This window comes from Thalassophryne amazonica, chromosome 23 (assembly GCF_902500255.1).
Source record: "Thalassophryne amazonica chromosome 23, fThaAma1.1, whole genome shotgun sequence".
Lineage (NCBI taxonomy): Eukaryota > Metazoa > Chordata > Actinopteri > Batrachoidiformes > Batrachoididae > Thalassophryne > Thalassophryne amazonica.
In genome coordinates this window covers 33,947,403-34,229,871 of record NC_047125.1, presented here as the reverse complement: position 1 = coordinate 34,229,871, position 282,469 = coordinate 33,947,403, and the positions used below count along the sequence as shown (strand labels likewise).

The following is a 282,469-nucleotide window of genomic DNA, read 5'->3' as shown; positions in this document are numbered from 1 at the left end:
AAAAAAAAAAAACACAAGAGTAAATTATTAGACAATAACAAGGCTGCAACTAACAATTATTTTCATAATCAATCAATTATACCCTATCAGGGCTGTACAGTGCGAGCATTTTGCTTGCATATTGCGCCTAAAATTTGATTGTGCGAGGAAAAAAAATAAAACGGGCGCACGTGTGCGAGAATGTATTTCAACCCTTTCATTCGCATTTTGCTCCTAAAATAAATATACAGTGGTCCCTCGCTATAACGTGGTTCACCCTTCGCGCCTCGCGGATTCCCTCAGTCCAACCTTGCATGCCTTTCTTTACAGTGCATTGTGTTCCGCGGCCTCATCAAGCAGCCGGTTGTGACACAGCGAAGGTAGAGCACGCGCACTGTGCTCTGCGCATCTGTCTACAAGAATCTTCTCGCCCAGAAGAAAAAAAGAGCGCCAACAACTACCCACAACTGTGTTTTTAACTTGGAAAAAGCCACCTGCAGCGAGGTTTGACTCAGTGGAAAAAGACGCGGCGCCACGATGAAGAGGCGCGATCAGAGGAACTGTGAAATACTGGTCAGTCACTATTAATAATTTCTTATGTGTCCAACCTCGTAGGTTGATCGTGAAAATTAAATTCGTTAGTTCTAAAAGCCATCATAATTATTTATAGGAAAACGTTCTATTTTTATTTCTCAAACAAATGTTTGGGCCTGAAAACAGGTTTTGATCTTTGGTTTCATTCTATAATACTGGACTTATTTTTCTACTAAGGTTTGAACTTTGAGACTGTTTACATAGGAGAGAAAAGTGAGAAAATGTGTGTAGTGAGGGGTTTTACAGCCTTAAAACATCTATAATAATTAAGAAATACACAGAAATACACAGCAAAAAGTAATGAAATGGACAAAAGCAATGATGTAAATAACGATAGAAAAGGAAGTAAAAAACAATGAAATAAATACAACAATAGAATCATATAAAATGTGCATGTGTGTGTGGAAAAGGTACTCTCTGTACAGTATGTGTCTTTGCGTTAATAATAAAATTGTATCAAGAAATTTCACAGTGCTCCTAAATTTTTATCTGTGCTCCTAATTTTTTTCATTTAGGAGCACCTGTGCTCCTAAATGAAAAAGCTAAGCATACAGCCCTGCCCTTAATTAGAGTAAGCAAATAAAGAAAATGAATGGATTAATAGATTTCCTTGATTAGTCAATTAGTTGTTAGGCCTAGAAAATGTAAAATAAATAAAATATTTTTTAAAAAGTTTCTGTTTTGTCCACAACCCAAATATATTCAATTTACTGCCAGACAGGAGAGAAGCAGCTCACAAAATAAACCACAAAATATTCACAAAGAATTTGTATTTAAAAAAGACATGATTAGTGATGAGTAATGATTACCAAAGTAGGTGTTGATTAATCGCTCCAGCTCTAATTGTTACACTTTGGTTTACCTCAAAGGCAAAGAAGAACCTCACCTGGACTAGAGGAACCAGGAAGCCCCGTAGAGGACTTACGTCGTGCTTTTTCTGAAAGAGCATCAGATCGGAGTACGCCCTGGCAACTGTAGCATAAAGACACGTCAGCGTGAGGGCAGAGGGCAAAGAACGGTGGCGGAGAAAACAGAGTGAGAACTTACACTCAAATTTGTTTCCACTTCGCTTGGCGTCATTCATCCTCTCGGTGAGTTTGGTCATCTCAGGCAGCACGTTGTTCATCTTGGCCGTCTCCCTCTGGCCCTTCACGATGACAGGAAACATGGCCAAACGGGCCAGCACGGTTCCTGCACACCAGTCAGGATTTCACCCAAAAGAAGAGCAGGAATCATCGTGAGTTTAGGAAACTTCCTCATGCAAACAAATACTCTGAAGCCTGGATCTGTGCTTGCCTGCAATGATGGCCCCCCACCAGGGCAAACCCAGGTCCACGTGAATCATCTCCAAAAGGTTCTGGATTAGTCCCACTGGTGTGTAGGAAGCTAGGCCGAGCTCTGCTAAAGTGGGCTCTGTTCCTGCAGCCTGCAGCACCTCCACTGCAGTGGGCAGAGCCTCAGTCACCTGCTCAACAGCTGTGTGTGGTAGGACCGAGGTGATGTCAAAGGGCAAAAGGTCAGGAGGTGAATCCAAGACCGAAGGCTGAGCAGAGGAAGCTGGTTGAACAGCAGAAGCTGCTTCCAGTTTAATCTGAATGCATCGATAAATGGATCAACATCACATTTAGCACATGATTGAGCATTTAGACCAAGTACTTTGTGTCAGACATAGGCCTGTGCTACCTGTTCAGTGATTGGCTGGGCAGTGACAGGGGTGGAGTCAGAAGGCAGCGTGATGGTGGAGGAATCTGTGATTGGAGGACTTTCAGAGACTGACACATTTCCAGCATCAGGTGGGATCTGGCAACAACAATATGGATGTTAGAGAATCAGCAGGTGAGTCTGACCCTGCATACATGACCTCTTCTGTGTCTGTCACTTTAAATGGAAAGGAGCTGCTGCTTGCCACGCCCCCTCTACCTACACAGAAGGTCTATGTGGGTGTGTCACACACAGTACAGACTGCCCCAGTGGGCGTGTCTTAGCACAAGTAGGAGTGGAGTCTTGATATGGATTCATGAGATTTTACAAAAGTCCAAAACAAATCCAGTCCAGTTTCTACATTCACAAGCTCAGAATTATGGGAAACCTGGAGTATAATCACCCGCTGAATGTAGATTAGGAACAACAAATAAAATGACCTTTTTAAAGTCAAAACAGTTCAATCTGACTACTTCAGCAAATACTTAATTAAACAAAAAGTGATACTCAAAATAATTTAATCAAAATTTAAATATGTGAGGTGTTATGATGCCTGAACACAAAGACTAACAAAGAAAATGGGAAACAAATGCTGGTTAACTTTACAAATTTAAGTATTAGCACTTGAGTTGTAAGAACGACAGCTTCAATCTCACATGGATGTGAGTAAACTCACCTGTGAGCTGTTGTGCCTGACAGCCACGGCGCTGACCCAGAAAGATTTCTTGTGCTTTGTCCGGCCCAACAGAGGCCTGGTGATGCACTCGGAAACTGTGTGCAGATGTGATCTCCGTAGAAAACGCTGTTTATAAAACATCACATATGAGCACCAGGCAAACACAAGCCTCATTTACACTACACCCACAGTGGGTGTGGACACGGTAACTCAAAAACGGCTGGACGGATTTCATTCAAACTTAGTGGGAATATTGCTTGGATAAATACCTCGAGGTGATTAGGTTTTAGAGAAGTTTACTCAATGGTCAAGGAAACCACAGTCCTAAAAGCACTTTCTTTTTGTACATCTCAACAATCGAGAAATCCAGATGGATGTTGTAAAGCATGTATTGATCAGTAAAGTATTTATGATTGGCTGCATCAACCCTCTGACGGCTTTCACTTTAATTTTGTGTGTGTGTGTGTGTGTGGGGGGGGGGGGGGGTTTCTTTCACCGATTTGTTCTGAATAACTTCACAAAAATGTGAAAAACATAAAATATCATGTTGCTGAAAAGTAAGTAGGTAAATTATCTGACGAACGTAAAGACAGTTAAATGCAGAGCAGACCGTTCGTGTTGCTTTGGTTTTTTTTTTTTTGTTTATTTTATATTGTTGATGCTCAAAGTCACGTTAGCTTCAGCATGCTAGCGAGTTAGCCGCGGAATGTGCTCCGTCCGTGTCAGGAGACGAGACGTCCCGCAGAAGAAAACCTGAGCAGCACCTACGTGGTCCTCTGAGTCTGTGAGCAGCCGGAGGCCTCGTCTCGTTTTTCCAGTTGGTCTGAAGAAACATTTTATTAAACAACTCGGAGTCACCCCGCAACGGACGGCAGCCGCCATGTTCATGACGACATACGGAGAGCGAGAGGGCCAAACAAGAGGAGGACAGCACGCGCTCCCAGTGTCTGCGCGCTCCTCGAAAACAAGTCTGCGCATGCGTCATGTCGGAGCGTTAACACTGAATTTAAGAGGTTTTACTTTATCATCTGATGGTTAATAATCACATTATTCCCTTTGATCGGTAGAGAGTCAGGACACTGATCAGTTTAACCTGACAGTCTCCCAAACACATTGTTCTTATTTATTTTTATGACTGATATAACCGGCTGGAAGCTCGGTGTACTGGACACGAAAAATCAATGTTCTTGAAAAATCAGAATTTTAATCACTTTAATGACTTTTAATCATTAATGTGCTTTGTTTCTTAAAATCAGCTGCTCCAGCAGATGTAAGTAACTAAAATTCTTCCCCCCATCATGAATCTGAAGACATTTGCTCTTTCTTTACCAAAGTTACAAAGGAGGGAACAGAATGTTTCAGCCTGACTTTCTCACTCTGAAATCATCTGTTCCTCCCATCTCCCCGAGTCTGGTCTGCTTGAGGTTTCTTCCCCATTATCACCAGAGGGAGTTTTTCTTTCCACTGTCTCCTGCATTCTTGCTCAGGGAGGGTTGCTAAGGTTCGATCTTACTCAGGTGAAACACCTTGAGGAAGCTTTCTTGTGATTTGGTGCAATATAAATAAAATACATTTAATTAAAACTTGAGTTATACATTGTTTATGCCCAAAAGTTGATCATTTTAATATATAATCTAAGATGTACGAGGTCTGTGAGAAAAGTAACAGACCTTTTTATTTTTTTCAAAAACTATATGGATTTGATTCATATGTTTTTGCATCAGACATGCTTGAACCTTCGTGCGCATGTGTGAGTTTTTCCACGCCTGTCGGTTGCGTCATTCGCCTGTGGGCAGGCTTTGAGTGAGCACTGCTCCACCCCTCTTGTCGTTGTTTCATTGTGAGGAAATGGCGGAATGATTTGGGCTTTTGTTCCATCAGAATTTTTTCAGAAGCTGTTAGAGACTGGCAGCTGGAAACCATTCGAAAAATTTATCTGGCTTTCGGTGAAAATTTTACGGGCTTCACAGAGAATAAGGACTGTTACTACAGCTTTAAGGACGGCCCACAATGGTGCACTGCGCGCCACGCTCCGAGCCACCATCGAGAGGCAGAAAATACCACATCATTTCTAAACAGATGGCTCTGTGGATCCGGGACCATCATGTGCAATTTCTCTGGTTATCACAAGACCTGGACATCAGCCATTTTCTGGCAGATTTAACTTTTAACAAGAGATTTTGTCATGGAAAGCCAAACAGAGGCTTCGCGCGTCACGACGGAGCCGCTGATGAAGCGAGACAAAGGAACACCTCCGTGTCGGAGTGTCAGAGGACAAGTTGGGACATGCCCAGCTCTCCACAATTTCTCTTATACTCACTCGACTGGTAAGCACTGAAAGCCGAGATAGGTAAGAGAAATTGTGGAGAGCTGGGCATGTCCCAACTTGTCTTCTGACACTCTGAAACGGAGGTGTTCCTTTGTCTCGCTTCATCAGCGGCTCCGTCGTGACGCGCGAAGCCTCCGTTCGGCTTTCCATGACAAAATCTCTTGTTAAAAGTGAAATCTGCCGGAAAATGGCTGATGTCCAGGTCTTGTGATAACCAGAGAAATTGCACACGATGGTCCCGGATCCACACAGCCATCTGTTTAGAAATGATGTGGTGTTTTCTGCCTCTCGATGGCGGCTTGGAGCGTGGCGCGCCAAGCGCCATTGTGGGCCGTCCTTAAAGCTGTAGTAACAGTCCTTATTCTCTGTGAAGCCCATAAAATTTTCACCGAAAGCCAGATAAATTTTTCGAATGGTTTCCAGCTGCCTGTCTCTAACAGTTTCTGAAAAAATTCTGATGGAACAAAAGCCCAAATCATTCCGCCATTTCCTCACAATGAAACAATGACAAGAGGGGTGGAGCAGTGCTCACTCAAAGCCTGCCCACAGGCGAATGACGCAACCGACAGGCGTGGAAAAACTCACACATGCGCACAAAGGTTCAAGCATGGCTGATGCAAAAACATATGAATCAAATCCATATAGTTTTTGAAAAAAATAAAAAGGTCTGATACTTTTCTCACAGACCTCGTATAATTGTTTCTAATGCTTGAAGTTTGAATATTAATTTACATCTGCATTTTCAAAAAAATGCTTAAAGTGGCAGGGGGTTAAGAGGGCTATAGTTAGGGGAGTCTGGGGAGCTTTGCCCCCCAGAAGCTGAAGGCTTTTAGTCATGCTAATGCTCCCTAGAAGCATTTACTGAAAATTATGAAGGACCTAAATGAGATGGTGAAGACTTTCCAGGCATGTAAGAGGAAAATTAAAAAAAAAATTCTTAAAGTGGCAGGGGGTTAAGAGAGCCATAGTTGGGGGGTTTGGGGGGGGCGAAGGCCCCCAGAAAATGAAGATTTTTAGCCATGCTAATGCTCCCCAAAAACATTGACTGACAAAAATCTGAAGGACCTAAATGATAAGGTGAGATGCTGAAGAGCTTCACTCATTCATGTCCATGACATATACATATTAAGGATGACTGTTAAAACAGTCATCCTCGTCATCATGGCTCAAAGGTAATACAACTATTTTCTTATTATTTTGCTTATTAATGGGTTTTATTTAAAACTATTTTCATTGATATGGTGGATCATCATATTCTACTCAACAGGCTGGAGAATCATTTTAGGATTACTGGGAGTGCCCTTGCATGGTTGACATCATACCTGACCAATCATTCTCACTGGGTCTTGTACAACAACACCATCTCTAACCTTAGTAACATGTAATTTGGGGTTCCACAGGGGTCCGTCTTAGGCCCCTTGCTTTTCTCCCTTTATATAGCACCCCTTGGACACATATTGAGGCATTTTGGGATTACCATGCATTGCTATGCTGATAATACTCAGTTATACATGCCGATAACTGCTGGTAGTCTCATTCACATAAAATCCTTAGAAGATTGCCTTGCATCAGTGAGAAGTTGGATGTCTAGCAACTTCCTGCTTTTAAACTCTGATAAGACTGAAATTATAGTTCTTGGTCCAGTGAGACATCGGCATCAATTTGACCAGTTAACGCTCAGCCTCGGCTCGTGTGTCATACATCACACTGACAAAGTGAGGAACCTTGGGGTAATTTTTGATCCTTCATTGTCCTTTGACCTCCACATTAGAGATATTACTAGGACTGCTTTCTTCCACCTGTGAAATATAGTGAAGATTCGTCCCATCCTGTCTATGGCTAATGCTAAGACCCTCATTTATGCACTTGTCTCTTCTAGATTGGACTACTGCAATGTTCTATTTTCTGGTTTACCACAGTCCAGCATTAGGGGTCTCCAATTGGTTCAAAATGCTGCTGCCAGACTTTTGACATGAAGCAAAAAGTTTGACCACATTACACCCATTTTGGCATCTCTTCACTGGCTTCCTGTCCCAGTGAGATCAGATTTTAAGGTTCTGTTAGTAACTTATAAAACTGTTCACGGACTGGCACCTCCCTACCTAGCTGACCTAATTAAACCTTATGTACCGGCCCGGGGTCTGCGTTCTCAGGGTGCAGGACTACTTTGTGTCCCTAGGGTGAATAAGAAGTCTGTGAGTCACAGAGCTTTCTCTTATCGTGTCCCTGTGAAATGATCTCCCTGCGTCAATAAAACAGTCAGATTCTGTGGAGACTTGCATACTAGTATACTGCCATAGTACTATGCTTCCTATCCTTTTAAATTCATTCCATTAGTAAACAGAGCAGGTTTCTGCCTCAGCTTTATCTAAAGTCTGGGTCTGTTAGTGAAGCTTAGGGCTAGCAGCTGGCGATCACTTTAGTAATTCCTCTGCTTTTCTGTTGCTTAATGCTGATGAATTATACCTTAGGTGTAGTTTTCTGGCCAAGTGATTCTGCTTTTTCCTCTCTGTCCAAGGTGTGGATGACGTGACGTGCTGGATTTGATGACTGTATCATTTCTGAAACGGATGTGGAACATAGAACGGACTCTGCCACTACATGAACAGGCATGAGCACTGATGGATGACCCCTGCCTGTGGACTGGACGCCGGCATGGAGTTCTCATGAAATGCACCTTCCTTTGTTGTATGTTCTGTTTTGTAAAAACCTTGTAACTGTTTGAATGGCCCAAGCAGAGGGTCACCCCTTTGAGTCTGCTCTGCTTGAGGTTTCTTCCTCAAATCATCAGAGGGAGTTTTTTTCTTGCTCCTGTCATCTGTGTTCTTGCTCTGGGGGTTGGTAAGGTTAGACTTTACTTGTGTGAAGCACCTTGAGGCATCTTTGTTGTGATTTAAAAATGAAATAAATTAAATTGAATAAAAAGATCATTGAATCTGGTCCGTGAGTGTTTACTGCCCCCAGAATACCAACAGCGTGCTAACAGTCCATTTGTAATGAAGTAATTGATGTTTTCATGTCAGTATAAGACAAGTTCATCAACATTTATTTGTAATTTTCAAGTGGAAACTTGAACTGACCTGAGCTTGTAGCAAACCCCACTAAAACACAATGAGAATTTATTGTGATATATTTGCAATGAGGGATCAATATAATTTCTTATTGCAGCAGTATGACATTGAGAAATGTGCCGACTCTCTTGGTGGAGGTGTACGTGTGCACGTTCTCTAGTTTAATCTGTAATGTCTCCATACTGTTTAAAAGAAAACACACTGCTGTAACAGTAACATTTAATTTTATTCTTAAATCTCAGTGCTGCTCACTCGGCTTCCTCCTGATGAACAGGTTCTTGTGCACAATAAACATTTCTTTCCCCATGTCAACATGAATGACGTTTTACAGTTTTTAAGTTACATCCAAAACATCTTTTTAATGTGAAATATTCCATGAGCCCTAAAAAACGTTCTTATGAATATTGAAATCAAACCTCTCATTTGTGACATGAATTTTGCAAAACGACTGAAAATTTTCCTTTTGATTCATCAGGAAGAAGATTAAATTTTCTGTGCAGTTCTTTAAACAGAATATTCAGCCTGTTAACATTCACTGATGTGTATGAAAAAATGTCACGATGTTTTAGTACATATTTAAAAAACAGCCTTATTATTCAAAGACAAAAAAAAAAAAAAATCATCATGTTAAGCATTTTTCTTTTTTGATTTGCATTTAGTAGGAGTCAGACTCGGATGTCTTGGATTTTAAACATGAGAATAAAAACCTACAGCGTTTTTTCTTTTTTTTCTTTTGCTGTAATTCAGGTCTTTCTTCAGCTTTACTTCTTTTCTTTTTTCCCCCAGTTGACACGCTCTGTCCAGCGTTACTCTGTCTCACACTGTCCCTGCGCTCTGCATTATCGAGCTCACATAATGGTCCATTTTCTTCAGTCTTCATTGTCACCTTCTGATTTTCATCATGTTCTTCTTCACCTTGAGGTTCCTTGTCTTTGTTTCCTCCTCTTCTGTCCAGCTGTTGATTGTCTTCTTCCTGTTCCTTCTCTGCTCCTTCATGAACCTGCTTGGAAATAAAATCACTTCTCTCATTATCGAGCTCAGATAATGGTCCATGTTCTTCCTGGGGTCCCTCCTGGTTTTCTTCAGTCTTCATTGTCATCTTCTGAGTTTCATCACGTTCTTCTCCTCTCCTGTCCAGCTGTTGATTGTCTTCTTCCTGTTCCTTCTCTGCTCCTTCATGAACCTGCTTGGAAATAAAATCACTTCTCTCATTATCGAGCTCAGATAATGGTCCATGTTCTTCCTGGGGTCCCTCCTGGTTTTCTTCAGTCTTCATTGTCATCTTCTGAGTTTCATCACATTCTTCTCCTCTCCTGTCCAGCTGTTGATTGTCTTCTTCCTGTTCCTTCTCTGCTCCTTCATGAACCTGCTTGAAATAAAATCACTTCTCTCATTATCGAGCTCAGATAATGGTCCATGTTCTTCCTGGGGTCCCTCCTGGTTTTCTTCAGTCTTCATTGTCATCTTCTGAGTTTCATCACGTTCTTCTCCTCTCCTGTCCAGCTGTTGATTGTCTTCTTCCTGTTCCTTCTCTGCTCCTTCATGAACCTGCTTGGAACTAAAATCACTTCTCTCATTATCGAGCTCAGATAATGGTCCATGTTCTTCCTGAGCTCCCTCCTGGTTTTCTTCAGTCCTGATTGTCACCTTCTGATTTTCATCACGTTCTTCTCCTCTCCTGTCCAGCTGTTGATTGTCTTCTTCCTGTTCCTTCTCTGCTCCTTCATGAACCTGCTTGGAACTAAAATCACTTCTCTCATTATCGAGCTCAGATAATGGTCCATGTTCTTCCTGAGCTCCCTCCTGGTTTTCTTCAGTCCTCATTGTCACCTTCTGATTTTCATCACGTTCTTCTCCTCTCCTGTCCAGCTGTTGATTGTCTTCTTCCTGTTCCTTCTCTGCTCCTTCATGAACCTGCTTGGAACTAAATCACTTCTCTCATTATCGAGCTCAGATAATGTCCATGTTCTTCCTGAGCTCCCTCCTGGTTTTCTTCAGTCCTCATTGTCACCTTCTGATTTTCATCACGTCTTCTCCTCTCCTGTCCAGCTGTTGATTGTCTTCTTCCTGTTCCTTCTCTGCTCCTTCATGACCTGCTTGGAACTAAAATCACTTCTCTCATTATCGAGCTCAGATAATGGTCCATGTTCTTCCTGGGGTCCCTCCTGGTTTTCTTCAGTCTTCATTGTCATCTTCTGAGTTTCATCACGTTCTTCTCCTCTCCTGTCCAGCTGTTGATTGTCTTCTTTCCTGTTCCTTCCTCTGCTCCTTCATGAACCTGCTTGGAACTAAATCACTTCTCTCATTATCGAGCTCAGATAATGGTCCATGTTCTTCCTGAGCTCCCTCCTGGTTTTCTTCAGTCCTCATTGTCACCTTCTGAGTTTCATCACGTTCTTCTCCTCTCCTGTCCAGCTGTTGATTGTCTTCTTCCTGTTCCTTCTCTGCTCCTTCATGAACCTGCTTGGAACTAAAATCACTTCTCTCATTATCGAGCTCAGATAATGGTCCATGTTCTTCCTGAGCTCCCTCCTGGTTTTCTTCAGTCCTCATTGTCACCTTCTGAGTTTCATCACGTTCTTCTCCTCTCCTGTCCAGCTGTTGATTGTCTTCTTCCTGTTCCTTCTCTGCTCCTTCATGAACCTGCTTGGAACTAAAATCACTTCTCTCATTATCGAGCTCAGATAATGGTCCATGTTCTTCCTGGGGTCCCTCCTGGTTTTCTTCAGTCCTCATTGTCACCTTCTGATTTTCATCACATTCTTCTCCTCTCCTGTCCAGCTGTTGATTGTCTTCTTCCTGTTCCTTCTCTGCTCCTTCATGAACCTGCTTGGAACTAAAATCACTTCCCTCATGTTTTTCGTTGCCTTCCACTCCATATGTCTGGTCCTCCTTTGGTCTTTTTGATGGATCTGGTGTTTCACTGTCCTCATCCTCACCACTTTGCTGCATCAGAGGCTTTCTTTTCCTTTCTTGCCTGTGTTCTTTAATGTCCTTGTTCTTTCCCTGTTTACTCATACTTTGTTGATAATCACGGTTTCTAACCTCATCCGAATTTGACACGTTCTGACCAACATCAACATGTTCTGGTGTCGTCTCCATTTCCTCTGATGTTTGTTTGTCGAGGTCATGTTCAGGCTCTTCATCTCCCATTCTAACACCTGTCCTTTCTGTTCTGTCCTCCTCCTGTCTTCCTATATCACCTTCTTGTCTTGCAAGACCTTCCTGATTGATCTCCAGCTTTCTTCCCTCATCGGATATTGCTTGTTCTTCACCTACAGAACCAACACCGGCCCTGTGTGCCATTCCTCCTCCTCCTCCTTCTTCTTCTTCTTTCACTACCTCCGCATTGTCTTCTTCTGATGCCCGTTCCTCTTTTCTTTGCACCTTCTGTCCAGCTTCTCCCTGGAGGCCTCCAGCAGAGATCACTTTGCCAACACCTTGATTGACAGCATCTGTTTCATACACATCAAAGTTTAGGAAACATTCCAGACTGCACAGCAATAAGCACAATGAAAACACACGACATCTTACCTTTCTTTTTCCTGTAAAAAAGAAGATAGGCGCTGCTGGAGATGTTGGGGGGAAAATGACAAATATCAGTCAGATTATTTTCTACAAAGCAAAATAAATGTTCACAAACTAGAACCTGAACCTCACTTCTTGATGTGGTCCTCCTGGAAGTTTAGCTGTTGAGTGAAAGAACACGCAGTGAGACGTCAACACTTTGTAACATAAGGACTGCAAAATTTTACCACAACAAATTGCAAAAACACAAAATTTCCCTGTTTCATGTGTCACAGCGGGAGTATTGATGTGTGTGTGTGTGTGTGTGTGTGTGTGTGAGGAGCATTTGAAGCATCTGAAGCTCAGGTATCATCAAAATGATTCAAGAAAAATGACTTCATGAGTTGTGATTTTCTTTTTGATTTAATATTATGTCAAAAAAAATCTTGTGGGTGCATCGCGGCTGTACCAGTGTGACGGTGGTGTCGTTGAACTTGTGCCACGTGTCACTGTCCTGGGGCTTGATGGTGGATGTGTAATGTCCACCTGCCAGACTTCCAACATGCTCTACGACTCCGTAAAGCTCATAGAGTTGATTCTGAGGAAAACGTGAAACATCAAAAACATAAATAAAATGAATCACTCGGCTTTGAAAAAGCTTCAGTGTGGACCCTGAGTGAGGAGATCAGTAGATAAATGAGTCCATCCCCTCTCAGTTCACATGACAACTGAAAAACCATAATGTCATTTTGTACATCTCCAAATTAAAAGAGTCTATAATGAGGATAAAACAATTAAAACTGTGTGAACTTTGATGCATTCGATTAATCCAAACAGCAACTTTGTTTTGCTTCTAAGTAAATGTCTTTGACGTCTCGCCACCTGCTGGACACATGGGGGCAGGCTTGTTATATGCATGATGGAAATGAGGAGCAGGTGTGGTTTTGAAGTTGCATGTTGTTCTTAACATTAGCTTGTTTCCGTGTCTCGGCGTACCGGCCAAACGTTACCTGTGGTAGGTACAGCTCTTGAGGGATGTCCACCCCGCAGTTGATTTTGACGTAACGCATGTAACGGTAGTCAAAGTCAAACCTCTTCAGCAGCAGCGTCAACACATCCGGATGAGTCTTAATGACACATTTCTAATGGAAACGCACAAAAACAGCAAGAGAATAATGTGGTTAAAGTATCACCAACAACAAAATGTATGTTTTGTGCAAAACCCTGAGCAGAAGAACAGTCGGATCTGACTTTATGATTCATGGAGACCAGCCATTCCCAAACACTGGAATCTTCTCATCAATATTTTGAGGTTAATTTTAAAACTTTATTGGAAAACTGACAATCAGAAGACATTTTGATACATTTTAATAACCTCACAGCCTATGTGCAGTACCTCCAAGTGACCCACACTTTGGACAATAAAGTATTTTATTAGTACTTACAATAGTAGCATCTTTTTTGGCGTCACACTGGTCACAGTACATCTGGTTTTCTCCACTGAGCTCTGAACTTTTGAAAAATGCATCAACACCTTCAGCCTGAAAGAAATCACACGTCACCTTCATGCACAATTTTACACAATGTGAACACAGTAATAATGTGTGCAGTCGTATAGGACAGCTTGGCCTCATGGGTTTTACACCATGTGTGTAGTACAAACTGTAATACTGACGATACAAACAGGTATCTCCTTCAGCAAACAGCACGTACAAACATGAGTGAGAAGATTGTTTCTGGGCATCCTGGGACCTGACAAGGTCCAGGTTAAGACTGCAAGGTACATCAGAGCACCAACGGCTCTGGGGTCAACCCTTTACGATATATACATGTGTGTGTGTATATATATATATATATATATATATATATATATATATATACATACAGTAGTGTTGAGAATAATAGTAGTGCTATGTGAGTAAAAAAGATTAATCCAGGTTTTGAGTATACGAGGTCTATTAGAAAAGTATCCGACCTTATTATTTTTTTCAAAAACCATATGGATTTGAATCACGTATGATTACATCAGACATGCTTGAACCCTCGTGGGCATGCGAGAGTTTTTTCACGCCTGTCGGTTACGTCATTCGCCTGTGGGCAGTCTTTGAGTAAGGAGTCGTCCACCCTCTCGTCGTTTTTTTTCATTGTTTAGTAATGACTCAGAGACTGCTGCTTTGTTTGATCAAATTTTTTTCAAAACTGTAAGGCACAACTGAGTGGACACCATTCAATAAATTCAGCTGGTTTTCTGTAAAAATTTTAACGGCTGATGAGAGATTTTGGTCTGGTAGTGTCGCTTTAAGGACGGCCCACAGCGCCTGACGGCGATCTGCGCTTCGAGGCGGCAGCGTCTTGCCGTTTCAAGTTGAAAACTTCCACATTTCAGGCTCTGTTGACCCAGTAAGTCGTCAGAGAACAGAGAAGTTTCAGAAGAAGTCGGCATGAGGAGTTTATTCGGACCGTCCATTGTTAACGGACATTTTGTAATGAAAGAACGTGCGGGCAGAGTCGCATGTCGGGCCGGACCCGACCGCGGGGGGTCGCGACAGGAAAAACACCTCCGTTGGAAACCTTAACGGGCAAGTTGGAACATGCCAAGCTGTTAAACAATTTCTCAGTTACTCACTTGTTGAAAGCCATCAAAAGCCGCCTGAATTTTACAAATGGTTTTCAACACGGAGGTGTTTTTCCTGTCGCGGCGCACACAGATTTGCGGCATCGTCACGGAAACGACTCGGCGAATTTGTGCGCACGTCTTTCATTAAAAAATGTCCTTAAACAGTGGAATGTCCGCATAAAGTCCTCATGCTGACCTCTTCTGAATCTTCTCTGTTCTCTCACGACGTCCTGGGTGAATTAAGCCTTAAATTAGGATGTTTTCAGGTCGAAACAGGCCGACGACGGCGCCTGGAAGCGCTGCAGGACGTCCCGCTCCGTGGGAAGTCCTTACACCGACAGAAACACCCCATAATCTCTCATCAGCCGTTAAACTTTCACCGAAACCAGCTTAATTTCTCGAATAGTGTCCACTCGGATATTCCTCACAGGTCCAGAAAAAATTTTGATAAAGCAACGCGCGCCGTCTCCAGCAGCGTGTGAAACAAAGAAATTCAGCCGAGAGGGCAGGACCACATCTCACTCAAGGCCTGCCCACAGGGAAATGATGTCACCGACATGCGTGAAAAAACTCACGCATGCGCACAAGGGTTCAAGCATGATTGGTGTAATCGCACGTCATTCAAATCCATATAGTTAAAAAAAAAATAAAAGGGTCGGTTTATTATCTAATAGACCTTGTATTTCTTATTATTACATGGGAAACAAGGTACCAGTAGATTCAGTAGATTCTCACAAATCCAACAAGACCAAGCATTCATGATATACACACTCTTAAGGCTATGAAATTGGGCTATTAGTAAAAAAAAAGTAGAAAAGGGGGCGTTCACAATAATAGTAGCATCTGCTGTTGATGCTACAAACTCAAAACTATTATGTTCAAACTGCTTTTTTAGCAATCCTGTGAATCACTAAACTAGTATTTAGTTGTATAACCACAGTTTTTCATGATTTCTTCACATCTGTGAGGCATTAATTTTGTTGGTTTGGAACCAAGATTTTGCTGGTTTACTAGTGTGCTTGGGGTCATTGTCTTGTTGAAACACCCATTTCAAGGGCATGTCCTCTTCAGCATAAGGCATCATGACCTCTTCAAGTATTTTGACATATCCAGACTGATCCATGATACTGGTATGTGATATATAGGCCAACACCATAGTAGGAGAAACATGCCCATATCATGATGCTTGCACCACCATGCTTCACTGTGTTCACTGTGAACTGTGGCTTGAATTCAGAGTTTGGGGTCGTCTCACAAACTGTCTGTGGCCCTTGAACCCAAAAAGAACAATTTTACTCTCATCAGTCCACAAAATATTCCTCCAGTTGTGTTCTTTGGCAAATTGTATCCTCTTCTGCACGTGTCTTTTATTTAACAGAGGGACTTTGCGGGGGATTCTTGCAAATAAATTAGCTTCACACAGGTGTCTTCTAACTGTCACAGCACTTACAGGTAACTCCAGACTGTCTTTGATCATCCTGGAGCTGATCAGTGGGTGAGCCTTTGCCTTTCTGGTTATTCTTCTATCCATTTTGATGGTTGTTTTCCGTTTTCTTCCACACGTCTGTTTTTTTTTTTTTGTCCATTTTAAAGCACTGGAGATCATTGTAGATGAACAGCCTATAATTTTTTGCACCTGTGTATAAGTTTCAATCAACTTTTTAATCAAACTACACTGTTCTTCTGAACAATGTTTGAACGTCCCATTTTCTTCAGGCTTTCAAAGAGAAAAGCATGTTCAACAGGTGCTGGTTTCATCCTTAAATAGGGGACACCTGATTCACACCTGTTTGTTCCACAAAACTGACAAACTCACTGACTGAATTTTGTGACACTACTATTATTCTGAACACCCCCTTTTCTACTTTTTTTTTTTACTAATAGCCCAATTTCATAGCCTTAAGAGTGTGCATATCATGAATGCTTGGTCTTGTTTGATTTGTGAGAATCTACTTAATCTACTGGTACCTTGTTTCCCATGTAACAAGAAGAAATATACTCAAAACCTGGATTAATCTTTTTACTCACATAGCATAGTTATGTGTCATGTTGTTTTGTGAAAACTGTACTGCATTTGATGTCTTCCACTGCCATGTCTGTGTGCCAGTGTGTAAAAATTAAAAGCACCTGCTTGGGGCAGAACGCAGAAAAAAACAAAAAAGATCTGCGTGTGTGCGACTGTGGAGAGCTGACATTGGCTATTTGGTGTGCTTAGGGATTTTGGGTCAAGGATGAACGCTGCAAAACAGAACATTGATAGGACTAATATTTTTGGAGAAACTACGGATATTAGCTAACATTGGTAATTACATTCTAGAATAACACACCAGTCCAGCAGGGGGCGACAAATCATCTACATATTAAAAGTGTTCATGATTTTATTTCATAAGTTCAGTGTAAGTACATAATATAATTACATTCTAGACTCACACACCATTCTGACTCATTATAGGAACTTTGTTTAATTTATTATCACACTTGAAAAAATCCAGGACTGGTTTAAAAAAATATTTTTTTAAGTCATGATTTTTTTATTTAAATAGACTTTTACTGATTTAATTCAGCTTTTTTCATTTTTATTTATTTCACTCTTCTAAATGAGACTATACAAATATTATAATTAGTTATAATTTTATTGACAGGTTGAGATCGTAAAGGTGCACATATATTTGATGATTTTTTTTTTATTACAACAATTTAAATCAGCTGATTTTAAATCATACCAGCCCTGGGAAAATGTCAGCTAACTATTTTAGAAACACGGCCCAGTCTGGAGCCCGTGGATCCCCACGGACCACACGCTAGTTCACACTGACCTCTGTACTGTGTGATGATCAGCCGATATGAAGTATTTTGTCCTTACCACACTGTAATCCTCGTTCGACTCCACCAGTGCAAGAGGTAAACTCCAAAACGGGCCGTCAGCGTTGTTCTCTGTCCCACATCCACTGCATATGTTCTGATGCATTAGAACTCCGCGGAAAACCTGGACACAGACAGTGACAGTGTGACCTTTGACTGATGGGCCCACAGTCGACTCCGTGTGTGTGTGTGTGTGTGTGTGTGATTAAACCTTTGAAGCATCATGGCTGGTCAGACTTAAAATCTTCTCCAAGTACTCTGCAGAATCACGTTGTTCATACACTGTGAGGGCAGGAAGAGTTGATATGTTCTTAAAATAACCCCACAGACTGTGGCGTGCACACTCAGATGTTCCACTCTACCTCTCTGGATGCCCAGTGCCTTCGTGATGTTGACTGTCGAACCCGTACCCTTCTTCAAGTCAGAAAACAACGTGCGAAGATGGTGATCAATATCCCTGTGGCTGGTGAGCCTGCAGGAAACAAACCCATATTGATGAGTGATCGGTTCCAGACAGACAGAGATGATCAGCAGGAGGACGAACCTGTGCACGGCCTCCCTGAACTCTGAGGTCAGGAACAGAACCTGCAGCACGCTGTTCAGGTAGCACGTCGCTCCCAGGTTCCTCAAACCGTTGTACTTTACAACAGGAGCTGGAATTAAGGAGAATATTGACGAGGAAAGAAAGTATGAAGAACCTCTGGATAACTTGGCTGGAAAAACCGGTGCGACAGAGAAAGCTTACCCTGTTCAGAATTCCAGAATCTGATTTTCAAGGAAGTCATTTTGTTCACTTTTGCAGACTACCACAAAACTGCAAAACAAGATGCAGAATGATCTTTGATTAACGGAACAAATAAATAGATAAAGTGACCTACCTATTTGTCTTACAGCTGGAGAACATTTCCACTCCTCCTTCTGTCCAGATGATCTGTCCACTTGTCAATCAAACCAAAACGCTTTCTTTTTCTTTGAAGGCCACGCCCACCGGAATGACGCGTTCACTTCCCTCTCGTACATTTTGGTTTCGGCAGCAGATGACTGATGAGGAAACACAAATCAACATTGTGTTGACTGAAAAATGTCCTCAAAATATGCATTCTGAATTATTTAATCATCCCTGATTTTTGGATGCTGAGTAAAAGCCATGTTCAAATAAATTTATTTTCGAAATTAACTGAGTCATTGCTTTAAAAGTCAGCAGCAGCCGGCCACTAGAGGGCACCACAACGATACATAAAAACTTAATTTTCCAACGAAGGATTTTCTCACTTTTAGTATTGATGTGTTTGAAATTTGTTGAATTATAAGTAATATTGATAGAAAAACAGTGAACAGCAGCGACTTCTTGCTTTCTGCTCAACTTTATTGTAACTGAAAATGTCTGAAGGAAATGTTGTTCCTGCTCCAACCAGGAAACTTCTCAGCCAAATGTAGACTAAGAAATATCAACTTAACAAACCACTGGTGGTGACTTTGTGACAAAAAGGAGTTGAGAGAAAGAATTAAACATTGTCTAAAGGCCTGAACAGCAAATAGGCCGCGCTGGACTTTAGATGAGGTTTATGCTCTTCTGGTGTAAATAATTTATGGTATCAGGCGATAAGCAGCGGATCGCACCTCGCTGTTAGACCAACACACCCATCATGAGTGCAGTTATATACTGTGTTTAGAGAATGTCAGCACTCAGTGGTAAAACCGTAACAGTGTCGGGTAGGAAACAGGAATGGGGCTAGCTTTCCGCGAGGTGGAAGATAGGGCCCCGAATGTTGAAACTGCAAGTTTATAACATTAGGGGCCCTATCTTGCTCCTGGCATGCAGCTGAACACCAAGAGTGGTAGTGCAATGAATTCCATGTGTGCATGTGAGACATCACTGTAAAGCACCATGAGCGTGTGCATCAGATTGGAAAAAAAACACAACAGAAATGCAGTGATTTTACCATTTATTTGGTGTACTTATAACACACAAAACACAAAACACAGACGACATGACTTTCTCCCAGTTAAATTGAATGGGCTAGTTTTTGAATTTTCTATGTTAGTTAGCCAAATTAGCATGACGAGTCATTAAGACAACTTGGCGACATTCATTAGCGTCACTTCTACATCAAAATTAAGTTAGCAATGCATGCTATTTAGCATCATTTTACAAACAGCTACAAAGTTTATAGTTTTTCATTTTTGCAGAATTGTTTACACCTTAACATAGAATTTCATAAAAATTAGATCAACTGTTGATATTATTGTCGTGATCTTTTGGCTGATGTTTGCTTCTGTTTGTCAAACAGCAGCTCCTACTGGACAGAAGTGTAATAGCATGCAAGTAGAGACGTCCCAAGAACCAATACTTCAGAACCAGATCCATCCCCACATTTAAAAAATGTGACTTTTATTTTTATTTTATTTTTTTACCTTTGTTAAAGTCAGAATCATTCTGTTTTACATTTAAACGTAGATGAGAGAGGAGACCAGATTTTTATTTATTTAATAGAAACAAATAATTTGGTGTCCATAACATCCAGTTGAAGTGTGTGGTGGTGGTCATAGTCCTGTTTTGTTTGTTTTGGTCTCTGTCAAGTGTGGGACCCTCCTCCGGGCAGATACAGTGACATCATGATGGTTGACATGTGCTTGATTCCGTATGTGGACAGCAGAGTGGAGTCGCCTTCCAGGGTGGAGTCGGCAAACTTCAGGATCACTTCTGCCGTCACTAAACAAACACAGAAATAATATAAAACGCATTGTTTAAAAAAAAAAAACATATTTGGGATCACGCTGAATGAGGTGGCAAAAGGGTGGATGATGATTTTTAAGGGGTGGAGTCCAAATATGGATTCCTGTGACATATGTCACAGAAATCTAAGACAAGCTGCTTCAGGCTTAATGTACTGAAAGCAGAGCATTTTGTACTGGACTTGTTTTTGATTTTGTGCATCGTGAGCATGAAACCCCGCCCATCTGTGACCAAATCACCTTTTTTCATGTTCCAGTGGATCTGCAGTTAGACTGAACATCTGGCATGTAACTCTCCTTTAATATTTATTTCAATTTCAGTTTTTTATTTATTTTCATTTATATAGCACCAAATCACAACAGAGTTGCCTCAAAGCGCTTCACACAGGTAAGGTCTAACCTTACCAACCCCAGAGCAACAGTGGTAAGGAAAAACTCCCTCTGAGGAAGAAACCTCAAGCAGACCAGACTCAAAGGGGTGACCCTCTGCTTGGGCCATAATACAAACATAAATTACAGAACAATTCACAGAACAATTCACGGACAAATATACATGAAATGCTATTGGTGCACAGGACAGGAGGATCACCAGCACGAATACAACTCCCATCTCTGGATGGAGCTGCACCTTAAACAGAGAGAAAAAACAGAATCAGGCATCAGAAAGACAACAAATACTGTATAATTTGTCAGCATTAATCAACAAGAAAAACAGAGAAATACTATATAAATCATAATTAAAAAATATAAAACATAAAAAATAATATAAATATAATAATAATAAATAAATAATAATACTTATCACTGCTTAAAGGAGTCTTATTATTGATCTTTACAACAGGCAGAACAGCTCACGTGTCTTAAAACAGATGAAGACCCTGTTTAGAATAGATGAGCCCAGTGGGCGTGTCTGAGAGGAGAGACCACCTCAAACACAACAAGCAGACGTTTTTAAGAAGTTCTACACAATTTCAGACGTACCAGGTTTAGAAACTGTGGCCCCTTAAGGACACGCAACATGAAACCTTAACTGTAAAAAACTGATAAAAATCTTTTTTTTTTTTTTTTTTTGCACAACAGGACCCCTTTAAAGAGGTGTTGGAAAGGACACAGTCAGAGTTCTGTATGAATTAATGCCCCTCCATAAGAAAAGGTAGATGATTTTTACCTGGAATCTTGACCTTTGCTTCCATCTTCTGCTTCAGCATTCCCACGGTCATCTTCTGCATCTCCAGCTCAGTTCTGCACAAGTCCACGGTGATGATCTCACCTCTGATTCCCACCACAGACACCTGGTAGACTTTACTCATTTTGTTTGCTGGCTTTTTGGTTGAGACGAGCTCAGAGCTGCACTGTTGTCTGCTTCAGCACCTCTGAGGAAATGAGGGCTTCCAGCAGCATCTGCTTTCACTTTCACCTTTGAAACGTAAGGCCGTGTTTATGACAGTAACTCTGATCATGACAGGAACATATTCGTGTCTGCCTCTTCACTGTAAGACCCATTATTTGATGAGACAGGGACAGAGTGGACAAAAGTACCATATTTTCTCCAGCTGGTCTACATGTTCCAGGGTAGCACAGCACTAGTTTCCAAGAAACAGATGATTTAATTCATAAATCATGGCAACGACGGACAAATTATTTACAAGAGTGTTCAAAGAAATAGGCAATGTTTCTTGACTGACAGAATGATTGACATGAGAGTGTGGTGATGTCCTCAGTGATTCTGTCTGTCAAACATACAGTCCATGTGGGTTGGGTTTGGCACAGGAAGCAGCTTTTCCTACATTCGTATCAACACTTTGGCTCTAACTCTTGGAAAAGAAATGTCAGTTTTCCATAGACTTGACAGGTACAGCATCAGACTTTCTTGGAAAGACAAAAAGGTGTTCCTGGGAGACCTGGACATCTTTCCCTGATGTGACATCACCAGTCCCCCTTTCAAAGACGTGGACATCAGTGACGAGAACTTCAAACCTCTGGAGCACCTCACTGTCCTCATGTACCAGAAGACAAGCGGACTTGAGACTGTCAGTGACATGGACTCTGTTCCTCACACACAAGGTGCCTCCTGCCACACACAGAGTCTCATGTCTACCAAGCTGGAATCTGGACAACACGCGGTCAGTCTCAGCAGCAAATACCAACTCCAGAAACACGGGGCTGGAAAACAGACACTGCCGTCCACTGTGGACAACTTCACCAAGTGCTTCAGAAGTATGTGGTGAAGTTGTCAGGTGTAGCTGCAAAGCTGCTGCTGGCTGTGGTGGAAGATGTTCTTGCAAAAACGCCCAGTGGAGACGTCACGTACAGAACTTTGGAGTGTAACTGCATGAAGGATCAGACGTCAGTTTCATGTGAACATTTGTGTTGCTCCTTTTGAGTTTAATCGAGGCTCAACATCATTTTTTGGTTTTAACAGACATTTATTTTATAATGCCGTCAGAACTAAGACAGAGAGATATAAAAACTTATTGTCTTTTTACAACAGTCTTAAAATAATGAATTAACTATATGGCAGTTGTGTTTGACAGCAGCTACAATTTGACTTAATAAACTCAAAACATTTTGCATCAAAGCTGCTGCTCAGTGACATTAAGGCTTTAATCTTTTGTACCAGAACTATCCTATACATGCCCAGCTCTCCACAGTTTCTCTTATACTCACTCGACTGGTAAGCACTGAAAGCCGAGATAGGCATGTCCCAACTTGTCCTCTGACACTCTGAAACGGAGGCGTTCTTTGTCTCGCTCCATCAGCGGCTCCGTCATGACGCGTGAAGCCTCCATGACAAAATCTCGTTAAAAGTGAAATCTGCCGGAAAATGGCTGATGTCCAGCTCTTGTGATAACCAGAGAAATTGCACACGACGGTCCTGGATCCACACAGCCATCCGTTTAGAAATGATGTGGTGGTTTCTGCCTGTCGATCGCAGCTCGGAGCGCGGCGCGCCGTGCGCCATTGTGGGCCGTCCTTAAAGCTGTAGTAACACTCCTTAATCTCTGCAAAGCCCATAAAATTTTCACCGAAAGCCATCTAAATTTTCTGAATGGTTTCCAGCTGCCTGTCTCTAACAGTTTCTGAAAAAATTCTGATGGAACAAAAGCCCAAATCATTCCACCATTTCCTTGCAATGAAAAAACGACGAGAGGGGTGGACCAGTGCTCACTCAAAGCCTGCCCACAGGCAAATGACGCAACTGACAGGCGTGAAAAAACTCACGCATGCACACGAAGGTTCAAGCATGGCTGATGTAAAAACATATGAATCAAATCCATATATTTTTTGCATAAAATAAAAAGGTCCATTACTTATCTAACAGACCTCGTATTTGTGGCGGTGCTGTGAAGTTACAGTCAGTACAGTTTGACATCACTCGTATTGTTTTCAGTATCATGATATGATCACAGGACGATAATTGCACAATGATTATGGTGAAAAATAACATACATTTTGTTTAATTACAGATTTACTTTGGTTTGCATGTTTTAAGGAACAGATTTAACGTTACAGAAAGCACATGTATCTCATTAAGTCAACCACAATCTGCTTTGATAATATGTCATTTTCATTGATAAATCATAATCACAAATATGTTCTTTCAAATACTTTGTCGATAATCTGATTGGTTTTCTTTAATTGGTCAAAATCAGACAAATTGGTCAATAAAAATTGACCATTAGCAAGCTGAACACACTTTTGGTTAACTTTTTTTTACACGTCACCAGCTGAGACTGATTTTATGGGACAAATCAAAAATTGTTGCTACAGGACCAAACAAACATCTCCACACAGTTTGGTGCTTTTGTCCACTCTGTCACCATCATTTTGCTTCCAGGCGTCACTACAGTGAGACTTGGCACAGCAGGATCTCTGACATTCTGAGGAAACATCAGCTGCCACCTTCTGTGTTTGTCTGCTCGTGATCCAGCACACTGGTGCCTTGGTGTTGTGGTTGGAGAAGGTCCAGGACATGCCTGCAGTTCACAGATGCATGGTTACTTACTTACAGGAGGCTGAAATAGTCTGGGTGAATATCTGGGTGGTTGCTAACAAGAACCCCCTGGTGGTTCCATAGTGTGGTGGACGGGGTGGGGTGCAGCTCCAGCACATGTTCCCAGACCTGATCTGAGCTATGCTGAAGAACAAATTCAAATGTTACACATGTACCCCTGTTTGAATCCCGTCTGTAAAATGAAGGGTCGTATTATATAACGATCTTATACATTATTGGCCTCATACACGTCGCCCAGCTGTAAGCTGATGTTAAAGTTGTCCTGTGGTGTTCATGTGTCTTGCTGCGGTCCCACTGATGGACACACGGGTCATCCTGCAGGAGATGGACGACAGAGCCGCTCTGTGAACTCAGCAACTTTGTCACAACCAAATATTTGTGCAGAAGGTGACTGAAGGAACAAATGAAGTCCTGCTTTCATTCATGATCAAACTATCAATTCACACAAATGAAGAGTTGTTGATCCAGTTATATTAGTTACATCATGTTTATTATAATTAAACGTATTCTGACATACGACTGAAGACAGTTTATTTGTTGGAAACTTTTGGAAGGATCCATGCAGAGTCCCCTGGATGTTAAGGTTTTAAAGTACTTGACGACAGACTTTTAATTCTTTTACTTTCCGTTTGTACTTTCTGTCACGTGCTATCAAAGAAAGAGGTCTGGTGTTACAGGAAGTCACAAACTGATCAGTCACAAACTGATCAGTCACAAACTGATCGGTGATAAGCTTGTACTTGTTTTTGAGCCGGCTCACAATATGCTAAACCATTATACGTATTACACCTGAGGTACTTCATGAATGTCTTTATTAAAATATGGATTGTTGAATAGAAATGTTTGTTATTGTTAACACTAATGTAACTAATGTATATATAGTATGCATAATTTGAGTGTATTTCATTGCTCATAAAATAAAGAAACATTGAAAAGAAGTTTGGAAAATCCACTTTTTTTCATCACATATTATATAACACGATTGGACCTCACTTTCTCAACCAGGTCATATTTTTTTCAAACCAACCTCAAAGCAATTGCATTGTGCGTTAATCAATAGAAAACCCATGAAATGAAAAATTAAAAGTAAATAAAAAGGCCCTTGAGTCAATTTCAAGTACAAAAAAATTTAATTAAAAATGACCCTTGCGGACGTTACGCCGTCTGTCAAAACCAAGTGGGAGATATAGATGGTTAAAAGTAGAGATGTACTGAATCCAAGATTCGGTTTCGGATTCGGCCGAACATTGGCCTTGTTGACGGGGTTCGGTTTCGGCTGAACCCTAGAGCGCCAACCGAACCGAATCCAACCGCGCGTATGCAGAAGGTGATTACGTCGTTAATGTTTAAGGCCGGGTTCACACGGCAGGATAATTAGGCCAATATCGGACCCGATCTTCCCCTTTTGACAATCTTTAGGACGCCCCAACAATCGTGATGACGTCAAAGATAATCTTATCAGATATTCCTGCCGTGTGTGGTGTCTTCAGAGCGCTCTGATCTGCTCGGAAGGGCAGATATCGCTGTGTGTGTTGTGTCCTCCGACCAAAACAAGCACACAGCCTGCTGAATGTGTTTGTTTACTCTGAAGTCACGTTTAATCTCGAGAGATTTTTGCGTGATTTCCTGTCTGAGCTGTAAGATGTTCGTGTGTTAAATCTGTCCGTGTGTGGTGGTGTTGTCCTCACCGTGTGGCTGAACACCACACACTGTACCACCAAACCTGTTAGATCCATGATTTTTTATCTTCACGTGTGTGGTCTCTCAGGTTTTGGAAACCTAAAGATCATTTTAAAATCCTGTCGTGTGAACCAGGCTTAAGAGAAAATAACCTTTTTGCTCTCTTTCTTTGTTCTTTGGAATGAACAGAACACTAAGCCTGTACACTGAATGGCTTTAAGCTTAACATTTCAGTGGTGTTCTCTAACAGGCCAAAAAAAACCCAACATGTTGAATATCCCCGATTTGTGATCAGAGCGCTCCTGACACCCTTCCGAGCAGATCAGAGCGCTCTGATCACACCACACACGGCAGGAATATCTGATAAGATTATCTTTGACATCATCACGATTGTTGGGGCGTCCTTAAGATTGTCGGAAGGGGGAAATCGGGTCCGTTATCGGCCTAATTATCCTGCCGTGTGAACCCGGCTTTAGTGTGACTATATTCAAATAAAAAAATAATGGTAGAAGTTATTGCCTATGTTTTATCTTACTGTTAAGGAAAGGAAACACACTGTGCAACGGTTTTCATTGCATTATAATGTACTAGCTGATGATTGAAGTAGGATTCGGTATTCGGTTTCAGATTCGGCCAAATCTTAAGCAGTGGATTCGGTATTTGGCAGAACTTTAAAATTTCACTTTGCCATTATGGAAAAGTGAAATTTTTAAAGTTAATAGTTAATGACTTATATTGAGCTTTGTGGTTTATGAAAGAAATATATGTGTACTACAGTTTCAAACTAGTTTGCAATAAAAATTGACCTTTGTGTTACACTTTCATAGTTTAGCATATTGTGAGCCAGCTGTAAATCCACTTTTCATGCAAACAAGTCAAATCACGACACGTTCATCACATTTCTGAAAAAGGACCTGTTAAGTTTCCAAATCTACGGTTACGTATGTTTACTTCTTTTGTACATTGTGATCTCTGACTGACAACATGACGCTCAGATGTTTTCTCCTTCCTCGCTGAAAGCGATGACGTGGTCAAAGCGTGTGAGCGCCTCAGACGTGTCGGCATCACGCAGCCTCCATTTACACAAAATGACACACTGTCATGTGATCATTTATGCAATGTATTTTTAAGACAGGTGGACGATAACACAAGATATTTTGTTTATTGATGTGGAATTATTCAAAAATGTGATTGATAATATCGAGATTTTATTTTTTATTTTTTTTGACGGACTGTGTGACCCGCGCAGTCAAAATGAATGTTGAAGTGGTGGTTATTTCTTCTGCCACACGGGTATGGCGGTCTGCCGAGGGGCCACGCCGCTGGAACAAGGTTTGTAATAGGCGCTTGTTTTATGACAAAGTACGGTGAGCTTGAGGCAGACAAAACAGAACTCGACTTTGCAGTTTGCACACGTGATGTTTTTACAGCGAGTTGTGTCGTGCGACACCAGTGAGCCACAGGTGGGACAGGCGCGTATGGACGGACAGCCGGTGACGCCCTTCACGTCTTTGAAGGTGATTTCTGAGCAGGTTTTAAGTGTTTCTAGTAAATGCATTTTGCAGTTCGTGTTGTCACAGCCGTCTGAGCGCGGCGCCGAACCTTTCCACTCCCTCAAACACTGCCAGCAGAACTGGTAGGTCGTCCCTCGGTCGGCGGTGCACACCGTGCATCGGACACACTGATTGTCAGTGCGCTGCCTCATCACTGAAGTCTTGCAGCCTGGACACTGAGGTGGAGAGAGAAGATGGAAAACATTACTTTGGTCACTGGAACATTGAATAAAAAAACAAACCAAGCCCAACACAATACTTACTGATTTACTGCCCAGGAAATTTTGGGAAGAATTGAGAGCCATTTTCATCTCAAAGTATCGAGTTTCATCATCCGTAAGCAGAGCCATTTTACGAACCTCCACATAGGGCCACTGGACGTCGCAGCCAGGAACGCCACAGACAAACGAGCACCTTCCCTTTGGTAAAATGTCAAAAAGCAAATTATACATGAGACACGGACCATGAACATTATGTTTACTGCTGAACTGTTTCAGTGGTTCTATCAAAAAAAACAAAAAAACAACCCAGTCTCACGACAAGTCGTGATTCAGCAGCACGAAATATACATGAATCTATTGGTTCGTCTTATTGTCACGAAAAGTGCAAAACTTCTGTCACAGCGGCACAAATTCATTCTGAGATGGCTGCACATTATCATAATGCATATCATCATAATGACCATCATCATCATCATCATCATCATAACAACCACCATCATCAACAACATCATCATCATAATCATCAACAACAATAACATCATCATCATCACAACAATCATCATCAACTACCTCATCATCACAATCATCATCAGCAACAACATCATCATCATAACAATCATCAACAACAATAACATCATCATCATCACAACAATCATCATCAACTACCTCATCATCACAATCAACATCAGCAACAACATCATCATCATAACAATCATCAACAACAGCATCACAACAACCATCATCATCATTATCACAACAACCATCATCATCATCATCAACCTCATCATCAACAACATCATCATCATAATTATTATCATCATCAATAAAAACATCATCATCATAACAATCATCAGCATCAGCATCATCATCATAACAATCATCATCATCAATAACATCATCAGCATCATTATCATCATCATAACAACCATCATCATCATCACAATCATCATCAACAACATCATCATAGCAATCATCATCATCAACAACATCATCATAGCAATCATCATCATCATCATCAACAACAACATCATCATAACAATTATCATAACAATCATCATCATCATCATAACAATCAGCAGCAGCAGCAGCATCATCATCATCATCATAACAATCATCATCAACAACAACAACATCATCATCATAACAATCATCATCATAACAATCATCATCATCAATAAAAACATCATCATAACAATCATCAGCATCAGTATCATCATCATAACAATCATCATCATCATCACCATCATAACAATCATCATCATCATCATCATCAACAACAACAGCATCATCATCATAACAATCATCATCATCATCATCATCAACAACAGCATCATCATCATAACAATCATCATCATCAATAACAACATCATCATCAGCATCATCATCATAACAATCATCATCATCATAACAATCATCATCATCAGCAGCAGCATCATCATCATAACAATCATCATCATCAACAACAACATCATCGACATCATCACAATCATCATCATCATCATATCAAACTCATCATCAGGGGCCTGTACTACGAAGCAGGGTTAGTGGCTTATCAGGGTAACTTTGGGAGTAAGTTGATGACGTGTGGAGTAACTTCCCGGTTAACCAGTACTACGAAATGTGGATATGGGTTCGATCGAGGTATGCTGCCATGGCAACTTATGCTTTGTGCCAAACCTGCTCCGAGCAGGTTATGTTCCAGGATTAGTGTGAGGTTCTTGCTTAACCACTCCCTTTATAAGTACCGTCCATCCACCTGCATCACTCTGAAGACAATGCCGGCCTACCTGGATGATCCGTTTGATATTGGGGCACAAATTGTGGGGGCTCTCTTTGCAGGGTGAGGGTTTTTAAAGACCGCCAGAATCCGCTGACATACCCGGACGATATTCTCCATGAAAGATATAGATCCTCAGCCGAGGGAATTCGTTATCTTTGTCAGCTGATTGCGCCAGAAGTCTGTAACATCACCCATCGTACACTGTAAAAAAGACTTGTTTTTACAGGAAAACACTGGCAGCTGTGGTTACCACTGTAAAAAATACAGCGGTTAAATGTGCAAAAAAAAGAGCTCTTGTTTGTAGATGTAACAGTTCCTTTAATGTGAGTCAGCCGTGGTTCATTCACTGTAAATCCATATACATATTATGTCTGTAATGTTATCTACTGTGCTGCTGTATGTTTTACAGGAATTCCCTGGTAACCACAGCTGCCAGCCTTTTCCTGTACAAACAAGTCATTTTTTACAGTGTAGCAATGCCCCGACGATCGAGCAGATAATGTGCCTTGTGCTTAGATATTCTGCCAGTGGACACTTTATGTATTCCATCGGTGAGGGCATAATTAATGGAAGAAGGTCATTTTTCTACACATATCAGACATTCCACAGGTTAATCATCTGTAGCAGATTTGGAGAACAATTACGCATTTACCTGATCAGTAATACGTTGCCAACAAGCCTGTCTTGCTTTATTAGCAGACGATGTGTTCGATTTCCCCCTTAACGTTAATTTAAATTCCTCGTAGCTCCACATAATAATCGTGTATTCTTCTCCGGTAAAGTAAGGTGACCGCGTCATCACTGAAAAACGGTGACGTGTGCTGCAACCCGCCCCTTTTATGTGAACGCGCACAAACTCCACTCAGGTTAACACAGGTTCAACAAATCAACATCTTATTCAGCGTCGTAGTACCGATTAACACCACTTAAGGACCCAGGTTTTGTCAACCCCGGTTTAAGAGGTTGACCCTGGGTTACATCTGAGTAAGTTAACCCCGCTTCGTAGTACAGGCCCCTGCTTTAGAGATCCTGGTGGTTGGATTCTACTGTCCAGAAGACGCTGAATTGTTTTACCTGTTCAGGTGTCTCCCAGAATGAGGAATCTGTTCAGTCTGAGGTTTTTGTGTTACAACCTTCGGAATAATTATTATGTACATAACATTACTTTGGAACTTTGATCACACACACACACACACACACACACACACACACACACACACACACACACACACACACACACACACACACACACACCATTATTTAAGGAATTGTTTTAAGTGGCTGTATTCTATGTTTTTCTGATGAAGGATTTAATTATTTTTGGAAATCCTCGTGTTGACAACATACCTGATCCAACAATCTGCGACACCATTTGGTGAGTGACGTGGGAGTGACGGCGTGACCACACGACATCTTGGCTGTTGGAGATTTAAACTCCTCACACTCAACTGTCACACCAATACAGTCAGATGGTATTAGAGTCCTCGACCCATATGACACCAAAACATCACGATTCTGAATTTACAGTCATGAAAAATCACACAGGTCACACAAACCACGTGCACTTACAATCGAGCGCGTCCTCGGCGTCGACAAACTCCAGCGTGGAGTCGTTTGGGTCATAACATCTCTCTTTATTCATGTTAAACCCACTCTGTCCTTTTTCTCCCGTGGAGCAGAAAAAAAAACGGGAGACACACGACTCAGTTACTTTCAGTTTCTTCAGGTCACATGATTTCCAGTAAAACACTCTGGGTTCGTGTGTGTGTGTGTGTGTGTGTGTGTGTGTGTGTGTGTGTGTGTGTGTGTGTGTGTGTGTGTGTGTGTGGGTGGGTGGGTGGAGGGTGTTTAACCTCCCTTCTGACAGTCATCATAAAATAAGTCTAATTAAACAGACTGAAATACAGACCCTCAGGACTTTAAGGGGTCCAGTGATGTTGAAGTTGTCTGACTTTGCTGGTCCAGCTTCTTGAACCTAAATGTTATTATTCATCAAAATGCCGTTGGCCTGGTTGAAGGTGTTCTGCTTGTGGATTCTTCCTCCTGTTGTCACTTCTAAGCAGCTTGGAGGAGGAATGAGGACATTATTCAGTAAAAAGCACTTTGGTGATTCGGTTTACCGAAGGGTCTTATTGTCCAGCATCTATTTGTTTGGGACTTTTCTGACAGATTCGGTGTCATAAAAAATCTTGTGGCTGGGGTTGTGACTGTGACACAGAAAACTGATTTTTTTTTTCCCCCTCAAAGTACATTCAGAGTGTGTATTCATGAGTAATAAAAGCGATTTAAATAAATAAATATTCCTGTGACAAAGTGACAATAAAATTCTGACTTTTTTCCTCTTCAGAACTTTATGACATCACTGGCTAAGAATCAAGATAAAAGGAAAACTTACTGTGCCATTTTAAAAGCAAGACACAAGGAAAATATATTTTATTAGATTATATTAGAATTCATGTATATCCCATAAGAGGCCACGAGTAAATTTTGTGCCAAAATTAAAGGTAAAATATGCATTCAGAAAGGGTTGAAGGTCATGAAGCTGATCTTCAAAGAAATGGAGCTGCAAACAAATCAGTACATAACTCTTTATTCACTCATTCATTAGATGATTTGACAGCAAATTATACGTTCATATAAACCAGTTCCTTTTTGTGACAAACGGGCGTCCTGGCCTGGGTGAACCCCGCCTCACGCTCTATGACTGCTGGGATAGCCCCCCAACAACCTTTAATTGGACTAAGCAGTTGAAGATGAGTGTGTGTGTGTGTGTGTGTGAGTTCCTTTTTCTGACAAAATAGAAACAAAGGTTATTTTCTTCATCAAATACAAGAAAATGAAGGCATACCCCCAGGAAACCAAAAGTGGTGAAAATACAAATTGGACTCATGTACAGTGTCCTCCAAAAGGATTTGAACACTTGGTATTTCACCCATTTTGTTTGTGCCATTTCAAATACAAAAATAAAAATTTCTAAAATTATCTTCCTTAAACTCAAACTCAAAGTAAATCTCTACAAATTGATATAAATGAATTAAAAATATAAAAGCAAAGATGATGAGTTGCATAAGTAACGGAATGCTTTGGTGTAATACATGTAAATAATCAGTTTAATTACCAGTTTGCTGTCAGTGGATGGATACATGAACATTTCCAAGTCACTGAATATGTCTTGAAGTTTATTGACATCAGTTATGAAGAAATACAAACAGTACGACACTCTGTGGTAAATCTGTGTGGAGGAGACAGTTCACAAAGACTGAGTGACTGTGCAAGAAGGAGAAGAGTGAGGAAAGCCACCAAGACACCCAGACAACCCAGAAGAAGTTACAGGCTTCTGTGGCTGTGATTGGAGAAATTGTTCACAGTGCAAGTTTTGCATTTTGTATCATCAGTTATCCAGCTTCATGATGAAGTGGAGCAGAGGAGGATTTTATTCAAAACAAGACCTGAAAGTTCAGCTACAATTTGCCAGAAGGAACATCTGAGATGCAGCCTGGATTTGATGTGTTTAGTGAAAGTCCTGCACATGTCCGTCTTAATTGCTTCCTTTCCTCCAGTTTCCTTGTCCTTCCCAGGTTTCTTCTCAGCTCTCCAGTGTCCTATAATCCGGTGCATGCTAACAAGAAGTTCCAAAGGTTTTCACCGTAACTGTAAAAGAAAGAATACACACACACAAAATTGTTGGTACCTTTCTATTAAAGAAAGAAAAACCTACAATTGTCACTGAAATAACTGAAAAACTTACTGAAAATTAAATTACTTTTTAAATTGTGATATATATATATGTGTGAGTACATCCACTCCCCAAACAGTGTCACAACTCCTCTGAACCTTTGTCAGTTAGAATAAAGTTACCACTTTTGTTGTATGGCTGGGGGGGCCTGGCTGCCGGTTTGTTTGTCATTTGGTTTCCTCCCAGGTGGCATGCATTTGGGACTGAGTGGCTGTGTTGCTGAGGCTGTTAGGACTTCACCCTGATCACCTGCGACTCGTCAGGACTCACAGCTGAGGTGCATCTGGAGGGATTGGAGTATGTTGGCATTTAAGACTGAAGTGCACAGTGTGCATTTGCCAGAGACTCGACCTTGTGACCAGACGGGTGAGATCGTCGTCTTGGGAGCCATCTCATCAGCAGCGGACGCTGAGAATGTCCAGGTTTGATGCACGGTCTGTGAAAGAGGAGAGGGTGAGGTCTCACGCTCGTCAGCACACTTCCTGAGGTACGTTGGATTTTGTGACTAACAGTTATACAGTCAGTAAATGTGGTGTCCCTCACACCTTATTGTATTGAGCTGTTTGTTAGTCATGTATCAGCTTCCACTGCGGTGGTGATTTGTGAACGGGATGTTCCATGCCTGCAGGTTGGAAGCTGATCAGTAATCAAGCCAGGAAGTGTTTGCTGTTTGTACACCTTTAAGTGTTCTGTGTGTAGAGTGTGGACTCACATAATGGTTCCTTCTTTCACAGACTCGGTTGTTGCGGCCACCTGGGGGGTGTCGGCGGGGTCCTTGGGTCCGAAACAGCTTCTGGCTCCGGACCATTAGCGCTGCTGGGAGCGCACCACGCCAGACCGCACCTTTTTGTTATATTATCTTTTGTTATTATCACTGTTATGTATTAAATTCAGTTAGCCTTTGTACCGTGCTCTGCTTATTTCATACTGGGTCCTTCAAACGCTGGTCGGTTCTCCGAGCTGCGTCCGACACATAACAACTTTCTTTCTTTCTTTGTTTGTTTCCTGTATCTGCAGCGATCACGGGCAGACCAGGTGTGCCGCTCCGTTTGATTAAAGGCACCTTGTGTGGCACAGTGGCTGAGGGAGCGTTTCCTCAGAAACGTGCACTGCTTGTGTAGTTTCTCTTCTGACACCTTGCAGAATGGTGGGACTCATCTCCTGCCCGTGCACGCTCGTCTGTGTGCGTGTATGTTGCAGCTTCACTGTGACGGCCCTCAGCAGAGACGTCCTCACTGTGGTCGTCATTCCCCGTGCCCGTGGCGTGCTCTACAAAGTATTAAAAAATCATTTAAATAAAACAGATAAGCCTTCAGACGTGGATTAAATCCACACTGAAAATGTCCGACATCTTACTGCTCTTTCTCCTGTAAAAGAGAAGATAAGCGCTGTGGGACCTAATGGGAGAAAAAGAGAAGCAGAGATGAGCTTGTTTTTACAGTCAGTCAGGTGTTTGCTCAGGATGAGGAAACTAAAGCTTACCTAAGGACGCTTTGGTCCTGAAATTGTCCACTTTGATGCTGTTGGAGACAATGACATGAGCTTTTGTCAACGTTGTGGATAGGTTTTGTTCTCTAACATGTAACTGCTGACCATGTGGGTGATGGAGTGTGTAATTTGGAGCAGACGGTCTTACCGCTGTGACCGTGGAATCATTGAAGTTGTACCATCTGTCACCATCCTGGGCCTTTACGGTGGCCGTGTAATGTCCACCTCCTGGATGTCCAGCATGGTTCACGAGTGCATACAGCTCGTAGGTCTGATCCTGAACAACCACGAGAAGCAGCAGAATGTCAAAACAGGCACCGTGGGGGGTAAAGGTGTAAAATACGACGTAAACGTTACCTGTGGAAGGTGAAGGACATACGGAATGTCCACACTGCACTCGATTTTGACAAATGTCATGTAAGTGTAGCTTAATTCAAACCTCTTCAGCAGCAGCATCAGAACGTCTGGATGAGTCTTAATTATACGACTCTCATTTTTTAAAAAGAAAAAAAGAAAGAGGGGATTTTAATTCAGTAGACGTCAGACAATAAGATCTGGACTAAATGAAGCAGAAGGTGTGTGTGTGTGTTACCACAGAGGCGTTGGCTTTGGCGCTGCAGCGTTCACAGTAAATCTGATTTTCTCCACTGATTTCTGAAGTTTGGAAAAACCTCTGAACACCCTCCACCTGATAAAAGGAAACATTTACCTCTGCACCTTCATGTGGACTGATGAGAATAAACAGTTTAAACAATGTGAAATAAATGGCAAAGTTACGTATATTTTTAATTTCAGCCCGTTTTTTATCTTTATTTTGGGTTGTAAGTTACAGTGTATTATCCCCCCCAGTGGGACAGGAGAAATGGAATCAAACTGCATCTTTGTCTGACACATTTTACTTTCAGTGCTATAACTTATGAACTTATCCAAGTCATTCCAAAACTGAGATATTCATAATCATATTCCATGTTTTTTCACCCAGTTAACCTTTTGTCTGATCTGTCAGGATTTTTACAGCGGAGCCACTTAAAGCTCTGTGAGCTCTGTACATGACGTCATCGTTGAACATCTGTCCAATTTATTCCAACATTTGAAGATTCTGTTCTAGGTTTGCCCTCCCTCAGACCCTGTAGGCTGCACAGCGCTGCCCTCCGTCTGTGCATCCGCCCTTTTCTGGATCATCATCACTTTGAGGTGTCTTGACTATAAATGGTAAATGGAATGTATTTATATAGCGCTTTACAATAATGCCTCACATTCACCCTGATGTCAGGCTGCTGCCATATAAGGTGCCCACTACATACCAGGAGCAACTAGGGGATTAAGGACTTTGCCCCTTAGTGACCCTCGGGTCAGGCTGGGGTTTGAACCGAGGATCCTCTGATCTGAAGCCCAACGCTTAACCACTAGATCACCCCCCCCCCCCCCCCCACTACAATATATAACAATATAACATTGACTATAATATTTCACTGTTCAGATATTTGTCTTTACCACACTGTAGTGCTCATTGTTCGAATCCACCAGTTCAAGAGGTAAACTCCAAAATGAGGCGTCTGTGTTGTTCTCCTCTTCACACCCGCGGCACACGTTTCTATGTGTCAGCTCTCCGTGGAAAATCTAAAGGCACAAACACACAGGGGACACGTTTTTAACTATTATTATTTCTTTATTTTAAGAAGTGAAAATACATTTACAGTGTGGTGTGTGTGTGTGTGTGTGTGTGTGTGTGTGTGTGTGTGTGTGTGTGTGTGTGTGTGTGTGTGTGTGTGTTGTTGCACCTTTGATGCCTGAGGACTGGTCAGGCCTAAAATCTTGTCAAGGTACACAGCAGCATCTTGTTGTTGAAATACTGGAGGAGAAATGAAAATCATCACATTGACCTTTTAGCGATCACCTGATTGGTCACGTGGCAGGAACAGAGACGCCGACCCGTTAAACGTTTCTGGATCACTTCAGTGTTCAGTTTGTGATTTTGCAGCTTCCATAAAACAACAAAATACACCATTTATACAAAGCCCCATATCCGAAAAGATAAACATGTGTGTGTGTGTGTGTGTTCTGATGAGGACTCTGTACCGTTCTGGATGCCCAGCACCTTTGTGATCGCGACTGGAGAACATGTTGTTTTCTTCATCTCGTCAAACAAGCTTTTGAGATGATGATCAAGATAATTTGGACAAGATGAGTCACGTGTTTTCCTGAAGAAAGTGAACACATCGTGGTGAAATAAAGTCAAGCAGATGAGATCAAGACAAAGTCAACTCCAAGGGACCGAGGATCCTCTGGTCCCAAGCTCACCTCTCCACCTTCTAATCTGTTCATAAATAAATACTATCCAGCATATCGCCTCAGTGCGCCCGCTGGTCTACACTTCACTCGTCTATCAAGATGGATGAAGATCAGTGTTTTGAGTAAACCTCATGACACGTAAACCAACCAGGTGTCGAAGTGTCCCACGGCCTCTCTGAACTCTGAGGTCATGAACAGCACTTGCAGCACGCTGTTCAGGTAGCACGTCTGTCCTTGGTTCCTCAAACCGTGGTACTTTATGGGTGCTGGAAAGAGATGTTTAACTATCAAAATGATCAGGAAGTGTTTCTTCATCATCATCATTGTTACTGAGAAGCATCTGACCTGGAAAACTGAAACGTTTGTTGTTGTCTTGTTTGCTACGACCTTTCTTGGTTTCTTTCTTTGCTGATGATCTGACACTGTGTGAAGACTCTCCTTTATATTCACCATCTTTCTTTTGGTCTACTTCTCCTCTGACATGTGTCTCAGCAGTTTCTCCTTGTTTTCCCACGTAACCTTCTCTGGGACTTTCTTCCTTCTTTGTCCTTTGTCTCGTACCTGCAGACCTGGACATATCTTTCTGTCCTTTCTCTGCTGGTCCCTCTGCAGTGTCCCCGCGCTCTTCTTTCTCCTCCTCGTCTTCCTCCGTTTGTTTGTTCTGTGCAGCTTCAGTCTGGAGGTCCTCAGGAGAACCTGCTCCTCTCACATCTTGATTCAAACCATCTGCAGCTATGACATTTAAACAAATGACATCATTCGTGACAGCGTACCAAACAGTTGAAGATCTTCCAAAGATATGGTCTCACTTTTCTGCTTCCTGTAAAAGAGAAGATAAGCGCTGGAGGACCTAAAGGTAGAAAAAGGAAACAGAAATAAGATTATTTTGTTTGTTTTTAGTATCTAATACTAATCAAAATAGTGATGATGGAGAGAATAAAAACTTATCTTATGTTCATGTCCTGGAATGATTCGTGATGAAGCTGTTGAAGAAAAGTCGTGTAGTTCTTAGTTAAAATCATCATTTTCTTAATGACATCTGACTTTGATGTTTTTATGTTTTTGTTGCAGGGTTTATACTTGAGGTTTGACAAATTATGACCAGTTGTTGCTGTAAAGGATTCTATCTCTACCTACTTTGCTCATATAAAAGTGGAGATGTTGACTGGCACGTCATGATCTGAGTGTTTTTACCGGCGTGATGCTGGAATCCTGGAATCTGTACCATCCGTCACCATCTGGGGACTTGATGTCGGCACCTCGCTGAGCGTCACGCACGGCCGCGTACAGCTCATATCTCTGATTCTGGTCATGTGACAGCAGCAACAGCATCAGAAACAAAGAAATCCGGTGAAGGTGTAAAACGTCCTGTAAACATATTACCTGTGGGATGTGGAGGGAGCAGGGAACGTCCACGCGGCAGTCGATTCTCTCACATCTCTGGGAACGCCTGTTAAATTCAAACCGCTTCAGCAACAGAATCAAAACCTGTGGATGAGTCTTGATTTTCCTTTCCTAATGAGAAAAAATAAAAATAAGTATCAGCTGCAAAAGAAAAGATTTGTAAATGAGCAGAGAAGCACCTTCTAGGACTTACAACAGAAACATCTGTTTTGGTTCCACAGTGTTCACAGTACATCTGGTTGTCTCCACTCATCTCAGAAGGTTTGAAAAACTGCTCGACACCCACCACCTGGAAAATAAAACCACACACACACACACACACACGTCTCTAACATTAAATGTAACCTGAAGAGTGTGACTGGACTTTCAGCTTCGTTCTGAATCTTCCATGAGGAAATGCATCAAAACAAGGTGCAGACTTTCAAGAAAATACACCTCATGTTCATGTCTGATGGGCTCAAAAGCACTACAGCAGCATATATTAGTGTTTCTTATGCAACAACCTTCAGTCAGAGCCGTGACGGATGATCTCACCATCCTGACAACTTCACTTCCTGTCACCAGATGAATCCTCCAAGGTCCAGGAAAGCTCATCTTATTGGAAAGATGAATTTCAAACCCAGAAAATCGAGGCCCTGGTGCTGAAGAAGGTGCAGGAAGTGCACAAGTTCTTGTCTTTATCTGGTGCCACAATTCCATCCATCACAGAGCTGCCAGTGAAAATCTTGGGGAAGATGTTCAATGTCAGCCTCAAAAACATAATGAAGAACCTTGATGGCTGCCTGGGATCAGTGAAGAAATCAGGTCCACCACATAAATCTCAAGGCCTGGATTTAACCACGTGCCATCCTGCTCAGGACTTTGTGACCTTTGCTTATATATAAGGTTCCTGTGTCAGTGGTTGACTCCTTGGAGCAGAAGATCAGCTTCTACCTGTACTGGTGGCTTGGTCTTGGACTCTCAGAAGTATGGCACTGTACAGCAGGAGCAACATCTCACATGTCTCTGCCAGAGGGTTTTATGGTCTAACAAACAAGAAACACTCTGTTTGAGAGAATCCAGGAACCCCAGATTGTCATCAGCCAGCATCCAGGTCAGAAGAGTGAAGGGCAGTCGAGGCACCGGAGTCCTGGCTGAGGCGGAGAGAGCTGCAAGGGAATGTGGCTAAAGACCACATCTGTCTGGGATGTTTCCTGAGAATCCAGATTGGTAAATCCCAGTGCAAGGAAAAATGCTGCCTGACCCAGAAGGATGTTTCAGCAGAATCAGAGAAGTGAGAGCTGAGAGGTTGGTGGTCCTGACAAAGCCAGGACTTAGAACAAGGTGGGATTCTGCAGTGCAGCTCAGGATAACCTGAAAAACATTTTATTGTGAGACTACCATGGAATCTGTTTTCTGAATGAGGTTGTCTTCAACAGCTGTCCAGGTCTTACAAATTTCCATGTCTGGGGCAAGAGGGAATCTGCAGCTCAGCTCAGGATAACCTGAAAAGATCATTTTATGGTCTGACTGCTACACAATCTTCTTTTTTTTTTAACCAAGGTGTCTACGATGGCCGTCCTGTGTGGGACAAGAGGATTACCCCAATCCGTCATCTTTCCTGAAGAAGGCAATCACTTGAACCTTGAACACACTCAGCAGTTGCCCAAAGACCCTTTTAGATGGGCGCTATTGAGGGCAACATGACCAGGGTCTCAAAGCCCTTGCTCCTTGCACAGTAAATTTCACTGACCAGAAGAAGACCACCCCTCTCCTCAAGACTTGGAAAAAGCCCTATGATGACCGAAAATAACAACAGAGCTTTCCCCATCTGCCAGTGGGTCATTGAGAATAGACCTGGGCACTTCCTGAAAACATTGGCACAATACTCCATCCAAAAATGGCCGTCTTTATCTGATTACACCAAACATCTGATCATGACACAACGTGTCATACCCTGGAAACATCAAATAGAGGAGACCTATGAGACAAGGTCACCAACCGAAAGAGAGTCAGAGTGAGTTGGCACTCTGATCTTTGACTCCACGAGGTTTGTGCTTCAGAAGAAGGCCATCAGGATCATTACTGACACCAGAGAGACAGCCTCAAGATGTCTCTCTGATTAAAGAGGGAGGCCCTCTTATCCACTGCTGCTGGGATACAATCCAGAGACTGTTGAACTCCGGGTGGGTCACTGTGGCAGGCTGTCTGACGGACAGAGACCCAAAACACTCAATGATCTCACTGATGATCCAGGCCAGTTCAGTGGATTCATGGTAACTGTTCAGAGATTACTCTCCTGACAATGGATCAGGCTTCTGTCCAAAGGTGTCCACCGTCACAAGCTGATGCTCAAAGAGACTAATGACAGTCACTGGTCTCACTGGTTCCTGCCTAGTGGGTGTCTGCTGACAATGACTATGTGTGTTTTGGCTGCTGGCTCTGCTGATTCTGCTTCGTTTCTGGAGCCAGGGTCAACTTCTGGACCTCTTCAGGTCTGCCCAGTGACTGTATCCCAGCTTTGTAGAACATGACCCCTGGAGAACATAATGTATGTCAACATTTTCAGATACTTGTCCTTACCACATGATAGTCCTGATGGTATGAGTTCTCCAGTGTAAGAGGTAAATTCCAAAACAAACAATCTGTGTTGTTCTCCATTCCACATCGAGAGCATTTGTTCTTGTGAGTTAACACGCTGCAGAAAACCTAAAAATAACAACATACAGAGCATGAAAGGTTGGAACTTCACAAATCTTCAGTTTTTCCAGTAATACGGAGATTTAATGTGACGTGTTAAACCTGTGATGCCTCAGGACTGGACCAACGTAAAATCCTCTGAAAGTACTCTGCAGCATCACGTCGTTCATATACTGAAGGGAGCAAAAGTTAACGATGTCTAAAAATCACAACACTGATCTTTAAGTAAAACGTGCAGAAAATTAAAACTCTTTCTGTATCAGTTTAACAAACACTTAAATCTTCACATGGGTCTGTGTGCAAACTGTCTGTCCCATTGTGGCGGTCCAGTGCTTTCATGATGATGTCTGCAGAACACGTTTGAATCTTCAGCCCATCAAACAAGGTTTGAAGATGACGATCAATAAAGTTAGTGTTGGGATTTTCATAAGTGTGTCTACAAAAAAACAAAAGCACATATCGGTGATGGGTTACAAACACGCAATTTAGAATGAAGGGAATAAATACAATCATGGATTATTAGCAGGAGGACAAACCTTCGCACGGCCTCTCTGAACTCTGAGGTCATGAACAGCACCTGCAGGACACTGTTCAGGTCACACGTCTGTCCTCGGTTCATCAAACCGTGGTACTTTACCAGCGCTGAGTCGAGATTTTTAACACTTACAGTTAATGGTACTTTTTCCATCATTATTATTGATGACAGAGTGATTTGAAATAAGCGTCTTACCTGGAGACGCACCAGACTCCGTCTGACTGTCGTTCTTAGAAACCTTTTTGGTTTCTTTGTTTGCTGATGATCTGACACTTTGTGAAGACTCTGCTTTCATTAGAAAATGTTCAGCATCTTTCTTTTTGTCTACTTCAGCAGCTTTCTGGACATTCAGGTCTTGATGTCTTAAGGATGTGTCCCTCATTGTCTCACTGTCATAATAACTTGTTGTGTCCTGTCCTGCATTAACCCCGCCCCCTACATGCTTTGATGTTCTCTTCTGTCTGGCTGATGTTTCATGATCCATGTCCCGTCTCTTCACCTGCTGTCCATCCCTTCTTTCTTGCTGCTTTCCCCCCAGAACTTGTGTCCCAGCAGTTTCTCCTTGTTTTCCCACGTAACCTTCTCCAGGACTTTCTTCCTTCTTTGTCCTTTGTCTCGTACCTGCAGAACCAGACATGGACATATCTTTCTGTCCTTTCTCTGCTGGTCCCTCTGCAGTGTCCCCGCGCTCTTCTTTCTCCCCCTCGTCTTCGTCCGTTTGTTTGATCTGTACAGCTTCAGTCTGGAGGTCCTCAGGAGAACCTGCTCCTCTCACATCTGCAGCTATGACATTTAAACAAATGACATCATTCATGACAGCGTACCAAACAACTGAAGATCTTCCAAAGATATGGTCTCACTTTTCTGCTTCCTGTAAAAGAGAAGATAAGCGCTGGAGGACCTAAAGGTAGAAAAAGGAAACAGAAATATGTTTATTTTTGTTTTCAGTATCTAATATAATCAAAATAGTGATGATGGAGAGAATAAAACTTACCTTATGTTCATGTCCTGGAATGATTCGTGATGAAGCTGTTGAAGAAAAGAAGAAACATATATGAGGTCTGTGATAAAACTAACGTACCTTTTTTTTTTTTTTTCAAAAACTATATGGATTTGAATCACGTGCGATTACATCAGCCAACCTTGAACCCTCGTGCGCATGTGTGAGTTTTTTCCACGCCTGTCGGTTACATCATTCGCCTGTGGGCAGGCTTTGAGTGAGGAGTGGAACGGATTGGCGCGTTGGCAGGCAGCCGGCGCAGCGTGCCACCACAGGAAAAACACCTCCGTGTTGATAACCATTTGTAAAAACCAGACAGCTTTTGATGGCTTTCAGTAGAGTGAGTATCTGAGAAATTGTTTAACAGCTGGACATGTTCCAAGTTGTCCTTAAGGCTTCCAATGGAGGTGTTTTTCCTGTGGTGGCATGCCGCGCCGGCTACCTGCCAACGCGCCAATCCGTCCGCACGTCTTTCATTAATAAACTCTCCTTTAAACAGTGGAATGTCCGGATAAACTGCTGATCCCGACCTCTTCTGAAACTTCTCTGTTCTCTCACGACGTCCTGGGTCAACAGAGGCTTAAATTTGGAGGTTTTCAGCTTGAAACAGGCTGACGATGGCGCCTCAGAGCGCGGCGCGACGTCCCGCTCCGTGGGAAGTCCTTAAAGTGACAGTAACACTCCATAAGCTCTCATCAGCCGTTAAAATGTTCACCGAAAACCAGCTGAATTTCTCGAATGGTGTCCACTTCGATGTGCCTCACAGTTTTTGAAAAAATTTTGATAAAGCAAAGCGCCAGTCTCTCAGCAAGTTGTTAGACAAAGGAATTCCGACGGGAGGGTGGACCACTCCTCACTCAAAGCCTGCCCACAGGCGAACGACGTAACCGACAGGCGTGAAAAAACTCACGCATGCCCGCGAGGGTTCAGGCTTGATAGTTTTTGAAAAAATAAAAAGGTTCGATACTTTTCCCACAGACCTCGTAAATGGAACATAAAACATCCTGTTCATTCAGCATTTATGAAAAAAATGTAGCAAAACAATAACAAACAATTTGCAATCAGTCTGTAATTATTTGTAATTAATTTAATAATAATAATAATTATTATTTCATATTTTTTATGGATGATGATGATAAGCGGGTGTTTTGGAGGTTTCCGCAGCTCTGTCCTTACCACCATGACGAGGTAATCACTAAACATGCGCCAGGTGTCATCATCTGGGGACTTGATGGAGGCGGAGTAATGTGTGTCATGTCTATCCACAACGGCATACAGCGAATACGTCTGATTCTGCTCACGTGACAAAAGGAACACAATTAAGAACAAACAACATCAACAATAAAGCTGTCAAGTTTCCTGTAAACGTTACTTGTGGTGAGAACAGTGTGAAGGGAACGTCCACCGGGCAGCAGATCACATCATATCTCAGAAAACCGTCGCTATGTTCAATCCTCTTCAACATCAGTGTCAGAACGTCTGGGAGAGTCGTGATTTTAGTCTCCTAGTAAAAACACAAACAAGAGGAGATGATCAGAAGCTCAAAGAACAAAGAATGTTGGATTGTGGTTTTGTGATGTATGTTGAGTATTTTTTTAGTACTTACAACAGAAGCGTTTGTTTTTCCACAACGCTCACAGTAAACCTGATCACTGATCACTGGTTTGAAAAACTGCTCAACACCTTCCACCTGAAAAACAAAAAACAGAACAACACAACAACTGTTTATGGACGTGTTCGGTTCAGAAGTCGTGGACGTGTTTATTTGTCTCCACTCGTGGATCTTTGAACCACATGATACCTGGTAAACATGAACTAGTTTAGGTGTCAGATGTAGGTCTTTACCACGCTGTAGGTGTGAGTGGATGAATTCACCAGTTCAAGAGGTAAACTCCAAAATGTAAAATCAATATTGTTCTCTGTTCCACATCCACAGCATTTAATGTTCTTCACCAACTTTCCACAGAAAATCTAAAGATGCAAAAGTACAGAGGGTCAGTTATTGGAAAATTAATTTTCTTCTTCCAGCTGTTCCCATTAGGGGGCGTAACAGCAGATCAGTTGTCTCCATCTCACCCTGTCCTCTGTATCTTCCTCTGTCACACCAACCACCTGCATGTCCTCTCTCAGCACATCCATAAACCTCCTCTTTGTCCTCCCTCTTCTCCTCCTGCCTGGTGGCTCCATCCTCAGCATCCTTCTCCCTATACACCCTGGGTCCCTCCTCTGCACATGTCCAAACCATCTCAATCTCATCTCTCTGACTTTGTCTCCAAACCGTCCCACCTGAGCTGTCCCTCTGTTCATTCCTAATCCTGTCCTTTCACATCACTCCCAAAGAGAATCTCAACATCTTCAGCTCCGCCTCCTGTCTTTTTGTTAGTGTCACTGTCTCTAAGTCGTCCAACATAGCTGGTCTCACTACTGTCTTGTAGACTTTCTGCTTCACTCTTGCTGATATTCTTCGGTCACAAATCACTCCTGCCACCTTTCTCCACCCACTCCACCCTGCCTGCACTCTCTTCTCTACCACACTCTCCATTACTTTCAGTATATTTAAATTCATTAATCTGCCTTCAATACCTCTACACCTTGTAACTGCACTGTTCCTTCAGCCTGTCTCTCATTCACATGATACTCAGTCTTGCTCTGAATGGCTTTCTTTCCCCTTCTCTCCAGAATGTGTCCTTTCAAGATCCTTCTCAACCTGCTCTCACTATAGATCATATCATCTGCCAACTTCTGTCTGTCAACCTGTCCATCACTATTGCAAACAAGAAAGGACTCAGAGCTGATCCTTGGTGTAATCCCACCTCCACCACGAATGCATATGTCATTCTTACTGCGCATCTCACTGCTGTCACACTGTCCTTGTACATGTCCTGCACTACCCTCACATACTTCTCTGCCACTCCAGACTTCCTCATACAATACCACAGCTCTTCTTTTGGCACCCTGTCATAAGTTTTCTCTAAATCCACAAACACACAATGTAACTCTTTCTGGCCTTCTCTATACTTCTCCATCAGTATTCTCAGAGCAAACATTGCATCTGTAGTGCTCTTTCACAGCATGAAACCATATTGCTGCCCATGCTGTGCATGTTCTCAGCCTCACTTCTGCAACTCTTTACCATAAATAAGTTACTGCGGCAACTTTTGTCAGCAATTTTTGTATTTTTATTGTGACTTCTTTAATGTGGGGTGTCATACCTGTGAAGCCTCAGGACTGGTCAGACTTAAAATCTTCTCAAAGTTCTCTACTCCAACATCCTGTTGAAATACTGAAGGGAGTAAAAGTTTGTGACTGCACTTAGTAAACCTTTTCTCTGTTTGAGGAGTGTTTGCAGAAAATAAAACTACAGAGTTTATTCTGTACCATTCTGGATGCCCAGTGCCTTCCTGATGTTGGCTGTGGAACCTGTACGCATCTCCATCTCAGCAAACAAGGTTTGAAGATAATGATCAATATATGGAGAGGAAGGATTTTTAAAAGTGTGCCTGCAGAATGTAAACACATGGTGACTGGTTACCAACGTGCACCGTTAAAGTGAATTAAGACCAAGGTGAATCGTGACCTTTGCACGGCCTCTCTGAACTCTCTGGTCATGAACAGAACCTGCAGCACACTGTTCAGGCTGCATGAGGATCCTTCACTCCACAAACCGTTGTACTTTACGGTTGCTAGAAAGAGATGATTAGTGGTAGTAAAAGTTAACTACACTGAACAAAAATAGAAACGCAACACTTTTGTTTTTGCTCCTATTTTTCATGAGCTGAACTCAAAGATCTAAAACATTTTCTATACACACTACAGACCTATTTCTCTCAAATATTGTTAACAAAACTGTCTCCTTTGCTGAGATAATCGTGTGGCAGATCAAGATGCTGATTTGACAGCAGGATTATTGCACTGGTGTGCCTCAGGCTGGCCACATAAACATGATGGATTATCTCAGCAAAGGAGACGTGCTCACTAACACAGATTTAGACAGATTTGTGAACAATACTGGAGAGAAACAGGTCTTTTGTGTATGTAGAAAATGTTTCAGATCTTTGAATTCAGCTCCTGAAAAATGGGAGCAAAAATAAGAGTGTTGCGTTCATATTTTTGATGATGTAACAGCGTTAACTCACGTGCTGTGTTGTAACTCCTTTGGCTGTAATGTGGCCAGACACTCATTGTGCTTCTTTTGGTGACTAACTGCAAAAAAAAAAAAAAAAAAAATCATAAATGATCTTGAATCATGAAGGAACCTCATTTTTAAAAACAAACATCATCTTACCTGTTTGTGAGATTTACATTTCCTAATTTTTTCAGCGCGTCTGAAAACCAGGTCTGCTGTCTGTTCAGTCCAAACGGCACAAACACACACAGGTTTTGTTCTCTGTCACTAAGAAATAAATGAAACGGTTTCTGTTTCACTTTAACTCATCACTGCTGCAATGATGCATTTAAGGCCGTCGGACATATGACACTTCAGAGCAGAGAGCCCGACACAACAGAGGAAAGTCAATAAACTGCCAAATATATAAAAACATTTATACACAGAAACTGTTTGACAAAGAACCTCAATAATCATCTGCAACAATCTGAATCGACGTGTTTGAGTTTTTGGCTGCCTGTGTTAGTTCAGGGTCACATTCTCCAGTAGTATGTGGAGGAACATTCAGCTCCTGGTGATCTTAATGCGATTTGCATCTTATGTTGATTTGAAACATCAGTTACTTTAAATTGAATTGTCACTTAACGATTTAGGAATAAATTTATCCACAAACCTGCATTTTGAAATTGTTTCAAAAATGTAACAAAGTGATTTAATTTGACCACTTTTGCCTGTAAAAATCTGTAACTTGCACAGCAATGAAATCTGAAAGGTTCAGATGAGATGATGATCACATGACTTACTGGAAGACCTGCTGATTTCTTACTGTTGATTTCCTGCGGTGCCAGAGGAGGGAGACAGACATGTGAGAGCAGAGACATCACACCAGAGTCTCTCAGTCTAAACTTGGAGGCTGCTGGCCAGCCCTGTGAATTCAGACCAACGAGTCTTTCTGAGGACTGGTTGGACTCTGTCAGGACCTGAGGAGGTAAAACTGATTCCACACGGGCTTCCACTGTCCTGATTTAAGTTTCACTGAAGTATGAATCATCAGAACAAAAGGACGAGGTTGTTAAACGGTGACATTCATGCGTTTGAGATCCAGAGACACTTGGGAGGATTTTATGGAGTCACGAGGTCAAAGGTCAGAGGTGTTTGGTGAAGCTGATTTCTTTACAGGAGAATGAAGGTCCAAGTCTTTAGGGTCCTGATGCTGTGTGGCTGTCAGACTTGGACTCTAACCGGTGACCTGAGGTCAGGACTGGATGTGGAACGAGCAGCGCCTCAAACCTGCTGCAGTTTGACTTTTCTTTTCTTGCGCGCCTCCTTGTGCACTTGCACTCTGGCGGAGAAACATAATGATTTTAAACGTCATTAAAAAATAAGCACATTTTCAAACATTAATCTCACCCCCCCCTTTTTAAACCCTTCCCACAAAAAAAAAAAAAAGTCTGGATCCAAACATGTACTTAGTCCATGAGCCAGTCATGAATTTTGACTTAATCTGTACCACTTAAGGGGAAAAAAACGACACTTAGTATCCAGCCTCAGTGTATCATGACCTACACAAAACTGTATGATAACCATCCCAGGGTGGCAGCTGTAGCCAGGTAGGGGTCAATGAAGAATTACACAGAGGTCAAACTTTAAAAATGCTCCAATCATGTTGAAAACTATATCACACTATTTGTCTGATCATAACAATTCCAAAAAGGTATAGTTTGAATGATGCAAAAAATGATGCAAATTATTGGTTGAAATAAAAGGATCAATAATGGAATAGTTTTGACTGTGTTGAATGCTTTGTCTCCAAAGTAAAGGTCAAACAAGGTCAACATCCATTGGATTCTATGACATGTGACATGTTACCCTGTAACATGAAAACTAAGCATGACAGATGGTGCAAACTGTACCTTTTTAGAACCCTATGAACCCAAACAATAATTTGCGTAATTTTTTTACTGAAATTGGGGCTACTTTTATATTTGACCCCTGTACAAACTGAAACTGACCTTTGTCACCATTTTTTCTGTTTTTACCCCATAACTCCAGAACATTCCATCATAGATAGTCCAAACTATACCTTTTTGGAATTGTTATGATCAGACAAATAGTGTGATATCGTTTTTAACATGATTGGAGCATTTTTAAAGTTTGACCTCTGTGTAATTCTTCATTGACCCCTACCTGGCTACAGTTACCACCCTGGGATGGTTATCATACAGTTTTGTGTAGGTCAGGATACACTGAGGCTGGATTCTATGTGTCGTTTTTTTCCCCTTAAGTGGTCCCGAAAAACTGCCTGGCCCATGGACTAATTGTGATGAGGTTAGGACGGGCTGAATCTGAACAACAGACGGCTTCAGATGGTTCAGGTAGACAGGAGAGGAAAAAAAACACTTTGGGGCATTTTGTCACATCCCGACTACATCAGTGTGTCCACAGCGCCCTCTGATGGTCAAAGTGGAAAAGGTGCGCATGTCATTCTGTCTGCAGCAGCTCCAACAAATACAGAGACAGCGTTCTACCAACCGTGAAAACTCTTTAATGCACGAAAGTTTGGGTCATTTGCTTTTCCTCAGCATGCAAACAGACAACAAAGAAAAATATCTGTTTTGATGAACAGTTTCCAGTCATGTTAACAGCTTGGAGGGCACGAACTCCCCCACCAAAACCTCACAATACACAAATATATACTTATTTTACCTCCACCATAAATGTGTTCAGAAATTTTTCATCAAATTCACCTGTAGTCAGATTTGGACTTTTCATTCAGCAAAGAAAAAAAAAAACCTCAATTCATATCTAACATGTTAATATGTGTAAAAATAACAACAGACAGATTTAACAACAGACAGACTTATCACATTTTTACATACAAGAGATTACAGATTTAATGTAATAAAACGTTTTGTTCAGCAGAGCTGCTGTAAGTCAGTCAGCTGCCAACAGCCTTTATGAGGTGTGATGACGTGGCAGCAGCAGGAGGCGGAGCCTTCTGTCAAGGTGTCAGACCTCCAGGAACCTTCACCGCCACCAGGATGAGTGACATGTGCTGGATGCCGTATGAGGACAGCGTGGTGGTGTCTCCTTCCAGCATCCGATCTGAAAAGATTAACCGCAGTGTCTCCTCTCCTTCAGACGCCAAAAGAAAGAAAAAAAAAAACAACAACACATGAGTTTTCTTTAACATCTTGCAGTTCATCTTCAAATGAGCAGTTTTGACTCTCTGTGATTCTTCAGCAAGTCACATCACGAAGGATGAACGAAACGTGCTGCAAATTATTTTCAACAGATGCTGCTTCTGAGTGCGAAATGGCGCCACCTGGCGGAAGGCTTCAGCCACATCACGTTTTTTCCCCCTTTGATGTGGTGAAAATAGACAACAGCCAACTGAATTTTACTCTCTCTATATATATAAGATCAGAAAGATCAGGTCCCTGGGCTTTAATCGCATTCTTGTAAACCAATTCAATAAAATGCTGTTTTAAATCATTTTAAACACATCCAGGACACAGAACATGTCATGATCAGGTTCGTCAGCGAGTTAGATAACGGTGTATTTTTCTTTTCTTTTCTTACCTGCGTTCCCTGGAAGTCTTTGTGTTATTTTCTCCTTCAGCTGCAGAACTGTCATGTTCTTCATCTGTTCCTCAGTGTTACAAAGGTCAATGGTCATCTTCTCGCCCTTTAACCCCAGCACCACCACCTGGTAGATCTTCCCCATCACTGACTCTCAGCCAAACAGCCTTCTGGTCTCACTGTCAGACTTTGAATGAAAAACAGGTTCCGGGAGTCTGTTTTTGTGATGCAGCTGACGGGACTCTTTCACTTTCACCTTTGAAAACTTACGATAGATTGACAGCAAACTTTTAGTTACTCCACTTTTTTTTTATATCTTAATGTATCTCTCATAAAATATTTGCACAGTGCTGCATGACAACTTCAACATGGACACTTTCACATTAAAGGATCCTCAAAGTGGGTCAAAAATAAAGTCTGTCCTCTTCAGAAAGTGTTTTTATCATAGAAACTGTGACCAGATATTAAAAACTTGTCCTCTGATATTTGTAAGAAAATCAGCTATTAATGTTTTTATGACTTTTGCATCCTGTTAAATTTGTTTGTTTCTCTTATTTAAAAAGTAGTTTTAAAAAGAGAACGTTTTGATATTTCAAATCATAAACTTTGTTTGCTCGGTTGTGTTTCTTCTTGTTTTAGCACAAAAGGCTGCATAAAGTGACGTCATGTTGTGTCTGAAGCTCTTTCAGCTTTTCCTGGAGTCACTGTTTTATACAAATAAGTCAAAGAGAAACTGAAGGGCAGCAAAAAAACAAACAAACAAACAAACAAAAAAACAAACTAGTTTTACAGTAAAGACAAAGTGAAAAACAGGTTTTATTGTATGTTATATAACCTGTGTGACCTTTAACCCCTTGAATAGTCAACATTCGTGACTCCTCCTGCAGCTTTGGGTTTTTGTAAACATTTACTGGAAACCACCTGATAGCTCCCCACTCCCTTTTTTTTTTTTATTCCAGCTCTTCCACAGTATGTCCCATAGTATTTTGATAATGGTGTCGCAGGTCGGCCGTGTCAGAGCGAGCGGCCCGCCCGCAGGGGAAATCCAGCCCGCCTCAGCTCTCCATCCTGCACCCAGAGCGAAAGTAAAAGAGCAAAAACTTCAGAGTGACTGTTGGTGTTGAACCACAGAGCAGCCGGTCCGCAAGAAAATGTCCACGGAAAAAAGATACGACCCCAAAGACACCACGCTGAAGTTTGTCAACAGACCAGATGATCTGGATCCAATACGTGAGTAACTCAGACTGTGTCTGTTGACTCCAGTTATCTTGATGATAAATCGACTCTCACTGGTGATTTGTTGAGTGTGATGATGTTTTATTAGTGATGAAATGTTAAGCATCAGTCATTTTTGACAACTGAACTGTGACTTAAAGATTTAGGTTTAAATTTATGTACAAACCTGCATTTTAAATTGTTTAAAAAATGTGATTAAGTGATTTTGACAAACTTTCGGCTGGAAAAATGTGCAAAATGTGAAAGATTGAGATTAAAGAGTTACGTTGACTGTTTTGGTCACATGACTTACTGGAAGACCTGCTGATTTCTTCTTGTTGATTCCCTGCAGCACCAGAGGAGGGAGACAAATGTCTGAGAGCAGAGATGTCCTGCGGTCACGCCGTCACTCCAGAGTCTCTCACCGGTTGGTGCCGCAGTCTGTTGGATCAGGTACTTTACTGTTTATTTATTAGTCTTTATTTTGATACATTACAATAATCTGATTTCTGTCTAAAAGGCTGTAGTCTGTAGCCATGGCAACCGCATCCTCATTCAAAGAGGTGATGTGTCGTTCCTTTACTTTCAGGGCCAGTACAAATTTAAGTGCCCTGCTTTGGCTAAAGGCACACTCCAGCAGTGTGGCGCGGTGTGGTCTTACCAGGAGGTGCGCAGGTTGGCCGTTCTTACCCCCAAGGAGATGCAGTACTTTGAGGAGAACATGGCCCGACTGGCTGCTCTTGAATACTGTGAATTCCAACAGGTGAGTCTTTATGAGGACTGGTTGGACTCTGTCAGGATCTTTCTTTTAGCATGTCGGAATCACGACACCACACAAGGACTGAAGAGTGTTTTTTTTTGTCCTACATCCTTCCTCCAGTGTCCCAGCTGCAAAACCTACGTGGAGAGAGAGGACCTGACCAACCTGTGCGTGCACTGCACAGTCTGCACAGCTGAGAAGAAGAAGGACTACCAGTTCTGCTGGCAGTGTCTGAAGCAGTGGAAAGGAAAAGCTCCAACCTCTGATCGCTGCGCCAACAACGGCTGCACCAACCATGACCTCAGACTTCTCAAGAACTGCGAGACCACCATCCTGCCTCAGGTGGAGGGAGTTGGGCCTGTGCCCTCCATCAGAGCTTGTCCCACCTGCGGCCAGAAGGTGGAGCACGACAAGACGGGCTGCAAGAACATCATCTGCCCCCGCTGCCAGGTCGAGTTCTGCTTTGTGTGTCTGAAGGTCACTGAGATCTGCCTGAAGACCAGTTCCTACTTCATCGCCTGCAAATATGGAGTGGCTCCCAGACAAACCTCCATCCCTGCGTGGCACAAAAAATGACACACACACACTCCCCTGTCAGGTATAATACGGTGTGCAGCTTTATCTCTTTACTCTTTAATCTGTAATTACAAGTTACTTTCCTGCAATGTATCAGCTCAGGAAATGCTTCTGCCAATAAAAGTTTCTTGAATGAAGTGTGTATGTTTGATTTTTACTCCCACATTTATCCAAATACATTCAGGCTCAAAGAAGTAACTCATGCAGAGCTCAAAACTTTGTGCACTTTCTTGTAGATGTATGATCATTTCACATACCAAGGAAAATTTAGTTATTTCCACAGTAAATTTTGGAGTTCCTCAGGGATGTGTTCTGGCTCCAGTTCTGTTCAGTGCTTGCATGGACTGGGTGTTGGATCAGGTTGTAGAAGTCAGTGATGTAGGTGCTTTTGTTGACCTGGACTTCATAAATGCGGTGATTTTTGTTGAATCCGTGAATACTCTGATTGCAGCACTTGAGAAGCTGAGTGAGGAATCTAGTGTCTGGGATTGTGATGGTCCTCGATCCAGCCTTTCAGTGACTTCCTGGGCTTAGTCTTCAGAAGTATAACTGTATTTGGTGAAAGTGTTGAACTTGTAGAGACACTGAGGAGGATCACTGACACTGTGAGGGAACATCAAACACCACATTTAGTCCATGTGGGGAGTTTGTCTGGATGTGATCCAGAACACAGGTGTCTCAGTGTTGAGAACCCGAGACTGGAGAAGCAAGGACACGCCCATGTTTCACCTGGTCAAGGACACACCCACATTTCACCTGGTCGAGGACACGCCCACATTTCACCTGGTCAAGGACACGCCCACGTCTCACCTGGTCGAGGACACGCCCACGTCTCACCTGGTCGAGGACACGCCCACGTCTCACCTGGTCGAGGACACGCCCATGTTTCACCTGGTCGAGGACACACCCACGTTTCACCTGGTCAACACGCCCACGTTTCACCTGATCGAGGACACGCCCACGTTTCACCTGGTCGAGGACACGCCCACGTTTCACCTGGTCGAGGACATGCCCACGTTTCACCTGGTCGAGGACACGCCCACGTTTCACCTGCCTGCAGCAGATATGTGTAGATGTTACTTTGTGGAGGTGTGGATGTGTCTGTTGTCTGCCTGAGTGGTTGTCATCCAGACTCCACAGTGTGGTGACGCAGCACCAGCCCAGGCTCTCAGACCCGACGTGAAAACAGCAAATGTCTCATTAAAACCAAAGTGAATTAGACTAAAGATTGTTGGTTTTTCCTTTTGTAAAAACTAGACCAAGAAAAGAGTTTATTTTTTACAGCAACAGGAAAAAGTTGCATTTGTGCTACAAGCACTTTAATTTATATATAAAGAAAAGATCTGGTTTGAAAGTGAGAGCATGAAAACAGCTGATATTTATTATAAAAAGTCAGATTTAGCAGCAGTCAAAGTGGGAGCGGGTCTGATGTTTCCGTCTCTCACTTCCACGGTTTTCTCTCTTCCTTCTTCCTCGTGCTGCTCTTGTCGCGTGTGTTGTGACTTTGTTGCGTTGCCGCGGCGGCTGCTTCTCTTTCTGGTCTCATCCTTCCTCTTGTTGCATCCTTAGTGGCGTCTCTTCCTCCGGCAGCGCGCTGCTGCGTCCGTCTGGCCTCTGAGTCACTCCCCGGATGGATAAGCATCTTTGTCGTTCCTCTAATTGTCTCTGTGTTGTGGTTTTGCTGTAACTTGTCATTCATCCTGAAATCAGCCTCCGGGTGATGTTTGGTATGTGCTCTTGGCTTTGCACCGGCTACAGCGCCCCCTGGTGTTCTCTGAGTGATTCTCTGTGAATCATCTTTCAGAGATGTGGTTGCTGGTGTTTGTGAAACCCTGCGCGTGTCACCGCTGTGCTTTACATGCTCCTGTCTGTCCTCAGCCCGTCCAGCTCTTCTTTCTCTTCTGTCAGCGAGGTCACGGGAAGATGGGCCGCGAGCTTCTCGGGCGCCGAGTCTCTCTGACTGTCCGCTCGCTTAAGGAAGAAAAAAACCTGATTCTATTACTGACACAAAAACAACAAACGTGCACTTCCATTTAACTCTCACATGATTACGTCATCGTGGAAGAAGGTGGGGCTTACTGAGGTCCTGCTACATATTCCAATGACTTAAACGTGTTTAAATATCGTCCACGCCCTCTCTGATTCTGTGTGGTGATGTCATTTCATTATAATGACCATTTTGCACGTTCTGTCTGCGTGCACGCTGCCTTGTGTGGTGGTTATTATTATTATGCAGATTTTGTGTGAATCAGACAAACATGTTTACTGACAGACAAATAAACAAACAAACATCTCCTCTGTGAACAGGATGTAAGAAGAGCTTTAAATGATAAAGACCAACTGTCCCCCCCACCCCAATGAAAGTATTTCATTTTGCATCTTTGCAGAAAAAAATTTTCTTCTATGTCATCCACCCCCCCCCCACCCCCCCCCCACCCCCAATAAATCAATGAAATTCCAGGAAAGTGAATGCAGCTTAAACGGAGACGTTTCATTGGTCGTTTCTATAAACACGTCATACTGCAGGAAACAATCAGAAATAAATACAACTGAATTTAAAAAATACATCCAGATATTAACAGTTTAGAACATAAAACAAACTCACCTTTCTTGTACATGAGAAGATAAGCCTGGGACCTGGTTTCAAGAAGGAAAATCATTATAACGGCAAAATCACTGTCAACGTGCTCTTGAGCAAAACACAAACTGCCTCAGTGAGCCGCCTTGGGTCTGACAGTAACGATTAATCTGCCTGAATAAAGAGTGCGAGCACGTCGAGGAGAATGAAGGACAGTTTACCTCCTGCAGGCGTTTCCAAGAGCAGCCTGCAGAAAATCAAAGAGAGAATTTTAAATAGTGAAAGTATAAAAACCTCACATTCAGATAATTCACTGCTTCACAATTTATAACATTAAACACAATAATTTTAAATGAAAAATCTTAAATGTGAGATAGTAAAATAACATGCAAAACTTTTCCACAAACACAGTGACATTCAGTAGAAATAAAGTAAAATTCAGATGCAGGATGATATCAGTATCAGTATCGGTTGATAAAAGATGAAGTTAGTTACTGTCAGATATGAAACTTTCTGCAGATACACCGATAATCAGACTGTACGTAAGAGTGAGAGTGACACGAGCAAGTGATCCACAAATACACATGGGGAGAAATGCATTATGGGAAATGTAGTTTGCTTTGGGTTACAGTGCAAAAACAAACAAACAATGACCTTAAGCAGCCAATCAGGATGCATTTCATCATTGAAGTGTAACAGCAACATCTTTTAGAACATGCAGGAAATGCAACCAAGCCTGTAGCCATACAATGAGAGCATGAAAAGAGAAACCAGACGCTCGTTTTTGTGCGTAATAAATAAATAAATAATCGAGCCGATAACCAGTCAGCTGACGCAGTTTGTCAGACTCATTAATTGTTGACTAAAGTTCAAGTTAAGGATTGTAGATGCTAGTTTTAAATAACTCGGTGTGTGCAGACGTATGTCCAGAGCCGGGTGCCTCAGAGTTTTGGTCTTTATGGTTTGGTACGGTTCTGGGTCCTTCTGGGACCGGACAGCACAGACTCACCCTCTGCACTCTGGTGTCATTGAAGTCGTACCATTCCCCGTTTTCAAACGACTTGATGCACGCGGTATAATGGCCTCCTGATAGACTCCCAGAATGCATCACCACAGCGTAGAGGTTGTATGTCAAATCCTGGTGGGAAAAATAAGGGCACAAAATGAACAACTGTGACTGCAAAACATTTTTAGTGTGAAAGAAGGTGCGGAAACAGGAATACCTGCGTTTGTAGGGTTTCAGGGATGTCGGCCTCACAGTGGACTTTGACATAGCGGTTTGTCTCGAAGTCGAAGCTGAACCTCTTCAGCAGAAGGGTCAGGATGTCTGGGTGTTGGGTTATCTGGCATTGCTAGACCACAAAAGGACCACATGAATAAAAGTTCCAGTCTGGAAGACAAAACATCTGCTAAGGACCTTGTAGGTACGTGAGGTTAAAATCTATTTTGAACATTCAATGTTTGTAAAAAGCTGCTGTTAATAACGTGTTCTAGTATTCTTCTCCAGACTTGACTGGAACAAGTCCAGAGTTGAGAAACTTGGGAAAATTAACATGATACCTCGTTCAGCAGCTGGAAGAACCAGCAGAACCCATTCCAATAATGCCTTTTCATTGTTCTTCTTCCTCAGGGATGTGATCTATCCGGTCTCCTAGTCTGGATCCTATATGGGTTTGGTGTTGGGTGGAGTTGCAGAAACCAGCAGCTCAGTGAGGAACTCATCTCCTTCCACAAAGTCACTTTTCACTGATCTTAGTAGATGATCCTGTGATCTTTGACTCACTAGATACTCTGATTGCAACTCTTGAGAATCAGAGCAGTTTCTGGGTTTGTGATCATCTTGGATCCAGACTAAGATCCAGGCTTTGACTGACTTCCTGGACTTGTCCATCAGAAGTATCTGTATGTGCTGAAAGTGTTGAACTTGTAGAGACCTTCAGATTTCAGCAGTGGCATTTGAGTCTCTGGGAAGATCTTACGGAGTCAAAGGTCAGAGGTGTTTGGCGATGCTGATATCGTTGTGGGAGAATGAAGGTCCAAGTCTTTAGGGTCCTGGATCTTCCTGTCCTATATGGCTGTCAGACTTGGACTCTAACCGGTGATCTTTGGTGTCGACTGGATTTTCTTTGGTTCCAGGGCTCTTTGGGGATCCTTGGGTTCTGCTGGAATGACGGGTGAATACTTACGGAAACTAAAGGGAGGAGAGAGAGTCCCAGACCGGACCTGACCAGTTCACGGCGGGGGATTACAAACACCCCATCGTACGTCAGACTCACAAAGATTGCGTCTTTTTTTCCACGACACCAGCTGCAGGACATCTTGTTGTCCCTGCTGACTTTGTCTCTCCTGAAGAACTCCTCGAACCCTTTGCTCTGTCAATGAAATGAGTTTAAAAAAAACACGATTTAAGCTTTTTGTTTAGTAACACCAACAAGATCAGGCGCTGTAATTTGGGGTAGTTTCACGCACCACGCTGTAAGGTTCATGGTGCCAGCTTTCCACTGTGAGTGGCAGAAGGTAAAAATGGTTCCTGGAGTTCCTCTGCTGGTTACACCCACAGCAGGTGAACCTGTAGCTCAGCTCTCCTTTGAAGATCTGCAAATGGAAGTGATGGATTAATAACGGGGGCGGAGCCTCGTGTGTGTGTGTGTGTGTGTGTGTGTGTGTGTGTGTGTGTGTGTGTGTGTGTGTGTGTGTGTGTGTGTGTGTTAGCCGACCTCGGCTGCCTCGCTGCTGCACACAGACAGGATCTTTTGGAAAAACTCGGCAGCGTCCTGTTGCTGGTACACTGAGGAGCCAGAAGAAGACAAAACCTTGTAACTTCTCCACAGTTCCACCATCTGATCAGCGAACGACAAGCTGCATTTTACCGTCTTTAATCTGCAGCAGCTTTGTGATACGATGTGTGTCAGCTGCGCCTTTCTCTAAATCAGCAAACAGTTCTCTGAGGTGCTGATCCATAGATGTTTGACCTTCATTGCTACGGCACAGAGGATGTGTCAGAGGTTACTGTTTTTCTGGACTATAAATCATGTTGTTTTTTTGGAAGGTCCTGCAACTTCCATTTCAAAGTGACTTATATCAATAAAATGGTTGTAACAGCGTAAAAATGCTGCTTTGGTCAGTTTTCTGTACAGTGAAACGAAGCAACACAATATTAAAGATATCTGGACGATGTTTTTAAGGCTCATGTGTGATGGAATAAACTTTACAGATTACTACAAAATGTTTTTTCCTGAATTCCTGAGAAAATATGTTTAAAAAATGATTTATAGTCCAGAAAATATGGTAAAGAAAAGACAAATATTTCTTTAAATCTGATCAATTTACAAATAAATCTAGGATACGAACCTTTTCACAGTCTCCCGGAACTCTGGAGTCATGAAAAGCACCTGAAGAATGCTGTTCAAGTAGCATGTGAGACCAGGACTCTTCAATCCATGGTAATCTGAAAACACAAATCAGTAATCTGAAAACACAATGCGGTAATCTAAAAATCCAACACGGTAATCTAAAAATGCAATGTGGTAATCTGAAAACACAAAGCAGTAATCTGAAAACACAATGCGGTAATCTAAAAATCCAACATGGTAATCTAAAAATGCAACGTGGTAATCTGAAAACACAAAGCAGTAATCTGAAAATACAAAGTGATAATCGAAAAATGCAACGTGGTAATCTGAAAACACAAAGCAGCAATATGAAAACACAAAGTTGTAATCTGAAAACACAAAGTGGTAATCTAAAAATGCAATGTGGCTATCTGAAAACACAAAGTGGTAATCTAAAAATGCAACGTGGTAATCTGAAGACACAAAGTGGTAATATAAAAATGCAACGTGGTAATCTGAAAACACAACGTGGTAATCTCTAAAATACAACGTGTTAATCTGAAAACACAATACGGTAATCTGAAAACGTAACACAGCAATATGAAATATAACGTGGGGATCTAAAAATGTAACACTGTATTCTCAAAGTGCAAAATGGTAATCTGAAAATTTAACGCAGTAATCTGAAAACACAATGTGGCAATCTGAAAACACAAAGCAGCAATATGAAAACACAAAGTTGTAATCTGAAAACACAAAGTGGTAATCTAAAAATGCAACGTGGTAATCTGAAGACACAAAGTGGTAATATCAATCAATCAATCAATTTTTTTATATAGCGCCAAATCACAACAAACAGTTGCCCCAAGGCGCTTTATATTGTAATATGAAAATGTAATGTGGTAATCTGAAAACACAACGTGGTAATCTCTAAAATACAACGTGTTAATCTGAAAACACAATGCGGTAATCTGAAAACGTAACACAGCAATATGAAATATAATGTGGGGATCTAAAAATGTAACACTGTATTCTCAAAATGCAAAATGGTAATCTGAAAATTTAACGCGGTAATCTGAAAACACAATGTGGTAATCTGAAAACACAAAGCAGCAATATGAAAACACAAAGTTGTAATCTGAAAACACAAAGTGGTAATCTAAAAATGCAATGTGGCTATCTGAAAACACAAAGTTGTAATCTAAAACTGCAACGTGGTAATCTGAAAACACAAAGTGGTAATCTAAAAATGCAATGTGGTTATCTGAAAACACAAAGTGGTAATCTAAAAATGCAACGTGGTAATCTGAAGACACAAAGTGGTAATCTGAAAACACAAAGTGGTAATCTAAAAATGCAACGTGGTAATCTGAAGACACAAAGTAGTAGTCTAAAGATGCAACGTGGTAATCTGAAAACACAAAGTGGTAATCTAAAAATGCAACGTGGTAATCTGAAGACACAAAGTGGTAATATGAAAATGTAATGTGGTAATCTGAAAACACAATGCGGTAATCTGAAAACGTAATGCAGCAATATGAAATATAATGTGGGGATCTAAAAATGTAACACTGTATTCTCAAAATGCAAAATGGTAATCTGAAAATTTAACGCGGTAATCTGAAAACGCAACATGGAACTTTGAAAACTCGCACATCTTGTTGGCATTCATCAAATTGTACTTAAGTGGTTTGAATTGTATTTGGTTGAAAGGAGTTCTTCTATTATGATTGATAACCTCTCCTCATCAATTGGCTTTGTTGTGGAGTGCCACAGGGTTCCATTCTTGGCCCTGTTCTATTTTCACTGTACATGTTGCCGTTGGGGTCAATTATAGCCGAGCACAAACTGTCCTTTTTGTTGTTATAATGCAGATGATCTGCAAATCTATCTGCCTATGAGGACTAATGGAAGTGATGCTCTGTTATCATTATTTAATTGTATTCATGATGTAAATCAGTGTCTGTCCCAAAATGTCCTTTACATGAATGATGGTAAAACACATACCATTGTGTTTGGATGTTCTGGCATGTCGGATGCTGTACCATCAAACTCTGGTGCTCAGGCTAATTATTTAAAACCAGCTTTCAAGAATTTGTGATATTTGACGGCTGTTTGAGGTTCAATCAACAAATAAACTCTGTTTTTCATCTTCTGGCTAAAGTAAAGTCTTTCCTCAGTAGACCTGGGCTTGTATCCTTGAAGCATCTCAAAGTCCTCTCAAAGAGCTCCTAACTTAGCTCTGAGGCAAGGAATCTTAGCCTTGGAGTGAGCCAGCAGGTGTCTGAGAGCAAGTCTGAGCAGGGAGGGGACAGAAACTCCTATCTTTGTGAGGAGGCGGGGTTGGCCCCATTGCTAGGTATGATGCAGTCTTCCAACAGCTGTGATTGGTTGTCATGGAAAGGGGAGGAGAAATAAAAAAACAAATGGGCTTCGCCCTCCTAGTCATGAATGGACAGTAAAAATCAACTGATCATATAACCTGAACTGTATTAAGACGTGTAATCGTGAGGATAACTTAATGTCCTGATGATGAAACTCAGCAAAATTAAATGAATTATTACACAGCTTGAAAATGTTTGAACGACTGTCATTCACTTGCCGATTATCTATATATTAAAAGTGTGCATGCATGTGTGCGTGTGTTTATTTAGTACATTTATTGTGAGTACATAATTATAAATATGTTAAAAATACATGCATGACACGAGAAAGTGAAAACACTTATTTCCATTGTGGTCCAGTTAAAAATCAAATGACAAAATAGAAGTAATAATAAAAGAAAATAATATGAATACCGATAATAATAAAATAGTTATAACATTAACAGTGAGTATATGACAAAAACCTAAACAATATATAAATACATTAAGACAGTAAATTAACATAAAATAATAATGTAGATCAAGCTGTCATCCTACATACGGAGAATATCTCTGCTTCCTCTCTGTCTTTTCTGCCGTTTTCTCTGTTTAAGACACTCTTAGGCTTCTTAAAAGTCCTCCTCTTAACAGTTTGGCACCTTAGGAGCTCTCTTAAGGCCTAAGATGTGTTGCAGACGACTTTCATCTTACCAAAGGGAAATTCTAAGGAATGTAAGAATTCGGGGAATTCTAAGATTTTTTTTTTAACCTTCAGCTGCTTCGTGGATATGGGCCCTGATCTTCAGATGGCCATTCATGCTTTCATCAGCTCCAGGTTTGATTACTGTAATGTACTTTATGCTGGTGTTATCTAATCTTCTCTTGGTTGCCTCCAACTTGTGCAAAATGCTGCTGCTTATCTTTTAACAAATACTTCCAGAAGTGAGCATATACTCCTGTACTTCACTCGCTCCACTGGCTTCCAGTTCATTTTAATGTTCTTGCACCTTCCTACTTGTCTGAAGTTTTAGCTCTCCTTGTTTACAGTAGGACATCGCGGGCGTCTGGTCGGATTTACTTAAATGTTCTGAGGTCAAAATATAAACTCTGAGGTGATGGTGTTTTTGCTGTACCTGAACCCAGACTGTGGAACAAGTCACTTCCTGATTTACACACCATTTCTGACCCAGCACTTTCAAGACTTATTTATTTAAACTGGCTTTTAACACCTGGTGGCGCTGCGACATATTTTTGTTTTTGTGTGCCGTTTTCACTCTATTCTTGTGAATTTTGGACACCGTCTGGCTGCTGTAAAGGACTTTATGAATAAATGTTGATTGACTGTCAATGTGGAAATAGAAAAGACAGCGTAACAACCCAAAAATACAACCTGGCAACGTGGCACAACGAACGAGGCCGCCGTGTCCGTTAGCTGGGAGTTACCTGATGCCTTCATGCCGTTGAGTTTGTGCTGTAACATTTCCACAGTGTTACGATTCATCCTGATGCGGCTCTGAGGACTCAGTCCATCTTTAGATGGTGAAGCTCTTCCTCGTGCGTGGATTGGACCTTCTGAAAACGCAGCAGTCTCTCAGAAATCACTCAAAGGTGCAAAACAAGAGAAGTTACTCAGTGATTTGCAACAACTTTTTAAATTCATTAATATGTTCATGGTTCCTCCAGAAATCAAGCGGATTTGTTTTAAAAATATCAGCTGCATGGTCAGGTGACTCACAGCATCCAATCATATTCATCCATGTGCTGGCATGTTCTGTATTTGCTGTGTGTATACACTCACTATCAGTCTCAAGCGTCTGTATTTCTTAATGACTGATGCAAATTAAATCCAAAACACACTTCTGGTCCGGAATGGTTGTAATGTTCCTTTAAGAACTCTTTCCGTCAGAAAACCTTTCTGTGCCCCGTTTACGGTTTTATTTTCTTAAAAATTACGCAGCCGTTAAACACGTTTGGTGTGATTTAACGTCAGACGGTGTCGATAGTGAGAATAAAAACCGACTTACCAGGACGGTATCTGACCCGCGATCCTGCAGAAAACTGCTTTCACTTTTCAGACTGGCCCGTTGCCAGGTTGGCCTATTATAAGCACCGGGGCGACAAAAAGAAGATTCGCCTTTTTGTCGGGGGGGGGGGGGGGGGGGGGGGGCACTGTGTGATGTCTTTTAATGGGACCTTTTTAATATAATTGCAAGAATGTGAACGAAGAAAATATAATAGCTACAGGTAAGAGACATGTCTCCACGTGCCCAGAGTTTATGTGGACATCATGTGTGTGTGTGTGTGTGTGTGTTGGGGGGGTAGTGTTAATATGATAAATTGTCGCTGGTGTCCTCAGACACGGACTCCTCTAACTCCTGACCACTAGGGGCACTTTAACCACGTAATGTTTTCACAGACATGGTTATTTTTCAGCAGATCTGGCAACCAACTCCCCGTTCCCGCCGTCCAAATAGAGCTGAATAAACACTAGAGGGGACATCAGGCTCCTTTTTGCAATATTTTAATCCGCCATCTTGGGAGAGGGATCATCGCGAGTTTGTGACGCACCGAGAACCGTCTCTTAAACCAACAACCGTCAGAAAACACGCCATCTGGTGGCTGCGGCAAATACTACAAAAAAAGCGACCTTCGAAGGGGCACTTTGTATGTCAGTATGAAGTAAATACGGCACATACCTCAGTTTCCCTGAGGGAGTCTTCCCAGTGGATGACTAAAGTTCTTGGTGTGGTGGTTTGCAGTCTGGACTAAGGCACGTGGGGGTTTTTGCTGATGACCTCTGTGAGGGTCCATCAGTGACGGTGGCGTCCACACGCCTCTTTGTTCATCTCTTTATTGGTTTTATCTTCGGTATTTTGGTGTTTTTTTCTGGTGCAGGCTTCACTTGCAAATGAGACTTGATTCTTTATGTGATTTTAAACCTGGTTAACTCAAGAAACCTCAAGAAGTCATAAAAGAACTCGGAAATGTGCAAATCTTTATTTTCATCATGAAATCAAACAGACACACAAAGTCAAATAATACAAATGCAAAAATTCAAATAACACTTATAACAGGAACACATACTTTAAACAAGTTTTTTTTTTTAATTTATGAGTCTGACTGTATTTAAAAAAAAAAAAAAACTAAACTAAAAAAACTAAAAAACATGAGACCAATACATTCTTTTTTGTTTTCTTTCCTCTGGCTTCAGGTATGAATGAAGGAATGCCTGTGATTGGCTGACGATTGTCATGTGACAGCCCGTTCCATCCCTTCAGATCCAGTGATCCACGGGACCTGAGCTTCGTTTCTCTGGGCTCACGGTGTTTCCTCGCTGGGCTCCGGTGCAGCAGCGTGGATCCTGATGGGCCAGAACTTCCTGCAAAGCGTCCTGACTGCAGCCTGGAGACACACAGCACCAACCACCCCGAGTCCTGCAGCCACCAGGAGCTCCGGAGGAGGTCGGGTCCTGGTCTGGACAGGCATGAGGACCTCAGAGGACCCACTGAGCAGAAGGAGACTTTGGTTAAGTTTCATTCCAGAACCGAGGTGCCTGTTGATGGCTGGACTGACCTGGCAGAAGTCCGTCCTGCGGTGAATCCGGTGATGCTGTCTGAGGGAGGATCAGCGTCTGCGTATGAACATAACCTCCGCTGAGGGCAGAAAACCAAACCCTGGTACCCTCGCACCTCCAACAGCCACAAAGAAAAGACGTCAGAGAGATACAGTCCTGACCTCTGAACTGGTCTGAGAGGATCCACATGGACCTGGATTTGTTTTCAAATCCTTTCTTCATATCAATGATGTGCTTTGGTGTTTTAAATTAATTAAAATTAATTAATCCAGTTTGTAATCAGATGTCCTTCTGTTGTCTTTGTGGATTCAAACCTCAGTCATGCCGACTCCTGAAGGCCAGATCCAACAGCAGTTTGGTTTAGTTCTCTTAGAATGTTCAACTGTGGTTCTGGATTCAAACCTCATCAATGCCTTTGCCAAGTTTAAAACCTTTAAGTTCAGTTTTTATATCAAATCCCCAAAATAGACTAACAGCTGCTCAATCATTCAGTGCTTCAAAGGTTCATTTAAAGGTGTCAAAACTTCTTAAAGTCGAACACGAACCCATCTCCTGATGCACTGACTGTGTAATGTTTTCAGGTTCTGGGTTCAAATCAAAGGCTTTGTTGAGTTTTGATGGCGAACAAAGAAATGAGAACTAAAGATTGTGAGAACAAAAGACACCAAAGTTGGCTCAGAATGTTGGAACGCTGCTCACATGTTTTTGAGGTTATGGGTTTGATTCTCTCCTGAGTCTCCAAAGATGTAGGCGGTTACAGAGCCAAAAACTAAGACCAGTTGACATTTTACAAGAGGATGTAAGACCTGAAACCACATGGACAGCAGCAGTACAGCAGAAAACACTGAGGACTCAAACCCAAGTCCTGAACTGAAACCGAACGGCTGGAACAGCCAACATGCTGCTGGTCAATAAAACAGCACTTTAGCTTCAGTTAACCTCAAGTGCTTCATGTAATCAGATTAAGCTGTTCATAGGTTAGCTAGTCATGCGGGGCGGACACAGGTGTCCACCATGGTGGGTTTGGGTTGGACCAGACCAGCTGTCAATCAAATGAACATATTCACCTGAACGGTGCTTCCCGCCGGACAGTCCATCCAGTCTGAGCCTGACACCTGGATCTGGAATGTTTCCGGTCCAGTGCATCTGTGTCTGTAGCAGCGACCTGCAACTGAGCCGCTCTGGTTCTGATGGAGAGACAGACACAGAGGGAAACAGGAACTATTTACAGATTCAACATTCAAAAGGCCTGAAGCACCTGAAGCCGCCTCTCAGTTACACCTTTGATTGTTGGAAAACAAACCTCTGCGGTCAGGTTGGAGAAGAAGCAGCGACTGTCGAGTCCGAAAGACTCGACGCTTGGGTTGTCCTGAGCTGAGGGCGGGGCGTTCTCCACCCTCCAGCATTCACTCTGGACACAAAGTCACATGATCACACGGACCACCTTCTGTTGGACAAACAGGACAACCAGACTTACTCTGTTCTTCAGGGGCTTAAACACCCGACACCCCTCCAGGTACGGATCAGTCTGGCACTCCCCCTTGTGGAGATGCAGATAATGACAGCCAAAGCCACTGAGGAGAGAATAAAATCAAATAAAACCTGCTGAATCCGTCGGAGCTACAGAAATGTGAGAGGACATCATCGTCCACCTGCCCGTGCAGAAAAACCATGAGGAGTTATGTTGACAGGTTGACAGGGAGCCAAACGTGGATCCTTCACCTGCAAAAACAGAACTGATCCATCATCAAACTGATTCATTGATTAGAGTCATTCTGATCAAGTGTTCCCTCACCGCGTCCCCACACCAGATTCTGAGCCTGGTTCTGGTTGACGGAGTACCAGCCCGTGTCCTGCAACGCAGCCAGCGTGACCGGATCGATCCGTCCCAGGTTTGTATCTGGCAGCATCGCCGCCATGATGGAGCCCTGCAGGAACCGTGACTCCCAGTGAGAGGACACGCCCCCTGGAGGTGCGTCCTGCAGGAGGAGGAGGGACAGGCTGGTGTCCAGACTGAAAACATGTCTCAGAGGGTTCGCTGCTCCCTACCTGGTTCTCCAGCGGCCCCCCCAGCTCGGGGTCGGTGGACTCCAGGTGCCTCTGGAGGGCTGAGATCACAGACTGGGTGTAGATCCTCATCTGACCCGATCCATCAGGGTGAAGGGCTCGGACCCGAGGAGAACATCCAACTCCTGCTGCAACCACGAAAAACACAACAACAACCTGGTTCAGCTTCCTGTCTGAGTGGGAGCAGAACCAAAGTTCTACAACGTTCAGGTTCGGCTGCAAAATGTAAACGTGAGGAGTAAAAATTAAAAACAGCCTCTAGAATCAAACAAATACTTTTCCACAATCAGAATTCCAACACAAAAAGAGAATTCCTGACCAGGGGCCAAAATGTAATGACCAATTCAAACCACACGGTGGCGTCACTGTTCAAGTTTTAAGGAGCCGTTTGAGTGTGTTTATTTTGTCGTAGCGCAGTTACAAAGAAAAATGAAGTCTGTAACTTTGTACCTCGTTATTCTCTTGGAATTGGAATGTTCCACATTCCAGGTGACATTTTATGTTCACTCACTAACGATGAAAAGAATTTAATAAATTAAAAACATTTACTGTCGTGTAACAACATCAGACGTACGGAACGTTTGGAACAGTGACAAATAAGGATGAACCTGGAGTGGAGGAGGAACAGTCTGTCCAGGTGTGGAAAAGCTCTTTGGAGAATCCAAGAACGTGGAACAGTTCATGGATCACAGTCTGGAAAACAGACACAGCAAACAGTTTAGATAGATTTGAAATTTTAAATGAATCAATTCAAAACATTAAGTTATACAAACAACTTTTTTCTACAAATATTGAGTACAAAATGATCTAAATTTTAAAAGAAACAAAAAATTGTTCACTTTTACAGCCAGTTCTCTTTAAATTAATAAGATCATCAAAGCCTGACTGCATTCAAGAGACAAGTGAGGGAAGCCACCAAGAGAGTGTTTGTGCTGGTATCTGTTGTACCTGCACGGCAGTGTTGTGTCTGTATGCGGCGGTGCTCAGCTTGTCCCGGCACACGACCACCACGCCGGCTAAAGGCTTCCCGCCGCTGTCGGTCTGGCAGTGGACTGCGTAGGCTAAAAGTGAGCGCTGGGAAATAAAGAGGAGGGTGACATCAAAGTCATCTGTTACTCACAAGTAATCTGACACTGGATCAGCTCAGAACATTAAGACAAACATATCTGCTGTTATATCTCCAGACAGCTGATTTAAAGGTCATATTGATCGGCTAATTATTTGTGATGACCTGTGCGTCGCTGACCTCGGCCCTGCACTTGTCGGTGGTCTGAACCAGCAGGTACATCAGGAAGTCTGTGTCTGGGACTCCGGCGCCGTCGGGTCTCAGGACAGTCCGGCGAGACGAGTCGGCCTCTGGGAACACATCACATCCACGCAGGTGTTCATCTGGGATCTGAACGTGGCGGAGACAGTTTAACACAGTGAAATATGTGCCAAATCGTAAAGGAGCAGTGAAAGTGTTTGAGGAGCTCACGTTCACATCCAGGCAGGTCTCAGTCCGGTAGAAGATGTTGGCTCGACCACACCTGAGACCAGACGATTATTAATCTATATACAGAGAGACTCTCAGGTTACAGACTCCACAACTTGACTGACTGGAGGAGTCGAGTTTTGGGGCAGAATTTAAAGTTCCCTTGGACCTATCACGTACAGCACCAGAACCTGGACTAGGTTTCGCCAGATGCTTATTAATCCAATTATTAATTCAGTTTGATATGACAGCTGTAATGATGGAAACAGTTCACATAGTTTGGGAAGAGCGTTTTTACCCGGAAACAGCAGCCTTTTGTTTTTACTGGACAAGATAACTCAAACACAGCTGAACAGATTTCCTTCAAACTTGGTGAGACTATGACTTGGAGAGACAGCTAGAGGTGATTTGATTTTGGAATATTTTGGCCAAAGGTTAAAGGTCAAGGAAAGCACAGTCTACAACCTCCACTCACCTGTTGTAGTTGGCGGCTCTGGAATCCCTCCAGATGAACTTGCAGTATTTGTTCTGATCCCTGCTGAGCAGCAAAGGACCAGTGACTCTGCGGACTGAAAACAAAAACCAATCAGTTCACCCTCGTTAGTGCCACTGAAGTAACGTACGTCTGGTAATAACGGTACCTGACAGCAGAGATGACACCGTCCCAACCGCCTCGCCCACAGCCGCCTCCAGCTTTGCTTGCTCTGACTCTGACAACATCTGGCTCTCTCTTGTGACCCAGGTCCGGATCCTGATTGGCAGTGGGGCCTCTCTAAGACTTCCCCTCTGTTTTACTGAAAGGTCACGGAGAGGTGACGACCTCTGCCTTAAGTGTCTCACAAGCTGCCCATTCTGGACTCGGGGTCCGGTCTCCTTGGGTGGACTGGTTGAAGCTCGGACTACTCTGACCTGCGCCTGAACCTCATCAAAGATGCACTTCTGCACCGCCACAGGAACTTCCACCAACACCAACACCAGCACCCCCACCCACAACGCCGGCGCTAAAGCCATAGTTACCATAGCTACCATAGCATCAACTGATGGTGGGGACAGACAGGAGCACATTTATTTTGTAAATTACAAGCATCTCATGTTTTATTCAGAAAAATCAAAATACACAAGTACAATTACCAAATGAATTAATTTTAATTACTTGTATAATTGTGCTGTTTAATCAATTTATATTTAATTTGTTTGTGTCTGTGATAGTTTCTCATTTAAACTGCGATGGAACTTTTTGAGAACACTATAAAAACAAATTATCATAAACGGATGATACGTTGAACAAACAGGAAGCTGTTTGTTAAAATTCAGAATTAATTACATTCAGCGTATTTTCAATTAGCTATTTAAAATGCTGCAATGTGGACGAGAAAGAAAACTCAAAGACTGAAAAGGGGGGGGGGGGATCAGCCCCATCAACAACCACCCTGGAGCCGCTCGTGTAATGCACGTATGTGAGGTTTTATTTTGAGTAACTCTGATGGCTTAAGGAGTAAAACTCTTAACCAGGCTGACAGGAAAAAACACTATTTTAAAATGCAAAAAAATGAGACCAGTAATTTGCACTCTGACCTCTCAGAAACAAGTATGACGCCAACATGAAGCTCATTTTTAAAAACAGTGAGTTTGACCATCACATTGTTTATGGTCAGAAGATGTTAAACACACGTATGAAGGAGCACAGCTGATCTTCTCTGAAGGTCAAACCTGGATCTTTATTTGTTGTTGCTATAAATAATCTGCAAATGTCTGAGTTTTACTTCACGTGTCTGACTTCTACAAATATAAAAACTATATTATCTACACAAACACATGCACACAGTCTGAAGGCCACGTTTTAAAGTCATAATTACCGCGCCAGCCCTCAGACGTCAGCTGAATCCTTCTCCTCCAAACGTGGCTCGGTTCTGCAGCGGCGGTCTGAACACTCGTCCAAGACCAGCGGCCACAAACACAAAGAGCGCCGTCCCCCCGAGAGTCGCTGTGACATTCCTCACCCAGAGAAGATCGCGCCTGCTCACGTTTTACTACCCTCAGAACACACGCAAACACATCAAAGTGCAAATGTTTTACTCTCGGCCACATTTTTACTTATATACAGTGAAACAGACCCGAATAAAAGCTTAAAATTAAAGTCACATTCTCTCTTATTTACCTCAGGACATTGAAAGTTTAAAACTCAGACACAAATACATTCAAACAAAACCACTTTAAAAGGGAAAAAAAAACAATATAATAATACAAATGCATGAAGGAGTATTAAGAAAAAAAAAAAAAAAGGTCATACAAGGGATTTATTATTGTTATTAGTTTTGGATTTTCTTCTTTTAAACAAATGCAACTTCCGGTTCTGTGTTGAATTTATTTGTGACATTTCGACTTCCTTCTCAAAATGCAAAATGAGTTTAAAAAAATAAATAAATGTCATTACTGTACCTTGATGGTTTTTTTTTTAACACTCCGTCATACAAATGGCACACCACAAGTTTGCTGTGTCAAAACGTCATCATTCCCTCGAGTTCAGGACTTTTTTTTTTTTTTTTGTCAATTCTCTCACCTTTCAGTATCTCAGAATCAGGCACTGAAAAGATTGTGTGTGTGTGTGTGTGTGATAAAGTGTGTGCAACGTGCATCATCTACACAAACCTCCTCAAAAAGGCACTTAAACAGGGAGCAGATTTTTTTTTCTTTTCTCAAGAATATCAGCGAGTGGCAGAAGTACATAGAGGCGACACTCTCCGCCGTCAAAGACTAAAATGCAAACTCATCCACACACGTGCACTGACATTTCTGTCACCATGCCTCAAACCTTACGGTAGGACAACGGTCTGCCTCGGGGGTGGGGTGGGATGAGGAAGAATGTTTTGTGCAAAAGTTTACCTTCAGTGTGCACGCTGGCAGAATTAAACTCACATTAAAGCATGCGTTTCAGCTAACACACAGACGCAAACGCATTAAAAACAAAACAAAAATCAATGGTCTGATTGAAGAGAAGGCACCAGACTGGCACAGGGAGGTGAGTCTCGCCAGGCGGTACTCCTGTGCTTCAGTTCAAACAAAGCTGGAAAGACCGGATTACCCAGCAGCGTTTCTTCAGGACAGCATTGGCACGTCGTCCTCCAAGGCAGCGTCCTCCGACAGAGGGATCAGCAGCACCTCGTCGTCCGAGGAGAAGGAAGGGGAGCCGGAGAGGGGCATGGAGTTGGTGGAGGAGGGTGAGGCTCTGAAGAGGGAGATGCTCAGGCCCAGCGTGTGGAAGATGGAGGCCAGGGAGGGGCTGCTCAGAGGCGTGCGAAGAGCACCTGCGGGCGGTGCTGGGGGAGCATACGGAGGCGGAGGCGAGGAAGCAACAGGCTGGAGAGAAGGAGGAGGCGGGGGCAGAGGAGATGGCGCCACCTGCTGCTGCTCTGAGCGCACCAACAGGCCAAGTTTCTGAGGCGCCGGCTGGTTGACCGCTTCCACGGCTGATGAGGAGCTCGGCAAAGTGGACTGACCCACTTCCTGACCGGCAGGGGGCGTGTCCGACTGCTGCTGGCCGGAGCCGGACGTCTGAGTGGGACGAGAGGGAGGTCTGGGAATTAGACCCCACCTCCTCATGCGGCGCACTGCCCGGCGGACGAAGCGGGGCCTGCGCCTGCGGTGTGGCGAGTTGGCGGCATCCTGGCGGAGGAGCTGGAGAATCCCTCTTAATGAAAGAGATGACGGCTGGCGTGGAGGGTCGGGTGACGTGAAAGACAGGAGAAGAAGAAATAAGAGAAAATCAGTTACAAGCCAGTTTTGGGTTTTTTTCAGCATTTTAAAGCGTGAAAGATGCTGCAGCAATGAAGAAACGGCGCAACTCAGTAAAAACAGCACAATGTGGTATCCTTTAAACGAGATAAACGAGTGTTAAAGGAGGAGACGCTCTCTCACCTCATTAGGGTTTTCGGTGGGGAAGTCCTCCACTGGAGGGATGATCCCCTGGGCAATCAGCTGACCGTAAGAGGGAGGAGCCTGTTGGTGAATCAGCTCCGCTTCCTGGCGGCTGATTGGAGCAAACATGCTGCAAAAAAACAAACAAAAAATAAAGAAAAAAGTTTTTTATACACACACACACACACACACACAAAGAGCTGTCCTTTGTCTAAAAGTCCATCATTTCAAACTGCACAATAATTCAGTTGGGTAATAACTAAGCCGACTTCTTGACGGTGACACTGACTATAACGGTGCCGCAGGGCGGACGTGAAGGTGACGGTTTATGACACGCAGCCTGGAGGCTGTTTTTGTGTGGAAACTACACACCAGAAAAACAAAGTGTGCTTCTTCTGACTCAGCGATCAGCAGAAAGTCTGGTTCAAGTCACAGAGCTCAGGTCTGCTGATGCAGACAAAAACAAAAAATGCTGCACGACAGCAAACAAGCAATACAAAGACAAATTCTGAAAAACAAAAATAAACTCAAAGGACAAAGACTGAAGTGATCGTCAGACCTGTACTCCCGGGTCCTGAGTGAGTACAGTTTGCAGGTGCAGCCCATGGCGATAACCAGCAGCAAGCCGCAGATCAGGCTGCCCACTGTTGCTGCGGTGATGACCTTGCGGGGCAGGAAGGCGGTGCAGTTCAGCTCATCCGTTCCGTCCTTGCAGTCGACCTGGCCGTCACAGCGCCAGCTCTCAAACACACACCTGCAGACATGACAATGAGTCGTTTGTGTCAACGAGCGTGCAGGAATGAGGACTCGTGTTCACGTAGCGGGTTCAGCGACGTGCACTAACCTGTCGCTGTCGCAATGGAAGGTCCCCGGCTGGCATATGATGCAATCCCGCTCGTCGCTGCCGTCGGCACAATACAGCTGGTAGTTGCATCTCTCCGTTACTGGGTAACACACCGGCCTGCCGGAGTAGTGACTGGACACCACCGCCCTCTGACCCGTCATGCCGCAGGCAAACTGGTTGCGGGAGCAGCCCCTGCAGCCCTCCTCGTCCTTCCCCGTCTCAGGACAGTCCCACTTACCGTCACAGCGCTGTTCCTGTGTGTAGCAGCCGCCCGCTGCCCCGCCGCACCTGAATTCCCACGGCGGGCAGTAGGTTCCGACACGGAAGGTGGCATTGAAGCCGCTGCCCTCTGAGCCTGGACAAGTCCTGTAAGTCAGCGACAGACGGCCCGTGTGCGATTCAACCTGAACCGTTTTGTAATTTGAGGTGCTTGTGATCTGAAACAGACGAAGACAGAGATGGTGTGTTAAAGGTCTGGATTCCTGGATCCAGACCGTTTTTGTAGCATCACTCAGACTCACGGTTTTAATGACGTCCCCGTTGCCCTGCTCTCCGTTGGTGACGGTCAGTGTGTCCCCGGGCCCCAGCACCAACTGCTGCAGATCCAGTCTCAGGGGTCTGGAGTCCTGAGGGTCCAACGTCCACACGCAGAACAGCGGAGGACCCCGAATGGCTGGAGGTGAGAAGGTCCCATAGAAGGTTTGGATGAGGCCTCCACAGGGCCACTCCACAGGAGTGGGCGTCACAACAAGCTCTCTACGGTCCAGAGGCTTCTCTCGATCCACCTCAGGCTCCTTGTCCCCCCTGTCTTTCAGCAGTGCCCAGAAATCTGCATCAGCATCCCTCTCAGATGACCTGTCTGGGCTCTTGTGTTTGTCCGTGTCACGGGTCCTCTCTGCAGACACCTCCGATTTGGTTTGTTCTCCCTGTGCATCGTCAGACCCCAAGATCCCAGTCGGTTCTGGAGTCCGGGTTTCTTCATCACAGCCCTGCTCATCAGTACCGTCCTCGAGACACTCCACCTGGCCATTACAGCGCCACGTGTAGGGCAGGCACCGTCCATCCAGACACCCAAAGGACAGCACTGGACATTCAGCAGTGTCTAAAACAAACACAGAACATTACAGACTTCATCGTAAAAAGATAAGCACACCTTTCAACCACTTCCTCCTTTTGTCAGTCGTCACGCAGCACATCATTAGCACAGAAGAACAGAGCGCCACGCTCTCACACCTCTGGCGTAGCTCAGCCGGAATGATGACACAGGAAACAGATGTGGGAGGAAATGGTGCATCACTGTGATGTTTCCCCCTTTGAACTCCATCGGCTGTGGCAACGTGGAGCCGCACAGAAGAACCGGTTCACCTCCAGCTGAAGATTTTATAGACACCCATTCTTTTTTGCACCGAACAGAAAACTGGGAAAAACTGAGAACATATTCAGAAAAAAGAGAAGAACTTTAATCGAAAAAAAACATTACACGTTTCAGATTTGATTCCTAATGTGCAGCAGGCCTCATGATTTCATTTGGACTGTGTTTAAAGACTCCTCAGCAGCTGTACCTGAGAATAATGGGTTCTCCTTCAGAACCCTTGATGATCCAGCAGTCGGAGGTAGAGACAAAGCGGTTGGACCAGCTGTGGTAAGCGGAACTCCTGATCTCTCCCCATTTACTATCCAACACTTGAAGGGAACGCCCACATCGGGCTGAGGAAAAGCAGGACAAAGGTACAAGAGGATAGAAATTCAGTTAAGATCTATGAGTGATTTTATGGTGTCACGTCTGCATGTTGTGAGAGAAAACATCATCAGCTCAACACCTGAACAATACTACAATAAAACTACAACTGAACTGACCAAAAGACCAAAACACATTTGTTGCAGGTCTACGGCTACAGAATAACGACAGGTTCATAAAATATTAGATACAAAACTGATTTCATATCATGCAACCCCAGTGACAGTTTGTCTCCTTACCAGAGCACAGAGCCGGTTTAAAACAGCTCCAAGCTGAAAACAGAAAAACAACAGAACAAGTCAGGGACCAGCAGCCACAGACAGAAACACAAATCCACAGAAATCCACTCACCAACTACAGAGAAAACCAAAACGGCACAGAGGCGGTAAGTGACTACCATTGTGCTTTTCCACTGAAAAAATAAAACTTGAAGACTTAAAACAGTGTTTTAAAAAAGTCAGAAAAGAGCCATTTCAGGAAGATTTCTTCAGGATGACTTCATCTGTAATGGAAAAGAGACAGTTGATTTAAAACAAACAAACAAACAAACAAAACGTTTTTAACAGTAAATCATCCGTCATACATGAGACTGACTGATTTTGTTTTCTGTCAAAACACTTGTACGGTCCTTAAAAAACAAAACAGAAATCATACTAATTGATAATGAAAACGATCCTTGCTCTCAACCATTCCTCTTTAACTATCGCATTAATAAATCCAGCTAACATCCACGCAGACGTCTGGCAGAACTGTTTATTCTGATCCGGATTCGTTTCAGTCTGGCAGAGTTTACACACAAACCGATTTCCTTCCGTTTAGTTCCCGTCGCCAAAAACTGCCACTTTAAAGTCTTTCGGCTCATCTCCCTCTGTGTTAAATCTCTTATTTCGTTTAGCCCTGGATTGTGATTTTATAACGTCCTTTGAGGCAGTTTCGCTTCGAAGAGGAAGATTTAACGGCTAGCTTAGCTAGCTAAGCTAAATGCTAAAGCTAATATCCTTGATTCCGTCTTGGTTTTGTTCGCTTTGTCTGGGACACGACACTCCGAACAAACATTTTCTAAGTGTTCACTCAGGAAACTGACGCTGAAAGACTACTAATGTGTACGTGAAAAGGGGTAAAACTCGATTAAAAAGAGGAGAGTCGAGTACAATATACCTTATCAGTCGACCCGTCTGTTGACAAGTTCTGACTGGGCTACTTCCGGGTGTTTCCGGCGCCTGACGACAGTGGGCGGCGCCTATTGGGTTTGTCTCTTTTCATTCATAAAATAAAACTTTTTTTTTTTTTGCAAAATATTCATATTTCAACCGTTCGACGAATGTTTTAAACATACAGTTTATATTTCGACTGTCAGTAACTACAGTCGGTAAGATGTAGTTTTACGTCTTAACACAAGATGACGCTGTTGGTCGACTCTTTACAAACACCAAGCAACAATTAAAAAATAAACATAAAATAAAATAAAAAGGATGTGGAGTCTCAAATGGAAAGAATGCCCCTTCAGTTCCATATATATATATATATATATATGTATGTATGTATGTATGTATGTATGTATGTATGTATGTGTGTGTGTGTGTGTGTGTGAATTTTTTTGTTTGTTTTTGTGTACTTCATTTGTTATCAGAGTCGCATTTTTAAAATAATTTGTGACTTGTTTTTACTGAAGTAATCTTAATTTAACTAAATACAGTAATCATGACTAACCTTGTTTTTTTTTTTTTTTTTTGCCAGTGCACTCATGTCGAGTTTTTTTTTTGTTTGTTTGTTTTTTACATAAACGTTCGAAATTTTGAATTATATACTTTATGTAATTTAACTGTTTTTATTACAACAAGTATTATTATTGTTATTGTTATTATTATCTGTTAATTAGGTTATGTTTAGTGGAAAAAAATACGTACTGATTTTCATGACACCTGGTGGAGGGGTGTGGCCTCAATCAAAAAATAAACCATTAAATTATGGTGTTGATCTTAATCCAGATATTTTGTTTATTTGCTAAACAATGCCAGATTGAGCGTTTGTCAGTATTTTTTTTTTTTCTTTTATGAAATAATCCATGGATTAAGTAAAAGTGTGGTCTGCCTCATCTGAGGTGTGTGTTCCAATGACTACACCTCTATTATTATTATTATTATTATTATTATTATTATTATTATTATAATAACAGAGTTGTGTGTGTGTAAAGTTTGGAAAACTATAGAATATATCGGGTGTGGGGGGGGGGGGGGCTGATAGTGATCGCTTTCGTCACAGGAAAAAAAAAAAGAAAAAAAAAAAAGCGTTGCGCACATCTGGAGTGATCCGGGGTTCGGGGGTTGGAGATCCAGCGGACAGTCCATCTCTGTCTGACCACGTCTGCAAAGACAAAGTTGGGCAACACTCGGCACGGATCATGTCAGCACTTTGTGTTTGGTTTTTAAAGTTGTTTTTGTGCTGAAATCCGACCGTCTCCGTGCGCAAACTGACACTTTTGTTCTTATTTCATTAAAACCACACTGAGGACGTGGACTCGATCAGTTTTTTACGGTGCGTGAGGACGAAGGTTCGCGGTGTGGATACTGGTGCAGAATGCGGATCCGGATCCTCTCTCTGGCCTGTGCGCTCTGCTTCGGGTTCAGCTCCGCGGCTGCAGATGTTCTCAAAGCGGAGGTCAGTCAGCTGGAAAAATATTATTTTTCTGTATATTTGAAGTTCATTTATCTGACGGTTCATCATCGTAACTTGTATTTTATTGTATCAAATCAGGGTTTTGGTTTTTGCTGTCCACAGGTTTTTTTTTCTGATTCTACACTGTAACATATTTAACACAATGGTTTTATTTTAAATGTTTTTTTTTGTTTGTTTGTTTTTTTAATCTCGTCTCTGGTGTTTGACCGTTGAAATCTTTGTCGGATTTGGACCCCAGTTCTTCAAAATCCGGATCAGCAAGTTAAAAAAAAAAAAAAAAAAATCAGTTCAGGTTCTGGAACTCGAATGATTTTTTTTTATTTTCTTTTTAAATGATACGACAAAGCTGAATTCTGGGATTGTTGTGCACACTCCACGTGCTCTTATCGTTTATATCTGATCAATAATTTCCGGTCAGGAACAACAGTCCGGTCCATAAATATTTGGACAGTGGTTCATTTTTTGGGGGGGGGACGACCCTTACCAAAAAGTAGTATATGCAAGTATGTTTCAAGTATACTTCTAGTTTACTTTTTATATACTTATCAGTACTATTTTTTGGTAAGGGGACTTAAGCTGTCGTCCTGCAGAATTTCAGCTTGAACCAAAACATACATTCATCACTGAGGACTGAGGACTTGTGGACATTTTGGACGTCCCTCCGATTTCCGTGGTCATAAGTAATCACTTTTATTGCCAGTTTTATTGAGACAAGTCAGAAATCTGTCTGCAGAATGTGCACTGAGCAGACCGGTGAGGGAAGCCACCAAGACACCCAGAAAAAGGTTCTGGAGCTGTGATCAGAGAGACTGCGCATGGTGTCCCTTTTGTCTGTCCTCTCACCAGTTCTACAGCTTCAGGGTGGAACAGAGAGAAGGACTTTTTAAAACAAAGGCATGAAGTTTAAACTACAGTGTGCTAGAAGGCACATGGGAGACATGAGCCTAGATTCAGTCTGTTTTCTTCTTACTTCTTCTTCTTTTACTTTCTATCTCACAACCTCCATCCTATGGCCTAAGAGTTTGGGCTTTTGGGGGGGGGGGGGGGGGGGGGGGCGCAGTGTAATAAAGATCAGCAGATCAGATTTATTACTTCAGTCGAATCAACACTTCCTTGTAGGAAAGGAGTTGAACTGCCCAAAGGCAGGTGAAAGTGACTCCTCTGACAGAGTCCACGTTTGGTGGTCATACCTCTGGATCAAAATCTGTCCCTGATAGAGGAAGAAAAGTGTCAAATCCATACAGACTGTGGAGGAAAAGGCTGCAGTTCTGTGAGGACGGGATCCTGGAAGGAGGTGGAGGACTTTAGTCACTGACCACAGGTTGCTGGCATGTGAGTCAAACCAGACATGGTCAGGTCACTCCAGGCCTCCTGAGGGGGCGAGACGCTTTAACGGGCCCCACAGCTGGCCTCTGGTGCCACACAGACCCGCTCACCGAGCGATGTGGCAAAACCAGGACCGGCTAACAAGCCGCCGCTTTAATAAACGTGAGACACCAGACACAACGTCAATGTCTCGCTCGGTTGTGTGTCACTGTGGGTTTGATCCGGTGTAAACGGCAGCTGCGGTCGCAAACGTCTGGATGCAGAAGATAAACTTTCATTATCCAATGACATCACCAGAGACCTAAAACCTGGGATCAAATGAAAGAAGAAAAGAAAGACAACTGAAGATAATGAGACAAACAATAAACATCCGTGACATCACGTGTAGCTTTAGTGCGGGGGGGGAACAACAACAGGGCCTAAAAAGCCAAACCCAGATAGAAAATCCGAATTCTTCACTTCATGGTTTCTGCAGCGTCTGAGTATCTGCATCTGGTTTTGATTTGTCTCAGCGTTTTCTTTGTTGTTCTAATAAAACGCTGCATTGGACATCGTCAGCAAAGGAGGAGGGGAGCTACAAAAACACGCCAGTCTAAAACACTATCCTTCCTACGTAGCCAAAGGTATCCTGAAGATTTCCTGGAGACGGGCGCCTCCTGAATCCATTCAGAACATCTGGGTTCCATCATCTTCACCTCCAGCTGAGGGCTTGTTGCTGTTTACATCAAAGTGAAGGTTTCTGGTGAAACAAGCAGGCAAAGTCGCCATGAAACAGTCCAAACAATTAGCCGTTCATACGGATCAGAAACAAACTTTCCACCATGAAGTGAACAAGTGTGGAATATGAACTCGAGGTAGATGAACTTTTTCGAGATAATGTTTGGAATCAGCCCGGTTCCTACTCAGCCTCTGTGAAGGTTCTCCTTTATTCTCCATGTTGGCGTTCCTTCTCTGCTTTCTTGTCCATTCTCATCACTCTTATTCCACCTCAGCAATCTCATTCCTGATACATCCACCTTCTTCTTCTACTTTCTTACTTCTTGACCTCCGCTGTCCCAGCTCCCTGTAGCATTGATACCTGGCTTTCAACATTTGCCTTATTTCTTCATTCACAAAACCTGTAGTACTTTTCATCCCTTGAACCAACTTCAACATCTTCAGTACCTTTGTCTTCCAGCTTCTTCCTGAATCTGGATCTTAATTAAACCTCAGCTATACTATCTTCATGTTAACCATCAATCTTGTCTTCCAAAGCCCATTTCCTCCTTTCAGCTGCTGCAGACACCATGATCTTCAAGCCCAAAAATCAGCACATCCATCACATGAAGAGGCTAAAGGCTTAGAGAAGATTCCTGGAACTGGAAGCTCGACTCACTCAGATACTGGCTGAACTAAGCCTTAAGCCCTGATCCCTCACAGGCTTAAAGGTGGTCACCGTGCACTTTTCCAGGCTCATGGATTTCCTCAGGTACCCCTGTACTTTATGTCACAACACTATGAACTGTGGGTAATAGCTTTGGGTCTTCTGAAAAGTGGGTATAAAGGGCTCCAAATGTCCATGAGAGACTCCTGGTGCTCTTGATGGTTTGACAGTGGGACAGTTCTAAGTTCTCTTGGAGATAGTGAGAAGGGCCTCTCAGTCTGTGAGCCCAAACACTCCTCACACACGTCTTTGGTCCTGCTCGTGCACCTCCTGACGTAGACGTGGACCCCTCTGTCAGAGCTCTTCTCCAAATCCATAAACACCATCTAAAGCCTTTCAGGTTGTCCTTCCTTTACGAACCGTGGACATGCTGCATTCTGATTCCAGCTCTGCTCAGGTGTGTTTGTCTTCACCTGAACACTACAAGCGCTCGTGCCAAAAGTTGGTCCCTAAAGACGGGTTTGGTCATGAACCTTCGAGGCTGCGTGTCTTGAAGATGTCAAATTATCAGACGGCGTCAGAATATTGAGTTTCAATGTGCAAAAAAAATAATCTTCTCTGATTCTGTTTATATTGATCTGCAGGAAAAAGGAAAAAAAAAATCCTAAATTACAAAGATCTAGTGCGAGTGCTAACTAGGTCACCTCTGCCCCCCGCCCCCAATAGGAAGGACTGACTCAGCCTCGTCTCCTCACAATTAAGTTAAGACGTATTTTCTCCCCTTACACTGGTTTTCTTTTGCTGCTCTTCCATCTAATGACATTTCCTCTCCTGCACCGGGTCAACTCTGGACTTCACATCTTTCTGTGACCACGTGGCTGACATTTTTTATTCTCTCCTTCCTGCTGAGATAAAAAAAAAATAGACAGGATTTTTTTTTCTGACTACAGAAATCGAGATTTGCAGTAAAAGTGTTTAATCAGGTCATCGACTCGACACCTTATGCAGTCTTTATCTCATTTAGGAGGTGATGGTCTCATGGTTAAGCATTGGGCTTGAGACCAGAAGATCCTTGGTTAAAATCCCTGATTGTCAAATCACTAAGGGCCCTTGGGCAAGGTCCTTAATCCCCTAGTTGCTCCCAGTATGTAGTGAGCACCCTGTATGGCAGCACCCTGACACTGGGGTGAATGTGAGGCATTATTGTAAAGCGAGATATATATATATATATATATATATATATATATAAACATGGATATGTACACAGTCACAGCTGCTATAAATCTGTGATGTCACACACACAGACGCTCGTTGGTCATCTTTGAGCATAATAAAGACCAGCCTGACCATCATGTCTGGTGGGTTGGACACCACATAAATCTTCTAGCCAGCAGCACAACAGCACTTTACCCTTGCAGTGCACAACTAAATGTGCACGACACATTTGTCAGCTGACAGAGATCCCACTTGGAAGTTGTGTTGGTTTTGTTTAGGGCTGGGTATCAATCAAAAATTTTCAATACCGGTTCCTGAACAATACTTTTTTTGATACCTATTTTATAAGATCAGTTCTAACAAAAAGAAAATGACATTACCCGTAGTACAAATCTTGAGTTTTGTTTTTCAGCTTTGGTAATTTTCCACTCCAAGCAGTTTTCTTACAGAAAAATAAATAATTTCCAGTGCAAAAGAACACTGTAGTTTTTGTCAAAAGCATTTCCTTTCAGACATTTTGGCATGAATGTCTCTACATAGTGTCTGAGCTGAGCTCAGCTGCTGCACGTCAGCGCAGGACGTCTCATTTTGGGAGGAAAAAAACATTTTGATCAGTTGCACTTTATTGTTTGTATTACAACATTTGGAAATAGGTGCAATTTTATTTAAACAGTGATTCGCTTCAAAGTTATTAATTCCGACCGGACTCCATCTTTCTAACTTGACTCGGCAGAGAGCCGCGCAGCGTTTGGAGAGTGAGAACAGAACGAAGGACGATTCTTTTTACTTTCTCACAACAAGCCAAGAGTCCCAGTTAGTGACTTTAATCCACACAAAAGTGACTCATGATTGACATATTTTAATGGTTCTGAGAGGGGTTAAGAAGCGGATTTGCCGCTTCTGAAAGCAGCGAAGCAAAAACCAACAAAGCAGTGGTTCGGAGCAGTGCTTCATTGCTTCAAGTACGTACTAAGTTGCAGCTGAAGTGGAGTCTGATGGAGGAGATTTTGAATCAGGCTCCTTGTGCTCTGTAACATCCACAGGTGAACTTGAATGCTGAGGGGAGGACGGCTGCAGACCTCTCTTCTTGCACGTGATTAACCTCTGGGTACCAAAACTTGGAATGTTTCAATACTCGGTACGACCGAAGCATTTTGGTCGGTGTCACAAAAGAACTGAAGTTCGATACCCAGCCTTAGTTTCGTTAATGTACTGTCAGTTTGCTATATGATGGCAACAGTGCGACTCCAGTTGGCTGCCTAAACACACGTGTGCTTGCAGGTTCCTGCCTTCACTCCACTCCAGTCAGTCTACATCTGAGACCTTATTCGTCCATACAAGTTCTGTCTTTTTGCACTAAAAGATCAACTGATGTAAATGTGGATATTTTTGTCACGAGTCTTGGAGGAAGTTGTGGTTGACTAATTTAGTGCAGCCAGTAAACAAATCCTAACTCTGTGTGATCTTACAGCAGTGTGTGACAGGGAGTGAGTGATATGTGGCGTCTGCGTCCAGATGAGTCACAGTCATGCCACAGTTTAACACGTGTGGATACTTCCTGGATTGAGGGATTTTTTTTTTTTTCTTACTATAAACCTTGCCATGAAGCAAGGCAGGTCAGTGAGCATGTGTTGGGGCTGCATGCTGCACCCACCCATCCATCCATCTGCTGCCAGATGAACCGTGGGCATGCAGACAGTTTAAAGTATATTTTATATTTTCATTGCATATACGGTCTCAGTGGTGCCACAATGGAACCATTTCCACCACATTTACAACATACTTTGTCTGTGTGTTCATGGTGTCCACATTCTGCACAGACTCAGCATTCTGTTGACTGAAGCAGCAGCCAGCCCTCTGACCACACGTGTAGCCAGCTAGCCAAAGACCTACAATACCAGCCATGGACAAGTCTCACTAAATAGAACCTTTGATGGCGGCTGCTGGGAGTTCCAGGTAGGAGGGGGAGGTCTGGCGTCCTGACCGGAGGCCACGGAGAGAATCCTGTTAGAGTGGAGGAGTGGTTTGGTGAGAGAAGTGGAGGTCTTGATGGGGTTGGGGGGGTAATGTTTCATCCAGTGGCGTGGGGAGTGTTTTTATAGAAGCAGATGCGTCACCAGACTGGAGCCGCAAGACACACTAGCAGCAGTCAGCTCGGAGACGGAGAGAAAGTCCTTCGACACAGCGGCGGTTCTGCAACATTTCAGCTGGGATGGGGTGGGGGGGCGGAGTCTCTCTGAAAACCTGTTCCATCGTATTGTTCTGCCAATAAACTAAATCTAATTTCTGTTACATTTTCACTGTCCAGCAGTTTATTGGTCTGTTGTTAATTCAACTGCTTCCATTAGGGGGCACCAGAGTAGACCAGTTGTTTCCATCTCACCCTGTCAGTTTAACGGTTTCTTACAAAAGAAAAATATGTTTAAAAGGTACAAACATTTAAACATGTATCCACTAGGGGCAGATTAGCACTGAATTATTTGTGGCTAACATGTAGTCATCTTTGTTGTTGCATTGGTGATCTCACGCCAGGTCTTTTGACATCATTGGGAACAAAGTCTTGAAGGACATCACCTCAGAACATGTTGTAACCAGCAGTGATGCTAGTAACGCGTTACTCTAATCTAACCACTTTTTTTAGTAACGTGTAATCTAACACGTTAATCTTTCCAAATCAGTTAATCAGATTAAAGTTACTTCTCTAAGTCACTGTGTGTTACTATTATTTTTCATTGTGGGTCGACAGCAGCATTAAACTTGGTCTGTGGGCAGGAGGTCGGGGTTCGACTGGACTGCCCACTTTAAGTGAGCTGTGAGCTTTTCATCTGCAGTTTTCTGCAGCTACGACTCGTCCTCACCTCTTAAAGCGCGGTGACAACAGCACACCTGCACTGAGCTTTACAAAGACATTTTATGCTTTTTTTTTCCTCCTTTATTTAGAATTCTGAGCTGAGCCGCTCTGTATCTGTTCGTTAAAAACAGCTGATCCTCCACGACATCAACAACTAACACTATTTTCCACTCAAATGCACCTTAACTCTCTTTCTGAGGACCACATGATGTGAAAACGCAATAAAAATTTCTTACCTGTAAATCTGGTCATGTTTTCTGCATAAATAAATGTTATCCATTCTTTGTGCTCAAACGCCAAAGCAGGGGCGAATCCAGATGGAATGGGGGCGTGGGGGAGGGATGTGCCCCCCCCAACACCACTAGATTAAAGGTCCAGATTTGAAGCCTTTTTTACTACAACTACTAATACTACTTAAAATAATAATAATTTCGACAAGTAAAATGTTTAGAGAGAATTTAAATGTTAGAAAAATGTAATAGTTACATTTATAAACAATGTAGGTTTGAAATTGCAAGTTTTACTGTTACAGTGCTGTCAACAGTTAAATATGAGGTCAAGAAAGATTATTTTACTTTTTATAAAACAAGTATTTATTTTCATTGAAGTCAAGAAAGGGTGATTATAAAGTGAGTTTTGGCAAAACAGGTATCATTGTCATGTTGAGGTGGCAGAGGGTTGTTGTGGGCAGCTGGAGAAAGTAACTAAAAAAGTAACTAGTAATCTAATCAGTAAAGTAAGTAAGTTACTTTTTCAAGGAGTAATCAGTAATGAGTAATTGGATTACTTTTTCAAAGTAACTGTGGCAACACTGGTAACCAGTGAAAGTGACAGAACATAAAGGAACAGAGTGAACGTTTTAACGTCACATTTCGGGCGACCTTCACCAGCTGCTAAATGTTTAGAGGAAACGTCCTCTGTGAGTCTCACAGTAGTGACCTTCGTGTCTCCTGGTCCTTAGCCTTTGGGAGGAGCTCATGGAGTCATGAGGTTGGTGGACAGAGGTGTTTGGTGATGCTGATATCTTTTTGTTGCCGGAGACTGCCCCCCCCCCAAAAAAAACAACGCTGGTTACAAAATGATGGATGAAGAGATGAAAGAGTTGAAATTGTTTCAGTGTTCAGGACTGAAGAGCGAGGTGAACGCTCTCATTGTTCTCCAGCATCGCTGCTCACCAAGGCTACAGTAGATGTGTGTACTCGAGCAGTATACCGTAATGTACATTTATGTACTCCCACATAGGTACTGCAGTTCCATCTCTCGGATTTTCCCCACTTGCTGGTGAAGTTTTGGCAAAAATAAATAAATAAAATCTGCTATATTTGTGGAACCAGAGATATCTGTGGTTTAGAGAATGTGTAAAAGCTCAGCTGTGTTTAATCGTACGCCCATCGCTGGACCACCAACAGACAGCTGTGGAAAGAAGAGGCTGGCCTTTGTTGTGTAAAGATAAATACTTGTGGTTCTGTTGGACAAAAAGAGCGCGAGGACAGAGGTCTTCAGAAGCTGGTTTGAAGAACACAGCTGGAGCTGAAAGTGGTTCTTTTTCCATCATATGATGGCGAGTTGTTGGCCACAACAGTCGAGACAGAGTTCTGGCTCATTGTGACTAAAATGACATCAGTGCTTTCACATTTACCGTACGTCCAGAAAGTATTCACAGCACTTCACTTTTTCCACATTTCGTTATGTTACAGCCTTATTACAAAATGGATGAAATTCATTTTCCCCCTCAAGCTTCTACTCACAACACCCCATAATGACAACATGAAAAACTGTTTTTGTTTGTTTTTCTAATTATTATTATTTTTAATAATTTGCAAAAAAAAACAAAAAAAAAAAAAAAAAACAAAAACTTATTTCACATCGTCATTATGGGGTATTGTGTGTAGAACTTTGACAGGAAAAACATGAATTTACTGGAATAAGACTGCAAAATAACAAAATGTAGAAAAGTGAAGTGCTGTGAAGACTTTCCAGATGCACTCCAGGCTTTTATTTGGCCTTCAGTTCCTCCCTCATCTCTCCAAAACCCCACGACAAAGTCACCCCTAAAGATTTCTTTGGAGTATGTGGACGCGTAAAGAAAAGACAATGAACTTAACGCAGTTTCGTACCTGGTGTCTGAGCCAGCTGAGCTCATAGAAGCAGGTCCCAACAAGAAGCGAACTGTGAAAACACACAAACACCAAATGATACACATGATAATCCCTCCTGTAGGTTGACTGTCTTCAGGGTGAGTCTTTAGGTTTTATGGTGATTCTCTGTAAAAGCAAACAGAACAAGTCAAAGTAAAACACAAAGTCCTGAATACAGCATATCAGATTTTATAACATTTGGGGGTTGATCTTTGTTACTATGGTGTATTTGCAAATAGTTTTAGAACAGAACATTTTTTATTTACATGAAAGAGTCATCTGTCCCTTTCTTTTAAAAGGCAACTTAAAATTCAAGATAAAAACGACAGGATTTAAAATTTCTTTAAAAACAGACTTTTTCTGCAACTTTTAACTGTATGTTTTCATAGAATAATATAGTAATATTCAGTTTAGAAATACAAAGAAAAACTAAATAGGGCTCATATTTACCTCCAACAAAGATGATGAACAAAAAATCTGAAAACTACATGATTTTATTTGAAAGAAATTTGGATCGGCATCGGCAGGATGAGAGCCTTGCCTTTGATCCTGTTTGAGTTGATGATTATGATTGCCAATTTGATTAGTCCTCAGGATCGAAGGTTAGATGACAGGATCAAAGCAAGATAGGCAAGCAAACGGAAAAAAAAATCCTTAAGCTTCAAAGATGAACAGATAACAAACAGGACATACAAACGTGACAAGAATCAAACATTAGCAATCAGGATCAAAGATAAGAATTCCATAAGAAACATTAGTATCACAGGAAAGTGATCAAAAGTGATCAAGATCTCAGAATGTTAGAGGAGAGATTAATGGAATAATCTCTCAGAATGACAGAGACAGAAAAGGGAAATGTCAGAGACATAAACAGACTGGTACCCGATGGGCCTGTTTGTCTAAAGTGTGTCTCTACGCATTCCCTGCTGATATATTTCTTTTCTAGAAGTGTCACACATTAATTAGAACGAGCAGTAAAGTAAGCCTGTGCTAGCTTGCAGATTTGCTAGCAGTGCTGCAGATAATATTATAAAATTATGCTCTATTTTCTTTTATGAATTGTACTAAAAAATGTATCATTTATAGTCTAGGGTAAGTCAGTACTGGATCAAACAGACACACACTCTTTACTTATGTGTTTTTGGGTAGCAGTAGTGTTACACGAGTTAGCTCAGTAGCCTAGCTTAGTGCTTTTCCCATGCTAGATAGTGTATAGCACAACCACTAACCAATAATACAAATCAGTAATTATGTAAAAGCAACATGTGTGTACAAACCATAGTTCTGTCAGCAATAATGCACACAGAAGCAAATTATTCTGTTATAGCTTTTCTGCAAGCTAGCCCACATGTTCAGTGTTGCTATAGGAATGTTACCATCCTCCTGTCAGAGTGTTCTATGATGCATACCACAAAATGCATGAAAAAATAGGCCAACAGTTTAAGAACAATGTTTTTCAACGTTCAATTGCAAGGAATTTAGGGATTCCATCATCTACAGTCCATAATATAATCAGAAGATTCAGAGAATCTGGAGAACTTTCTACACGTAAGCAGCAAGGCTGAAAACCAACATTGAATGCCCGTGACCTTCGATCCCTCAGGCGGCACTGCATTAAAAACCGACATCATTGTGTAAAGGATCTTACCGCGTGGGCTCAGGAACACTTCAGAAAACCATTGTCACGTAACACAGTTCGTCGCTACATCTACAAGTACAAGTTAAAACTCTACCATGCAAAGCGAAAGCCAAATATCAACAACATCCAGAAACACCACCGCCTTCTCTGGGCCCGAGCTCATTTGAAATGGACAGATGCAAAGTGGAAAAGTGTGCTGTGGTCTGACGAGTCCACATTTCAAATTGTTTTTGGAAATCATGGACATCGTGTCCTCCGGACAAAAGAGGAAAGAGACCATCCAGATTGTTACCAGTCCAAAGTTCAAAAGCCAGCGTCTGTGATGGTATGGGGGTGTGTTAGTGCCCATGGCATGGACAACTTATACATCTGTGATGGCACCATCAATGCTGAAAGGTACATCCAGGTTTTGGAGCAACACATGCTGCCATCCAAGCAACGTCTTTTTCAGGGACATCCCTGCTTATTTCAGTGAGACAATGCCAAGCCACATTCTGCACGTGTTCCAACAGCGTGGCTTCGTAGTAAAAGAGTGCAGGTACTAGACTGACCTGCCTGCAGTCCAGACCTGTCGCCCATTGAAAATGTGTGGCGCATTATGAAGAGCAAAATAGGACAACGGAGACCCCGGACTGTTGAACAACTGAAGTTTACATCAAGCAAGAATGAGAAAGAATTCCACCTACAAAGCTTCAACAATTAGTGTCCTCAGTTCCCAAACGCTTATTGAGTGTTGTTAGAAGGAAAGGTGATGTAACACAGTGGGAAACATACCACTGTCCCAGCTTTTTTGAAATGTGTTGCAGGCATCCATTTCAAAATGAACAAATATTTGCACAAAAACAAAGTTTATTAGTTTGAATATATCTTAGCTTTGTGGTGTATTCAACTGAAGAGGATTTGCAAATCATTGTATTCTGTTTTTATTTATATTTCACACAGCGTCCCAAATTCATTGGAATTGGGGTTGCATTTGGTCCTATTATCTGATCTTAACTTAACTGCTTTTTATTGCTGTCTAACTTATAAAACCAAAGTATTCGCATCCATTTGGAACATGATGGAACACACTGATTTGTTGCTTGGCACGCCGACATACAAATACACCATAAAATTTTTACATACCACCTTGAATGCAACGTGAGCACGACACCCACTTATACTCACCTACATCACTTTGCAGCCAATCACATAGCCACCGACTCATGGCAGGCTAAGGACCGCCCACATGGGGGCCGGCATTGACTCAGGAATAAAAGTTAATGCAGGGAGAAATCTGGGCTTGGTGCATGTGGTTTGTTCGAAGACTCCAGCACTGCTTTAGATGACTCTGTTATCAGTGTAGGCACCTTTCAATACAACATCTAAACTTTGAAGTCCATTTCCTATCCAATTCTTTTTGAGATCACTCACCACATGAAAGAACCTTAACACTCTGACAGCATGTCATCGCTATTTATAATTAAGAGTTTTAGTCCATCACGTCCAGACTCTACATTGACATACATTTAATTCTCACACTCTTCTCTACCAGGCTTGGCTGCAGCAGTACGGCTACCTGCCTCCAGGTGACGTTAGAGCCCAAGCCATCCGCTCGCCCAAGTCCATCGCCACAGCAATAACAGCCATGCAGAGGTTTTACGGCTTGACCGTCACTGGCTCCATAGATGCCAACACATTAGAGTAAGTCCCCACAAGAGGAATCACCCAATAGTTCCCAAATGCTCACTTTCATGTGATTAACTCAGATTTTATTTGGAAATTGGGAACTTTACTCTGGTGTTTCTAGGGCAATGAGCCGGCCGCGGTGTGGCGTCCCAGATAAATTTGGACCAGAACTGAAAACAAACCTGCGGAGGAAGAGATACGCCGTGCAGGGTCTAAAGTGGGACAAAGCCGAGGTGACGTTCAGGTACGTCTACACGCAAATACTGTAAAGGACTTATGATAAATCTGAGGAGATGTCAAGTTTTTAATCTGAACAGAATATGAAATATTTGAATGATCCACCGTGGTGGTCCAGAACAAACAGGAGCGGCATTAACAAACTTTTCCTTTAAAATTTGAGTATAGTGACTATTTGTGTGGAATAATTTATTCTGGATTACACTTTAATATACCAAAACATAAGTCTGGTTCTCTTTGTCTTGTGGTATCAAGGTGACTTTTGAGATTCTCTGCTTTAAATCCTGCTGCCTTTGTTCTCTACCAAAGCATACAGAACTACACGCCCAAGGTCGGGGAACGGGCCACGTACGAAGCCATCCGGAAAGCCTTCAAGGTTTGGGAAAGCGCTATCCCTCTGACCTTCAGGGAAATCCCCTACAGCCACATCAGGGACAAGGTGGACAAGTTTGCAGACATCATGCTCTCCTTTGCAGAGGGCTTCCATGGTGACAGCACACCATTTGATGGTGAAGGTGGCTTCCTGGCTCATGCTTACTTCCCTGGCCAAGGCATTGGTGGAGACACACATTTTGACCTGGCTGAACCCTGGACCACTGGGAATGTTGACCAGGGGGGTAAGAGTCCCAGGGCTATATGGTGAACCACTGAAGACTAACAGAAATGGACTTTCTACAGTAAACATGTTTTTTAACCATCTTTCACCAGGTAATGATGTCTTCCTGGTAGCTGTGCATGAGTTGGGTCACGCTCTTGGACTGGAGCACTCCAATAATCCATCTGCCATCATGGCTCCCTTCTATCAGTGGTTCGACACAGAAAGCTTCCAGCTTCCTGATGATGACCGCAGAGGCATCCAGGCAATCTATGGTTAGTTGTTTTCCCTTAGAACAGTTTTTTTTTTTTCCCTATCAAATTTTATTTCCAGTGTTGATCTGTCATCAGAGGTAAGACCACAGGGAACATGTCAACTTCCTAAAGTCTGCTAGTTCCCAGAGTAGTCCTTTTGACAACAGTCAGGAATCCCTCTATGCCATTTACTTGTAGAGCCACATTAATTCCGGGTTATAAACACAAACTACAATGTTGTTCAAACAGAACAAAAAGGTGCTGCACCGCCCGGAGCTGCTGGAGTCAAAGTGCCACATGAATCCTTTCTCATGCTGTGACAAGACTGCGAGCTGCTGGGTTGGTCAGTCCTTCTTCACAATGTCCAGTTCTTCTTGACCCCCCCCCCCAGGATCATTGCACAGGGCAGGCATGTAAAGCAACTGGAATCAGGATCAACACCTCCAAATCGGAAACCATGGTCCTCAAGAGGGTGGGTTTTTCGCTCTGTGTCAGGGCAGTTATTTCCCCAAGTGCAATAGAGTAGTTTAAGGATCTCAGGGTAAGATGACACATGAGATTGATAGGCTGATTGGGGCAGTGTCTGAGATCCTGTAGACGCTGTACCAGACTGCCATGTTGAAGAAAGACCTGAGCCAGAAGGCGATGCTCTCAACTGACCAGTGAATTTACGCTATTATCCTCACCTATGGTCAAGAGCTTTGGGTAATGACTGAAAGAACAATGTTGAGGTGGAAATTGTGTCCCTCTGTTGGGTATCTGGGCCAACACTCGGACAGGGCCAGGATCTCAAATATTTAGAAGGGACTCAGAGTAGAGCCACAGTTCCTTCACATTGAAAAGAAATGAGGTGGTTCACTTCTCTGGTGAGGACCCCCCCGGTTGTCTCCCATGGGAGGTCATCTGATAAGACCCCCGTGGAAGACCCAGGACACGCTGGAGGGATTATATTTACCAGCTGGCATGGAAACACCTTGAGATCTACCACAAAGACTTGGCAGAGGACAGGGAAGTGTGGGATGAACTTCTTTGCCTGCTCCCAGTCTGACCGGATACCCGGATAGGCTGCAGAAAGTGACCAGTTGAACATTGGCGTTGATTCTCGTACCATCTTGTGGACATGAGTCAGCTTGTGCCCGTTATGTGGATAATAAATGAACTAAATTTTTTAAATTCCATCTCTTCTTTGTTATAGGAAGCAAGTCTGGATCACCTCCTCCTCCCCCTCAACCCACAAAGCAGACCAACCCCTCCAGACCAGACCATGGCCCAGACATCTGTGAGGGACACTTTGACACCATCGCTGTCCTTCGAGGGGAAAAGTTTGTATTTAAGGTGCTTCCTTTTTCAAAGATGAAATATTTAATGCAATCTAGATTTGGGGCAGCTGGGGGGGTGGGGTGGGGGGGTGGGGGGGGCTATGGATGGATGGATGACTATAAGGGGGACAAATTCCAACTTGTTGCCAATCTCAAAACCAGATCGACCTCCTCATCAGGAAACTTCCTTTTTTTTTTAAAATAAATTTTTAATTAATTTTATATATTTTTTAAAATAACTAAATTGTTTGTGCTGATGTAACACCTAAAATGTGTTTGCAGGATAAATGGTTGTGGCGCCTCCGCAACAACAAGGTACAGCCCGGGTACCCGATGCCGATCGGTCACTTCTGGAAGGGCTTGCCTTCAAACATCAATGCTGCCTATGAGAGGGATGATGGGAAATTTGTCTTCTTCAAGGGTAGGTTGTGCTTGAGCTCAGACTGAAAACAGTTTTAAGAAGACTGAATCACTGCAGCCGTATTTCATGTCTTCATGGTGACCAAAGGATCCTCTTTCATCGTCTTCCTTTTGTTCCATCTCCAGGTGACAGGTATTGGGTGTTCAGTGAGTCCAGCTTAGAGCAGGATTCCCCCAAAACCCTGAAAGACCTGGGAACCGGTCTGCCCCAAGACAAGATCGATGCTGCTCTATTCTACACGCCAACGGGACAGACATACTTTTTTAGGGCTACAAAGTGAGTCCGACTTATTTTTCAAGAACTTCCTCGCTCACATTCATATTTTCCTCCTTTGTAAGTTCGAGTTGCTTGTAGTCTTCTTGTATTTTCTTTCATTCTGCTTCAAGTAGACCTGTAAATCTGCTCCACCTGCTTTCTGCGTGAACACCCCTCTGCTGTATAATTAGGATTTCTTTCCTTCATATATCTCACATTGCATTTCTTACGGCCTTTCCAGGTATTTCCGTTTCAGCGAGCAGATGCGCAGGGTGGACAGTGGCTACCCGAAACCCATCAGCACGTGGATCGGTGTACCCGACAACATCAAAGCCGCCATCATGAGCGAAGACGGATGTGAGTGTGCGCGTAACAAATGGAACTTCTGGGTTTCTGTGTTTTACAGCTACAGTATGTTTTAATATTGGTCCATTCTGAATACGTTTGTTTTACTTCGATACATCAACCATGAGATTCTGACAGCAGACGTCATTCAAGCTTCAGGATGAATTTTCAAACAGTGGTTTCAACACAGGTTCATAGTTTACATTTTAAAAAAGTTTCATAACATTAAAAGGTTCCTGATTTTTTTTTTTTTTTTTTTTTTTTTAACAGTGCATATTTCACATTTGCATAAACCTGGTGACGTCAGAATGATACAACCCCTGGCAAAAATGATGGAATCACCGGCCTCGGAGGATGTTCATTCAGTTGTTTAATTTTGTAGAAAAAAAGCAGATCACAGACATGACACAAAACTAAAGTCATTTCAAATGGCAACTTTCTGGCTTTAAGAAACACTATAAGAAATCAGGAAAAAAAGATTGTGGCAGTCAGTAACAGGTTACTTTTTTAGACCAAGCAGAGGAAAAAAATATGGACTCACTCAATTCTGAGGAATAAATTATGGAATCACCCTGTAAATTTTCATCCCCAAAACTAACACCTGCATCAAATCAGATCTGCTCGTTAGTCTGCATCTAAAAAGGAGTGAACACACCTTGGAGAGCTGTTGCACCAAGTGGACTGACATGAATCATGGCTCCAACACGAGCGATGTCAATTGACACAAAGGAGAGGATTTCTTAAAGCCAGAAAGTTGCCATTAGAAATGACTTTAGTTTTGTGTCATGTCTGTGATCTGCTTTTTTTCTACAAAGTTAAACAACTGAATGAACATCCTCCGAGGCCGGTGATTCCATCATTTTTGCCAGGGGTTGAAGAAAAAAAGCAGATCACAGACATGACACAAAACTAAAGTCATTTCAAATGGCAACTTTCTGGCTTTAAGAAACACTATAAGAAATCAGGAAAAAAATTGTGGCAGTCAGTAACGGTTACTTTTTTAGACCAAGCAGAGGGAAGAAAATATGGACTCACTCAATTCTGAGGAAAAAATGATGGAATCATGAAAAACAAAAGAACGCTCCAACACATCACTAGTATTTTGTTGCACCACCTCTGGCTTTTCTAACAGCTTGCAGTCTCTGAGGCATGGACTTAATGAGTGACAAACAGTACTCTTCATCAATCTGGCTCCAACTTTCTCTGATTGCTGTTGCCAGATCAGCTTTGCAGGTTGGAGCCTTGTCATGGACCATTTTCTTCAACTTCCACAAAAGATTTTCAACTGGATTAAGATCTGGACTATTTGCAGGCCATGACATTGACCCTATGTGTCTTTTTGCAAGGAATGTTTTCACAGTTTTTACTCTATGGCAAGATGCATTATCATCTTGAAAAATGATTTCATCATCCCCAAACATCCTTTCAATTGATGGGATAAGAAAAGTGTCCAAAATATCAACGTAAACTTGTGCATTTATTGATGATGTAATGACAGCCATCTCCCCAGAGCCTTTACCTGACATGCAGCCCCATATCATCAATGACTGTGGAAATTTACATGTTCTCTTCAGGCAGTCATCTTTATAAATCTCATTGGAACGGCACCAAACAAAAGTTCCAGCATCATCACCTTGCCCAATGCAGATTCGAGATTCATCACACACACAATATGACTTTCATCCAGTCATCCACAGTCCACGATTGCTTTTCCTTAGCCCATTGTAACCTTGTTTTTTTCTGTTTAGGTGTTAATGATGGCTTTTGTTTAGCTTTTCTGTATGTAAATCCCATTTCCTTTAGGCGGTTTCTTACAGTTCAGTCACAGACGTTGACTCCAGTTTCCTCCCATTCGTTTTGTTGTGCATTTGAGACATATTGCTTTAAGTTTTCTGTCTTGACGCTTTGATGTCTTCCTTGGTCTACCAGTATGTTTGCCTTTAACAACCTTCCCATGTTGTTTGTATTTGGTCCAGAGTTTAGACACAGCTGACTGTGAACAACCAACATATTTTGTAACATTGCGTGATGATTTACCCTCTTTTAAGAGTTTGATAATCCTCTCCTTTGTTTCAATTGACATCTCTCGTGTTGGAGCCATGATTCATGTCAGTCCACTTGGTGCAACAGCTCTCCAAGGTGTGATCACTCCTTTTTAGATGCAGACTAACGAGCAGATCTGATTTGATGCAGGTGTTAGTTTTGGGGATGAAAATTTACAGGGTGATTCCATAATTTATTCCTCAGAATTGAGTGATTCCATATTTTTTTCTCTCTGCTTGGTCTAAAAAGTAACCGTTACTGACTGCCACAATTATTTTTCCTGATTTCTTACAGCGTTTCTTAAAGCCAGAAAGTTGCCATTTGAAATGACTTTAGTTTTGTGTCATGTCTGTGATCTGCTTTTTTTCTACAAAATTAAACAACTGAATGAACATCCTCCGAGGCCGGTGATTCCATAATTATTGCCAGGGGTTGTAATCACACATTAGTGTCTAAATTCATTACAATAAGATTAAATTACCGAGAAAACCATCACTAATTACACAACTTCCTCAAGGTGTCAAATGAGCACAAGAATCTTTTGTCATTTTTCACTGAAGTGCTCAAAAAGCTTGTTTTTATGGGAGCTACATGCTAACTAGCCAGGTAAGCTGGCTTGACTAGCGTAGGTATCTTGCTAGCTACTTACCATGAGAGTAAGTTGATTACCTAGTAAGAAAGTGTACTAGTCACTCAATTGACCACAAACTAGCTCCTTCGGCATTTGTTAAAAGGTTGTGCAGCAGAGTTTTATTAAAGTGTAGCACACAGAACTAGCTAATACATTAGTGCTTCCAGTTTGGACAGTTTCGTCTGTCTGGGCACCTTCTGAGGACTTTTGAATGCAAATTCATGGATCAAAGTTCACCAAAGTTGAGCACCTAATATCTAGGTGCTAGTCCAAAACATAAACTGGAACTAGGAAACTAGAGCTGGGAAATGTTTACCTGTATTTTTGAGGAAAGACAGTTGACTTGTTGGAATCAAAAGCAACTGTGACAGTTATTATTTTTTTAACCCACACAATTCTTTAGTGAGGTTGTGGTGCAGGTTTTTCTAAAATATTACCCAGGCAGAGGTTGGTTACCTGTAGCGGTGTGGAGACGAGGTGAAGCCTGGACAACAAGGCCGGAACAATCTCGAAAACATGACTAACAGGCTAAATAGTGAGTGTGATGAGGGGATTGCAGGCAGATGTTTCAGGTGGCTAAATAGCAGAAGGTGTGGCATCGACCATGATGGTCCATAAACAGAAACGTCAGTGAGAGTAATGACAGAAAGTAAAGAATAATTTACCTCTCTGTTTCCCTCAGCATACACCTACTTCTACAAAGCCAACAAATACTGGAAGTTCAACAACCAGTACATGAAGGTGGAGTCCGGCTATCCCAAATCTGTGCTCACCAACTGGATAGGCTGTGAAGGGGAGGAGCCTAAAAAGGGGCGGGAGGAGGAAGTGATCATCATTGAGGTTGACAAATCTGAAGGTGGCGTTCCTCCGGCGGCGGTGGTGATCCCTCTTCTCCTCTTGGTGCTGGTGGCGGCCACTCTAGGCGCCCTTTTGTTCTTCAGGAAGTACGGCACTCCTCGGCGCCTCCTCTACTGCCAGAGATCTCTGCTGGACAAAGTGTAGACGGTGAGAACGAGGACTGACAGACTGCCACAGACGGACAGAAAGAGGAGGACAAAAAGGGCCGAGCAACGTTGGAGCGAAAGACGGAGGAAAGAAAAAAATGAGTGAAGACAGGAAGACTTGTTCAACGTTGGGGGCTGGTTTCTACCAGAAAAGAGGGAAAATGGCCCTCCGAACAAAAATCAGGAAAATGTCTGTTAACTTTTTACATGTACTGTCACGTTTTCAGAAAAAAAAGAAAAAAAAAAAAAACTCAGACGCAGAGAAGAAACATGCGCAGAGAATCATCACGGAAGATCCACTTATTCTCGATTCTCACACTGCCCAATTAATAAAATAAAATAAAAATCTGTACTTCCTCTGGACAACTCGGCAAAACTGCCGATTCTATCATTTAAACTAATGTTGAAACACGTTTCACTTTAGATTTTCTTCAGTACTGAATCATTGTGACGTTCTTAGGAACATTGTTTTATTTGGGGTTTGAAGCAGAAATCGTTTGAACTGATTTTTTTTTTTTATTCAGCAGAGAAATATCATTTTCTACCATCTGCTAAATGCTAATGTGAACAGAAAACACAATAATTACATATTACACCATATTCCTTTAGCGTGTCAATAAAGTTTAGGGATGGGCAACAATGGCCGAAAAATGAATGAACAAAAAAAATTATTAAAAATATTGTGAATGGAATTACATGTTTAACAAAGATTATGACCTTTTAACAGAAAAACACAACTCCTTCATTTCAGGATGTAATGTACTATTTGATAAAACAACCAACACCTGAAAAAAGGAGTCTTAAAATGTTGCATTAGTAATAAGTGAGCGCCCTCTGTTGACAGGAGGTCATAAGATCAAAAGAAACATTTATAGTTCATTTTTATTCACTTGAAAATTCATCTCACGACTGAATTCACTACAGTAAAGGCTGTGTTCGGCCCCCGGGCCACCAGGTGACCGCCTCCAATAATCAGGCCTGGACTGATTACAGGCTGTGTCCGGCCCCCGGGCCACCAGGTGACCGCCTCCAATAATCAGGCCTGGACTGATTACAGGCTGTGTCCGGCCCCCGGGCCACCACCTCCAATATTCAGGCCTGGACTGATTACAGGCTGTGTCCGGCCCCCGGGCCACCAGGTGACCGCCTCCAATAATCAGGCCTGGACTGATTACAGGCTGTGTCCGGCCCCCGGGCCACCAGGTGACCGCCTCCAATAATCAGGCCTGGACTGATTACAGGCTGTGTCCGGCCCCCGGGCCACCACCTCCAATATTCAGGCCTGGACTGATTACAGGCTGTGTCCGGCCCCCGGGCCACCAGGTGACCATATCTGGTCTCCTACGATGTAACCTTGACGCATGGAATGAATTTTAAGTTTGCCAGTTCATTAACCAGGTTATTCAAAAGCACAAAAAGTTTGAGGCCTCAGTGTGACTTAAGTTGCTCTTCTGTCGCAGCATTTTAAACTTGACGACGGCTCAACATTTCCAGAAGGTTTTTAGTTTTTCCTCCATCATGGCTGCACACGGTGATGTAACGAACAGATGAGACTTGCAGGCAAAAAAACTCTTCTTAGTGCAGACAGTCTTTTTTTTTGGGGGGGGGGTATGTCTGTAATGGAAAATCTAATACGAGCAGAGCTGATGAGTAGTTTAAAAAATACAGTGCAATTTCTTGTTATTACTGTTGTTATTATAAGTATGATTATTGTTATTATTGTTCTCTTGTAAAAGATCATTTTTTTATTAAATCTTGTACGTTCCTGCTGGACAGAAGCGTCACATGACAACAGAATTAAATCCAACGTTACATTTGTAGATCTGACAATGTTTTATTAGTTTCTTTTTATTCTGAAACACCCAATTGTTGCAACGGAATATCAAATAACGATATTTATGAACTATGACATAAATGGTGCTGAATTTTTTTTTTTTAACTAAAATTAACTGAAGTGGAAACGATTTTGCGAATAACAATAATGGTAATTATATTTATAGTGATGACTGTATCAATAAAAGTAATGAGATTTTTCTGCTTGTTTTTATTTTATTATTTACATCCTCAGAAGATGTGCAGGGGTGGTGGCCAAGTGGTTAATGCGCTTGGTTTCAGTTCAGAAAGTTCCGGGTTCAAATCCCACCCCTGCCACATTTCTCCATGTAATGTGGAGTTGCGTCAGGAAGGGCATCCGGCGTAAAACTTGTGCCAATTCAACATGCAGATCCACCTTGGATTTGCTGTGGCGACCCCAAGTGCAAACAAGGGAGCAGCCGAAGGGACTTACTTACATCCTCAGAAGATGTAAAAGCAAAGTATTTTTAAAATGACATGCACATATCCCATGTTTTCATATTATATGCAACCTTTGCCAATGAAGCATTAACCTTCAAAAACAAACAAACAAACAAATAAACGAACGCCTTTCATGAACTCTGTTTTTATGTTCACAGAATTTTGGAGAATTTTCATGTTTTTGCATCAGTTTAAAAATTATCTGAAAAAAAAAAAAAAAAAAAAAAAAAAAAAAACCTCTGACATTTCAGTAATGAGTCAGTCATTCTAAAAATACTGTTCTTAGTTCCTTAAATAAAAAAGTGACATTCTGAAATTTTTCAGCAAAGCATTGCAAAAAGTGAAACTCAAAATGAATTTGATCAACAGACAAAGTTCATTTGAAAATAAGTAAATAAAAGTCAGCATTTGCCTTCTCTTTGATCAAATCTTAAAAACTTTTTTCAGTGGTGAACTTAAGTTAAATTTAAAACGTTGTTCACATTAACGGCCAAACTTACCTGAATCTGAATTTCTGCCAGGTCAAATGTATTTTTCCATTGCGATGGACATTCTTGTTTTTAAGTGACGTGTCCACCCTGATCCTTCTCACAGCAGTTACACTCTCAGACATCTGATCAGACAGACCCACAAATATATGGCAACATTCACACTGGCAGCTGAAATGACTGGAAACCTTTTTTGTTGTTTGTTTATTTTACTAGAACTGGATGGTTCACATTCATAAGTGACCTGTATCGCCAGAGAACCAAACCAAAAAGTCACACATCCAGCATCACTCCGCGTGTGTGTGTGTGTGTGCGAGAGAGAGAAAGGTTTACACAACATAAAAAGATCACTGTGTGTTACTTGTAGGTACAAAAGTCAAGTTTATGCCATTTGAACTGGTAATGTAAATGTAGCCCAAGGGTTCGAAATGCAATGAATAAACTTTTTTTTGTCTTTCAGAGTACACAACAAGATCAGATCTGTCAGATGCAGTTAGAAAAACCAGATTCAAATCACTTAAACTGGCAAATGTCCAAGTTGCCAGAATCTGCTATGAACAAAATGCCATGTTGAATTCTGGTTACATCAGCTGGTAATGTGAACATAACTTAAGTGCCTCAAATCTAAGATCAGATTTGTGTCACATGCAGAGGTACAAAATCCCAATTTAGGTCACTTCAACTGGTAATGTGAATGTGACCCAAACTGCTAAAATCTGACATTTCACAGCTGCAGAGAAAAGTCACCAGGTCACAGTCTGGACACCAGCAGCCGTCACGTGTTCAGGATCAGGTCGGAAAAAGAGACGCAAGTGTCACATTTTTCTAAAATGAGCAGAACATCTGGCGTTCCAGAAACGTGAGCCCGAGTCTGTGTGTGAGCTCAGCTCTACTGTCAAACAAAAAGAAGTGCAGCTGAAGACAAACAAACTGAAAGCAAAGAGAAGTAAAAAAAAAAATTTGGGGGGCAAGGAATTTTCCCTCAGCTGCTGTTCAACTTATTTTTATGAGGCTTCAGGTTTCACTCCTCTTTTACCACAAGTATCTCCGCTCTGTTGGTGCGCTTTCTTTTTCCCCCTCGAGCACCCTGACATTCCCTAATTCAACTGCAAACTGTCGACTGTCAGTTAAGAGGTCAGAGGTCACAGTCCAAACACCAAAACTGAAACTTGTAACAACAAGCTCATTCTGAGTGTCAAAAACCCTATGAATCATTTTATGAAGCAATAGTGGAAAAAATTTAATGCAATGAATCATTTCTGAATGACTTGAAGACGGGTGGAATGTAGCATCCAGCACACAGGACGTGTCTGAGTTGATGTGCAGGTTGTGTGATTAGTGACGCAGTTGGCGAACATGTCAACATGAAAACACCCAGAACTGCAGTTTTTGGGGAAAAAGCAGAAGAAAAAAAAAACAAAACAACTCTGGGTGACATCACGGCGAGTTTGCAGTCTGTGGTCAAAACAAGGACTGTGTAACGTATGTCACAGCTGCCTGAAATAGGCTGTAAGCGGTGAATAAAAACAGATTTTGCACAACACAGCGCCTCGTCGAGGCTTCTGTCTGATTCCTTGCAGCGCCGATTTAATCTGTGCTAATTACACAAAAATGTCTGCTGAGAAAAGCAAACAGATTCTGGCGTCTCTTGCCGGAGAAGCCGCATGATTCACTGTCCGACTCCACACAGATAAATTAACTGTTACCGCGCAGACTCCAGGTGCTTCAGGAAACACCTGAGAACATCTAGGTCAAAACGAGACCTTTGCTGAATCAAGTGTCTCCAAAAAACCCAAACCAGGTGCACTCCCCCCCACCAACCCGGTGTCAGGCCGGTCTGTGGCCAAAAGTACATCGGCCTCAAAGGCACCACATGTAAACTTGACCCCTCACCTTCCTGGACTCCTCCCCCCATCGCTGACTTCTGCACAATGAGCAACATCTGCTTCTCATTCCGCTGCCACCGCCCCACCAAAACAACACAACAGAGTCACAGGGGAGGAGACAGAGGAGCGACAGCCCTGCGGGTTGAGGAGGAGGTGGAGGCGGGCCATTGTTGGTCCAGGTGTGAGGTTTTTTTTTTTGCTAGCTTTTCATTCAGTGCTGCCTGCTCAGCGTCCTTCTGTAACACAACAAACACTCAGCTCCTCTGGTCAACACCGACCCTGCACAGGGAGGAGGAGGTGAAGTCCCCAAGAAAAGAATCTGCAACTCAGCGGCTTGCAGCTGTAATTACAGTGGAGCTCTGCTGATGTCTGCAAGAGAGAAAAGTGGAGGAGGAAGGGAGCAGGAAGAGGGGGAGAGAAGCTTCCCTCACTTTGTAAACAGTTTGTGTGTAAAGTCCAAGTTGGTCTGTGTTTGTGCCGACTCCACGAAAAAAAAAACCCCCGCAGCAACAAGATCCTTCACATTAAAACCGCGACTGACTGTCACCTTTAATATTTACAAGATAAAAATTCACATCAGAATTTCTAGGAAACAAAGGACATGTCTTCAAACTGTCACAAAATAAAAGCCCAAAAATCTATTAGACTTACAACGGCATCAATCTCAAATTCAGCCACATTAAATCAGCAGCTGCAGGAAAGTCACACAGTATGGCAGCACTGAGTGAGTGCAAGAAGGAGACAAGTGAGGGAAGCCACCAAGACACCTGTGACAGCTCTGGAAAATTAGCTTCACTGGCTGCAACTGGAGAAACTTTGCATAGAAGGATTTCCACAAAAAGATGCAAGGATTCAACCACAGATGCCTGTAGCTCCTTCAGAGTTGTCTGGGTGTCTTGGTGGCTTCCCTCACTAGCCTCCTTATTGCACTCTCACTCGGTTTTTGAGCATTGTCACACTGTATTTCTAAATGGAAACAAAGTCCAAGAAAACATTACGGGTCACGGGTGGTTTGGAGCGTCTCCCAGCAGTCAATGGGTGAGAGGTGGGGTTCCCCCCGGACAAACCACCAGTCTGTCGCAGGGCGCTATGGTTACTGGAAAATATGACATTTTTGCCACACTCCTTTAATTAAAGCTGAAAGTCTACAAGAACATTGTCGTTTCATTTCAGCTCTGCTGTGGTCTCACACCCGCACTGAACTAGAAAAGCTGTCACTGTCCAAATACTTATGGACCTGGCTAACTGAGCAAGTCTCTACACATTTTCTTGTGTGTGCGTGTGTGTGTGTGTGTGTGTGAGATGCCAAGATAAATTTTTTTAATTTTGGTTTATTTATTTGAAGAATATTTTCCAAAAACTGTAACAAAAAGTGCAAAATTTCTGATGTTGATATTTTAAGAGAAAATGGCTAAAATAAGTGGGTCATCTTATTACCACACATCAGAAGGTTTTGTTGTTATTCTTCAAAACAATCTAAATCTTCAAAGCAGAAAACAAGATCACCATTTTCAGACATATTACTTTATTTTAAAGAATCTTTCAGAATCTTCAGGTTTTTTTTTTTTGTTGCAGCCACTTGATTTTTTTTTAATCATTTTTTTTCTGATGTACAGTTTCAGGACCAATCCATGCTTTGGGGCTAAAAAGGAGGATTTGGGTTCTCTGTGTTACACGGTAACTGAGCAAACAGGAAGCAGTTTTTCCTGCTGGAATTCGACCTCAAAGTATTAAATATCGGCCTGTGTGGTTCAAACAGCGTGCCGGCTTACTTCCAGCCACCAAATGTCCTCTGCAGACTTCAGACTGCTGAACAGCTCATTCCAACATTTTCCATTTTTACAGATGCTCCATAAAAACTTCACTTCAGAGCGCTGACAAGTCGAACCTGGTACTCCATCTGGGCTTTAGTGCCCATTTATTTTTTATGATTTATCTGCCCAGTGGTGTTAAAAATGTTTGTTTTTAAACTTTTTTCCTCCGATCTGTGTGCTTGAGCAACATTCTTTATGTGTTTTATGACATCACACGAGTCAGTGCTGCTTTGTGTTTGCCGGCTCCGCCCTTCCTCTTCTGGGCCAAAAGCTAAGAACCTCCTCTCTGAGCTCTGATCCAGACGAAATGGAGTTGGAGCCTTCAGCCAAACTTCAGCCGGAGAGAGGCTGCCTCCTAGTGGACAGTCTGAGCCACGACTTATCAGAACTCGTTTTAGCCCCGTTTGTTCACATCAAAACTCCAAATAGCATCCAGACAGACAGAAGTGACGTTTATTACATCAAAACATTAGAGCTCAAATAATAATAAAAAATGGACAAGCGTCAAACTCCGAGTCTAACTTTGAGAGTTTTTCTTGAGTAACAACTTCCCTTTAGGTTTGAGCAGCAGAGACTTTTGGTGCTCCTCCTTCCTTTGTTCCTCCTCCTGTCGCTCTCTGTAGGCTTTTATTCCAAAATCCATCTCAGAGTTCAGCATCACAATACGTCTCTAGGAGGAGCAACAGAATTAGTGTGGCGTTACCGAGGCGTGCACGGCGTTACCGAGGCGTGCACGGCGTTACCGAGGCGTGCACGGCGTTACCGAGGCGTGCACGGGGTTACCGAGGCAGATAATGTGCAACACTCACCGATAAGGCCTCTCTGGTTTGCCGCCGTCTCAGGTATCCCTTTGATGGAGGTGCTGGTCTTCCATCTGACCACAACAATAAACCAACACAGAATTTAACAGACACGCAGTTAAAAATAAATCAATATATTGTTTGATTAACTCAAAATGAGGTCAAATTACCTGCAAAGGACCAGTCAGGCAGATCTGTCATGGGTCCGTACTCTGAGCCGCTGCGGGCGAGTCCATGCCTGTCAGGAAAAACGCAGCTCACATATTCAGAGTGTTTGCTGTCACATCGATATGTTGTTTTATTCATGACATCATACGGTCTCATCAATGAGCACTGAACTATGAAAAACAGGCACCAAATTACACCTCAGCTGGTGCTAAATGAGAAACTTATAAAAAGAACAAATGAATAAACTCCCAGTGACCTTGTTGTTTGACCCTCTGAACCACATATCATTAATACCACAGTAACAGAATTACAACCCAAGAAAATTTTTAACATTGTGGCCATATTTTGCTGTCTATACTGTCATCATCATGTGGCTCAAACACATGCAGAATATTTTGGATTGATTGTTGAATGTTGCAGGGGTCGTGTCAGAGAGGTCTGGCTGCTTCAGCTTCAAATTACAAGATCGGTGCTTTATTTAAGATACTGATACGAGGGTAATACTTATTATGGGCTTGAATTAGTTTCTGTTATTTGGGAACAGCATTAAATGATTAAATTTATACATGAATTCTTAGTTTTATCATACACTGATCACCAAGCCATTAGGTCATTCTTGGTTTTTTTCAGGAACTAAAATTCTATTATTTGGGGAGTTAGGGGGTTTTATGCAAATAACCCCGGGAGGAAATCTTAGGAAGACTGAGGAACTATAACGTACGTACTAAAGCAATATATATATATTGGGAATAACATTAATTCATCTTTGTAACTGTATTTCTGACAGCTTCATTCAGATCCTGCCCAAACATTTCAATGAACTTCAGAAGGCAACCTCACTTGTTGGTCATCTGTAATGAGGCACATTTCATTCAACATGTTTCATTGAGATCAGCAGATTGTTTTTGAGATATTGAAATGTTGTGAAATATCATGTTTGGCAGTAAAAAGACGAGGATCAAAATCTGACGAGTCCTTCTGCTCGGTTAGACTAATTCATCACGTCAACTATAGGTTACATAATAAAAGGGAACAAAAAAATTAAAAGCCCTGGATAATCATATTCATGTTCTGTGCATATCGGAATTAGTACACTTCCAAAAGTGTGATATGGGAAATCTCAATACTATTTCTGAGAAACCTGAACCTGTTTCAGAGGAAGTTAATTACAAGAAGGCAGCTGAGAATTCAGAGCCTCATCCCGCTTCCAGAAGTGACAGTCACTTCCGGAAGCACCCAAACTTCTGGAATTGTGCAGAACACTCTCCTACAGTCATTAAATTACAAACTTACTCATTCCTCCATTTATCTCCAGCCTGACATCCACATGTGGTGCTAAACTGTCTGCTGGAGTGTCTCAGCACTGAAACAAACAAACAAACAGACCGGAATTTATTAATAGCAAATACCAAAAAACACCATTACTATTCTCATTAAAGTGCTTTTAAAGCTGCCTTCAGGCACATCCTGGCGATTCTTGATTTGAATTTATTCAGCAATAAAATTACAGAAAAATACTGCAGAGGACAATGCAAAAAAAGCTTCCAATACAGATGCTTATTTACATTGTGATCCTCGAAAAAGCAAAAAAAGAAAGAAAAACAGACACACACAAAAATGAAATACAGTAATGGAAAAGCTCAACAAACTCCTCATTCGAACTGTATTATGTTTATTGAACATGGGGTGCTTTGTTTTACGAGTGGGAAAAGTCATCATGTGGTCACTAACACCAACATTCAAAACACCATGTTGAGAAATATTGTCACAATCTGACACCATAATCAAATCGATGATAGAAGCACTAGTTTTGTTAACACGAGTTGGAGAGTCAATGATCTGTGACAATCCAAACAGGTCACAAAAATTACCTAAAGACCGTCTTAGGTGATTTGTATTTACAGACATGGGTGTAGAAACATCCGTGTTAAAGTCACCAAGAAGAACAGTTTCACAAGGAGCGGATACCATTACTGCAAGAGTCCTCAAGTAAGCCATAAAAGTCAGTCTGCTTGAGAGGTCAGTAACTCACCCCGACTAAGATAGGACGAGAACGAGGCAACAAAATATCCACCCACACTGTTTCCAGATTATCCGAGTGAAGGTCAGCGCAAAGATTGAACACAAGATTGTTGCGGATGTACACGCAGACCCCACTGCCATGCCCATCTCTATCATTGCAGACTATGGTCAACCCGGAAAGTTGCACTTCAGCATCGGTGACTGAGCAGTCCACCCAGGTTTCGGATATGCCAATGATTGCTGCCTTGGTTTTATCTGCAAGCAGTGCAAGTTTGGCAATCTTCAAGACAAGACTTTTGCAATTCAGATGCAAGATGTGGATTCCTTAGCGCTTGAAGCACAATAAGTCATTGACATGATTATCACACCCAGAGATGTCAAAGTCCTCTGGAGAGTCGTTCATAGTCTCGGCCGCATCAGACGAGTCTAGTACTGTAGCCATAGATGACACCGTACAATTATTACAGGTAAAGGTATCAGATCTCCATTGCACACCACGATATCATACAATGAGACGGTATGTCCCCACACTTAATGTGCATCCATTGGTCACACAAGTCACAGGCAACAGCTTCACAACACAGGGATATTTAGGAGTCCATGAATAAACAGGGCCTGGGCAGGGATGAAGATCACCACAGAGGGGTAGAAAGCATGTAAAACATCAACTATCAGTGTCCCTTTGACACGTTCACAGCAAAAAGCGTTTGTGTTTAACTGTAGCTACGACTAAGTCCTTAACGGTGAAGATGAGCAAGTCCACAGTGAAAGTTACGGCTATACAATACTCTTCTATAATCATTCGTCAGTGTTTGTAAAACTCATTAATTTAAAACAGTATTACAAGTGGCACGAGACTGTTAGCATCGATGCTAGCACTGCTAGTTTATTTCGAATTGACGGCTAAGATAACGAATTCCAACAGACTGCTGTTAAACATAAACATTTACAAAAAGGAAACGTTCATGTAAACTCAAACGCGGGATCACATAGACAAAAAAAAAAAAAAATTCCCAAATAAATCTTCACCTGAACGACACAACGACCTCACGGCCGCCGCCATGTTGCCTGCACTGTCTGCCTTCTTCCAGCAGATGGCGCCAGACATACTATTATTACATTTTGGACCGTTATTTTGAAAGCGGAACTTAAAAGACACGGTTCATTCTTTTTTTTATTTTAGTCCTAAAATGGTCGCCTAACTTACATAAAACATCCAGAATTTTTTCTTAATAATGTTAATAATGAATAATTACATTTTTTTTTGTATTTTTAACTAATCATAAATAAAATTATGTCCTTTTTTAATTGCTTTGTTTTAGCACTGATTTAAATCTGTTAAAATGTTTCATATCTTTGTTTCAAACTTCAGGAGGCTGACACAGACAAACCCCCCTGTCGGTTGGTGAAAAACTACTTTAAATATTGTTAATAACATGCATAAACGTTAACGTTATGGTTTTATTGGTTAAATTTACTAAATAACTGCTTCAAACATAAAAATGTAGACATTTTATGATTCAGTAAGAGCAGAGTTGGAGCTAGGGGTGTGGCTTGTGGGTTTGAACTCACCTGAATCTTCCATTTTCATCAATAGCACATATTACTCTCTTTTAAAATTTAAAATGAATCAAACAATTATTTTCAAATATGGCTCACAATATTAAAACATTGAAAGTAAAATAAAAGCATTTTAGAAAATGATTCAATGCTTTGAAATGTTTGAAATAAATGAAACATCTGCTTCAGTAACTGAATCACAAAATATAAAATGAACCAACTCTTTCAGAAGATGAGTGTCTGTCTTAAAATATCAAAGATAGCAAATGAATCACTTCCCTACAGTTTTGAAACCAGAAACACTGCAAATGATACCTCAGAAAATCATTTACTGACTGAAAACTCTTGAAACATTAAATTTTGCAGTTTCATTGGAAAGCAATACTGTGTCACAATCTGCAAAGCAGTTTGTGAATCAATTGCGTCAGGAAAATAATTCTGTTTCAAGACATTTGAAAAACAAAATGAAACCAACTGTTTAGGAAAAGTATCCAGTGTTGCAGCACAGAAAAGCACGAAATGAAACATTTGTGAGAAAATGTTTCACCATCTCAAAAAAGCTCAAAAGAGTAAAAGAACAAACTGCTTCAGAGTATTATTCGCTCTTTGAAAAGAGAAAAATAGTGACAAGATGACACCAGAAAATCATTCATGATTTCCAAATGTTTGAAACACGAAAATGACAATTGTTTAGAAAATGATACTCTTTTCAAAATGTTCAAAAACATGAAGGAACCAAGTCCTTCAGAGAATGAGCCACAACTGCACTGTTTCAGCATGGTTGTTGTTTTAAATACAAAACTAGCTGCTTCATAAAGTGATCCACTGCATCAAATACCAGAAACAGTGTGTGTGTGCGTGTGAGTGTGTGTGCGTGAGTGTGTGTGTGTGAGTGTGTGTGAGTGTGTGTGCGTGAGTGTGTGTGGGGGGGCTTCAAAGAATAATCCACTGTTTCAAAACCACAAAGACAGCTTTGTCTGAAACAATTTGTTTCATAATCCTTGAAACAGTAAAAACAACTTCATAAAATTACAGAGATCTTTCAAACTGTTTTTAAAAAAATCTGAAATGATTCAAACTGATTCAGCAGGAATTGTCTCCAAAATGATTGAAACTAACACTTGTTTTTAAATGCAGTTTTCTAAATGTGCAAGGGTAAAACCTCAGGCTGCTTCAGAGAAGGATCAACTGTTTCAAAATGCTTGAAACCTGCTGTGTCATAAAATATGTCTGATTGCTCAAAACAGTACTTAAAAAAGTTTCAGATAATTATTGTTTCAAAACAAGAAAGAGTACGAGAGGCAACTGTCAGGAAATAAAAGATTTGACATTTTAAAATGCCTGAAACAAGAAAAGAATCAACTGCTTTTAGAAATGCACCGGAAAAAAATTCACATTTTTGACAACAGTTGAAACATTAGTTAACAACAATAATAATAATAATAATAATAATAGTGACTGCTTTGAGTGTGTTTGAAGTGTCAGTAAAACTTGTTGAAAGTTTTTTTTTTTGAGAACATGTTTCCACTCGCAGTGCCGCCGCGTGCGTGAGTCTGCGGAAATTCCCACAGCTGCGGTTGAATCAGAACCCGGCAGGTCCGTGGGTTGTGGTTCGGCCGTTAAACGGCGCTCTGCGCGCGGAACGTGCGTGTTTCCTCTGGTCGTCCTTGGAAAACTTAGACCCGCCGAAAAGAATCCACTTGCCCTGTCACTCCGCCGTGTCCCTCCGCGCATTCCACAGGCTGGTGCTACAATAAAGTAGTGCCGCCCACTTGACGCAGTTTTATACCAAAAACAACAATCAAAACAGTTAAACGTTTAATCAAATAACAATCGAATTAAAATGGTCACGAAGGTTAATGTTTCATTCAGCAAATATTAGCAGTAACTACACAATAAGTAAAAACGATCAAGAAGTTAGAATGATTTTTTTAAAGGAATGATAAATGTCTTTTGACAAAACATAAATGCAAATATTGTTTTCTTTCATCATCATTGCAATAAATATTTCAAACTGCGAAACAAAAGCGTTAAAAATTCTAAAAACAATAACCTGATGGGTCCTTGTTTTTATTAACTCGATAACGATTTAACATTACATTATTATCTTCGAACTCTACCAATACTACACTCTAATAACACAATAATATTCTGATATATATAAATAAAGTTCACTCTAGAATGCAGTGGTTGCCATTTTTCTTCATCCAGAAGATTAAATTCGAACATTCCTATTTAATCACAAATGACTAATTTCAAATGGAAGATTTTTTTAAAAATTCTATTAAGAAAATCGGCAAATCTTTAAAAAAAATGTTGCCCAATAAAAATGCGCGTTTTTAAAGGTGGAAAATTGTCACACTTTCTGTTTATTTGTAATTATATATATATTAACCGGCTTTTCATTTTAAAACTCTATTTGTGGATAATTCTTTCGCACAGTACTGCATTTATATGCTAAATAAGAAAATTAGTGTTAAAGTCATCAAAACTTTGCCATTTTTTCCTTCTTGGGAATTACAGTTGCAATTTTGTTTGTTTTTATTTTTCCAGAGAATCTTTAAGTGACGAAACAGTCGGACCCGGCGAAAATGAGTTCCGGCTGCTCGACGAAACCGTCCGCCGCTGATAAAGGAAAAGCAAGAAGCGTTAAGTTTCTCACATACACAGCGCGCAGTATCCGGTTAGTTTCAAAGTAACAGAAGAAACGTCACCGCTTTCCAAAGCGACCCCGTTAAAGGAGCGCAGTTCACAAAATAAAGTCCAAATCTGTACATACAGCTCCGGTGAAATGACTAAACTACACGTTCATCGAAGCCAAATCTGCAAATAAACTTTTCATTTCAGTAAGATAATTTTGCTTACATTTCCTAGCGGAAATGGTTCCTGTTGTTGCGTCTTGCTTGACGAACTTCTTCAGAAAAAGGGGTAGAGGGAAGAAAGAAAGAAAGAAAGTTGTGGACCGTGCAGTGCGATCGGGGACTTGAGTTCGGCACCGGACGGCTGGGATGTGACTTCAGCGTTGCTCCCGTTCGCTGTTTTTTTCCCCCGTTTTCTCGTCACACGTCTCCGCTCCCGGAGCCGGGACAGAATTCCTGCCTTTGAAGACGGGATGATCAAAGGCCGGCGGGCTGGGACTCCGGTTCAACACTTTCTTTCCGTTTTTTGAGCCCGTTAGTTGTGAGATGAGCGGCAGACGGGCGGCGGGTGTCACCGACCCACGTGAAGTGTCTGCTGCGTCCTGGCGGATCTCTTTGTGCTTGAATTTTGAAAAAGCCGCACTGGCTGAGAGAAGATGTGGATCCACATGAGGGGCCACAAAGGAGGCCCTTCGCGACCCGGGTCCCGTCCTGCTTTTATCCTGACATCTTTTGGGGGGAGGGGGTGGTGACTTCATTATCGTTATTTTTAATGATCTAAAAATCCAATGGATTCTTCCTCAGGACAAAGTTCACGTGGACGTGGTTTGTCCACACGAGGACAAACCGCATGAGGACTGAAGTCATGTAACTGATCTGAAATGTCCTAAAACAGTTATTTATCTGCTTTGTATTTATTGTGTGTGTATATAAGAGAGGAGGTTTTTAGTTTAACTGCTGGGTTTCGCTCGGTTTGTTCATCTGTAATTTAAGTCCTCCAGGAGTTCCATCATGGACAGACCCATAAGCAAGTTGTTGGAAAAGTTAAAGCTAACCGACTCGGGCAGCGTGAAATTCAACAGTTCAAAGAAAAAACACGACCCCACCAACAATTCCAACAACAGTAACGCCAACGCTGGTATCGCCGGGGGCAGCGGTGCCGGCAGCAGTCTACCGCCGCCTCCCAATCCTGCCAGTGCCTCGCCTTCACGACCTGCCCAGTTCTTGCTCAGCTCTCTGGCCACAAGCGATGCCTGCGTTCCAGTCAGTGGGAGAGGAGGAGGAGGAGGAGGGATGGGAATGTCCCAAACTCCACTTCTACCTACAGCACCAGCCTCCTCCACTGTGGGTTCCATGACTTCAGATGGTGACCAACCCCTTCACCCATTGACCTTGGCGCCACTGAGGCGGCGCTCCCATCAGCAGCGTGCTTCCTGTTACCTGGCTGAAGGCGTGGATTCCCACCTGAGGCGTGAGTCTGGCCTGGGCCCAGAGTCCGACCCTCTGGGATCGTTTGGCTCCAAGGCGTCACTCAATCACCGGCGCTACTCCCTGGAGCTCCAGCAGCTTGTCCGGAGACAGCAGCTTCTCTCCCAGCCTCCACCTCTGGCTGTTCCACCACCGTACCCCACCACTGCGGGTTATGGGTCAGCTCCCAGGCCCAGCGGAGGCAGTCTGGCTGAGGTCGGTTATCTGTCTGAACCTGAGAGGCACAAGCGGTTCTCTCTGCAGGAGGCTCTCTTCTACAAACAGCTAAGCACAAGCAGTGAACTATGGGAAAGTACCAGGCCTGCTTCCCTCTCTCACCCACCGCACCGTCCCTCGGATGTGACCGGAGGAGGTGTTGGAGGGGGCTTCTTTTACCCTCCAGGACCAACTCCGAGCCCACGCTCTTCATTCAGCCTTCAGGAGTCGGTGCTGGTCAGTCCCAGGTCCAGCTTTGCCTCCAGCACTGCCAGCGGAGGTGGAGGTGGAAGTCCCATGGGGAGCCGTTGCAGTAGCAATCGGACAAGTGGCATCAGCCTGGGCTATGATTCCCGCTACTCTGCCTCTGGAGGCCTCCCTCCACAGCAACCTTGCCTGCAGTCTGGGGGATCCAGTGCTGGATATGGGACTCCAGGAAGAGCTGGTATAAACCCTGTGGAGGCATGGACTCACTATCTGGAGGGAGCAATGCGTCCAGCTCCCCATGACACCCGGCATTCCTACCCACCTGCTGTAGGAAGTCCAGCAGCTGCATGCTACCAGGGTGGACCAGAGTGGTGGGAGGATCAGCAGCCAGGAATGAGGGGCAAGGAAGGGGGGGTGATGGGAGAAAGAGCCCGCCACTCAGACCTGCCTGGCACCCGGTACCAAGAAGAGCTGACCCGACTTCTACTGAGAGATGCAGCACTGGAAGGGGAGGGTCTTATGGAGGGGCTCAAGCTGAAAGAGCAGAACCTGAACATGGCAGTCCTTGGATCCAACTCTACAGGAGGGACGGTCAACCAGGAAGATCGTGGAGCGGCCACTGGAAGAGAGGCTGTGGAGAACCGCCAAGAGTTCTTTGGTGAGGTCATACGACTCATCTTTTAAAGTGTTATGTTTGTGTAACCACAAAGTGAAAACTTTCTAAATCTGTCAGGTCTTTGTTTGAGCTGATCAGCTCAGTTGGTGTTTTCGCTGATGAGTTGAAGGAGCTTGACAGCACAAACACCTGAGGTGAAGGTTTGGATAAAGACCCACATCCTCATTGCTCTGCATGACATGACTGGCCATCCCTCATGTGCATCTCTTTATCAAGTTAACAGAGCCCGACCGATACGGATTCTTGGTGCACCGATACTAATGCAAGGAGTAAAACATTTACGATATCAGTCTATCTGCTGATGTATACATAAAAAAGCCAGTGATTCCAAACGTAACTGAAACTTGATTTTTACAGTGCAAACATGAACTTTATTCTAAATAACTACAATTATTACCAACAACCAACTGACACACATCACGCTCCTGTTACGTTGCCTTCACTTAGGTTGTCAGTGGTTACCATTTGCAAAAGATAGCGTTCTCATCTGTTTTGGTCTCACGCAGTTGGTGGCACAGCGACTAGTTGTCTCTTGTTGCTGTGAAATGGCCACACTGATAGAAAATGAATGGCAGCTGCTCGCTTTGCCTCGGTCTCTTGTTATTATCTAATGCGACTAAGGGGTGATGGGGTCCCAGCCATCCATGACAGCATTATAAACAATGAAGTCAGAGCGCTGTCAGATGGACAAGCTTCCAGTGCCAAAATGTTTTTCTGCATTGTTTATTCAGTAAAAAGTTTTCATATAGGCAAAAATAACACAGATATCACTATAGTTGTAAAATTATGATATCAGCCAATATATTGGTTGAGCTCTGCAGTTTAACACAGCTCGCCAAAAAGAGTTTGTCATCAAAGATGAAGAGATGCAGGCACTTTAGCATCAAAACAAATCCAGTTTTGGTGCCTGTTGCTTTAAACTTAAAGGAGTTGCTGTTTGCCACGCCCCTTTCCATCATCTGACATCTGTAACATATGTCACACACAGGTGTGTGAACTGAGCTGTTTTAGGGGTCGATTTTATATTCGGTGTGGTACTTCCAAAACACACACAGACTTTTTGGACTTTGGGTGTGTTTAGGGTGTAACCTCACACCTACTTATCAGGTGAAGATTCAAAAACTATTCATGTTGGTAATACGACACCTTTAACCCAAATTCAAATATTACCTCCCTAATTTGAAGGCGTCTTGTGACTTTAGGAAAGTGTACAAAGGGCGGCGGGTCCCACGACATCACAGTGTTATTATCAGCGCCTGGTGCCGGATCACAGGTTTGTCTCTAAATGAAAGGGTTGTGCGGTATGCAGGAATGGACAGATTAATAGCTGGAAGAGTGGATGGATGGATGGGGCCTGCAGAGACATGCACAGTGGAAGCGTGCAAAGCATAAAAAAGAGAAAAAGAAAAAAGCAAATAAACTGATGGACAAGTGGAAGCGTTGATGGTTAAAAAGGAAAATGAAGGTTCAGGAACTGATGCCAAAAATATCAATCTGAGAAGTGAAGTCAACCTTCAGACCTTTAAAAGGTGAGGTCACCCCTGAGGCCGAGAGCGGATCTGCACAGACGCAGGAGTCTGCTGAACTGTTAGAGGTGTGTGTGTGTGTGATTGTAGTGGGTTGGAAGTGTTGCTAAGAGTGCCTTGATATATGTGTGTGTATGTGTGTGTGTGGCAGGGTGTGTTTCCAGGAGTGACTTCAGGCCACAGTAATGGTGTGTGTGTGTGAGTGTGAGTCATGGGTGAGGTTATGCCGCCTTGGCGTGTGCTGCAGCCTGTTTTTCTCCTCAGGTATGCGCGCCCAGGGGGGACGTACAACACGGTACCGCGCCCAGCCGGAGGCGCTGAGCTCAGCTGCCAGTGTGGCTTCAAGGTGGAATCACAAACAAACAAACAAACACTGAAGTCCAGATCAGACGTAAAGTAAGGATTAAAAAACAAACAACAGATTTAGACTGAGATTAAAAATTCAGGGCATATATATATATATATATATATATATATATATATATATATATATATATATATATATATATATATATATATATATACTTTTTTTTTTTAAGAATCCAGACCTTCATTACTTGTTAGGTTGATTATTACAGAAGACAAAAATTTTTACAGGCTGCTGACACGTCGCTTATCTGGCAGCATTGAGAAACCTCATGAAAAAACAAACAGACCAAAGGACCAGCGTCATCTTTATCAGCGTGCTCGAACCTGTTGGGAATTCAGATACAGGCTTACAGTGTTTCCTTTTATCTGCATCTTCTTCTCCTTTGATCTCCTCTCAGTATTTCCAAGGGGTGGTTTTATGACATCACACGGATCTATACTCATGATGCAGCAACATACTGATCCACACTGAAGACTTTATATTTCTTTTTAATTTTTCTTTGGATATTTTTCCATGTTTTCCAGACACTGGATTTGTGACATCATAAGATCTATGAAGCCACCTACAGACAATTTTTTTAAGCATTTATTAATTTCATTTTACTTAAATTTTTTTCTTGCATTTCAAAAACCTATGACATCACAAAGGTCAATATATATAGTGTCTAAATTATCTACAGACAAACCTTTTAACTGTTTATCCCCCCTTTATCATTTTTCTTGTATTTCAAAAACTGTCTTAATGACATTTTCCTATTATTATTATTTTTGCTGCATTTCAAAAACTAGCTTTATGACATCACAATGAAGTTCAGGAATTCTTATTTATTTATTGCCTCATAAATGTGTTTAAAAAAGCTGGCTTCATGACATCATAAAAAACACTATTGATCAGTAAAAATTGTGAGGAAGCAGCCATCATTATTTCTCAGACCACTACCAGATATGTGAGAAGGACTTTATGGTGAAACCATGAATTATCAGTTGTAATTAAAACAGTATGTGATCGATTACTGATCAGTGGTAATAATGTGTACAACACTTTTAATTCCAACCCTTCAGTTAGTTTTATTTATTTTTAATTTTTATTATTGAGGTATGTGAATTATTTCATCAGAAAATGTAGAAAAATCTCACAATATTGAAAAAGTTGGAAAATAATAATAAAATTTGACGAGGTGTGCAAAAGTGGCCATTTAAAGCCTTCCTGTACAAAAAAGGCACACGTCTTTTGTGGATGCCTTTGTGAGTTTTTTCCACACTTGTATATATTTTTTAAGTGGAATACGCTCCTCGATGCCGTCATGTACGCGGTTCTGCATGTGGCGCCGTCAGATGTTCGATTTACAGATGTGAGGATCTGGTTTCTGGTTTTGCCACAGAGTCGTGTTGCATGTTGCTAAATTTTGAAGGGAATGTCCGAGATCACAGCAGCAGAGTGCTGGAATTCTCCCCAAAGCACATCAGGCCAGAAAAACGCCACCACGGCCTCAAATAGATCACACAGCGACTGCAGCACCACAAACACAGGCTCCACGCCAACAAACATTTCCCAAAACCACCAAACGCCACAAAGCTGCACGGCGAAAAGTCTGAAGTGTTTATTTTCTTGGTGATGAGGACAACTTGCCTCTAACCTCAGTAACCTCGAGCAGAGATGGAAAAAAGAACAGATAGTTACATCAGCTCTTAGTGATCGCCACAGCTCACCCAGAAAGTGAAAACTATCAGTCGCAGTGAGCATTTCTCCGTAATGTCCACATTTTATTATGTTAAGATAACGATGGTCATTACAGCTGAAGGTGGCGTTCAAAAGGTCGGATCTTTTTGACCGGTGGCTCCAGTTGAATGTGGACCACAGGCAGTCAGCTGGTCTTTCTGTTTGTTTACTTGCTTTGTTTTTTGGAAATAAATCACATCATGCCACATATATGTCCAAATTTTTAGACATGGACTCTTCTGCCCTCCCTAGCAAACAAGCAAAATACAAACCCTTAACTTCTATGGGGGACAAAATATGGACAATCTTGAAAGCGTCTCAGAGTGCAGTACAAAAGGACATTTGCAGGGTCATCTCTCATAACGTAATGCCCGAAATCGCCAGAAATTGATTTTTAGTGTCACGTGATGTTATTTAAGCAAAACATTTTTAAAGCAATTGAGAAAATGACTTTCAAAAGCTGAAAACAAAATGCATATTTTTAGGTTAAACATTAAGAGTGTGTGACGACATTTTAAGTTCAATATGAGTAAAAGCAGCATTTAAAAAAGGGTGGAGCAATTTTTTTTTTACATTTTGTCAGTTTTTAAATCTCATGTCTCATGAAATTACAAAACAGCATATTATGATGTTATTTGTGTCTAGTGATTAAAAAAAATTCATGCAGAAATGACTTTCATTTGCATAAATCTGTAAATAATCAAAAGTGAATATGTGTAAAATACCAGACTGACCACTGCGCGGACAAATTCACAACCTCTGAGCCCGTGCTGACAGAGATACGACCTTCTGAACGCTTCCGTTGACTCATTTTCACATTTACTGAAACAAGCATCCATTTTCTGACACTGGGTTGTGGTGGCAGCAGACCAAGCAGCTCAGGCCACACTTCCCTAGCAAACAGTGAACAGAAGTGCTTTTGGAGTCTTTGGTTTAATCTCAAATATGCACAGCACCAAACTGAGCACCGGGAGCAGTTTAGGTTTCAGCGTTTTCCTCAAGGACATTTGAGTAACGGAGAATTGATCCTTTGATTAAGGGCGAGCCAACTCTGTACGACACAGGTCAACCCGACCCGGTGTGAACTGATGGTTTAAGATCTGTAAATGTGAGCCGAGTTGGATTTGTCTAGTTGAATGTCTTCGGGGGGGGGGGGGGGGGGGGGGGTGACTGGTCAGTCCGAACAGACCAAACGCTTAACAGACGAGAAACTGGTCTCATTGGGTTGTTTTGGTTGCCACCGCTGAGAAACGATAAAGTCCTCGTCGATAATAAGATGTCCTGTTGATGTGGTGGTTCCCCCCCTCCCAGAGGATTCGGGGTCTGGTCTCTCCAGGTTGTAAGTGTGTGAAAATCCCCCCGGTGGTGCGAAGAAGAGGATTTACAAATGTTGACACTTTGTGAGGAGTTGGATTTCAGGCACCGCCTCCTGGAATTTGGTGTAAACGAAGTGCTGGGCGATTAAACTGTGCGTGGTGTCTCTCGCTGTGCTCACAGGACAATGTGTGAAGTGTGGGAAAGGCGTTTACGGGGCGGAGAACGCCTGCCAGGCCCTGGACAGCCTCTATCACACGCGCTGCTTCACATGCGTGTCCTGTGGTGAGTCCAACCCCCCCAACACATAAAACACACTCCTAAACCCGCCTAAAGTTCCTAGGAATCAGCTTTGTTTACTGCCGTCTGCAGGACGCACCCTGAGAAACAAGGACTTCTACAACGTTAACGGCTCCGTGTACTGTAAAGAGGACTACATGGTAAGAGGAGACACAGGCTGAGAACAGTCCACGCTCTGATCCTGACCATCTTCTTTCTCCACAGTTTTCAGGATTCCAGGCTGCTGCTGAGAAGTGCAGCGTTTGTGGACACCTTATTCTGGAACAGGTGAGGCCACAAAACCCAAAAAGACCTTTGAACATCTCTGTTGGATTGAAAACTCCCGTTACTCTGCCAAAAGTTATTTTTAGTTAATCACTTCCAAGTTTTCCTGGAATGCGTCCCAAGACCCTTGAGAGGAAACAGAAGTTCATCCTGAACTTGGGGTTCCCACGGAACCTTCAGTGCCTTTTTTTGGATTTTGGAGTCTTCAGACTTTGAAATATTTTACCATATTTGCACCACATCCAGCAGAAACAGTCGCATGTTTCAGACCCTCTTGGCTGTGAAACATTACAGTCTTTATGTTCCGTGTAGTTTGAAAAGGTGGACAATTCCGGGATTGAACCTGGACCATCCCCAGAAATTGTAAATGTCGTCTCCAGATCCTGGTCCAGTGTGGCTGATGTTTGAGGAGAACTGAGTCTCTGACTTTTATGTAAAACTTTCAGTCAACAGGCAGGAAAGTCATGGAGACAGAAACGAAAATGTCCTGACTGATAAATGTTATGTTTTTAGAGTCCAACATAAAAATTCACCTGGATTTAGTGGAGTTTGTAGAGAAGACTGATGTTATTTGAACAAAACAGTCAACAATTTGAACGTTGGCACGGGTCAGCATTAAAGAATTATACAATAACATCTGGAATCCAGGTCCAGATGTGGAGCTCATTGATCTCCGACCAGAATGTTGTCACCGGAGACGGGGATCAAAATGTCAGAGAACATCACAGTGTCCCGTAGGCAAGGAACTCTTACCAAAAAATAGTACTGATAAGTATATAAAAAGTAAACTAGAAGTATACTTGAAACATACTTGCATATACTACTTTTTGGTAAGGGAACGCGTTCTGGAATCTGGACTTAGCTCATCGTGAATTTACCTGGTGACACTTAAAATTTGTAGAAATTTTTTATGTGTCACAATCAGCGATGCAACAGCACCCTCTAGCGGCATAATGAGACGTGTTTTTCCGTAAGAGTTTTTAAAGATGGGTTTTATTTTCCCACAGATCCTTCAGGCTCTGGGGAATTCCTACCATCCCGGCTGTTTCCGTTGCGTGGTCTGCTCCAAAGCTCTGGATGGTGTGCCCTTCACCGTGGACCGCCACAGCAACGTCTACTGTGTGGTGGACTACAACAAGTGAGACACGGCGTGTGTTTGAACGGCGTTACAAACGTGTTCAGGTTTCACATCTATTCCATATTTACGCTGCAGTGTTCCAGAGAAGGGGGTTGTGCTAGAGCCTTTTAAATTTTATTTATTTATTTTAATTTTGCAACTCTCAACACCAGGGCGGCGCACTCCTAAGGAACCGTGGGATTCTGGGTCTGTTGCTTTAAATGGGAAAGACCTGCTGCAGGCCCCGCCCCCTCTCCCAAGGGAGGGGAAGCGGTGACATCATGCACCTACCAGATGATATTTAAGTGTAAAATAAAAATGAAAAGAAAAAAAAATTACTTCATGTTGAAATTTAGTTATTATTATACATCTGTTTCTTCAATATGTCACAAAATTGCAGCTAATTTGATTGAAGCTAAAAGTTTATTTTGGGGCAATTCAACTGTGAATATTGTGAGTTTGCTCCATGAGAACAACTTGAGGACAACGTGACAGGAGGAAGTGCATGTGCAAGGTTCAAAGTTCATGCTGCATTCAATGGAAACTGGGAATTCAGAATTACTAGTTTGGAACATGGAAAAATACTTCCAGTACAGCTGATAATTTGGACTTTTAGTAAAGCAAGTTAAAAAAAAAAATAACAAAAACGCACTTGTAAGTAACCTTGGGCCAGTGACCTTAACCAGTCCAGCAAATAGCCAGTAAATCCTGTCTGAAATACACTCAACAAAAATATAAACGCAACACTTTTGGTTTTGCTCCCATTTTGTATGAGATGAACTCAAAGATCTAAAACTTTTTCCACATACACAATATCAGGACCTCCACATACACAATATCAGGACCTCCACATCCAGCATGTTCACCTCCAAGATCGTCTGAGACCAGCCACTCGGACAGCTGCTGAAACAATCGGTTTGCATAACCAAAGAATTTCTGCACAAACTGTCAGAAACCGTCTCAGGGAAGCTCATCTGCATGCTCGTCGTCCTCATCGGGGTCTCCACCTGACTCCAGTTCGTCGTCGTAACTGACTTGAGTGGGCAAATGCTCACATTCGCTGGCGTTTGGCACGTTGGAGAGGTGTTCTCTTCAACTCTATGCGAAGGAGATGTGTTGCACTGTATGACGCAAATGGTGGTCACACCAGATACTGACTGGTATCCCCCCCAATAAAACAAAACTGCACCTTTCAGAGTGGCCTTTTATTGTGGGCAGTCTAAGGCACACCTGTGCACTAATCATGGTGTCTAATCAGCATCTTGGTATGGCACACCTGTGAGGTGGGATGGATTATCTCAGCAAAGGAGAAGTGTTAACTATCACAGATTTAGACTGGTTTGTGAACAATATTTGAGGGAAATGGTGATATTGTGTATGTGGAAAAAGTTTTAGATCTTTGAGTTCATCTCATACAAAATGGGAGCAAAACCAAAAGTGTTGCGTTTATATTTTTGTTGAGTGTATGTTCATATTATATATATATATAGTATTTAAAAAAAAAGATCTTATTGGGAACATAAAAGTGTGAATCATTTATTAAATGTTGTGACAAAAAAAAAAAAAAAAAAAAATCCTAACATTCAAAGGGATTACAGCAGTGTTTCTCAAACTTTTTCAGAACAAGGACCACATAAAAAAAAAAAAATCTTGCAGACCACCCGACTCCCCAAATATTCAAAAACAATCATTTATATACAACATAAGTTCATAATGACAATAATACATATATGCTACTACTGTTTACTTAACTGTGGAGTCATTTTTAACCAGTTTGAGAAACAATTTTCAGTTAGAATATATGTTAAAATGTGACATTTTACCAATACACTCACAGACCACTAGGGGTCCATCATGGACCACCACTGGTCTGTGGACCACACTTTGGCTGTATTATAGGTTTTACATTTAATTGTTCCTTTGAAGGTACTTTATTAATTTAATGATTTTGATAACTGTAGGATGTAACTCAGAATCAAATCAAAGAATGACTTTTTGTTGTTGTTGGTTTTTAAATCTCTTTTCCTGTGTTGTTCTGCAGGACGTTCGCCCCAAAGTGTGCCGCCTGTTTACAGCCCATCTTACCCACTGAGGTAAACCAGCACATCAGCCGTGTCGTTTTCATTTGCTCGGCTCCTGAAAAGCCGCGGTGTGCTTCCCTGGAACATGAATGAGTGAGTTTGTTCCCTCCACTTTTAAGATACTTTCTCAAAACCAAAAAACGTCGTCGTCGATCTCACCACATTAAAGGGGCACACTGGGCTAAATAATTCAAAAAGCAACTTTCTTTTATGATATCCTGCCTGCTGCACACTGCCACCTGCTGGGCATATTCAGGATCATCTTATCACAGGTGTAGTAAAAATTAGGAGCAGGTGCAGTGAAACCTCCACATAACTTGAACCAGTTGGGTCCAGATGTGAAGGACAACCACTGGTTTTTCCTCTTTGCTCCAAAGAAAACCATCACTTTATAAAAATGGGACAATTATTGAGGAAGGACAATCAAAGAAAATTTTGTGAGGAATTTTAACACTTTATATCAGTGTAAATTAATTATTTTTTGGCTGTGAGACTGAGAGGAAAGAGGCGCCATGTTCATTTGAGTCCAGCTGAAAAGATTTTTTTCCCCCTTGGACTGGGAGATGATTCCTTGCATCATTAATGCCACTTTACCCATATTTGGACTTTAGGGTCTCTTGACCATCTTGAGTTTTTGTGTTGAACTTGAGGGGACAGACTCGCTCCATGTTCCAGGGTAACATCTCCAAAATACTCTGAAAACTCAGAATCGTGTGCCGAATTCCGCCGGACTGTTCCATGCCAGGTTTCCATGTGTTTCAGGACAGCGATGAGATCCTCAGGGTTGTGTCCATGAACAAGGACTATCACTTCGAGTGCTACCACTGCGAGGTGAGCCGCCCGTGTCGTTGTCGTGCGCCCCGTCACACTGGCCGTTTTGCCGATAACTGACCTGACTTCCGTCCTTTCCCCAGGAGTGCGGGAAGCAGCTGTCGGATAAGCCTGGCTCCCAGTGCTTCCCCCTGGACTCCCATCTCCTGTGCCACTCCTGTCACCTGACCCGCGTGTGCGGCGTGCACAGCATTCCTCCTCCTGACGCACACTGATCAACACCTGCACGGTGTTAAAGAAAAGCTGGTCTCAACATGCCTGATTCTGCTGACATGAAGACACTTCCACTGATTTACTGCTGTACTTATACTATTACTGTACTTATACCATTACTGTACTTGTACATGTTGAAAAGGGAAAAAAAAAAAAAACTACTGCTTGTTTTCAGCCTGTGCAGCTGTTTGCTGTCGAAGAACAAACTGCTTTGTACATATCCTGAGCAAATGGTTTGCACTTAATTTTGACTTTACTGTAAAATTTGTGCTCATTTGTACAAATTGGGGCAAAAAAAAAAATCATTACTGTAACATCATTTATAATAAATATTTTGTCAGTCCAGCTTCTGCATTTTTAATGCATTAAATATTCAGACTTGACTACTTTTTCTACAGCATACTGGAGTTAAAAGTGCAGATGTTGAGCTTCGATGTTGGTATTAAAAGCAGATCAAAGTGTCAAAAATCAGCATTTTTACCCCCCAAGATCCAGAAAGATCCTGGAAACCGAAATAATGACCAACTGCCTAAAAGGTCGTCCAGGTTCCCCTGAAGCTGTCCTCGGTTCATCCGGGTTCCACTTCAGTAAATGGACTGCATTTATATAGCGCTTTTCCATCTGCATCAGACGCTCAAAGCACTTTACAATTATGCCTCACATTCACCCCGATGTCAGGGTGCTGCCATACAAGGCGCTCACTACACACCAGGAGCAATAGGGGATTAAAGACCTTGCCCAAGGGCCCTTAGTGATTTTCCAGTCACACCTTAACTACTAGACCATCACCTCCCCACAGTAAGCAGAATTGGATTCAGGTCAGGAGTTGTAAACACCCCCCCCCCCCCCCCCCCCCCCAACCAAAACAATCCCAACTCTGGCTCAAAGACTCAAAGTCCGTCTGCAGAGTTTTTGCTTTGCAGACACTTTGATCACACAGTTCTTTCCCCCTCTCTTTGCACCTGGTTCTCAGCTCAGGCCCGGTACTCCCCCTTCATCGTGTTTAACATGAAATTACCAAAGTTGAATCTGTATATTTCCAAAAATTCCTCCTGCTCCCCCAATGATTTTGTACTTTGACTGTACTTTGAGCAGGAGTGGTGAATGCTGTCGTCAGCTCACTGCTGTTTTTTTTTTTTTTTTTTTTTTAGGGGACCAACCTTAAAAGAACCACAAATTTTAATGTTGGACTGCAAATAGAGGAAATGACACCTTTTGGTCACTTTCTTTTCCATAAAATTTAAATCTGACAAAGTATTGTAGCAGTGTTCTTACATTAGAATGAATTTTTGTTCTGAACACTGCAGCCATGAGGTTTTTTTTTGTGGGCTGTATCTTACAACCTGAGGTCTGGGTGTAACTGAACACATTTCAACACACTGATAACCAATTTAGATTTATTATTTTTCTTTTTTTATTCTTGGTACATTCTGCGCCTGCTGGAGGACAAAAAAAAAAAAAAAAAACTAAAAACAAAATGTAAAATATTAAAAGTGTAACTGTCACTATTTGAAGATGAGCTTTAATTGGGACACGGGTCAGAGTGGCCAGAAGGAGACTCCAGTGCAGACCAGGTTACTCTGCCACAATTCACCTCCACACAATGTCACGACCTCTGAACCTGCTGCTTCACCGCACCCCACGTCCCCACAGTTCTACTTTCAGTGTTCAGACTTCAGTGCCACTTGTACCGTTTGTGGCAGACGACTGTCACAGAGACGACAAACCCTGACTGAAGGGAAAAATACAAACTAACAGCATACAATTCATAAAAGTTCAAACAAAACATTTCTCCACTTTCACAGACGCAGGAAATCTAGACTTGTAAAAAAAAAAAAAAAAAAGAATTTTTGAGATGATGGTGAGCAGGACATGAAATGAGCTCTATTTTGGGCCGGTCTTATTACAGGGCTCTGAGGAGGAACTGTGTGCCCGCAGGACTAAAATAAAGAGGCGACTCCCAAACCTCAGCGGCTCCAAACCCAGAAGAAGAAAAAAAAACCTCCTAACCCCCGCCCCCCTCCAGCTGACATGAATCAAGGCAGACAGAAAAGAAACACTGCCCCCTACAGGCAGAACAGACAGACCGGGACACTGACACTGGAAGACAGAAGAACAGTGCAAGTCCTAAAAAATCACTTATATTGACGTCTGGATGAAGCGACAATGAGGAGGCGGAGTCAGGGAACCAACAGCTGTGTGTGGAAGACGAGGCTGGTGTCAAAGGAGCGATGGGAGTGTTGTTTTTAGGAGAAGTCCATGTCCACTGAGCACCGTGTCCCTCACCCTGCTGGCACCTCAGCGCCGCCTGTCCCTGGGGTTGCTACGGCTATGAGACCGCCTTCCGGCGCCAGCGGTTGGCGAGGCTCGTCTGGGCCGGTGTCCGTCCCTCCTCCTGTCCCCCTCTCTGTCTCGGCCTCGCTCCCGCTCTCTGTCTGGGTCTGCCACTCGTCCGGCACCGCCGCTGCTTGCGGCCGCGCTGCCATCCTTCTCCCTGACCTTCAGCCTGTCTTTCTTCTCCTGCTCCTGTCTCTTCTGCTCCTCTTCCTGCTCCTCCTTACGCTTTCGCTCACGCTCCTTTTGCCGCTCCATGCGGTCCAGAAGCTTCTGCGTGACCTGGTGAAGAAACAAGTGGTTAGTGGCTGGAAACACGGCGGTTTAAGATGCTGGTAGGCGGTGTGCGACCCACCTGCTCCTCGGTGAGTGGAAGCCAGTAAATACACGGAGCTGCTTTGGTCTTGAGGAACAAGTCGTCTAATAATTTGGCTGGAGGCTCGTCGGGCTTCTCTGTTAAAGACACAGGAGAGAAGAATGAAAACGTTCCTGTATTTACGGACCGCTCAGCGACACCTACTGTTGGAACCGGCGTCTCACCTTTCTTTTCCGTCTTCCTCTCCTTGCTCTTGGCCCGCTCCCGCCGCCTCCGTTCCCTGTCTCTGGATCGAGAACGCTGCCTCTCCTCTCCTGGTCTTGCAAATTCGCGTATTTTGTCGCGGTCCCACTCCCGCTCGCCTCGGGCGCGTTCTCTGCGCTCCATTGCTCGCTCGCGCTCCGCCCACTGATCACGCACACCTGGCACGGCACCGCGGTCTCGCTCACGGTCTCGGTCCCGTTCCCTCTCCCTGTCGCGGTCGCGCTCCCTCTCCCGCTCTCGTTCCGGCATCAGAGGAGGCAGTCGGTTTGGAGGAAGTGCTGGAAGGACAACGTGGTCCTCCTCCTTGTTTGGCTTTATGATGCCTTTGTGGAAGTCCAGCTGTGGATAAAAACGTAGAAGGATTTCACACACGTTTAGCGTCATGTCTCTGTACGTACGGATCCTGTTCCAGTTTTGGTGGCAGCACTTTTTTTTTTTTACCTCATCCTGCTCACAGAAATCCACACTGAGGACTTTGGGATTGCTCTGAGGCCACTTCACTCCGTGGAGAGCAGCTCTGGTGGCAACCGCCTCCTCTGTGGTAGCATACTGATTGGACAGAAGAGAATCAGTCGCACCAGAATAATTGTGTGTAAATTAAATCTCTGCAGTGTGTTCATCACCTGCTCTCATTATAGAATAGACTTTATTGTCATTGTACAGGGGGGGTGGGGGGGGTGGTTGCGTCGGCAGAGCGACTGTACACCACAAAAAAAAAGAAAAGAAAAGAAAAACAAGACAGAAAGGACCCAAATCACCTCACAACAAATTTAAGTCCCCTTAACGAGGCTCAAATGGCTGATGAGATTGTTCACCTCACAAATTATGTTTACAGCAGTTTAGATTTTCCTGCCAACAGACTGATATACAGCATTATCACCCATGACCACAAGACAGCACAATCTACATGCATGCAAAACTCCTGTACACTTAATAAAGTACCATCTGATCCACACTCCTGAGCAGAAGGTGGTGGCAATGCACTATTAAGCTGGATGCCAACTGCCGTGAAAAAAGATCTGAATGAGGAGGATGTGTTGGGTCTTCTAGAACAAGCAAGATCAATAAATCATGCTCTAAAACTGAAAGACCACACCCTTTAATAAAGATAGGGAATGGCCTTCTTCCAATCTTGTATAAAGAAGGGGAGTAACTTTTATGCGCTTCTGTACTCAACTTGTGTGCACTTTGGGATAGTCAGAACCACAATGGGGAAGACATCGAGGCAAGGCCAACTGTAACGCTTTGGTGACAAGAAGCAGCTTACTCTCAAGTTTTTATGCCTTGTACCATGACATTAATTAGCCTATTAGCTTCTGTTTGCTCATGAGGTGTTAGACTTATAACTAAATAAATAACGGACAGATTAAATAAATTTTGCTACTTGTTCCATGAACTGGTAGAACCAAGTTTCTACCAAACTAAATGAGACTTAAAGCCCCCTTTCCATTATATAGTTCTAGCACTACTCGGATCTACTCGGTTTGGTACCAGGAATGCCGTTTTCCATTACAACTGAGAACCTCCTCAACGTGGATGAAACTGCCGTGACCTCAATTTATATGTGACACAAACACAACAACAGAGGACACTGAGGTGATGGTGTGCTTGCTGCTCTGTGGGTTTTTAAGAGAAGGCTGCAGACAGAGAGACGAAACGTGTGAGAAGTACACAAGACTTCGGGAGGTCATACAACAGTATGAAGCCGAAGATGAGAGGATACAAGCTGCTAAAAGACGACAACGAATGAGGGTAAGCCAACTGTAGCTATTGCTAGTAAATAATAAGTCCGGCGTACAATGTTGTAATGACTGCAGGTTGTCGCTATCAAGTATCAAAATTGTGACCGTCAAAATAAAGTGTTAATTTAGATTAATTAATTACAACACCTATAACACCTTTAGTCACACTTGTCCAGAAAATATGGCGACTAAATCTGTCCTTCAGGTGTGATTTGTCTTTAAATTCAGCAAAGTAGCAAAATCCTATTACAACACAACTTATTATTAGTATAACAAATTCTGAACAGCTACTTTCTTTTTTTTTTATATATAAAGTCGAGACTGATTATCATTTTTAAATTTTGAATAATTTAAAACTTCCTGTAAACTGACTGCATTTTGATAAAAGGGGAATCAGGTAGAAAGTACCGAAAGGGCTGTTTCTCCTGCCGTGATATTCCTGTTCCAGAATAATAAGTTGAAGATGTTAATCTAATGTGTTAGTTTGCCAAGACTCACCGTGACGTAGCAGTGAGACTTGATCTTGTCGATCCAGAAGCCCTCTTCCACCACAGTGCCCATCCGGTTCAGCAGCTCTTTGAGCTGCACCAAGGTGAAAGGTCGCACCTGCAGGTGATAAAAAGGATCCTGGGTCACTTAAACCACCACCAGACTGCAGGAACAAAATGAGAGCGCTTGGAGAGCACAATACACCCCGCAACTCAAAGTTCATGTTCTTAAACGTGCACTGTCTGTTCAAACACTCACCAGGTTGGTCACATGGATGATGGTGGAGACTTTTCCACGAGGTGGCGAGAGCTGCTTGGTTGTGCGGACCGGGTCGTCAATGGTGATGGACACACCAGACTTCTGCTGACTGATGGAGCGGCGCACCACACTGTCACTGGGGGTAACTACGGGAAAAACAAAGGCCGGTGAAAAATACAAAAAGATGACACAATGCCCAAAGTGTGCTGATTAGTGCAGCAGATAAGTGAAACAACCCTGCAAATGGTGATAAAATTCGGCAGAAATACTCCTTAGACACGCCTCTTTAGAAAAAACCAATTGGTCACTTGACTTTTCAATCGGTGGTCAGGTAGAGGTCAATTGAAGAATTACACAGAGGTCAAAATTAAAAGATGCTCCAATCATTAAAAAATATTCCACATTATTTGCCTGATCATGAAGATTCCAAAAAGGTATGGTTTGGACTATCTGTGAATTCTATGGAGTTACGGGAAAAAACAGCAAAAATGGTGACAAAAGGTCAGTGTCATTTTGTACAGAAGTCAAAAGTTAAAGTTGTTCCAATTTTGGTATAAAGTGATGCAAATTACTGGTTGAGCTAATAGGATTCCTTTTTTTTTTTTTAAACTTATTTGTTATTGACAGAAAGAAGTAGTATCGAAGAAAGAACAAACTGGTACACAGTTACTCGGGCGGGGGGCGCCTCAAAGAGTCTAGATATCTTAGCAAACAGTCACTCATCCATGTTCTTTTTGTCGATTTATAGTGGTGGTGTCCTCTTCTTGTCTTCTATAATCAGTCCATTTCCTCCATTTAATCTCGAATTGTTCTTCTTGTAATCTCAGTTTGTGTGTAAGTTTCTCCATTATAAAAATTTCTTCCACACTGCACCGCCACCGCCCTACCTGACCACCGATTGAAAATTCAAGTGGCCAATTGTTTTTAGCAAAAGAGGAGTGTTTCTGCCGAATTTGATGGTTTCGTCACCATTTGCAGGATTCCCCTCTAAATACTCTCTTATCCGCTGCACTATATAGGGTATTGGCATCGCTCCTGTGTGTGTGTTTGTATCCAAAAACAAAAACAGCTGGGCAGAAATCGAGACGATTAACTTTTTTGAACAGATTGGTCAAAGGTCAAACAGAAGACAGACCACCATATCTTTGCTACCAATGTGGCTTAAGAATTGATTAAAAACTCAGTGACTGTGATTGATTGGTGGAAGTGACTTCATGATGAGGTCACATAAAGTCATATAGATAGTTAAACAGAAACAGGAAACACAGTAAAGTTTGGATTATAAAGCCAGACGTCCTCGTGGCCGTTTACCTTTTTTCGCCTCTGCGTCCACTTTGACCGGCGTTTGTGTGTCTGAGACGTCCTCACAATGACTGTTCTTCCTTTTGTCTTTGGAAGATCGGCGTGGTTTTTCTTGTTTTTCTCCTTCTGATTTCTCGACCTCTTCCTCTTCATTCTGTTGTCCGTTTTCCTGGCTGTCACCTGGGACGACCTGGGAAGAAATCACAGGACCATCTGTGAACAAGCCTGCAAAGCCATAATGCCAACCTCTGTGGTTAGTCGTTACCTACATCAAGGTAGTAAATCTTTTGTGGTGGTAGTGGGGGAATAAAAAACCAAGTCCAATTATCTTCCTTTGAAGATACGTGACAGGAGTTATTTTCCTTCTTGCACAGGTTCATATGGTGTGATCCCACTGTGTGAAGTGTCACTAAAACCCACCAACTGCTTCAGGAGCGACACTTCCAATGGTCATGGTCAGAGGACAGGCTAAGTCATGTTTGCTGTTAAACTGCAGGAAAGCCTATTTACCAAAAACTAGCAGTTTCAGATCATGCAGTGATGTGCAAAATCAGCACACACTCCCAAACCTGACCTTAAGAGAACACACGTTTGGAGAAATCTGTTCTGGTGGATAATTCAGACAGCTTTTTTCCCCCAAACAAAGAGCCTAACTAGCTCAGCTTATTTGGAGATGATCAGTAAAATATGAATGTATTCATTTCCCGCTCTGGCGGCTCATCTCCCCCACTCTGACCTGTGTGACCGTGCGGCGGATTTTGAGGCCTTTGTCTTGGTCGTCCTGGCTGGTGTCCAGGTTCTCCTCGTCCCCAGAGAGCTGAAACTCCTCTGGGTGCAGCTCCACCACGGCCTCCTGAGTCACTTTGATGTCTGGAATCAAAGACTGTAGTACAAGAGAGAAACACACACATGCAGGGCTGAAGAAAACTGAAACCTGAAGACTGTGGTGATGGAAAAGCCAACTACAATTAAGAGTAAACACAGAAAAGGTTTGTTTAAACTTCATCTTGAGTTACCTCACTTTCAGCTGGTTATTATTTGTACTTTAACCCTGATAAAAGGCGGGCTGCTGACTCCGTACCTTCAGTGAGTCTGTGGTGATGCTGAAGGATGGTTTCTTGGCTGTGACCGCTGTACTGGAGCCCCACCGCCTCTTCCTCCCTGCTGCAGCCGTCGATGCCGCCTCAGAGTCTCCTGCACCTCCTTCTGTAGCAGCTGGAGATATTTTACTGCCTGCAATAGCAAGAAAAAAAAAAGTCACTTATCACAGATTAAAAATAAAACCATGCACACCCACATGGAGGGTTTGCTGTCCAACCAAATGCTTATGGAAAAGCTAACAATTAATAATTTAACTTCACAAAGATTATCAATGAGATTAAATAATTTCACAGTTGCATTCTCAGTTATTGAATTAATGCATTATCACATTACATCTCCATAATTCTGTCTGCGGGAGATTTTTGCCTTTGAGCTTATGAGAAATGGCACACACTGAAAGCTACCAGGAGACAGGCAATAAAAAGTCATTTAAAAAATAAAAATTAAATGCATTTATCACTGGGGAGAAAAAAATTCTCATCTGTTTCATCGCTGCTTGGCTTAGTACAACTACCACTCCCTACTTTTCATTGCAACATTTATACAAGCTGTATTTTTTAACTCAACATTTATCAAAGACAAACACCTACCGGCTTTTTGATTTTTACCCGTGTCACCCATGTACAGAATAGAGTGGGAAAATGCCTAAAAAGAAACTTGTCACTTCAGATCCTGAGAAAAGGTTATTGTGATGAAAAACACAATTACATCAGTGATACTTTATTTTCTGCCCTACAAGTATTTTTTTTTTTTTGGCTCATTCTCAGAGTTATTTTAAAGCAACTTGGCCCCATCTACACAAGGTGCTCCTGTATACTGATCTGAATGAGGTGCTGTGAGTCACTGGAAAGGAGAAGCTAGTGGTAATACACCATTACCTGGATGCCAACATCCACAAAATAAAATCTGAGTGAGAAGAGCATGCAGGATTCAAGAGAATGAACAAAATTCATAAATCATGCTCTCCATCTGAAAGGTCATGCTCTTGATTATAGGTAGGGAGGAACTTAATACAACTCAGTACTGTGTCTTGTTTTTGACAGCCAGAACCACAACAAAAAAGGTCAGCTAGGCTTAGGTAACATTAGCTCTAATACTTTAAAAACATATAATCACTCATAGTACAAATCGTCAATACAGTCTTCCCATTGCAAATTCATTTAGCCTCTTGGCAGATAAAGCAGCAGCACCACCTTTCAAAAATAAGTGCCTTATTTTTCCCCCATCTTCATGATTCATTTTTAAGCAGATGCAACTAATACTCTTGTGCGACATATAGTTAAAGGCAGCAACTAAGTTGCTCCTTTGGCTGTGATTTGTCTTACAAATTAGCAATGTAATAAAAATTCTATTATAACCACAATTATTACTTTGACTATTATAAAATTGTGAAGAGCCACTTTTTTGATACTCTGTACACTAAAAACCCCAGTTTCAGTTTTAGAAAATCCATTGAAAAATTCTAATAATATTAAGGTACATATTAAAGTCCTGGTCAGACTGAATAATGAGCCACGTAGCATTAATTTTTTTTTGGTGAATCAAGTTATTCAAGAAATGTGGGAGAGTAGTAGCTCTTACAGGCAGATTTTTTTTTGTTGGCTAACTAGGCTAATCTCCAAGTGTGGTCCTATTTCAAGAAGTTCAAAATTTAGCAGAAACAGTGAGGCAATTTGTGTACGAGGTATTATGAGGACAAACGAGGATGTTAGAGGCTATTTGAAGCCCGTTATCCGAGTACCTGGCAGCTACGAGGACAGGATAGGCTACCTGCAACAGAGCAGGTTCCACTCTGAGAAAGCCCTTGCGGCCTTTTTTAACATCTGTTTCATGGCTTTATTATTTGGTCTGACCAGGGCTTAAGTTTCTGCAAGTGTGCAGGGCTTCAAAGTTCTTTCCCTTAAAAATTTTCCCCAGGTCTCCAAGTAAGATAGGAAAAATCCAGGAAAACATGTAACTGGGATACTCACTGGTCAAGGATATCTTGCGAGTTGCAAAAGCCTTAGGAGTGGTGCTCTGGAAACAGAGAGAGACAGGAGGAGAACATACAGAACCCAGGGGGCGTGGGGCGATGTGAGAACCAGAATCCAGACCCAACAGGCAACAACAGAAAGATGGTGAAATAGGGACAAGTGGAGGAGGTGTGGGGGCTTAAATAACAGAAGCCTGAAGGCTCATTACGTTGGGCCACATTTAAAAGAAGCTTCTTGGTCGATAGACTCCAGACACATTTCCACTTTCCACCTCTGTTCAAAGACATGGAGATAAATCATTCAGCACTTGTGTGCAGAGTCTCAGGTTAAATTCAGGAGAGGAAGTGGATTAAGACATTTGCAAGTTTATTTTAAATAGTATTTCATTATTAGATTATGTCTATCAATAGTTTGATTCAGAAAAGACGAGCAAAAATATCCACCGTTGTACTTGAACGGGCCCAGACAAAGGACAACTGTGGAATATGCAAAAGCAAATATATAAAAATCTTGTTTTTTGAGAACATTTCTATTAGAATATATCAAAATATAAACCCCTCAAATTTGAGAAGCTGGAACTAATAAATGTTTGCCATTTTCACATCAATAAATATCATAATAAGATATTTTTGTGATCAATCGATATAAATAACATTTAACAGACTGTCCCAGTCACTGCCAATTTTCTGGATTAATCATCCAGGGGTCTCAAACCAAGTGGCAACAAATGACAAACACTAGCGTCGTGTCTGTGAGTCAGAAAGTTGTGTAGCAGTTTCAGTGTTCTGACGGGTTCCTGTACGTTGCCATGGCGTTACCGCAGCAGGGCTAAATGGTAATGATGCTGTTGAGCAGAGGTGGAGCACAGAGCGCCGGAGCCCCAAAATCATCAGGACGTTTAATACTGCAGCTGAAAATCGCAGTGGCAGGTTTTCCAAACTTAAACAGCCATCTGCACATCCACAATGTGTCATTTACACGTGTGATGAACAACATATCTTCATGTCAAAACTCCCAATCAAAACTGCAGTAGATAAAATTTTGAAGTATCAAAACTGCTGAAGAGGAACAAATAAATTCCTCTTCTTTATAGACCAAAAAGATGTGGCAGGAGAGAAAGCTTAATTTAAAAAAACAACTGCTATTTCTTTAAAAAGTCGTGTACATGTGAAATGAAGACAGGTCATTTCCTGGTACCATGTGACACCTGATTCCTTACTGGCTTGACTACGGCCCAAATGCACGACAGTGTGTACTGTATCTAGGCAACAAGGGTCCAATCAGAGAAGGCCGAGATGTGAGGGCAGGGCTCGATTTGAATGTGCAGCCAGGAAGTGATCACTGGGACTTTTGTTTCTTGGAGGGGGCCGGCAGAACTTGGACTGCTGATCAGAGTCACATTTCAGTCTTTTGGCAAAGCTAAAGCTTAAGAGTTTGCCTCCTGGTGGATCCTAGCACATGTACCTGGTGGCTCAGGTACATGTTGAGACAGTCCAGGATTTGTGAAGTCACGCAGACAACAATCCACTTAGCAATGGGGGAAAAGAAAAAAAAACAAAACAAAAACTTATGTCCATTGATTTCCAGTACATTGTCCCATGTGTGAAGACACTCCTGAATATTTGCAGCAGGAAGTTCTCATGTGAGGCATCAGTATCTTTAGCTGTCCATTAGTTCCTGTGGTCAGACAGCTTTGGTTTTGAAACATCCGCTTTACAACTCTGAACTGGAACAGATGGTGGAAAAATCATCCATAAGGATTAGAGTCCAGGATGACTGTCTCAGGTCTGACAGAGTTCATGTGCACTTCCATGGAATGCAGGAGGAACTGAACGGATGATTTTGGAAATCACTCCAGCTGGCCAGACGCCATGTCCACAACAGAACCCCAGTCTCAGTTCTCCCACTTCAGATGTTTTGAGGAAAACCTTGGGGTGATGTCTGTGAAACGTCTCTCCTGGTGTTGATTTGATCCAGTTAACACCACCTCAGTTACAGTGACAGACGTTACCTGCACAAACAAACAACTGGAAATCTTTGCAGGTTGGCACGCCTGTCAAAAACAGGCAAGGTCCGTTTGTCTTAAAAACAAAACGAAAAATTAGCACCAGCCAACACGTCAACATGAACAAAAGTCCAAAATGTCACATGACGACATGCCCAGTCTTTTTGCTCAAACACAGTCCCAAAAATAGATGGCCGTTTTCTGAATATAAAGCCCACAACAGTGACGTCACCAACACTCGAGTCCTGATCACTGTGCGGGTTCGAGCAGGACCATCCCTTTACAGGCAGAGGGCAGTGTGGGATTTAAACACTTTCAGGAGATGCAGAGTTTCAGCTTTTCTCTGAAAACCGGTGCTGCAGGAGGCTGGAACTGCAGCTGTTTCAAGGTGACGCTTTCACACTGTCCTCGTCTTCAAAATGGCAGATGGAAAAAAAGAGGGGGAGGAAAGAGTTGCACGCTTCCCCTTCCCTCATCCATCACCCCCACACACGCTACAGTCCAGTCTGGCTTAGATCAACCAGCAAGCTTCCAACCCCCGAGGACTTGGGTTACCATGACAACTGCGTGCTGCTGCAGTTATCACGGATGCCGCTGCTGTCGGCTGAGGTCTGGTGCAAGCTCCAGCTCCTGCTGGTTCAGCGTGCTGCAGGAAGGCTACAGGGGAGGCCGTGCCGACTCTGGGCCTAACTCAGGTACCAGCGGAGCACTGGGGCATAGCGAGACAGGAGTTGTACGAGGAGTAGGAGGAGGAGTGGAGGAGGTGTTGGTGGTGGTGGTGGTGGTAGTACGCAGCAGGTACCATTAGGGGCAATGGAAGAGGCATGGGCACCTTCATAACAAAGCAATCAATGGGGTTTTAAACAGCAATCACACCTTAAATACATATAGTGAGAGAGAAGTGTTCATGAACTGATATTTAAAATGGAAAGTGAGACAGAAGATGAACAACAGATAGAGGGGCAGAGGAAAGGGACCAAGTGAAAGAATAATATAATATAATACAACAGGCAGTGAAGAAACAAACCCTGACGCCTGTCTGCACACGCTGTCAGGGTCCATTAGCCATGCAAACCCCAGGAGGGAACCAAAACCCACAATCACACACAGTAAAGACATTTTCAATAACACCATCACATCAGAGAATGAATGCAGCTTACTGACGGACAAGAGAAAATAACTCACTTACTGAAATGTGACACTTCTAACGCTGAGCATCTACTTTATAAACAGCAGCAGAATGTGATGTGCAGGTCAGGTCAGTTCTGGGACCGTGATCTGTACCACATGATGCTGCATCTGCCTCCCTACGGAACCACAGAGACTCTTAGAAGTAACCATCTACATGCTGGAGCCAGGTGAAACAGGCTTCTCACTGACCTTCTCCAGCTGCTGGGGTCCTCACCACGGAGGCACCCATGTGCTGGATCATGACCAGAGAAACACACCACATGGTCGAAATGTCAAAACTGATGTTCCCTCAGAGTGCAGGTGATCCCCCTCGGAGTCTCCCCACATAACCGCTTGTCTGACACAAAGCTGTTCCAGCAGTACCCAAGGATCCTCCAATGAGATCAAATAAAGACATCCAGTCATGACTTGAGGCCACCTTGATCTACTGAACTGACACTATAAGCATTTATGTCTAATTTATTACTGCTGCCAGCCTGAGTTATCCCACAGCAACATCAGCACTTAAACCTTTGCAGGCACAGACAGACCAGACATATGCGCAAGACTTGATCTATGTAAATGAACTTGATGAAGACATTAATACAAAAGTAACTATGTAATCCAGATGGAAGATATTAGTTCACTACCATTTATTCCACAACCCAACTCAACCCCTACTTATTTACTCCTGTGGACACCGGAATTGAACAACCTGAGAATGTGAAGCTGTGAGGCCTACAGGACCATCACAGAGACCAAGTAATGCCTTTTTGAGACTCAAAGGTAAATGTTCGGGGTTGGGTTGGCCTTGAATGACCCTCTCGACTTAATGCCGTTGCCAACGCATGCTTCAATGAAAGAAAGAAGAGGCTCTTTAGTGAGAGCAAAGACCCAGACACCCCCCACCCTCTCGGAGACCTTACCTCCTCCAGGTGGCCCTCGCTGTTGTCTGGCTCGGCCCCGGAGGACGACTGCTGTGCCGCAGAACCCTCAGACTCCGGTTCCACCTCCGTCACTGCAGGTGCGCTGGGCTCTGACACTTCCCTGCAGGCAGAGAGGGAAAAGTGGAAAAGCTGGATTATTTACAAATCCAAGATGAGCACAGAATGGATTCTGAAGTAACAGTGTTGCTCCTGAGACACCAGCAGCAAGGTCCAGATGAGGCAAAATAAATGTGTAGAGGAAAACACTGCAGGGACCTCAGAGCCCAGTGATCTGGGTCAGCACCACTATAAATAACTTACTAGCTAACTGACACCGAGGGTCACAAACCCTCAAACTAACCCAGAGACCAACACTCAAACATTGCGCCACACAGATGCTCCACGTTATGTCATTACTTAAAAAAACACACCGGACTACTTTGCCAGCGCTAATGAAAACCTCCTACACTCCCTTATGTGTCGGCACAGGCAGCACCCTGTAGGTGGAGAATCATCTCACATCCTCAGACAGAGGGGAGAATTTCTACACTCAACAGAATATCACAGGGCTGTGAAATGAAAATTGTGAAATCTGAGGAAAATTTGCAGGGGGGGCACAGCGTCCAGGAGCCGGGGTCTAGGCCCTGTGGGGCCCCAGAATTAAATTTTTATCTAATGATACTTTTTCAGCATCTCCTGAAGAACAAATCTTAAAATGAGTGGATATTTAAATGATCCTACATTCAACCTTTTATTTGACCTGTCAATGATTATATTGAAATAACTGAATATGATGTGGAAGTAGGACCTGGAATGATTTTCCTTTTAATTGTAAACCAAATTATGCATTAACTCAGGACAATTAAACTACATGAAATTTATGAAGACTGAAAAGACTGTTACATTTCAAAAACCACAGCTGAAGCTTGTAGAATATTTGGAATATCATGGTAAAATATCAATAACATACCTTATAGTAAAAAGTCACTTATATTCTTGTGTAAATTCATGCAGCCTAAATCCATTCAAAGCCACAATGTCTTTTTTTTTTTTTACAATGAAAGAAAGTCTAGATTAGTGAAAAAAAGTCACATAAACTTGTCTAAAATCCTGTTTGAACACCGGAATGTTTATTTTCCAGGGAGATAAAAATTCTTACCGTGTTTCCTGAGAGGACACAGTTCACTTTTCCCGTTTCTTTTATCTTTCAGGTGTGTTGATGAAGCCAGCGACGATTCCACGGATTCTTGTCCTTATAAGACTTTTTCAAACCGTCTTTCTCGCCATCTTCTCTCTGTGTGACGTCGCTCCGTGACACAGACATGCTGCACAAATCTTTTAAAAACCTGAAAGCTCTAAAAGTTTGGGATGTCCACATGCTACGTTTAGCTTAAGCACCGCACAGGAGCCACACAGCATCGCCGCAGCAACCAACCAGTCCTGCTTTACGACAACTGTTGTAACAGCTACGCTTTGAGTGCCATTTTTCCTCAGCGAAACTCCGTGGATCCGAGGAAACTGATTTGTATCTGTGACACACAGATCAGTGTCCACGGACTTATAAAACTTACACGATGTCGTAAAAAAGAGAATGCTTTGTGATAAGCATTTTAAAAACTCAGTGATGTTAACGATTAAAGAATACATCACTAACACCCCACCCCCCTCCCCATGATGAAATCCGCGGAATTCTGGGATCCGCTGAGTTTTCACAGCCCTGATAACACAAACAGCAGAAAACAAAATTAAACAGACTCAAATATAATCATTTGAGCAAAACAGTTATCGACTGAGAGACAGATTCTCATCTCTGCAACATGTTTTTAATCAATGCACAATATTCCTTGAATATGAGAGCAAGAGAGGAAAAAAAACAAACAAGACACTCAGTTCTTCACAGAGCAGCATGAGGAAACAAGTCTGACTCACAAAATTAAATCACAAGTTCTTCAGAGTACACCATAAAAATATCCCCTTCCTCCTCTCCTCCAGTACCTGTTATTTGTGAATTAAGACAAAACCAATCCACACCTTCAATTTCCTTTCCACCATAACAAGTTTGCACATATTCTTAAAGAGTCTTAAAAACCTCAATGAGCGAAACAAACTGCTGCCTTTGTCTTTTTCTGAAGGTTCCCGGTTCAAACCCCACCCCTGCCACGTTTCTCCACCTAATGTGGACTTGCGTCAGGAAGGGCATCCAGTGTAAAACTTGTGCCAAATCAACCTGCACATCCACCTTGGATTTGCTGTGGCGACCCTGAATGAAAACAAGGGAGCAGCCAAAGAGACTTACGGTTTACTGGGTGTCCAAGAGGAGCAACCGCTTTCTTCCTGAAACCTCATTCCACCTCTTTCTCTAAAGATTAATCACTAGCAAAATGTTTATGCCTCATCCCAGCCCCAGATTCTAACAGCACAGTTTGTGGCTTTGGTGGGGGGTTAAAGGTCAGACACACACCTAGCAAAGATAGGATACAGATCAAGTGGACAAAAAGAAAGTTTAGACTCAAACTGAGCCTAAAAAGCATAAGCCAGTCACAGATCACAGATTTCACTGCAGTTGAATGCTGACAACAGTCCTGGTGGGAAAACATGACAGCAGCAAGCAGGAAGTGTGTATGTGTACAGGCAACTACTATTGCTTATAGTAAAGTTGAGGTGAGTACTCAATATGGAGCAAGCTATTACTGCGTTAAAGGGAAAAAAATGCTGATTTGATGCATTACAAAACACTTGAGAATGACACTGATACCAGAAACCTGACTGGTACATAAAGGACGGATCCACGGCCTCAGACATGTGGGAGTACATATACTGATTATACACAAGTGAATGTAAAAAAACATTTATTGGACTGTTGCAGGGTCGCCTCATACCAAAGACCTTTTGAGAGGCAAGCACGCTGAGGGCTTGTGCCACAACTCCCATCACCCAAAATGAATTCTATATGTGAGGGACCGCAATTAATCCACATGTCGTAAAGTTTTGTTTTTGGTATGGTCCTGCTTGTTGCCATTTTGACTGGAAACAAATCAAATTGAACACAGTCATATCCTACAGGAAGACACTGCTGGTGTCAGCAGGACAATTATGTCACACCATAAGGGGAGAACAGAAGTCTGCTTTAATGATCTCCCCTGACAAACAGCCAGATCATTAACAGCTACTACTACGCAAATTCAAAAATACATGACACTTGTGTGGGCTAGAAAGCAATGAATGAGTAAGACAGCCCATGTGTGGGCTCCAACTGGCAACAAATTAACTACTCCCTGTTAAAATTTCAATTTTATTCTCAACTGCTAGCTTTCATCAAGTGGCAAGACACAAGACAAGATGATGACGAAAGAGGGGAAAATAGACCCAAGTGGCAATCCATACGGAGCCATATTGATAATATGCAATTCCATCTGTAGCTGTGTTAATTATCCCACAGGGGTTTGTGGTGAGAAATATGAGACTTCTGAGCCCCAGGTTCGAATCCAATCACACATTTTTTTGTTGCACACCTTAACAAAAAAAAAAAAAAAAAAAAAAAAGTACATAAGACAACCATCATAGCATAGATAATGACATATTTTGGAAGCAGAGATCCCAACTTCCAAAGGTCATTTCAGCCCTATGGATAGGAAAAAAAAAAGATACGTAGCCTCAGAATCACGTGACCTAAACTGGCCAATCAGAAGTGCTGCGTGCGTACGACTAACCACGGCAAAAATCAGGTTCGATCTTCCAGACGTCTGGTTTTACATGAAATCAAAGGCCTTAACGTGTTCAATGAAAAGATGTTTGAAGCACCAAAGGATCGATCGATCGCTCTCTCTCACTCACACACCAGCCATCCACCATGTGAAAACCATCCGGCTGTCCGGACATGTCCCGCACATTTACCGGGTCAGTTAGCAGCGTGTAAACTCACATGAAGCCGCGGATGGCTTACCCATTTTTGTTGCCTTCTGATAGCATTATGGTCGGGCTTGAACGGGGGGAAACAACACGGTTTTGCTAATCGTTTATTCCGGACACGCGTGGGTGGCAGCCGTCGACGCGACAAGAAAGAAAGAAAGAAAGAAAGAAAGAGGGAGGGAGGGCGAGATCGGTGTCGTTTGTCTGCGTCGCTATCCGAGATGCTACGCTCGCAGGTCGGCCATGTTGGCTCTACAGACGCCAGGAGCGGTCAAGGATTTCCAAAATAAAAGCTCCTTTTCTGTGGGGAAAACGCCGCCTATTCTTCGCGATCGCTGACTGAAAACACGTATCAAAGGAGGACTCCTTCTACGTCGAGTCAAAAACACAACTGGTGCCGACGATGAACGGCAAAGACCGTGTAAAAAAAAAGTTAAAGAAAAAGGCGGGCGAGGACCCCGTTTTTCAGCAGCCACGCCGGCTGTGAGGCTGCCGCAGTGAACGCCTGATCAGAACTGCAGCAGCAGCCCGGATTGTTCCAAAAATGGATTCCTGCTGCACTGCCCGTGCACGCTCCGTTCAGTCGTGCACGTGGAGGCTTTTGACTATCTGCAACCAAACGCCAATAAACGACCTTCCACCTTTACTGGCAGCTCATAAACCTCTGTGCTCATGCTTGTCTCAGAAAAGAAGGATGTTCTTTTATTTATTAAGGAGGATTAATGAAAAGTGATGGAGCGAACGCAACTTTTCCAAATTACTTTGTCAAGGAAAATAAAGAGATATATGACAAAAGAAGTTGCAAATGGGTTTAATGATTATTTTTCAAATGTAGGATCAAGTCTGGTGGGAAATAAACCAATAGTAGAAGATAAATTACATACACTTGTAAATACGGTCAATAGTATTTTCCTGGACAGTGTAGAAAAAGATAAAATAAGAAATATTGTAAAAAACTGTGTAAGCAAAAGATCAACTGACCATGAAGATTCAGACATGATGACTGTAAAAAGTATAATAGAAACTGTTATTGAACCATTTACTTACATTTGTAATTTGTCTGTCAACAGGGATTTTTCCAGACGAAATGAAAATTGCCAAGGTAAGTCCCATTATATAAAAATGGAGACAAACAATTTTTCTAATTACAGGCCAGTGTCATTGCTTCCACAGTTTTCTAAAATTATGGAAAAAGTTTTTGTGACAATGTTGGATAAATTCATTGAGAAACATCATATTTTAAATAATGCTCAGTATGGATTCAGAACAAAACATTCGACAGCTATGGCAATTATGGAATTAATAGAGAAAATATCAACAACAATAGAAAATAAGGATTATTTTGTAAGTATTTCTATCGACCTGAAAAAGGCTTTTGATGTTATCGACCACTCAAGATTGCTTTACAAGTTACAACAATATGGAATAAGAGGTGTTGCACATCAGTGGGTAAAAAGCTACTTAGAAAATAGAAAACAGTTTGTTCAGATAAATAATACCAAATCAGAATTGTGTAACATTATTTATGGAGTACCACAAGGATCGGTACTTGGACCCAAACTGTTTATTTTGTATATTAATGATTTTGTGAATGTATCTAATGTGCTTGGCAGCATTTTATTTGCTGATGATACAACGCTGTTTTACTCTGGATCAGATATACAGGAGGTAGCACAAGTGATAAATACAGAGTTGAAAAAAGTTAAATATTGGTTTGATATAAAGAGATTGTCACTAAATATTAATAAGACAAATTTCATATTGTTTAATGATAGAGCGAAAGAAAATAATGTGTCATTACAAATAGATGGAATGGATATACAAAGGGTAAAAGAAATGAAATTTTTAGGAGTCATGATTGATGAAGATCTTACATGGAAGTCACACATAAATTACATAAAAGGGAAAATAGCAAAAGCCATTGCTGTTTTGCATAAAGTAAAATACTCATTAAATAGTTATGGTTTATTAACATTGTACAATTCATTGATTGTTCCATATTTAACTTATTGTGCAGAAATCTGGGGATCAACATATACAACTTATACACAACTTTTATTTATTCTGCAGAAAAGAGCTTTAAAAGTGATTAGCAACAATGGTTTTAGAGATCCATCTAATCCATTGTTCATTAAGTATAGGGTACTTAAATTTCATGATTTAGTCGATTTGAAAATATTACAAACAATGCACCAAGATAATAAAAATACTTTACCAACAAACATTCAAAATATGTTTGAAAAAAAAGAGTAAGTAGTTATAAACTGAAAGGAATCTTAAAAAACTAAGATACAGAACCAAAGTAAAGGAACGGAGTATTGCAGTAAATGGTGTAAAATTATGGAACAATCTCAACAAAGAAATCAAAGAATTAAGGTTGCTTAAGTTATTTTAAAAACGTATTAAACTAGATCTATTAAGTAAGTATGAAACTATGAAATAAGTCAGTGGGCTGTGTGAAAGCCAAAAAATGTAATCTGTTAATGTTTAAAATGTTTTAAGTTTAAAATGTAACCTGTCAGAGATGTAATCTACTAAATAATGGTCATAATTATGAAATAAGTCAGTGGTATGTGACAAGTCAAAGAAATGCAATCTGTTAAATAATGTCGAATAATGACGCTGGATATTGAAAGATTGTATTGTAAAAAGGGGCAGAAAACATAAGACTTGTTCTCTCTGCTCTTTTTCATTCAGGTGATTTGTGATGCTTTATTTCTGCTTTTCTGTTTTTTTTCTTTTAAATGAATGAAATAAATATTAAAGAAAGAAAGAAGAAAAAAGCACACTTTAAATAAGCAATTTCTGCAAATGACTTAATGACAAGCAATGTACAGACTCTACACTGAGTGCACCTTAAGATGCACCGAGCTGCGCCAAATAATGCGTGCGGACTCTGTGCAGCCTGTGCACCTCACGAGATACTGGACACAGCAGGACAGACGTCAACTAACCAACATGTGCCTTTGGAATACAGTTTTCCGTCTCAAATAAATGTATTTTCCAGAGTTTTATGGAGCCCACCTGAATGGAGCGTGCCCCTTTTTGCTGGAGCCAAGGTGAGAAGGGATCCGTTTTTTTACTATCGCCATCTTGTAACAGCCTATATTTAACTGTTGGTTTGTCAGTGACTTACTTTATTTTGCAGGGGTGGTGGCCAAGTGGTTATTGCACTTAGTTTCAGTGCAGAAGGTTTGCAGTTCCAACCTCCACCCCTGCCACATTTCTCCATTTAATGTGAAGTTGTGTCAGGAAGGGCATCCGGCGTAAAAGTTGTGCCAATTCAACATGCAGATCCACCTCGGATTTGCTGTGGCGACCCCGAGTGCAAAGGAGAGAGCAGCCGGAGGGACTTACTGGTTTGTCAGTGAGGCAGGTCGAGCAGTCTGGTGAGTATTCATTCCGTAGCTGAAACAACTCCATCGTGCACCATCCTCACAGCTGTAAAGTCGGACGGACATTACACCACAAAACCATACAAACATGGTTCACACCAGGGCCGCAGAGTAACACACGCTGTGTTACAGCAGATGCAGAGCAGTGAGACCGCAACACTTTGAGCACTTCAGTGTGACATATTTCCGGTATTACATCATAAAGTATAGTGTGCGGTGCTGCATATGTATTTTTACACGTAGAGAGGGAGCTATACACATGCACAGACAGGCAACACACACATACACACACACACACCCAGGTCAACAACAGATTCACCCTCCACCAACGTCCAGAACAAATGTGTGTGAGGTGAAGAGGTTTTTTGTTAAAATCATAAACAAGAGCAGAAAAGAAGAAAAGAAGTGGCACCTTGAATGTCTGTCACACACACTATATGTCGTCTGCAAGGTCACGCGGTGTCCAGGAGATACATTTGCATGACATACAAATTATTCTTGCAATGTGATAAAGTCACGTGCACAACATAAGTGCTTCAATATTTTTTACAGCGCACACAGCTGAGTCAGTGTTACAGGCGAGGTGCTGGTTTTTCTTTGTCCACACAAACCTCTGCTCAATGAACACTTCAACGTATGTTATTATCCACAAAACCAGTAACAACGCATCGAATTGAGGGTGTTATTTCGGTTGTCAATTCTCTGTGGATCCTTAACTGTGCACAAATTAATCAAACATGGGAAATATTTATATCGTCTGGTCACACAGCAGCATTCTGAGTGCTAAATAAATAAATCAAACATATCGTTTGGTGTCACAGCAGCATTTTGAGTGCTAAATAAATTTATCAAACATGGGAAATATTTATATCGTCTGGTCACACAGCAGCATTCTGAGTGCTAAATAAATAAATCAAACATATCGTTTGGTCACACAGCAGCATTTTGAGTGCTAAAGAAATAAATCAAACATATCGTTTGGTCACACAGCAGCATTTTGAGTGCTAAAGAAATAAATCAAACATATCGTTTGGTCACACAGCAGCATTTTGAGTGCTAAAGAAATAAATCAAACATATCGTTTGGTCACACAGCAGCATTTTGAGTGCTAAAGAAATAAATCAAACATGGGAAATATTTATAACGTCTGGTCACACAGCAGCATTTTGAGTGCTAAAGAAATAAATCAAACATGGGAAATATTTATAACATCTGGTTACACAGCAGCATTTTGAGTGCTAAATAAATAAATCAAACATATCGTTTGCGCACACAGCAGCATTTTGAGTGCTAAAGAAATAAATCAAACATGGGAAATATATCGTTTGGTCACACAGCAGCATTTTGAGTGCTAAAGAAATAAATCAAACATGGGAAATATTTGTATCGTTTGGTCACACAGCAGCATTTTGAGTGCTAAAGAAATAAATCAAACATATCGTTTGCGCACACAGCAGCATTTTGAGTGCTAAAGAAATAAATCAAACATGGGAAATATATCGTTTCGTCACACAGCAGCATTTTGAGTGCTAAAGAAATAAATCAAACATGGGAAATATTTGTATCCTTTGGTCACACAGCAGCATTTTGAGTGCTAAAGAAATAAATCAAACATGGGAAATATATCATTTGGTCACACAGCAGCATTTTGAGTGCTAAAGAAATAAATCAAACATATCGTTTGCGCACACAGCAGCATTTTGAGAGCTAAAGAAATAAATCAAACATGGGAAATATTTATATCGTTTGCGCACACAGCAGCATTTTGAGAGCTAAAGAAATAAATCAAACATGGGAAATGTTTATATCATTTGCGCACACAGCAGCATTTTGAGAGCTAAAGAAATAAATCAAACATGGGAAATGTTTATATCGTTTGCGCACACAGCAGCATTTTGAGAGCTAAAGAAATAAATCAAACATGGGAAATATTTATATCGTTTGGTCACACAGCAGCATTTTGAGTGCTAAAGAAATAAATCAAACATGGGAAATATTTATATCGTTTGGTCACACAGCAGCATTTTGAGTGCTAAAGAAATAAATCAAACATGGGAAATATTTATATCGTTTGGTCACACAGCAGCATTTTGAGTGCTAAAGAAATAAATCAAACATGGGAAATATTTATATCGTTTGGTCACACAGCAGCATTTTGAGTGCTAAAGAAATAAATCAAACATGGGAAATATTTATATCGTTTGGTCACACAGCAGCATTTTGAGTGCTAAAGAAATAAATCAAACATGGGAAATATTTGTATCATTTGCGCACACAGCAGCATTTTGAGTGCTAAAAAATTGTAGCCTCATATTTATTTGTCTGTCACTTGAGCTCTACATGTTCCACAGATGGGATAACCTGTGGAGCAGAGAGCGGCGCACACCGTAACGTACATTGTGGGTGCAGTCCTTCTACATTATGCTGATGACATGCTGCATTACATTGATAAGGCACTATTACATGGTATCGTCATGTAGCGTACAGCCGGCTTAAGTATTCTACTCTCATTCTAAGACTCAGCTTCACAAGGTGCTAAACATGAGAGTGTTTTATCAGGGCTTCAAACCAGAACATTTCTTCACTAGTTTCATTCCAAGTACAATTTGTATTTCAACATTTCTGGTTTTGAGTTGCGCCTTAAAATTACTACTCCCAAACTGGTCAGACCCAAATAAAATACCAGTTGCATGTCAGGCTGTGTGACATAACAATATGTAACTTTTGGATGTTGTGAAAATATCTCTTCATGTAAGTTATCGTTGACTCTACATTTTGTCACTAATGCCGCCGTTAAGCTAGGCTAATCTGGGCACGCTGGAGATGACTATTTCAAACATTATTTATCTTTGAGTTTATTCTGTCTGTTAAACACTGATGATGATGAATAAGACCAACATTTATAAGGTACGTAGCACACAAATAAAGAGACCACACCACATTTCAACTTGATCTCCTGCTGCTGGTTAGTGTCTCTCTGGATTCAAAGATGTGCAAGATGTTCAGAGAAAGACAAACTGAACACAGCAGTAAGTTATTGCAAGCATAAAATATCTTCACTTGTAATAAAAAAAACAACAAAAAAACATAAGGCTATCAATTATCTGACATCATTTTTTTGAAAACACATGTTCGAGAACATTTCATGTTTTGTTTGGTTCCGAGTAATATTATTATCCACTATTCCTGGATTTTGTTTTTGTTCCTTGAACTGGTTCAAATTACTGACCTTTTTGTGAGAAGTGGTTTTCTGCTCCGCTTTACTCACAGCAGCCTGTTTTCTTCCTCTGCCTTTGGTCCACGATCATCCTCTGTGAGACGATTCAAAGCAAATACTATGAAAGGCAAATCCCAAAGAGCTTTTGCTTTAAAACTTCATGTCAAGGAATAGAAGACCACGTAAGACAGGTATGTTTTCTTCTATTGGAAAATTGTAGCTAAATAGAGGAAAATTAAACTGTAATATGTAGCATCTTGCACATGGCTGCTCCTTCGATGAACCTGCTTCTTTGCCATTAGCACTTTAGCTCACACGATGCCCTTAATAATGACTGACATCTACTCTGCATCACCATGACAACTAACCTTCAACTGTCTTGCAGGGATTGATTTATCTGGGAGGAAAAGGACTGTGATGAGGATGAAGAGGACTCGGATTTGGAGTCAGAGTCCGATTGAGGACGCCGAGTCTTGGGCTGTAGCTAGTGCGCTCTCGGCCTCGGTGCAGGCTGCAGGTCTTGACGGAGAAACGTGGGGAGGCGAGTCGTCCTTGAGGACAGATCTCTCAGGCTCACTCTGGTTCACTGTGGACTCATCAGAACCGTCCCGGGTGTGAGACGGCTGGACCATTCCAGCATCCTCTCTGCTTCCCCCTTGTGAAACGTGGCCATGTTTGTCTGACTCATCCCGTCTATTGTTGCGCTTGTTTTCTAGCCAAGGCTCTCCCCCCGTCTCCTCCTCTCCTGACTCTTCTCTGTTTTTCCATCTCCTCTTCCAGGTGCCGTTCTTCATCCTCTTCTGGTTGCTTCCTCTCCTTTTCCTTCTGTTCTTCCTGTTGTTCTTGCACTCTCTCCTTTTCTTCGTCTCTGTCCTCTTGTTGCATCCTTTTGTCCAATCTCTGTGGCGGTGATCCACAAGACTCTGCGGTCCCAGCAGGGGTGACCAGCCCAGTTGTGGAGTGCGCCATTTCTTCAACAACCGAATCAGGCTCGGCTGCACCAAAAGCCCCCTCTGCTTCCATCTTGTGCACGAGCAGAGACAGGGGTCCCGGTCTCCTCTTCATGGGAGGCTCAGGACTGCTGGAGCGATAGCTGGAGTCTGAGTCTTGTCTCTGCATGGCGGGAGGTGAGAAAGACGCCATACCTCGGCCGCCTCCAGCATCTTCTTCGTCTCCATCAGGATCATCGGTGTCTGGTGGGCTCTGTTTGGGTGTGTCAGGAAGAGGGAACAAGAGCTCTGGGGGCGGTGAGGGGGGAGGAGTGGGGTGGCGTAGCTGCATTGGGTTTTGATGAACCTGCGGGGGAGGTGGGATGTGCTGCGGCAGCTGGAGCTTACGTTTAGACCTCGCGACTGTTGATGGGACACTAGGGGGCAGGAGCTGCGGCGGGACTCTGCGAGCCTTTCGTACCCGACCAGGACAGGGGCCCCAATCCTCGTCATCATCACTTTCATCATCACCATCATCATCTTCGCCACTGTCCTCGTGTGTACGAGCTCCTGCTGAGTGGCTCAGGTGGAGGACGGGACAGGCTGATCCTGGTTCGCTCGGCGCAGTCCCCTCCTTCTCCTGGGCTCGAGGCACTTGAGGGGGCAGCCCCTGACGGTCAGGCTGACCGAGGACTCGCACTGACAAGGAGGCCACAGCACGGGGAGGAGAGGGGGCTGGCGGCTCCTTGAGTCCCAGCGGGAAAGTGGCTCGCTGCGTGCCATTTCCTGGAGCCTCAGAGGACTCTCGCTGCTTGAGGACAGCGGTGCGGCGCACGTCGGGACCACACGCCTTCATGCCATGACTCAATAATGGGCCGCCTCCTCCTCCTCCCTCCTCCTCCTCCTCTGTCCTCGTCAGTGGGTGCTGAAACGAAATGCAGTAAAATGTTGTAAACATATTTGCATAAGAAAAAAAAAAAAAAAAAAAAAAAAAAAAACGCATGTAGAGATGTTCCTGCAACACAGAAAAACTAAACACTATTTAAATTTTTTTTTTTTTTATAAATTTCCCCGTATACACACACATCCTGAGGTCACTCACTTTTCCAGAACTGCTGGAAGAGCTGTCGTCGTCTGAGCGGTCGTCGTCATCATCTGCAACTGCAGAGCTTTCTGCCAAACACACAGCAGGGGTCAAAGGTCAACATGCACAAAAAGACAAGGAGAACCAAAACCTCAGCTTTAGCCTGTGCACTGGGTTTTTACAGACTGATTTTTTTTAAAAACTGTATTTTTATGACTGCACTCAAACTCATTATTTAACCCTCTGAATGCTTTTGTTTACTCATGAGCACCATATGCTGTCAGAGTCTTTTCTCTCTGATTCAGTCTGCAGCTCAAAGATTCTCAAAGTTTCCATCACGACTGTTGGCCAAGTCCTTCAAGCCTTCATAGGTTGTCTGAGGAGTGTACAATCTAATAAAATTATTTATTTTCATTTTTCTAACAGGATCGCAACTATCTTATTTTTGCTGAAATCTTAAAACATAAGTAGAAGAAAATAATTTTGACATCACTTTTGTTTTAAGCTTAGACTTCATTATTTGCATGCATGATTAGTTTAGGGCTCGTTGGAAACTTGAAAACCTGACAATTTCCATTTTTATCATTTCTGCCTTTGCCTAATTTTGTTGATTTTATTCTTAAAGAAAATATGCACATCACACCAGCCGTGGAGGGATATAAAGTTTAATGGTACCTTTTGTACTTTTATTATCACAGATAGTTGACAAAATTTTCACCATCAAAAATAAGTATTTATTTGGTAACATATGATGCTACTGGTCTACTTTGGTGAACATGCCACCATAAATTTGACTGATGTGCAACACTGTTCTATTTGTTGAGTTACTAGGAGGGACTGAGCACCGTGACCAGCGTTGGGTTTCTGATGCTTTGGTTGTTTGTTATTTGTATAAAATTGACGTTATACCATCGTCTTCATCTTCTTGCTGAGCTTCTCTCCCCAGCTCCTGTCTCAAGAGCTCCTGCTGCTTTGCCATGTACTGTTTTACGAAGCTGTTGTGGCTCATCTCCTCTGCAATCTACCACAAAAAATAACAACAGTTATCACATTACATTCATTATTCTTATTATTTATTATTTACTTAATATTACTTATTATTCTTACTTATCAATAAAATCCATATTAACTGTGGCATTACACCATGGGTTAAAGCAATAAATTTCATCTGACATTTTTTCCCTAAAATGTGGCGTAGTGGGGACACACTGTTTTTTCCTCAATAATACAATAAACACATTATACAGCATACAAATCAATTCTAAATAGCCTCTAAGGAGAGACAGACAAAGCATAAAAAGAATGCAAAACCTGAACATAAAGAATGCAAAACCTGAACATAAAGGTACATAAAAGGGTGGTGGGGGGTGGGTTGTAGTCTTGATTCTGGGGGGTCTGTGGGTGCTCCCCCAGAACATTTTTTTAAAGACCAAGTCAAATTTTGTGTATTCTGGTGAATTTTAATGAGTATGAAGCCCTCTGAATCAAATAAAACTCACTTCAATCTGTGAAGTAAAAACATAGTATTGATTATGGGGGGTCTGGGGGATTACCCCCAGAATTTTTTTTTTAAGAGCAAGTCAAATTTTGTATATTCTGGTGAATTGTAATGGGTATGAAGCCCTCAAACAAATAAAACTCACTTCAATCTGTTAAGTAAAAACATGGTATTGATTATGGGGGGTCTGGGGGATCGCCCCCAGAATTTTTTTAAAAAAAGCAAGTCAAATTTTGTATATTCTGGTGAATTTTAATGGGTATGAAGCCCTCTGAAACAAAGAAAACTCACTTCAATCTGTGAAGTAAAAACACACTATTGATTATGGGGGGTCTGGGGGTCCTCCCCCAGAAATGTTTTAAAAAAGCAAGTCAAATTGTGTATATTCTGGTGAATTTTAATGGGTATGAAGCCCTCTGAAACAAAGAAAACTCACTTCAAACTGTTAAGTAAAAACACGGTATTGATTATGGGGGGTCTGGGGGATTTCCCCCAGAATTGTTTTTAAAAATGCAAGTCAAATTTTGTATATTCTGGTGAATTGTAATGGGTATGAAGCCCTCAAACAAATAAAACTCACTTCAAACTGTTAAGTAAAAACATAGTATTGATTATGGGGGGTCTGGGGGCTCGCCCCCAGAATTTAAAAAAAAAAAGCAAGTCAAATTTTGTATATTCTGGTGAATTTTAATGGGTATGAAGCCCTCAAACAAATAAAACTCACTTCAAACTGTTAAGTAAAAACATAGTATTGATTATGGGGGGTCTGGGGGATTGCCCCCAGAATTTTTTTAAAAAAAGCAAGTCAAATTTTGTATATTCTGGTGAATTTTAATGGGTATGAAGCCCTCTGAAACAACGAAAACTCACTTCAAACTATGGGGGTCTGGGGGTGCTCCCACAGAATTTTTTTTAAAAGAGCAAGTCAAATTTTGTATATTCTGGTGAATTTTAATGAGTATGAAGCCCACTGAAACAAAGAAAAGTCACTTCAATCTGTGAAGTAAAAACACACTATTGATTATGGGGGATCTGGGGGTCATCCCCCAGAAATTTGTTAAAAGAGCAAGTCAAATTTTGTATATTCTGGTGAATTTTAATGAGTATGAAGCCCACTGAAACAAAGAAAAGTCACTTCAATCTGTGAAGTAAAAACACACTATTGATTATTGGGGATCTGGGGGTCCTCCCCCAGAAATTTGTTAAAAGAGCAAGTCAAATTTTGTATATTCTGGTGAATTTTAATGGGTATGAAGTCTTCTGAAACAAAGAAAACACACTTCAAACTCAAATAAAGTCAAGTAAAAATTCTTTGTCTTCTGTAGTATTTTGATTTGTTCTAATCCGGTGAATACACCAAATGGGTGCTGTGTCACTGTACAGTCAATAAAATACAAAATTAGGGCCTAAAGCAACTGACAACATTGTCCTGCTGTGCACAAAGTAACACTGTCACCAGTTTTGAAACGCATGCACACTGAGAAACTCAAAACTGGCTTATTCCATTTAATCTGTAAAATGCCTCTCACTCAAACAAACTTGGGCTGCAACTAATGATTATTTTAGTAATCGATTAATCTTTTTTTTTTTTACTTGCACGTGAGTCTTGCCATTATTTCTTGAAGTGAGTTATTAAAAGGCCTTTATCACGCAACAATCAACATTTGACCTTGTAATAAAGTTATGATGTTATATTCTCGTCAAAACATACCTCGAATAATGTTTTGTTTTATTTTGAGAGTTTCCATCAGGTTTCATCCAATTATGAGCATTTTTAGATGCCTACAGAAAACTATCTCAACCACTGACAACATATTACAGCAAGAGTCCACAAAAGTATTTTAAAGGCCTGACTAAAGTGTAATATGTGATCGTTAATAAGTTATTTTCATGAAAAAGACACAAATGTGCAGTTTACTGCATTTTATTTTTTTGTGTAAAAACACAGCTTAGATGTGGTTTGACTGAAACAAATTGTCATTAAACTTAACCAGTTGTATATAATTCTCGTTTTACATTACTTAGTCCACATTTCATTTTATCTTATGTTTATATTAGTTGTGCATATAATCTGAATTATTTACCGTTAAATTTCACGATCTTTCATTTGGCTAAAAATTACTCGCACCACGGAAAGCACCTTTTTGTAGTTGCCACTCAAATCTCGTTTTAATGAAATTACAATGACAATAAAAGAAATTCTGATTCTTCTGATTATTATTAATATACTAAATAAAAATTATAATTCGTAATACATTTGACTCTTTTATGACAACAAACACTAAGCCATTATTTATTATACAGAAAACATGCACACAAACTGGGCTGAGATGCAAACAGCTTAATGCTAACTTTATCATTGAAAACGCCATAGACATTGGTCCCGTTTTAAGTTATAAAATACATCTATCATTGTTTTAGAAGACCATAACAGGTCGGTTTAATATAAAAAAGGTAAATATTACTCACAGACATATGCTCTTTAGGGTTTTAGGCGGGGAAAATTAAGATAAAGCGACAAACCATCGAATCAGAGTCGGATCATTGCTTCATTGGTTCAACAGCAAAGCCAACCCGCTCTACTTGGGAGTGTCTGCCAATGTTCCCACGAAGACAGAGAGGAGAAGGACCGTGGCTCATGGCAAGCAGTAAACAGAGCGGAGAGGAGTGAAAATTCACACAGTCCCTTCCTCCTCAGTCCACGCTGACATTGCTGCTGTTTTGATTAGCACAGAATGGGATGTGCTTTGACAGTGAGACTATCATATTTCGGCCCCAAAACACGCATGACACCACGTGCGCACACGTATGTGTGGTTAAATTTTCCAAATGACGGAAATCCGTCGCGGTGACGGAGAACTTTAACCCATGCATTACACAGTTAACATTTAATATAAAATGTCTCTGAGGATTTAAAAGGACTGAAAGTGATTAATTTTATCCAAGATGCTAAACAGCATCTTGGATAAAAAATTTTTTAAAAGGACAATGTGCGTCATTCTAATGTCACAAGATAACAAAACATGCAATTTACGCACATTTCTAACAAACACTTCCTGTTTATTTAATTCTGTTACATTCATAACAAATATACTTGATCCTTGAAATGGTGACATGACACAAAATACGAGGTCTATTAGAAAAATATCCGACCTTATTATTTTTTTCAAAAACCATATGGATTTGAATCACGTGTGATTACATCAGACATGCTTGAACTCTCGTGGGCATGCGAGAGTTTTTTCACGCCTGTCGGTTACGTCATTTGCCTGTGCGCAGTCTTTGAGTGAGGAGTCGCCCACCCTCTCGTCGTTTTTTTCATTGTTTAGGAATGGCTCAGAGACTGCTGCTTTGTTTGATCAAAATTTTTTCAAAATTGTAAGGCACAACTGAGTGGACACCATTCGATAAATTCAGCTGGTTTTCTGTAAAAATTTTAACGGCTGATGAGGAGATTTTGGTGTGGTAGTGTCGCCGTAAGGACGGCCCACGGCGCCTGACGGCAATCTGCGCATCAAGGCGGCAGCGTCTCGCCTTTCAAGTTGAAACTTCCACATTTCAGGCTCTGTTGACCCAGTAAGTCATCAGAGAACAGAGAACTTTCAGAAGAAGTCGGCATGAGGAGTTTATTCGGACATTCCATTGTTAATGGACATTTGTAATGAAAGAACGTGCGGGCAGAGTCGCATGTCGGGCCGGACCCAACCGCGGGGGGTCGCGACAGGAAAAACACCTCCGTTGGAAACCTTAACGGGCAAGTTGGAACATGCCCAAGCTGTTAAACAATTTCTCAGTTACTCACTTGTTGAAAGCCATCAAAAGCCGCCTGAATTTTACAAATGGTTTTCAACACGGAGGTGTTTTTCCTGTCGCGGCGCACACAGATTTGCCGAGTCGTCACGGAAACAACGCGGCGAATTTGCGCGAACGTCTTTCATTAAAAAATGTCCTTACACAGTGGAATGTCCACATAAAGTCCTCATGCCGGCCTCTTCTGAATCTTCTCTGTTCTCTCACGACGTCCTGGGTGAATTAAGCCTTAAATTAGGATGTTTTCAGCTCGAAACAGGCCGACGACGGCGCCTGGAAGCGCTGCACGACGTCCCGCTCCGCGGGAAGTCCTTACAGCGACAGAAACACCCCATAATCTCTCATCAGCCATTAAACTTTTCACCGAAAACCATCTTAATTTCTCGAATAGTGTCCACTCGGATATTCCTCACAGGTCCAGAAAAAATTTAGATAAAGCAACACGCGCCGTCTCCAGCAGCGTGTGAAACAAAGGAATTCAGCCGAGAGGGCGGGACCCACATCTCACTCAAGGCCTGCCCACAGGGAAATGACGTCACCGACACGTGTGAAAAAACTCACGCATGCGCACGAGGGTTCAAGCATGATTGGTGTAATCGCACGTCATTCAAATCCATATAGTTAAAAAATAAAAGGGTCGGTTTTATTATCTAATAGACCTCGTATTTGAAGTCTGGGAACATGTGTCCCCACATCCAGACACTATGGTCCTGGATGGCAACCACCCAGACTGTCTGCTGCAAACAGGTGAAACATGGGCATGTCCTTGTCTTTCTCCAGTCTCTGGGGTCTGAACACCTGTGTGCTGGATCATGTCCAGAGAAACTCACCACATGGACTAAATGTAGTGTCTGATGTTCCCTCATGGTGTCAGTGATCCTCCTCATCTGAGTCTCACTAAGTAACCATTTATTTGACACAAGTCATTCCATCGGGACCCCAAAGATCCGCCACAGACACCTGGCAGCAAAGACATCCAGTCCTCATCTTAGGTCACCAGTTAGAGTCCCAAGTCTAACAACCAGACAATAAGACAGGACTTTGTTATGATATCAGCATCATCAAACACTTTCAACCTTTGGACCTGATGGCTCTGTACCATCTTTCCAGATGTCATGGACCTAGAGACATGGATGTCACTGCTGAGATCAGTAAATGTCTGCACAAGTTCAATACGTTCACCCATACCAGATGCATTTTCTGATGGACGAGTTCAAGAAGTTACTGAAAGCTTGGATCCAAGAAGCACTTGAGAAGTGCTGCAATCAGAGTATCCACTGATTGTGCAACGATCACAGCATTGTCCACAAAGTCAAGCTCAGTAAACCTTTCATTACAACAAAGACACCTCAGCCACTGGTTTCCACAACCCAACCAGCACCCAGTCCCACGCAACAGGGTAACAGTTCGAACACATCCTGAGGAACGCCAGAATTAACTGGGGAAAAATATAAATCTGATATCAGACCACATTCTCCAGAGCACTCACTGGATCTGTGAACAGGCTGGCTATGATGCAGAGTCACTTCTTGTGGCTTCTTCAACACGTGGCAATGAGCCAGCTGTCTGTCTGAGTGACTGCCACCCAGGACCACAGGTGGTTCTGAGCAGACCTCACACTTGTAATATTTCCGGTTACCTGAGAATTGGGTTGCAGGCGGCTGTGAGAGGCAGATGATTTCTGCAGATTCTCCAGCATCAGAGCCTGCAGGGAACAAGGTGGCAACAGCAGGAAGAAAATTCAGAAAACACGTCGCAAATAACCTCAAGCCAGGTATTTCTACTTACTCTGAAACTCTTTATGGCTTTTAAAACTTTTGTACGGTGTGTGACTCAGTTTAATGCCGCTATATTTGTGTATTTTTTGCACAGGGTAAATTATGATAAACTTGGCCGTTTTAATACAGGTTCACAAGTTATGCAAGACATGTATAATCAATTACAAGAAATAAGATGACTTAATGCCAAAAAGGTTCCTAAAAATCAACTTATTTCACAACATAAATGTTTTTTTTTTTTTTAAATGATTCTCTGCTTCTGTGTCATTGCATCTTTTTCCTTTTACTGAAGCAGATGTCCTCCTGACTGAGTCTGTTCTGCTGGAGGTTTGTTTCTCTTGAGACGTTTTGTCGTGAGGTGGGTTAGATGATCTAAACAGCACTCTGAGATGACATCTGTTTTGAAATAGAATACCTGTGCACCTCACCTGTCCTTCAAAAACACCTGTGACCAGGTCTCATGTGGAACGAACCTGTCCTCAAGAAGCTAAGCAGGTCATGGAGTGACCTCTCTTTGGATGGGATACCTGCCTATCACCTAACACAGCTTTCCCCATGAGAAACTGAAAATAAACAGCATTTCTGCAGTCCTTTGATAATCTTCATTGTGTCCAAAAGCAGTTTGAATTCAAGCTAACTGAAATGAAACTGGCCCCATTTACTGACTCAATCTCTTGCTAAATTTATTGTACTTCACATAATTTTAGTAAACACTCAACAACAAAAAAATTAATGTATAAACATTAATACAGATGATCACCCACCTCAAATGAAGAGGTAGTTAGTTCTTAAAAAAAAAAAACAACTATTATTCACCACATTATGGCACGAAACAGCCAAGAGCATCGTTTTCAAATTCTCTGGCAAATATGTGCAACTCTGTTATACACCTGTGAGCAATTTTAATCTTTACATGAAAATGTCCTAAACTAATGCATTGAATAGTTTATTTACAGAAACCAAAAACCCTATAATATTATAAGATACCTGAGAAACAAGTTTACTGCAAGAATGTCACCCAAACAAGACGAATCACAGCACATCTCACTTTGATAACAAATATGTTTTTGGCATATTTTGAGCACAATAATGTACATGTGGCACATTGCAACAGTGCAGCACAGATGAAGAGGACGTAAACTGCAGAAGTGCACCATGCTGACCTCGTACATGCAGCCATGGATAATAACAGTGTTTGTAACACAAGACGGAATTGCCAAATTTGAAATTATCAACTCTGAAATGCAGCTATGAAAAAAAAAACAAAAAAAAACAAAAAACAACTCGGTTTAATAAGTGCATCTAATGTGGTAAAGACAACAATGGCAATGTTTAGCAATAGCAGCAAAGCAGAAGAAATGTTGTATTGTTCTTTATTGTGTGCCCCGGTGCAGGAAGGAGCAGTGGTGGTTTTACTTGGGCTGAGTCATACTGACTGTGCAGAGTAACATCAGAATCAACCAACATACTGCCCCAAAATTAACTGTCTATTTTCTCACAGCTGATAATAAGGTTCGGTGAACAATTACAATGGCTGCAAGTGACTTAAGGCAACACATCTAAATAAAATCTGTAGTTTTTCTCAAAGCATTTCCTTTCAGACATTAATGGCATGAATGTCACTCCATATCTCTGAACTGAGCTCAGCTGGCTGCACGTCAACATCAGTGTAATTCATAAAGAACGCAGGACGTCTCATTTTGGGAGAAAAAAAAAAGAAAGTTTTAGTCAACTGTAGTTTATTGTTTGTATTACAACATTTGGAAAGAGGTGTCATTTGATTTAAACAGTGATTCACTTTGAAGTTAATACCGGCCTGACTCTAACGTGACTCGGCAGAGCACGATGCAGTGTTTGGAGCTGTGTGAACGGAACCGAGGACTATTCTCATTTCTTGCCTGCAACAAGACAAGAGTCCCAGCTAGTGACTTTAATCCGCACAAAAGTGACTCATGATTGACATTTTTAAACACAGTTAAATCAGTTTGAAAACCACTGGTTTACAATATTAAGTATAGGTGGGACCCTCATTACCCCGAGGTCTCATTAGCTCGAAGAGACAGAGGCAAAGTTATCAGCTGCCATCATTTTCAGAGTGGCCATCTTACAGCAACAAGATATGTCGTAGCGATACCGCCAAGATGGTTTTGCATGCTGTCCTACACAGTTGTATTTATGTATAAATGGAGTAAGTTTAACATTTTTCCTGTTATATTTACTTAAAGCTCGCAAGAAATAAATATTTATGTGTCAGGTGTGTGTATATCAAATGTTTTACTCCCCAAGATCTGTTCTTGCCACCCCCCACCCCTCAAAAAAAAAAAAAAAAAAAAAAAAAAAAAAAAAAAGGAAATCGACATTGATCAGGCTTCAGTTGTAACTGCGCCAGAACATCCCCCCCCGCCCCGCCCCCCGGAACCGTCACTGAAGCGTTTGAAGTGTAGTTAAACCCACGCGACCGCGTTTGTGATTAGTAGAAACTTGACAAAAACATCCAATAATGTACAACTTTTGACAGCATTCTGAAAGTGTTTACATTGCAGCGCGCGCTCCCGTGGACACACTTCACACGAGGGCGCGTGCGTACTGTACTCTCGGTGCGCGCGCCCCCACTTAGGCCTCGATTTGACAGGTGCACACTTCAGCGTGCAACACGGGGCGCAAAGAGTTGCGAAGCGAGTGCGAACCGCGCCACGGGACGGTTTCTCCGCGCTGTCAGGCGCCGTTAGCCGAAAGCTAAGTGTTGTCGAGCGGAAAGGCGTATTAACGGGAGTTTGTGGTCCCGCTGCTGAGCGCAAACACCGTTACGGCCTCTAACGTTAGCCCCCCTCCATCCGTGGCTCCGGCTCAACTTAGCGAGATTGCACACAGGCCGCCGCAACACCGACAAACACTTACCCCTTGCAGCCGCTTCACCAGCGCATTTTTGTGACCGCTTTTGGACAGCTTTCTTTGCTCCAGAGCGGCTTTCAAATCCGCGACACGGAGCGACTGTAGAGGTTTTCCATCCAGCGTAATATCCTCATCCGCCATTTTGCTCCCTTCGCTAAACTCCCGACCGACAAGCGTCGCTACGGAGGCTGCTTGACGTCACTGCTCGGCAGTTTCCGGAGGAGCTCGGCTTCTCCGAACCACATCAACACAAAACACACACATCAAGTAATAAAAAAAATGTATTTGTGCATTGCAACATGAATACTCGACAGCCTTTAAATGTACCATTATCACTGGAGAAAAAAAAAAAAAAAAAAAACTTCACTTCTGTACCTGTAAATCCAGAGTTCACGTAGCGTTAAAAAAGTACAAAAGAAAATGCAGCTGCATCTGTAAACTGTAACATGCCTCCAAAAAACATTCTTTGCATATCACCTTATAAAGTCAACCCATGATGAAGTGCACGCGGAAAATTAAACCATGCAAAATAATAAAAACATTAGCAATAAATATACGAAAGTTTCCTGCACATCATGCAAACTTCCACTAGGTGTCAGCATTGGAACAGTAGCAGAGCCTCAACAGGAACCTTAACAAACGTGCCCCACTGACGACGACACAATGTCGAGGGGAAGGAAAGGAAACAAATAAACCCCACCTGCAAACGAGTTTAAAGTATATATATATATGCATAATATATTTTAAATATAGCTTTAAAAAAATACAAGGTAGCTCCCAACACTGACTAATTTAACACACCTTTTCAGCAAGCAAATACAGAACGCCGGAGTTCTTAAAAATCAGATAATAAAGCTTAGAAGAGAAAAACCCAACTCATACTGAGGTGACTCAAAAAAAAAAAAAAAAAAAAAAAAAAAGACTGCTCCTGTGGGGGAGCAGAAACATAGGGGTGTGCTCAGTTCAACCCAAAATGTCAGATGTGGCTTTTGTGAGCTATGCCAGGAGCAGTTTCAGTCTGAACTGTTGTTAATAGTAGGGTAAGCTTCTGCATGCACAGATGATGGAACTGTGGGACTTAACTTCACCATCATGGAAAAGATAACTAATCCAGAGTTTGCACAACAGAATTCCTTTCAGCTTCATCAAATCTGGCCAATACTCGTTAAAAACAACCTTAGTAACAACTCGTGGAACACAAATTAAAAGCTTTTGCTTCTGCCTACAGCCTTTCAGCTGCACAAAACTGAAATTGTTTACGTGTTTTTTGTTTAAAATGTGTGCGTGTGCTAAGTAAATTTAATAAAATTCAAATTATCGTGTGCGACGGACTGACTGGTTCATTGTCAACCATATATTAAGTTATTGGTGCACCGCCTGCTTGGGGGGGCCTTTTCTCAAACATCGTGTTTCACCATTGGCCCTCAGTAATTAAATAATGTAGTGTCTTGAACCAACATGAGGCAGACTGTGCCAGCGACATCACTAACGTACACACTTACGGAAAATGACAAAAACAAAAATCATAAGGACGTGTGGAGACAAGCAAACTTGGCCAACAAGTTTTCTTAACTCTTGCCAGGCTGACGTGTCTGTGGGAAAGAACAAGATTAGGATTTCTCACCCACATGACCGTCTCTGTCTGCATCTCCCAGAGTTTCTTTCATGATATTTGTAAGATTGTGTGGAACGAAAAAAAAAAGTAATATAAGAAAATGGTTATTGCAATCCTCGGTTTACATCATCGTGAGGATATCAGGGTAATGTGCGAGGGCACAAAGCCGACACGGCTCAACCCACCCTCACATCCGGTCTGAGTTCACCCACATTCAGACTGAAATGAGTAAAATGATGGGTCACCACAGCAGGACCTCAGGCATCAGAGGAACAGAGAGGCCTGGAGCAGGACTCGGGGCCTCCTGTCCCTGCCAGTCCTGAAACTCAGGGGTTAAATAAATACAGGAAGGAAGGAAAACAGAGATAAATACAGCAAACACAAAAAAGCAAAGCTCTCAGCCTAAATGGTTAAAAAGAAAAGCTGCACCGAGCTCAAATATGCAATAAATTATTAAGAGTCATAAAGAGAAGTGTGACGTCAAGCACGAAGGTCAGCAGATAAACCAACACGGTCCAAATCCAAACTCCCAGCAGCAAAAAACCCAAAACAACAGAGTCCAACAACAAATAAGGCATTTCAAAGAGAGGAAATGTTTAGTGTCAACAGTTTAACGCAAAGTGAGAGAGAGAGAAAAAAAAAAAAAAATCAAGATATTTCTGCCAGACGCTGGAGCAGGGTGGAGGAAGACAGCTGCCTGCTGGGACAGCTCAGCCACACGGTCCACCATTTCCTGGGTGGCATTCACCGATGGGTAGTTCTGTGCAGCACCTTTTGTCGCCACGACAACCGACTTCAAGGCCTGGCACAGTCGTCCTCCTGATGCCGTGATCTGGAGTCGGGCACAGAAATAAATAGATATGCTTCAGAAACATTACGGCGAGGTCTCAACCCCAACGCCAAGCTGAGGCTCGTGCTGCTTACTTTAGCGCGAAGGTCCGCAGACAGAAGCAAACGGGAAAGCGTGTCGCCGATAAACACCAGTTTGTGGGCCGTCACGATGAGACTCTTCCCTCTGGAGACGAAGACGCGTGGCGGCTGGTTGCCCTGCACGCTCTCGAAGAGCACATCGATGGCATCTGCCAGGCAGGAGAGATGGGCGAGACTCTGGGAGGAGTAGAAGGTCAGCAGCTCCGAGTCCTCCAAGGAGAGGGACACCGGCAGGGGAGGGGACGGGGTCAACTGTGGAAAGGAAAGAGGAAAGCTGCTTGTCAAACATCCTGCTGAAGTAAAGAAGCGTTTTAAACAAGGTAAATGACATCAAGTGTCAGGTCAGAGAGCATCCACTCTGCTAAGGAAACATCCTGGGTCCTGACGGGCAACACCAGTCCATCTCTGACTCCCAAAACTAACCACCATCTGTCACATCTCCTCCATGTGTGGGTGAGTCCTGGCCACACTGGATAAAGCTCAGGAAAACACGTCGCATGGCCACTGTGTCATAGCCTCACCAGAGTCTCCTGAGGTACCCACACCTTTGACACAAAGGGAGTCAAAGTGGCACCCAAGGGTTCTCTGGAGAGGACCAAAACATTTTATCTGCAAGGATTTAAGAGGGGGAGGAAAAAAAAAAAAACCTTCTGAAATATTTTTCATGGCCGAATCATCACCTGTTTCACCATCTACCTTTTACACAAACCCTTTTGTGGTCGCGCCTGAGGATTTAAGGTAAAACAAGGTGGAGACAGTGAAGAGCAATTGTTCTCCTGCTGAAAAGATTATGTTTCCCTCACCAACCGATGCTGCTCTTTTCTATGTGGCATCATATTATAGAAAGACTTTAACCAACACAGTATTTAAATACTTCAGGATAAACACATTTTAAGGGGCCGGCTTTTACTTCATTCAATAGCAGTTAAAATCTCAGGCCTGCAGCCAGGATCTGAAATGGGGGGTTCTTTTTGGTTAAAGAGGACCTTTGTCTGCAGGGGGTCTGGACCCCCAAACATTTTGAGTATTTGATGTCCAGGGATGCATTCTGGAGGATTTTTTGATGACTATTTTCTCACCCTGATCTCCCAGTTTAGTTGTTCTGCTTAATGTGTGTATTTGTATTTTCTTTCTGCACATTTTCACCTTTTCTTCGCCTTTAAGCAAACTGACATCACAACCTACATGCATGTATAAGTTTTCTAACCACAACAACATAATCATTTTTTTTATATTTTTGTTTTTCCTCATCATAACTGTCCTGATTTTAGAGCAAGAACCCCAAACAGACCCAGCAATGCTGAGCTCAGAGGTTACAAGAAAAAAAAAAAAAGCTGCTTCACATCCCACTTTAGTTAAGCAGAAATGTTAATTAAGTAAACTTATTTTTATATGGCTCATTAGTTAAAATTAGTGCAAAACTATAGAAAAACTTAGGTCCAGAGAAATACTGATTTAAACATTTTAGTTAAACTAAAACAAATATCAGTGGCTACATAAGGATGTCAGGATGCTCAAGGACCTGTTTTCTGATGACAGACTAATGTCATTTGAACAACTTTCACAACGCCACAAACTGATGAAGCAATATTTTTTTCGTTTTCTGCAAATAAGACATTATGTCACTCATAGTACTACTCTCATCGACCACCCTGAAATATCCCCATTAGAGGATATGCTGTTTAAACAACATTGCAGAAAAGTGTCTGTAAGCTCTCTGTACAGTGTTCTGAACAATTTAACTACTACTGATACGCAGGGAGTGAGGGGTGTGTGGGAAAAGGAGTTGTCTTTAACCATTGATGAAGAGACATGGGATAGTATCTGGTCTTGTGCAAAAAAGATTTCAATTTGTACACGAACTAAAGAAATACAGTTAAAATTATTCATCGACTTCATATATCTCCGCACCGCAGACACCTCTTTGACCGCACCCTTTCTCCTCTCTGTCTTAAGTGCAAAACTGAAGTAGGAACCTAACTCATTGTTTATGGACTTGTCATGAACTTCAAAGATACTGGGTCAAAATTGGAGATTGAGAAAATATTACTATTGGATTTAGAAGCAAACCCTGTATCTTTACTCCTGGGCCTCCCAAGTAAATGTGTAAAAACAGCTGCTGGTAAAAGACTTTACAATACGCTAACTTTTGCTGCAAGAAAAAATATTCTTTTGAACTTGGTCAGTGACCGGATCCCATCTATTAGTGGCTGGCGAAAAATTGTTTTTGAGCTAATTCCTTTAAAATATCTCACAAGCATCATTCATGACACTGGGCATCAGTTTAACAAAGTATGGCGCCCATTTTTAGATTATATTGGGCCAGATCTGTCCTCCACTCTGTTAAAAGGTCTCCTATAAATGACACTTCAATTGTCTAGAGATGCACCAATGTAGTGACTACCGATTCAAATTTTGGATATGGAGTTTGAGAAATTTATTATTACTATTTTTTTTTTTTTTTTTTTAATGGATTCTCAAATTATTAAATAAGTGTGACATTTATTAAGTCAAACCTGTTTCCAGTGCACGTTGGCCTCCGCCAGGGCTGCCCTTTGTCACCGGTTCTGTTCATTATTTTTATGGACAGAATTTTTTAAGTATCTCGGGATCTTGTTCACGAGTGAGGGACGGATGGAGCGTGAGATCGATAGACGGATCAGTACAGTGTCTGCAGTGATGCGGTCACTGTATCGGACCGTCGTGGTGAAGAGAGAGCCGAGTAGGGGGGCAAGGCTCTCGATTTACCGATCGATCTACGTTCGGATCCTCACCTATGGTTATGAGGTTTGGCTCATGACCGAAAGAACGAGATCGCAAGTACAAGCGGCTGAGATGAGTTTCCTCCGAAGGGTGGCTGGGCGCTCCTTTAGAGATAGGGTGAGGAGCTCGGTCACTTGGGAGGAGCTCGGAGCCGCTGCTCCTCCACGTCAAAAAGAGTCAGTTGAAGTGGCTCGAGCATCTTTTCCCAATGTCCCCTGGACGCCTCACTGGAGAGGTGTTCCGGGCACGTCCCATTGGGAGGAGGCCCCGGGGAAGACCCAGGACACACTAGAGGAACTACATCTCTCGGCTGGCTTGGGAACGCCTTGGGGTTCCCCCGGAGGAGCTGGGGGAGGTGTGTGTGGATCGGGAGGTCTGGGCGGCTTTGCTTGACCTGCTGCCCCTGCAACCCGACTCCGGATAAAGTGGAAGAAAATGGATGGATGGATGGCAAAGGCTCACCCATTGATCAGCTCCAGGATGATCAAAGACAGTCTGGAGTTACCTGTAAGTGCTGTGACAGTTAGAAGACACCTGTGTGAAGCTAATTTATTTGCAAGAATCCCCCGCAAAGTCCCTCTGTTAAATAAAAGACATGTGCAGAAGAGGTTACAATTTGCCAAAGAACACATCAACTGGCCTAAAGAGAAATGGAGGAATATTTTGTGGACTGATCAGAGTAAAATTGTTCTTTTTGGGTCCAAGGGCCACAGACAGTTTGTGAGACGACCCCCAAACTCTGAATTCAAGCCACAGTTCACAGTGAAGACAGTGAAGCATGGCGGTGCAAGCATCATAATATGGGCATGTTTCTCCTACTATGGTGTTGGGCCTATATATCGCATACCAGGTATCATGGATCAGTTTGGATATGTCAAAATATTTGAAGAGGTCATGTTGCCTTATGCTGAAGAGGACATGCCCTTGAAATGGGTGTTTCAACAAGACAATGACCCCAAGCACATTAGTAAATGAGCAAAATCTTGGTTCCAAACCAACAAAATTAATGCCTCGCAGATGTGAAGAAATCACGAAAAACTGTGGTTATACAACTAAATACTAGTTTAATGATTCACAGGATTGATAAAAAAGCAGTTTGAACATAATAGTTTTGAGTTTGTAGCTTTAACAGCAGATGCTACTATTATTGTGAACGCCCCCTTTTCTACTTCTTTTACTAATAGCCCAATTTCATATCCTTAAGAGTGTGAATATCATGAATGCTTGGTCTTGTTGGATTTGTGAGAATCTACTGAATCTACTGGTACCTTGTTTCCCATGTAATAATAAGAAATATACTCAAAACCTGGATTAATCTTTTTTGTCACATAGCACTACTATTATTCTGAACACTACTGTACGTCTGCTGGTGGAATAGAAGTAAGTTCTACATAAAGCCTGGGGCCAACTGGTGCTGGCATTTACCCCCAAATTCCATTGCATGAAGTGGATTAGAGTCTACATCTGTCTCTGGAGGATACACCAGTCCATGGCAGGTCACTTCCCCAGCAATGTCCTGTACCCATTTACAGCTGGGTGGACTGAGACTATGCAGACTGCTTTGTCCAAGAGCACAGACAGGTAGTCTGAGAACTGAGCTGTGGTCTACATATTCATAGTCCCAACGACTTATCCAGTGATCGACCTGCTCTGCAGGTGTTGGTGTAGCTGAGGTTGGCTGTTATAACTATTTACAAACAGGTGCCAGATGTTTGCAATGACAAGGAAAGAAATTTAAACAAGAAGATAAATGGAAAATTTAAAAATTTGAGACAGAAAGTGTAATCTCCTCCTCCCTAACCCTTGGACCACCTCCAAGGAATTCAGTGGAACTCCATCAGCGACCTTTTGAAACACCGTAAAGTCAGATGAGGGTGATCACATGATATAGTTCGTACCAACAGCTACTGTATTTGCTTGCAAACATTAAAAACAAAAATTTCAGAAGCTTTTTTTTTTCGTCTTTGAACCCAGAGAAGAGCTGGAACATTTTAGTCGTGATATTTCATGATAAATATTCAGACAGAGAGAAAGACGTGGTGAAGAAAACAAGACTCTTAAAGGGGGATTGTGTGACTTTCTGTCGTTTATTGTCCTGCAGGCTTCATTCTCTGCAAGATGAGACTCAACACTCACACAAGCGTTCTCTTGTTTCAGCACGAACGACTTAACACAAGAATCTCACCAAATCAAGAAAAAAAGAAAATCCAGACCGTCTGGAAAAACACGACTTCAGCCTCAAAAACCAAACGGTCCTGTTGCACTGGCCTTTAAATCTTTCAACATATAAACAGATTCTAAAGGCTGCAGAGACAGAAGCCAACAGGATGGTGTGTAATCATGCTGATGGTCCACAAACACAGGATTAGATCACATCAGGAGCCGCAGAGCAAACCGACGACGAGGCTGCGAGCTGGATTATTGACTCATTAGTAAACAGGACACACTGTGAACAGCGAGCGAATCAATGACTCATCTGTGCAGACCCAATAAAAAAAAAAAAAAAAAAAAGAGAAAAGACTAAACTCAGACTAACCCTTGGCTCGGCGGTGATCGTTTGTGTTTGTCCATTCTCAGCCACCACGTCAGGAAGTGGATCAGGTTTTCCCTGATGTGGAAACACAAACACATTCGCATTCAAGTTCAGAACAAATGTTGATGACTTTACGCCTGCAAAAAAAAAAAAAAAAAAACCTACCACTACATTTACAAATTACATCATACGATATAAAAACAAGTCGCATGACAAAAATCCCAACGCTAACCTGCAGTTTGACGTATCCAACGCTGTCGGCAGCAGGTACTGGGGCCGGGACAGGGCCCAGGCTGATCCCCGCGTACTCGTTGCTGGGGTCGTCGTCTTCACCTCCAGAACCCACAGTGAGGGTCACAGTGGGAGGAGCGGGAGGCAAGGGGAAAGCTGGTTGAGGGGTTGGGGGTAGGGGCCTCTCCTGGATCCAACTGCCTTTACGTGAGCCCATCCCGCCTCCAGGTGTTTTCCCATCAGCCACTGGGACTGGGAGAGCAGGCAACGGCCTACGGGACAGGGATTCTTGGGATGGCAGACGGGGGCGGCTCTGAGCCTGCAGCAGAAGGGCACTTTCCTCAAGGGAACGCTGGACCAAGGACAAGAGGCCTTCAGACGGAGGGCCGCTGCCGATGGCCGATAACGCTGGCAGGAGGTCTGACAGACGGGCCCATGTCTGCTGAAGTGGTGGTAGAGGATCACCAGAATGATTAGCTTTCCATGTGGACAAGATTTCAGCCAAGGAGGTGGCGAGGTCTCGCGATGACAGCGTGGAGGCCGAGCAAGACGCTGTGCTCAACACAGACTGGACAAGGCTGGAAAGCGTGGCTCTCCAATGCACATCGCTGGAGCCATTACTGGAAACTGAGAGACGGCGAGTGGAGGTGGAGGAGGACGAGGAGGAGGAGTGTGGCAGAACTTCAGCGGTCAGAGCAGGCATGTCGTAGATCCCACAGTCGGGCTCAGAAGAGTCTCTGTGACGATCTCCAGTGCCGACTCGTTTCTCAGAACTGGGCACAGGCTGTCCTACATCACTGACATCATCTCCACAGAGGTTTGTGGTGGACTCACCTGGACCCAGAGGGAGACCTGGAAGAGTGGGGACGCTGTAGACGTCCTCATCAACCTCGTCAGCCACAGACGCGGGACCGGTGTGCTGTACATCTGACATGGACACATTTACAGCCACAGTGGGCACGTCATAGACCTGAAAGATTACAAATGGAAGACAGCCGGTAAACCTACAGCCATCTGGTTCACAGAGGCAACAGGACACTTCAAAAGCAGAAGACATTTCAGATTCAAGAAGAGCGACCATGATGTAGAGTGAACGTGCAACACTGAACCACTGTGTCCTCCACCAACACACAACACTCCCACTCTGTCTGATCCATACGGGGGTTGAACAGGTGTGACCTCAAATGTCACCTTCCAAGGTCAGTGTTCTTGTGACCAAGGTGACAATCGCGTTCATATTGGTGTTGAAAGCAACCAAAGATGCAGCTTTAAATAATCCCCCACAGTAATCAGTCTCTCTATCCCCGACATACAAAAGCACTGGGCCTGAACTTGGACCTTTAATCTTTTATCCCGCTGGCAGATACTGAATCATTCCACTACATTTGGTCCAAAACTCAGTCATTTTGTTCAGTCACTCACTCACACGTTTGTCTCTCTATACTTGTGAGGACAACTCATAGACGTACTGCAGCCCCAAACAATGACCATCAGAGAAAAACCAAACCCGAAGACCAAGTCTCAACCATCAGACAGCGATGACCAGCCAGAAAGTCTTCACAATGATGGTTTAAAACCAAAACTGGTCCACACAACTACACACACATTCAAAATTTAGGGGGACTCCAGCAGAACCAACTGGAAGATTTTCACTCTGCACAGGGACTTCTCATTGAAATATTTAATGTTCCACTTCTGGGAACTTGTGGAGTTTAAAATTAAAACTTTTGCCAAACAACCTGCAAGAAACTGCAGCCTGTGGACAGTAAACATCATGTCGGACTTTATCTTAAAAAGTAACCAACTTCCAGCACAGAAAAACACAAAAAATGGCAACCTATGACAAAGTATATAACTAAAAAAAAAATAATAATAAAATAAAAACATGAATAAATCTCAGCTAAACAAACAGCCCAAGATCTCCTGTTTGTGGAATTATGTATAACAGAGTCAGCGCTCATTATTAGAAACACATTGTACAAGCAGACAGCTGACAGTCAGTAAGAAGACCACTGGAGGGGGTGTGGCCTCGTCACAGCAACCACAAATGGGTGTGACCCGGAGAAAAATAGCAGCAGCACATGGACTGGATAGACAGGAAGACAGACAGGTGTGGCCTCGCCTTGGAGGGACGACACACGACTACCATAACGTGGGGGTGAGACAGACTATTTTAACGTGGGGGGGTTGGAGGTGTGATAGAGGAGCTTAATGTGGGGGGAGTTGGGGTGAGACAGACTAGTTTAGTGTTGGGGGTGAGACAGACTAGTTTAATGTGGGGGAGTTGGGGTGACAGAACTTGATAGTTATCTTTTGTAGCTTGAACAGACTTGAAATAAAGTCGTTTGACTGGTTCTGAGGATTACACGGTGAACGTTCTACATCAACTTTCCCTGAACTTTAATCAACAGAAGTCATTATGCCGACGTTTGAAGGGGAGCAAAGACAACAAGGTGTCAGGTCACTTCAGGAAAACTGGAGGCTGACTGGGTTCCACTGCACGTCGTGCTTTACCTCTATCTCGGGGTAAGCTTGCGGCGGGACACTACGAGGCGTGTCGTAGATGCCATTATCTTCAGTGACTGCACACGGGACTGAACAATGCCACCTGCCACTAGGAGGCGTGTCATAAACCTATCAGCATAAAAAATAAAAATTATGACGCCAATTTAAGAAACATAACACTTCACCTCAGGAGAACTAATAACCATCACTTACCTGATCACCAGGATTACTCTGATCCTGCTGGTGTTCTCCTTTTCTCTGCTCCACACCATTGCTGTTCTCCAGGACACTGTGGACTCTGTCCTCCTTAACCTGAGGAGTTCCTCTTTTTTGGTCGACTCCGTGCTGCACACACGCAGACGAAGGCTGACTGGCAGATTTGGAAACCGACTGAGTATCCACTAAGGACGTAGAGACTTGCTGTGCATCCTTCCTTGTGACTCCCCTCACTGGAGGTGCTGGAGGAGGAGGTTTGCGGCCAAAATTTGGTGACCCGGGAACCCTGACCTGCACTGCCCGACCCAATAAAGGTGACCCCCAATGACTGGCTGCTCCAGGTTTGCCCCTGCAGGCGGCGTTAGCAGAAACTGCTTTGAGCAGCTCTCTGGGAGACACCTGAGCCTGCAAAGGCAACACTGCAGTGGAAGTCCTCTGAAGGCTTGCACCCACAGCAGTGGGCATTTTGTGGCTAACTTTTGGCTGGGAGGCACCAGGTGTTCCGGTCACTGTAGCGGGGCCGTTGGAGCAGACAGCTCCTGCGGGGACTTGGTAAACAGTCTCGCTTGCGAGTGGCATACCTTTGGGCACTAAATAACAGTCATCCAACTGTTCTCTTGGAACTAGATAGGTGGCGTCCTCTAGTTCCTCAGCTGATCTTGGAACTCCACTGGGGGAAAGGTACAGAGACTCTGAGGACAGAGGAGTTCCTGTCTGCCTCAAATGTTGAACCGCTGGAGTCTGATAAAATGTCCCAGCTGTTTCTGAGCCACGCCCTCTGAGAGAAGGGGATCGCGGTCGGCCGGGCCCCCCTATATCCCAGTCAGGTCGGGGTCGTGTACCAGAGCTAGAGTGAGATCGGGGTCGCCCTCCATCAACTCTGCAGAGCTCCCCAGGTCTTGAGGCAGGTCCAGTTCCTCGCCCTTCACCTGCACAGAGTGGAGAGCGATACACTCCATCTACGTCCTCTGCGCTGCCACTGCCGGCCATCCGGGCCAGCGGAGGGCCAGGAGACAGGTAGACGGAGTCCTCACCGGAGCCACCACGGCATTCTGAGCCTGGGGGTAGGGTAGTCTGGAGGAGACGGAGGCGGTTGGCTGGGGCAATGCCCTGTTTGCCATGAAGGGAACAGAGCCACCACCCGGGCCCACCGCTTTGCTCCTGTTCTAGCACCATCAGGATGTCGCCTTTCCGGAATGCGAGCTCCTCAGGGCTCTCCGAGGTGTTGTCAAACAACGCTTTTGCCAAAACCGTCTGAGGAGGGGGAGACAACAGTACATACACACACACACACACACACACACACACACACACACACACACACACACACACACACTAAATTAGAGTACATTTAAAAAGACTGAATTCAAAGCAGCTAATGTGAAACACAAACAGTCCATCCTCATGTCAATGCAGAGTCCAGAATACAAAAGAAATGCTTGTTTTTACTGGTTTGAATGAGTGATGAGCTGAGAACAGGGAAGATGTCTCCAAGTGACAGTGGAAGAGGGCACGAACAAAAAGGGGTCAAAATGTAAAACGCAGAATCATGGCCCGTTGAAAATTCACAGCTGTGTCGATGATGATGAAGCAAAGAAAGAAGAGCCAAGAGAGAATCAATGTTCAAACAGACACAAGGGGCTTCATGGTAATGAGAGAGGAGGAGGGGGAGGAGGGGACGAGTGGTGCATCTGTCCCGTGCTGCTCAGGGTCTAATTGCCATTTAAAGTCACAGAGTCAGACCCCCCCCCCCTTCCCTACCCCCCTTCCATTTTCTAAACCTACCCCCTGGGGACCACTAGGCTACACAGAAACATGGGACCTCCTTAATGGAGACAATGAGGATGCAACAAAAATATATACATTAAAGGACAAAGTCAATGGCCAGAAGAACAACTTTGAATTTATGATTTATTCTTAATAGAACCTATTATTTGCATTTATTTTCTGTGGGTTTTGCTTCTTTTGCTTTGTCTTTATTCCATGGCAACTGCTGTTAATGTTAATTACATATTAGATAAGTAACAATCTCCACATGTCAGGTATTATCCAAGGACTGGTTTTAACAAGCAAACTCTAGTTTTTACTTCACATGAATACAATTTTTTTCTGGCTTAAATCCCAGGATCACAGTCTTGTTTTTTTCATAATTATTGTGTAAAATGACTGAAAGTCAGTTGCGGTTGCACTGGTGGCGCTATAGTGCAAAGCGCTTCTGGAGGGAAAAAAACCTGCACTTTTTAACTATCACCAGAAAAAGCACCCTCCCAAATCCTCAATTAACAAATAACATAAAATAGTGCAGCAGACAAGAGAATATTTAGAGTAGAATCCTGCGAATGGTGATAAAAGCATTAAATTCGGCAGAAATACTCCTCAGACAATCCTCTTTTGAAAAAAAAATGATTGGCCACTTGAATTTTCAATCGGTGGTCAGGTAGAGGTCAATTGAAGAATTACACAGAAGTCAAAATTAAAAGATGCTCCAATCATATTGAAACCTATGCCACATTACTTGCCTGATCATAAAGATTCCACAAAGGTATAGTTTGGACTATCTGTGACTGAATTCTATGGAGTTATGGGATAAAAACAGCAAGAATGGTGACAAAGGTCAGTGTCGTTTTGTACAGAGGTCAAAAGTTAAAGTTGCTCCAATTTTGGTAAAAAGTGATGCAAATTACTAGTTAACACAGTTTTAAAAAGGAATAGTTTGGACCATGTATCATCCTTACTTATCACGTTACGGGGTAACATATGTCACATGTCATAGAATCCAATAGACGTAGACCTTGTTTGACCTTTACTTTGGAGAGCAAGCATTCAACACTGTCAACACTACTCCATTTATTAATCCTATTAGCTCAACCAATAATTTGCATCACTTTTTACCAAAATTGGAGCAACTTTAACTTGTGATCCCTGTACAAAATGAAACTGACCTTTGTCACCATTCTTGCTGTTTTTATCCCATAACTCCATAGAATTCAGTCACAGATAGTCCAAACCATACCCTTTTGGAATCTTTATGATCAGGCAAATAATGTGGAATATTTTTCAATATGATTGGAGCATCTTTTAATTTTGACCTCTGTGTAATTCTTCAACTGACCCCTACCTGACCGCCGATTGAAAATTCAAGTGGCCAATCGATTTTTTCAAAAGAGGAGTGTCTAAGGAGTATTTCTGCTTAATTTGTTGCTTTTATCACCATTTGCATGATTGTTTCAGTTATCTGCTACACTAAAAGGACGAAATTGCTACATGTGATATCCAGACAATATTCACCCCATCTACTTGTCAATCTTTGAAATGTATGTATTTTTGCAACATTTTAACATTCATTTGTCATAGTCAGTAAAACTAAATTACAACTGGATTCCATGATACTGGAAAAAAAACACTACAAGAGCAAAGCACAAAAAGTGCACACAATATGAAAATACAGCCAATAAATACAAACAGTATAATCACGAATACACACAATATAGTTGAGAAAAGGTCAGTTTTTGTCACTCTAGTAACCACACATTTTAATTTCAGAAGTCGCATCTTAAATAAACATCCCCTAAATTTGGCTATCATTGCTAAAAAGTGCACTCACGGAAATTCAAGTGAGCGACTTATTACACACCTGCAAGCATTTTATTTTTTAAGGCAGCAAGGTGATTAGTGGTTAGCACTGTTACCTCACAGCAAGAAGGTCACGGGATCGATTCCCACCTGTGGCCTTTCTGTGTGGAGTTTGCATGTTCTCGAGGTTTCCTCCAACATTTAAGACATGCAGGTTAGGTGAACTAGAAACTTTAGAATCGTCCAGGTCTCTCTTGCAAAAGAGATCTCGATCTTAAAAATTTAATTAAAACTCTCGGTTCTATGCCTGTGTTTCCAACATTTCGGGACAAGTATGTCCCCTAATCTGTGATCAATATAAGTGCCAAATCCTCCAGAAAGAGAAATGAATAAATGTACTCACAGAAACGGACATAGCTGCTCAATGTCACAAACTAAAAGCTGGAGGCGTTTGTGGTCAACCCGGATCATCCATGTAGGTCAGCTGTGCTTCTCCAGTCCGGTGCTGGGGCACAGCTGGCTCTGCGCACGAGCCATGTGACAACTTACAATCCAAGCCGCGTCCGCTTCATAAGAAACCTGCAATCCAAAAACATCTGACGTTATGATTTGTGGTTTTTATGCTAACGTTTGGATCTGTGCGTAAAACGACAGAAACTGGCAACACCTGCCGGTCCCTCCCAGCCCACTAACGTGGCGTTAAAAGCGGCTCCTTCTCCCAAAAGTGATATTTAAGCGGTTTTTCCTCGCTGACAAAACTGTAATTTATAATTATTCGTGAAACTGCTGTGTACAGTAAAACCGAGGTGTTAACCGATTAGCTCGGGGCCTAGCTGCTAGCTTTAGCGTTCACTACGGTTCAAAACAATAGCGCCGCCCGGTAAAACCGCTAAACAGACCTGCCCGTTAGGCGATAAAGCCGCGGTTATTAAATAAGTACCTCGTTATCACCAGCAAACTTTGCATCGGCGTACAGTCCCACATAAAAAAAAAAACCTTTGAGGCGTGAAAACCTGAGGCCATCAGCGTTCAATCAACAACGTTAGCTCCGCCTCCTGTGGAGCTACGCGTTACGTGATTGGAAGATCTCCACAACACAGTGACCGACGGCACGTAGAACTACAACGAATGACACTAATCCAAACCCTTGTCAGATCTGTGCTCCACGCGGATTGGCTTGTTATCCCGGTGATGCGTTTAGGGACAGCCAATGTCGCCCGTAATTCAAACAATTGCTTAAAAAAATACATTTTTAAAACACAAAAGTAATACTGCGGTAATACATCAATGCTTGCGTTTGTGAGTTTATAGTTAAAGAGGTGAAGATTGAAAATTTAAACGTTCACGATCAATCCGAGTTAAAGGCGCTTAAACTTTTATTTTGACAGCGCAGACTTTCACATGAAGCACCGAATCGTCCGTAGCAAAGGTCTAAACCGCATGGAAGTACTTTCTTTTTTGCAAATAAATATCCAAATTAATTGATTTCCAGGTAAGTGAATGCTGCCAAACACATCTGCGATTGCAAACGACGCATTTTAAACGCTAACGCGCCGCCTGAAAGCGTGAACTTAAGTAACCGTGAGGAGTTTGTAGTTCGGTGTTATACATGTATGTTATTCTAGTTATGCTAATAAGTGTTATGTGACCACGTAGCAGCTTTAAAAACGGCTGCTTTTATCGTTCTGCGTTTCTTCTGACCTTTGCCCCAGTAAGGGTTTTTTTTTTTTTTTTGGTCAAACATGTCTGTCCTCGTGATGACGTCACAGGTGATGTTGAGGACCGCCTACAGGGGGTTGATGTCCAAAAGTGTCTCCAGCCAGAGGATGTCTCACAGCAGCTTTGCTGGAAAGGTTGCGATAGTAACTGCATCGACAGACGGGTATGAATTTTGTCACTTTTTATTATTTCTTATACATGTTGAAACTTCAGGATGAGCAATGAGGTTTTTTCCACCTCAGGCAGGTGATTTGGAAAAGACAGTGCTGGCAGAGTAGTATGCAGAATGTAATTTCACTGAAATGTCATCTGCACTTTCAGCAATTATCATGGCTCCAGGACCATGCTTTGCGGAGCACCAAGACATTTGCAGAAGGCTCGACTTCCTATACTCTAGTTATACTTTTCAGAATCAGCATTGCTGCAGAATCAGCTAAACTCTTACCAAAACATAATCTGCACCATTTTGAACTTGATTTATGTTGAGAAGAAAACTCGGAAGTATAGTGGTTCTAGGACCATGCTTTTAGGTACACCAGCATAATTGAATCAGGCTTGAGATCACATATTGCACTCTGTCTCTCTCTTTCTCCTCGTCAGAATTGGTCTGGCTGCAGCCGAGGCTCTTGGGAAGAGAGGAGCCCGCGTGGTGGTGAGCAGCCGGCAACAGGCCAACGTGGACAAGGCCGTGACCTTACTGCAGAGCCAGAACATAGACGTGACTGGAGCCACCTGTAATGTCGGTAAAGGAGAGGACAGAGAAAAACTGGTCCAAAAGGTGAGTCCCAGCCCCCGGGTGAGCTAGGACCTCCTTCTTGGGGCTTGGCAACATCACAATGATGAGTTCTGTAATGTTCTCTGTTTGGAACAGGCTCTAGAGCGTTTTGGGGGCATTGACATTCTGGTGTCCAATGCAGCCGTCAACCCATATTTTGGGCCCATTATGGACAGCACTGAATCGGTTTGGGATAAGGTAAACACAAAACAGTCCGAGTTACTGAGGAACAGAGTCTGGAGTCCACAAAAAGGAGGAAAATGATAGAATGTGACTCAGAGCCTGACGGCAGCCATCTGAGTCTTTATGCAGAGAATTATTAAAACACCACCTTCATCTCTGCAGGTCCTGCACATAAACGTGAAGTCGAGCTTCCTCATGACCAAGTTGGTGGTGCCTCATATGGTCAAAAGAGGGTGAGTCAAAAACAAAAAATCAATGTCACTGTGGAGGTCAGAAGTCAAATTAATGTTTTCTTTTTAGAGGTGGGAGTGTCGTGTTCGTGTCATCCGTGACCGGATACCAACCGACGACGGTCAGTGAGAAAAGTTTAATTTTTTCCTCACAAAATTTGTCACATGCATGTGGATCATAAATAAATTTAAAAAAAATTTTGTGCACAATTTGCACTTCTGGTTGGACAGGAAACATGAGAGAATAAATTCCAATAATCAGCAGGAAAAATGCTGAAGTGGATCAAATAGAAACTTGGGGTCTGTTAATAATTCAGGCCAAACCGCTGCACTCTGGCTTCAGTAAAAGTGTTGGTCTCACAGGTCAGAGGTCAAACATGCATTTCTGGTCATTTTCTTGGGAAAAAAAATCATTTCGAGCTGTGCATACTGACTTGGTGTTAAGTGATTTTGGTCCAAGATCTGCTCTCGAGCCTCAGTGTATACTGGGACACAGTGAGAGGTCATTCCACCAAGGTCAGAGGTCAAAACAGGTGTTTGTGGTTGAGTTCTTGGGGAAAAAATTGATGGGAATAGAAACTGGGGGTCATTAAGTAAGTTCATGATGTTGAAACTTGGGGTCCCTGAGCAATTCAAGCCAAAAATGTTCATTAAAAAAGATTAATAATGATTTAATATCTGCAGAATGGTGATTATTAAACTAAATGTGGGTCATTAATTTGTAGGTTGTTTTCTATTGTGAGCGTCCTCTGCTAGCACGTTACAAAACAAGAGAAAATGTCTCAAAATACAAATCGTGACATGCAGATGTTTCAGATCCTCAGTGACGTTGTTGTTGGTGCTTCTTTGTGTCCCTGCAGACTTTGGGTCCCTACAGCGTGAGTAAGACGGCCTTGCTGGGTCTGACCCGGGCCCTGGCCCCTGAACTGGCTCAGAGCAACATAAGGGTGAATTGCGTGGCCCCCGGGCTCATCAAGACCCACTTCAGTGCACCGGTGAGGCTCCACAGAGCTGCAAACAGAACACTGTGTTTTGAGGAGGAAGGCTGTCGTGTTTATTCTGTACTTTGTGCTTCAGTTGTGGGAAAACAAAGACGTGTTGGACGACTTTAAAAGGCAGCTCAGCATTAAGAGGTACGCACACGGCGTGAAGCGGTACGCACGCGCACATTAAGAAGCCTAATGTACGCGTCTGTTGATCCAGAATCGGGCAGCCGGAGGAGATCGCTGCCGTCATCGCCTTCCTGTGTTCCAGCGATGCTTCCTACATGACGGGAGAAACCATCACGGTGACCGGCGGGATGAGCTGTCGACTCTAAATCACCACAGAGCGTGTGGGTGTTAATTTACTTAACTCTGGAATTAATGCTTTCACAAGCAACTTGGATTGTTTATGGACGGCCAAGTGGTGACATTAGGACAGGTCAGAGGTCAACTCTCCACCCTCAGTGTCTCCAGTTGGACAACTTTACGGAAACCACTGAGACGAGAGTCTCGATTTTGTTTTCTTCTCTGAAAAATCTGGTTTAAAAGTTAAAAAAAAAGTTTTCTTGATCTGACTGATTCACTCGGAGCACTTTTGATTTAATATTAAATAAAACTTAAAATGATTTCTGAGTTTTTAAACACCTACAGCTCTTCAGATTCAGAACCAGTTTGTCCCACGGTCATGAACACGGCGTTAAACGAGGACCAGTACTTTCAAATTAAAATGAAACTTTATTTTAATAAAAGCACAACATAATTCAGACTTCATTTGTAAGATCAACACAGCTTACAACATAAACAACACTCTGGTTCTAATGGTTGTATTTTGGGGCTGATCAAAAATATAACTGAAATCTGTTTGCTTTGATGAACATGTAAAAACATAAAGACGTTAAGTTATTAAGTTCTTTCAGCATCACCCCCCCCCCCCCTTTTTTTTTTAATCAGGGGGGGTGCACCACCTCAGATCAGATATGGATCAGCTGGACACCCTCCCTGACAAATCCACATTCTATGAAGAATGGGCATAGATGGTCTTGAACCAAGAACCTTCAGTTTTGGAAGGAAGTGCACAGACATCCCCCCCCCCCCCCCCCCCCAAAAAAAGGGTAATAAAAATAACTACCATCCATATTTGGTGACAAACATGAAACTGAGTGGGGGTTTTTTTTTTGGGGGGGGGGGGGGGCTATTGATTAGCATTGATTATTGATTCCATCATCTGTGTTTGTTGTCAGAAGTCAAGTTGCGTCGCACCATTGCTGGTTTCCAGAACTCCCTCAGAGTGGGGACGTACGTCCCGTACTTGGTCTTGTAGTAACGCCTCTGGAACAGCTGGGGGCGACAAACACCACAGAAAGTAGGTCACAAACAAAACAAAAACAGGTTTCCTTTTCATGCTCAAGCAGAGTCTTCAGAAGCTGGGGTTGAGTGGCCGCCTGCACACACACTCTTCCAGGACAGCAGGGGCAGTGCTGAGCCGCGACATATTCTGGAAACAAAACTTTTCCCTTCAAATGACATCAAATGATCCACCTGCTATCAAACTTTTTTCTTCATTTTTTTTTAAACAGTGATGAGATTTAAACAGCTGCCTACATTCAGAGGGACAGACTGGTGTTAAAAACAGAGCGATGAACACCGACACAGTTATTTGTGACAGAAGAAGTGTTGAAAAGCATGCAGCACCTGTGTGAGGTTTGACACCGGGAGCAGCTGGTCCAGTCGAACCAGGAACTCCCACAGCAGCTTCTCCAGCTCCTGGTCAAAAGTTGGACCATAATCCACCAAAAACTCCTCCTGTTCACAGGAGAGAACACACACACACTTATCTCTGATCCCAACGAGACTAAAACGGCATCAAACCGCCGCTGTGACACAAGGACTGACCTGGAAGAACCGTTCTCTTTCATCCAGGTCTGTCAGCAGTGTCTGAACGAACTCGTGGAAACTAGAAACTGTTTTCATGATTTTTACATCTTCAGTCTCTAGAGAGAAAAGAGAGAAAAAAATTCACACTTCATACAGCAGTTTAACAATCGTGCGTACGTGCATGCGTGATGACCTCACAGCTCCATCCTGTTAGGGAGACGTGGTTTCTTTCAATAACAACTGTCAAGAAACTTTCTCGTGTGTGGTTGGAGTTGTGTGGCAGTAGGAATAGTCATGAATAATGATGTCATTCGCACAAAGAAATCAAATAATTGTTAAAAGATGTTCATTGCACCCAGAACGTTGGTATTTCGGTTGCTGAACTTTGGTCTTTGACTTTCAGAGACATCATTTATCCATCGTCCAGCTTCGTTCCTGTATGAATCCCGACAACTTCAAGTTGTCCGTATTCCGTTTTGCTTTCTGTCTTGACAGTTCCTCATCCTTTGGGTAATTCCTGTACTGTCAGCATTCTGTTTGACTGTCATCCAACCTCCCAAGTCTGACGTCTTGCACGAACACTGTACACACACACAAACAGATGTGCCCACACAAGTGTTCTTGTTTCACCACGAACAACTTAACATGAAACTCTCACAAAAAACAACAACAAAAAAAAACAAGAAAATCCAGACAGAAGCCAACAGGATGGTGTGTAATCATGCCGATGGTCCACAAACACAGGATTAGATCACATCAGGAGCTGCAGAGCAAACTGACGACGAGGCTGCGAGCTGGATTAATGACTCATTAGTAAACAGGACACACTGTGAACAGCGAGCGAATCAATGACTCACCTGTGCAGACCCAATAAAAAAAGAGAGAAGACTAACCTGAGACTAACCCTCGGCTCGGCGGTGATCGTTTGTGTTTGTCCATTCTCAGCCACTACGTCAGGAAGTGGATCAGGTTTTCCCTAATGTGGAAACACAAACACGTTCGCACTCAAGTTCAGAACAAACGCTGATGACTTTACGCCTGCAAAAAAGAAAAAAAACTACCACTACATTTACAAATGACATCATACGATATAAAAACAAGTCGCATGACAAAAATCCCAATGCTAACCTGCAGTTTGACGTATCCAACGCTGGATCACCAGAATGATTAGCTTTCCATGTGGACAAGATTTCAGCCAAGGAGGTGGCGAGGTCCCGCGATGACAGCATGGAGGCCGAGCAAGACGCTGTGCTCAACACAGACTGGACAAGGCTGGAAAGCGTGGCTCTCCAATGCACATCGCTGGAGCCATTACTGGAAACTGAGAGATGGCGAGTGGAGGTGGAGGAGGACGAGGAGGAGGAGTGTGGCAGAACTTCAGCGGTCAGAGCAGGCATGTCATAGATCCCACAGTTGGGCTCAGAAGAGTCTCTGACGATCTCCAGTGCCGACTTGTTTCTCAGAACCGGGCACAGGCTGTCCTACATCACTGACATTGTCTCCACAGAGGTTTGTGGTGGACTCACCTGGACCCAGAGGGAGACCTGGAAGAGTGGGGACGCTGTAGACGTCCTCATCAACCTCGTCAGCCACAGACGCGGGACCGGTGTGCTGTACATCTGACATGGACACATTTACAGCCACAGTGGGCACGTCATAGACCTGAAAGATTACAAATGGAAGACAGCCGGTAAACCTACAGCCATCTGGTTCACAGAGGCAACAGGACACTTCAAAAGCAGAAGACATTTCAGATTCAAGAAGAGCGACCATGATGTAGAGTGAACGTGCAACACTGAACCACTGTGTCCTCCACCAACACACAACACTCCCACTCTGTCTGATCCATACGGGGGTTGAACAGGTGTGACCTCAAATGTCACCTTCCAAGGTCAGTGTTCTTGTGACCAAGGTGACAATCGAGTTCATACTGGTGTTAAAAGTAGTGATGTCAGTCTGACACCAAAGCTCCGACCCTTGCTTCCAACTTGAAGTTGTTTTCTCTTTGAACCACTGCTTTAAAGCTCGCTTTGCGGCAGAGCAAATGACGTAAGCGAAAAGGTATGAAGCAGTGACTGCTTCAGTCCCGAATGAATCGCTTCATATCGCGAGATGAGTCACTGATGCACGACTTGCTTCAGGAAGCTTCTGCGTGCCAAAACACACCTTAAAGGCACCCATCACAACAAACAACATGTGGATTTGTTGTCGGAGTTTGTTATCATCATCATCACTGCTTTTGGATCAACATGGAGCCAACCAGGAAGAGAAGCCGTTTTCAAATGTGGGAACACTTTGAGCTGATCAGTCCTAATAAGGTGAGTGCTTTATTATGAAACAAGCAACTTAAAAGCTAGTAATGTAGCAGCCTGTAAGTTAGGTACAGTTGCCTGTGCGGTGATTTAAGTGATTTCTACGACCTGACAGTTTGTGTTCTTGTTTGATCATTACTCTTCATACAGGTCCAGTGCTTGCATTGTTCCATGCAACTGGTGTATAATAACAATATGTCCTCGATGCATGAAAACAAGCAGGAGATCACTGTTCGTGGTAGGTTATGTTCAATAGATATGATTACTCACACAAGTCTACACACACACCACTAAAATGTTACAGTAACATGATGTCAAATAACAGTTTTATTTGTTTGATTCTGTCTTAGTGGACCGAAAGCAGGAGCTGGATGAGGCGCTGGTGAACATGTTGGTGAAGGACTCTCAGCCTTTGACCACTGTGGACGATCCAGGCTTCAAAGAGTTTGCAGGAAAGCTTGACCCCACATACACTGCCTTCCAGACAGGCTCTGAAGAAGATGGTGAAGGAGAAATATGAGGAGGAGAAGGTCAAAGCCAAGGTTCAACTGCAGAGGCAGAGCGTGGAGGGAGTCAGTCTGACCTTTGATATGTGGACCTCCACCAATATGGATGCTTATCTGGCAGTAACATGTCAGTGTGTGCTGGATGACATGAAGATGGCCACTTTACTTTGAGGAGTGCTGCCTTTCCCCCAAGACCACACTGCTGAAAACACTGCAGCTGCTCAGAGGTCTCTGATGGTGGAGTGGGGACTGGAGGAGAAGGTTCAATGCCTAGTGACTGATGCGGCTGCAAACATGGTGTCCACTGCAAACAAGCTCGCCTTACGACATGTTGTTGCATTGCACATGCATTCAATTTGGTAGTGAAAAAATCCCTGGATCAAACGCCTGGCCCAGCAGATCTGCACACAAAGGCACGAAAAGTGGTGACTTATTTTAGGTCCAGCACTGCCGGCAAAGAAAAAGTCAAACAGGTGCAACAGCAAATGAAGTGTGCTGTGACGAAGCTCATACAGGAGGTGGACACTCGCTGGAACAGCACCTTTATGCTGCTACAGCTGTTGTACGATGAGAGGCAGACAGTCAGGGCAGCTCTGGCATCGCTGAAGACAGATGTCCATCCTCTTTCGTCTGAGGAATATGAAACCATCGCAGCCTGTCTCCAAGTGCTCGCCCCAGTCTATACAGCAACTGTGGAGCTGTCCCAGGAGATGAGAGTGTCTGGTTCAATGGTGATTCCACTAGTGAAGATGTTATTTCAAGCAAGCTGGGAAGCAATCATGAAAACAACAAATGTAACAGCAACACTTCTTGGACAGAATATCACGACAACCCTCAATAATAAGTTTGACAACCTGGAAAGCTCAACTGTACTGTCACTTTCCACTCTGCTGGATCCAAGATTTAAATCCATCGGATTTTACAGTCCAGAGAAGGCCCACAATGCTGTGAGGAAACTTACAGCTGAATGTGCAGCAGTGGTGAGGCACACACGAGTGGAAACCTTATCAGATCTTCTTCATGCGCATTTCTTCTCTACAAGAGTCAAGACAGAAGTCAGACTACCAGAGCAAGAATTTTAGCTGAGGAAGCTTCTGCGATTTGAAGGGAAACGTCCTCACGTCAAGCAACCCAGTCCAGTCAAAGATTCAAGCTTCTCTACTACAGTCTCTCTATCCCCGACGTACAAAAGCACTGGGCCCAAACTTTGACCTTTAATCTTTTATCCCGCTGGCAGATACTGAATCATTCCACTACGTTTGGTCCAAAACTCAGTCATTTTGTTCAGTCACTCACTCACACGTTATACTTGTGAGGACAACTCATAGACGTACTGCAGCCCCAAACAATGACCATCAGAGAAAAACTGAACCCGAAGACCAGCGAGGACCAGCCAGAAAGTCTTCACAATGATGGTTTAAAACCAAAACTGGTCCACACAACTACACACACACATTCAAAATTTAGGGGGACTCCAGCAGAACCAACTGGAAGATTTTCATTCTGCACAGGGACTTCTCATTGAAATATTTAATGTTCCACTTCTGGGAACTTGTGGAGTTTAAAATTAAAACTTTTGCCAAACAACCTGCAAGAAACTGCAGCCTGTGGACAGTAAACATCATGTCGGACTTTATCTTAAAAAGTAACCAACTTCCAGCACAGAAAACCACAAAAAATGGCAACCTATGACAAAGTATATAACTAAAAAAAATAAATAAATAAAATAAAAACATGAATAAATCTCAGCTAAACAAACAGCCCAAGATCTCCTGTTTGTGGAATTATGTATAACAGAGTCAGCGCTCATTATTAGAAACACATTGTACAAGCAGACAGCTGACAGTCAGTAAGAAGACCACTGGAGGGGGTGTGGCCTCGTCACAGCAACCACAAATGGGTGTGACCCGGAGAAAAATAGCAGCAGCACATGGACTGGATAGACAGGAAGACTGAGACAGGTGTGGCCTCGCCTTGGGGGAGGGGGGGGAGACAACACACGACTACCATAACGTGGGGGTGAGATAGACTAATGTGGGGGGTTGGGTGCGAGACAGATGTTTAATGTGGGGGGTTGGGGTGAGATACACTACTTTAATGTGGGGGGTTGGGTGCGAGACAGATATTTAATGTGGGGGGCTGGGGTGAGATAGACTAGTTTAATGTCTAGTTTAATGTGAGACTGCCACTAGGAGGCGTGTCATAAACCTATCAGCATAAAAAATAAAAATTATGACGCCAATTTAAGAAACATAACACTTCACCTCAGGAGAACTAATAACCATCACTTACCTGATCACCAGCAGGATCAGAGTAATCCTGATGTTCTCCTTTTCTCTGCTCCACACCGTTGCTGTTCTCCAGGACACTATGGACTCTGTCCTCCTTAACCTGAGGAGTTCCTCTTTTTTGGTCGACTCCGTGCTGCACACACGCAGACGAAGGCTGACTGGCAGATTTAGAAACCGACTGAGTATCCACTAAGGACGTGGAGACTTGCTGCGCGTCCTTCCTTGTGACTCCCCTCACTGGAGATGCTGGAGGAGGAGGTTTGTGGCCAAAATTTGGTGACCCGGGAACCCTGACCTGCACCACCCAGCCCAATAAACGTGACCCCAAATGACCAGCTGCTCCAGGTTTGCCCCTGCAGGTGGTGGCGTTAGCGGAAACTGCTTTGAGCAGCTCTCTGGGAGACACCTGATATTCTGTTGGAGCAGAAAGCTCCTGCAGGGACTTGATAAACAGTATCGCCTGCGAGTTCAAATCAAATCAATTTTATTTATATAGCGCCAAATCACAACAAACAGTTGCCCCAAGGCGCTTTATATTGTAAGGCAAAAGCCATACAATAATTACGTAAAAACCCCAACGGTCAAAACGACCCCCTGTGAGCAAGCACTTGGCGACAGTGGGAAGGAAAAACTCTCTTTTAACAGGAAGAAACCTCCAGCAGAACCAGGCTCAGGGAGAGGCAGTCTTCTGCTGGGACTGGTTGAGTTGCGTACCTTTGGGCACTAAATAACAGTCATCCAACTGTTTTCTTGGAACTAGATAGGTGGCATCCTCTGGTTCCTCAGCTGATCTTGGAACTCCACTGAGGGAAAGGTACAGAGACTCTGAGGCTAGAAGAGTTCCTGTCTGCCTCAAATGTTGAACCGCTGGAGTCTGATAAAACGTCCCAGCTGTTTCTGAGCCACACCCTCTGAGGGAGGGGGAGCACGGTCAGCCCGTCACCATGATATCCCAGTCAGGTCGGGGTTGTGTACCAGAGCTAGAGTGAGATCGGGGTCGCCCTCCAGCAAAGCTCTCCAGGTCTTGAGGCAGGTCCAGTTCCTCGCCCTTCACCTGCACAGGTTGGAGAGTGATACACTCCATCCTCCATACACTCCAGGGTAGTGTGGAGGAGACGGAGGCAGTTGGCTGGGGCAATGCCCTGTTTGCCATGAAGGGAACAGAGCCACCATCTGGGCCCACCGCTTTGCTCCTGTTCTGGCACCATCAGGATGTCGCCTTTCCGGAATGCGAGCTCCTCAGGGCTCTCCGAGGTGTTGTCAAACGCTTTTGGTAAAACCATCTGAGGAGGAGAGACAACAGTAGACACACACACACACACACTAAATTAGAGCACATTTAAAAAGACTGAATTCAAAGCAGCTAATGTGGAACACAAACAGTCCATCCTCAAGTCAATGCAGAGTCCAGAATACAAAAGAAGTGCTTGTTTTTACTGGTTTGAATGAGGAGGGACGAGCTGAGAACAGGGAAGATGTCGCCAAGTGACAGTGGAAGAGGGCACGAACAAAAAGGGGTCAAAATGTAAAATGCAGAATCATGGCCCATTTAAAATTCACAACTGTGTCAATGATGATGAAGCAAAGAAAGAAGAGCCAAGAGAGAATCAATGTTCAAACAGACACAAGGGGCTTCATGGTAATGAGAGAGGAGGAGGGGGAGGAGGGGACGAGTGGTGCATCTGCCCCGTGCTGCTCAGGGTCTAAAGGTGCCCTGACACTTGCACAACTTTGATGCACACACGTTGTTGTGATGATGCCACCCGCTGTGTTCCCAGCTGGATGCCATGCTTTGTTCTACCATCTGCCACGCGCTGTATGCTGGACGCTGCGTATATAAAATAAATATTTTGTGGTGGATTAATCATTTTCTCTGCAAGTTGGCTGCTGAAAATGGCTCTTATCGCAGAGGACCGCTATAGCCAGAGCTATTCGCACACACATGCGCTGAATGAGCTGGAAAAAGCATTTTGAGCCATCTACAAAAGTAATTATTTATCATGTTTACATTGTCATGGCTTAGTAAAATAGTTGCATGTTCTTTCCTTCTTGTGTGCAGTTGTAAACGGATGTTTATGACATATTTAACATCTCGTTCTAACGGTTCCAACGAGCTGCGCTCTGATGCGATCCGCTGATGCAACCACTCGCTCTGTTCACTTCTTTATTCCAATTGACGAGCTGCACGTTGTGTTGGCGTGCAGAGTGCACCACGTTGCACAACATTTATGCGTGAAAGATTTTTTTGAACATTTCAAAATTCTCGTTACGCAATTGCATGCACCGGCGCCGCTCTCACCTTCAGTCTACACCAGTTAAAGACGAGTTTACTCTCCTGCATGACACAGGGCATGCAAGTATGTGCATCAAAGTTGTGCAAGTGTCAGTGCACCTTAATTGCCAACCAAAAGTCACAGAGTCAGATCCCCTGCCCCCCTTCCATTTTCCAAAGCCACCCCCTGGGGACCACAAGACTCCACAGAACCATGTGGGACCTCCTTAATGGAGACAATGAGGATGCAACAAAAATATAAACACTAAGGGGCAAACAGTCAATGGCCAGAAGAACAACTTTGAATTTATGATTTATTATTACTGGAACCTATTATTTGCATTTATTTTCTGTGGGCTTTGTTTCTTTTGCTTTGTCTTTATTCTATGGCTGTTGCTGTTACTTTTTCAATGATGAACATTAATTACATATTAGATAAGTAACAATCTTCACGCTGTTGTAACACGTGCAGAATGTGTCTTGGCATTGTCTTGCTGAAATAAGCAGGGACGTCCCTGAAAAAGACATTGCTTGGACGGCAGCATGTGTTGCTCCAAAACCTGGATGTACCTTTCAGCATTGATGGTGCCATCACAGATGTGTAAGTTGCCCATGCCATGGGCACTAACACACCCCCATACCATCACAGATGCTGGATTTTGAACTTTGCGCTGGTAACAATCTGGATGGTCTTTTTCCTCTTTTGTCCAGAGGACACGACGTACATGATTTCCAAAAACAATATGAAATGTGGACTCATCAGACCACAGCAGACTTTTCCACTTTGTGTCTGTCCATTTCAAATGAGCTCGGGCCCAGAGAAGGCGGCGGTGTTTCTGGATGTTGTTGATGTTTGGCTTTCACTTTGCATGGTAGAGTTTTAACTTGCACTTGTTGATGTAGCGACAAACTGTGTTAACTGACAATGGTTTTCTGAAGTGTTCCTGAGCCCACGTGGTAAGATCCTTTACACAATGATGTCGGTTTTTAATGCAGTGCTGCCTGAGGGATCGAAGGTCACGGGCATTCAATGTTGGTTTTCAGCCTTGCTACTTACGTGTAGAAAGTTCTCCAGATTCTCTGAATCTTCTGATTATATTATGGACTGTAGATGATGGAATCCCTAAATTCCTTGCAATTCAATGTTGAGAAACATTGTTCTTAAACTGTTGGACTATTTTTTCATGCAGTTGTTCACAAAGTGGTGATCCTTGCCCCATCTTTGCTTGTGAATGGCTGAGCCTTTTGGGGATGTTCCTTTTATACCCAATCATGACACTCACCTGTTTCTAATTAACCTGTTCACCTGTGGAATGTTCCAAACAGGTGTTCTTGGAGCATTCATCAACTTTCCCAGTCTTATGTTGCCCCTGTCCCAGCTTTTTTGAAATGTGTTGCAGGCATCCATTTCAAAATCAGCAAATATTTGCACAAAAACAAAAAAGTCTATCAGTTTGAACATTAAACATCTTGTCTTTGTAGTGTATTCAATTGAATATAGGTGGAAGAGGATTTGCAAATCATTGTAATCTGTTTTTCTTTATATTTCACACAATGTCCCAACTTCATTGGAATTGGGGTTGTACAACATCATCTTGCTGCAGATAGTGTCTCTGTGCATCGTTCAACTATACAGTGCACTTTGCCCAAAGAGATGCTGAATGATGCTGTAATGCAGAGGAAGCCTTTTCTGCGTACATGCCACAAACAGAGTCGCTTGAGGTATGCTAAAACACATTTGGACAAGCCAGCTTCATTTTGGAATAAAGTGCTGTGGATTGATGAAACTAAAACTGAGTTATCTGGACATAACAAGGGGTGGTATGCATGGCTGAAAAAGAACACAGCAGGTACTGGGAATCTTGTTAAAGTTGAGGGTCACATGGATTCCAGTCAATATCAGCAGATTCTTGAGAACAATGTTCATGAATCAGTGACAAAGTTGAAGTTGCGCCGGGGATCTTTCAACAAGACATCGACCCTAAACACTGCTCAAAATCTACTGAGGCATTCATGCAGAGAAACAAGTCCAACGTTCTGGAATGGCCATCTCAGTCCCCAGACCTGAATATTATTGAAAATCTGTGGTGTGATTTTAAGTGGCCTGTCCATGCTCAGAAACCAACAAACCTGAGAGGTTTTGTAAAGAAGAATGGTCCAAAATACCTTCAACCAGAATCCAGACTCTCATTGGAAGCTATAGGAAGCATTTAGAGGCTGTTATTTCTGCAAAAGGAGGATCTACTACATACTGATGTATTTTTTCTGTTGGGGTGCCCAAATTTATGCACCTGCCTAATTTTGTATAAATAATTATTGTACAATTTCTGTAAATACTAGAAACTTCATTTCACTTGGCAAATATCACTGTGTTTGTCTGCTATATGATATATTTAACTGAAAGTTCTGATCCAAACCACCAATGATTTATAAAGGAAAATCATGGAAATCATCGGGGGGAGCCCCCACAAACTTTTACATACAACTGTACTTATCAATCCTTTAACTATATGTACTGTTGCAACATTTTAACATTCATTTGTCATTGTCAGTAAAACTAAATTACAACTGTATTCCATGAGATACTGGAAAAAAAAACACTACAAGAGCAAAGCACAAAAAGTGCACACAATATGAAAATACAATCCGTATAATCATGAATACACACAATATAGCTGAGAAAAGGTCAGTTTTTGTCACTAGCAACCACACATATTCATTTCAGAAGGTCATGGGATCGATTCCTACCTGTGGCCTTTCTGTGTGGAGTTTGCATGTTCTCGAGGTTTCCTCCAACATTTAAACACCTGCAGGTTTGGTGAACTGGAAACTTTAGAATCGTCCAGGTTGCTCTTGAAAAGAGATCTCGATCTCAAAGGGCCTAACCTGGTTAAATTATAAATTTAATTAAAACTCTCGTTTCTATGCCTGGGTTTCCAACATTTCGGGACAAGTATGTAACTTACAATCCAAGCCGTGTCCGCTTCATAAGAAACCTGTAATCCAAAATCATCTGACGTTATGTGTTGTGGTTTTTTTATGCTAACGTTTGGCTCTGTGCGTAAAAAGACAGAAACTGGCAACACCTGCCGGTCCCTCCCAGCCCACTAACGTGGCGTTAAAAGCGGCTCCTTCTCCCAAAAGTGGTTTTTAAGTGGTTTTTCCTCGCCGACAAAAGTGCAATTCATAGTTATTCGTTTAACTGCTGTGTACAGTAAAACAGAGGCGTTAGCCGATTAGCTCGAGGCCTAGCTGCTAGCTTTAGCGTTCACTACGGTTCAAAACACACGCTCATCTTCAACTGATCTCTCATTGGCTGATATTTTTGAAGCTAACCGGCCGCCATATTACCACTCCCATGTCCCGCTCTCGAACGCTCTTACCTATTGATCTTTAATGAGGCGCACAAAACTTTATTCTTTGTAATTTTGTTTAAAAAAAATACCTTCATGTGCAGCTCTAAACTGCGCAAATCGCCAGATCAAAGGCTGTGGACGAACATTTCACCTGTGAGTATGACTGAAATGGGAAGTAATGAACAATAATTTGAAGAGTTCTAGCCCTTATTGCAGCATATAGGCAAAAAATAAAATAAATAAATAAATTAATTAATAATAATAATAATAATAATAAGTGGCTTATTAACTCAGCATGTGTAGCCACATGTGTTTTGTGTTGGACGCACTATTTTAAAACATTTATTAGGTCTATTTGTGCATACTTTTGGAGCTTTATTATATTAGTCTGTAGCTCATGGAGCTATGTGGAATAAATGTTGTCGTTGTTGGGAAAACTAACTCTCCTGTCTCTAGTTAAGACACACACACACACACACACACACACACATACATACATATATATATCAGAAAATGATAATATATAAATCACATAGATTATCAATATACTTCATATCAGGACAGAGAGAGAATGTCTGTACAAAGCAGAGAGAGAATAAAATGTAAATGTAAATTGTCAAATTAACACAAGAACATGTCATCCCTCCCAAAACCATGTTTCCACATGTACAAACTTTATCTGGCTCAAAGCCCTGACAGAGGGCCTGTATATCCACAGAGCTCTCTGCACCTTATTATAATACTGATCATAATACTACATTCTATTTATACAACACTTTATGCAGTGCTAAAAGTCACTTTACAGAACAGAACAAAATAACAAACAACAAAGCAACTTTATTATAGAAAGATAAAAGATAGATACCTTTAAGTGTCCCAGATTGATCTCTTTCAGTGCAGCTTCTTGTTCTGACTTTAACAGAAAGTTAACACCCAAGTCTTTCATCTCCAGCTGTAAATGCTCATCAAAACATTCCAGTCGTATATTTCTGAACTCTTCTGCATCAAACTCCATCGTCAATGTTTACAATGCTCATAAACTTTTAAGTTTCTTAAATATTTATTACGGCCACTCTTAAAACTTAAGTTCTATTTATAATTTTATTACTGGTAAAGTTTAGAATTAATTTAGATGAGATATACTCATTATCTCACAGGAATATATCAATATTATCTGGGAACTACTTTTTGCGCAGGAATTCATCAAGCACGTCGGCCGCGGGCGCGCACTAACACAGAATACCAGAAACTGGAGAGTTGTTCGGCCAAAACGAGAGAGACCACTTTTAGCTTGTCATAAGCTAAGTTTGTGAGAGTGAACATGTCTGTGGATTAAAGTGCCTGATGTGGCACAAGCGCTGCTCTCCTATTGGTCATTGAGGAGAGGGAATTCCACCACTGCTCTCCTATTGGTCGTTGAGGAGAGGGAAATCTAACTCCACAATGGAGGCCAATATTGGCCCAATTCATAATTGGGCTGGTTGTCGGTCTCGTTCAACAAGAACTGTCAAGAAACTTTCTCGTGTGTGGTTGGAGTTGTGTGGAGGTAGGAATACCTTTTTGAATGCTTGAATAACGATGTCACTCGCACAAACAAATAGTGAAAAGATGTTCATTGTGCCCAGAATGTTGGTATTTTGGTCGTTGACCTTTCCGAGCATGGAATGTAAATTAAATATGGTGTTATTGGAAAGCTTCATGAGTGGATTGAAGACTTCCTTAGAGGAAGGAAACTGTGTGTTTGCATAAATGGTAATCACCATTATTGAGGGGAATATGGGGTCCCTCAGGGATTGGTCCTAAGACCTGTTTTGTTCCTAATCTTTGTAAATGAGTTGTCGGTTGTTCTTTCAGCAAAAGTAAAATTTTTTGCAGACAATACAAAATTGTTTCAGCCTCTGCAGTCATTACAGGATTACAGTTGTATTAAGGATGATTTAGATAAGCTATCGGATTGGTCGAAAGAATGGTTACTCAGGTTTAATTGTGAAAATGCAAGGTCATGCACTTTGGTGCAAAAATAAATAAATAAATAAAATCCTTGTTTTTAAGCCTTGTTTTTTTTTTTGTTTTTTTTTTTGCACTTTTTAATTCTAAGTTGGGCAGCACGGTGGCTTAGTGGTTAGCACTGTTGCCTCACAGCGAGAAGGTCACAGGTTCAGTTCCAGTGGTCTTTCTGTGTGGAGTTTGCATGTTCTCCCTGTGTTTGCGTGGGTTTCCTCCGGGTGCTCCGGTTTCCTCCCACATTCAAAGACATGCGGGTTAGGTGGACTGGAATCTTTAAATTGTCCGTAGGTGTGTGTGTGGGTGTGTCTGTGTTTGTTTGTCTGTTTGTGGCCCTGCAACAGACTAGCATCCTGTCCTGGGTGTACCCCGCCTCGCGCTCTATGACTGCTGGGATAGGCTCCAGCCCCCACGACCCTTAATTGGGCTAAGCGGTAGAAGATGAATGAATGAATGAATAATTCTAAGTTAAAAACTTGTTTATTTAAACTGACTTTTAACACCTAGTGGGGAGGTGACATGTTCTGTTTTCATGTGCTGTTTCAAATTTGATTGTATATGTGTTTTATTTTTGTGAATTTGTGTTTTTAATGTTAAGTGCTTTGGACACCAGTTGGTGCTGTAAAGCGCTTTATAAATAAATGTTGATTGATTGATTGATTGATTGATTGCTATGAGTATTACATGACATTACCAGCCTGGGCTCTGTTCTCAGGGTGCAGGACTACTTAGTGTCCCTAGGGTGAATAAGAAGTCTGTGGGTCACAGAGCTTTCTCTTATCGTGCCCCTGTTCTGTGGAATGATCTCCCTGCATCAATAAAACAGTCAGATTCTGTAGAGACTTTCAAGTCCAGACTTAAGACGCATTTATTTTCCCTTTCTTATGGCTAGCATACTGGTATAGTATGTTACTATGCTTTTTACTCCTTTAATACGTTTTATTAGTAAACAGAGCGTGCCGCGGCCTCAACTTTATTTAAATTCTGGGTCTGTTAGTGAAGCTTAGGGCTAGTGGCTGGCGATCACCTCAGTATTTCTTCTGTTTTCTTGTTGCTTAATGCTGACAAATTATACTGTATTTGTTGTCTTTCTGATTCTGTTTTTTTTTCTCTCTGTTTCATGTGCGGTTTCATCCAGAGATGGGTGTGGTGTTCAGAAACCATCCTGTGCATCGGCAACATTTCCTGTACATTCGTTTTGTGAATTGTTTTGTAATTTATGTCTGTATCATGGCCCAAGCAGAGGGTCACCCCTTTGAGTCTGGTCTGCTTGAGGTTTCTTCCTCAGAGGGAGTATTTCCTTACCACTGTTGCTCTGGGGGTTGGTAAGGTTAGACCTTACTTGTGTGAAGCACCTTGAGGTAACTTTGTTGTGATTTGGCGCTGTATGAATGGTAATAAATGGAAATTAAATTGTGGTGCTGTTTGATGCTCCGGTGCGGTGTTGATTGACAACTGAAGTGAGGCTCCTCCTCCTTCAGATATTTATTTATGCTTGTCTGAAATGCAGGATTATGGCTCGAGCCGCGGAATGAAGCCCTGCTGCTTTGCTCTGACGTCACGCCCTGTGACGTTGTTGGTTTGTGTCCTGTCACTCTGACAGATGCGCGTGCGGCCGAGCTGCGTGGTGCAAGGGCGCCCTCATGTGGCTATGTTTAGTAGTGCCATATTAGGATTCAGAAATTGTCGTTTTAAATAGTTTTATTAATAAATTCTTTTGTATTTTGGAGCCACTTATCAGTCTCATATGCAACGAACCTGTGTGTCTTGAGTTGAGGTTGTTTTAATTGCAGAATTCTCTGGGTGAAACTCCCAGGATGGAGTCAGAAGTCCAACCTATCATGTTCAGTCATGATTTCCAATTGTCTTGACAATTAAAAGTAGCTCGTCTGCTTCTCCACATCATGTTATTTGCTTACGGTCCACTTGTGCTAATAAGTGTTGTTATGTGACCACGTAGCAGCTTTAAAAACTGTTGCTTTTATCGTTCTGCATTTAGTCTGACCTTTGCCCCAGTGAGGTTTTTTTTTTTTTGTCGTCTAAAACATGTCTGTCCTTGTGATGACGTCACAGGTGATGTTGAGGACCATCTACAGTGGGCTGATGTCCAGAAGTGTCTCCAGCCAGAGGAGGATGTCTCACAGCAGCTTTGCTGGAAAGGTTGCGATAGTAACTGCATCGACAGACGGGTACGAATTTTGTCACTTTTTCTTATACAAGTTGAAACTTCAGGATGAGCAACAAGGTCTTTTCCAACTCAGGCAGGTGATTTGTGTAGAAAAGTCCATAATGGCAGATGAGTATGCAGAATCTAATTTCAACTGAAATGTCATCTGCACATTCAGTAATTATCATGGCTCTAGGACCATGCTTTGTGGAACACCAAGACATTTGCAAAAGCCTCGACTTCAAGAATTACTGTACTTTTCAGAATCAGCATAGCTGCAGAATCAGCTAAACTCTTACCAAAACATAATCTGCACCATTTTGAACTTGATTTATGTTGAGAAGAAAACTAGGAAGTATAGTGGTTCTAGGACCATGCTTTTAGGTACACCAGCATAATTGAATCAGGCTTGAGATCACATATTGCACTCTGTCTCTCTCTTTCTCCTCGTCAGAATTGGTCTGGCTACAGCCGAGGCTCTTGGGAAGAGAGGAGCCCGCGTGGTGGTGAGCAGCCGGCAACAGGCCAACGTGGACAAGGCCGCGACCTTACTGCAGAGCCAGAACATAGACGTGACTGGAACCACCTGTAATGTCGGTAAAGGAGAGGACAGAGAAAAGCTGGTCCAAACGGTGAGTCCCAGCCCCAGTGAGCTAGGACCTCTTTTTGGGCCGTGGCAACATCACAATGATGAGTTCTGTAATGTTCTCTGTTTGGAACAGGCTGTAGAGCGTTTTGGGGGCATTGACATTCTGGTGTCCAATGCAGCCGTCAACCCATATTTTGGGCCCATTATGGACAGCACTGAATCGGTTTGGGATAAGGTAAACACAAAACAGTCCGAGTTACTGAGGAACAGAGTCTGGAGTCCACAAAAAGGAGGAAAATGATAGAATGTGACTCAGAGCCTGACGGCAGCCATCTGAGTCTTTATGCAGAGAATTATTAAAACACCACCTTCATCTCTGCAGGTCCTGCACATAAACGTGAAGTCGAGCTTCCTCATGACCAAGTGGTGGTGCCTCATATGGTCAAAAGAGGGTGAGTCAAAAACAAAAAATCAATGTCACTGTGGAGGTCAGAAGTCAAATTAATGTTTTCTTTTTAGAGGTGGGAGTGTTGTGTTCGTGTCGTCCGTGACCGGATACCAACCAGCGACGGTCGGATACCAGTCGATAACGGTCAGTGAGAAAAGCCCCCCCCCACACACACATAATTTGGATCACAGAGAAAAGGGGGGACTTTTTGCACAATTTGCACTTCTGGTTGGACAGGAAACATAAGGGAATAAATTCCAATAATCAGCAGGAAAAATGCTGAAGTGGAACAAATAGAAACTTGGGGTCTGTTAATAATTCAGGCCAAACGACTGCACTCTGGCTTCAGTGAAAGCAGTGGTCTCACAAAGGTCAGAGGTCAAACATGCATTTCTGGTCATTTTCTTGGAAAAAATAATTCATACTGACTTGGTGTTATTTAGGTCCAAGATTATTAAATATGGGTCATTCATTTGTGGTTGTTTTCTATTGTGAGCGCCCTCTGCTGGCAGGTTACAAAACAAGAGAAGATAAGAAAGCCTTTATTCATCCCTCAATGGGGAAATTTCAGGGTCACATCGCAGCATAGAACAGTAGGTGTAGACAGAAGGGCATGAAATAAAACAAACAAGCATCTCTTAACTCTTAATCTCTTAACTTGTCTCAAAACACAAATCGTGACATGCAGATGTTTCAGATCCTCAGTGACGTTGTTGTTGGTGCTTCTTTGTGTCCCTGCAGACTTTGGGTCCCTACAGCGTGAGTAAGACGGCCTTGCTGGGTCTGACCCGGGCCCTGGCCCCTGAACTGGCTCAGAGCAACATAAGGGTGAATTGCGTGGCCCCCGGGCTCATCAAGACCCACTTCAGCGCGCCGGTGAGGCTCCACAGAGCTGCAAACAGAACACTGTGTTTTGAGGAGGAAGGCTGTCGTGTTTATTCTGTACTTTGTGCTTCAGTTGTGGGAAAACAAAGACGTGTTGGACGACTTTAAAAGGCAGCTCAGCATTAAGAGGTACGCACGCGCACATTAAGAAGCCTAATGTACGCGTCTGTTGATCCAGAATCGGGCAGCTGGAGATCGGTGCCGTCATCGCCTTCCTGTGTTTATGGATGGCCAAGTGGTGACATTAGGACAGGTCAGAGGTCAACTCTCCACCCTGTGTCTCCAGTTGGACAACTTTACGGAAACCACTGAGACGAGAGTCTCGATTTTGTTTTCTTCTCTGAAAAATCTGGTTTAAAAGTTAAAAAAGTTTTCTTGATCTGACTGATTCACTCGGAGCACTTGATTTAATATTAAATAAAACTTAAAAAGATTTCTGAGTTTTTAAACACCTACAGCTCTTCAGATTCAGAACCAGTTTGTCCCACGGTCATGAACACAGCGTTAAACGAGGACCATTACTTTCAAATTAAAATGAAACTTTATTTTAATAAAAGCACAACATAATTCAGACTTCATTTGTAAGATCAACACAGCTTACAACATAAACAACACTCTGGTTCTAATGGTTGTATTTTGGGGCTGATCAAAAATATAACTGAAATCTGTTTGCTTTGATGAACATGTAAAAACAAAGATGTTATATTAAGTTCTTTCAGCCCCCCCTTTTTAAAATTCACTTGGGGGGCAGGAGGACACCACCTCAAGTCAGATATGGATCAGCTGGACACCCTCCCTGACAAATCCACATTCCATGGAGAATGGGCATAGATGGTCTTGAACCAAGAACCTTCAGCTTTGGAAGAAGTGCACAGACCCCCCCCCCCCCCCCCCCCAAAAAAAAAAACCAAAACAAACAAGCACGGGTAATAAAAACAATCACCATCCATATTTGGTGACAAACATGAAATTGTCTGACTGTCTCAGTGCGGTTGGTTGGGGGCTATTAATTTTCAAAGCATTGATTGATTCCATCATCTGTGTTTGTTGTCAGAAGTCAAGTTGCGTCGCACCATCGCTGGTTTCCAGAACTCCCTCAGAGTGGGGACGTACGTCCCGTACTTGGTCTTGTAGTAACGCCTCTGGAACAGCTGGGGGCAACAAACACCACAGAAAGTAGGTCACAAACACAAAACGGGTTTCCTGTTCTACATTCACATTGTTTGCAGTGTTATATTCTGGAAAAAAAAATAAAGCAACATATTCACACACACAATTCTAAAACCACTATTATTTATTTTTAAATGTCTGTTATAACAATACAAATACTTTCAAGTCAACTTTGTTTTGGTGACTTCCTACAGGTTTTTTATTTTAGATCATGTTTTTCTGCAATAGAATCACTGTAAATTCAGAAAAACAGACTCGTTCGTAAAACACTAAATCAACGTTACGTTTTAAACATGCATTTTATTACAGCTTCCAAAAAAAAAAAAAAAAAAAAAAAAAAAAAAAAAATCATTTTAAGGATTTTGGCTGTTTGACAAATTAATGCTGCAACAATTAATCAACTATTAAATTGACAACTGTTTTGATAATCGAATCATTTTGTCTAAATTCTCAGATTTCAGCTTCTTGAGTATCTTTTGGATTATTTGACTCGTTTCTTTAATCTGCTCTGACAGTAAACTGAATATTTAACAACTGACTGCTCAATCACTGACCTTACTGATTTTTTGATTATGAAAATAACCATGACTTGGAGTCCCGTCAGGAATACAAACCCTGCCTTTGAAGTTCTTTGTTGCCTCGTCTTCAGAATCTGCGACATAATCTTCAACATCACCAGAAACCACTGACACAGCTAAACACAAAGACACAAAATGAAATAAATTAATCTTTCTGCATGAAATGTTCTTTTCTGCATGAAATGTTCTTTTCTATAACTGACTGGTTGTGATAAATTACCAGAGTTAATCCGCTGGTGAGAGGAGCCATTTAGATTCTGCAGCTCGCAGTGATTTCTGTCAAACAGACGATTCAGGTTTCAGAGTGAATTCCAAAAAACAATTACAACAGACTGCACCCAAACACTTAATACAAGTTTTAAGACTTAGACAGGAAATCACACTGAAAATGAAACTGCAATAATTGTATTTGTAAATCTTAAAGCATAAATCACTTAATAAAGCAGTAAAAATGTTCAAGTCATCATCACAAATGTTTTCATCCAAATATGTCAACTAAGTTACATTTGACTTGTTTCATTGCAGACGTACAAACCAAAGATCATTTGTTCCCTCAGTCTGTTTAATTTCATCATTTTCATCTATTCATGCATTTCAGTCCTGTAACATGTTCCAAAAAATGTTGGAATGCTAAAACATTTCTCACAACACTCGACATCTTATCATTGAGATAAGAGTAACGAAGCTTCTCAGGTGTTACTTTGTCCCATTCTTCTTGTCAACACATCTTAAGGTGTCCAACAGTGTAGCGGTTATTGTTGTTGCATTTTTACATTTCAAAGTTCTCCACATTTATCTGCTGGTTCAGGACTGCACGGTCAGTCGAGTATCTGTCCCCTCTTTTTCTGCAGCCATGTCTTTGTAATAAGTGCAGAATGTGTCCTGTTGTAAAATACATGTACTTCCCCAAGAACATCTTAAAGGCAGCATACGTTGCTCTAAAAGCTCAGTGTTCCTTTCTGCATTAATGCTGCATCACAGAGCGTGAATTACCTTTGAGAAGGGCACACACAACCCCAGACCATGACAAACCCTGGATGTTGGACTTGTTGCCAATAATGGTTTGGACGGTCCTTTTTAGCTTTGGTCTGCCTTTGGAAACATCCATTTCTTGCAAAAAAAAAAAAAAGGCCTGGAACAGTGATTCATCTAAGCTCAACACACGTCCACTGTGTGATGGTCCAATCCAGACGCCCCCGAACGCAGATTAATTTTACATTTTAAGAGACATTTGTGAATGTAACTCTGCATTGTAGAGCTTGGTAAGGCTTTCCCAAAGGATCAGAGACGCAGTGTTCAGTTTGACCTTGCACCTTTTATGCAGTAACATTCCTCCAGATTCCTTTGATTTGTTTGGTATTTTGCACTGTAGAGGAATAAACATGCAAACCCCTTCCAATATTTCTTTGAAGAACATCGTTTTAAAACAGTTCCTTTATTTTCTCATGCATTTTGTTTGGTTTCTGACAAGTTGAAGATCCTCTGTCCATCTTCAAAAACTCAGCCTCTTTGATACTGTTTTTTATATCATGATTTCACCATCACTTGTTTGACTTTTTTAAAAGCTCATTACAATCTTAAATCTGCCTGCAGCCCAACTTTTCTGAAATTTGTTGCAGGAATGGATTCATATTTACTGAAATGAAGTTGACTACACAAAAGGTGAAACATCTCAGGTTCATACGGTCTGCGATGAAACGGAAGTCAAACATTAAGAATCTGTGGATTTGTTTTTTTTGTTGTTTAATTTTCAGTTATAAAAATCAAATCACTCACACAGCACACTAAATATAAACAGCTTCTTACTCTTTATCATTCAAGCCGAAATCCAAGCGCAGTTTTTCAGGCTTGCCGTTGGTCCGAGCTCTTACTGGAGACGCCCTCCGCTGGTTCTGGCTGCACACGTGAGAGGACGTCCCTCGCACACTCGTCCCATCTGAGCTGGTGGACGTCATCTGGAGTCTGTCAACGACAACTCTGGGCTGATTCAGCAGACAACACTGAAAGACAGAATGGAGGGAGGGGTCTTCTGGCAGACGCAGCGTTTTCACGCCCAGACGGTTCAAGTGGGATGTTAGCGCGTCAACTTCTTCGTCGACAGTCTGGACTTTGCTCTTGGTTACATTTTGGCTCTGACTGAGCGTGCAGGATTCACTAATCAAACTCCTACTTATTCTCCTCCTTGCTGAAGTGGCCACGCCCTCCCCTCCTTCTTCAGACTCGTTTTCTGTGCACGGCTGTGTGCGTTTCATTGTCCCACCGCAGCCTAAAACACTCAGCGTCTCTTCCAGCTGTCCTGGTTCTGCTACTTTTACTTCATCAGCACTCCGCCTCCTTTTAACTGCTGGGAATTTCAAATTATTTTTGAGGGGTACATTTGTTTCATTTTTTAAGCTAGCTGCATCGCCCCCCATCAGTGCGTTTTTATTAACCAAGTTCATGACTGGCACATCTTCATTAGACATGAGTCCAAAAACCGGCGTGATAAACGGCGCTTTGTGTGAAGAGGTGTCTCTCATATGACCGGAAGCGTCGGGTTGGCCCCCTGATCCTGAAGGTTTATCTGATGCTACTCTTCCAGACAGTGGGAGAGAAAGTGAGCTCAGGATGGATTCTCCCAGGTTTGGGGGGAGAGATGCTGGAAAACCAAAGCACAACATGTAGACAATTAGAAAGACGAGGAATCCACATGAAAACTTTTTTTTTTTTTTTGCAGGTGTGACGTTATCCTACCCGCTGAGCTGAGGTGACCGAGGCAGGATTCATGCTCAAGCAGAGTCTTCAGAAGCTGGGGTTGAGTGGCCACCTGCGCACACTCCTCCAGGACAGCAGGGGCAGTGCTGAGCCACGACACAGTCTGGAAACAGAAAACTTCTCCCTTCAAACGACATCAAATATTCGACCTGCTATCAAACTTTTCTTTCTTTTTTAAACAGTGATGAGATTTAAACAGCTGCCTACATTCAGAGGGACAGACTGACTGTTAAAAGCAGAGCGATGAACACCGACACAGTTATTTGTGACAGAAGAAGTGTTGAAAAGCACGCAGCACCTGTTTGAGGTTTGGCACAGGGAGCAGCTGGTCCAGTCGAACCAGGAACTCCCACAGCAGCTTCTCCAACTCCTGGTCAAAAGTTGGACCATAATCCACCAAAAACTCCTCCTGTTCACAGGAGAGAACACACACACACACACACACTTATCTCTGATCCCAATGAGACTAAAACAGCATCAAACCGCCGCTGTGACACAAGGACTGACCTGGAAGAACCGTTCTCTTTCATCCGGGTCTGTCAGCAGGGTCTGAACGAACTCGTGGAAACTAGAAACTGTTTTCATGATTTTTACATCTTCAGTCTCAAGAGAGAAAAGAGAAAAAAATGCACACTTCATACAACAGTTTAACAATCATTTGTCATTAAAAAACAAAAATCTGAATTAAATCGTGTTTGAGTGGTGGAGCTGGAACATCCAGTCTGTGGAATTTGGATCTTTGCAAAGATAACGTGATGTAACTTTATGAACAAATCAGATTGTCTAATGTATTGAAGCCCCATCACCCACTCTTAAACATGACATTCGTTCAGTTCACTTGGTATGAAATACTGTGACATTCTACGACAAAACATTTCATTTGTTTGCACTGAACCATACACAATTAACCAGTAGATTTCATTTATCAAGATGCTTTCAATGATTCAAAAGGTTCATCACACAAACCACAAGACTGATCATAAACTGATGCATTTATTTTGCAGTGACAACAACTACCTTTTTTCTGCATATTTAAAACAGTGTTTTAAATAATTTACCACAGGACAGGCTGAGGACGTTGATGGGACGACAGGAGCTCGGATCCTTTCCAGGTGAGGTTGAATCAATTCAGCATCAGGCTGTTTGCTGCAGAGCTCCAGGATTAACTACAGGGCAAGGGAAAAAAGATAATAATAATGATATCCTATTAGCCACACAATGGGAGAAAATTAAAAAAACAATGCTCCCTGTCAAGACATGGTCCAATCACGTGTACTTTGACTTAATAGATAAATTTTAAGACAATATCTTGTCAAAACATATTTTAAGACAGGAGACAATCTATGATGCAAAAAGAGCAAACCCTTAAAAATAAGAAGGTCAAACCAGTTTGTTTATTAGTCATGTTTAACCCTGTCCGGCTCAGTCACTCACCCGTGCCCTCAGCCCCAGCGTCAGCCTGCCCTGGTGTCTCAGCGTGAGCAACCCAGGGACACCGTCACAGGCCGACGTCACAAATTCCTCCACAGTCCCATAATGCATCACATCTCTCTGCTTCATCACCTTCCAGACCGCTGCAGACACCAAACGCACAGGAGGAGCCAAGAGCTGAAGTGCAGGGAAAGGAAGTGTAGAATCTGTGGAGGAAGAAAAAGAGATTGAGTCATCCAGTTTTCCATCACCAAATAATGATATAGTTGATCATTGCTCAGTGGTTGAAAGTTTATGAAAAACCAATACCATGTTTTCCTGTTTACATCTCAAAAACGAGGGTTTCCTCCCGTTCCGTTTAATTTTAAAACACATGATCTGATAGTGTCATAAGCAGACCTGCTGCGTAAACTACCCAACATCATCCTCACATCTCTAACCTGAACCCAAATAATATGGCTTGAGTATTAACTTTGTCATTCTCTTCCTTTACAGCTTTGATGCCATTATGTCCCTCTTTATCTTATGATAATCACAGCAGTTTGTTTGGATGCCATACGGAGGAACATGAGGACTATCACTATCCACATAGTTTTTTTTTTTTAATTAATGTGTTTAAAGTGCATAAAACCACCAGTATTCAAGGTTCTAATCTGGAAATATTTGAGTTGAAATAGTTATACAGCAAGGAAAAATGAAACTAAACTTCTATAAAGATGATGTAAATGTATTTTGTTGAGAAAATTAACTCTGAACAGCTGAAAATAATCACCAGATAAGTTCAAAGTTGAGTTTAAGTTGAGTAAATTACAGTTTTTAGATTTTGGACTGTTTGATTGGGATAAGTTAGATCAGGATGCATCTTTAGGTTCTTTGAAGTTGTGATGACCCATTTCTGACATTTGACAAATTATGATTAACTGCAAAAATTAACCAACTAGATAATCATAGTTAGCTTCTGCCAGGTTTGACTTTTCTTAAAAATAAGTCACAGATGAAAACGCAGGTGCAAATAAACTGCAGAGTTTAAACACAAACACTTATTTATAGCCAAGATAAAAACGAAACAGAACTGAAAATAACCAGGATGTTTGGAAAATGTTTTACATCAAGTTTTACTGCTTTTAGAGTTTGCCATAATTATCTTTACATATAACCTTGACAAAATCATTCAGAATAAAAAGTTTACGCATGCGACATAAAGGTTCATACCATATTCACGAAGTTTGCAATATGCACGAGTGAACACACAAAACCTGACCAAAACCAGTTTTATTTATATTTAAACCCGCTGATTAATAACTTTAACTTACCGTTTTCTTTTTTTTTCGTTGTCGTCATCGTTACTGATGAAGCTAAACTGTTAGCTTAGCAACGACTTTTCTAAACTAAGCTAGCACGAAAGAATGTCTCCTTAAACACTTCACAACGGTAAAGCCTTTTTAAAATGTTTCTTTTGCAGCTTTCCACAAACGTTTAATAAGATAGTCGGTGTTTTTCGATATCTAACGCTTTAATGTCGCGTCTGTCAAAAAAAAACAAAAAAAACCCTCGACGCGCCGTTTCGCAGGTTCTCATTCTCGCGCCTTCAGCGGAGGAGAGCGTTTGAACTGTTTCTTCGAGCGTCCCGCGCGGGCGGAGCTTAGACCAGCAACACCAACTGAACTTACATACATACGTACATAAATAAAAATCCGCCTCAGCGTGCATTGTACATCTTAAATATAAACGCATCTGACTTTACGTTCGGCTGTGACGTCAATTTATGGTGCCTTCAAGTCTGCTTTGTTTCTGCCTTTTCACAATGTGTTTTGACGTGTTTCCGTCATTGAACTCTACACTGCCGATGGTTATAACGCAGCTTTTAACGAAAGACATGAAACACAGCACACACTTTTCTTTTTGTGTCGTCCACCTGGGCAGTGACACACCCACTTTTATTTTCACGTGTGTCAAATTAGGGAGGTCACATGACATGAAGCCGTGTGATAGGCGGCACAAGAAGCCAACAGAAAACTGGGATACGATAACAAAAATACAACAATCTTCAAATGATTCGTGTGATTGTATGCTCAGTGAAAGTTTAAAAGAAGGTTTACATCAAATTTACTGTCACCTATCTTGTAGCTACATTTTAAGCATTAATTTACTCAAATTTCCCGTCGTATATTGGTATTACTTTAAAAATTATTGAGAATTTTTATTACATTTGGTTGTGGTTTTGTCTTAAACGTTCTCAAAGTGCCGTAAATCTTACTCTGCATGCTGAATTTATCCTCTAATATTTACATTTTGAAAGGCTTTCGATTTTTGTTCATCTAACCACCTGCACAAGTCATTGCTGCTTGTTTATCATTTTGCAAAAATATTTAATATAAATGTACTATTTTCATTTTATTTATGCAAAACTTTATTTTGTAATGTTACCTTTTTCAATGCATTTTTCTCCATTAAAACAAAAAAACTAAACAGGGTTTTGCATCTCAAATGGTGAAAATATCTTTTAGCACTTCAGTTTTCTTCCCCAAACAGACCAAAACACAATTAAGAAAAAAGTGTCAAAGCTTGAACTATGCTTATTTTTTACAGCTGTCATAAAATTGACAAGCGATGGAAAATACAGACATACAAAAATACTGTATATATTGTGTAATTATAAATACTATGTAATGGCTGAGAATAACCGCATATTTATTTTAAAAGCTCAAACTTGTTCCTGAAGAATATCTGATCAGTTTCCTCTGCAGAACATCTTGTCTTGTGTCCTACATACGTTCCATCATTAGAATCTGGCGTCAGTGTGTGAGATTCAAAGATATCCTACTTTCAACACGTGCTCTATGAGCTCTGATGGGGGCTGATCTTAGAATGATCACTACAGAGGTCAGGCTGTACGGCAGGAGGGGAAAAAATTAACTCATTGTCAACGTGGGTGTCAGAGGAACCCTGAGTCGGTGTAAGGTGAAGCTGTGGACGGCGTAGATGCAAGCCATCATGGATCCGTGTTGAGTCCTGGCTGTCGGTTCATTCACAGGGCAGGAGCGTGAGTCATCGTCTGTGTCGCCTGGTCCAACTTCCTCGTCGTTTCACAGAACAGGCTGCGGCTGCTGTGTGAGCAGGACGCCAAAGCGTTTCTTCAATGTCACCCGGTGCCGAGAGAATTTGTCATCTGGGGAGAAGCGGGCCGGGTGGGCTGAGCCCGTGGGCTGACCTGTCGGATCCATCTTCTGAGAAGTGAAAAGAGGGCGGAAACAAGAAACGGGCTTTAAAAACAGCTTTAGTAAAGAAGAAGAAGAAAAATAAAGGAATTACAAGTACAGTGTGATGTAAAGGTGTTTATTCCTAAGTAAACTTTTTTGTGTGTGGAAAACTACTTACATAAATCTTTCTTCTCACATTTCATTTCAATTTGAGGTATTTTAGTTGAGTACCTCTATTTTTCTGCCATTTCATAATTCTGTTGTCCTAAATTTGAATCTTACTACTTAGATTAACAGTCCAAAATGTAACAAACACATTATACGACTTAACTACTCGGCAGCAGTCTGTAAACTACGAAATAAATGCATTAAAATAATTTAATCATTTAACATGCATTATTGTGAAACGTGTCGTTCCGCACGATTTTTACTTTTAGTTCTCAAAATACATTTTGAAGATTATTTTTGAGGGGGGTTGGGGGGTATTAGTACGCGATCCAACTACTTTTTTCCCCTCACCCGATTTTAAATTAAATAAAACGAGGACCCACGTGTTCAAAGGAAGCCTTATGGCGTCATAATGTTACCTTCAGCGTGTAAACTCTTTCCCCGTTTTCATTCAGATAAAAGTGCAGAAACATCGTGACTGGAAACTTAAAATAAAAAAACTGTAACAACTGATTTGTTCAACGTGAAACAAAACGCAGCGATTTAAGAGTCTCCTTAAAACGTTCACGCGGTAACAAAAAAGAAAAAAATCCACAGGAAGTAGTATTCTTCTTATTATTATTATTCGTCGTCGTCTTCTTATGTAGCACCACCTACTGCACCGGAGGGTGTAGCGGCAAAGTTTCTAGTTTATTGAATTTCTTTTTTTTACCCTCACTGTGTGCTTTAATACTATAACAATTAAAGCATTAAGACAATAAATGGTGAAAAGCAAAACATATGCATATAGTATCTTAATTTTAACTCAAAAGACAGAGGCAAATGTTAGACAAAGCCAAGAAATGTTATGAAAGTTCTCCTTTAGTTAACATTTGAGGTCTGAATGGCAACATTTTCGTTTCCAATCAGTGACTGAAATATAATCATTCTTCTTGTATTATGAGAGTTTGGATAAATGGATAATGGCTGAGCCATAGGGTTCTAACCCCCCAACATAATGAAAACTTTATTTCATTTTTTTAATCTTTCAACCAAGTTAATACTTCGCACAAAAAAGAAACATAATTAGTGCAAAGTGAAAGTCTTGTGTCAGAAATGATACGCTGTTTCTAAATGCTCAAAACTCTAAATAGAACTTTTAAAAATAATTATTTCCAAATGTTTAAAGTACAGTAACATCTCATGTAGAGTGACCATCAAAAATAAAGATTAGCAAAACCAAAGTTTTTTTCCAGTGTAGTTTCATGTACAAATATTATTTTATATTATTTGTATTTATTTAATTTTGACAAGCTATATTACAAAAGATACTATTTTAAAAACTAAACTCATTTCATTACATTGTTTTTAAAAAGTACAAAATTTCAGCATTCTTTTCCATCTTTATTATTTCTTCTATTTTTTTTAGAGAGCGAGAGATAATAGAGAAGTCTGTGAGATATCTTCTGTCTTCAAATGTGACCTGTGACTCGGGTGACCAGATGTCCCACTTTGTGCCCCAAACCTTTTGGTGTTCTGACAGACATCCAGGCTTCAGTTTAAACACCCAGTCACCCCACCTGTGACTTTAAAACCTTCTGTGAGCAGGTTTGACATGAAGTCCTGATGAACTTTGATTTCTTCTGTTGTGTTGTGAATTTATCGCAACGTTCAGGCCAAAGTCCACTTTCTGGGTCAAACACAAGCAACGTGGACATTATTACAATCAGAGACTTCACTAAGACGAAGACACTGAGGACAATGGACACAACATCTTCCCTCATCAGGTAGGTTGTTGATTTTTAGTGATTTTTTAATTATTATTTTTATTTTTTTTATCCTGGCTTGACTTCAGCGAGACCTATGAACCGTCATAACAAGCTTAATGTGCGTTTAAAAAAAAATTAAGAAAAATACAAATTAATTCAACTTAACATGAAACTCAACTCTATCTAGTTACATTTTTAAATTAATTATGTTGTGAGTTTTTGTGTCAGAAAGTTGTGGATTATTTGTGCTCAGATCTGTGACCAAGCGAGTGTGGTCGCCGCCACAGCGGCCCTTCAGGGTGTGCTGTCACACGAGGGAGACCAGGAAGGGCGTCACGGCCGGGACCCTGGCAGAGCTCAAAGACAGGGTGAGACAAGTCTGTCCCCAGTATAAGACACAGCAAGCATCTAATCCCCACAGAGTGGACTCAGCTCCCAAATCCCATCTCTGTGACAATCAGCCATGATAAACGTGTGATAACAGATCTTTATGATGCCATAAGGGAGAGGCCTTTCACACTGCTAAAGCAAGACACAGAAGGACGTTTGACGTGTAAAGCAGTAACATTAGCGAAGAAACAAGAAATAAATCTCACCTCAAAGCAAGACACATTTCATGAAGCAAGAATGTTTGAGAACAAATTAATAGAAAATCTGTCTCACTCTGTTCAAACCACAAAATTTCTGATTGTCTCATAATGCAATGATGTCACAGAAAACATCAAAGGAAATCCTAGAACACTGTGATTGTTTATTGCTGTTTATGCACCAATTACTTCTTAACCACTAAGTCACTGTGCTGCCAAATCAATAAATAAAGCAATAATGTCACAGAAGAAATAACAAATAAAAGGAAATTCTATTTTAGGGTTGTTAAAGCGAGACACAAAAGGATGATGTCACAAAGGGATAAGGTTGGAGAATATAGGAATGGAAATCCTGTCTCACTTTGTTAAAGGAACGCAAAAAAGGAATTTTTAAAATTTAATAAAGCAACATCACTGAAGAAATAAAAAGAAGTCTGGTATCATTGTGTTAAAGGAATTTACAAAAGGGAAAAAAAATTATAATTCCTGGAATCAAAAATTCCAGAGAAGCTGCAAATGGAAAGCTTAGCTCACATAAATACATAAAAGAAAACATTTAGTTGAACTTTTAGTGTGTTCATATTGTTTTTGAGTGTTCAGAGGACCTTTTGTGTCTTCTTACCTGTGTCCTGCAGGTGTGCCAGGCCTTGCTGCTGTCTCTCTCTGCAGTGTCTCTGTCTCTGGTCTGTGAGGAGGACGGGACAGAAGTGGACTCAGAAGAGTTCCTGATGACGCTGTCGGACAACACGACGCTGATGGCTCTGGAGCCTGGACAGACATGGAGACCACAGCAGGTACGTCCACAGCAGGGACACCCCGCCCACACACACACCACGTCTGTCACTGAGGTCTCTCAGTCACCGTGCACGCTCTCCGCTCCAATCCCACAGGACGCCGTTGTGCCAAAATCCCAAAACGACAACCGGCCTCGGACAGGACGAGACATAGCCCGTGTGACCTTTGACCTTTACAGGTTGAACCCCATGGATGTGTTTGGCTCCCTGAGTGTAAAAGCCACCTTCCAAGGCCTGTACTCTGTGAGCGCCGACTTCCAGTGTCTGGGGCCAAAGAAGATCCTCAGGTAAGCCAGCGAGGGCGGACACGGGTCAGAATCAAACGGGCGCGATCAACCAGCAACTCTCAGGAAAGTACAGAAAGTTTTTGGGGCAAACAGATGTACTAACGTCAGCTGTTTTCCAGAGAAGCCCTGCGTGTTGCCTCCACCCTCCTCCAGGCTGCTGGACACCTGCTGATCGCCTCCGCCAGCATGATCCGCCACATCATCGAGGGCACTGAGTTCTGGCAGCCACAGAGGGCCGAGTACACGGCCACCTGGAAGTGACATCACAAAGGGAAACCTTCAGGATGACTCCTTCATCACCGATGAGTTAACAGCAGAGGGGAAGTGACCCTATTCCAGGCAGCTTCTTTCAGCTGTGGGGAATCAAGGACTCTTGTGTAAAAAAATAAACTGTATGTTTTATGTGCAATATTATTTTCCTATAGTGTTAAGCCCGATGCTAATGTAGTTTAGCCTGCACTGGCAAGTCAACGTGTGATTGAGGCACGTAATAAAGGCACATGGTTGTTACTTTGAGTGCTTTTGTTTAAAAATGAAACAGGCATCAGAGGGATGATATGGACCCTGTGCGCTCGAAACACCACCATACACACGTTTTCAGGATACACGCCTTCGTCATATGACTTCTGTGTGACTCATGAACCAAACTACTCCAAAATCTAATCATCTTGACGTGTCGACCCAAGTCATATTCCCACCAAGTTTGAAGGAAATCTGTCCAAGCATTTTTGTTATGGTGTCCCCACACACACACACACACACACACACACCAGTGGAAACAATCCCCTGCTGTCACCTCGTCACTGACTCACAGGGTAAATCGAAATGAAGGAAGCTAACAATCAAATGTTAAGCCACACCTGATTATCCTCTGCAACAATCACCGACGTGTCCAGCAGGGGGCAGACAGGTAACAAATAAACATGCAGTTACTAAATAAGCAAAACAAACTTGGCATTTCTATTGATCTGGTGCAACAAAGTGAAGCAAATTTGAGTCAGTTTGTCCTCATGACCTGCTCTTTTCATGTGGAGACTTAAAAGGTGACAGTGGTTACTGTTTGGGACTTATGGTGTTAGAGAGGATGGACTCACTCATTTATCCATTTATTCATTCGCTCACTCACTGCAGTTTACAGAGAACACTCACAGGCCTCTGCCAAAGCCTACAAACAAATATTAACATTCACAGCAAATAAAAACATGATCTTTTGACTCTGGAGTCTATGACTTTGATGTTTAATCAACAAAGTTTTTTTTTAATGTATAAAAACGTGAAAAAAAATTATACTCAAACATTTTATAAAATCTTTCAAGACTGAAAAATTTGGAATAAAAACTTCTCATGAATTGAATGTGAAATAATTTCAAAAATAGCATTTTGAAGGAATTTTACAACTCAAAATCATTTTTACCAAAAAATTATATGACTTTTTTTAAAATAGTTTATTTGGTTGCCAGAAATTTACACATATTTGCAGTTACAACTGACTGAAATATTTTTGTAAATTTGTACAAGCTCATTCCATCTGCCCAATGGGGACGAGAGTAAAAGCCCAATACATAATCAATAGATAATATTATCAATCAAGCTGTTCTTTAGAAGAAGAGCCTTTTTTGCCATTTTATATACATGTCTATATGTGCAATGTATGTACATACATATTATGTATGTACATACATTGCACATATAACACCCAATCCCACCACTAGGGGCAGTGTGCAGCCAGGAGCAGACTTTAGGCGTTTATGAGTTCATGCTGCACGTGACTCATTTCCCAGAAAACGAAACTTCTGGGTGGGTGGAACCAGTGGAACCTGTCACACCAGACCGTAAGGCGTCAACAAGAAGAAACATCTCAAGCTTTAGTTTATAAAAAACAGTTTTCCATCTGAGGAGACGATTCCAACCATGTCTGTCAGTCTAGATCAAGTGGTCCTCTGTGATATGTGCCTGGGGGAGGACAAGAAGCCCGCACAGAAGACCTGCATGAAGTGTGAGATCTCCATGTGCATCCAGCACCTGCAAACCCACCTGACCACTCCTGTGTTGCTCCAAACTCATCCTCTGACCCAGCCTGCGGTTTTAGACGGGACCACGAAATGTCCCCAACATGGGAAACTCCTGGAGTACTACTGCTTGGACGATCTGAGCTGCGTGTGCGTTTCCTGCGCCATTGAAGACCAGCACCGCCTTCACAATATGATGACCTTCTCCAAAGCCCACAAGGAGCTGACAGAGAAGCTCTGTGTTGAGAAGACCGTACTGGAGAAAGCAGAGCATAGAAGTATGTATCTGGAAAACTGGGAGAAGAGTGAAAGAGAGAAGGTGAGCCGCTCTGGGATACGTGTCACTGAGGCTGTGGAAAGCCTGCGTGATCTGGCTTTGACCAGCATCCAGAGTTCAGTGTCTGCCCGTTTGGTGGCCATAAAAACCAGCAAGAGCAGCACACAGGCAGCACAGAATGAGAAGGACACGTTCAGGTTCCTGCAGATGTTTTCTCAGGTGTATCAGGACATGGAGAAGGCAAAGGCTGTGGATCTGAGGAACGGCCTAGAACCCAGTGAAAAGCGTGACAAGCTGGTTGAGAAGATAAGACAGCATGGGGAAAACATGGTCAAGGAAGCAATCCAGTTCTGGGGTTCCTTGTTGACTTTAGTAGACCCAGAAAACCAGGAGTTCATGTCTACGAGCTCAGACCTGATATTTGACCCAGTCATTTTGGACAACTGTATCTCACTGTCTGAAGACAAGACCAAAGTTTACTACAATAATTGGATGGGAGATTATTCTGAACAAACACTTTGCATCAAGAGTGTGAAGACCGCTCCAAACTTTCAGAGATGGGTGATCAGCTTTTCCAAACACTGTGACTGGACCATTGGACTGTGCACCCAAAAAAGTCTAAGTAATGTGAACTCTGGAGAGGTCTATGGACTTTCTTGCAGAGGAGAACAGTTCAACTCTGTCATATCAGACAGTGAAGCACCTACAACTTTGTCTGAGCTTCAGACACAAACTGTAACAGGTCAGGTTTACCGTCAGGTGGTCAGCACTGTTGGTGTATATGAAGCAGAGACAATGCCTCAACCTCGACTAAGAACATTGGAGGTGGTGTGGAGCTCTCCTGGCTCCTTGTCATTCTTCCACAAAATCGGCCAATACCAGAGACAAAAAATCGTCACGATCAACCTGAACAATTCTGGCCTCACACCGTTTGTTCATCTGAAGAAGCCCCAGCAGCACCAGCAACTCCAGGACCAAAGGAAATGCTCGTGTGGCGCAAGTTACAATCTGTACAACAAGCATTACTTGTACAAAACATCACAGCTTAGATGCCAGTGTGTGAAATTCCTTCCTCACATCACTGAGGTGCTTTGTGAACTTGTGTAGCGACTCTGCATTTACACAAACATACCACAAATTATTTAATGAATCAACTTTAATCAATGAAATGCTTTTGTTTTTAGCATTTTTGTTTCTGTGTAGGCTCTCAGTTGTCCAGGTGGTTTCCATAGTAGAGAAGCTTGAATCATCGACTGGACTGGGTTACTTGATGCAAGCATTTCTTCTCTACAAAGAGTCAAGACAGAAGTCAGACTACCAGAGCAAGAATTTTAGCTGAGGAAGCTTCTGCGATTAGAAGCGAAACATCCTCACATCAAGCAACCCAGTCCAGTCGAAGATTCAAGCTTCTTTACTTTGTTTTTAGCGGTTGAAGAGAAACAGATGTGTTGAAGTTGATTTTATAGTGAATACATAAGTAGCATTTTATTTTTTTTTTTAAATTTGTCTCCACTTGCTGTTTTTAAATGTTACTAAATCAGGACCGCCCATTTTGGGGCCCTATGATTTGGTCCGTCACGTCACCGAGCATGATGTTTATAGCAAAACAGGCATGTTTAATTCTGACAAAACAGCAGCATTTTAGGACCCACAATTGTCCATCACAGACTACATGTAGAGGTCGTGGGGCACTGCGACGTTTCTGTGATGGTCAGCCTCTTTTTTGAGTGGACACTGCCATCTAGTGGGCTCAGAAAAACCCCAGATTCTTCACGTGACTTCGGTTTGCCATCACATCTTTGAAAATTATACACGGTCTGACTGAGGGCATTTCATGATGTGTAACTTAAACATTGTAAACAACATCCAATACTGATTTGTTACTATGTATTGTCATTTTCATCCGGTTTTTTAAGTGGTGGTCAATAGTTTCCATCTTAATTTTCTGAAGCACAGTGCGCGCACGTTCTGTTGAGTCTTTCCTTTGAAATATGTTGCGCAAAAAAGCATGTGAATGTTTTATTATTAACTCTGCATGTAAATAAAATACTGCAATGAGATTACAAACTCTTTATTATGTTGGAACTTTGTTTTACACTTCAAATGTTAATTTTGCACAAAATATCATGACTTTGACATAACATTAAAAATGTATTTTTGGTATGTGGCCCCCATATTGATTTTTGGCTCTTCAAAGGAAAGAATTTAGGCAGCCCTGAGTTCAATGCATGCTGATAACAGAAACAAAATATGTGGAACATTTACAAAGACAAAATAAGAAATAAAACAAGGCAGATTCCAAAAAACTGCTCAAAATAGAATTAATCAAAAAGTGTGTGAAGTGAAATAACAAGCAATGGGAAAGGCAGAAAATATCAGTCTCACACACACACACATTAAAAGCAGTGAAACAGCTCACAGGTACAGTTCTGGATGCAGATCTCAATATGGATAAATCCTCTGGAATTAAAATGACTTTTTTTTTACGATAAACAGAAGACAGTAAAATGTTTTGACACAAAGTAATCAAATGTTGCATTTTCATACATTTTAAAAAGAGGCAGTGAGTATGAATAAATACATTATTTTAAATCTAAAGCGCAACACTAAAGTGCAAAACACACTGTGTTTATAGAGAACAGACTGACACATTTATCGACCAGTCAATTTGAAAACAAATTTAGTTTGTATAAATTATTTAAAATCTGTAATTTTGGGACAGAGACGTTTCTGATTGTGTCAGAGGCCGGAATGATTAAACACAGACGACATGTTATCGTCCACAGACACACACACGTCCTGTGAAAACATCGGAATGCTCAGAGGAGGGGGGAGTGGTGGTGCGGGGGCCAGATACAGCCCCGATTAATCCAGTCTTTGGCTAACATCAAACTACGTGTATTTTGATTATCATTTACTTTAACTATATACGGTTTTAAAGCTTCCACTTGTGTAACTATAACTCACGCCACAAAAATAGGTACAGAGGATTGACACGCGTGCACGTGTGTTCACGTGTGCGTACACTATCAGACAAATCCAGATCTCAGGCAGGAGACTCAGCTGTCGCTGCCGAAGACGGTGTTGAGCTGCTGCGTGACCCTGATGAAGGTCGTGCGGCGGCTCAGCTCCTTCAGTTTAGCCGCTCCCACGTACGTGCACGTGGAGCGCACGCCCCCCAGGATGTCTCGCAGAGTCTCCTCCACGGGACCTTTATAGGGCACTTCCACCGTCTTCCCCTCTGAAGCTCTGGAGGACAAACGGGACAGGATGGTAATTCAATGACGCACATGTAAAGAATGATGAAACCGCCACGACTCCTCGGACTGACCTGTAGTCAGCCACGCCCCCCGTGTGCTTCTTCATGGCTGTGTCAGAGCTCATGCCATAGAACAACTTGTATTTTTTACCATTTTTCTCGATGATCTCACCCCCGCTTTCTGAGTGACCAGCCAACATCCCACCCAACATCACAAAGTCGGCTCCCGCACCTGACAAACAAACAAACAAACAAAAGCAGAAATGAGAAACCCCGTCAGATACTCTCTGACAAACGACATTAATTATAGTGCCAGCTGACCAATGGACGCTTACCAAAAGCCTTGGAGACATCTCCGGGACACGTACACCCCCCATCCTGCACAAGAGGCAAAAAAGTGGAGGAAGACCAAAACAAAACAAAACAGATATTTAGTCTGTGCAGAGCAGAAGATAAGACGGCACACTGTTCAACACACACTCAGCAATCAGTCACTGTGGGAAGAAGAACAGGTGTTCCCTCAGAAACAACCACACAAGAGCACAGGATCACCAAGAACTGAGCAAAGCTATGGAGGCCGTGAAGCGCAAAACAAATTAGGAAACACACTGAAATTTCACACAAATACACAAAAACATGTTAAAGTTGCAAACAACGCTGAACAAAACCTTAAGTTATTGTACGACCCGAGTTCTACGAAGGGTTAGATATACAATATTGTGGTCTCGCGTTCTATGCACCACACTGGTCCATGTAGACAATCTGACCTCTCTCTGACGCTCACATTGCCAGATGGCAGATACAAATGAAGTCAAATAAAGAAGCCGCAGTGTTTTTGAAGGTGGGTGTAACAGAGGTTCCTCATATCGACCACCCACAGTCTCCTGGGGCACCTTCTAAATCACAGCTGTTTTCAGTTTTGTTAATGTGTGTGTTTCTGAATTACTGTTGGCATCTTAATTATATTGCTGTTGTGTTACGCACGTGGTGGCCACCGTACTTCTGTCCATTTTGCGTCAGATTTTCACATCTTTTTTTAAGTGAGATTTGATGAAGCTGCTCACAGAAATGATGTGGCCGCCCAAACCGTGGGCTGCATCCGCACACTCGATGACAGCGCTGAGCTGTGGGTAGCCCACACCGGTCTTCTTACGGGTCGTACACACGGAACCTGCACCGCAAAACCACATTTTACAAAACAATTAATTTCACCTTGTTTTAAGAAATCACTTTAATTGGATAATTTAATCCTTGCGATGTTCAAGCATTTTTGAAAATATATAAATAAATACAATTCTTGAGATGAGTTTGTGATCACCTGGTCCGATTCCCACTTTGATGATGTCAGCGCCGGCCAGGATCAGCTCCTCCACCATCTCTCCCGTCACCACGTTTCCCGCCTGGACACAAGCACAGCAAGCCGCCGCTCTGTATCAAGACACTTGCTGCTGTTTCTGAAAAAAGCACGACGTCTGGAAGCTCCTGAACTACAAACCATGATGGTGTGTGAGGGGAACCGCTCCCGGACATCTTTGACAAAGTGGACAAAGTGTTCAGAGTAGCCGTTAGCCACGTCCACGCAGATATACTGCAACTGTGGCACCGCCGCCAAGATGGCTGAAATTTTTTCAAAGTCACCGTCACTAGTTCCTGTGCTGACTGCGACGCTCTGCAAGAAGGACAAAAAAAAAAGGACGGCTGTCTGAGTGCACAAAGCACCGCCGACGAGCAGCGCACCGCAGTTCTTATCGTTTAGTACCTGCAGGCATTCTGAGTGCTTTGCTGCAAACTCCACCCACTCGTCCACAGGGTAGTGCTTGTGGATGGCAGTGAAGAGGCTGAACTACAGGACGAGACACACAGAGGTTAAAGCACGGCGGGAAGTGATGCACGGCACAATTATTTTTAGAATTGGTTAATCAAAAAAAAAGATTGATTAAAATACAGATTTTTTTTATTAGTCTGTTAATTATTTTCTCATTATGCTTTCTTTAAATAACCACTATATTCTACCAAGAACTTTCAATCTTGCACTGAAATATTTTTTCATAATAAGTATTTATTTTGCAAATTTTATGGGACAAGGAAAGAAAATCCTGCAGCGTTTTGGCTCTTCCCGAGACATAAACAAAACAAAATCCAAGCAGAAATCTTAGAGGCTGCAGCTAACAATTATGTTTGTACTAATTAATAATTAAAAAACTGACTGATTAAAGTTTTTTTTTTTAATTAGTTTATTATTTTCTGATTATTTGGTTATGGTTTCTTTAAATTACCAGTGAATTCTATCTATCTAATAAATTCTACCAATAATTTTCAACTTTGCATTTAAATTTTTTTTTCATAGAAAGTTTTTATTTTGCAAATTTATTTAAAAGGGCAGGCACAGAAAAAAATATGGGGGATCTTATATCTTGAAGAGCTTTTTCTCTTCCTGAAAATGAAATTGAAACATAAAATTGAAACATATTTCATAGAGGCTGTGACTAACACTTATTTTTGTAATTGGTTAATCAAAAATAAATAACTGATTAATTAAAATTTATTTTGGGAGCGTATTATTTTGATGCTTTGATTATGCCTTCTTCAAATTACCAGTAAATTCTAACCATAACTTTGACCAATAATTTTCAACCTTCCATTTAAATATTTTTTCATAAAAAGTATTGATTTTGCAAATTTTAGGTAAAAATAAATAAAAGAAATATGGGAGTGAAAATCATATCAAGCTTTGGCTCTTCCTGACACACCAAATAAAAAGCAAATATATTTCATAGAGGCTCTGACTGACAACTATTTTCATTATCAATGAATCTGATGATTATTTTCTGGATTACTCATTATTTGGTCCATAAAATTTTAAAAGATGCAGAAAAATACTAATCAGTGCTTGCCTGAGATGACGACCTCAAATTTTGTTCAAAAACCAAAAATATTGAGTTTACTGTCAGAGAGCAGAAAATATTCATTTTTAAGAAGCTGAAATCAGAAAACTTAGACTTTTTTCCCTTTTTTTTAAAGAATGAAACTGATTAATCAGTTACCAAAATAGACTCTACCGGCTTAGTTTCTTTAACCCAAGCACTACTTTGAAAGAGCATGAAAACTGAAGGATTTCTTCATCTTTCTTCTGCAAGACGTGAAGTCCACGTAGACGTGCTTCTGTTAGCGCTGTGAGGGAGGCGTGACCCACCTGGTGCAAAGCCAAAGCCATGTCAAAGGTCCCCACAGTGTCCATGTTAGCTGCAATGATGGGAATCCCATGGTAGTTCCCTTTAGAGTTCCTGAAGATGAAGCTCCTCATCAGGTCCACCTGAGGGGCAGCAGAGCACTGAATGAGCAGCGCCGTCTGAACCCAACCGACAGAAAAGCTACTCTACGAGGGCTGTCAATAAAGTAACGGTCCTTTTTATTTTTTTCAAAAACTATATGGATTTCATTCATATGTTTTTACGTCAGACATGCTTGAACCCTCGTGCGCATGCGTGAGTTTTTCCACGCCTGTCGGTGACGTCATTCGCCTGTGAGCACTCCTTGTGGGAGGAGTCGTCCAGCCTCTCGTCGGAATTCCTTTGTCTGAGAAGTTGCTGAGAGACTGGCGCGTTGTTTGATCAAAATTTTTTCTAAACCTGTGAGACACATCGAAGTGGACACGGTTTGAAAAATTAAGCTGGTTTTCAGTGAAAATTTTAACGGCTGATGAGAGATTTTGAGGTGATACTGTCGCTTTAAGGACTTCCCATGGAGCAAGACGTCGTGCAGCGCTCTCAGCCGCCGTCGTCTGCCTGTTCAAGCTGAAAACCTCCACATTTCAGGCTCTATTGATCCAGGACGTCGTGAGAGAACAGAGAAGTTTCAGAAGAAGTCGGTTTCAGCATTTTATCCGGATATTCCACTGTTAAAGGAGATTTTTTAATGAAAGACGTGCGGACGCCGACGCGACGCTCCGCCACAAGAAAAACACCTCTGTTGAAAGCCTTAAGGACAAGTTGGAACATGTCCTGCTGTTAAACAATTTCTCATATACTCACTCCACTGAAAGCCATCAAAAGCCGCCTGGATTTTACAAATGGTTATCAACACGGAGGTGTTTTTCCTGTGCCGCCGCACCGCGTCGGCTGCGTCCCGACGCGCGGACCCATCCGCACGTCTTTCATTAAAAAAATCTCCTTTAACAGTGGAATATCCGGATAAAATGCTGAAACCGACTTCTTCTGAAACTTCTCTGTTCTCTCACGACGTCCTGGATCAATAGAGCCTGAAATGTGGAGGTTTTCAGCTTGAAACAGGCTGACGATGGCGCCTGAGAGCGCTGCACGACGTCTCGCACCGTGGGAAGTCCTTAAAGCGACAGAATCACCTCAAAATCTCTCATCAGCCGTTAAAATTTTCACTGAAAACCAGCTTAATTTTTCGAACCGTGTCCACTTCGATGTGTCCCACAGGTTAAGAAAAAATTTTGATCAAACAAAGCGCCAGTCTCTCAGCAACTTCTCAGACAAAGGAATTCCGACGAGGGGCTGGACGACTCCTCCCACAAGGAGTGCTCACAGGCGAATGACGTCACCGACAGGCGTGGAAAAACTCATGCATGCGCACGAGGGTTCAAGCATGTCTGACGTAAAAACATATGAATGAAATCCATATAGTTTTTGAAAAAAATAAAAAGGACCGTTGCTTTATTGACAGACCTCGTATGTGTGCGTCACAATGTTACGGTTCCATAATGTGGTGAAAAAAAAAGAAGCCGTTATCCGTATATTCACCTCACTGCGAGTCTTGAGCGTGCTCCGCTTCGGACGCAGCAGCACATCTTTGAAGTCCAGCTTGACGTCGTTCTCGATGCGTGGCATTTTGGAAACAGGTTGTACACCTGTGAAAGAGCAGGTCAAAGGTCAGGATCATTATTCTGAACTCAGGACACATTTTGTTACCTCTGCCAACCGACAAAGGAGGGTCATGTACAATTTTGTCCCTGTGTGTCGTGAGGGAAGCCACCAAGAAACCCAGACAACTCTTTAAGAGTTATGGTCTTGTGTGGCTGTCAATAGTGCAACTTCTCTGTTGCATCGCCAGTTATAGAGCTTGATGTTGGAACAAAGTCTTTACAAGAAAACTGATCAAATCTTGGCTAAATTCTCCCATGTGCCTTCTGGCAAACTGAAATGTTTGTTAAGCCTTTACTGAATGACTTTCTTGTTTATTCTTTTCACGTGGCTTTAGTCATTCTGTATGATGCAACAACCACAACATGAGTTTAAATCCAAAGCGTTACATAATTAATGACACAGCTGTTTGATCTTTAGCTTCTGCATCCAAGGTTACGTCACTTCCATTAGTCACTTGTTATTAAGCACAGAAAGCCTTTACCTCAGGATAAACTACTAATACACGGACGGCGGTGTTATGTGGCGTATTTATATGAAATAAAAGGTTTACCTTCAGCAAATTAAGAGCGGTTTTGACTGCACCTCCTCTTTTTTTTTCCACCGTGTGAACGGACGAAGCTTTACGACCTTGTAGTTCTTACGAAGTCATGGCGCGAAGACGACGCGTTGATTAAAAACTACAAAACGAAAGACTTACTTTACGATATGTTGCAGTGATGTCGCAAAAAGAAAAAGAAGAAAAGACCTTTGCTTTATCTTAGACCATTTCTCGCTGAATTTTAAAATATTTTTCCCCTCAAATGTGGTATGTTTTTAATAATGGTGAAATAAATCATCGAACCAGATATAAGTTTGTGGTGGAACGTTTGATACAGGCGACGAGGCGGCGGAAGTCACAGCCAGACACAGGAAGTAGGAAGAATAATTTTTTTCTTGTTTAATTTGTCATTTTCAGACTGAAATTCAACATATAAACATAGTTTTTAATCCGTCAGATATGCTTATTAAAGTGAAGGTAAGACTCGAAAAATCTAGTGAGTGAGACAGTAAGAATCTGCGACCTGATTCTGTCACGTATTTGTTTGATTGTCATAAAATAAACACAATTTACAACTCGCAGTTTATATTTTTCACACGAACAAAGAAAACAACAGAAACGTGCTCATTTATGGTCACTGGTTTAGGATTTTAATACAGTAGCTGAGGTGCCCAAAGTATCAGATTTGGGTTTACAGAATCTCACGACTTACAAATTTAACATAAAAAAATAAAAATCTTTCATTTATTTTCTAAAACCGCTTATTATGAGGCAGTTGTCGCCGAAAAAAGGTGTAATTCAGTCCATTACAAATACTTTTATGTGCAGTTGGTTTTGATGTTAGTTTTGTCATTTTACATTTTATTAGCGTGTTTTTAAACTCTTTTTTTTTTTTGATAAATTGATATTGTAAAGCAATTTGAAATGAACTTACACTGAACGTGCTATTAAATATGACGAGCTATATAAATAATAACAATTATTAGTAAGTTACTAGAACTTTAGTCATCTCCGAGCTTATATTGAAATGATTACGTTTTTTATGCTAAAAGCACCAGATTTTGCACAGACATTGTTTGATATATAATTAAAAAATAGATATCGTACCAATCTCCCTTTTTTTGTTTTAAATTGATGTAATTGTGGTTGGAATGGATTCAGCATCAAATTGTTCAGGTTTACAGTATGTTTCACCATTTTAACAGTTTAGGGCCATTGTTGCTAATTTCTTCATATCATGTGATTATTTGTTTTAATATTCATGTTCTTCACAGACACTGACGGGGAAGGAGATTGAGATCGACATCGAGCCCACAGATAAGGTTCAGGTTTTTCATTGTTTGCCACTTGATGAATATGTGTGGTTTGTGCAGCTCTTCTTCACTGTGTTCTGCACTCAGGTGGAGCGGATTAAAGAACGAGTGGAGGAGAAAGAGGGCATTCCGCCGCAGCAGCAGAGGCTGATCTACAGTGGGAAACAGATGTAAGGATTTAATTATGTCAAGGTTCACCCACTGTTGGAGGGGGTCACTTGATTGACAGGGCATGTTATCATATATATATATATTTTCCTTTGATTTTGGAATCCAATTTATTTTTATGTATTTTTTGTAAGTGGTAGACAATAATAAATAACTGTACATTTCCATCACTGACACAAGATCAGTTGTTAATCTAAAAAAAAAATCCTACTGGCATGACCGCTGACCTCTTTTAAATTATACTTGGACATCTCTTTTTCAGCACTGTCACTGAAATCGTCCTTGCTATGATTTATAAATGCATAAAGGACATCATTCAGCTGCCTGTAATTTCCATCTCATCATAAATGAAGAGGAAAAACATTCTGTTGTATTCTGACCGGAACGCAATCTCGTTCCTCTTTTCTCAGGAATGATGAGAAAACGGCGGCTGACTATAAGATCATGGGAGGCTCCGTCCTCCACCTGGTCCTCGCACTACGGGGAGGCCGACCAGCACTCTGCTGTCCCAGAAGCATCCGCTAGACGCTGACACCGTTGGGAAGCGGCTTCACGTTTGTCCGGCCCACAGCCGACGTATACCTTGAAGATGTCTGGCCATTGGCTGCTGCTGAGGCAACAACAAAAGAATTAGCTCGTAGTCTGCTTGTTGCAGCCGCCTTTTGTCTGTAACTGTTAATATGGGACACTTCACACCTTTTTGATTGGTTTAAAAAAAAAAACAATGGGCAAAGTTCCTGTACATTCGAAGCCTGATTGTAATTGGATCGTGATGTCCAGTGTTGAGGTATTTTTGTCTTTGGGTGGTTCTTTAGGCTGAATATCTTGAGATTTGGAGGCACTGATGTTATCTTAGTTTGGCTGGCTTCCAAGTGGAGCAGAAAGGAGAAACCTGTTCTTGTCACCTTGGTTTTACAGAAGCTAAAGTTTCTACAGCTTCCCGAGTGTCATTTTCTCCTGTTTGTACTTGAATTGTCAAATTTGTAGTGCCAGTGACATGATGAGGGTTCTTAAAATGTTCTCAGCTTCAGTGGGAAACGTGACAGGACAAAGATCGTTCTTGCTTTATTTTTCGACATAGTCTCCCTTCAGTGCACTTGGTCCACCAGTGTTTAAGCTCTGCTGTCTCTACATCCAAGAGAGACGACTCATGTTTGTTTGGTCCGAGTCATTCACTGGGAACTTGGCCTCTGTGTGAGGCCAACGTCTGGTCTAAAAATGGTATATAAATAGATATTGTTGAGACTGTTTGTATGATTCAAGAAGTATCTTTATAGTTTGACACCTACGTGTTACCTCACATGTACAAAGATTCTGTGAAGTTCTTTACCAGTGACCAGTGCTGTGGATCAACATGTCAGTAGAATTAAAAACATGAATGAACAAGATGAGAAAAGTGTTATTCAAGAATAGTTTTTATTCTTGGCACACACTCACCACCAATATGTACATATATATCATATTAGCTTTGTTAGACGACTCCTTTAAACAGTCCGTTGATGTAGGATCTGTACTACAGGCTGAACAATTTACAGTTCCATACAACACAACCTTGCAGCATTTGATTTCTGTGGTTAGTTTTCAGATCTCATTTATGCAAATCTCTTGAAAAAAATTAAATCAAAGTCATGGCGGCAAAACTGGTTTTAATACAAAAAGTGGTACAAAAATGGCAATGTACAAAAGTTGTAGATTTCTAACTTAAGAGTTTGGAAATTTACAACACGTATATAACTTGTCAGTTGTAATTTTACAATTTATAAATTGGGAAGTTCCAAGTTGTGTTAAAATTTTGACGTCTCAATTTGCAATACTGAAGTGACTTGTAAGTTTGCAGGTATAAATTGTAAATTTACAGTTCACATTGTATAAATTTCCAAGTTGTACAATAAAACACAACTTGTCTCTTGTACAACTTGCATTTTTCCTCTTCAAATTTGTTTTGTCATTATTTAAAAGAATGACACCTTTTTAAATATATTTTGACTTGTAAATAAAGAAAAATTAAGACATCTCTGAAATAATCAGACATCTGAATACAAGAGGCAGCATTTGTATATAAATGAGGCAATTGATTGTAATTGCAAAATACATTTGTAAGCAGTCTTTATTTGCTAAGAAACAAAGTACAGACTCACAACAGCTGGTTGTCCTGTAAATATACAATAACTGTACAAGCACAAAATACATTTTACTTGGCGAGAGGTCCACCCTGTTCCCCTTAAAAGTTTAACAATAGCAACCTACAAATTACTGCCTCATTTCTTCAGAATTACACACTACATATATGTCAGTGAGCACTGAGAAGACTGAAACTCCTGAGGAATAAAGATTTAAAAATTCAGTACTAACACAATTAAAAAAAAAAAGGCACCTGGAAAAATCTTGAGTGTTTCAGTTGTGGATGATTCTGGCAGTGGATCCACTCAGAGCCACTGGTTATACAACCCCTGGCAAAAATGATGGAATCACCGGCCTCGGAGGATGTTCATTCAGTTGTTTAATTTTGTAGAAAAAACGCAACTCACAGACATGACACAAAACTAAAGACATTTCAAATGGCAACTTTCTGGCTTTAAGAAACACTATAAGAAATCAGGAAAAATAATTGTGGCAGTCAGTAACGGTTACTTTTTTGACCAAGCAGAGGGAAAAAAATACGGACTCAGTCAATTCTGAGGAATAAATTATGGAATCACTCTGTAAATTTTCAGCCCCAAAACTAACACCTGCATCAAATCAGATCTGCTCGTTAGTCTGCATCTAAAAAGGAGTGATCACACCTTGGAGAGCTGTTGCACCAAGTGGACTGACATGAATCATGACTCCAACACGAGAGATGTCAATTGAAACAAAGGAGAGGATTATCAAACTCTTAAAAGAGGGTAAATCATCACGCAATGTTGCAAAAGATGTTGGTTGTTCACAGTCAGCTGTGTCTAAACTCTGGACCAAATACAAACAACATGGGAAGGTTGTTAAAGGCAAACATACTGGTAGACCAAGGAAGACATCAAAGCATCAAGACAGAAAACGTAAAGCAATATGTCTCAAAAATCAAAAATGCACAACAAAACAAATGAGGAACGAATGGGAGGAAACTGGAGTCAACGTCTGTGACCGAACTGTAAGAAACCGCCTAAAGGAAATGGGATTTACATACAGAAAAGCTAAATGAAAGCCATCATTAACACCTAAACAGAAAAAAAACAAGGTTACAATGGGCTAAGGAAAAGCAATCGTGGACTGTGGATGACTGGATGAAAGTCATATTCAGTGATGAATCTCAAATCTGCATTGGGCAAGGTGATGATGCTGGAACTTTTGTTTGGTGCCGTTCCAGTGAGATGTATAAAGATGACTGCCTGAAGAGAACATGTAAATTTCCACAGTCATTGATGATATGGGGCTGCATGTCAGGTAAAGACACTGGGGAGATGGCTGTCATTACATCATCAATAAATGCACAAGTTTACGTTGATATTTTGGACACTTTTCTTATCCCATCAATTGAAAGGATGTTTGGGGATGATGAAATCATTTTTCAAGATGATAATGCATCTTGCCATAGAGCAAAAACTGTGAAAACATTCCTTGCAAAAAGACACATAGGGTCAATGTCATGGCCTGCAAATAGTCCGGATCTTAATCCAATTGAAAATCTTTGGTGGAAGTTGAAGAAAATGGTCCATGACAAGGCTCCAACCTGAAAAACTGATCTGGCAACAGCAATCAGAGAAAGTTGGAGCCAGATTGATGAAGAGTACTGTTTGTCACTCATTAAGTCCATGCCTCAGAGACTGCAAGCTGTTATAAAAGCCAGAGGTGGTGCAACAAAATATTAGTGATGTGTTGGAGTGTTCTTTTGTTTTTCATGATTCCATCATTTTTTCCTCAGAATTGAGCGATTCCATATTTTTTTCCTCTGCTTGGTCTAAAAAAGTAACCGTTACTGACTGCCACAATTTTTTTTTTCCTGATTTCTTATAGTGTTTCTTAAAGCCAGAAAGTTGCCATTTGAAATGACTTTAGTTTTGTGTCATGTCTGTGATCTGCTTTTTTTCTACAAAATTAAACAACTGAATGAACATCCTCTGAGGCCGGTGATTCCATAATTTTTGCCAGGGGTTGTAGTTTAAGACAAAAGAATATAATGTGTGTGGGAGTGTTATTTCTATAAAGTCATTTATGTTTACATACATACATAATTAACATCAGACAGAATTACTTTATTAAGGGGTTTTGTGGTCACTTCTACAAACTGACCCTCTAAAGTGTTTGAGTGGGATCAAAGGTTTATTTTGTGAATCTCTGTTTCAGCACCTTCAATAAAGCTATTAAATGATCCTTATTTATTTCAACACAGCTCGATAATACTCTCACTGACAGATGGCTTTAGGCAGGGAGAAGTAAACTGAATTTACTGGACAGATAAGAAAATCAGTCTGTCAATTTGTGAATTTCCACAGCTTTGACAAAACATGTGGTTCTGATGGAAACCATTGTCTTATTTTATTTTAATTTGAAGGTCAAATCTCCCATAAATATCTCACAGCAGTCAGAAATGTTAATGGTACAAAAGTGCACGAAATGTTTCTAGTTAAGGCAACAAGAAGAAAGGTGCAGCTTTTACAAGCCAATTAAAAAAAAATCTAGAAAGGGAGAACCAACATTAAAATGACGACAGCTCAAGTGACATAAACAATTACAACAATTACACACAAAAACCATTCTGGAATCACAGTCACTTAAAAAACAATAACAGTGTACTTCACAACAACAGACAATCTGATTCTCCAAATCAAAATCCAGCTTTGGTGTGTTGAAATGTATGACAAAGCAAAACATTTGTAACAACAGACGAGAGTCTTTTGATAATAACAAAACAAAAAAGCCACTCTTCCAGTGGGAGTGTGCAGGGAGTGTGTGGCGGGAGTCATCGAAGCACGAGTCATGAGACGTGTCTGCATAAGAACGTAGAAGGAGCTAAACTGACTCTATTGCACTTGTGAGCGACTCCAAACACACATTTGGTGTCACATGACTGGAAACATCTCAGACTATATTTGGCACAAAAATTATCAACTGATGCAAAGAAACATGAGCGTGAATCACCAGGTGGGACAGAACTTCAGTAGTCCGCTGACTTGTGCTTGTTTTCCTCTTCTTTGGACAGGGGGGCCTTGGCCTCCATCAGTTCCTGCCCGTCGCAATCACTGCTGCCGCTGTCTTCGATTGGATAAACGACCAAACACAGCTTCTGGCCCACGTAGGTCATCTTGTCTGGAGGAAGAAGGCCATGTTGAAAACATTTCGTGTTTGTGAAGGAGAAAGGTTCTACTGATGAGTCAACCCCAACAGGAAACCAGTGAACACATGCACTCAGACATGTTGTTGCATTAAATGTCAGAAAATAGGGGGAAGTTTGCATTTTTGTCTGTTTGTCATGATAAAGCTCAAAAAGTGGTTTTCAAGGTGATCTTTTAGTCGAAGAAGGTCTGAGTACATTCAGATGGCCTCACAATTTGCCAAACAATGTTATTATAAGATAAGATAAAACTTTATTGATCTCACAGTGGAGAAATTCACATGTTACGTCAGCTCTTAAAAAAACACACAAGATGGGTGCAAGCAGAGGAAAATGTTCATCAAACAGCGTGTGCAAGGATAAGCAATAATAATAATACTTGTAACAGTACAATAAAATAAGAAAATGAGGTAGAATTATGTATTGTGATAAGTATTGTATCGTGATTTGTATATTGTGATAGGTGTATAGTGATATGCATCAAATCATCTTAGGTGATACTGTATGTATCAAATCAGTCGGTGTATCATGATATGTATCATATCATTATTGTGATATGTATCGTATCGAGAAGCTAGTGTATCATTACACCTTTACTAAACACAAAAATGAATTGATCCACTGTTGGAAAAATACTCAAAACCACAGATCAAACACTAAAATGGTAATGTGTCATTGACAGTGGAAGACTGTGCTTCATCACCAAATGTAAAAACAATCTCACCCCAATGCAGGAAATAATCTGCCAAAAACCCAAACACTCTGTCTGACCCACCTACGAAGGAGTTGAAGCACTGAGGCTTGTTTTCCCAATAGACTCCCAGGAAATAGATGGGGATGCCGGTGAGCATAATAGCCAATCCGACGCCGCACACCACAGGCTCAGAGTAAAGTGAGAAGATGAGCAAGAAGGCCCAGAACAAGAGGTAGATGACCGGCCATATCAGACTGATCTGCAAACCAGAACAACAGCAGCCATCAGATAGAACCCGCAGGCCTTTTTCCACAACACGTTTTGTGACGTGCAACATACAGTGTAATGAACAGCAATGATTAATGGAACCCTAAAAGGTCAATTTTATCAATCTGCTACCAAACTTCAGGGAGTAAACTTCTATTTTTAAATGGTGTGACTCCGGCTTTGAACGCAACGTGTCATGGATGCAGCTCAGCGTTAAATGATACCAAGCTAGATGTTGATGCCAAAAAAACCTCTTGTCTATTCTGGTCCTTGTTGATCTGAGATTACTCTAACTTCACTGTTATAGACCATCTTAAGTAACGACCAATATGTTTTTTTTTTGGGGGGGGGGGGGGGGGGGGGCACAATGTAACAGAAAGTTGATGTTTTACAGCTTAAACATGAATTTTATTATAAATAACTGAAAACATAACCAACAACCAACCAACGTACATCACGCTGCCTTCAGTCAGTTTGGCAGTTGCGGTGTCGCATCACTCCACATTTGATAAGAACAGACTTCATGTCTGTCTTGGCCACGCCTACCCGGTGGCATAGCGAGCACTTGTGTGTTGTCGCTGTAAAACACCCACTGTGATTGAAAGTGATTGGCAGCTGGTCACGTTGCCTCTGTCTCTTGTAGCTAATGTGAGGAGTGATGGAGGTCCAAGCCATGCTTGACAGCATTGCAAACAATGTTGTTGGAGCACACTCTGCTGGACAGACTTCATAATGACACAACTTGGAACAGCCAGTGTTTCTCTTCATTGTTTATTTGGTAAAAGAAGTTTTTATATCAGCAAAAATAACACCAATATATTGGCGAATGGCTGATATTGGCAAACAAATAATAAAATCTAATCTTAAGAAACCACTTTAAAATTCCATCACTTATATTACATTAGTATGCAGTTCCTCAAATAAACTGTCACTTTTGATACAAGTGAACTGAATTTGTGAGTGTTTTTTCAACACTTTGTGGTTAATTTCTTTGCTGATGACACTCTGCTTTACTCATCTGACCAGAGACACTGAAACTGCTTCAGTGCAGATTTGCAAATGTGCAACTCACCTAAAAATTACTGAAGATATTTTAATACTTCTATTATTGTATTTTTTCTGTTAGAACTTTATTCTTGTAAGTTTGTTATTTATGTTCCATTTAAAAAAATCTATAATTTAGCACATTACAAACAACATTTCTCAACAAAAACATATAAAAATAACATAAAAAATTAAAAAAAAAGTCTTGCAGTGCCTGGAGCACAAAGACAATGATCACTCAAGAATAAAATGATCGTGAAAATCTCCTGAAATAAAACTTGAACGGTAGAAAACAGGCCGAAGGAAATGACTTATATTTAATGGATTAATAAATATTACACATTAATCAGTTCTTCAACATTTTCAAACGTTTTATAGGCACTAAAGCAATTCTGTTGAACAAATGTTACATGTTACATTATGAAATACAAAATATACAATTTTTAAATTAGGGGGAAAAAAAACGCACCTTGATTGGCCGATGCATGTTGGGCTGTTGATACCGCAGGACAATCTGCCCGGCGACAGTGACTCCGTAGAAGAGGTAGTTGATGAAGCCCACGTAGTTGATGAGCGTGTACATGTCGCTGGTGCACAGCATGAGCAGCGTGGACAGACACTGGAGAGTCCGGACGAGAGACCACAGTCAGACACAACGTTCAGGGGTTCTGCTGAAGATGAGTTCTGGACTAGTTAACGGGACTCACGGTAAAAAGCAGAGCCGGGATGGGAGTGCAGCGCCTCACGTGGATCATGGCCAGCAGACTGGGAAGGTGACCTTCTCTGGCTCCGGCAAAGAACAAGCTGCGAAAAACACGGGGTGATGAACGCATATCGCATCTTAAACAAGAGAGGACGGTGGACTGTACGAGTTAACTGTTTACCAGCAGAACATCTCAAAAAGAAGAGATTTCAATTCCAGTCAAATCAGACCCAGAGGTCAACTCGGGTGAATCAAGAGTTGACTCGATTTTTGTATTTCCAGGATCATTATCAATCCATATTTTATAATGTTTCTCAGTGATTTACAGGACGTGATGACCTGCATCCTGCAGGGGCAGAGCTTAAACCCCCCTCAAAACATTCCAAACACTGACAACGGAAGCAAAGCTTTCTGAAACAGTGAAACAACTGCTTCAGAACACAATTCTCTCAAAATGCTTGAACCACAAAACAACAAAATTGAATTCCAACTGTTTTAAAACACTTGAAACACTAAACAAAACAAATACATCAGATTATTTCAACTGAAACACTGAGTGGAAAAAAGCTTCAGAAAATGATTCACTTCAAACATGGTGGAAACACTCACGAAACAGTTCATGACATTATTCTTTAAACATGCCTGAAACACTAAACCACACAACTGCTTCATAACAGGAGTCACTCTTTCAAAATGCTCAAAACACAAAATCAAAACTCAGATCACAAAATAAAAAAGCTGAATCAAAAAATGATCCACTCATTCAAAACAATAAATCAAACAGATGATTCGGGAAATGATCCACATCTTTGAAACGCTAGAAACACTTAATACATCAGTGTTTGAAACTGTGAAAGGCAAAATTATTCACTCTTTTAAAACACTTGAAACATTAAAAGAAATAACTAGACCAGACAGCGACTCTGTCTCAAATTCAGAAAATGAATCTTTTTCTTGAAAACTTTGAAACAGTATATACAATGTTAGTTGAAAGAATTACTTCAGGAAATTATTCTTTTGAAATCCTTTAAACTAAATGAAAAATAAAATTGTTTTTAAAATGATTCACTGTTTTTGAAACACTCAAAACACTAAACGAACCAATTGCTTCTGAAAATGATGTACTACAGTGGCAACATCTAGTGGGATCCCCCCCCACAAATCCCTGCCATGCCCCTTCTTTTGTGGCATGGCACACACTGCAAATACTGTTCTACGATGGTCTGACCAAGATGTTCGTGATTCAACTAACCGTGAGGAGGTGAAGAGGGAACCGTTGACGCCCCCAAAGGTGGAGAGCGCCACAGAGATGGGCATGATCCACGCCATGACTCCCAGCAGCTTCTCGCCAAACGTCTGCGATGCAGGAATGAGGAGGATGCACCAGAGGAGAGGAACACGGAGTAAAAGTGAGGCGTCAACTATAATCAACTGCTAACAAAAGAACAAACTGCTCCTGCAATGTTCAACAGTCACCACTAGAGAGCGATAGAATGCATTCTGAATGTGTGTGGATCTACTCACCACAGCCACAGCGTTGGAAGCCAGCAGCTCCTGGGGAGTCATGGCGGTGACGTAGGCAATGTTGGCAAAGACGTAAACAAACGTCACAAGGGGGATGGAGATGAAGATGGCCCGAGGAAGGTTCCTACAAAAACAGGAGGAAGAAAGGAAGGATTTAAAGACGGACCTCAGGAGACACATACTGATAAAAAACACCTGGATTTAAAATCTCAGATTCTTACACGTAGGGGTCCACGAGCTCCTCTGTGACGTAATTCAGGAAGTTCCACCCTCCATAGGCAAAGGAGCCTTGTAGGAAGGCCAACGCTATCAAGCCGACATCATAGTCCTGGAAGGGTTCAAAGGCGTTGGCCGGCTCCAGCCAGTAGTACTCTCCTACATGGACAGGAAGATGATACAAAGATCCAGCTTCACCTTGGCGCAACACTTGTTTGACGGCATTTGATATGGATTTGATACATGCTGATAACTGCTGGTAATCTCATCCACATAACATCCTGAGAGGGTTGTCTTGCATCAGTGAAAAGCTGGATGTGCAGCAATTTTCTACTTTTGAACTTGGACAAGACTGAAATGATGGTTCAGATGATTTCTGGACCAGATGCAGAACGGACTCTGCTGCAGGAACAGATCCACTGAGTGGTTCTGTTTGCAGTCAGTCTGATTGGACCCACTGATGGTTCAGCTAAGGCTAAGCTAACGTTAGCCAATTAGGTGTCCTTTATCAAGGGAACCAAGAGGGTTAACTAAGTAGGTTCATTTTGGGGGAAGTAACGGGTCCATTTGTGGTCTACGCTCTGCTGGGCTGATAGTTCCCCCCCACCCAACCTAACCTTGGTACCAGGTCTCTTTGGAGAACTTTTGGGTACTGCTGGATGACTCTGTGCCAGCAGAAGGGTTGTCTGGGAAAACCAGATGAGGCAATGTGTCCGTGTGGCGTGTTTCTATGGACACGCCCACATTTCACCTGGTTGAGGTAGATTGATAGAGGTGGGGGCGGACCGACTGTCTGCCTATTTGGTAGCCATCCAGAACTCCAGGCAGTTCTGCAGACCCGCGTGGCAATGTGCAGCCAGACCGGACCTGGAGAACATTAACTCAGGCTGTTCTTCATCATTTCTTTCAGGTCTGCTGATGTTCTTTTGCTGAGGGGGTAAACAAACAAACAAACTCCTTCACATCTGAAATCCATCACCTGTTTCCTTCCTGGACTCTGTCCCAGGACACAGAACACTTAAAGGGGTCATATGATCTCACCTCTCAGCACGCTCTTCTTCAAAACAGACTGTAGCCACGAACACATCATCGACACCAACATCAGAAGTATAAAATCAGCTCTTTTCAGACTAAATTTTGGTTATAGGAGTTTTGCACAAACATAACTCACCAGACATGTCAGGTGTGAGACGGAGAATCTCCTCAAATCCCCTCGAGTCATCAAACACACTGTTTTTGTCTTTTGGTTTTCTTTGTTCTGTTATTTTTCCACCAAGCGACACTGTGGCGTGTTTCCGGAGATGATCTCTGTTCTCCCTCGTTCAGTCGGACACACTGAACGCCTCCTAATCCTTCAATGCTCACAGAGGAGCTTTGTTGTTTCAGGGGCCCTGATTTCTGTGGCCCTTGTAATAACTGAACCCTGAACCTGAACAGAAACCCTCTGACCCCCCAAGTCTCTCACACTCAGACACGACTGAACCAGGCGCAGCCCACGACACAGCCATAAAAGTGTCAGATTTATAAAGGACACAATAAAAACATGAGCCATGTGCCTACCCTTGCAGATCTGCACGATGCCCATGATGATGATGAGGGCGAGAGCCAGGAGCTTTCCGGCGGTAAAGATGTCCTGCACCCGGGTGGCCCACCGGACACTGGTGCAGTTCACCCACGTCAACAACACTGGACACAGAAAGAAGAGAAATACTCTTAAATGGAAGAATTCCACTGTTCAGTCCCACTGATTGGTGCTCACATAAAGTCACCTGGTTTTATTACAGCCAAGCCTGAATCCCCAGTGCTGAAAAACGAAGCCAATGCAGAAGTGCAAAATGCTTGCAGTTCCTTAAATGTCCACTTGAGGCTGGCTCCAAAAGTGAGTCACTCCCTCATAGACCCTTATGTTTATAGTAGAAATAACCATGTTTACAGCCTAGCACAAAAAAAAAAAACAAACAAAAACATTTTGGTCTCCATAGGTGTTAGGAGTGACAGAGTGTTACATAATTCATCAGTTTAAGCCATGAAGATGTGAATAATTTCTCTGCACTTTGGTGATGCGTCAACAGCATGGCATTGTTTTCACTAGCACACATATGTGTGTGTGTTTGTAAGTGTGTGTGTGTGTGTGTGTGTGTGTAGAGGATAATTCAAAAACAGATGGGCAGATTTCTACAGGTCATAAGATTTTGGAGTAGTTTGGTCAAAGGTCAAGGAAATATGGTCCAAAAAAAATACCTTTTTTGTATATCTAAACAACCAGGAAGCCTACATGGATGATTTGAATCATAAATTGATCAGCAAAATACCTGTGATTGTTTGTATGAGTTACTTCATGATGAAGTCAGACATACTGTGGCATGGAATGCGCCCTCTCTTTCATTAGGGGTGTGGCCACTTTGAGTGACAGCCAGTGTGTCAGGTCCAGGTGGTCACCGTGGTAACTGTTGTGGACTCATCCGTGTCAGAACTTTCTGAGGGTTTTCATGCAGATGTCTGAGTCAGGTTTTGAGGTCAGGACACAGATCAAAGCGTGTGCTTTCTGAGACGCTGCGCAAGAAGTTTCACTTCTTCTCTGCGTGACTCCACTCTTGTATCTATGGCAATTAAACACGTGGACTTGTGTTTAAACACGGCACACAGACATAACTGCACACGTCGACACCAACATGTTTTACTGACAGAGACGAGTCGAGAGGAAGAGCCGCAGGAAAACAGGAAATAAGCTTCAGCTGGTTCAGCACTGAGGAGACACACCTGAAAACGCCTCGGTGGTGTTTGGTGGTGGCACTGCGTTACCGTCACCGCCGACCTCTGACCCACAGCCGCTGATTAAAGCTGTCAGGACAATCAAAACCTTTGGATTACATGCGTGTGTGAGTGCGTCCTCAAACCTCTCGAGTTGACAAAAACCCACTTGAAAGAAACAACAGACAGACGAGCTGACACGCACAGCTCGAGGAAAGCCCCCGTGCAGCGGCCGGCGCAAAGTTTCTAAATCTGGTTCTGGCTGGTTTGGTCGGGAAGCTTGTCTTACACAAGCTATTAAAAAAATGAATTTAATAAATGACACAAACAGCTGAAGGAAAGGAGACGAACAAGGAACAAACAGAGCGAGGAGGAAAAGGCTGACCTTTGACCCAATTTTCTCCTCAACATCAACAACAGCAACAACAACATTGTCAGAACGTGACAAAGTCTGACCAAATGATGTTCAGCATCACCTTATTTGGTTCTGAGGTCACCTGGACCACAACCCATCTCATGCAGGTCCAGACTAAAGTGGGAGCCGCCGGGTCTGAAGATTTGTGTGTCACTTTGGCGTCGCCCTCTGATGACACGTCTGCACGAGAGTTTGTTTTTGACTAAACGTCTTCATGTTTTGTTGATATCTGACCTCAGCTTCACATTTGAGCCAAATCAGGGACACAGTGAACGTGGACGCTCACGGACCGAGGTGTGTGTGTGTGTGTGTGTGCCAAACCTTTGGTGTAGAACTGCTTTAAATGAGTTCAAACCAGATTCATTTAATTCCAGACAGATTAAAACCATTTACAATCCTGATTACGATCAACCTCAAAACTGTCTGAGATGTTTTTGAAGCAGGTTCAAAGAGTCTGCTGTCTGTTTCAAATAGTTTAAATTTAGACAGATTTTAAGTAGTTAAAATCCTTTATACTCATTTTAAGTGCTTTAAAACTTAAAGTAATTAAAATCAGTCTATATCTGTTTCACAGTGTTTTAAATGAGTGATGACAGATTATTGTAGCCAGATTACAGTCACTTTAATGCAGTTTAAAATGTTTCTGAAGCCGTTTGAAGCAGTTTATCCATATTATATAGTATTATATATAGTATAACTGTTTTAAATACATTCAAACCAAAGCAGTTTTAATTAAATGCTAACTAATTAAAATGACTTAGCATCTTTTGACAATTGGTTTAAAGTGTTTTAAAACTCAAATGAATTGAAATCAGTCTGCCTGTTTTCAGTTAATTTAAACCAGATTCATTTACATGTAGCCAGATTAAAATGAGTTAAAATCCTTTTATTCTTTCTTTAATTTTAAAAAGATTTTCAAGCAAGCAGCAGTCTCTCTTTGGTGGAGAAACATTTTAAATGAAATAAAACCAAATTATTTTTTCATATAGTCAGTGTTGTGAAAGTGACGAGACGAGAGACTGACGGTGGCCCCCAGTTCCCTGCAGAAACTCCTCCAGACCTGGGAGGAGAACTGAGGACCACGATCCGAGACAATGTCTGATGGAATCCCATGCAGACGCACAACGTGGTGGACCAGGAGGTCTGCAGTCTCCTGGGCCGTCGGGAGCTTCGGGAGGGCCACGAAGTGGGCCGCCTTGGAGAACCGGTCCACTATCGTTAAGATGGTGGTGTTGCCCTGGGACGGCGGGAGGCCCGTGACAAAGTCCAGGCCGATATGAGACCAGGGGCGACGAGGCACAGGCAGAGGCTGGAGGAGGCCTTGGGCCTTGTGATGGTTGGCTTTGCCCCTGGCACAGGTGGTGCAGGCCTGGACATACTCCCGGACGTCGGCTTCCATAGACGCCCACCAGAAGCGCTGCCGGACCACTGCCACGGTCCTTCGCACCCCTGGGTGACAGGAGAGCTTGGAACCGTGACAGAAGTCAAGGACCGCAGCCCTGGCCTCTGGTGGGACGTACAGTCTGTCCTTCGGACCTGTCCCCGGGTCTGGGCTCCGTGTCAGGGCCTCCCAGACGGTCTTCTCCACGTCCCAGATAAGGGCGGCCATGACAGTGGACTCGGGGATGATGGTTTCAGGGGGGTCTGACAACTCGGTCTTGACCTTCTCTTCGTGCACCCGGGACAGGGCGTCAGATCGTTGGTTCTTTGTCCCGGGGCGGTAGGTAATCCGGAAGTCAAAACGCCCGAAGAACAGCAACCAGCAGGCTTGCCTGGGGTTCAGACGCTTCGCGGTCCGGATGTACTCCAGGTTCCGATGGTCCGTGAAAACCGTAAATGGTACCGATGCTCCCTCCAACAGGTGTCTCTACTCCTCAAGAGCCTCCTTCACCGCAAGAAGTTCCCGATTGCCGACGTCATACACTCAACAAAAATATAAACGCAACACTTTTGGTTTTGCTCCCATTTTGTATGAGATGAACTCAAAGATCTAAAACTTTTTCCACATACACAATATCACCATTTCCCTCAAATATTGTTCACAAACCAGTCTAAATCTGTGATAGTGAGCACTTCTCCTTTGCTGAGATAATCCATCCCACCTCACAGGTGCGCCATATCAAGATGCTGATTAGACACCATGATTAGCGCACAGGTGTGCCTTAGACTGCCCACAATAAAAGGCCACTCTGAAAGGTGCAGTTTTATCACACAGCACAATGCCACAGATGTCGCAAGATTTGAGGGAGCGTGCAGTTGGCATGCTGACAGCAGGAATGTCAACCAGAGCTGTTGCTCGTGTATTGAATGTTCATTTCTCTACCATAAGCCGTCTCCAAAGGCGTTTCAGAGAATTTGGCAGTATAGCCAACCAGCCTCACAACCGCAGACCACGTGTAACCACACCAGCCCAGGACCTCCATATCCAGCATGTTCACCTCCAAGATCGTCTGAGACCAGCCACTCGGACAGCTGCTGAAACAATCGGTTTGCATATCCAAAGAATTTCTGCACAAACTGTCAGAAACCGTCTCAGGGAAGCTCATCTGCATGCTCGTGGTCCTCATCGGGGTCTCGACCTGACTCCAGTTCATCGTCGTAACCGACGTGAGTGGGCAAATGCTCACATTCGCTGGCATTTGGCACGTTGGAGAGGTGTTCTCTTCACGGATGATGCGAAGGAGATGTGTTGCACTGCATGAGGCATATGGTGGTTACACCAGATACTGACTGTTATCCCCCCCCCAATAAAACAAAACTGCACCTTTCAGAGTGGCCTTTTATTGTGGGCAGTCTAAGGCACACCTGTGCACTAATCATGGTGTCTAATCAGCATCTTGGTATGGCACACCTGTGAGGTGAGATGGATTATCTCAGCAAAGGAGAAGTGCTCACTATCACAGATTTCGACTGGTTTGTGAACAATATTTGAGGGAAATGGTGATATTGTGTATGTGGAAAAAGTTTTAGATCTTTGAGTTCATCTCATACAAAATGGGAGCAAAACCAAAAGTGTTGCGTTTATATTTTTGTTGAGTATAGTTCCGTTCAGCTGGGGTTAACCTGCGGGAAAAGTAGGCACATGGATGGAGAACCTTGTCGGACTCCCCGCTCTGGGACAGCACGGCTCCTATCCCTGAGTCAGAGGCATCCACTTCAACAACAAACTGGCGCTTGGGATCGGGCTGCACCAGAACCGGTGCAGTCGAGAACCGGTGTTTCAACTCCCTAAACGCGGCTTCGCGCCGATCCGACCAGGTGAAGGGGACTTTTGTGGAGGTCAGGGCTGTCAGGGGGCTAACTACCTGACTGTAGCCCTTGATGAACCTCCGGTAGAAATTTGCAAAACCGAGGAACTGTTGTAGTTTCCTACGGTTCGTTGGTTGGGGCCAATCTCTCACCGCTGCAACCTTGGCCGGATCAGGGGCGACGGAGTTAGAGGAGATGATGAACCCCAAGAAGGACAAAGAAGTGCGGTGGAACTCACACTTCTCGCCCTTCACAAACAGCCGGTTCTCCAACAACCGCTGTAGGACCTGACGTACATGCTAGATATACGAAGACAAACCGATGCAGGAAGTCCCGCAAGACGTCATTAACCAATGCTTGGAACGTCGCGGGCGCATTGGTGAGGCCGAACGGCATGACCAGGTACTCAAAGTGACCTAACGGGGTGTTAAATGCCGTCTTCCACTCGTCTCCCTCCCGGATCCGAACCAGGTGATAAGCATTCCTAAGATCCAATTTCGTGAAAATTTGGGCTCCATGCAGGGGCGTGAACACTGAATCCAACAGAGGTAACGGGTATCGGTTGCGAACCGTGATCTCGTTCAGCCCTCTGTAATCAATGCATGGACGGAGTCCGCCGTCCTTCTTGCCCACAAAAAAGAAACCAGCACCCATCGGGGAGGTGGCGTTCCGGATCAACCCGGCAGCTAACGAGTCCCGGATGTAGGTCTCCATTGATTCGCGTTCCGGACGTGAGAGGTTGTACAGCCTGCTGGACGGATACTCAGCGCCCGGTATCAAATCAATGGCACAATCGTACGGACGGTGCGGGGGCAGCGTGAGTGCCAGATCCTTGCTGAAGACGTCAGCAAGGTCGTGGTACTCGGCCGGCACCGCCGTCAGATTGGGGGGGACTGAAACCTCCTCCTTAGCAGTCACACCGGGTGGAACCGAGGATCCTAAACACTCCCGGTGGCAGGTTTCGCTCCACTGAACCACAACCCCAGACGGCCAATCAATCCGGGGATTGTGTTTTGACACCCATGGAAAACCCAAAATCACTCGGGAGGTAGAAGGTGTTACATAAAACACAATCTCCTCCCTGTGATTCCCAGACACCACCAATGTCACTGGCTGTGTCTGGTGTGTGATTAGTGGAAGAAGGGTGCCATCTAGCGCCCGCACCAACAATGGTGACGGTAAGGCCACTAGAGGGAGCCCAACCTCCTTTGCCCATCTGCTATCCAGCAGATTCCCCTCCGACCCCGTGTCCACCAGTGCTGGGGCGTGAAGGGTTAGATCCGATTGTTTTTTGGCCCTGCTCGTTTCCATAGCAACGTCAGCAGGGGGAGCTGTTGTCACGTGGAGAGCCCTGGCAGTGGAGCATGGGGAAGTAGGCTTCCTTTAGGACCCGGGAGGAAGAGGGACGGCTTGTGCCTGGCGACGCCCCTTGTCTCGTTCCCGTCGGTGTTCCGTTAATCGGTTGTCTAACCGTATAACCAGGTTGATAAGCCCATCTAAATCCCGCGGCTCGTCCTTCGCCACCAGGTGCTCCTTAAGGACCAGAGACAATCCGTTTACAAAGGCGGCGCGGAGCGCAACAGCATTCCAGCCGGCTCGCGCTGCCGCGATGCGGAAGAGGACTGCATACTTTGCTGCGCTCCGACGCCCCTGCCGTATCGACAGCAGCACACTTGAAGCGGTCTCGCCTCTATGAGGGTGGTCGAACACCTGTCGGAACTCCCTCACAAACTCAGTATAAACCGTTAGGAGCCGTGAATTCTGCTCCCAAAGCGCCGTAGCCCAGGCGCGTGCCTCTCCTCGAAGCAAATTGATCACATTGATCACCACCCGGCTGGCGTCTGCTGCGTACATGACGGGACACTGTGAAAAGACGAGCGAGCACTGCATCAAGAAGTCCGCGCACATCTCCACACAGCCTCCGTACGGCTCCGGAGGGCTTATGTATGCTTCAGGGGAAGGTGGGGGGGTTCGTTGAACGACCAGCGGAATGTCTGTTTCTGGCACACGGTCAGCAGGAGGAGGTGCTGCAGCAGCGCCCTGAGCACGCGCTTCCACCTGGGCGGTGAGAGCCTCCATCCTACAATTGAGAACACTGCTCTGCTCGGTAATTAAGTCCAACCAAGCGGTAAAGGCGGTTAAGATGTGCTGCAGCTCACCCAACACGCCTCCTGCTGGCGCCTGTGCACCTCGCTCTTCCATTGGCTGTTCAAGCGATGGTTGACGCCCCTCGGGATCCATGACGCTGGCCGAGAAATCCTGTTGTGAAAGTGTCATGACACGGACCCACAACAGGGGGCGTTAATGAACGGACAATGGATAAGCCAAAAAGTAACAATTTAATGTTGTGAATCACACAACGATGTACAGACAATAACAATACAGTGACTGTCAATCATACACCAGGTGACGTGTGGGCAGGCTCGACGATAGAAGACGCCTGGAGAGAGAAGAGCCGGATCCACACAGCTTCCACTGCCAACGGAGCTGAAGAACACCGGAGCCGCCAAGCCCTGCGCCCCAGGTGGCCGCTGTCTTCAGCAGTCAGACCCGGTACTGCTGGCAGAGAACAGAGACAGTCCAGATGAGTGTGAGGTTGCACACTCAGTAATCCCACAGTCTGTATTCAGTAAAGGAGGGAGAACCTCCACCTCCAATCACACACTCGTGCAGCTCCTGAGATAACCACTTATCTGGGTGGGGTGTGAGGCGAAGCCGTCGCAGTCCACACCAAACGCCAACTCCGCAGACAGGGTATCCGTCCCAGGAAAACGGCTGCAAAAAGAGATCAGACTAATACTCGACTTTAAGTCAGCAGAGAAAATTACCTGATTGGTAGTTGATTTCTCGGCGGGGAGGTGGAGCTGCAGTCCGGCCTTTATGGTGGTGGTGATGAGTAGTGGACGAGTGACAGCTGGTACGGATGATGAGTGACAGCTGTCACTCCTGGTCGCTCCGACGCCCTCTCGTGCTTGAAGCCCGCACTTCAAGCAGGGCGCCATCTTGTGGTGGTGGGCCAGCAGTACCTCCTCTTCAGCGGCCCACACAACAGTCAGATTAAATGTGTTTGCTTCAAACCTGTTTAAAGCCATTTAAAACAGCCAGCCCTGTGTGCAGAACACTTTCAAACCAGTTTAAACAAGATCAAATTGAATTTATATTACCTCGTTATTATTATTATTTATATACCTCGTTAAAATCCTTTTTACAATTGGGTTAAAGCAACTAAAACTCACTTAAACTGTTTTCCAACCTGTTAAAACCTGAAAATAAAGTGGAGAAACAACAAAGGCATTTAAGAAACTGAAAAAGTGAAAATATGGTTATCTTCTTTTTAATCAATAATTCACCAAAGCATTTGCAGACACTTTAACTAATAATAATTACTAATAATTACAACAATATATTTCAGGAATGTTTTAAAAGTAATAAATGATAGAAGGATTTTATAAGCTGGACTCTGGATTTTAGGGGCTTTAAATCAGTTAATGTAGGGCTGCGGTGGAGTGTTTGCTAGGACGTCAGTCACGCATTGGACACAATGTGTGTGTGTGTGTGTGTGTGTGTGTGTGTGTGTGTGTGTGTGTGTGTGTGTGTGTGTGTGTGTGTGTGTGTGTGTGTGTGTGTGTGTGTGTGTGTGTGTGTGTGAGTGAGAGGTGACTTACGAAGGCAGACGGCGGCCAGCAGGCGCAGGCCGTTCTCTGGCGGGAAGCAGGTGGGGAAGAGCGGCTGCAGGACGTAGTTGGAGAAGGTCAGTGCAATCACGGCCTGGTTGGTCGGGTAGATCACCAGCACGGCAATCCACAGGCGCAGGAAGCTGAAGCACATGAGAGGACGGTCACAAAGAAACAGTCCAAGTGCAGACACACACAAGGTTTCCCCTCAAAGCTGTTTTTATTTCAAAGCAACACAAATATAATCATCTATTTTTAGCTGGCTTTAGTGCACCGGTTGGATCAGCGCCAGCAACATTTGAGCGGCGGCAGTGTCGTATTGTCATAAAGAAATATCTGAACATCTGGTTACACAATTAGATTCTCAAAACTAAACATTCTCCATTGGCTGAGTCCATCACAGCCATGATGCTGTTACGATGTCCAGCCCAGGATTCTTCAGGTGTGTCTACAAACTGATGTCACTGGTTATTAAGTTACCTGGTTTGTTTGAGAGATACAGTGGATACATGAGAATATAAAATCATATTCAACAGTAAGTCCGTTTTTAATGTAGCAAGACTGCCATGTTATATTTCAGAGTATTGTTCAACTTTTCAAAGACTCAAATCTACAATAACAACAAAGTAGTTAATTTTAACATTGTTTATTTTTTGACCATTAACATAAATATGTGGAAAAACCTTCCTACACTTTTACATTTAATGTAAAGTTTGTCCAATAAATGACAGATTGTTGGTCTTTTTTCCTACGAGTGAATATGACTACATCATCTGCATACATCAATATTTTCTACATCATCAAACATGGACAGAAGATAACACGAATAAGAGGAGTTTGGAGGGTGGGATTGAGGAGATCAGGAGAGCACTGTAACCACACGAGAGCAGCCATGTGGCCTCCCCCCACAAATTCTCCACAGGCTTATGGAAGGATCATTATGGCTGACTGCACTAACGGGACTGTGGCACACTGGAATGTGTGTAACACAAAAATGTACATTTACATGCTGGAGCTGACCAACGTGTAGAAAGTAACGCCTCATGTACTCATAGAACTGCTGTTTTTATTTCTTGTGCGTATTGCAGCTTGTACTTCCACTGATGATGAAGATGATGATGATCATTATTATTATTTACAACTGTAAGTTGTGCTTGTCGGCAAACTTTCGTATCTTAAAACTCAAGAACCATAAAATTCTCAAAACTGCCAAAAACATCAGTGCACTTCAACATTTATAAATGTCTTTTTTACTGAATTTTGGGTTTCAAGAAGGAAATGTACCAGAACCCTGAAGTGCTCACATCGCCTGATAGATGGTGACAAAACCTGCTCAAATGTGGAGCAAGGTCTCGACTGTTTATTCATTTCAGAAGTTAACTTTTACTGAAAGTCAAACAGACTGACAGAAAAAAAAAAAATCAACTTACATTTGACTCAGAGTCAAGCAGTTCCGAGACCAACCTACTCTGCCTTCGGGAACATATGTTAGAAAAATAAAAATAAACAAATCTGAGTGATAGCAAAAACCAGTGGGTGTGGCCAAAAAAACCCCCCAAAAAAACACTTCTCATCAGCAGGCCAGATCAGGAACACCCTGCAGAGGGTGGACATATCTGTGTCAGCAGAATAAAAATACAAAGGGCTTACTCCAAAACGCAAACAAATGGTAAACTTCAAAAACAAAAGTTCCACAGAAGAGTACGCCAAAAACATCGACAGGCCGAAATAATAAATCTGATCTCAACTGGGAGCCAAAAAGAGGTTAAAAAAGAAAACAATAGCCTTAATGAATTTAGGATAAATGCTTCTGAGACCTTTTTGCTACAAACACAGCGGTTACACAGAGACTTCAGTGGTTTGGTCACTTCAGTTACTCGCCGTGCGCACCACCACTTCCACAGAAAAAAGCAAGCAGACAGGAAAAGGTAGCGCGCCTTGAAGACCGTTTATTTATCCGCGGACCCTATAAGGATGCAGAGTAGCGGTGTGAGCTTCTCTTGCCGTAAAGGCTCATTGATGTGTACACAAAGCTAACGTACAAAGGGACAAAAACAATCACGGGCTGCTTTGTCTGGGTGGATTCCTCTCCCAACACACCCCGGTCATACGTATCCCACCATAGTGGAAAAAACAAAGGTCTAATCTGTGTTTACAGTCCAGGGAAAAAGCACAGGGTGTGAAACCTGCGCCAACAAACAGTATTGTTTTAGCCTCACGTGGCTCCCAAGGCTAGACTGTGAGTAAATTTATCTGAAATCTAACTGACATTATTCAAGGACGTGGTCGAGACTCGTGAAATGTTGGAGTCACTTTGTACAGTTTTATGCACACCGGGGGTGAGTTGGGGACTGATGCCCCTCAAAGGGAATCAAACTAAGGATCTTCTGGCCTCTCTAACCTCGAGGCCACCACCGGTACCAGGCACCTCCCTAACTGAGGAAGGTGCAGGTCAACGCTCCTGACGAGCTTTTAAATGTCGGACTGGAACTGCGACTGAACCTCAGTATGTGTCTGCTGTTTGCTCACCCGGCCAAACCTCCAAAAATGTCCTTGACGTAAGAGTAATCTCCTCCCGACTTGGGGATGGTGACTCCCAGCTCGGCGTAGCACAGCGCCCCGATGGCAGTGATGATGCCCGTAATGATCCAGACGATCAGAGCCAAACCCACGGAGCTGGCGTTTTCCAACACTCCCTTTGGGCTGACGAAGATTCCTGAGCCGATAATGTTACCTGTTGGAGAGAACGGACAAAGACACTGCTGTCACAAGTCCAGGTTATATTTAGCTGCCAGGGTTCTCCCCATGACTTTAAACAACAGGTAGAAATAATAGCAAATAACTGTTCATTGTTGAGACAAAAAAAATGCTTTTAAACAACCACAATCCTTCATAAGATTATTTAAATGAGGACAAATGCATTTTTTTTTTTAAGTAGATTGACTCTGGTTGGCTGCCATACCGCACAACGGCCAATGGGAGCGTGCTATTGAACACATCATTGCAGAAAAATCTAATACCCCATAGATGTGTCTGTCACCTATGGGATGGTTAGTGGATCCTGGGTTGATGATGGATTAGGAGCAGGTGTGGTTTTCAGTAACAGAGAGACTGTTTCAGCACAGAAATGTACTAAATCAGAGAAATAAACCCTTATTTTCTGATGGTTTCACAGTGGTTATGCCCTCAAAATTCAATAACATGGTCCATGCAAATCTACGGAATGAATTTTGTATGAATTTAGCAACAAAACAAAAACAACAGCAAGGATGGTGGGGAAGCTAGGTACGCAATGAATGGGATCTGTGAGCAAGAGAGAGACACACAGAGAGAGAGAGAGAGAGAGAGAGAGAGAGAGAGAGAGAGAGAGAGAGACAGCACGAGACTACTTCCATAAGGACTGTATTAAATCAGAGAAATCAAGTGTTATTTTCTGATTGTTTCACTTAAAACTCACTTAAAACCATCAAATACCACAATCCACAGAAGCCTGTGTGTGATGGCTAATAAAGCCTAGGTCTGAAGGCTAATAAAGCCTGTGTGTGATGGCCAATAAAACCTAGTTCTGAAGGCTAATAAAGCTTGTGTGTGATGGCCAATAAAGCCTAGGTCTGAAGGCTAATAAAGCCTGTGTGTGATGGCCAATAAAGCCTAGGTCTGAAGGCTAATAAAGCCTGTGTGTGATGGCCAATAAAGCCTAGGTCTGAAGGCTAATAAAGCCTGTGTGTGATGGCCAATAAAACCTAGTTCTGAAGGCTAATAAAGCTTGTGTGTGATGGCCAATAAAGCCTAGGTCTGAAGGCTAATAAAGCCTGTGTGTGATGGCCAATAAAGCCTAGGTCTGAAGGCTAATAAAGCCTGTGTGTGATGGCCAATAAAACCTAGGTCTGAAGGCTAATAAAACCTAGGTCTGATGGCTAATAAAGCCTAGGTCTGAAGGCTAATAAAGCCTGTGTGTGATGGCCAATAAAGCCTAGGTCTGAAGGCTAATAAAGCCTGTGTTTGATGGCCAATAAAGCCTAGGTCTGAAGGCTAATAAAGCCTGTGTGTGATGGCCAATAAACCTAGGTCTGAAGGCTAATAAAACCTAGGTCTGATGGCTAATAAAGCCTAGGTCTGAAGGCTAATAAAGCCTGTGTGTGATGGCCAATAAAGCCTAGGTCTGAAGGCTAATAAAGCCTGTGTGTGATGGCCAATAGAACCTAGTTCTGAAGGCTAATAAAGCCTGTGTGTGATGGCCAATAAAGCCTAGGTCTGAAGGCTAATAAAGCCTGTGTGTGATGGCCAATAAAACCTAGGTCTGAAGGCTAATAAAGCCTGTGTGTTATAGGCCAATAAAGCCTAGATTTGATGGCTAATAAAATTTGTGTCTGATGGCCAATAAAGCCTACGTTTAAAGGCTAATAAAGCCTGTCTGATGGCTAATAAAGCCTAGGTTTGATGGCTAATAAAGCCTGTGTCTGATGGCTAATAAAGCCTAGGTTTGATGGCTAATAAAGCCTGTCTGATGGCTAATAAAGCCTGTGTCTGATGGCTAATAAAGCCTAGGTTTGATGGCTAATAAAGCCTGTGTCTGATGGCTAATAAAGCCTAGGTTTGATGGCTAATAAAACCTAGGTCTGATGGCTAATAAAGCCTGTCTGATGGCTAATAAAGGCTGTCTGATGGCTAATAAAACCTAGGTCTGATGGCTAATAAAGCCTAGGTTTGATGGCTAATAAAGCCTAGGTCTGATGGCTAATAAAACCTAGGTCTGATGGCGAATAAAGCCTAGGTCTGATGGCTAATAAAGCCTAGGTTTGATGGCTAATAAAGCCTAGGTCTGATGGCTAATAAAGCCTAGGTTTGATGACTAATAAAACCTAGGTCTGATGGCTAATAAAGCCTGTCTGATGGCTAATAAAGCCTGTCTGATGGCTAATAAAACCTAGCTCTGATGGCCAGCGAGGCCACCAATGTACGTTTTCTTTCATGCATTCATAATATTGCTGCACAAAGTCCATCACCAACAATAAACTTTGACCACATAACCATCTGATTTGGAGTCACATGACAGATGCTTTGCCGCTGTACCACAGTGTCTTAACGTTTATTAGATGTTATCTCTGAGATTAGCATGTTGTAACACCAACGTGTGAGTCACTCAATACGGTTTGTTCCAGACATGAAGGCACATTCGAGGTTCACCAAAATGTCCCAAAGGGCCTTTAAAACATTCTACAAACCAGCGCTGGACTTGGATCTGCCTGATCCCACAGGACCACTGAGACAAGTCCGGTCAAGTCAGGCAGATACGGATCACCAGAGTCCAAAAGGAGAAGAAGTCCCCGAGGTTAAGAATAGTTTATCAAAGTATATTTTTAGTCATGTTGCACAGTCGTATCAGATCACGTCTTGGAGCACTCGCTGGTGTCATGCTTCACCGCTTACACAACACCTCGGAACCGCCTTGGGTCCTGGATGGCAACCACCCAGGCAGACACAGCTGTAGGCACCTGGTGAAATCGCAGCACGTCTGAAATGCTTCGGACTAAAACGCCGCCTGTCCCGATACAGTCGGTAAAACCAGGACGGCCTGAGTCACTTTGTTCTTTGACAGAAACCAGCTGGTTGTTACTCAAAGTCGACCCACTTAGTTCAAATAACCAGATAACCGAGTCCTGCAGGGACAACGGTCAGGACTGAAGATCCGATCAAATCCTGGAAGAAGGCTGTAACAACCTTCTTTCTTCAAAGCAGCAGTGTGGAGCAGAAAACATCTACGAAACCCAAAACATTTTAATGGAGGTGTTGGTGCTTCAGTCACACAATCAGCCGAGTCCACAAATGGGTTTCAAGACATTATTGTTTCCCAGATTTGGACTTGTACGTCTTAATATCGTTTCTCAAAGTTATCCATCCGAGCGCTCGCTGTGCGTGTTTTCTGTGACCTTCAAGAATTCTGACAAAACAGCACAGGTCCTGAGGAGGATCTGAGAGTGAGGGAGGGGAAAAGTGGGCGAGCGAGCACAGTTTGAAGAGCGACGATCCGGACGAGCCGTCAGCTGCTGACGAAGCAACGAGTGTGAGATCGTGCGGGTGAAAGAGTGCAAAGCAGGAGGAGGGGAACCAGGCGGTGGGGGCGCAAATAATCCCATGACAGCTCTGATCAAGATCAGAGAGTGGGGGGGACGGAGGGGGAGAGAGAGAGAGGGGGGGGGAGAGGGAGAGAGAGGGAGGAGAGAGAGAGAGAGGGAGGAGAGAGGGAGAGGGAGAGAGAGGGAGGGGGAGAGGGGGAGAGAGAGGGAGAGAGGGAGGAGAGAGAGAGGGAGAGGGAGAGAGAGGGAGGGGGAGAGGGGGGAGAGAGAGGGAGGAGAGAGAGAGAGGGAGAGGGGAGAGAGGGAGAGAGAGAGGGAGGGAGAGAGGGGAGAGAGGGAGGGGGAGAGGGAGGAGAGAGAGAGGGAGAGGGAGAGGGGAGAGAGAGGGAGAGGGAGAGAGAGGGGAGAGAGGGAGGGGGAGAGGGGGAGAGAGAGGGAGAGAGGGAGGAGAGAGAGAGAGGGAGAGGGGAGAGAGGGAGAGAGAGAGGGAGGGAGAGAGGGGAGAGAGGGAGGGGGAGAGGGGGAGAGAGAGGGAGAGAGGGAGGGGAGAGAGAGGGAGAGGGAGGGAGGAGAGAGAGAAAGAGAGGGGGGAGAGAGGGAGGAGAGAGAGAGAGGGAGAGAGAGGGAGGAGAGAGGGAGGAGAGACAGGGAGGGACAGAGGGGGAGAGAGGGAGGGGGAGAGAGAGGGAAGAGAGAGAGAGAGGGAGAGGGAGAGAGAGGGAGGGACAGAGGGGGAGAGAGGGAGGGGGAGAGGGGGAGAGAGAGGGAGGAGAGAGAGAGGGGGGAGAGAGGGAGGGAAAGAGGGGGAGAGAGGGAGGGGGAGAGGGGGAGAGAGAGGGAGAGAGAGGGAGGAGAGAGAGAGGGAGAGGGAGAGGGGGAGAGAGAGGGAGGAGAGAGAGACAGGGAGAGGGAGAGAGAGGGAGGGAGAGGGAGGGGGAGAAAGGGGGAAGAGAGAGGGAGAGGGGAAAAGAGATGGAGGAAGGGGCGAAGACAGAGAGGGAAGGAGAGAGAGAGAAGGGAGAGAGAGAGAGGGAGGGGGGAGCGAGAGAGAGAGGGGGAAAGAGAGATGGAGGGAGAGAGAGGGGAAGAGAGGGGGGAAGAGAGAGAGAGAGAGAGAGAGAGAGAGAGAGAGGGGGAGAGTGAAACAGAGGGGGAGGGAGAGGGGGGGAGAGGGGGGAGAGAGAGAGAAACAGAGGGGGAGGGAGAGGGGGGGAGAGGGGGGAGAGAGAGAAACAGAGGGGGAGGGAGGGGGGGAGAGGGGGAGAGAGAGAGAAACAGAGGGGGAGGGAGGGGGGGAGAGGGGGGAGAGAGAGAGAAACAGAGGGGGAGGGAGGGGGGAGCTCAATCAGGTTCTGGACCCTTATGAAAGGAACCTCCTGATGGGGCTCTGAGTGAACCTGAGGTCAGAGGTCAGATGCTTACAATCAGAATTATCTGAACAAATCGACTGCCTGTAAAAATGGTCAAAGGTCCAATGTTTTGAGTCACTACACTGGAGAAGTCAAAGAGGCGAGTGACACTCTCACGCTTGACCTTCCGACACAGTAACACTGCAGAGTAAAATAGACTCTACAGCTCTGTCAGCTCTATCTATCACAGTGTTAAATAAACTCCATCACAGTGTTCAACAGTTCTATCACAGTGTTAAAACAACTTATGACAGTGTTAAATCAGCTCCATCATAGTGTTACATCAACTCCATCATAGTGTTAAATTAGCTTCATCAAAGTGTTAAATCAGCTCTATCATGGTGTTAAATCATCTCCATCATAGTGTTAAATCAGCTTCATCATGGTGTTAAGTCAGCTCCATCATGGTGTTAAATCAGCTCTATCATAGTGTTAAATCAGCTCCATCATAGTGTTAAATCATCTCCATCATAGTGTTAAATCATCTCCATCATAGTGTTAAATCAGCTTCATCATGGTGTTAAGTCAGCTCTATCATAGTGTTAAATCATCTCCATCATAGTGTTAAATCAGCTCCATCATAGTGTTAAATCAGCTTCATCATGGTGTTAAGTCAGCTCCATCATGGTGTTAAATCAGCTCTATCATGGTGTTAAATCATCTCCATCATAGTGTTAAATCAGCTTCATCATGGTGTTAAGTCAGCTCCATCATGGTGTTAAATCAGCTCTATCATGGTGTTAAATCATCTCCATCATAGTGTTAAATCAGCTTCATCAAAGTGTTAAATCAGCTCTATCATGGTGTTAAATCATCTCCATCATAGTGTTAAATCATCTCCATCATAGTGTTAAATCAGCTCCATCATAGTGTTAAATCAGCTTCATCATGGTGTTAAGTCAGCTCCATCATGGTGTTAAATCAGCTCTATCATGGTGTTAAATCATCTCCATCATAGTGTTAAATCAGCTTCATCATGGTGTTAAGTCAGCTACATCATGGTGTTAAATCAGCTCTATCATGGTGTTAATCATCTCCATCATAGTGTTAAATCAGCTTCATCAAAGTGTTTAAATCAGCTCTATCATGGTGTTAAATCATCTCCATCATAGTGTTAAATCAGCTTAATCATGGTGTTAAATCAGCTCTATCATGGTGTTAAATCAGCTCTATCATGGTGTTAAATCAGCTTCATAATGGTGTTAAGTCAGCTCTATCATAGTGTTAAATCATCTCCATCATAGTGTTAAATCAGCTCCATCATAGTGTTAAATCAGCTTCATCATGGTGTTAAGTCAGCTCTATCATAGTGTTAAATCATCTCCATCATAGTGTTAAATCAGCTCCATCATAGTGTTAAATCAGCTTCATCATGGTGTTAAGTCAGCTCCATCATGGTGTTAAATCAGCTCTATCATGGTGTTAAATCATCTCCATCATAGTGTTAAATCAGCTCCATCATGGTGTTAAGTCAGCTCCATCATGGTGTTAAATCAGCTCTATCATGGTGTTAAATCATCTCCATCATAGTGTTAAATCAGCTTCATCAAAGTGTTAAATCAGCTCTATCATGGTGTTAAATCATCTCCATCATAGTGTTAAATCAGCTTAATCATGGTGTTAAATCAGCTCTATCATGGTGTTAAATCAGCTCTATCATGGTGTTAAATCATCTCCATCATATTGTTAAATTAGCTCTATCATGGTGTTAAATCATCTCCATCATATTGTTAAATTAGCTCTATCATGGTGTTAAATTAGCTCTGTGATGATGTTAAATCAGCTTGACAGTAGTGTTAAGTTAATCACCTCAGAGTTCATTGATACTATGGTGTAGTTGATTGAACTCTTTGGGTCCTCACTGTAGAGTCTATTTTACTCTGCAGATGTTGCTGTGCTGTTTGTTAAATGTGGCCTTTGTGTGAGAGGCACCAGAACAAATCTTTTGACTAATCTGAAGACGCTCCTCCTGATCAAAAAGGTGAAACTGAGCCATTCTGTGGCTGTTTGTGCTGACATCGTTACGATAACACAGCTCTTCGGCACATAACCTTTGACCTCTTGAACAAACACCACTGTTTTCTGGTTTCCAAAGAGGCTGTGTTATAAAAAGTGAGAAGCACTGGTGTGAGATAAAGTCAACATTTGTTTGCTGACCAATGTGGAATCATCCGGTTTCCTGTTCTTTATGTCATTTTTTTTACATCCTTTTATTTGCACACGCACTCTGAGGGAGCTTTCAGAGACAGTCTGCTGTCGAATCCCCCCTCCAACACTTAACCTTGTGTGTTTTATGGAGACGGTGCATTGAGTCATTGAACCAAACTGTACCCGGTGGTGTAAACCAGCCCCTCCTGGGTGATACCGCTGGGCATGTTTTAGAGAACAACAAACTACACCTGTCTAGTCCAGACTGTTGCAATTTCACATATAAATCTATATTTTTTTCCATTATATTTTTATATTATTATATGATATTATTATTATATTTGACATGTGGGTGTAGATCGAGTTTGGCCACTCAGTGTATTTTTTTAATACATTCCACCAGCTTTAGAGCCGGACAGAACACGTGTGACATCATGAAAAAGTGTCTGAGCACTTTGATGTTGGAACCAATTTTTGAATGCGTGTTGTTTTTGCTGATGACTCACTCCAGTCTGGATTTAGAGCCGACCCCTGGGCGGGTATAGTCTGGGACAGCAAGGTAGATCTTGACCTGCTACAACTGGTCTATGTGGTCCATTCACCAAACGGCACCAAATACCAAACCCTAACTGGAGACTGCATCAGGTGGTTTGAGTCCAAATGTGTGTGGAGCAATATGACGAGCTAATGATCGGATTCCAAATATGACCTCACGACACGAGACACTAAGAAACAAACAAGTTGTTGTTCGTATTGCTTCGATTACACGCTGCAGCTACAGCAGAACAGCTCACGGTGTTTCTGCAGCATTATAACCATAATCAGCCCAATCAGATTAGCACTCAGATTTCCTTCTTGGCATTTGTCTCAACCAATTACCTGCAAGCTTAAATCCTGTGCAAATTACAGCACATAACAGCCACTGATGGTAACATGGTATTAAATCTGAAAACAGACCGGGACCAACCACCATCTTTGATCTTAAAGTCAGAGCCCGAGGTTTACCGGTACGCTCTGCAGTGTAAACCAGTTTTAAAGGACTTGGTTCTCAAGCAGCAATTCAATGTCAGCAGAGCCTGGCTGAGACCTGGCTAAGCCGGGTAAGCTAATAAAGCTACATTATCTAGGCGGGACCAGAGTCCAAATGTCCAAAAGTCCACTTCTGATCTGATTTTGCGGACAGGAGCGTCCATGTGTCACAGATGAAGTGTCCAGTACAGTGTTGTGTCTTTGTATCCTCGACCCATTTCACCAAAACGCAGCGGGGCACGTTCATGCTCAGATCAAAGCCTGAGACGCATCACATGATGTCCCATCTGGTGATGACGCAGACTTCTATGGACTATGGATCACCATCAAACCTGCCCGCATGGCATTCCCGGAACAAAACTGGCAACCTGCTTCTGAAAAGAAAATCTACAAAAGGAGTGTAATAAATTAGTAATTACTAAACTGTTACAACACAGACAAAACCTCTGTACTATTTTACAACTGTGCCTTAAAGTGTAAACGTAATAGTTCAGGTCTCAAAGTGGAGGCACGAGGACCAGATAAGGCCCACATCCAAAGAGGTCATGGCCATACCTTATTGTGCGTTAATACAAAAAACCAGCTGTGCATGGAAACAGAAAAGGGGTGCATGCATGCACAAAACTTTGCAGTGAATCACCTAATATCCTACTAACATTATGCTAAACTAGTAAGTTTAAAGACTTGCTTCCAACTTTTGGGTTTCATACATGTACATTTGTAGTTTAAACACTAATCACACTTTACTATCCAATCCAATCCATCGGTGAAATGCCCTCGCCGCCCCTCACGGTACATACGGTAGTTATTTGTTTCTTGTTGTTCCAGTGGGGAGACGATACTAAGCTGAGGTTTAGACCAGCGGTCGATATTGTTATTTTTAAACTGACCACTCGTTTCCGGTTATTGAACATTCCTTCTATTTTAGCAAAACTGCTGGATATCTCCATGTGCGTACTCTCGCTCCCTCTCTCTTTCATCTTTCCTGCTGTTACCGTGGAAACACACGAGCCATTGCCTCCTTTCACCCAGCAAAGGTCAACATGAAGGCCTCACATTTGCCAAAACAAATGGACACATTTCACGGTGAGGGACAGACATGGATCAGATCTGTGGCCTGCATGTCTTACCTTAATATAAATGACCACTTACATCATCATCATCATCATCATGAGGTCATCAGTGGGAGATGATCTTTACTAAGTGAACTCAGTTAGTGAACGTTCTTGCTGCTTGACCAAAATAAACTGGCCCCACAAATTTAGAAGTTGAGATCAAATAAATAACGTGTCTTTTTCTTTCTCTTTGCTTACTGTAAGTTTCATGCTGGATGCTCCTCCTGGTGAACCAAGGACCTTCTGTTGGACAGGTCAGCGAGCTCCCCAAAACGTAAATTATGTGTGTCGTGTAGATAAGACATATCTCAGAAACTCAGCCTGAATGCTGGTGTCAAATTATCGGCAACATACAACTTATCCAAGGCTGGAATGGAACAGCTTGGAAGAAACTGAAGCAAAACCATATAAAGAACCAAAAACAGGAAAATTCAACAACTACCACACTCAGATCATCTCAGGAACCCGATCTTGAGCTCAAATTACTCAGAGAGGCCAAGTTTTCATATGATCCTTTGAATATTTTACTTCTGACCCAAAAAAATGATTCCATTGAAGAGATACACTTAATAGACTGTAAAGAACTACAATTAAACATCTATCGTTGACACTATGATGACATTATGCAAAAATCAACCAACGACACAGCTGGTCCAACTCTTTTCGGCCAACTTATCAAACTCATTTGGCTGATTGTTGTGGACGATCGCAGGCTTTCTGCTGGATTTATCAGGATGAGTGAAATTCAGGCATCAAATGAAGATCATGCATGTGCTGCAAATATTATGTTCCTTTTAACCACTCATGTTTCCTAAGTGGGCACCACGGTGGTAGTAATGAGGGCGGAGCTAATGCTGATCTTTGCTGCAGGGCCAGGGGTCAAACTGCAACCAAACAACAATAATTATTATTAATATTATATTACATATTTTAATCCCTTCACAGCATCACTACAATAAAAAACTGTTCAACAAAATAAAATAACATTAAGAAATGAATAAAGAGGAAAAAAATTCGTTATTATACACAAACAAGTAAATATTGGATGACATTTGGCTCTTTCAAAACAAAAGTTGATTGGAGCAATGGAAGAGAATGAGAAAGAGAAGGTTTGTGCGTGGAGGCTATCTCCACACACACACACACACACACGCAGACCTGGGAACGCACACACGAGAAGAAGAAGAGGAGAGGAGGAAGGTTCGAAGTGTGCAGGTGAGAGTGGACACTTTGGATTTGGCACTGTGAAGGGTGAAGGGGCATGACGGCACAGTCCAAGAGACTGAGTGGAAGAGAGACTAAATTGGAAATATGTATGTGGGTATAAATGTGTGTGGAGCAATATTTCTACAACGTGAACACACTTTTACAAAAATTTGGAGAATTAACTCACGGTCCCATTACGCACCATTTAGTCTTTGCCTTCAGTCCTTATTGATATTAAGTCAACTTTTTTTAAAGACGGGGAGCTAAGGTCGGGCGAGCTCCATATTAGGAGACAAGCCGAAGAAGATGCACGTGTATTTTCTAAAAACGACTCATGTTTCGCAGAAGCCCGGCTGAGGTCACCGGCGGCGCAGGTTTCATCCCCGGTGCAGACAAACAGGTGGTGCTGCACTTTCTGCTCCTCATGTTTAGCACAGAAACACTTCTCACAGCTCGTCGTAAAGCTCGTACCTGTGCGCATTTCATCATATGGCAGAATCTTACCGACAATAATCCCGCAGGCGCTGACCAGACCGATTTCCTTCTTGAGCGCGACGCCGCCTCCGGACTCCTTCTGCGCGCCGGTATCACCGGCGGAACCCGTCGTGCTGATCCGCTGTCTCGCACCGTCGGTCATTTTGAGGTTTTGGGTGTTTCACTGTTAATCTGACGTCTCCTTGGCGCACACACACACACACACGCACACCTGACGCTGCTGCTGCTTGTGCGCACCTTCGGCCGCGCGTCTCTCCTGTGCGCAAAAAAAGGCCGCCGCTCGGTGAAACGTGCGGCGCTTATCTCCAAAATTACTTCGCTATCAACAATAAAAAACACTCCGCCAGTTCAAAAGAGTGAACGCGCATGTTCATAAGTCATCTGAAAGGCCATAAAACTCCTTGGCTTTATGATGTCAGCGACAACAAAAAGACGAGTCCTTCGTCCAGGTGCTGGATTCATCCTCTCAGATCGCTCAAAGTTTCCCACAGTGTTTCAGCTCCCCCGACCTGTGGAGCTCAGTAATATTCATGTTCTTCTTATGACTACAGTAGCACCTCCCACTTTCCGCCCTGGCCACGCCCACTGTCCTCCACCAGTCTTGTTTTCGTCATTTCTATCAGTCCACCTCCCCGCTTCTTTTCCCCAACATCAGCTGTTCGTCGTTTCTGCACCTCCCAAATGGGACGCCTTTAAAAATAATAAACAATAAATAAAGTTTCCTGTGTGTTGTTTTCCCAAAATATCTGAAGTCCTTCTCACACATATTGACTAACTGCCCAAAGACAAACTCTAAATTTTGCATCACTCCCCACTTTGCTTGACAGAAGAGGAGGTTGTTTTTATGAAATCCAACCACCTCTACGGGGGCCATGAAGTGTAAACTAAACAACATATGAACATACATTTCACAAAACACCACAGTTCAGATTTTTTCATTTTAATTTGAAGTTCTGACTGATCATATCTGAACAAACAGAAATTACACTTTGTTGCTGCAAATGTATTTCAACATCCTTCCCCAACACATATCAAAACTGTGATTTGTAAAATCCTTCCAGCTGCTCTTTTATGGACCGGGTGTTGTGCAGGGTTGTGTAGGTGCCGTTGTCAGTGAAGGTCAAGGTTTACTGACCTGGGTGGACCCAGAATGGTTCCACAGAGTGGTGGATGTGGCGACAAACTGCTCCCAGACCTTGGTGCATGTCAGCGCTGTCTGAACCCATGTCCAAACACACCGCTGACCTTTACTGTTCCACATCACTACTGGAGGCAGCAGTACCAACAGGTCAGCCTGTTAGCGTAGCACAGAATATTATCTCTCACTAAAGGATTAAAGTTTGTAAAATTAAAACATGGAATTTGTGTCGGTTCCCCTACATTTAATAAACCTCAAGCTCCTCCATCTGCTCGGTTAATTTGTCATAATTCACAGTCACAGTGATAATAAAATCACGTATGTAGCTTATTTTGATGTGCAGCACAGACAGCACACTGTTGAAAGTTGCTTCAAAAATGTTGTTTTGTATTGAAAAAAAAATCTGTATCTTCCACAATAATAAAAACCTTTAAAGATTTTATTTATGTATTAGCATAATTGTTTTTTACGAAATAAATGAATCTGCTCTGCCCTTTCTGGAACAGCGTGGTAGTTTTACCTGGTGCACCTGGGCGTGGAACCAGCAGCAGTATTTCAGGGGTTTGCATGGGAACTTTAATCTGCTATTGTGACACAAGAATGTTCACCACTGTGTGAATGCAAAACTTTGTTCACTCCTGATTGGATTTCTTATCTCCTCTGTGTGCTTGCAGATGCTTTTTTTTTTTTTTTTTTTTTTGCAGATAAGCAAGTTTAATGTTTCTGAAACTGAACTCTGGCCAGCAAAGTAATTGAAAAGCAACAAATCTGATCGCTTCCTACCTCATCACTTTTATGACTCTAATGTATCTCTGATCATACTGAGCAACTTGAAGGACACAGTTTAAGTTATAACATGGCATGAAGGCATCCGTGTAAAGATCAGAGTACAGCTAGATTACCTGAGCTGGCTGGGATTCAGACAATCTCGGAGCAGGCCTGGATCCTTGAGGGCAGGGTCAACCTTTGACCTTTGGTCCTTCAGCTTTCCTCTGCAACAACACTCATAAGGTCTTATTGGTTTGACTGCAATGATTTCACAGGAAACCACATATTATGTGAGAAAACCCAACTCATGACTCGTGATAGCCAAACGACACAAGGTGCAGAACGTCTACTTGTAAACTCTGCAAAAAAAAGTGAGCAAGGGTAGGTGCTGCTGAGGACAAAGCCGAGTCACCTTAATATTCTGTGATAACTGAACGCTGCACAGCATCAAAAAATAAAAGTGTGCAACCAGGACAAGGTCAAAGCAATCTGACTGACAGACGAACACAACGAAATGAAGCAAATGTAAGTAAGGCCCATCAAAAACTTTATTTATTCTTGACAAAGGCAAAGAAATGCTTTTTAAAGAGGTAAAATTTGAGCTTGTTGCTAAAAAAACCCCCCATAAAGCACAAAAACCATGCATCTTAAACAAACCATCAAATTGTTGATTTAAATTTCAAATACGTTTCTGCAAACCACGCCCCCTCTCCCTTTGGATGATTCAGTGGGCGTGTCTCATGAACCAAACATGAGTTTGTCCACAAAACATGTGACATATATCACAAAAAGAGAAAACTAGCTAGTTTAGATTGAAGTGTCATTACAACAGAGAGTTCATGGGAATAGTAGAACTTTGAGTATATTTAACATAAATCATAAGCATTTGTTTTTACTGTGAAAGGTTGAAGAATGAATGACAACCAAAGTTTCACCATTATTACAACTATTTGTGTTTTTTTTTTGTTGTGTTTGTTTGTATATTTATTTCTCCTGAAATGTAATTTCATTAATTTAAATGCCTCATGAATAAAACGTAAAAGATTAATAAATTCTTATAAATCATATGTTCGTGCATTGTAACTGTGAAATGCAATAAAACAAGTAAAAAAATAAAATGCAATATTTACTGAGGCTCGTTATGTCAAGTGGTCCCTCAAAACTTGGTTGTTTAAATGGAAAACGTAACAGCAATTAAAAGTAGTAACTTGACGCATTTAAACAACCAACTTCTGTTGGTCCAGTTCACTGATAACTACAGTAAATATTCCATCTATATCTCACTTTTGTCAAATTATCACAATATCACAGTATCAACATGTTATCTTGGTTATATTCTGGACAAGTGATTAGTTGTTTTTCCTCTTTTGACCTGATGTAAGCAGGAAATTCCCCTCATTTTTTTGGATGATAATTAACTTTTTAGTAGTTTTGGATGTTGAAAATGTTGATTTTTGTCTGTTTGACCAACTGAGCTGACTGATTGAATCAAATGGCTTTCAACTGACACTGTTTGTGCTTTTCAATCACATTCTTTCTAATTGCATCATTTATAATTACAGCAGTTAAAGCACTTTAAGATAATAAAGAAGCACAAACACATTGTATGAAATAAAGCACTTTTATTTGATTTATTTGACTTTACTGCCATCAGAGGGACATGTGTGTGTACGCTCACTGAGACGGATGCAAAGATGACAAATCTTTAATAATTGTTGCTTGTGTAGTATATACATACGTATGCTCGCGCACACACACACACACACACACACACACACACACACACACACACACACACACACACACACACACACACACACACACACACACACACACACATATATATAGGATTAGTTCTGGAAATTTCTTCTAAATTAGAGCAAATTTATCTATGAAGACTGTGTAAAATTACATATTTGGAGGCCATAAAAGGTGAAACTGTTAATTTTGATGAACAGGATGAATCAGCTCAAAAAATGTAAGTGTGCAGGGTTGTGATTGTCAAATATAAATATCTAAAGTGACAACTGCAAGGTTTAACATAAAATTATCAAATGAACATATATTACATGACATTATTTATTCAAAAACAAGTTCTATTAGTCAGTTTCAGAACGAGCTACATGCTAACTAGCCAAGCTAGCTAGCCATAGAAAGCCAGTGTATTCACTGTACCAGGTATGCTAGCTAGCTAGCTCAGCTGTAAGATGAGTTTATTACTCTAAAAATGACTAATTATTATTAAATATCAAATGTCAAAGCTGCAAGGTTTATTTATAAAGTCAATGCATTATAACTTTACCTGATTCATGCACCAGCATACACAATTTGTTTGCAAACCAGCTTAGTATCTCAGGTTTTGAACAAGCTACATGCTAAGCAGTAGCTTGTCAACTGGATTAGGGTAGCCAGTTAGCGTAGCTGAGCCGTACAACTGATTACAAACTACATGCATCTTTTTTCAAAACAAATGACATTTTAGTAGAGCGGAATGCTGTAAAAACATGCAACAGCTAGTATGATGTGCTGACCGTAGCCTTTAAAGATAAAATTCATAATTTGATACAGATGCATATTCATGAACTGTCCAGCAGGTGCCAGTGTTGTTGAGCATGTCTTCCTTTGATACAGCATCCAAAACTATGTTCTGAAACACGTGTTGCAAAGGTATCAAACACCACAAAACAGTGCTGCCAACAAAAAGTCACAGTATCATCCCCAGCCACACACTGTATCTATTTTTTAATTGCTGTTTTAATTTGTCCACATAGTGGGCATGTGGTGGATAAGTGGTTAGTGCACTTGGTTTCAGCGCAGTGGGTTCCTGGTTCAAACCCCACCCCTGCCCATTTCTCCATATAATTGGAGTTGTTCCAGGAAGAGCATCCGGTGTGAAACTTGTGCCAATTCAACATGCAGATCCACTGTGGATTGATTGCAGATCCACTGTGATTGATCTGATGAATCACCATCAAAGCACTTCATCCTCATGATATGCTCTTTGTATGCTGCAACATACAAGACGATAGGATTTATTGTTTTTGAGTTATAACCTACACAAACTGGCTGGTTACTCACTCACCCACTTATCTATATTTTTGATATAGATCTCTGCTCCCCTCCACAGCATGTCTTTTTCCTGGTTCTCTCCCTCAGCCCCAACCAGTCCCAACAGAAGACTGCCCCTCCCTGAGCCTGGTTCTGCTGGAGGTTTCTTCCTGTTAAAAGGGAGTTTTTCCTTCCCACTGTAGCCAAGTGCTTGCTCACAGGGGGTCGTTTTGACCGTTGGGGTTTTACATCATTATTGTATGGCCTTGCCTTACAATATAAAGCGCCTTGGGGCAACTGTTTGTTGTGATTTGGCGCTATATAAAAAAAATTGATTGATTGATTGATTGATATACAAGTGCAGGATATAAAAAAGGCTTAAAGCTAAAGTAGTCAGCACTTTCTTTCTGCAAAATAGTGTGGATGCAAAATAAAATATAACGCAATGCAAAAATACCCTTATTTCAGACAGAGGGCAATCTCTCAAACAAAGGTCAAGGTCAATGGGGTCAAATATCAGATTGCCGTTTTCATGTCCACAGCTACAATTACCGTGTGTTGAAAAGTTGTACAATATGTCCCACTGAGATTTGAGTGAATAGAACATTGGCAGTTCTGCTTTTAAAATTTAAAACTGGATGGTTTATCATTTAGAACAACTATTGATGTGGGTTTTTATTTTGTAGTTTAGTGGTTTGGGTCAGAATAGAAAAAGAGCCAACTGATCATGAAAAAACAGAGAAATACCTGCAGCTGCTGGATGGATAATGAATTACAGTAATCAATGTGTTCAGTAAAGTGGGCGGTCCTTAATAAAGGGTCTTGGTGAAACCTGCTGGTGATGGATTTTGAATTCATCTGAGATACACTCATTTAAAATGTGTACTTAAATGTGGCTAAAACTTATTTTCTTCAACTTATCACATGCACAAGAATTTATAGCAGCATTTATTCCAGTCATCACTTCACACACATTCCTTCTGTCCAGATTTCATTGTATTCCGTGTACACATTAGTCCATGAGCCAGTAGGGAGCTTTTACCTAGTCAGGACCACTTAAGGGGACTAAACAACACTTACAGTCCAGTTTCGGTATACCATGGCCTTCACAAAATGTATGGTGGCCATCCCAGGCTGGCAACTGTAGTCAGGTAGTGGTGAAAATGTAAAAATGTTCCAGTAATATTGAAAGCTATACCACACTATTTGTCTGATCATAAAGATTCCAAAAACGTATAGTTTGGACTATCTATGACTGAATGTTCTGGGGTTATGGGGTCAAAACAGCAAGAATGTTGACAAAGGTCAGTTTCAGGTTGTGCAGGGGTCAAAAGTTAAAGTTTCTCCAGTTTTGGTAAAAAAGTGATAACAATTATTTGCTGAGATAATAGGATTAATAAATGGAATAGTTTTGACTGTGTTGAATGTTTGATTTGCAAAGTAAAGGTCAAACAATGTTGACAAATAATGTGGTATATTTTTCAAAATGATTGCAGCATTTTATATTTTGACCCCTGTGTAATTATCATGGGCACGCACTGCGGTGTTTTGGGATTATTATTCACTGCTACATTGATGACATTCAGTTGTACAAGCCAGTAACTGCTGGTAATCTCAGCCACATAAAGATTTAGAGGACTGTCTTACTTTTAAATTTGGAGAAGACCGAAATGATGGTTCTTGGTTCAGCGAGACATCAACATCAGTTTGACCAGCTAACAGCCTAGGCTCATGTGCCGTTCATCACACTGGCAAAGTGAGGAACCTTGGAGTGATTTTTACTGTGCACAGCTTTGCTGTGATTTAGTGCTATTCAAATAAAATAAACTGAATTGAATTGACCCCTCCCTGGCTACAGCTTCCACCCTGGATGGCCACCATACCTTTGTGTAGGTCATGTCACACTGAAGCTGGATTATAAGTGTGGTTTATTCCCCTAAAGTGGTACCACAAACCTGCTTGGCCCATGGACTCTCTATGTGTTTAGCGTAGCCACGGTCACTCGGTGCCCCCGTGGCTCTTCAGCAGGTGACTGATCAGGTAGTGAAAGGCACGCTGGTTCTCCAGATAAGCCTGTTAATGAGTAACGCTGCTGCTTCAGGTTGTTTGCTGCTCGGTGGCTGGAAAATGGAACAACAACATGCTAGCACAGAGCTAATGGCTCCTGTTCCCAGCAGCAGGCTGTCCTGAAGGACCTGAACACAACACGGTCTGAAGGCCTGCTTCACCTGAGCACCTGGAAGCACGAAAAACACAGAGGATGAAGCAGCTGGGCCTTCAGGTTCAGCCAGGAGCACGTGATGATGTTGGTTTGATCAAAGGCTGAATCAAAAACATCTGATACACACTCAGGGGCCAATTAATAGAAAGATGAAGGAAAATAGATGACAACAGTGACACGTATTGAATTTTTATTTCTAGAGAGGCTGGACGATGTATCGGTCTTGTTAAGTCCAGTTCACGGACGTGAGCCAGAACCATGTGGGATCATTTGACTAATACACTGAGCCAATCTGTCAACTTAATTCTATTTATTCAGACTGTGTCAAATAACAGCATCATCATCCCGATGTGCTGCACGCTGACCAAGTCCAGACTCAGTCAGACTCAAACAGACGTGCTGCAGGTGTATCAGGTCCAGACTCAAACAGACTCAAACAGACGTGCTGCAGGTGTATCAGGTCCAGACTCAAACAGACGTGCTGCAGGTGTATCAGGTCCAGACTCAAACAGACTCAAACAGACTCAAACAGACGTGCTGCAGGTGTATCAGGTCCAGACTCAAACAGACTCAAACAGACGTGCTGCAGGTGTATCAGGTCAAGACTCAAACAGACTCAAACAGACATGCTGCAGGTGTATCAGGTCCAGACTCAAACAGACGTGCTGCAGGTGTATCAGGTCCAGACTCAAACAGACGTGCTGCAGGTGTATCAGGTCCAGACTCAAACAGACGTGCTGCAGGTGTATCAGGTCCAGACTCAAACAGACTCAAACAGACTCAAACAGACGTGCTGCAGGTGTATCAGGTCCAGACTCAAACAGACGTGCTGCAGGTGTATCAGGTCCAGACTAAAACAGACTCAAACAGACTCAAACAGACGTGCTGCAGGTGTATCAGGTCCAGACTCAAACAGATGTGCTGCAGGTGTATCAGGTCCAGACTCAAACAGACTCAAACAGACTCAAACAGACGTGCTGCAGGTGTATCAGGTCCAGACTCAAACAGACATGCTGCAGGTGTATCAGGTCAAGACTCAAACAGACTCAAACAGACGTGCTGCAGGTGTATCAGGTCCAGACTCAAACAGACTCAAACAGACATGCTGCAGGTGTATCAGGTCAAGACTCAAACAGACTCAAACAGACGTGCTGCAGGTGTATCAGGTCCAGACTCAAACAGACGTGCTGCAGGTGTATCAGGTCCAGACTCAAACAGACTCAAACAGACTCAAACAGACGTGCTGCAGGTGTATCAGGTCCAGACTCAAACAGACTCAAACAGACGTGCTGCAGGTGTATCAGGTCAAGACTCAAACAGACTCAAACAGACATGCTGCAGGTGTATCAGGTCCAGACTCAAACAGACGTGCTGCAGGTGTATCAGGTCCAGACTCAAACAGACGTGCTGCAGGTGTATCAGGTCCAGACTCAAACAGACGTGCTGCAGGTGTATCAGGTCCAGACTCAAACAGACTCAAACAGACTCAAACAGACGTGCTGCAGGTGTATCAGGTCCAGACTCAAACAGACGTGCTGCAGGTGTATCAGGTCCAGACTCAAACAGACTCAAACAGACTCAAACAGACGTGCTGCAGGTGTATCAGGTCCAGACTCAAACAGATGTGCTGCAGGTGTATCAGGTCCAGACTCAAACAGACTCAAACAGACTCAAACAGACGTGCTGCAGGTGTATCAGGTCCAGACTCAAACAGACATGCTGCAGGTGTATCAGGTCAAGACTCAAACAGACTCAAACAGACGTGCTGCAGGTGTATCAGGTCCAGACTCAAACAGACTCAAACAGACATGCTGCAGGTGTATCAGGTCAAGACTCAAACAGACTCAAACAGACATGCTGCAGGTTTATCAGGTCCAGACTCAAACAGACTCAAACAGACATGCTGCAGGTGTATCAGGTCCAGACTCAAACAGACTCAAACAGACTCAAACAGACGTGCTGCAGGTTTATCAGGTCCAGACTCAAACAGACTCAAACAGACATGCTGCAGGTGGATCAGGTCCAGACTCAAACAGACATGCTGCAGGTGTATCAGGTCAAGACTCAAACAGACTCAAACAGACGTGCTGCAGGTGTATCAGGTCCAGACTCAAACAGACATGCTGCAGGTGTATCAGGTCCAGACTCAAACAGACTCAAACAGACGTGCTGCAGGTGTATCAGGTCCAGACTCAAACAGACTCACACAGACTCAAACAGATGTGCTGCAGGTGTATCATGTCCAGACTCAAACAGACTCAAACAGACTCAAACAGATGTGCTGCAGGTGTATCAGGTCCAGACTCAAACAGACTCAAACAGATGTGCTGCAGGTGTATCAGGTCCAGACTCAAACAGACTCAAACAGACATGCTGCAGGTGTATCAGGTCCAGACTCAAACAGACTCAAACAGACATGCTGCAGGTGTATCAGGTCCAGACTCAAACAGACTCAGACAGACTCAAACAGATGTGCTGCAGGTGTATCATGTCCAGACTCAAACAGACTCAAACAGACTCAAACAGATGTGCTGCAGGTGTATCAGGTCCAGACTCAAACAGACTCAAACAGACATGCTGCAGGTGTATCAGGTCCAGACTCAAACAGACTCAAACAGACATGCTGCAGGTGTATCAGGTCCAGACTCAAACAGACATGATGCAGGTGTATCAGGTCCAGACTCAAACAGACTCAAACAGACATGCTGCAGGTGTATCAGGTCCAGACTCAAACAGACTCAAACAGACGTGCTGCAGGTGTATCAGGTCCAGACTCAAACAGATGTGCTGCAGGTGTATCAGGTCCAGACTCAAACAGACTCAAACAGACATGCTGCAGGTGTATCAGGTCCAGTCTCAAACAGACGTGCTGCAGGTGTATCAGGTCCAGACTCAAACAGACTCAAACAGACATGCTGCAGGTGTATCAGGTTCAGACTCAAACAGACTCAAACAGACATGCTGCAGGTGTATCAGGTCCAGACTCAAACAGACTCAAACAGACATGCTGCAGGTGTATCAGGTCCAGTCTCAAACAGACGTGCTGCAGGTGTATCAGGTCCAGACTCAAACAGACTCAGACAGACTCAAACAGATGTGCTGCAGGTGTATCATGTCCAGACTCAAACAGACTCAAACAGACTCAAACAGATGTGCTGCAGGTGTATCAGGTCCAGACTCAAACAGACTCAAACAGACATGCTGCAGATGTATCAGGTCCAGACTCAAACAGACATGCTGCAGGTGTATCAGGTCCAGACTCAAACAGACATGATGCAGGTGTATCAGGTCCAGACTCAAACAGACTCAAACAGACATGCTGCAGGTGTATCAGGTCCAGACTCAAACAGACTCAAACAGACGTGCTGCAGGTGTATCAGGTCCAGACTCAAACAGATGTGCTGCAGGTGTATCAGGTCCAGACTCAAACAGACTCAAACAGATGTGCTGCAGGTGTATCAGGTCCAGACTCAAACAGACTCAAACAGACATGCTGCAGGTGTATCAGGTCCAGTCTCAAACAGACGTGCTGCAGGTGTATCAGGTCCAGACTCAAACAGACTCAAACAGACATGCTGCAGGTGTATCAGGTTCAGACTCAAACAGACTCAAACAGACATGCTGCAGGTGTATCAGGTCCAGACTCAAACAGACTCAAACAGACATGCTGCAGGTGTATCAGGTCCAGTCTCAAACAGACGTGCTGCAGGTGTATCAGGTCCAGACTCAAACAGACTCAAACAGACATGCTGCAGGTGTATCAGGTTCAGACTCAAACAGACTCAAACAGACGTGCTGCAGGTGTATCAGGTCCAGACTCAAACAGACTCAAACAGACATGCTGCAGGTGTATCAGGTCCAGACTCAAACAGACTCAAACAGACTCAAACAGACGTGCTGCAGGTGTATCAGGTCCAGACTCAAACAGACTCAAACAGATGTGCTGCAGGTGTATCAGGTCCAGACTCAAACAGACTCAAACAGACATGCTGCAGGTGTATCAGGTCCAGACTCAAACAGACTCAAACAGACTCAAACAGACGTGCTGCAGGTGTATCAGGTCCAGACTCAAACAGACTCAAACAGATGTGCTGCAGGTGTATCAGGTCCAGACTCAAACAGACTCAAACAGATGTGCTGCAGGTGTATCAGGTCCAGACTCAAACAGACTCAAACAGACATGCTGCAGGTGGATCAGGTCACAGACTCAAACATATTCAGCATCTTCGTCTCTGTTTCTGGTGATTGATGTGTTTATGTGTATATGATACATTATTTCTGCTCTATTTCCTTCCTGGATGAGGATTTTTGAAACTTTAAGCCAAATGAACCACTTTTTTTTAAAGACTCTTTCAAAGCATTAAACACCAAAACAAAACAATTGCTTTTTAAATTAAGTTTGAAGCACAGTTGCTTCAGAAAATGATTCAGTCTTTTGAAACTCTTGAAGTGCTCTTGAAACATCTGCATCAGAAAAATGATTCAGTTCAAAAAGATTTGAAGTACTAACTCAAAAAAGATTCATTGTTTTTAAACTTTAACTTGTGAAAAAGATTTATAATTCCATTTGGCTGCTCCTTTGTTTGCACTCTGTGTCACCACAGCACATCCGAGGTGGATCATCTGCATGATGATTTGGCACAAGTTTTACACCGGATGCAACTCATCATTACATGGAGAAATGCAGCAGGGGTGGGGTTTAAACCAGAAACCTTCTGGGGAGGGTGGTGTGTGTATGTTCCTCAGGCTCAGGTCCTCTAACAGAGGCCTGGGAGTTTGAGGGTTCAGCTCAGTACCTTAGCTGTTCCTCGGACTGCTGGACAGAGACCTCTGATGTTGTTCCTGGAATCTGCTGGAGCTGCTCTTCCAGTTTGGGGGTACTGCTCCGATTACCACTGGGACCACTTTGGATTTTACCTTACACACACACACACACACACACACACACACACACACACACACACACACACACACACACACACACACACACACACACATATATATATATATATATATATATATATATAGACACCTATTCAATTGTGTAATGTACAAATATGATACTTTTATTATTAAAATTTTTAACATTTTCTGGGCTATAGATAATGTGTGGATGGACGATGCAACTCAAATAGCTCTTGTTGGGATTAATGATCAGGTCAAATACAAAGATGTCACCGAGTCCTGGCTTCACTGAGGTGGATGAGTGTCCTCTCTGCCCTAACCCCCCCCCCACCCCACCCCACCCCAGAAAAAAACTGGCTTCATTGGGAACGTAGAAAACATATGAAGATGACTCTTGATTAGATCTGCGTGTGACTCAAAAACTCTTTTACGTCATCATGTGAAACATGTTTGTGGTTATGAGAGAACAAATGTGTGAAACTACATTGAACACTTAAAGCTATAGTGTGTAGGATTTAGTTCCATCTAGTGGTGAGGCTGCAGATTGCCTTATGCTACAGTTTTTGTTTTCCCTTCATGTTTTTGCTTCTTTCTCCTTTCATGAGTAATATGTTTGAGGAGAAAGTTGGAGTAAATGTGTCCCTTTTGGTGGCCTCCTCCATGGGGGGGGGGGGGGGGGGCGCCCCCTGTAGATATGACGGACTCATTGTAAACATGTTGCAGGCCATTAATTATACACCAATGAACAGATGGTTATGAATGCTGTGTTCTATTTATGTTAACAAGTGGCCCGAAATCCTGCAGCTTTACAAAGAACAGTTTGTGATCTGCATTGAGTTTGAGACCCGGCAGACGTTTAGCAGAACGCATCGTTAGCCGGCAGCACAAACTGGATCGGCACCGGATGTTTGCTTTGCATAGCTGCACCAAATAAGGACCAGCGGAGTGCCAGCAGCCAGGAGGAGTTGCTGTTCATTGTTTTCCTGGAAGTCTCGGTGTCTGCAGAGGAGCACATCTCACTTCAGACACACGCAGCGTCCAAACGTGACGTCCCTGTTTATTCATACCTACACATCTTCTTGACAGAAATATAAGACGGAGTAACTCAGGAGGAGAACCACATAACTGAGGAGGAGGGGAGGAGGAGGGCAGAGGGTGAGAGAAGGTCAGGTGGAGGAAAAGGTTGGCAAAGGGAAGAAGTCCGAGAGTCCTGAGAAGGAGCAGAATGTGGACATTTATAGCAAGAGTGGATCAACAAATAAGTGCAGGAGAAGGGTGAGAACACGAGGAGGAGGAGGAGGAGGAGGAGGAGGAGACGGTAATCTGAGTCATGTGTTTACCATGTCATCAGAAACACATGGGATTCAGGAACAATGTGCTCAGAAACACATGTTGAGAGCACAACCCAAACAAGATCTGACCTTCAAGATAGTAAGAAAGTCAGAGAGGCTGGAAGTTAGAAAGCAAACACACTCTGGGACAACAGGTCTCACCTCTGTTACATAACTGGTAGAACTGTTACAACATCCACTACATCTGGACATCAACCACTCAGGCAGACAACCGGTCCATCCCCACCTCTCAGAAATAACCATCTATTGTATTTGCTACAGCCTGGTGACATGTGGGCGTGTCCTTACGTCACTGGTTAGAGTCCAAGTCTGTCAACCATAGAGTGAGACAGGAAGCACCAGGATCTGACAGACGTGGACCTTCATTCTCTTGTTATCAGCATCATCAAACACCTTTGTCCAGAGATCTCATGACTCCACCAGATCTTACAAAGGGTCTCTGGATCCCAAAGGCTGAGGACCTAGAGACATGAAGGTCACTGCTGAGATGAGTGAATGCTTCACCACATACACATACAATTCTGACAGACAGGTCCAGGAAGTCGTTAAAAGCCTGGATGTCCAGAATGATCCAAACCCAGACACTCTGTCTCCTCACTCAGCTTCTCAAGTCCTGCAATCAGGCTATCCAATAATTCCACAAACATCACAGTATTGTTCCTGACATCAAGTCAGTCAACCTTTCCTCACTAGCAAAAGTACCCAAACCGCTGGTTCACACCCAGTCCATGCAAGCACTGAACAGTGCCAGAACACATCCCTGAGGAACGCCACAGTTCACTGAGAAGGAGTCAGTTCTTCTCTCCACCAACTGGATGGTGATCCTGTGAATTTTCCCAATCAATTGAGACAAACACTTTATCAAATTCAACTAACAAAGTACTGCATTCAGTGAGTACTTGTGCAGCCAGAATACACTTGATTTTTGAATTCTTGGGTGTGATACCCAATATTAACAAGTACTCACCAGACATTATCTATTACAGGATGACCAGTTTTTCCCCATTTTTTGGGGACAGGCCTCAGTTTTGGGAATCTGTCCTTGGCTGGAGACATCCCCAGAAATTTGTCCTTGGCTGGAGACATCCCCAGAAATTTGTCCTTGGCTAGAGACATCCCCAGAAATTTGTCCTTGGCTAGAGACATCCCCAGAAATTCTCAAATTTTTAACTGTGAATTAAAAACAAATCGGATAGAAGGGCAGCTATCTTGTTATACTGGCTTTTGTCCAGCAGAGAGAGCTGACTGCTTGGTACAGCAGCATCATATACTACTTCTACTACTAACAACTTGCTTTCCTAGTTTTGAAGAAAAGTAGCATAAATGTGTCTACAGTGTTACACTGTAAAAAAAAAATGAACCGCTGTCTCAATGAGAAAAAGTGATGTAACAATTTGTTTCGATTTTTAAAAGTTATTTCAACTTAATTAAAGTTTTTAAAATTTAACTAGACAATTTTTGTGGCATCAAGTCAGTTGAAAGTTGAAATAACTTAAAAAATATCTTTTCTCAGTGAGACAGCGGTTCATTTTTTAGAGTGTACTACAAATGTCTTTTCAAGACAGGAATTAATCTAGTATCCTGTAAGTACCAGATAACTGCTCGTGTGCAGCTCATACGACAAAATAAACTTAAAAATGAGAAGATTTAAACATAATAATAGTCTTATTTTAATTTTGGACATTTTCTGTGAAGAATTCTGAATAAAATATGAATTTTCTCTGACTGACTTCAGATTTCAATATAAATGCATTCGAGATAAAAAAAAAAAAAGTCAAAATTCATGATGTAAAATATGCATGTCACCATTTTTATGTTGGACAAACAGAATGTTAGGAGCCAATGCAGCACATATAATACAGAGGTAATGTTGGTCCCCACGTCTTAAAAACAAGTACTTAATGAGTAAAAATCAATGTGTTTAGACGCCTGTCGTTTGACTCGTCTGTCCGTCTCTCACAGACTATGTGGGCGTGTCACCTCGAGCACAGACTCAGACCAGTGGGTGTGTCTGGGAGGGACAGAAGATGACCAAATATGGAGTTCTGTGACGTATGTCACAGTGTAACAGAAGCTGTTTGGCTCTGAGGAGGTTTGTACCTAAACGGTTTGACCCTGCACGACCCCTTCACAGCAGCAGCGTTTGGAAACCTGAGCGGCTCAGCGTGCACGTGAATCCAGAACAGGCGTGTTTGTGGTCCTGTGGGGTTTTTCAGCTCAACCATGACTTCTTCTTTTTTTAACGTGAGTGTGAACAGTGAAGCGCTCACACTCAGATGGAGTGCCGTCGGATGACGTCTTCATTTCCCTCCTCCCGCTCAGTCCGGCCTCTCCTGACGCTCCGGTCTGGCTCAGTCCAGTTCCCACTGCTTCAAACTTCTTCATCTTTATTTGTCTCACTTCCCCTACATGTCCCCCCCCCTCGCCCCCCCAGGCTGCACCCACTGTTTTCCTTTCCGCTTATTGCTCTTTATTATTTTATCTCCTCTCATCTGGCTTTATTTCTTCATCTACTTTTTCCTGCGGATTTCTACGGCTATAAAAATAAAAGAACTTCAATTTAACACGTCAGGTTTGTCATAACATTATACGGCGCCTTATTTTGTCCACGATGCGCAGGTTTGAAGGTGTAGAATGTGACCTGATCACTTTGTTTGTCTGTTAACACTCTCATCTGTTGTCTTTCGGCTGCAGTTGAAGTGCCGTTGGGCAAAGCACGACTCATATTTGCTTTTGTAGAGCTGCAGAAGGAACAGTAGTCATGCATTTACTGATAGACACAAAACATCTTGGGTTCGATCTTCCACCAGGCGTAAACAAGAGGACATCTGGCGGTTGTTGCATGTTTTTGCACCACTTCATCTAAATCATGATGCCACTTGCACTGATTCACACACACATGGTTGCGTTTGGCTCAAACTGATCTGCAGTCCGGCGAGGAGTTGATATACATCTGTAATATGCATAACAACCTGCGCTGTGTGAGGAGTGACAGTTTTTTACTTACCTTGATAAGTGCTTCACACGACAAGTTTTGTTCATTTGGGAATTTGCAGGTGAGGCTCGTCTGAGAAGCTGCGGCTGCTGCACCTTACATGTACAGGTGTGCGCGGTGGTCAAAACTCTTTGCACACAGCAGCTGTAACGGGAAACAATATTCACACACACGTCAATCCAACTGTCATATAACATTCCAGTGTTAAGTCACTTTTTCCAGTAGATTCTATGTGTGCTCTGTGAGCAAAAGTCACTTTTCGTGAAAGAGAATACATGTATGTACTTAATACCACAGCGCTGTTTGCCCATGACACTGTGATTGGTTAATATTATGTTTGGACTACAACATGGCCATGAATAAAGAACACAGTAAATCCAGCCTCTTTCCACCCAGATATGCACTCAGAATTTGGACACACCCCAAAAATAATTTGCACCACTCTACTTGTTCTGCATCCACCATCCAGATAGGGCCCAAAGAGGCACCCTAACTAAGAGTATGCATGTGGTTGATATAGATGATGTCATCAAGTACAATATTTATCAATAAATAGTATTTTGTGTCTACATAAATAGAACCAATCCTAGACTGTGTTTAATTGGGTAAACGCATCATAAAAACTGAAACATGATGCATATTTATGTTTTATTAAGTCAGAGAAACACAGCACGTGGTAAGGTTGAGGTGTCTACAATTTAAAAAAAAAAAAAAAAATAGAAGCCCACTGTTTTAAAAATATCCTACAGAATAAGCCTGGCTCCATTCTGGTCGCTGGTGATGATGTGTATTATTGGCAGCAAACGTGGTTTATGAAGACACGACTCACTTTTATTTCGGTCGCCTGTCTTGCTGATAGCAAAAATTTTGGAGTCCCATCACAGCAAAATCACCAGTGTCAAATTAACACTGTTAAATTAACACTGCCAGTGTCTATATGTTCCTCACTGACACTGTCAGTGTTAATTTGTCACTGGTGATTTTGCTGTGCATGTCTGGGATCAACCCACCTGCAATTTGTCATCAACCAGCTGGGAGCTGCTTTTCGCTGGAAGATAAGTAATATGTGGGAAAATAATTGCACGTTCTTGCATGCTGCTGCTGCTGCTGCTGCCTTTAAGTTTCAGGTTTCAGGTTAGATGTCTGAATGATTGCACGCTGGAGGACCTCATGCATTTTTATCCCCTGCTGGCCAAAGGCCCAAAGGGGGATTATGTCGTGATGATTTCTGTCTCTGTTCATCCGGCCCAAAAAAGATAGAAGCATGCTGAAATCCACTCCTCCTACATTTTCAGGAGGAATTTCAAGAAACTTGGTACAAGCCCTTGTTATAGGTTGGTAATGTGCATATTATTATATTTTACCAGAATTATGGATCTTCTTGATTAACAAACCTAGACACTGTCAGTTTCATGAATTGGTGTCTGCATTCTGAAGTCAACTATCATAGACCTTGAAATGGTATCAGAATGTAACAAACACTTGTACCAAAGCAGCATTTGCCAGCAGGGGGGATCTTGTGCTCTCACAGCACTCATTCTAAATTCCATTGAATCACAGCTTCCTCATGCAAATTGTAAATCCTGATTTTTGCAGCAAACACTCAGGACATCAAACCTTGAATTTAGGTTTGTGTGTTGGATTTTCTGCCTCAAGGATGTAATTTTGTTGCAGGCTGGGCAGACAAATTAAATATTGAAGCTGCATGCTTGTGGTATAAATGGGCATGGCTCAAAATAAAACCCATCAGATATCCCACTTCCAGCTCACGCAGCTTTGTCTTGCTCACACACACACCAACTTTCAGACAGGTTTCATTCACAGACTGCATTCTGATCATGCAGCCATATTGATATTCTGCAGATGCACACATCTGCACTGTGCAGCCAGGTTCTGTGCCGCATCGAATCTGAAGCAAGAGTCCAACAGAAAAACAATATTCAACAAGCATCCATTCGGCTGCAGTGCCTCCTCACCTCCAATCAATCATCTGACTGCTTCCTGTCACCTCATGGCATCACTGACGTCAGAGGTTTGATAGATTTATTTACAGCAGGACAGCAGATGTCTCCTGAGGCTGACAGAAAACCTGCACAAAACCTCATTTCAGTGCCTCATCTATTTCCTGAATGCTCATTAATGACCTTGACACGACGTGTGTATTGAGACGACAGTTCACTGAGTTTATCCGCTCTTTATGACAGAGATTCCTCCATCCTCACTGTGCAAAGAGGATCAGACAGACTGGTGCTTTGAAAGCTGCTGGCTTTTTTTTCTTTCTTTTTTTTTTTTTGCAGAAGTGTCCGAAGACACGAAAACGCCACTTTTTATCAGATGTCATGCTATTATTCATACTCTTACTTCCCCTTTAGTCACTGACACATGCACACAACCACAAAGTGTTGTCACATCCTGGAAAGTACTTTCCTTTCATGTCTGGGTCGAGGTGATGAACATTATTTGAGAGGATTAGAAAATTTAAGTTGGAGTAATCAAGGACAGGCCGTGCACGTCATTGTACGTGCACATGCACAAACAGGGGCGTAGCACTAAATTCTGGGCCCTCGGTACTAGCCTTATTGAAGACCCCCCCCACTGTTATGTTCTTTTTTATTAACGCAAGCACCAAATTTCTAATGCATAAGTCAAACCAGGTCTAAATCATGTACAGTGGTCCCTCGTTTATCGCGGGAGTTACGTTCTAAAAATAACCCGCGATAAGCGAAATCTGCGAAGTAGTCAGCACTATTTTTTGCAATTATTATAGATGTTTTAAGGCTGTAAAACTACACACTTTATACACTTTTCTCAAACAGGCATTAACATCTTCTCACTTTTCTCTCCTGTGTAAACACTCTCTTTTTTCTTCTGTGCCAGAAGATTATAAACAGACACACGCAGAACTCTCCCTTCACTCACTGCCTCAGGAGGTACGGATGCAGGACTCGCAAAGAATCCAAGTCCTCTCTCGGTGGCCACGGAGCTCTGCGGCTGCGGTCAACATCCGGATCAAAACAGTGAGCGTAGCCTCTGGACCTGTTGCCAGATTTGGCGCAGCTCCGTACAGCGGACAGGAGGGCGGTGTGAGTGGCCCGCTGCTGCGTTTACCGAGCCTGCAGACTCAATAAGCGCATCGGCGGCAGTGAGAGCAATCGTGGTGATGCTGACCGGTGCCGTGACCGGCCCGCCTGATAAGGACCGGACCCAGCGCCACGAGGGGGCATTTGGGGACGACGCCCCCTCACGTCTTCAACTTCGCCCCCTCGGAATGTGAGTTATCAAAAATAAAAATAAAAAAGAAAGAAAAAGAAATACTGGAAAATATAGCGCCTCGCAGTTTCGCGGATTTTTGTAGTCCAATTTTGCGTGCTTTTTTTTTTTTACAGCACATTGTGCTCTGCGTCCTCATCAAGCAGGCCGGTGTTCTGTCGAGATGATGGGACACCTGTTGCGGCACTGCAAAGGGAGAGTACGCGCATTGTGTTCTGCGTGTCTGTTGATAAGAATCTTCTCGCCCAGAAGAAAAAAGAGCACCAATAACTACCCATAACTGTGTTCTTCACTCGGAAAAAGACACCTGCAGCGAGGTGTGACTCAGTGGAAAAAGGTGCGACAGCAGAGCAGCGCCAGGACAAAGAGACGCGATCAGAGGAACTGTGAAATACTGGTGAGTCACTATTAATAATTTTTTATGTGTCCAACCTTGTAGGTTGATCGTTAAAATTAAATTTGTTAGTTCTAAAAGCCATCATAATTATTTATAGGAAAACGTTCTATTTTTATTTCTCAAACAAATGTTTGGGCCTGAAAACAGGTTGGTCTTATTTTTCTACTCAGGTTTGAACTTTGAGAGTGTTTACACACGAGAGAAAAGTGAGAAAATGTTCATGCCTGTTTGAGAAAAGTGTATAAAGTGTGTAGTGAGGGGTTTTACAGCCTTAAAACGTCTATAATAATTGTAAAAAATAACGTTATCTACTTCGCGGATTTCGCCTATTGCGGGCTATTTTTAGAATGTAACTCCTGCAATAAACGAGGGACCACTGTGTATCTACATGAAAGGTTTATCTTTGACCCGTTGTGTGACTGTCATGCCCAGTTGCACTGTGTTTGTGCTTGTGATGGAGGGCTGTATGTGGGGTTAATCTACTGTCTCGTGTTGTTTCTCAGATCAGTTATTGGTTTGGTTTTGTGGTATGCTGGAGATCACTTGACTGAGGGTCTATATGTTCAAATAATAATAAAAAAAATACTGTCATCACTCTTTACTCTTAGTCATTCTCTTACCACGGTGTAGCCTAAATACACAAGCTTTCTGGGAGCGCACCCAATTCATTACACACACTCAGAGGCAGGTCCCCTCCGGTGTGCCCCCTGTGATAAACTCATCGCCCCCTTAATATGTTTTTCTGGCACCGGGCCTGATAAGGACCCAGAACACAATGCGCTGTTAAAAAAAAACATGCAAAATTGCACAAAAAAAAAAAAAAAAAAAAAAATCCGCGAAACTGCGAGGCTGCGAAAGGTGAACCATGTTATAGCGAGGGACCACTGTATACCTTGCCTGGGAGTCAGAACCCTTTTTAAAGTTGGGGGAGCAATATTGGACCATTTTTCTAGAAAATGGTGCAATTTGGTCCCCCAGACCCCCCAACTCAATATAGCTCGCTTTCAAGCTCACCTCTCTTTTCAAAGAGTTTGGTTAGCAGCTGCTTTCCCTCATTTAGTTTTCTTTCTGTCCTTTTTTCTCTTCTTTTTTGAAATCCGGACTTTGATTTTTTAGGAAAGACATATTTTATTTCAGCCTAAACACCAGGGCTGCAACTAACAATTATTTTACTAATCAGTTCATCGGTTGATTATTTTTTCGATTAATCGTTCTGTTTTTTTTTGTTTTGTTTTGTTTTTTACTTACATGTGAGTTTTGCCATTATTTCTTTAAGTGAGTTATTATTAAAAGGCCTTTATCACACAACATCAGCGTTTGACCTTGTAACAAAGTTATGTTATATTCTTGTCAAAAACATACCTGGATCAGTGTTTTGTTATATTTTGCACATACATACATCACCGACACACCACAGAGATTTCCATCAGGTTTAGATGCCTACAGAAACTATCTCAACCACTGACAACATATTACAGCAAGAGTCCACAAAAGTATTTTAAAGGCCTGACTAACATGTAATATGTTATATTTAATAAGATATTTTAATGAAAAAACACACAAATGTGCAGTTTACTGCATTTTATTTTTTCTTGTGTAAAAACACAGCTTAGATGTGGTTTGACCAAAACAAATGGTCATTAAACTTAATAAAACAGGGATGAAGTGGAGGTTTAAGAGCCACTAGGTGTTCACAGGAAACAGTTATTTCTATATTTATTTATGTTTATTGTTAGTTTGTTTAATCTTTTCTGTTTTGTTTTATCAGATTCTTTTTGTCCGTTTCTCTAAAACTGTATTGTGGCATTATTAGTTATTATTGCTATTATTGTTGTTGTTTCTATTATTATTATTATTATTATTATTATTATTATTATTATTGATATATAAATACAAATAAATGAACAAAAGATTACAATTTGTAATACATTTGACTCTTTTACGACAACAAATGCTGAGCCATGAATTATTATACAGAAAACAAATGTGCTGACAGCTGCAACAGCTTAATGCTAAATTTAACATTGAAAACGCCATAGACATGCTAACGTGTTAGCATCGGTCTCGTTTTTAAGTTATAAAATACATCTATCAACTGTTTCAGAAGACCATAACAGGTCAGAATAACATAAAAAGGTAAATGTTACTCACAGACATATGCTCTTTGGGGTTTTAGTGGGGAAAAATTAAGATTAAGTGAAATAAAACAAAGCACCAGAGCGAAGCACTGCTTCGATCTGCGAATCACTGCTTCAATTGGTTCAAGATTCAAAGCAAAGCCGCACTGCAGAAACGGTTGATTTATATGGAAGAAACGAAACATTTGCGGTAAAACAAAGTTATTTAACAACTAATTGATGACTAAATTAGATGACAGCTATTTTAATAATCCATTAAATCGATTAGTTGTTTCAGCACTACTAGACACCTCCTCTTTCTGTCAGATCCCGTTTGGGATGTGTGTGTGTGTGTGTGGGGGGGGGGGTCGCCTGTGTGCCTGGACTAAACCATTGTGCAACTGTGCAGGGGTGGAAGGGCCCTCAGAGATCTTTCAATATTATTGATAGAGCAGAATTATGTTTTGCAACATTTATACATTCATTCTAATTATATTCTTTTACAACATGAATTGTATAGACATTAATAACATGCAACACAAAAATGTATTTAATGGCAGTTTTTTGTGGGCCCCCCTGGGTACATAGTACCCTTTACCCCCCCAGTCCGACGCCCCTGTGCACAAAATGATAAAACACAAATTATCAGCTGCCAGAAGCTGTGGATGATTCACGACTGAAATTAATTGATCTTTTGCTCCACCTCGCGGTCATATTGTGTTATCGCATAATTTGAATTTTTACGGTGTAGTGACATTCAGCGGCCTGCAGAGGACAGTGCAGCATCAGTGTGATTCAGCGTGGCTGGCGATGACCTCACAGTTAAGTGGCTTTTTTCTCTTCTCTTCTCTAGTTTTATGAAATTAATTATCGTGGAAAAGATCAAGGAAAACGTCTGTCTTCTCATCCACAATTTAACTGCGGATAGTTAAACTCATTAACTGGCGCTACTGTTAATACTGACAATTAACTTAAAGCTAATTGTTTGCTGTAAAGTGTAAAAACTTTTGTATTCACCAGTCTGCGGTGTCTTTATTTTAGTTGTTTAAATGCTTTGTAACATTTCCAGTTGATGACATTTGCCTTGAATAAAAATCTCTCCTTCAGACTTTTTAAACACTTCAGAAAGTTAAATAAATAAAGTGCTGAGTCATTTAGGCTAATGGCTAATTTAGCAAATTTACTCTCAGTTAATGTCTATTTCATAATAAAGACTCACTTAAATTAATTAATTAGGTATTCTAATGTATATTTCTGAACATTTATAACATTATTTTTCTTCATTAATTCCCGTGGAGCTAAAATCACCATGTCAATTGTGACAAGACTGAAAATAACTGCCAACTACTGGGAAAATTAATCATTGGAAATGGCGAAATGCTGAAATTACATGTAATTACATTACAGAGGTAGTGTGCATCATGTTTCTCCCTATGCTGTACATGCTACCTTCACTTATTAGCTGACACCCAGCCAGTAGACATGCCTAATGGATATTACAAGCAAAACAAAATAGCTTCTTTGATTGATGCGGTTGACATTGTCTAATGTCTTCATGCTATTATGTGCTCTTTTAATTTGGTGAGTTACAAGATGATGACGTTTGTTGCTTTTGAGTTATTGTCTACACAACCTGGCTGGGATAGACTAACTCACTCACTTATTCACCCAGCTCATCTACATTTTTTGCTGTGCAAGCCCTGCACTAGGGAAAGTGTAGTGTTTCTTTGTCGGATTTTGTGCAGAAAGTCTCACTCTCAATGACAGCCACACCTGTCCCTAATACATCACCCATCCAGCATACACAAACCATCCACCAGGTGGCAGACAGGTCTGTGATGTTAAAAACACATGCTGCCTTTTTCATTCATCTGGTGCCTCAGAGTTCAGATTTGTCCTCTTTATATGCCCTTTTAAATTGGTGAATTACAAGATGATAGCATCTTTTTAAGTTATTTTATTAAATTGGAGCAGAAGAGCTCCTTTGTCTGTCTGTTCACTCACTGCATTTTACCGGATACATGCCTCGGCTGTTTCAAAGAAGATGAAAACTTGACTTGTCTCCAGTAGAGCATTAAGAGATCAAACATCTTGCAGTGAGGCTAATTTTCTGCTGGATGATAGTCTGCTTTGTTTAGATAGAAAGCGGCTTCACCACGTGTGTCACTGTGATGCACATTTCATCCCTGGCACCGGCTCACTTTATTTTAAGAGCAAAAGAAGTAAGAAAGACTTCCGGCACTTCTTGTCACAGAAATATTTTTGGTGGTCTGAGGTAAACAGATCTTAAAAGTCGTTTAATTTTGGACTCAGATGCTGTGGGGCTCGTTGGCTTTGGACTTTACACTCAGTGTTAAATATTCAGTGTTACCGACACACTCTTCCTCTCCTTTTTCACACCCCTTGTCTCTCTCGTGGGACTCCCACAAATGCCCGGAGCCAAAAAGCAGGAAAACACAGCTGTGCTCTCCTCCGTTTCCATGTGTTTTTGTGCATGTGTTAGTCAGCCGCTCCGTCTCACTCTCTGTAGAATGTATCTCAGCCGCTCAGTTTGTCTGCTCAGATGAACTCACCAGCCGTATACTCTTAAATAAATTAAAGCCTGGGCGCTTAAATCTTTATGTTAGTGCAGCAAAGAGAGACACAGCATGAATAAAGTTCAGTGATGTGATGTGAGAAGGACTTTATGGTGTGACAACAGATCTGTTTTTTTTTGTTTTTTGTTTTTCTTTGGCGGACAGCCTCAGCGCCATGTTTGATGAAATCATCTGACAGTCGGGGCAGAAACAGCAAAGTCTGGGTCACCTCGATGCTTAGATCTCGACCATGAAGCAGCCAAAAATACCTTGCCAGTGGATGTGAGTGACATGACCAGAGTGTAGGGAGATAAAACTTTTGTTAGATAGGATGGTGCCAACCCGTTTAAGGTCTGACCAACACATAACAAGAACTTTATGTTGTGTGGGCCGCTGTGTGACCTCGGCGCACCCGACGGCCTGGAGCAACCATCTGGCCTGGATCGAGTACGCACACAACAGCCAAGTTTCTTCTGCCACCGGCCTCTCCCCGTTTGAGGTGTGTTTGGGGTACCAGCCCCCATTGTTTCCGCTTGTGGAGGGAGAGGTCGGGGTGCCCTCGGTCCAGGCCCATCTGAGGAGGTGCCGTCGGGTGTGGCGTTCTGCCCACTCTGCCCTGCTCAAAGCCCGGACGAGGGCCAAGGCCCATGCAGACCGCCGGCGATCCCCGGCCCCTGCATACCAGCCCGGGCAGGAGGTTTGGCTATCGACGAAGGACATTCCATTACAGGTAGACTCACAGAAACTGAAGGACCGGTACATCGGCCCCTTCTCCATCATCAAGGTCCTCAGCCCTGCCGCGGTGAAGCTGAGGCTGCCAGCTTCACTGCGGATACATCCTGTCTTTCATGTCTCCCGGATCAAGCCTCACCACACCTCTTCCCTCTGTACCCCCGGACCGGCGCCGCCTCCTGCCCGGATCATCGACGGGGAGCCCGCGTGGACAGTTCGCCGGCTCCTGGACGTCCGTCATAAGGGCCGGGGGTTCCAGTATCTGGTGGACTGGGAGGGTTATGGACCTGAAGAGCGCTCCTGGGTGAAGAAGAGCTTCATCCTGGACCCGGCCCTCCTGGCCGACTTCTACACCCGTCACCCGGACAAGCCTGGTCGGGCACCAGGAGGCGCCCGTTGATGGGGGGGTCCTGTTGTGTGGGCCGCTGAAGAGGAGGTACTGCTGGCCCACCACCAGAGGGCGCCCTGCCTGAAGTGCGGGCTTCAGGCACGAGAGGGCGCCAGAGCAACCGGGAGTGGCAGCTGTCACTCTTCAACAACACCAGCTGTCACTCATCATCATCATCATCCACATCTCCATAAGAGCCGGGCAGCATCTTCACTTCACTGCCGAGAAATTGTCTACCAATCAGGTAAACTGCTCAGCCCGTGTAAACTCTACAGTAGTAACGTTTTTACTTCTGTGTGTAATCCCTGCTTTTGCAGACGAGCCTGTTTGTACGCTAAGGAGTAGTCATGTGTTGGGGGAGCTGGCGTACTCCACTCCTCGGTTGTGGACTGCTAAGTGTACCATCAGGATCTGCAGTTAGTTCGGGAGTATAGTGGTTAAGAGGTGGAGGTGTTTTCCACCATTGTTCTGAACTGTTTGCTGGGTGTTCACGCACCCACCATCACCTGTCTGTTCTTCCTGCCAGCAGTACCCGATCTGACAGCTGGAGGCAGTGGCCACCTGGGGATCCAGCGCTTGGTGGCTCCGGGGTGCTTCAGGTCCGGTGGAAGTGGAAGGCGTGTGGGATTCGGCTCTTTTCTGGACAGGCGTCTTCTATCCTCGAGCCTGCCCACACGACACCGTGCCTAATTGACTGTTAATCTCAATTGTGTTGTCTGTTGCTCTGTTGTGCACATTCACAACATTAAATTGTTATATTTTGGCTTATTCCATTGTCTGTTCATTTGCGCCCCCTGTTGTGGGTCTGTGTCCCTACACTTTCACAACACTATACATCAAAGTGGAAGTGCAGAAGAAGCCAGTGAAACTGATTCTTCTTTAGTATTCCCATCAAGGACTGAGGAGCAGCATTCTACAGGCAAACCAGACAAGACTAGTTCCTGTGTAGTACAAGTAATCCAAATGAGAACTAGTCAAAAGACAGAAAAGGCGTCACTTTGGTTCAAACTCTTGGCTCAAAGAAGACCACGTGAAGCATTGTGGTTTTTGTGCCGCTTCTGTGATCACAGACACGGAAGGTTCCTGGACTTCAGGGAATCATCGGACTTAGAAATGATCACGTGTCCATCCTGTGATCTTTAAACCACCTTTTCACAGAGTTCTTTGGCGTGCTGGTTTCTCTTCCTGGTGTTGGTTTGACACACTGGCCTACAAAAGTGACAAAAAAAGAGTGTAAGTGTAAGTGTAAGAGTGTGAAAAGCTCCAGTTCGGGAAGAAATCGGCAAAGGAGAAATGGTAATATTCACTGGAAATGGAAGTGCAGATATCAATACTTTATAAATACAATGAAAAGTAGTTCATTAGTTAGGTGACTCATTAGTGGGGGTTTTTTGATAACTGATTTATGGCAAGATAACTTCAGCTGTACTGGCCCAATTGTCACCTAACTTGGTAGAGGCATGATGCACAGTAGCCAGTTGATTTTGGGGTCAAATGGTCAAGGTCACTGGAGCGTACTTTGTAAAACACTTATGAGCACTTTTCTTCTTATTAACTGCCCAGTTGTCACCAAACTTGGTATGTGTGTTTGGTACACTGACTCCAAGAAGCCTGTTGGCTTTGGGGTCAAAAGTCAAGGTCACTGGTGCATATTTTGTAAAAATATTGTGAGTGCAATAACTTATTACCTAATGTCCTGATTGTCACCAAACCTGGTATGTGTGTTAGGCATATTGCTGTGAAGAAGCCAATTTTTTTTTTGGGGGGGGGGTTCAAAAGCTCAAAGGTCAAATTCACAGAACTGCACATGATGAAAGACCTCTGCAGAAAAGCATCACTTGTCACTGGTTAGCTTATCAACATTTCCCCAGGGTGCTGTGGGTTAGTGCTTGTTTAGGTCAGATTGGATTTGAAATGAACAACTGAACTGGTTTTAAATGGCTTTAAACCGGTGGTAAAATAGTCTGGATTTTGCTAGATTAAAATAGGAAAACACCTTAGATGGAGAGCAAACTGAGTTTAAATGGGCTCTCCATCACCAATAAAACCCCGGCTCACATGTTATCAGATGAATATATTACAAATTATACACTAATATAAATAAATAACTAACAACTAGCAGGTTTTTTTTTTTTTTTTTTTGTCAAATCTTGTCCTTTTCTTTGCATCACTGTGTTTGTCTCA

At 42.5% G+C, this 282,469-nt stretch overlaps 22 protein-coding genes and 1 pseudogene across 28 annotated transcripts in view; 7 read left to right on the top strand and 16 right to left on the bottom strand.

The window, feature by feature from the left end:
- The window catches only part of oxa1l (OXA1L mitochondrial inner membrane protein), a 26,969-nt gene extending 23,104 nt beyond the window's left edge, over positions 1–3,865 (bottom strand). For both annotated transcript variants that reach the window (XM_034164473.1, XM_034164474.1), the window contains exons 1-6: positions 3,719–3,865; positions 2,951–3,076; positions 2,257–2,373; positions 1,870–2,164; positions 1,621–1,764; positions 1,460–1,545 (exon numbers count right to left, since the gene is read on the bottom strand). In XM_034164473.1, the coding sequence (XP_034020364.1) occupies positions 1,460–1,545; positions 1,621–1,764; positions 1,870–2,164; positions 2,257–2,373; positions 2,951–3,076; positions 3,719–3,838 (888 nt within the window). In that variant the 5' untranslated portion in view covers positions 3,839–3,865. The remainder of the gene's footprint in view (positions 1–1,459; positions 1,546–1,620; positions 1,765–1,869; positions 2,165–2,256; positions 2,374–2,950; positions 3,077–3,718) is intronic.
- A 6,690-nt stretch (positions 3,866–10,555) lies between these two features.
- On the bottom strand, positions 10,556–18,982 carry LOC117504775 (ubiquitin carboxyl-terminal hydrolase 17-like protein B). Its single transcript, XM_034164272.1, has 12 exons — positions 18,228–18,982; positions 18,082–18,150; positions 17,881–17,989; positions 17,699–17,808; positions 17,548–17,618; positions 17,338–17,460; positions 13,303–13,398; positions 12,868–12,999; positions 12,327–12,455; positions 12,011–12,039; positions 11,885–11,919; positions 10,556–11,805 (listed from the first exon to the last, which is right to left on the bottom strand). Exons 2-12 carry the CDS (start codon positions 18,119–18,121, stop codon positions 10,556–10,558), a joined length of 2,124 nt encoding a protein of 707 aa, XP_034020163.1. The 5' UTR covers positions 18,122–18,150; positions 18,228–18,982.
- A 7,921-nt stretch (positions 18,983–26,903) lies between these two features.
- Positions 26,904–31,022, bottom strand: LOC117505078 (uncharacterized protein DDB_G0292642-like). Of its 3 annotated transcripts, XM_034164603.1 has the most exons (4): positions 30,891–31,022; positions 30,669–30,769; positions 27,584–27,739; positions 26,904–27,496 (listed from the first exon to the last, which is right to left on the bottom strand). In XM_034164603.1, exons 1-4 carry the CDS (start codon positions 30,961–30,963, stop codon positions 27,041–27,043), a joined length of 786 nt encoding a protein of 261 aa, XP_034020494.1. In that variant the 5' UTR covers positions 30,964–31,022; the 3' UTR covers positions 26,904–27,040. The 3 variants fall into 3 exon arrangements, with proteins under 3 accessions (XP_034020494.1, XP_034020496.1, XP_034020495.1); XM_034164605.1 differs by lacking the exon at positions 30,669–30,769 and having other exon boundaries at positions 30,891–30,986; XM_034164604.1 differs by lacking the exons at positions 30,669–30,769; positions 30,891–31,022 and adding an exon at positions 29,974–30,137.
- Positions 31,023–32,677: 1,655 nt separating this feature from the next.
- Positions 32,678–46,841, bottom strand: LOC117505071. The gene is made up of 33 exons (XM_034164596.1): positions 46,741–46,841; positions 46,592–46,658; positions 46,033–46,138; positions 45,834–45,955; positions 45,668–45,738; positions 44,301–44,426; positions 44,062–44,145; positions 43,828–43,959; positions 43,632–43,748; positions 42,450–42,484; positions 42,316–42,356; positions 41,651–42,238; positions 41,457–41,562; positions 41,208–41,356; positions 41,023–41,093; positions 40,804–40,929; positions 38,435–38,530; positions 38,221–38,352; positions 38,032–38,142; positions 37,786–37,820; positions 37,647–37,693; positions 37,183–37,569; positions 36,986–37,103; positions 36,625–36,746; positions 36,327–36,397; positions 36,040–36,165; positions 35,138–35,233; positions 34,903–35,034; positions 34,694–34,822; positions 34,540–34,577; positions 34,414–34,454; positions 34,194–34,326; positions 32,678–32,972 (listed from the first exon to the last, which is right to left on the bottom strand). Exons 2-33 carry the CDS (start codon positions 46,635–46,637, stop codon positions 32,924–32,926), a joined length of 3,783 nt encoding a protein of 1,260 aa, XP_034020487.1. The 5' UTR covers positions 46,638–46,658; positions 46,741–46,841; the 3' UTR covers positions 32,678–32,923.
- Positions 46,842–49,085: 2,244 nt separating this feature from the next.
- Positions 49,086–50,366, bottom strand: zgc:194655 (uncharacterized protein LOC794380 homolog). Its single transcript, XM_034164606.1, has 2 exons — positions 50,143–50,366; positions 49,086–49,695 (listed from the first exon to the last, which is right to left on the bottom strand). Exons 1-2 carry the CDS (start codon positions 50,285–50,287, stop codon positions 49,562–49,564), a joined length of 279 nt encoding a protein of 92 aa, XP_034020497.1. The 5' UTR covers positions 50,288–50,366; the 3' UTR covers positions 49,086–49,561.
- Positions 50,367–51,130: 764 nt separating this feature from the next.
- si:ch211-212k18.15 (probable E3 ubiquitin-protein ligase ARI7) lies at positions 51,131–52,830 on the top strand. Its single transcript, XM_034164602.1, has 4 exons — positions 51,131–51,372; positions 51,710–51,810; positions 51,947–52,120; positions 52,238–52,830. Exons 1-4 carry the CDS (start codon positions 51,294–51,296, stop codon positions 52,691–52,693), a joined length of 810 nt encoding a protein of 269 aa, XP_034020493.1. The 5' UTR covers positions 51,131–51,293; the 3' UTR covers positions 52,694–52,830.
- A 1,115-nt stretch (positions 52,831–53,945) lies between these two features.
- Positions 53,946–63,072, bottom strand: LOC117505075 (ubiquitin carboxyl-terminal hydrolase 47). Its single transcript, XM_034164601.1, has 12 exons — positions 62,991–63,072; positions 62,410–62,538; positions 58,623–58,719; positions 58,142–58,251; positions 57,989–58,059; positions 57,741–57,866; positions 57,548–57,643; positions 56,495–56,623; positions 56,281–56,409; positions 55,493–55,518; positions 55,299–55,330; positions 53,946–54,664 (listed from the first exon to the last, which is right to left on the bottom strand). Exons 2-12 carry the CDS (start codon positions 62,465–62,467, stop codon positions 54,135–54,137), a joined length of 1,404 nt encoding a protein of 467 aa, XP_034020492.1. The 5' UTR covers positions 62,468–62,538; positions 62,991–63,072; the 3' UTR covers positions 53,946–54,134.
- A 1,084-nt stretch (positions 63,073–64,156) lies between these two features.
- Positions 64,157–69,631, bottom strand: LOC117505073 (leishmanolysin-like peptidase 2). 2 transcript variants are annotated; one of them, XM_034164599.1, is made up of 14 exons: positions 68,723–69,631; positions 68,557–68,650; positions 68,085–68,136; positions 67,854–68,003; positions 67,556–67,681; positions 67,216–67,300; positions 66,590–66,735; positions 66,336–66,519; positions 66,193–66,262; positions 66,018–66,114; positions 65,844–65,951; positions 65,608–65,727; positions 64,540–64,655; positions 64,157–64,471 (listed from the first exon to the last, which is right to left on the bottom strand). In XM_034164599.1, the coding sequence occupies exons 1-14, from the start codon at positions 69,144–69,146 to the stop codon at positions 64,285–64,287; spliced, it is 1,959 nt and encodes a 652-aa protein (XP_034020490.1). In that variant the 5' UTR covers positions 69,147–69,631; the 3' UTR covers positions 64,157–64,284. The 2 variants fall into 2 exon arrangements, with proteins under 2 accessions (XP_034020490.1, XP_034020489.1); XM_034164598.1 differs by having other exon boundaries at positions 66,590–66,732; positions 67,854–68,136.
- A 946-nt stretch (positions 69,632–70,577) lies between these two features.
- Positions 70,578–75,803, bottom strand: lrp10 (low density lipoprotein receptor-related protein 10). Its single transcript, XM_034164597.1, has 10 exons — positions 75,737–75,803; positions 74,930–75,080; positions 74,818–74,850; positions 74,403–74,547; positions 74,074–74,267; positions 73,362–73,942; positions 72,841–73,277; positions 72,556–72,750; positions 71,997–72,126; positions 70,578–71,789 (listed from the first exon to the last, which is right to left on the bottom strand). The coding sequence occupies exons 2-10, from the start codon at positions 74,976–74,978 to the stop codon at positions 71,178–71,180; spliced, it is 2,376 nt and encodes a 791-aa protein (XP_034020488.1). The 5' UTR covers positions 74,979–75,080; positions 75,737–75,803; the 3' UTR covers positions 70,578–71,177.
- A 1,083-nt stretch (positions 75,804–76,886) lies between these two features.
- On the top strand, positions 76,887–97,333 carry mmp14a (matrix metallopeptidase 14a (membrane-inserted)). Its single transcript, XM_034164600.1, has 10 exons — positions 76,887–77,236; positions 89,321–89,469; positions 89,576–89,698; positions 90,001–90,308; positions 90,400–90,561; positions 91,736–91,875; positions 92,142–92,280; positions 92,406–92,556; positions 92,777–92,892; positions 96,237–97,333. Exons 1-10 carry the CDS (start codon positions 77,156–77,158, stop codon positions 96,554–96,556), a joined length of 1,689 nt encoding a protein of 562 aa, XP_034020491.1. The 5' UTR covers positions 76,887–77,155; the 3' UTR covers positions 96,557–97,333.
- Positions 97,334–102,811: 5,478 nt separating this feature from the next.
- On the bottom strand, positions 102,812–107,134 carry mrpl52 (mitochondrial ribosomal protein L52). The gene is made up of 5 exons (XM_034164085.1): positions 107,061–107,134; positions 105,303–105,372; positions 104,012–104,079; positions 103,851–103,915; positions 102,812–103,711 (listed from the first exon to the last, which is right to left on the bottom strand). Exons 1-5 carry the CDS (start codon positions 107,092–107,094, stop codon positions 103,559–103,561), a joined length of 390 nt encoding a protein of 129 aa, XP_034019976.1. The 5' UTR covers positions 107,095–107,134; the 3' UTR covers positions 102,812–103,558.
- A 3,366-nt stretch (positions 107,135–110,500) lies between these two features.
- ajuba (ajuba LIM protein) lies at positions 110,501–122,873 on the top strand. Of its 2 annotated transcripts, XM_034164081.1 has the most exons (9): positions 111,235–111,368; positions 111,400–112,778; positions 117,909–118,010; positions 118,098–118,165; positions 118,230–118,292; positions 119,297–119,427; positions 121,448–121,499; positions 122,250–122,318; positions 122,402–122,873. In XM_034164081.1, the coding sequence occupies exons 2-9, from the start codon at positions 111,524–111,526 to the stop codon at positions 122,531–122,533; spliced, it is 1,872 nt and encodes a 623-aa protein (XP_034019972.1). In that variant the 5' UTR covers positions 111,235–111,368; positions 111,400–111,523; the 3' UTR covers positions 122,534–122,873. The 2 variants fall into 2 exon arrangements, with proteins under 2 accessions (XP_034019971.1, XP_034019972.1); XM_034164080.1 differs by having other exon boundaries at positions 110,501–112,778.
- Positions 122,874–124,600: 1,727 nt separating this feature from the next.
- Positions 124,601–159,105, bottom strand: acin1b (apoptotic chromatin condensation inducer 1b). The gene is given in 19 exon segments (XM_034164087.1): positions 124,601–125,147; positions 125,221–125,318; positions 125,406–125,784; positions 125,887–125,994; positions 127,686–127,793; positions 127,935–128,080; positions 129,246–129,426; positions 129,973–130,119; positions 130,318–130,469; positions 132,308–132,353; positions 136,412–136,532; positions 146,945–147,026; positions 147,308–147,389; positions 147,391–147,687; positions 147,689–148,786; positions 148,964–149,034; positions 149,855–149,966; positions 155,893–155,958; positions 158,930–159,105. Coding segments are annotated over 19 exon segments (3,747 nt in total). The 5' UTR covers positions 159,065–159,105; the 3' UTR covers positions 124,601–124,829.
- A 218-nt stretch (positions 159,106–159,323) lies between these two features.
- Positions 159,324–174,777, bottom strand: LOC117504593 (embryonal Fyn-associated substrate-like). The gene is given in 9 exon segments (XM_034164079.1): positions 159,324–161,222; positions 161,224–161,370; positions 161,463–161,720; positions 166,768–166,839; positions 166,997–167,965; positions 169,510–169,629; positions 169,714–170,970; positions 173,693–173,868; positions 174,230–174,777. Coding segments are annotated over 8 exon segments (2,871 nt in total). The 5' UTR covers positions 173,705–173,868; positions 174,230–174,777; the 3' UTR covers positions 159,324–161,186.
- A 269-nt stretch (positions 174,778–175,046) lies between these two features.
- LOC117504596 (dehydrogenase/reductase SDR family member 4-like) lies at positions 175,047–177,807 on the top strand. Its single transcript, XM_034164084.1, has 8 exons — positions 175,047–175,171; positions 175,609–175,786; positions 175,880–175,981; positions 176,129–176,199; positions 176,267–176,318; positions 177,057–177,191; positions 177,274–177,329; positions 177,400–177,807. The coding sequence occupies exons 1-8, from the start codon at positions 175,047–175,049 to the stop codon at positions 177,512–177,514; spliced, it is 834 nt and encodes a 277-aa protein (XP_034019975.1). The 3' UTR covers positions 177,515–177,807.
- A 6,231-nt stretch (positions 177,808–184,038) lies between these two features.
- On the bottom strand, positions 184,039–185,790 carry LOC117504774 (annotated as a pseudogene).
- An 8,066-nt stretch (positions 185,791–193,856) lies between these two features.
- Positions 193,857–196,244, top strand: LOC117504600 (dehydrogenase/reductase SDR family member 4-like). Its single transcript, XM_034164088.1, is given in 8 exon segments — positions 193,857–193,984; positions 194,417–194,594; positions 194,685–194,786; positions 194,934–194,973; positions 194,976–195,003; positions 195,071–195,122; positions 195,741–195,875; positions 195,958–196,244. Coding segments are annotated over 8 exon segments (738 nt in total). The 3' UTR covers positions 196,033–196,244.
- Positions 196,245–196,406: 162 nt separating this feature from the next.
- Positions 196,407–204,861, bottom strand: tinf2 (TERF1 (TRF1)-interacting nuclear factor 2). Of its 2 annotated transcripts, none has more exons than XM_034164082.1 (10): positions 204,735–204,861; positions 201,821–202,023; positions 201,445–201,552; positions 200,894–200,989; positions 200,685–200,795; positions 200,366–200,489; positions 199,439–200,270; positions 197,853–197,908; positions 197,669–197,748; positions 196,407–197,035 (listed from the first exon to the last, which is right to left on the bottom strand). In XM_034164082.1, exons 1-10 carry the CDS (start codon positions 204,811–204,813, stop codon positions 196,919–196,921), a joined length of 1,806 nt encoding a protein of 601 aa, XP_034019973.1. In that variant the 5' UTR covers positions 204,814–204,861; the 3' UTR covers positions 196,407–196,918. The 2 variants fall into 2 exon arrangements, with proteins under 2 accessions (XP_034019973.1, XP_034019974.1); XM_034164083.1 differs by lacking the exon at positions 204,735–204,861 and adding an exon at positions 203,131–203,423.
- LOC117504598 (H/ACA ribonucleoprotein complex subunit 3) lies at positions 204,764–205,761 on the bottom strand. The gene is made up of 2 exons (XM_034164086.1): positions 205,605–205,761; positions 204,764–205,044 (listed from the first exon to the last, which is right to left on the bottom strand). The coding sequence occupies exons 1-2, from the start codon at positions 205,656–205,658 to the stop codon at positions 204,904–204,906; spliced, it is 195 nt and encodes a 64-aa protein (XP_034019977.1). The 5' UTR covers positions 205,659–205,761; the 3' UTR covers positions 204,764–204,903.
- A 1,041-nt stretch (positions 205,762–206,802) lies between these two features.
- cideb (cell death inducing DFFA like effector b) lies at positions 206,803–208,904 on the top strand. Its single transcript, XM_034165108.1, has 5 exons — positions 206,803–206,951; positions 207,187–207,301; positions 208,156–208,314; positions 208,411–208,601; positions 208,721–208,904. Exons 1-5 carry the CDS (start codon positions 206,926–206,928, stop codon positions 208,860–208,862), a joined length of 633 nt encoding a protein of 210 aa, XP_034020999.1. The 5' UTR covers positions 206,803–206,925; the 3' UTR covers positions 208,863–208,904.
- A 4,038-nt stretch (positions 208,905–212,942) lies between these two features.
- On the bottom strand, positions 212,943–219,693 carry gmpr2 (guanosine monophosphate reductase 2). Its single transcript, XM_034165107.1, has 10 exons — positions 219,586–219,693; positions 218,913–219,019; positions 217,340–217,459; positions 215,906–215,989; positions 215,642–215,815; positions 215,465–215,546; positions 215,211–215,317; positions 214,482–214,524; positions 214,219–214,378; positions 212,943–214,136 (listed from the first exon to the last, which is right to left on the bottom strand). Exons 2-10 carry the CDS (start codon positions 218,997–218,999, stop codon positions 213,947–213,949), a joined length of 1,047 nt encoding a protein of 348 aa, XP_034020998.1. The 5' UTR covers positions 219,000–219,019; positions 219,586–219,693; the 3' UTR covers positions 212,943–213,946.
- A 213-nt stretch (positions 219,694–219,906) lies between these two features.
- Positions 219,907–222,071, top strand: nedd8 (NEDD8 ubiquitin like modifier). Its single transcript, XM_034165109.1, has 4 exons — positions 219,907–220,050; positions 220,848–220,895; positions 220,974–221,056; positions 221,465–222,071. The coding sequence occupies exons 1-4, from the start codon at positions 220,033–220,035 to the stop codon at positions 221,577–221,579; spliced, it is 264 nt and encodes an 87-aa protein (XP_034021000.1). The 5' UTR covers positions 219,907–220,032; the 3' UTR covers positions 221,580–222,071.
- Positions 222,072–225,518: 3,447 nt separating this feature from the next.
- On the bottom strand, positions 225,519–254,872 carry slc7a8a (solute carrier family 7 member 8a). The gene is made up of 11 exons (XM_034165104.1): positions 254,388–254,872; positions 243,429–243,633; positions 240,891–241,042; positions 232,371–232,496; positions 230,816–230,969; positions 230,595–230,718; positions 230,323–230,426; positions 229,075–229,171; positions 228,837–228,986; positions 227,138–227,315; positions 225,519–226,337 (listed from the first exon to the last, which is right to left on the bottom strand). Exons 1-11 carry the CDS (start codon positions 254,518–254,520, stop codon positions 226,186–226,188), a joined length of 1,575 nt encoding a protein of 524 aa, XP_034020995.1. The 5' UTR covers positions 254,521–254,872; the 3' UTR covers positions 225,519–226,185.
- Positions 254,873–282,469: the final 27,597 nt, after the last annotated feature.

What these genes read in the sequence shown, in the direction of transcription:
- LOC117504775 (XM_034164272.1), bottom strand. Translation starts at nt 18,121, where the DNA reads ATGACTTCCTTGAAAATCAGATTCTGGAATTCTGAACAGG. An exon ending in TTCAGGGAGGCCGTGCACAG is followed by an intron (nt 17,809 to 17,880) that starts GTTCGTCCTCCT and finishes TGTTTCCTGCAG; the next exon opens with GCTCACCAGCCACAGGGATA. An exon ending in CCAGCCATGATGCTTCAAAG is followed by an intron (nt 17,461 to 17,547) that starts GTTTAATCACAC and finishes GTCTGTGTCCAG; the next exon opens with GTTTTCCGCGGAGTTCTAAT.
- LOC117505078 (XM_034164603.1), bottom strand. Translation starts at nt 30,963, where the DNA reads ATGAATAAAGAGAGATGTTATGACCCAAACGACTCCACGCTGGAGTTT. An exon ending in CGCCGAGGACGCGCTCGATT is followed by an intron (nt 30,770 to 30,890) that starts GTAAGTGCACGT and finishes TTGGTGTGACAG; the next exon opens with TTGAGTGTGAGGAGTTTAAA. An exon ending in ATTTCCTGGGCAGTAAATCA is followed by an intron (nt 27,497 to 27,583) that starts GTAAGTATTGTG and finishes TCTCCACCTCAG; the next exon opens with TGTCCAGGCTGCAAGACTTC.
- LOC117505071 (XM_034164596.1), bottom strand. Translation starts at nt 46,637, where the DNA reads ATGAGTGTCTGGCCACATTACAGCCAAAGGAGTTACAACACAGCAC. An exon ending in CAGTTTGCACACAGACCCAT is followed by an intron (nt 41,094 to 41,207) that starts GTGAAGATTTAA and finishes TGCTCCCTTCAG; the next exon opens with TATATGAACGACGTGATGCT. An exon ending in TTCCAGGACATGAACATAAG is followed by an intron (nt 37,694 to 37,785) that starts ATAAGTTTTTAT and finishes TCCTTTTTCTAC; the next exon opens with CTTTAGGTCCTCCAGCGCTT.
- zgc:194655 (XM_034164606.1), bottom strand. Translation starts at nt 50,287, where the DNA reads ATGGGGAAGATCTACCAGGTGGTGGTGCTGGGGTTAAAGGGCGAGAAG. An exon ending in AAGACTTCCAGGGAACGCAG is followed by an intron (nt 49,696 to 50,142) that starts GTAAGAAAAGAA and finishes TGGCGTCTGAAG; the next exon opens with GAGAGGAGACACTGCGGTTA.
- si:ch211-212k18.15 (XM_034164602.1), top strand. Translation starts at nt 51,294, where the DNA reads ATGTCCACGGAAAAAAGATACGACCCCAAAGACACCACGCTGAAGTTT. An exon ending in AGATGATCTGGATCCAATAC is followed by an intron (nt 51,373 to 51,709) that starts GTGAGTAACTCA and finishes GATTCCCTGCAG; the next exon opens with CACCAGAGGAGGGAGACAAA. An exon ending in GCCGCAGTCTGTTGGATCAG is followed by an intron (nt 51,811 to 51,946) that starts GTACTTTACTGT and finishes CTTTACTTTCAG; the next exon opens with GGCCAGTACAAATTTAAGTG.
- LOC117505075 (XM_034164601.1), bottom strand. Translation starts at nt 62,467, where the DNA reads ATGAATCGTAACACTGTGGAAATGTTACAGCACAAACTCAACGGCATG. An exon ending in GCTGCTGCAGATTAAAGACG is followed by an intron (nt 58,060 to 58,141) that starts GTAAAATGCAGC and finishes CTGGCTCCTCAG; the next exon opens with TGTACCAGCAACAGGACGCT. An exon ending in TCTTCTCATGTACAAGAAAG is followed by an intron (nt 54,665 to 55,298) that starts GTGAGTTTGTTT and finishes TTCTTCCTTAAG; the next exon opens with CGAGCGGACAGTCAGAGAGA.
- LOC117505073 (XM_034164598.1), bottom strand. Translation starts at nt 69,146, where the DNA reads ATGTGCTCCTGTCTGTCCCCACCATCAGTTGATGCTATGGTAGCTATG. An exon ending in GGTGTCATCTCTGCTGTCAG is followed by an intron (nt 68,651 to 68,722) that starts GTACCGTTATTA and finishes TTTTGTTTTCAG; the next exon opens with TCCGCAGAGTCACTGGTCCT. An exon ending in CCGACAAGTGCAGGGCCGAG is followed by an intron (nt 67,682 to 67,853) that starts GTCAGCGACGCA and finishes TTTATTTCCCAG; the next exon opens with CGCTCACTTTTAGCCTACGC.
- lrp10 (XM_034164597.1), bottom strand. Translation starts at nt 74,978, where the DNA reads ATGGTAGTCACTTACCGCCTCTGTGCCGTTTTGGTTTTCTCTGTAGTT. An exon ending in CCGGCTGAGCTACGCCAGAG is followed by an intron (nt 73,943 to 74,073) that starts GTGTGAGAGCGT and finishes TGTTTGTTTTAG; the next exon opens with ACACTGCTGAATGTCCAGTG. An exon ending in ACGGGGACGTCATTAAAACC is followed by an intron (nt 73,278 to 73,361) that starts GTGAGTCTGAGT and finishes CGTCTGTTTCAG; the next exon opens with ATCACAAGCACCTCAAATTA.
- mmp14a (XM_034164600.1), top strand. Translation starts at nt 77,156, where the DNA reads ATGCGGATCCGGATCCTCTCTCTGGCCTGTGCGCTCTGCTTCGGGTTC. An exon ending in ATAGATGCCAACACATTAGA is followed by an intron (nt 89,470 to 89,575) that starts GTAAGTCCCCAC and finishes TGGTGTTTCTAG; the next exon opens with GGCAATGAGCCGGCCGCGGT. An exon ending in GAAATTTGTCTTCTTCAAGG is followed by an intron (nt 92,281 to 92,405) that starts GTAGGTTGTGCT and finishes TTCCATCTCCAG; the next exon opens with GTGACAGGTATTGGGTGTTC.
- mrpl52 (XM_034164085.1), bottom strand. Translation starts at nt 107,094, where the DNA reads ATGGCGGCGGCCGTGAGGTCGTTGTGTCGTTCAG. An exon ending in GAGGTCGTTGTGTCGTTCAG is followed by an intron (nt 105,373 to 107,060) that starts GTGAAGATTTAT and finishes TGTTTGTTTCAG; the next exon opens with TGCTGAGACACTCCAGCAGA. An exon ending in AAACCAGAGAGGCCTTATCG is followed by an intron (nt 103,712 to 103,850) that starts GTGAGTGTTGCA and finishes TGCTCCTCCTAG; the next exon opens with AGACGTATTGTGATGCTGAA.
- ajuba (XM_034164080.1), top strand. Translation starts at nt 111,242, where the DNA reads ATGGACAGACCCATAAGCAAGTTGTTGGAAAAGTTAAAGCTAACCGAC. An exon ending in TGTGTGGTGGACTACAACAA is followed by an intron (nt 119,428 to 121,447) that starts GTGAGACACGGC and finishes GTTGTTCTGCAG; the next exon opens with GACGTTCGCCCCAAAGTGTG. An exon ending in TCGAGTGCTACCACTGCGAG is followed by an intron (nt 122,319 to 122,401) that starts GTGAGCCGCCCG and finishes TCCTTTCCCCAG; the next exon opens with GAGTGCGGGAAGCAGCTGTC.
- LOC117504596 (XM_034164084.1), top strand. Translation starts at nt 175,047, where the DNA reads ATGACGTCACAGGTGATGTTGAGGACCGCCTACAGGGGGTTGATGTCC. An exon ending in GTAACTGCATCGACAGACGG is followed by an intron (nt 175,172 to 175,608) that starts GTATGAATTTTG and finishes TCTCCTCGTCAG; the next exon opens with AATTGGTCTGGCTGCAGCCG. An exon ending in CCGGATACCAACCGACGACG is followed by an intron (nt 176,319 to 177,056) that starts GTCAGTGAGAAA and finishes GTGTCCCTGCAG; the next exon opens with ACTTTGGGTCCCTACAGCGT.
- tinf2 (XM_034164082.1), bottom strand. Translation starts at nt 204,813, where the DNA reads ATGATGGCTTGCATCTACGCCGTCCACAGCTTCACCTTACACCGACTC. An exon ending in CGGTCACCTCAGCTCAGCGG is followed by an intron (nt 200,271 to 200,365) that starts GTAGGATAACGT and finishes TTGGTTTTCCAG; the next exon opens with CATCTCTCCCCCCAAACCTG. An exon ending in TTCGGCTTGAATGATAAAGA is followed by an intron (nt 197,909 to 199,438) that starts GTAAGAAGCTGT and finishes TCTGTTTGACAG; the next exon opens with AAATCACTGCGAGCTGCAGA.
- LOC117504598 (XM_034164086.1), bottom strand. Translation starts at nt 205,658, where the DNA reads ATGTTTCTGCACTTTTATCTGAATGAAAACGGGGAAAGAGTTTACACG. An exon ending in AAAGAGTTTACACGCTGAAG is followed by an intron (nt 205,045 to 205,604) that starts GTAACATTATGA and finishes TTCACTTCTCAG; the next exon opens with AAGATGGATCCGACAGGTCA.
- cideb (XM_034165108.1), top strand. Translation starts at nt 206,926, where the DNA reads ATGGACACAACATCTTCCCTCATCAG. An exon ending in AGACATGGAGACCACAGCAG is followed by an intron (nt 208,315 to 208,410) that starts GTACGTCCACAG and finishes CCAATCCCACAG; the next exon opens with GACGCCGTTGTGCCAAAATC. An exon ending in GGGCCAAAGAAGATCCTCAG is followed by an intron (nt 208,602 to 208,720) that starts GTAAGCCAGCGA and finishes GCTGTTTTCCAG; the next exon opens with AGAAGCCCTGCGTGTTGCCT.
- gmpr2 (XM_034165107.1), bottom strand. Translation starts at nt 218,999, where the DNA reads ATGCCACGCATCGAGAACGACGTCAAGCTGGACTTCAAAGATGTGCTG. An exon ending in TCCCCTCACACACCATCATG is followed by an intron (nt 215,547 to 215,641) that starts GTTTGTAGTTCA and finishes GCTTGTGTCCAG; the next exon opens with GCGGGAAACGTGGTGACGGG. An exon ending in CAAAGTGGGAATCGGACCAG is followed by an intron (nt 215,318 to 215,464) that starts GTGATCACAAAC and finishes TTTGCGGTGCAG; the next exon opens with GTTCCGTGTGTACGACCCGT.
- nedd8 (XM_034165109.1), top strand. An exon ending in ACATCGAGCCCACAGATAAG is followed by an intron (nt 220,896 to 220,973) that starts GTTCAGGTTTTT and finishes TTCTGCACTCAG; the next exon opens with GTGGAGCGGATTAAAGAACG. An exon ending in ATCTACAGTGGGAAACAGAT is followed by an intron (nt 221,057 to 221,464) that starts GTAAGGATTTAA and finishes CTCTTTTCTCAG; the next exon opens with GAATGATGAGAAAACGGCGG.
- slc7a8a (XM_034165104.1), bottom strand. Translation starts at nt 254,520, where the DNA reads ATGACCGACGGTGCGAGACAGCGGATCAGCACGACGGGTTCCGCCGGT. An exon ending in TCCCTCTTCACCTCCTCACG is followed by an intron (nt 229,172 to 230,322) that starts GTTAGTTGAATC and finishes TGTTTTTCGCAG; the next exon opens with CTTGTTCTTTGCCGGAGCCA. An exon ending in GTGCTTCAACTCCTTCGTAG is followed by an intron (nt 226,338 to 227,137) that starts GTGGGTCAGACA and finishes TTCTTCCTCCAG; the next exon opens with ACAAGATGACCTACGTGGGC.